The sequence below is a fragment of the Halichoerus grypus genome, chromosome 2 (assembly GCF_964656455.1).
Source record: "Halichoerus grypus chromosome 2, mHalGry1.hap1.1, whole genome shotgun sequence".
In the NCBI taxonomy this organism is placed as follows: domain Eukaryota; kingdom Metazoa; phylum Chordata; class Mammalia; order Carnivora; family Phocidae; genus Halichoerus; species Halichoerus grypus.
Genome location: NC_135713.1, coordinates 167,638,256 through 167,926,613, shown reverse-complemented (window position 1 = coordinate 167,926,613; position 288,358 = coordinate 167,638,256). Strand labels below are relative to the sequence as shown.

Here is a 288,358-nt window from a genome sequence, read left to right as displayed (position 1 = left end):
ATGGGGGACCCCCCTGAGGGTCTTGCCTTTATGAAGGGTTTCAGTTCTAAGTCCCCTTTACAAGTAGGTCCAAGCCTTGTCCCTTTTCCCAGCGCAAGCATGAAAACTCCAGCTCATATTTGTATTCTGGAACTTTCCTCCAACCCCACTCCCACCTCCAACCAGCCAGAATCCACTTGGGATCATCCTGCTGTGTCTTTAACTCCCCCTCTAATTCTCTGACTCAAGATTATTTGGCTTTCTTTCTATCAAAGTCAGATACATAGTTCAGTTTAGTTTTGTTTAGCTTTGTTTTTGTTTTTTGTTTTTTTTTAATGAAGGCATTTCTATGTGTTTGTAGGGGGAAGGGGGAGGAGAGGGGTCTCTATTAGCCCAATTTACCCTGTTACCAGCCAGAGCCACCTTTTTAAAACTTAGATCAGATCCTGTTTAAAACAGATCAGTGGTTTCTCTTCATGTTTAGGAAAAGTCCAAAATCCTGAGTAGGCAGTCTGGTCCCTGCCTACTCAGCTCTTTAGCCATTTATGCCCAGACACACAGCCATCCTTTCTGTAGCCCCCATGCAGAGGGCTTTCCAGCCTCAGGGCCTTTGCACTGCCTCTGGCCTCTGCCTAGAAAGGTCTGCCCCTCCTTAGACTGCCAGTTCCTTCTGTCCTTCAGGTTCCAGCTCAGATGTCCCCTCCTGAGAGAAGGCTGTCCCCCCCCGCCCCAGCCCACCATGCTCATGCTCAGGTGTCCTCCCAAGTGACTCTGAGGTAGCTGATCATCACAATCTATAATTACCTGTATATTTGCATGTTTACTTGTTTACTGTACATTGTCCTCTCTGGAATGTAATTCCATGAGGTCTCAGCTAATGTAGGCACCTCACAGGTGCTCATATTCGAGAAATGAAGTTGTGGAAAGAGTTATGGTTTATAGCTGTATTATCCAGTATAATGGCCACTAACCACATAGGGCTTCTGAACACTCAAAGAGTGGTTAGTCCAAACTGAGTTGTGTGCTCAATGCAAAATACACACTGGATTTCAAGGACTTAATATGAAAAAAAAAAGTAAGGGGCACCTGGGTGACTCAGTCGGTTAAGCGTCTGCCTTCGGCTCAGGTGATGATCCCAGGGGACTGGGATTGAGCCGCCCCCCCCCATCGGGCTCCCTGCTCAGCGAGGAGCCTGCTTCTCCCTCTCCTTCAGCCTGCCTCTCCCCCTGCTTATGCTCTCTCTCTGTCAAATACATAAATAAAATCTTAAAAAAAAAGAAAAAAGAATGTAAAATACCTCAATAATAAATTTTCATATTTTTACCTGTTGAAATGATAATATTGGGGATTATTGTGTCAAATAAAATGTATTTTTAAAATTGATTTCACCTTCTTAAAAATAGAGGATTTTAAATGATGTATGAATCTCGCGATGTATTTCTATTGGATATTGCTGTCCTAAGAGTGGATGAAGTCCGTGGAACCCAAGGTGATGGCAGGCATCATTTGAACTCACACCTCATTTCTGTTTGCTCGAATAGTACTGGATGCCTCTGGGAAGCCCAGTGATTTGGGAAGCAATTCATTCAGCACTGAGCGACATCTGAGCTCATTCCTGACTGTGTTGAGGGATGGGCCACCTCCATGGGGGGAAAAACAAACAGCCCCATCAGGCTTTGTTCTTAATGCTACTCCTAAGTGCTGACGACACCCCTGCTGGGTCCAGCCTCCTGGGAAGCAGTGGGGAACTGATTGACAGCCATTAAGAAAATGGAATCGAACATCTCAGATCAGACATCAAGGCAGAATCTTTATCAAGCAAGCATCAGACCTTGTTGGCTCTCCAGCTAAGAAGAAGACTTGCCTTGAGGAACTTCACTGCTTGTGATTGTGTGATAGTCTCCTATCCTATTTACTATTCCAGAATTAGAATTGTAAAGGGACATTACTGTGTAACGGCCTGCTATTCACTAGGCGTGTAAGCAAGTTAGCTAACCTCCGTGTCCCTCGGTTTTCTCACATGTAAAGGAGTGATAAGAATTGTGCCTACCTCACGGAGCCTCCCAGAGTGGTGAAGATGGGGTGAATGCCGAGCAGCGCCCTTAGAACAGTGCCCAGGACACACTAAGTGTTTGATAGAGATTAGCTGCTCTCATCATGAGTGCTATTTATGTTAATATGCAAACTTATATAGGGGGGGCCTGGGTGGTTCAGTTAAGTGTCTGACTCTTGGTTTTGGCTCAGGTCATGATCTCAGGGTCCTGGGATAGAGCCCGCATTGGGCTCGGCGCTCAGTGCAGTAGCGTCTGCTTGTCCATCTCCCTCTGCTCATCCCCCTGTTCTCTCTCTCTCTCAAATAAGTAAATAAACAAAATCTTAAAAAAAAAAAAAAAAGAAAACTTATATCCAAAAACCTTTTCCTAAACCCCAGAATCTTAAGCTAAAGCTGAGAGACGTGCTCCTTATCACCCCCACAAGCCCAACTGCCATTTCTGGAGGCTGGTAATGAACCTGTCCTGAAATATTTTGCAAAAAGGGATCCAAGTTAAGACTCTCTGCTGCTGTCATGGTCATATATCATTTTGGCTGTCACACATGCATTTCCCTTCTTAATAGTACCCCAATTTTCTTTTGGGAAATAAAGCTCCCCTTGTTTTCTGTGGGTGGTAATTCCTAGCACCCCTCCCGGTATAAGGGCATGCCTCTCTCTGTGTCCAGGTACACACTAGGGCAAGCACGCGATCTAAGCTACTCTGCTGGACAGGTGTCCTCCTGAGCACTTTGCCCAAAGAAGGGGCCAGTTCCAGGTTAGTCTCTGCAGCTGCAGTGGGCTCACCAGGCTGTCCCTGCGGTGAGACCATTGCTAGGGCTCTCGTGATCCAGCTCCACGGCCCTTTTTCCTCTGAGCTGCCCGCCTCAATGACCTTTCTGGGTAACTTGATGAAAGTCAGTTTCTGGGGGCGCCTGGGTGGCTCAGTCGTTAAGCGTCTGCCTTCGGCTCAGGTCATGATCCCAGGGTCCTGGGATCGAGCCCCGCATCGGGCTCCCTGCTCGGCGGGAAGCCTGCCTCTCCCTCTCCTACTCCCCCTGCTTGTGTTCCCTCTCTCGCTATCTTTCTCTCTGTCAAATAAATAAATAAAATCTTAAAAAAAAAAAAGTCAGTTTCTGTTGCAACCCAAAGCCCCACTGACAAAACCCTTCTTCCTTCCTTTCCTCTCTCCCTGTTCCCCTCCCCAGTCTTTCCTCCTGATGCCACCAGAATAGAGAGCAGAGCAGATGGTCAGAGGAATTGTACTTCTATCAGTTCTTTCGTCAGAGTTCAGGGGTGAAGGAGTATTCCGAGCTCCGTCAACAGCCCGAAATCACAGGTCTTCTTGCCTGCAACTGAAGGGTTATGACTGGAGTGACAGCATCCTATGTGGGAAGTCAGCTTTGTAGTAAGAGAGACCCGGGTTCAGGTCTCAGCTGCCACTTCCTGGTTACATGACCCTGTGCAATTACATCATTTCTCTGATCATCAGTTTCCTTACATGTCTTTACACACACACTCACATCCACACACACTCACATCCACACACACTCACATGATTGTGAGGGCTGGTAAGGCTGGAAACTCGGGTAGGAGTTATTGTTGGATCCTGAGGCAGAATTTCCTCTCTGGAAAACCTCAGGTTTTGCTCTTCAAGCCTTCAACTGATTGGACTAGGCCCACACACATTATTGAGAGTAATCTCCTTCACTTAACTCACCTGATTGTAGCCATTAATGACACCAACAAAGCTCTCACAGCAACACCTAGATTAGTGTTTGAGAAAATAAATAGGTACTGGAGCCTAACCAAGTTGATACATAAGAACTATCACAGGGATCACAATACAACTTTGTATCCTTGAGGATGAAATAAAAAATGCACATAAAGTACATAGCACAGTGCCTAACATTTAGTAGGTACTTAATTAGATGGTAGACAATATTACAGGCAGGAAAGGATAGCGTCATTCATGCAATGTCCTGTACCCTGGGCTCTGTTCTAAACAATACAAATGTTAACCCTTAATTTAATCTCCAGCAACCCTAGGAGTTAAGTGATACTCTTTAAATGAGGAACTGGAGGTCCAGAGAGGCTAGGTAAGTTGCCCAGGGCCATACAGCTAGAACATGGCAAACCTGGATGCGCGTAACTGTCCCTCTGAATCAGGCCGCCCCTGAGCCATCTCCCCAGGATGTATAACCCAACCAAACTCAAAATCCTGACATAAAGTGTGCCTTGCCTTGTCTTTTTAAGTAAAGCTTCACCCAATCCCACAAACATGGCCAGATTTAGCTGCCAATATGTTTTAGAATAATATTTTAGGGTAGAGTATCATACCCCGCCATCCTCCCAGCTTCACTGTCACCCCCTACCCACGATGATAAAAAGCCAACACCTTTCCATCTATGAAAACTTGGCAGCAGTCCCCACACACACGACGAATGGCTCCTTCTGCCCACTCCCATCAGGAGCCACACACAACAAATGAACTTTCCAAACAAAGAAATGTCAAGGCAGAAATAAAATCACTGGTTAATTGTGGTTTTTCTGGAATGGATGACTGTATAATATCCTAATCAAAAAGTTGGAACCACATTTGCATTTAGATAAAGGCTTATTAGAAAAAAGATGGCAGGGACGCCTGGGTGGCTCAGTTGGTTAAGCGTCTGCCTTCAGCTCAGGTCATGATCCCAGGGTCCTGGGATCGAGTCCTGCATCAGGCTCCCTGCTCCGCGGGGAGCCTGCTTCTCCCTCTGCCTCTGTCTCTCTCTCTCTCTGTCTCTCACGAATAAATAAATAAAATCTTCAAAAAAAAAAAAAGAAAAAAGATGGCAATAAAAGAAGGCTCGAGACTATGGGTATTTCTCCCAAGGCCAGTCTCAGCTGATACAGGCCGGCGACCAGCAAATGTCAAGGTGCCAAATTTTGGTCAAGCCCAGGGCTCTAGGACTCCAGGAATGTCCCCTTGTGTCTACAAGTTCTTTCAGGGACCCCCAAATTCTACTTCCACTATGGCCATTAAGGGCCTTCAAGCAGCTCCCCTACCAATTTGCTGGAACCTTCTCTCATAGTAGGTGTTTCTTTGTGTTTTGAGACTGTGCTCTGAATTTATAAATTAATTTATATTAATATTAATTTGTATTACTATTCAGTAAGATTGAATGCCATGATAAAGATGTTTAAAATCAAGGGCCAAGGAATTCTATTTTTTTTTTAAAGATTTTTAAAAATTTATTTGAGAAAGAGCGAGAGAGAGAGAGAGCACAGAGGCAGAGGGAGAAGCAGACTCCCTGCTGAGCAGGGAGCCCGATGCAGGACTCGATCCCAGGACGCCGAGATCATGACCCAAGCCCAAGGCAGATGCCCCACCGACTGAGCCACCGAGGTGCCCCACCAAGACATTCTTGCGAATGCTTTTATTTGGGCAGAAGACAATTCCATATGGCGGGTGTGGGATAGTAAATACATAAGCAAACATTCCTAGGTGTTACTTTCCTCTCGGAATAAGAAAGATATCACACAGACCATGGGCCGTGCTTGGGTGCAACCGTGAAATACAAACATCTCATCTTTGTCCAGCTTCACATTCTCTATCTCTCCTTGTTCCTCCCTGACGTCAAGCTCTGTCTCTTCTCCCCAGATCTCAATATTAGGATTTCTGATTGGGCAAAGAGCTCCTCTGGGTGACAATTCCAGAAGTTACTCTCCACTTCCAGACCAGGCAGTAGAGATTCAGATTCCAGGCTGCCATGATCCTGAGATCCTGAGAATTAATTTGGTGGAGTTTGAATGATACGGGTTACGCCCTGGGGTTTGGCTTCCCTCTTGTCTTTATCTGTCAATGTCAGTGTCAAATTAGGGAGAGAAATGAAATAGGACAAGCCAAGGGCAGCCTTTCTGGGAGTTATGCCAGGCTGGCAAGATAAGGCAGTGTGCCGGCAGGAGGTCACGACCAGGTCAGATGACAGAGAAAGAGGTGTGTGCGGGAAGAGAGATGGCGCTTTGAGTCCAGAGGACCGAGCTGAGGTCAGAGGTCGGGGAGGTAAACCGGAGTCAGCATTCAGAAGTCCAAACTGGACAGGAAATGTGTGGTCTAAGCGTGAGCTCCAGGCCAGTCACAGAGAGAAATAATCACAATGTAACCACGTTTTCCAGGCCTGGGGATAGAGAAGAAATCGAGCACGTGAATAGTAAGGGAACACATTTTTTTTTTAAAGATTTTATTTATTTATTTGACAGAGAGAGAAAGAGCACAAGTAAGCAGAGCGGCAGGCAGAAGCAGGGAGCCCGATGCGGGGCTCGATCCCAGGACCCTGGGATCATGACCTGAGCCGAAGGCAGGTGCTTAACCGACTGAGCCACCCAGGTGCCCCAAGGGAACACATTTCTCTCAAAAGAGGATGAGAAATCATCCCTGTCAGCTCCTTCAGCAGCACAAGGGCCCCTGCAAAGACATTCCTGTCCCACCTCCCAATCATTTCCAGGAGACCAGGGGGATTCTCAAGTGGTGGCCTCTGAAATACGTGGTATGGCGACCGTGAGGCTCTCGTTTTCCCTCTCCAGCCTCTGTTGTGCAAGAGTCCTGGTGGAACCTCCACCGTCCTCCCAGCAGCAAGCACACGCTTCCACACCACCAGCCCTCACAGGCCAGGCAAGCTGTCCCCCAGCACGCTCCACGTGCCCGGGTTTCTGTGGGACCCTCAGGAGAATTACGTTCTGGTTTTCCACAGTGGTAGCTCAATTCATACATCTTTCTCTGACTCCTTTCCCTTCCCTGTCCCACTTCCCTGCATCTGTCCTGGCCTTTCTGGGACCCCTCCCAGATAAACTTCTAGCACTAAATTACCTGACTCAGGCTGTGCTTCTGAGTGAACCCATGGGACGTCACCTCCCAGCCTATCTCCCTGCCCTGTCACTGTTGACTCTTCACGTAGCAACCTGAGTAGCCTCTGATAACATCCATCAGAGCAGATCACCTGCCTTGCTCAAAACTTCCCAATGGCTTCGCCTTATGTCTAGAATGAAAAGGTAGAGACCAGCTAGGGAGCTGCAAATATTCTGTGCCTGGATCTGGGTGGTGGTAGCATGGGCATATACATATGTAAAAAATGGATCAGTTTGCACATTTAAGATATGTATACAGATGAGATGTGTGTAAATTATGGACAATAGACTGAGGAGGAGACTGGAATTTTATAGAACCAACCCCGTTCCCACTTTAGGCCTAATGAATATCAGAGCTGCTGCGGATATTTTGGCAAAGAAGAAAAAGCTGAAGCTGAAAAAAGGCTCTCACAATTATTTATTAATTACAAAGGGAAAATGGTAACTTTATAGTAAAAACAAAGACAAAAACCACCAAAGCTAATACCACCAATACAGAACCAACATCATGTACCCACTGATATGATGCACTAAGCAGGATACAATATCACTTCACTGATGTTTCTGGCAAAAAATGTGGAAGCTGAATCTAATCATGAGAAAACACCAGACAAGCACAAATTTAGGTACATTATACCGCATAACTGGCCTTTAATCTTCAAAAATGTCAAAGTAAAAAATACAAAGAAAGGCTGAGGAGCTAGCTATTCCAGATTAAAGAGATGTGATAATTTAATGCAGCAAGTGATCCTGAAATGCATCATAGACCTGGGAACATATCTATAAAGGACATCATTGTAGTAATTAGGAAAAACTTGAATATGAATTGCCAAGTAGATGACACTCTTGTATCAGTGTAAAATTTCTTGATTTTGATTATCACCCTGGTTATGTGGTTGTTCTTAGGAAACATACACTGAAATATGCAGGAATGAAAGGGACACGATGTCTCCAACTTAATTTTTTTTTTAAGATTTTATTTATTTATTATTTATTTATTTATTTAATTTATCAGAGAGAGAGCACAAGCAGAGGGAGAAGCAGGCTCTCCATTGATCAGGGAGCCCGACGCAGGACTCGACCCCAGAACCCCGGGATCGTGACCTGAGCCGAAGGCAGATGCCCAACCGACTGAGCCTCCCAGGGGTCCCCCCAACTTACTTTTTAATGGTTTAGGAAAAAATGCAGGGAGAGAAAACCAATGGGACAGAATGTAAATAATTGGTGAGTCTGAGTGAAGGTTATGTGGGAATTCCTTGTCCTATTCTTACAACATTTCTGTAAGTTTTTTGTTTGTTTGTTTGTTTGCTTGCATTTCTGTAAGTTTGAAATGACATCAAAATACAAAGTTATTCAAAAAATCTAAAGCAAAGCATGACGATTTAATGAACAAAACAACATCTGTCTATATAAATTTAAAGACTTTTTTTTAAAGAAGGGAATTGTGAATTATCTCTCCCTTTCCCTATACCTTTGCCATGGAAAGCAGGGGGCCAAGGCCAGGTTTGTGAAAGACCAAGGAAAGAGAACACCATTTCTGCCCAGGGGAACATGACTTTCCTGGCTTGAAACAGGAAATGAAAGAGGCACTCTTGGACCAGCATATCTGGACAAGCAAACAGAACACAATAGACAGCTGAAGGACCAGGCCCCCAGCTTCAGGGATTTTCTGGTTAACCTAGTAAGACATTACAAAATTTTCTTCAGTAATAATAGTTTAAAAAAGAATCTCTGCAGCAAGGGACTAGCTTGAGACTAAGCTCTGTTCATGCTGACGTGACAATATCTCAGAGCAGTTAAAGTTACATGCCTTGGAGGAGTTTGTTTGCTCTGGGTTCAAATGCTGACTCCATCACTTACCACATGGACGGCCTTGGGAAAGCCCACTTGATCCTTGTGGGCCTCAATGTACTCAGCCTTGAACCAAAGCTTTCAATAGTATCTACCTCTTAGGCTGTTGTGAGAAATAAATGAGAGAATGAATGACAGGCCCTCCGTACTGTGGCTGCCACATAGAAAATGTTCAATACATGGAAACCAAAATATAAAAAAAAATAATAATAATCCTGAGCGCCTGGGTTGTGCAGTTGGTTAAGTGCCCAAGTCTTGGTTTTGGATCAGGTCGTGATCTCAGGATCGTGAGATGGAGCCCCGCATCGGGCTCCATGCTCAGCGCAGGGTCTGCTTGAGTTTCCCTCTTTCTACCTCTCTCCCCCAAAACAAATAAATAAATCTTTAAAAAAACGATAATAATAATCCTAGGAGTCAGATGTGTTCAGAAAACTGGTCAGAGGCTGAAGAGTTTCCTAAGAATAACTTATAATATTTATTGATATTTACTCCATGCCTGGCACATGGAAGACTTGATCTCATTTAATTTTCACAACCACCCAATGAGATAAGCATTATTCCCATTTTACAGATGAGAAAATAAGACGTAGAATGGTTAAGCCGCTTGCTGAAAGTCATGCAGCTAACAGAGTTAAATCCACTGTAGAAAGTTAAGGCAACCTAGTTTCATTCAAAGGAAAAGGGGCAGAGGGGTGATATGAACACAGCCAAGTATCTGTCTCTGAGGTTGTCCTTCACCTGGTTAGCTGGAAGGTCCTGACCTTTGGATGGGGATCAAGTGGGCTCCAGGGTCAAGGGGGCTGCAATGACTTTTGAAGAAAGCCAGCAAAAGCCATTGCCTATGATACCCCAGCCTGGGTTCTAGAAACTTAGACCACAACCAACGATGACTCAGAAATGGGTCTGGCTGTAGCAGGAAATGGTCTTCTTGGCACAGATAGAACAGTTCTCCACACTGGGCCCCGGCAGCCTCAGCAGAGCTGCTGGCGGGCATCAGCTGCCATGTATCTTTGGTTGGTATCAGCAGGAAACACCTGGTGACAAGCTGGAGTCCTAGAGCAGGAACATGGAGCTGGGGTGGGAGGGTAGGACAAGAGGACCAGACCTAAGGACACATAATAAGACCATTGCCGGGGATTCCGATCACAATGGGAGAGGAATCAACCACAGTTGGACCTCCCCAGGGCAAGTGGCAGGAGACCAAGCTGTATTACTGCTGGGTAAGAGGATTGTATTTTTCACCCCTGGACCAACGAGGTTGGACGATTGATTATAGCTTACATATCAGAGAAGAGTTCTGATGCTCACATTATATTAGCCAGACAGTAGAAAATAGCCAGACCATTTATTTTTCTTGTTTCTTACATTAGTGAAAGGTCCGGGGTTTGTTTGTCTAATAACAGTCCTCATTTAGATCCTTGCAAACAGCCTCGAACTAGAAATGTCCTTACGGGTCTGGGAATATACCAGACCTGGAACAGACTTTCTTAAGATGAGACTCACCCATTGAACCTCAAATACACTGACTCCTGCCTCTGGCTGGGTGGGGAAAAAATTCCCACAGACTCTAAATTTTAAAACAGGACTTTGCTGTTTTTAAGACCTGCATTATGGGTAAGAATAAAGACAATGCTTGCCCGCTGGGGCCCAAGGACCATCATACCAGCTTCTTTTTTTTTTAAATGTTTTATTTATTTATTCATGAGAGTCAGAGAGAGAGAGAGAGAGAGAGAGAGGCAGAGGCAGAGGGAGAAGCAGGCTCCCCGCCTAGCAGGGAGCCCGATGCGGGACTCGATCCCAGGACCCTGGGATCATGACCTGAGCCGAAGGCAGATGCTTAACCATCTGAGCCACCCAGGCGCCCCCATCATACCAGCTTCTTAACACACTAATTTACATGCAGCCTTTCTCATACACCTGGGTATGCCTAAGACCTCCCCTTACACACACAACAGTCCAGGAATTGCTTTGTGGTCCACAGGGGAGAGATGCCTCACACTGGCAAAAAAACAAATTCCAAAAAAGAAAACTGGTAACTTGCATTTGCAAACAGATCAAATATACATTTGAAAACAAGGGGAGTTGGGGTATCCTGAAGAAGAAAAGGGAGCATGATGTTGAAGATCTATAAAGTGATCATGATGGTGGGTCAGAGGAATAAAATATTCGGAATCATTTCTGTTGGTTTGGTTTTAACTGGATAGATGACATGACAGATTTTGGAGCAGTTGGTTTCCTCATCCCCTTCTGTGATTCTGCACAACCAAGGATCCGTTTGCAGCCTGGATCCTAGCCGAGAGTAACTCCTGGAGGGGATATGGGTGTGAGCTGCGTCCCCCACCACGCCCGGTCCCCACGGCCACAGTGCGGATGAAGGCAACAGACAGTCCTTCGGTCCTTCGGTTAGGAGCAGAGTGCTGCTAACCCCACAGCCCTAGATGGAGGGGGTACAAAGAAGGAAACAGCCTTCCACAGACAGGGACTCATAGCCCAGTTCTTAAAGTCTGAGCGTTGAGCAAGTAAAGAACCAAATGCTTGGTGTTTGGCTTTAATAATAAAGATCTGGGAGGGAAAGGCAGGCTGGGACTCAGACAGCTCAGACAGCTCAGGGCAAACCAGTGGGAACCCAGAAAGAGGGTTCTGGCTGACTGGGAACTGCCCCCCCCAGCCATTCAGGGCCACAAGGACCACCAGTCCTTAGAAGGGGGATGGGCAGGTGCTGCTCGAGCCACTGTGAGGCTTGATCATTTACAGCCTATAAATATGTATCACACTCTACATCTAGGTCTCATTTCAGAGTGTGGGCTCACTTACCCTTAACAAATTCTTGTGTCACTTTCAAAAAGTCTCAGCTTAGAGAAACCTTCTACTGTTACAAATGGGCACCCAGCCCCACAGAACCATGCCTGCTAGGGTCAAGATGCTGGTGGTGAAGGAGGGCAAAACCCCCTATCTCTTGTCTTACAGAATACTGTTTTTTTCTTTTTTTCTTTTTTTTAGATTTTTTATGCGAGAGAGAGAGCGAGAGAGAGAGCACGAGAGGGGGGAGGGTCCGAGGGAGAAGCAGACTCCCCGCTGAGCAGGGAGCCCGATGCGGGACTCGATCCCGGGACTCCAGGATCATGATCTGAGCCGAAGGCAGTCGCTTAACCAACTGAGCCACCCAGGCGCCCCCAGAATACTGTTTTAACAAAACTAATCTCTGTCAGGGTGTGCTAGGTACATGTATACCACATTTTTCTTATTTTTATTTTGTCACTGGGGTCTGTGGTGTGTGTGTGTGTGTGTGTGTGTGTGTGTACACCAGTTAGGAATCTTTCAGTTGCCAATGACAGAAAACCCGATTTAAACTGGCTTAACCAATAAAGGGATTTTATTAGTTCATGTAGTCAACAAATATTTATTGACAGCCTATTCTATGTCAGGCAACTGAGAAATTTGGGGGTAATATTAGCTTCAGGTAAAGCCTGATCCAGCAGCTTAAAATGTTTCACCAGGAATTTGGTTTGTCTCTTTGTCTCTTGGCTCTACCTTTCATTTGTTCATTCTTAAGCTCCACCGGTTAATTGTTCCACTCTTACTTCTCACCCAGGAGTTCTCACCAGGAGCCTCACGTTACACTGTCCTGTAGATGAGTCTCCCTGGATATCTCCTTCAGAATTCTGAGCACTCACTATGGCCAGGTGCCTGTTCCTGACCCATCTGGGTGGCTGGGGATAAGATATGCTGATTGGCCTACACTGATGAAGATCCACCCCCTGGAGCTGGGAATGGGGGTCACACCCACCCCAACCGTGTGCAGTGTGCAGGGGAGTGAGCGGGGTAAATTCTGCAAGAGAGAATAGGGATGCTCTTGGCTAAGGAAGGGTGAATGAATGCTGGAGAAGGAAGCAACAAATAGTCATCTCTGCGTTCTATCCCTGTCCCAGCTACATGGCTGAAAGCACAAACCAGAGCCAACTACCTGGGTTAGAATCCTGGCCCCAGGCTCATGCACTGTGTGACTTTGGGCAAGTTACTTAACTTCTCTGTGCCTCAGTTTCTGCCTCTGTAAAGTGAGGGTGATGCTAGTACCTGTCTCATAGGAGCCTGATGAGAATTATAGGAGTTAATATTTGTAAAGCAGTTAGAACAGTGACTGGCACTTAGCGAGCACTTATAACCGTTTGTCAAATAAATGTGATCAGAACTAGTGCAGGATGGTGTACACAGCAGGTGGTCCAATAAATGCTTGCAGAATGAATGGAGTGAGCGACAAAGCTGGCAGGAAGTGCCACTACTTTCTAGATTTCTTTCTCCCAGCCACTTCATCTTTTAGGGCTGGCCCTCCCGCCCTGGGGTCCGTTGTTCGGAAGCTGTTTTCCCAGGAAAGTGGCAGCTGGGCAGAGATGGGTGCCCCCCCCCCCACCGGCTTCTGTGATTAAGATGGCACTGCCCTAGAAGGCATCATTAGAACAGCAGACTTTCCTATAAACTGACAAGAAATCTGTAGGGTGGATCCTGGGGTCCCATCAAGGCACTTCTGGAATAAATGATCTACATGTGTCACGATCATCTGTATGACGATTTAGGACTGGTTTCTCCCCAGCCTGTGACTTTTCACGCTTCTCAAGCTGTATAAAAATGAACTGTAATCAGGCTGATCTATAGATAGACAGTTCCTGTTTCTGAGCATGCTGAATGAGGGTGGGTGTGTTTATACATTTGCATAAAGCTGATGGATGTAGAGGGCTATGGTGTTTTGTGTTGCTTTTTTAAAGAGGGGATGGGGTATTCTCCCAGAAGTGAAGCCAGACAAGGAGAGGTGGAAATAGGGGAGGCGAAAATAGGGAGGAATCACAGCTTTTCCAAATGACAAGGAAAGAGAGAGTAAACACAAGACAAGTTTATCAGTGCTTTGTCTGCAAGGAAAGAATGAGCTGGCTAACAAAGAAACTGACCAACAGGTGAGTGTGAGGGACAGAGGAAGGAGGGTATGATCTGATTTTCCTGTCTGCCTCCTCCCTGCCCTTTTCCTGTATATACATTAGGGGAAGATGGAATCAGCTCTGTTTTCTATGTACAGGGATATTTAGATATGCAAATGAGCACAGCTTGTTAATGAAACAAGGGTGATTACACTGCAGGGAGCTGCCAGCCCCGCTGAACAATAGGTGAAGGGACACCAGGTGTCTGCGAGGGGGGAGTGGATTATTCTGAACACCCTCCCCGCCCCTGCCTCAATGTCACAGACCTGTCTGCAAAATCAAAGTGGTGGGTCAGTTTCTTCCTTCTGTTCCTTCTAGCTCCCAGATCCTAAATCTAATAAGGTAAGATGAGAAGAAGTGGGAGACCAGGTAGGACCTGGGGTCTCATCAGAGAACTGCCCCAGAGGCTGCTGAACTTGACTTGCAGCAAGAAGGGTGGGTGGGCAGCCAGTGAAACATGAGGCTTCCTCAGCGGGGAAGAAACACCTGCCAGGTGTGGCGGAATGGGGACAGGAGAAGTTGGTTCCCGTGGAATGGGCAGGTCACTCGGTGCCTCTTCAGGTAGCATTTGGTTAAAAGATGGTGATTGGGAATCCACATGCTTTTCAGAAGTCAGGGCAAAGTTTTGCAGTGGGAAACAGGAAAAAAAAGAGTCTGCTTTGGGGGCGCCTGGGTGGCTCATTTGGTTAAGCGTCTACCTTCGGCTCAGGTCATGATCCCAGGGTCCTGGGATTGAGCCCCACGTCGGGCTCCTGGCTCAGTGGGGAGCCTGCTTCTCCCTCTCCCTCTGCCTCTCCCCCTGCTCATGCTCTCTCTCTCTCTGTATCTCTGTGTCTCAAATGAATAAATAAACTCTTAAAAAAAAAAAAAAAGAGTCTGCTTTGGATTTCTAGGGCGAGATGCTCAGCATTATTGGAAAGGGCATGGACTTTGTAATTACACAGACCTGGGTTTGTTGAGCCAGACCCATTGGATCAGTTTTATCCATGGACCCTGGCTGACTAGGTGCACAGCTAACCTTCCCCTATTGATAATACGTGGCCTGTTCCATATTATTGTCCTGAAACCACTTGAGGATTACCTAGCATAGGAGGCAATTCCAGAAGAATCTTGCGCTCAGGCAGATGCCTAGCCTGGATAGCCCGGTCTGGAGGAGTGGTACAAACCCAGCCAGCTCAAGCAGGATCTGCAATGCACTCTCTGAGCTGTTGTTCTGTGAGCAACAGAACAGGACACCACCATTTCCTGTCAGCCTCCCGATCTCCATGACACCCAAATAAAAAACATGGGCTTTTTTCCAAAGGTGAGATGTCTCTGCTTGGACTCTTTTTTTTTTTTTTTTTTTTAAGTAGGCTCCACACCCATTATGGAGCCCAACACAGGGCTTGAACTCACAACCCTGAGATCAAGACCTGAGCTGAGATCAAGAATCGGACGCTTAACCAACCGAGCCACCCAGGTGCCCCTCTGCTGGAACGTTTTTTTTTAAAGATTTTATTTACTTGACAGAGAGAGACACAGCAAGAGAGGGAACACAAGCAGAGAGAGTGGGAGAGGGAGAAGCAGGCTTCCCGCTGAACAGGGAGCCCGATGCAGGGCTCGATCCCAGGACCCTGGGATCATGACCTGAGCCGAAGGCAGACACGTAACGACTGAGCCCCCCAGGCGCCCCTCTGCTGGAACTTTTATAGACCCCCATGAAAGCCTTGAAACTATCTCAAAACAGCATAAGTCTTTGTTAGTTCCCCTCAAACCCCCTCCATCTGCCATGTGCCTGGATTGCTGCAGGATGACGACACGTGCCTAACCTTCTATTACGGACATCTGACCTTGCCCCATGTCACTACAGCATCACTCAACCACGTCTATAAATATGGCTGCTATGCTAACAAGACTTATTGCTAATTTAATGGCAATGGGGTACAAGCTTGTGTGCTGCGCACACACACAGAGAATGGTATTGAAAACGGGAAAGATAATTAGAGTTTAATAAATGGTAATTTGTTCCTTGCTGCTGTGTATGTCAGGGGTTGGGGAGGGATGAAATAGAGTGGGGCCTTCCAGAAAGTGAAATTTAGATGGTGGGTCTGCCATGACAACTTCATTTTGATTCTAATATTGCCCAAGATTGAAGTTAATTCTCATTTACCTACGAGAAATCCTCTTCCCTGAAAATACCCCCCAGTGGAACATGAGTAAGAGAAAACAATTAGATCAGAAATATTTATCACTGGGACCAAATTTTAACTAGAAGTCATAGAATGAAGAGGCCAGGTCTCCAGAGACAAAGTGAAGCCGGGAATTAAAACACTTATCTGGATTGTTCAGAATGAAAAAAAAAAAATCATCATTTTTGCTTGAATAAGTGTCTGAATTGTCTGAATAATTGTTCCCACCCTCTTTTTGGTCCAGTGGCAAAGACCTGGCCAATAGACCCAGTAGCAAGGAATGGAAGTTGTGAGTAGCAGAGAGAGAGGACAGGAAGGCTGGTTAAGCCTGAAGCCCCTTGGCTCCCTAGAGGGTTGTGGGCAGAAGCTGGGCTAGTCAGGAGCTGTGGGGTTCCTTTGAGCGGGTGGCAAGAAAGTAAGCAAAGCTAAATCCAAGGCCCAACAAACCAGAAATGCAGCCTGAAGGGGACTGGATTTGGTGTGGGAAGTCAGGAAGTTAGAAGATCAAGCAAAACAGAATCAGAAATTGTGTGTGTGCGTGTGTGTGTGTGTGCGTGCGTGTGTGTTCAGGAAGGGTGAAAAAACTGCTTACACCAGGGGCTCCCAAACCCGACTGCACATCACATGCACCTGCTGAGCTTCTCAATACAGATTCTAGGGCTCCTTTGGTAGACCAAAAGAATTTGGGGGGCAGGGGTGGACTGCTGGTGTGCAAGTGGGAGGTATGATATCATTCAATGGACCCTGGAAGCCTCTCCTTTTCAAAGACAGCTACTCTACTTAAATGCCCAATGATCTGTCACTTGAGATTCATTCATTGCCTACTTGTGTGTTCATTTGTCAAACACAAATTTCCCTTGGAAGGCAACCCAAGTTTCCAAGCCTGCTATGGTAATTAAGAATAGCTAATTGTGGTGGATTTAAAATTCCACAAATCATTTTCTTTTCAAGGGATGGAACTTAATTTCCCTCTCCTTGAGTATGGGCTGGACTTAGTGACTCACTTCTAACAGACAGAATATAGCAGAAGTGATGGTGTGTACCTTCCAAGGCCGGGTCATAAAGGGCATTGTAGCTTCTCTCGTGTTCTCCCTTCTGGGTTGTTCATTTTGGGGGAAGCCAGCTGCCATGTAAAAAGGACACTCAAGCAGCCTCTGAAGATGTCCATGTGGTGAGGAACTATGACTTTCTACTAACAGCCATGGGAAGAAGCCATCTTGGAAGTAGACCCTCCAGCCCCAGTCAAGCTTTCAGATGATGCAGCCCCAGCTGACATCTGACTGCAACCTCATGTGAGACCCTGAACCAAAACAGCCCAGCTGAGCCACTCCTGCTACCCAACCCTCAAGAACCGAGTTATCTAATAAGCATTTGTTGTTTTAAGTTGCTAAATTTGGGGGTAATTTGTTAATCAGCAATAGAGAATACACCAATCATAGCTAAGATTTACTGAACATCTATATATGTTCACATATGTTAACCTATTTAAACCTCAAAGCAATCCTATGACATAGTTACTATTATTTGCATTTTTAAGATGAGGAAACGAAAATTTTCAAAGTTAAATATAGTGGATACTGTTAGCCTCCTTTCCTGGGTAGTTGCTGCCACTCCCCAAGTGCTGAACATGTTGGCTTCTAGGGGCACCTGGGTGGCGCAGTTGGTTAAGTGTCCAACTCTTGGTTTTGGCTCAGGTCGTGATCTCAGGGTGGTAAGATCAAGCCCTGCATCAGGCTCTGTGCTCAACAGAGTCTGCTTGAGACTTTCTCTCCCTCTCCTCTGCCCCTCCCCCCCCAAATAAATAAAATGAATCTTTTTTTTAAATGTTGGCTTCTGACTCACAGCCTCCCCACTCTCCGGAGAAATGTCCTTGGCTGAATGGGTATGGTCTCACTTAGCTTTTTTCCATCAGCCAATAACTAACTGTTGTGGGATGGGTCTCTACAAGGTGGGACTAACTCTATGGCACAATTTATTGTCCAGAGCTACCTGTGAGGTCAGGGGCAAGACTCTAGCTGGGATTGCATCCTTGCTTAGATCTGTCTGCCACCCCTCACCTGCCTCCCTCACCCCTTTCCTCCCAAGAACACTCCCTCAATAAATCAAATGTGCTGGAATCCTGTCCCAGGCTCTGCTTTGAGGGAACCCAACCTAAGTAATTTGCCCAAAGTTATGCAGCCTGGATTTGTACCCAGGCTGGCTAACTCCAGAGTCCACATTCTTATCAATGCCTTTGGTAGACCAACTAATACAAGTAGGTACTGAATTCCAGACCTCTATCCCACCACCAGACAAGTGGAGTCTGGTTTATTTTGGATTTTCGGAGGTGCTAGTTCTGCCTACACACCTCAAACCACATAAAGGCCAGCTGCCCACCCCATCTCCACGGTCTTCATCTCTTACCACCCCCCTTCCTCCGCCCTTACCAATCTGATCCTCACCCTTGCCATTAGTTTTAGCCTCCTCCCTTGGAAAGGATTTAAACTTTCCTTCCTGTAATGGGTTGAATTGTGTCCCACACAAAAAGATATGTCCCAGTCCTAACCCCCGGCACCTGTGAATGTGACCTTACGTGGAAATAGTCTTTGCAAATGTGATTAAGGTAAGGATCTAAAGATAAGATCATCCTGGATGTAGGGTGGGCCCTAAATCCAAAAACTGGTGTCTTTATAAGAGAAAGGATAGAATGGAAACAAAGAGACACACGGGGAAAACCTGTGAGGACAGGCAGAAATTGGAATGGAACCAGACCCACAGGAGCTCAGAGAGAAGCATGGAACAGATTCTCCCTCAGAACATCCAGAAGGAATCAGTCTGGTGGACACCTTGATTCCAGTCTGCTGACCTCCAGAACTAGGAGAATAAGTTTCTGTTGTTTTAAGCGCCCCCACACCCTGGGTTGTGTCCATTTGTCATGGCAGCCACAGGGAGCAAACATACCTCCCTTCAAGTCTCCTGCTTCAATGCAGCCAGAACCTTCACTGCAGAGTGAGCACAGGGAATTCTAAAAGCCACTTAGTTTACTAAGCGCATATTTATCTCACTTGGGTCTAACCACAACCTTGCAATGTTTCTTAGGTAGGACAGTGTTATTATTACTCCCTTTTTTCTTTCTTCTTCTTTTTTTTAACAGCTCAGGAAAAGGGCCCAGGAAATTTACGTGATTTGTCCAAGGTCCCCCAACTGGATGGCATAGAGCCTGGAATTTGGGTCTCCAGATGCCAAATTCTGACCTCTTTCGTCCACAAGAGGAGACTGGTGGGAGTACAAGGACACTGCTAAAGTCTGCCTGTTCACTGTCTACAACCCCTCACTTGAGAATGTAGATACTGAGTGGGGGCAGGCAGGGAGGCGGGGTCCAGCTTGTCACCCTTCTGCCTTGCGCAGAATTGCAATAGACCTTTGAGAGCATCTAATATCTTCCATAAACTGCAGCAGCAAAGCCTAACTTAAACATTGAAGTGACCCCTTCAGATCCTTAATGATGCTATAAATGCAATCCTGGTGTGATTTCTACAACTATTAAAATAAACGCTTCCACTAAAATAAACATTGCTACCCTCAGCATATGTTTACTTGCATAACACAGGCGCAAACTTACCTGAATATGCAAAAGCTGAAGCCATGATGATAAAGGCAGGGAAAGGGGCTGCACACAAAGGAACAGGGGGTGTGCATGTCTTCAGAGCGTCTTCTTCTAAGGAGAGGTGGTCTTTCAACCTTGAAGCCCTCACCTCGCATTTCGGTTTCGAGAAATGCCTCCATAGCCTGATGCCCAGCTGCCACTCCATCCATGAATTTCAAATTATGCACAGAAAAGCACTTTTAAAAATGCTCTCCCCGACCTTTCCGCGTGGTTCAGCTCACGTGGAGAGCCTCACTTGGGTCTTTACCATTTCTGACGTCACAGAGATGTCTGTAGGGCCCGGGACCACAGGAGGTTTGGGAGCAGGGGAGGGGCATGATCAGATTTGCTGATCACATCTTGAGTCAGGAGCTTTGGGGGCTCTATCTAAAGGAAGCATGAACCCAGGGCCTGAATTTAATTCATCTTCAACATTACAGTTCTTTGATCTGCTACGTTTGTTCATTATGGGAGACAGAACATTTGAGAAGAAATTAACTAGGTTTGAGCCTAGGCCCAGGGGTCAGAGGACTCAATGAAGGAGCAACGGGAAAGAGTTTGGTCTTGTCTGTCTTGTTCACTGTGACATCCTCAGTGTCCACTCTGGGTGCCTGGCACACAGAGCAGGCTGGAAATAAGTGCAGAAGGAAGGGAGACAGAGAGGAAAGAAGGGAGGACAGAAGCGGAGAAGGAATGCTATATAATCTACAGCACACAGAGACCCAGCTTCAAGCCCCCGTTCCACTACTTACTGGCTGTGTGACTTCCGGAAAAATTTCTTCATTTCTCTGAATTTCCATTTCCTCCCTTTTTTTTAAAAAAAGATTTTATTTATTTATTTATTTGACAGAGAGAGACACAGCGAGAGAGGGAACACAAGCAGGGAGAGTGGGAGAGGGAGAAGCAGGCTTCCCACTGAGCAGGGAGCCCGATGCGGGGCTCGATCCCAGGACCCTGGGATCATGACCTGAGCTGAAGGCAGACCCTTAACGACTGAGCCATCCAGGCGCCCCTCCATTTCCTCCTTTTGAACTGAGGACAACAATACCTTCCTATCATGAGTCTTACACAATATCTCTTGTATATAAAAATACCTAGAACAGTGCCTGGCACAGATTAGGTGCTCCATTCTATAAATGTCTGTTGAATGAAAGAAAGGAAGGAAGATGGAGGGAAGGAAGAAAAGAGAGAGGGAGTGGGGGAGAAGAGAAGGAGGAAAGGAGGGAGGCAGGAAAGGAAAGAAGGAAGGGAGGAAGAAAGTCCAGTTGTCTCCCTGTGGATAAATGGCCCTGGAGCTTGGGGGCATCGGTCAGGCACAGAGAGCCAAGTCAATCCGTTCCCCGGGCGCGTCAGTGGAGCGCTGCCTGCCTTGTTATTTATGTGCCAGATTTCCATCATTGACCACGCACACTTAGGGGATTCATTCCTGGGAAGGGCAGCCAGTAACATGCCCGCTAGTCAGACAGCAACAGAGAAGAGCCGCTAAGGCTGTCATTCCTATCCCATCACAGCCCTTCAACAAAAAGAGGAAGAACGGTTCCACTGAAAGCTTCTATTCAAAGTCAGTAACAGTAAGTTACAAGGGGCGCCATGAGTGCAGGGCACGTGAGAGGTGGGCAGGAGGAAGGTGGGGAGCCAGCCCCGCTCTCGGTGGCAGCCGTGAAACAGAAGGTCCAGTCAAGCTGTGTGCCATGAGCCTGCTTAGAGTTTAGGAAAACCATTTAAATTTTCCAGTTTGGAGAAAAGAGCTTACTTCTTTCTTCCTGTTCACTCAATACCTTTGGAAGCTTTACCGTTGTGGCATTTGGAATACAAAATGTCTCAGCTGCTGTAGATAACAGTCTGGTGGTTCCTCAAAAAGTTAAACACAGAATTACTTGATGACCTCGCCATCCCGCTCTTAAGCATATACTCAAAAGGACTGAAAAGAGATTCTCAAACAAGTACATGCACACACACATTCCTAGCAACACAATTCACAGCAACCAAAAGGGGAAAACAGCCCAAATGTCCATCATCAGATGAACAGATAAACAAACTGTGGTATATCCATGGAATGGAGAAGTATTCAGCCATAAAAAGGAATGAAGTACTTACTCTTGCTACAATACAGATGAACCTCCAAAGCATTATACTAAGTGAAAGAAGCCAGACACAAAAGATATGATTCCTTTTATACAAAATCATATAAAATGAAATGAAGGGACGCCTGGGTGGCTCCATCGGTTAAGCGTCTGCCTTCTGCTCAAGTCATGATCCCAGAGTCCTGGGATCGAGTCCCGCATCGGGCTCCCTGCTCTGCCGGAAGCCTGCTTCTCCCTCTGCCTGCTGTTCCCCCTGCTTGTACTCTCTCTCTGACAAATAAATAGATAAAAATCTTTTTTTTTTTTAAGGCAATGAAATATCCAGAATAGGCAAATCTAGAGAGACAGAGTAAAGATTGGTGGTTGCCAGGTGAGGAGGTAACAGGGAGAAACTGCTTAACGGGAAAGCGGTTTTACTTTGGCATAATGGAAACGTTTTGGAACTAGATAAGTTGCACAACACCACGAATATACTAAATACCACTGAATTATTCACTTTAAACTGGTTAATTTTGTATGAATTTTACCTCAATAAATGATTTAAAATTAATGTACTTATTTTAATATGTGCACATGATAAAGAAAATTCCAATCCCATGGATGGGTATAAATGAAAGATAGGTCTCCCTTCCACACCTGACCTTCAGATCTGACCATTTCTAGAGATTTTTATGTTCCTTTCAGAGATATTTTAAGCCTTTGCAAGTATATATATAAAATGGAAGCACACTATATGCACTGTTCTGCAGTGGAGAATTTTTTAAAGATTTATTTATTTATTTGAGAGAGATAGAGAGAGAACATGCGCGTGTTGTGGGAGGGGTCTGCTAGGCTCCCAATTTCCCAAGGCCAAGTCTGGCCCTGCCTGTTGGCTTCTCTTGGGCCATTGCCCAGGGTCAGCATCTTGGAGGCTAGATCTCTAGAACCTGATGGAATTCTCCCCTTGATTCTCTTGCTACCCAACGGCTAAGACACCAACTCACAAAAGGCTGATTGACAAATCAGAATGTTAATGAGTTTCAAAAATGTCTACCGTCCATTGAGTCCCTACTACCGGCCAGGCACTGGGTCGGGCATTTCTTACAATAGCTCTCTCAGTGTAGATCTTATTAAATCCCATTTTACAGGCAAGGAAGGAAACTGAAGCTTAAAGACGTTAAGGAGCTGGCAGGCTAAGAAGTGGGGAAGCCAGTCCAACCCTAAAATCCATATCCTTTCCTCCACGGTGCCCCACGGCCCAAAACCTGGCGGTCATGACGAGAAACAGGCCTTGTCAGACACCGGAAAAAAACGTCTGCATCCAGGACGCCCTTCCTGCTGGCGAGTCCCTAGGAACTAAATTATAATCTGAGGATGAGAGTCAAGGGAACAGAGCATCTAGAAGTATTGTCCGCAAAGCTACGGCCACGGTAATCTTGACCCACAACAGAACTCTTGTCTCTGCTGAACTGAATGTTGGCATCACCCCATCACCGTGAACCCTCCCCTTGCAGAATGCCAGGTAAACCCTGGCAGATTTCTGTTTTCTTTCTCTTCCATCCACATATTGACCAGCCCAATCAGCAGGGAAAACAAGCTTTGGAATCCGCAAACCTAGGTTCAAATCCTAGCTCCTCCATTTATTAGCCATGTGACTTCAGTCTCAAGATGCCTCACTTCCACTCAGCCCTCCAGGATGTTTCCCGAATGTGTGTAAAGCTCACAGCCCGGGGGGGGTTAGGGCTGCTCCCCGCCCCTCCTGCAGAGGCAGCCTTCCTCCAGGCTCTTTTCTTCTGCCACATTCCAGTCCCGAGGGCTGTCTCCGGTCATGTTTATGGGACTTGGGTAATTCTTAATCCTCTCTGTCCTGGCCCTCTGTCCCCTTTGTCCTCAATCCAAACAGGCATATGATCAGGTCCTGGTCCAGACACAGGGTAGATATAAAAAGGACATTGTATCTGAGACAGGGATCTTGGAGCTCCTTGGGAGTGGATTTCTACCTCCCACGGCTCACTAATAAGGCTCGGGATGTCACATGGGGACACGTGACACCCCCCCCAAGCCCAGATGGCCTCCCATCTCATTGTAGACTGGACAAGCTCCCTGGGACAAAGCAGCTTCCCACTGCCTGACTCCCACTTAGACTCATGGCAGTCTTACCTGAAATGTGGGGCAGCATTTGCTGAATTCTGAATTCATAAATCGAACCCTCTTGTACGCCTGATCATTATCATTATTTCAAGGGATCCTTGGCCTTGGCTTATATTCCCCAGCCAGACTGTGTCTGCTTAAGATGTGGGGCAGAACTAATATCTGAGTGTTTACAACATGCAAAGTGAATTATACATGAGTTATTTCATTTCGTCCTCAAAACAATCTTGGGGGGGTGGGTATGTTCCTATCCCCAGCCCACAGACAATAACTAACATTTATATAGCACTATGTAGCAGGGGTCATTCTCAGTGCTGTAGGCTTATTAACTCAGTCTATCATCACTGCAATCCTATAGTGTAGATACTCCAGATGACTCCCTTGACTGAGACTCAGAGAGGTTGAGCAAGTGGTCCGGGTCACACAGCCAGCGAATGACAGAGCCTACGGTTCAAGTCCGGGCAGTCTGGCCCCAGAGGCTCCCGGCACTCTGCTGCACGCCCTCCTGGTTTTCTCAAAGCACGTTCCACATGTAATTTCAGCAACCCACAGACACCATGACAAATCAATAGGGTGTGAGCCAGATGAGACCTGGCTCAGCCATACAGGTTCCCGAAGTGCTGAAGGACAGACCACACTGATTGATTTCTGGGCTGAGTCTTTAAATGTCAGCATGTGCGTGACCACCTCAGACCTTGGGCACAGAAATAAAATGCAGAAGGAAAGGGCATTCTAAAGCGGGCGATGAGAGGGAGGTTAGGCAACAGAAGAGCAATGGCCTGGGGCACACATGTGTGCAGGCTGGGGGGCATCCTGGGCTACCGGGAGGGGCCCCGTGCAGGCAGTGGGGGATGGGAGCAGGGTGGCTCGGGGGGTGTTGATGAGAGCTGCACCCTTGACCTTGGGCTGCTGGGAAGCCATTTATAGCATGACACGAACCCAGGTGAGTCGGGTCTTAACCTGATTTAGCTCCTCTATCCGTATTGATTGGTCACTGTTAGGAACTGCTCATTCAGACCAACCTGGCGGCTTGAGCACAGCTTGTCAGCACAGACGCAGTGTGGAAGAGCAAAGACAGCGCGTCCTCCCTCCCACTTCCAGAATTCACCCAAACCCCCTCCTGTCACCAGGCTCCACTGCATGGCCCTCTGGGCCTGCCCAGTTCAATCATTCACTGCTCCAGCTGCTGAGGGGACAGACCCACACAGGACAGATGGCCCCACCTACTCTCATGCAGCCTGGAAGGGGAGACTGGCAGGATAAGGAGGAAACAGATACATACCTAAGATGAATTTCAGATGAATGCAATAAAGAAAATAAAATAAGGTGAGGCGAGAGAGACTGGTGGCCCCGGGGGGGGGAGGGGTGGGGGCAGAAGGCAGCCCAGGAAGGCCTCTCCAAGGAAGTGACATTTGAGCTGAATTCTGTGTGCTGGGGGAATATGGACCATTCTGAGATCTGCAGAGGGAACAGCAGAGGCAAAGACCCTGTGGCAGGAGCAGACTCAGCCTTTTGGCCCGTGAGAAGATTAGTGCTGTGAACGGCAGAGAGGTAGGTGGTGAGGGGGGAAAAGGAGGGCGGGATCAGATGGACCCCCAACCCCTGGTGCTTTGTCCCTGTGGGATGGCTGTCCTTCATAAATAGCCCAAATTCACCACCAGGACTTGACATCGATGGACCTCTTTCTCCTCTTCCCATCCATGTTCCCGGATACGACTTTGGGTTGGCCCCTTGCCTTCGCAGTCTATGTCAAAGATTACAGAAAGGAGATGACTCTTGCCCAACCGTGCTTTAGAGGGAGATCCAAAATGGGAGGCTCAGAAAGGACCCTGGGGACCTTCCCGACCACTCACACATCCAGATCTGCCCTAAGGCTCTGTCCCCAGGCCTCTGCTCCTGCTGGCGCAACATTGGCAATGACCTTGCCCACGTTCCACTTAGGGAAATCCTTCTCACTTACCTAGCATAAATGATTCTGACTCTGTGTAGCCTTTCTTGACTCAAATCACATTTAATTGCCGGGCTGGGTTGGGTTTTGTTTTTGTTGTTTTTTTTTTAATATTCAACTGGCATTTGTTTGAAGATCTATTTGATCTTTCATTTCCTTTTGTCTTATATTATAGTTTTCTGAATACCTGTCTCTTCCATCATACAGCAAGCTCTGTGGAGAGCAGGACTTCAAATGTCCCGGTTGTGACGCTCTAGGTGAGACACTGAGACTTTCCAGACTTCTGCTTCCTTTGAGTCCCGCAAACCAGGATTTAATATCAGAAGTTGACTGGGAGGTGATCCCGGGAACTGCCAGAAGGCAAATGAGGGAGTGAGAGAGAGAAAGGCAGAACCCCAAATAGGGTGCATTACCAAGCAATTTACCACACGGGGTAACTGGAATCTAATCCTGCTGGGCGACCTGGGGAGACAAAGGAGAATGTTAAGTGCACAACTTGGCTGAACATGGTAATTGGTAGGGAATCCTCAGTCCCACCCACAGAGATTCGGAAATAATTGGTCTGGGGTGTGACCTGGGCATCAAAGCCTTTTTTTTTTTATTCCCCAGATTATTGAATATGCAGCAAAGTTCAAGAAGGCAGGTGTAGCGTGCAGCCCGCGCTGAGTTGGGAGGTGAAAACAGCGGGCTGTTAACCACCAGCTCTTCATCCATAGTTGATGGAAGAGATACTTCCCAGTGTGTTCTGAGTGGTCTTAGCCCTTGGCCAGAAAACAAAATAAGAACAGAGACCCCAAACTCCCAGATGTTGGTAGTCAGCAGTCTTGGGTGCATGAGGGTGAATATGGGTAGGGTGTTGATAGCATTGCTACGTCCTTCATCTCTAATATGGAAGTTTTTTTTAAAAAGTGAATTTTTGAGAGGATTAGCAAATGTCTGTTCAGTACCCGGCACACAAGAGGCCCTCAATAAATGTTGTTACTATGATCTCTGCCGTGGGTTATTGCCGTATTCCCTCCAGCCCCCAGCCGGGGGATTTGCACACAGCGGATGCCCAGTATCAGTCATTACCTCCCCTCTAAGACAACAACACTGGAAACCTGAATCGATGGGGCTGCTGAGACGCATCATTCAATCCTGCAGTCCCCGAGCATCTGAAATAGTGTCTTCCCCTAGATGATCTGATATTTTTAACCTTGGCAGCACACCGGAATCACCTGAGGACTTGACAAGAAAATCCGCACGCCTGGGTGCCCTCCCCCCCGCAAGATTTCTGATTTAATTGGTTGGGGGTGAGGCCTGGGCATTCCAGATTTGGTAACAGCTCCCCTGGAGACTTGCCTGGTGCAGACATGGTGATTATTAACCAAGGGTGGGGGGTCAGGTGGAGGGGGGTGGGGGGTGAGCAGGGCTAGGATCGTGGCATAATTCTCCCGCCTGTTCCATCCAAAGCCTGCCCTCCGCTGTGTCCTGGGGCTTTCAGAGACTCCAGTGTCTAGGAAAGAGGCGGGACTGGGACCCCGGTGGGCACGAGCCTGGCTGTTCCCCTCTCAAAGGGTGGCCACTCATCAACACAGGTACCTTCTTGCTCTTTCTGACATGTGTCCTCCCCCACATCCGGCTAACATGGCCTCCAATCCACATGGGCTCACCCCGCAGGCCCTCGCTGGGTGTCCCACGGGCCAGGCGCTAGGTGAGGTGCGGGGGCACAAGGAGGCCACGGGCTTCACTGACCCCGCTCCCAAGAGGAGAAAAAGCAGCAACGCCCACACGTTCAGGGGACCTCGATGACAGTCGGCCTCCTTGTCGTAGGGCACAAGGGACGGGAGGAGAGTGCTTAAGACTCTGGAAGAGCCTTACAGAAACCCTCTGAGACAGGTAGCGATCTCTATTCAAAAACAAGGAGGGCGCCTGGCTGGCTCAGTCGGGAGAGCATACGGCTCGGCTCAGGGTCGTGAGTTCAAGCCCCACTTTGGGCATGGAGCCTCCCTAAACAAAACAAAACAAAAGGAATTGAAGTCATCAGGGAGAGGGATGGGCTAACCAGTCTCAGAAACTTCATGATGCTCCTTCCAGGCACTGTACACACATCGTTAATAAAAGCAGTCACACCTCACCCGAATTGTGGACCTGTTGGGTGTCAGGACTCTTCCAAGTGCTCATTTAATCCCCACTACTCCCATGACACAGATGCTGTTGTTAACCCCATTCCACAAACAAGGAAACTGAGATGTGGCGAGGTGGAGTGACTTGTCCAAGGTCACACAGGGGTGGCGCCAGGACCACAGCCCAGGCTGCTGAGCCGCCTGCCTTAACCATCACATCCCCGGCCTCCCATCACCTCCTTGCCTTCCCACAACCCAGTGAACGAGCTATCATATTGTTCTTAATCAGAGACGGGAAAGAGCAAGGAGGCCACAGTCACACGATGGGGACAGTACAGGCTCTGAGTCCAGTCCTGGCCTGCCCTGTTCAGAAACCCTTCCTGGTCCTTTGCCCCGGCCTGTTCCCATGGCCTCGCATTCCTCCCATGGCCCTACCCTGTTTGGACAAGTCTGGGCTCTCTTAATCATCTCCTCCCCATTGAAGACCAGGCCGGCTTAGCCTCGCTGGGTCTCAGCCACAGCCAGGTCTCGGCCACAGCCAGCTTCCCCACCAGACGAACTCCCACAGTCATCAAGTCAGGCCCACTCGGCCCAGAACGGATGTCTCTAGCCCTACAAGGATGATGCCTATTGGTAGGGCCCAGGGTGGCCTGATGTTCCTGCTGGGGTGTCTCGCTGCGTCCCATTTCCATCGTATTTTTAACCAGGGCTGTGGGGGCACCGGGAAAGATGTGTTTTGCTGGAGTGAGCACAGCCCAGCCGGTCTCAGGCACCCACCAGCTCCTCATACCCAACTGGGCAGAGGGAGCAGGACTCGCCCTCTCTCCCCTCCCAGGCTCAGATCTTTGTCCCTTTGCGAAAGTTCAGGAAGGGCTCTCTGCACCTCCGGTAAAACACTGTTACCAGTCCAAGGGCTTGTAATGAACCAAACTATGCTGACTTAATTGGTGGTCATTAGCAGTGTCGGGGAGGGGGCTGGGGTGCAGCAGCTTCCACTGAGCCTGGGAAAGAGAGAGGCGGAGGCAGAACAGCCCACAAGACAGAATGCGCTGCACAGCTTGTGCGAGAGAAGAATTCCTTACTGTCAGCTCTTGCCAAAATAGCCGAGGCACCCACTCTCGCCTCTGACAGCACCTCTCTTCTGAAACTGGACTCCCAGCCTTCAGCTTTGAACGCTGCGCCTCCAGGTGGCTCTGTCCCTGTTCACGAGAGCCATGACACAGCCTTGATGATAAGAAGGAGGCTGTGCCAGCCCCCACTTCTCCAGCAAGCCTCAGGGTCAAACTACAAAGGAAAATCAGGAGGCCCCATCTCTCGGCTGCACATCCTCCTTCCCGCCTTGATGGAACAGGCAAGTGAGGAGTCCCCAAGCTGGTAATCACATCTAGTTAAGTGTTCGCAGGAAACAGAAGACAGAGGCTCAGAAGAGCGCATGTGATCTTGAGCTGGTGCAGAACAGCGTTGGCGTAGAGACAAGAGCACCTGCCGGGGGACTCAAGCCCAGACGTCTTCTGCCTCTGCTACCTACCATCCGTATGGCCCTGGACAAGTCACTCCCTTCTCTGAGCCTCGGTGTCTTCAACACAGGAGGGTTGAAATGAATAGTTAATGTTAATCTGTGGGTCTCAGACACTAGGAGGAGGCAGGGGTCTTGCAGCCATCACGAAGATTTAGGAATCTTGGTGTACACCCTACACACACATGTCTGTGGGTAGGGAAAAGGATAGCCTCACACTCACATGTAGTATTGTTTTTCAAAGGAAGCTCGAATCAATGGTTATTAATAAAATAAAATTCTATTTTAAGACAGTCACTGAATTCATGGGAGTTTTTGGTCATCATTTTCTTTTTTTGATGAGACTTTATCTTTTTTATTTTTTTCTTGGGGTAAAATATACACGACATAAAATTTACCATCTTAACCAATTAGAAGCGTCCAGTTGAGGGGCGCCTGGGTGGCTCAGTCGTTAAGCTTCTGCCATCGGCTCGGGTCATGCCCGCGTCGGGCTCCCTGTTTGGCGGGAAGCCTGCTTCTCCCGCTCCCGCTCCCCCTGCTTGTGTTCCCTCTCTCGCTGTGTCTCTCTGTCAAATAAATGAATAAAATCTTAAAAAAAAAAAAAGAAGTGTCCAGTTGAGTGGCTTTAATGAAATACACTCGTGCTGTTGTGTAACCAACACCACCATCTGTCTCCAAAACTTTTTCATCCTCCCAGACTGAAACTCTACCCATCAAACACTAACTCCCCATGATTCTCCCTCTCCCAACCCCTGGTAACCACTGGTTATTATTTTCTTCCTTTCTATTTTTTTTAGTGGGGGAGGGGCAGAGGGAGAGGGAGAGAATCTCTAGCCGTCTAGACTCGATCTAGAGGGGACTCGATCTCACAACCCTGAGATCATGACCTGAGCCGAAATTGAGTCAGATGCTTAACTGACTGAGCCACCCAGGCGACACTGGTTATTATTTTCTTAATCAAAAGACACTAAAAAGGCAACAACTCTTCTCATGCGGCGTCTGTGGGATAAACTGATGTTAAGGAGTTCTACTTCCTGGAAAGGTAGGAGTTCTTGACCCAGATGTGCAAAACCCCTGCCTGGGCTGACGTCTAATGATTCTAGGTTTTCTTTTTTTTTTTTAAGATTTTATTTATTCATTTGATAGAGAGAGAGAGAGAGTGAGCACAAGCAAGGGGGAGGGGCAGAGGGAGAAGCAGACTCCCCACTGAGCAAGGAGCCCCACGAGGGGCTCAATCCCAGGACCCTGAGATCGTGACCTGAGCCGAAGGCAGACGCTTAACTGACTGAGCCACCCAGGCGCCCCTGAGTGTATGTTTTCTAATGTCAGGAGTTTAAAATCAACCTGGTATTATTTTTATTTTTTTCTAGAATGAAGATAAACGAAGGTTTACCTTTAAGTTTTTTCTTTTCGTAGGGTGGGAATGTGGAAAGAGCAGAGAAGTCAAAGGAGTGGTTTCCTCCGCAGGCCTGCAAAGAGCCTCGTGGGCAGCAGGAATTGTTCTGTATCTTGATCTGCTGGTAGTTACATGGGTGTGGACGTATGTGAAATTCACTGAGCTATTCAACCACGAGTTATGCATTTAGGCGTATGTTTATTCTACCCTGTTTATTCTAACGTGGTTTTAAAAAGGGAGCGAGCCGTGAGTTCAAATGGGTACAAAGAACAACATCCCAGGCAGGGAAGGGCCACATCTTTCCCCTGGCCAGGTTGTGAGGTGAGTGTAGACCTTCCTTGTACAGACAGGGCAGGATCTGTTCTATCCTGAAATTACGCTGGGTTTAATCATTTGTTTATTCATTTGTGAGGGACAAATCGTGCCTTCTTCGAGCCAGGCCCTGTAGAAGTCCCGGGAGATGCAGAGAGGGTCCCTGACCTCACGAGGCTGCATCAACCATTACCATCTTCCTCGCCCACCTACAATATATACAGCCAGGCTCTGGGCCACCGCACCCGAAAGCTCCCGCTCAATCTCTCAGCAGAGGTCATCTTAAAGACTCTCCGAGGGCACACTGGGAAGCTCAGGCCAGGTGATCAGTAGTAGGGAGTAATCCTCTTTGTCAGGCAAAACAAACTCTACTCCTTTCTAAACCTGCTCCTCTTCAAACACTCTGATCAAAGCACTTTGGTTTAACTCTAACTGGGGGGTGCGGCAGTTTAGCTGTTTCTGTTTCTCTGACCAGGAACTTCTGGAAGCCAAGGACTTGCTATAGTCATCATTGTGTCAATTACATTTATCGAGCACCAGGTATGTGCATATCACAGAGCTTGGCACGTGGCAGGTGCTCACGAAGTTGATTGAATGGATAGGTGAGCTTATGAGTGGGTAGATTGGTAGAGGAGCCGCAAGCCCAGAGTGGCCACACGGCAGGCCGAGGGTCACACAGCCGTGGCTGCACTGCGGGTGACGCTTGGGCCCAGACAGAGCCCCACCTTTCTTCTTTTAGCAGGCACCAGCCTCCCCATAAAACTTTCTGTCTATCCCTTTGAAGAGGTGGGTTTGATTTACATCAGCCATCAGGAAGCAAAAATATGGTCCTTCAAGCTTTTATTGCCTTTTTATTATTCCTCGTGACGCACAGAAATATCATCCAAAACATTAGCAATTACTTTGAAGGTGCGTGTCCCAGAGGTGTGGGGATGGGGTGTTTTCTAACCTGATAAGTCGGGATGTTTCTGCCAGGCAGGCCCAGGAGCATCAGCCATACCGCAGCTGATTCAAAGGCAGAAATGATCTTTCAAGCCTCATTTTCATCTCCATCAGCACCCTCTCGGACACCTTATGCCCGAGCCAGTTCCCATCCATGTATGATTTATACGTTTGATTTCAATAGATTAATCTCTGCCTCATTCACAGGGGGGTGGAGCAGGGAGAGCTCCCTCTTTTATTTTTCATGGTGAGCGATCATGTGTATTTCCATAGATTGCATCCTGCTTCCGCCTGGAGAATTATTTTTTTGAAGACGAATTCCAAACTCACTCTCATATTTATTAAGTTTTTAGGAATAGGTGGAATGGTGGCCAGGTATATGGTGATTTCGATTTCTGCCGGAGGTGGGCTCGTCACAAACGTGTCAGAGAGGAAACCAGCCTGTCACCTCCTGACGCTTCGGAATGGCCATCTACTTTGGGGCTGGAAGAGGGATGCCAGGAGAAGGCTGAAGCCACGCTCCCCTGGCACCAGGGAAACCACTGAGCTCTGACCCAGGTATGGTTCCCCATCCCCTAAGCATCCAGCTGCTCCTCAAGTAGCTTAAGTAGGTCTCCTAGAAGAAGATCCAGAACATCACCAGAGAAAGACTAAATGCTATTTCCGAAGCCTAACAAATTCCAATTCCAGACTCTGGGGTTCTTCCCTTTCTCTCCATTTTTCTGCCCCATTGCCCCCTGTGAGAATCGAATCCAATTTTGGAGTCCCAGAGTTTCAAGAACGACAGTGACAGAACCCCTCTCCCCCACCTCAAGTCCCCCCTCTTCTCAAGGGACTTGTGCTTCTCCACGCCCACAGAGCGACCACAGCCTTCCTTCTGGAAATTCTTCCTGGTGGGGCAGCGTGGCAGACGGCATTTTCCAAGATGGCTGCAACAAGGTCTCCCATCCCACGTTGTCCTTACATGGTGACACTGATGATTCTCCCACCGAGAGACGTGATCTAAGTTTCCTCCATGCAGATCTAGACAGGCTGGGGACTAGGGTAGAAGTAATGGTTTTGTTTCCAGCCGGTTCTCTCGGAACTCTCACTCTTGGAACCCAGCTGCCATGCTGTGAGGAAGCCCAGACCACACGGAGAGGCTCCGTGTGGGCGGCTGGGTGACAGTCCCTGCTGAGATCCTAGCCGACGACCAGCATCATGGCCAGTCATGTGAGGGAGGAAGACTTTGAAGTGACTCCACCTCCAGCTCCCGTCTGACGGCAATTGCCCAAGGGATCCTGAACAAGAGCGCATAGCCGAGGCCCTGTTAGTCTATAGCACGAGAGATAATAATAAAATGGTTGTTGTTGTTTTAAGCCATTGCTTATGGAGATGATTCATTTCAAAGCAATAGATAACTAAAACAGGCCCGGTGAGCAGAGCGAGGAAAGACAAAAGTGGGCCTCAGGCAGCTTTTCCATCTCCCCAGCTAAAAAGATGCCCTGTATTTATACAAAATCACATGCACATTAGCAGACATTTGAGGAGGACAAGACGGGGAAAAAAGAGAAACAATGTCCGTTCAGTGCCTGCCATATACGAGGGAAGTGACTTCTTGCCCATCATACAGAGGAGGAAACGGATGTCCAAAGAAGTGAAGTGACTTGAATGAGGTTACACTGAGGACAGGTGTGCTGTTTGTGAAGCGACGTCTGCAGGAGTAGCCTGTGGTCTAAAACACATGTGGAGGGAAGAGGGGCTCAATACATACCAGCTGGATGAATGAATGAATGAATGAATGCACTCCACTTGCCTTCACTCTCTCTGGCCTTTTTCTTTCCCGGTGGCTCAGAGGGCGGGTTGAACAGTCAATGAGACAACCCACCTGATTTGCTTTTCCTAGGAAGGGGAAGAGAAGGGAGAGAATGGCTGGGAGCTGAACCTAGGACCCCACCCTGGCTAGTCTCACGGAGATAGGCTGGCCTTCCTGCCAGGCGACAGTCACCATCCTGTCCTCCCTCTCTGGCTCGGGCCTTGGGTCTCAGCTCTCTCGAAGGTTCAGCTCCCTGCCTGGGTTCCGGGTTGCCCCCGGAGGCCCACCTAAGCCCCATCCTGGCTGTGTGTGGGCAGTCCCTGGTGTCGGTCCCCAGGGCAACACCAAGGCCATGGTGAGTGCGGCCACAGAGAAGCAGGGCCAACGGGCTTCTCTGCGCACCCTTGTCCTCTCCAAGCACAACTGAAATCAGAAATAACTTTCTCCGTTGCCACAGATATTTGAGGAAGGCTGCAGGCCCTGCGGCTGCGCTGCCTTTCCCTTGCTCATTTTTTATTCACCCCAGATAATCATATTTTTCCAGGAAAGAGGGAGAAGGCCAGCATGCAGCAGAAGTGACACTGGCCAAGCACCTACCATGCCCAAGCACTGTATAACATACATGTATCATCTCATTTGAGTCTCATACTAATACTACGAGGTACATATTATTACTGCTATTTTACAGATGAAGAAAGTGAGGCTCAGAGAGGTTAAGTAACTTTCCCAAAGTCACACAGTTACCATGATCTGGAACTGGATTTCAAGCCCTGCCAAGCCTGTATCTAAAGCTCTTTTCTTCTTTCCCAGGAAGGAGAATCCTCTTGCCCCTGAAGCCTATAGGACCATTGCAGGACCAGGAGATAACCCCATCTCTGCCACCCAAATATGGAGCTGGGGCCATAAACACTGGCAAAGATCACAAGCACCATACTCAGTAAAATGAATCTGAGCCGTCCCTGACGTTCTTTGCTTCTGTCTGTAAGACAATTGAACCCCAGGTATTGGGTTCTGGCCTGAACTCATTCCTGAGCCAGCCACGTACCACAACCCTGCCTCCCAGAGCTCAGACCAAGCCATACGCCTTCCCCGTGTGGCTGACCTAACCCACCACTGAGTTCCATTTCCGCTGGACGTGGTTCATGACAGCACAGGGGGTCAGCACCTGGGCTCGGGAGCTCTACAGCCCGGGCTCACATCCTGGTTCTTAATACCAATAGGACCTCTCGCAAGTTACTCAACCTGGCCTTGGCTCAGTTTCCCATTTGCAAAATGGGGCTAATGAGAAAACTCACCACCACGTGGGGCTGTGAGGACTGGGCGTTAGCGTGTGAAAAGGCTTATAACGTAGTAAGTTGGCTAACGATGCTACTTCTGGTTTGATTGAAACTGCCTGAGCATACATCCTCCACATCCAGAAAGAACCCTTCCCAGGGCCTGCGGCGTCCCATTCCAAAGACTATATGTAACAGCCCCGCCAGCCCCCTCACCTCACCTATCACCCCTTCCGGAGAACGAGGAAGGGACTGGCCGGGAGGCCTTTCCGCATAAAGGAGGATGCTCTTTGAAATGGCCAGGTGCGGCCAACAGTTCACAAGCCGGCTGCACCCCTGCTTCCCTTCATGTGGTACGGACTGTTTCACCACATTCAGGCCTCACCTTGAACCCTCAGACCCTTTCCTCCAATTGCCTGTGCCTGGCCCGGAGGCGGTGCCCTACACAGAGAGCAGGAGAAACAGCTGCTCATTATTGGCCTCCTGTCCTCCATTAGGATATGAAGCACTTCAGAGAGGGGACTCTACAGCCAGAGAGTGAACTGGTGACCTCACTGCTCAGTTCACTAGGTTCCAGGCATCCCAAACGGCCAGCGACCTTTTCTTTCCCTTTGATGAGTTGATGCCTGGCTTCAGTGGCAGAGGTCCCTCCCCCAAGGCCCCCGCCCCCCCCCACCCGATCCAGGTGCAGAACCACTCTGGCACATCAAGAGATTCTAGACTCTCAATGGCACAGGTTAGAGTTTACTGTGTGTGTTTGTGGTTTTTCCCCATCGGTACCCTGCCCGGATAATAGCAAAGCCAAGTTGAAGCCAGGCTGGCCCAGGATGCAGAAGCAGAATGCTAATTCCGTATCGGGCCTCTTTCAACTCAGCCATCCTGAATGCGCCAAGGTAACTCCATTCATCCTCTCCTTCATGCCGCCCCTGTCCACCGGTCTAGTGGGTAGAGCAGTACACCTTCCTTCCCTGGTCCCTTCTGTCAGCTGACATGTATTTCCTCCTGTATCAGAACTTTAAAAAAAAAGATACTCACCTGATTAGCAGGTCATGTGCTAAGTGATCAACAGGTACTCTCTCATTTATTCCTCACAAATACCCTGCAAGGTAGGTAGTGTTATTAACCCCATTTTACTGATGTGGAAACTGAGGCTCAGCATGGTTAAGAAACTTGCCTGGATTTCACATCCAACGAACAAATGGCTGAGCCAGGACTCGGAGGAGGTCTCTGCAACCCTAGAACCCATTTTGATACGAGCACACCGTGTGTCTTCCTGCAAGGTTGCCTTACCCTCCCTGCGGATGCGTCTTCACACTAGTTCTGCCCCCTCCATGATTCAAGGCAGAGGTTCTTTACCACGAGCACCCACTGCTACACACGGACACCTCTTAGCCACGCTGCTGCCTTAAGTCGCTTGGGTGATTCCGAGCAAAGCAGCTTAAGATTCTCAGTCTTGTTTTAATATCAAGAGGTCTGAGTTCCTAGACCTGTGACATATTCATTGACTGGCATTGCAAGAAATACCAAAATTAAAAATGAATGGGGATAGGGGCGCCTGGGTGGCTCAGTTTCAGCTCAGGTCATGATCCTGGGGTCCTGGGACGGAGTCCCTGGGTCAGGCTCCCTGCTGGGTGGGGAGTCTGCTTGTCCCTCTGCCCCTCCCCCTGCTCCTGCTCTTTCTCTCTCACTCACTGTCTCTCTCAAGTAGGTAAATGAAACCTTTTAAAAAAAATGAATGGGAAAAATAATTTAAGATGCTGAAATCTTGTAATGGATACCTAGGTGGGTATTATCATTTAATCATCCCTATTGTTGTTAACATTTTAAATTTTCATCATGTTTTAAATAAAGAATTTAATAATTTAAAGAAAAGAAAGAAGAGAAATACCAAAGTTAAAGACCTAGAGCAGCCCCACCAGTAGCTGGATTCAAAATCCACCATCCTGGTACCAGGATCTGAGCACCCCAGCACGGTCACCTAGACTTAGTATATGAAGAAAGCATAAGCCGTGTTTCCCAAAGTCTGTCCTGGGGAACTCTTACCCCAAGAGATGCTACACCAAAAAAGGTTCCATAGTTAAACAGGTATGAGAGACTCTATATACTCTAGTTCCTGCCTAAGGGTTTACTACACTCCTTAGCAAATTATAAGGTTGAGAAGTTTTTCGGTGAAGAGGTCTGTCTCCCTTTATTTGACTCAGTGCCTCTTCAATTTATGTAATCCCAGAACCCTTTCATCCTTGTTAGGTGCCACAGACTCAGTGTTCAGCGGAACAGACTTTGGGAAATGCTGTCCTGGCATCTCCACCCTCGCCTGACTCAGACCAGGTTCGTCTGCTGATCACCAGCCTGCCAGCTCTAGCCGCCCACCCCGCGGGCGGCGCCCACAAGGCCGGCAGCGCGTGGCCCAGGCCCACGGAGCAGAGCTCACACCCCCACTCCCAGCGGGGCCCTCGGGCTGCCTCTCTGGCCCCTGGACTCTGGAGCCAGCAGCCCGCCCAGCCCGCAGCTGACCTCCCTTGACTTGATCCCCCACCTTCGGGCGCCCCCTGCCTCCCGACTCCTGGTGCCAAGTGTGCACGCCTGCTCCCCGCCAGGGAAGACACGCCGGAGAGCAAGGCTGGGTGACAAGCCGGGCCACACTTGAGCAGAGCCGTGTGCTGGGGAATCGGCCTGTGTCTGAGCAGAGGCATCCAACAGCTTGCAGGACAAAGACACAAACAGCCCCCAAGCTCCAAACGCCTTCACAGACTTCCAGCGTGTAAAAGAACCCACGTGTCTCTCCAGCACCCTACCCACCAGGGGACACCCGCCGCAGCCGCCTCCGCCCCCAAAAGCCAAAGTCATGCGACTGCTACCAGCCTTTGTCCAGCAGCTCAGAAGGACAGGGCCAGCATCACTGGTACCTTCTGTCCAGCTCAAAGACCAGGACAGAGGTCGAGAAATAGTAAGGACCGCAAGAGTCCCAGGATGGGGTGGGCTGCGGATGTGGGGTGTGTGAAATCAGGATAGCCATCTACTTCCTCATGAAATTTGCTTCTCCAAGCCAAGTGTCCTCTTTTTACAGGACCGGGGTTAATAACATCCCCGACTAAGGACCCTGTGTGCCCAAGGATATCTAAAACGATGCTGATGGGTCCACGTGAGTCTGTGTGAGTAGGGGAGGGAGGTCAAGAACACAGGAAGAAGCCAAAACAGAAGGGTTCTATTAGACAGCACTGCCTTTAAAAGGTCCATGTTTCCCATGATTGACAATTAACTTTGGCATCAATGAACGGCTCCCCTTTCCCGCCTCCACTCCCCCCCCACATGGATCCCCCCCACCATGAAATTCATAGTCCCTCTCTTGGATTGCTACAGTCTACAGCAAGCATAGGACCAAAACAACAACTAGAGGGCAAAGCAATTAACCATTTCCCCAGGCTGAAGTTCTAGCCTCTTATTGCCTTGATAATTTACTCTGTAAAGTGGCAGGTACCTTGGCTCAGAGTCACTTTCCAAATCTATTTAAAAGTCCCTGAATTCTGCTGAGTCTGATTTCACTCTATGAACAGGACAAAAAACAATAAGGTCTTCAACACTTCATTGTTTGGTGCTAAATATCAGCCGTGATACTTACTTAAAAGCCTATAATTATAATACAACTTGGTTCTCCTGCAAAGCTTCCATTTCCTGGTATACTAGGAGAATAGAATTAGTGGTTTTATTGTTTTAGTGCATCTCTGGAGCAGCGGACCAAAGATTATATCACTGGGTATCATCCCTTCTCCACACATCTTCCTCTTCCCACAGAGATCCTGCAGCCCTCAGACCCAGCCTCATGGTTCCCGTGGAAAAGTTGTGGAGGTTCTGAGCTTTCAGGGAAGATACAAGAAATGCGAATACCAAGACCGAAAGGAGCCAACATTTTATCACAATCTGTCCAATTCTGAACCAATGATATTGTCTACTCTGACTTCTCTTCGCCCCCAACTGCATTTTCTCCTGCTTCCTATTCAAGGGAACAGCTCCACCATCCGCCATGGCTCAAGTTACCAACATGGCGGTCCTCTGGGACTTACCCATTTCCCTCACCACTATCCCCATGCCAGATCCACCCAGTCTCCTAAGTCCTGTCAGGGCTATTCTTTCTTCTCCAGCCTACCACTACCGCCTTTGTTCAGATCACCATCTCTTCCCCTGGGTTAACAACAGACTCCTACCTGGTCTCCCTGCCTCCAGGCTTGCTCCCTTCTCTCTATTCTCCGCACTAGAGCCAGGATGATCTTTTAGATCAAAACCAAAATAGATCATGTCACTGCTCTGCTTAAAACCCCCCAGAAACTCAGGGCCCCTGGGTGGCTCAGTCGGTTAAGCATCTGCCTTTGGCTCAGGTCATGATCGAGTCCCGCATTGGGCTCCTTGCTCAGTGGGGAGTCTGCTTCTCCCTCTGCCTCTCCCCCACCCCCACCCAGGCTTTTGCGCTCTCTCTCTCTCTCTCTCGCTCATTCTCTCTCTCAAATAAATAAATAAAATCTTTAAAAAAACCCTCAGAAACTACCTGCATTCACCAGGACAAAATTCAAACCCTGATCACTAATACCCTTCATGTTGGTGTCCGTGCCCCCTCTCCAGCTTCCTTTCTTGTACCCCCTCTCTTATCAAATATTAAACTATTGCCATTCTCAGAACACACCATGCCTTTTCATGCCTCTAGCCTCTGCACGTACTGTTTCCACATTCTGGACCCAGTTTCCATCTTTCTCCTGGCTAAGTCCGTTCCATTCTCCAAAGACTCAACTCATGCATAACTTCCTCTGGAAAACTTGCTAGAGAGGTAAAAAGCCCATCTTGCTTCCCTACTCTTCCCAAGGGTTCACATAAAATCACGCTGTTTTGTAGTTGTTGTTTCTTATCCCTCTGGTATGCGGCACAAAGTGAGGCAGATCTCTGAGCAACTCTTGACCCACAGCATTCATCTTTCTTTGCTCTTTCCTAACAGGGCCCCACTTTGTTCTGGTACTCACTCTCTCCCAAGAAGCTCCAAGTTTCAGGGAAAGCTGACAGCATCTGATTGGTCCAAGGGTAAATGCGCTTCCTTTCACAAGAATTGGCTCAAGAATGTCATGTGACCCAGTTCTGGCCAATGAGATCTGATGTTTCTTGAAAGAAACAAGAGGTGCTAGATGTCCTTGCTTCTTCTTCCACATAGGATGTATGTTTGGTGTCAGGGTCCCTTTGGCAGTTGGGTGAATTCTATGGACCCCTTCTTAGAATGATATTTTTAAATACATCAAATAAACTACATGCAAAGAATTATAACATAACACAACTACTAAAATACTGAAACAGCATATTTATGATATAATAATATATGCAATACTTTGTTAACATATTCAATATCAAGATCTAGTGGTGGGTCTAATAACTACTATAATTTCAAATTAAGCATAAAGTATATTCATGATATATTCACAATTATAATGCTACTTGAAAATACATGTGATTTCTATTGGCGACAAACCCACACTGCCCTACTACTACTGTAGTTTGTTACCTACATTCATAATTGAAGGAAATAACAAATTTTAGTTAGAGTTTGGTGATGTGATTCTTTTTCCCACTCAGGTTCGTGGGTCCCTGAGTTTATCCATGGAGCTCAGAAAAGAACCCCCGATCTGGACTTTGTACTCTCTGGTTGTGATGGCTGGAACCACTGCAGCCATTTTGCTCACAACCTAAGGATGAACTAGTATGGAGGTTAACACAGCAAAAAGATGAAAAGAAACTGGTTCCTTGATGCTGATGCTGAGTCTCTAAACCAACCAATCCTGGAGCCCATGGACTTCAGTTATGAAGAGTAATAAAATTACTTATTGTTCAAGCCCATTTGAGCCAGTGTTTCTGTCTCTTTAGCCAATTTTCAGGGAACGAAAAATGTTTAACTTTATATCAGAGTCACTGTCATAGGACAGAACAAATGCAACATCTACATTGAGCTTCCAATCAAAGAGGAAAGCCCCTCTCCTAACTAAAAGCCATGTATTTTATTTTTTTATTTTAATTACAGTATAGTTAACAGAGACTAAAAGCAATTTAAACTACCCTGCTATGTTCACAGTGTAGGACAATACTGATCCTCCAGAGATCGTGTCAGCCCTGAGCCCTGGGCCACAGAGGCTAGAGAAGCACCTGTCCCACAGCACCATCTTTTTTTTTTTTTTAAAGATTTTATTTATTTATTTGACAGAGAGAGACACAGCCAGAGAGGGAACACAAGCAGGGGGAGTGGGAGAGGGAGAAGCAGGCTTCCCGTGGAGCAGGGAGCCCGATGTGGGACTCGATCCCAGGACCCTGGGATCATGACCTGAGCCGAAGGCAGACGCTTAACGAGTGAGCCACCCAGGCGCCCATATCACAGCACCATCTTGCAAAGCATATTGGATGGAGGTGAAGCCTTGCACAAGGACCAGTCGACAAGAACTCTTTTCCTAACTACTGCATGTTGAGCATGCCTGAAAGCACTAACAAGGATTCTGAATTTAAAAGCTGACATTCCAAAGACTATACTGTCAGGGATCATTTCTACAGTTCATTACTAGAGAAGTTTCTCTGAACATGTAGAGTACCCAAAACCATGAAGAAGAGGTGCAATGTCCCTTTCTGAGCATGAAGCTGGCTCTGGGCATGGCTTCTGCAGCTGCCCTTTGTCATTGATGATCATTCTTCTCCTCCTTTGGGAAACTAGGAGAGAAGGGACACCATCTGAGTAGTTTTCGGGGGATAGGGGAGGATAAAGGCTGACACGCCATCATCTACAGCGAGGGGTGAGAACAATGTAGGACAGCCAAAAGAGCAGTACTATTCAAACTATTAGTCCCTAGAAAAGATGAAACTTGAGCACATGTCAGAAACACCTTGAATATGCATTAGGAACATGGGAGAGAGCTTTCAGGGCCCTGTCCCCACAGGTTCTGCTTCAATAGGTTGGCAATGGACCCCAAAATTTGCATTTCCAAAATGTTTGGGGTTATGCTGATGCTGGGGACCACACTTGGAGAAGCACTCAAATGTTTCTTGAAAGAAACAAGAGGTGCTAGATACTAGGTGCCTAGAAGCTGTACAGCAACCCAGAATTACTTCCTCACCCACATGGCTAATGATATCACTTAGGGAAAAGGAACTGGCCTTAAAAATTCATCAGGTATTAATATTCTGAGCCACTGATCTAGTTTTCTTTACCAAATGTGGTTTGAGCCAGGATTGTGATTTGGTTCTATCTTTGGTGGTGGAGTGCTGGATAAGTATAAGTACATAAGTGTACATAAGTATATTACATATACTTACAATGAAATAAATTATGTTAAAAACAAAGGTAATAAATACTCAGAACTCCTCACTTTCCAATTATTCTACCACATTTTATTATTAGCTATGCTCTTGAGGTTATTTACATCTAGTCTGTATGGTAGAAATACTACAAATAATGTTGTATTATGTTCCTCCCATGTTCCTATTGTGCATCTCTTTCCAAATCCACATTCTGTGACTTAAAGATGGTAGATTGAAATCAGCCACGGTGAGAGTATTTACATCATGGAAATTATTGATTGCATAGACTTAAGAAAATAATGGAGAAATGTCAATAATGCAGATTCGATTTAAATGCATGTTATATCTATAATTGTTACATTGTGACTGGAACAGAAAATTCAGGAAACCTTCTCCCAGAGCTCAAAACCTACTACGTGATTCAGCAAAGAAGTCACTATGTCATTAGTGAACAAACGAAGATCCAATAGACATCTTCGTTGTTTCTCTTCTGTCTTACTCCTTAACAGAAATGAAAATACAAACCCATACTCACATCGGAATTATACTCACTTATTTAGTGACGTAAGCGCCTTCTTTGCTGAATAGGATAGTAATCAAGCATTTATTCATAGTCTGATTTTGTCAAATCGTGGTTGAATTGCAACCATAGTTTGGCTATGGACACGGGAGTTCAACAAAGGTCAAGAATCGTGAGAATCAATTGCCTATATGGAATTTACAGTACTGCATTGTGTATCTTGTTTTTGTAAATGGTGTGCTACATTCCTTTTCCATCTATAAAATTTATAAAATTTTATAATAAACATATATAAATTATATAAAGTTTACAATAAGCATTTTTTTTTTTTTTTCCTGGAGAGCTGGTTTTTTAACATTTACCAGCACCATCTTTTAATCATCTTTGAATCCTGAATGGGGTGGGCCCTCGCTGATCATTAAGGTTATGATTCTGGTGCCCAGAGTAAGCACAACGGGGTGAGCAGCTCCCTTACAGAATTGTTTCACCAGGCTTATTTCTTTTGAATGGGCTGCCTGTAACAATAGTATCTTTCATCCTTGTTGCAATTGTCCTTGAGTGGGGACACTGGTGCTTTCATCCTCATATGCATAGTTCGGTGCACTTGCCCTCACAGGGAGATGCCCTGAAAGTAACAAAACTCGCAGAACCAGGGCCACACCCAGCCTTCCAGTAGTTGTCTTTTCCTACAGGTTTACCGTGACACATGGCAGACAACTCCCAGGAGAGTCTTTCCGTGAGAACAGGACTGGGGAAGGGAGCTTCCTTCCTCCTCAGAGGTCCGGGGCAGCGGGGCAGCACGCTAAGGGGCGGGGGGGCTCCAGGGGCGGGGGGGCTCCAGAGGCGGGCAGGGCCACAGAAACAGAGCATTCTGGGCAATGGTGATTACTGTGCAACACGAGGTCGGGAGCTCCACCGGGAGCAGAGGGTCTCTCCAGAGCTATGGAGATGTCAGACTGGATGGACGTGTTCACCCACACCTCGAGGACTCCCAGATATGCTAGAGAGGGGAGGCCTATTCCTACAGTTACTCAGGTGGGACTACCCAGCAGCAACCTTCCAGTCCCACGACTTAGATCTCATTTGTACCCCATTTGTCAAGCTTCATTTTGCAGACAAGAAAGCCCATCTCAGGAGAGAGATGACTCAACCAAAGGAGTCACAGGGTGAGTCAGAGTCCAGTGCTGTGGATGTGTGTCTGCTTCACCCAGTCTCTGCTCCAGGCAATGAGTCTCCTTTAAATAAGCAGGGGAAGCATCAGCTCCTTGTATAGAAACACGCTGAGCCAGCTGGCATGTCTGTGAATCAGCATTTGTGCTTCTCCCAGACCATTTACAGATTCTGGGAAGGAGAGTGCAGGGTGAGGGTGCTCCAGAAGCATGATGCTCACAGCTTTTACACAATGGCCAAGCCCTCCCCACCTTGGCTCATCATCCACCTGTTGCATTTGTATCAGTCTGGCACCCCAATACAATGCAAGTTCCTATAGGCAAGGAACATGATGTCCATGGGCTTTGCGGTCAGAACTGGGTTTAAATACTGCTGTTGCCACTTATTAGCTGTGACATTGGGCAAGTCCATCAAATGGGGAAAAAGTAAAGGAACAAAAATTTATTGAAGGCCTATACAAGGAGGATCTTTATAGTTGTAAGTGGTTGAATCCCAACTCAAACAGGATTAAGCAAAAAAGATAATTTACTGGCTCAGCAATCCCATTAATCCTGGAACAGATCTTGTTGGCTTCAGACATGTTTGGACCCAGGGGAATATCTTCAGGACCCACACTCACTCTGTCCGTCTCTGGAGTCCCCATTCTCTTGTGGACTCCATTATCAAACGACTCTTTACTCAGAGTAGAAAAATGACTGATCAAACTCCAGTCATACATATGCTGCGGCTCAGGCCAAGCAGAAAGGAGAATACATCTCGTCTCAATAACGCCCTCAGGAATCCTAAGAGTCACTTGGATTAGACCAATCTGAGTCACATGCTGTACCTCTGAGCCAATTACTGGGGTGAGGTAAATTCAGAGCACTGATTGGCCATGCTTGGGTCACGTGCTCCTTCCTTAGCCAATGACTGTGGGGAGGTAAATTCAGAGCTCTGGTTGGCCATGCTTGGGTCACATGCTCCTCCCCAGGAGGCGGGGATGAAGCCGGGTCCAGAGCACAGGAACTACAAAGGGAGTAGGCAGTAGAGTTTTGCAAAGAAATGCTTTCCCTGAAAGCAAGGGGAGTGGATTCTGGATAACCGAAAAGTGTCGTCACATGCTTGGTTCATTATTTTAATCAAGCTCTCATAACAATGTAATTTAACCTTTCAGCTCTACAGTTTCCTCTTTTGAAATGAGAATAATGATACCTAATAAGAAGAATAGCTACCACTTATTTAGTACTTACTATACCAGGCACTAGGCTAAGTGCTTTATATATTCCAACTTAATTATTTATGTCTTAAGATTGTTGTTATTTTTTTTTTTAAGATTTTATTTATTTATTCATGAGAGACACAGAGAGAAAGGCAGAGGGAGAAGCAGGCTCCCAAGGAGCAGGGAGCCTGATGCAGGACTTGATCCCAGGACTCTGAGATCATGACCTGAACCAAAGGCAGACGCTTAACTATCTGAGCCACCCAGGCACCCTTAAGATTGTTAGACGTAAATTAAAACAGATGACTTAAAAGGTCCTAGGCATTGTACCTGGATATAGTAGGTGTTAAATGCTTAAATGTATTTTATTTGTATCAGCCACTCACCTACTGCAGTATTAAGCATCTAACTGGTACGTATTGCAAAAGTTGCATTAATGAATGAAAGTGTGGATTATTTCTGCATTTAATTATTTATATTCTACCTAGTTGCACAAAGGATGTGATAAAACACACAGGACGTACATTCAGCAATATAGTGCAATATAGAGAGGAAAACAAAATCAGAACCAATGGACTATGTAAATTAGAATAGAATAACAAGGTAAGTGGAAAAGTAAAATGCATTCATGGAGACCATGAAATTAGTTTTTGAATTTGGCTCTGATTTCCTGGTAAACAAAAAGAAAAGGGAAACCCCATTAATTGCAGTTCTACAGTTCAAGAGTGTGGTTGGGGGGGGGGCGGTGGACAGAATATCATTCCTCAGGGAAAAGAATTTAATGCACTGGATTTTAAAAGATAAAGGAATTATGGTCAGGGGTGGGGCAGGTACGGGGCAGTTACCGAGAGATCCTGTTCAGGGACAATGGCAGCAACTCTAGCACAGAAAGTAATGGGCAAGGCAGTATCTCACCTCTTGTGGGGCAAATGCCCGAGGTACTTTGATAACAGGATGGGATGCCACTTTTGGTCTCTGATAAGAACTCGATCTCTGGAGGCACAGTGCTTCCTACAGCCTTGGAAGGACTTCCCTCTGACAAGAGTCCACATTTAGAGAGGAAGTAGAACCTTGTCTCTGGGAAGAGGCTGACCCCGAGGGCCCGAGCTCCCTCCTCAAGGCCCAGAAAATGTTCCCATGAAGCTTCGGGAGGAGAAATCAAAGGGTTCTCACCTGGCATCTCTCCTAGACAGGGCACCTCCTTTTGACTCCAAGGCTCTGGCCTACAGCTGGGAGAGAGTTAATTGTGGTGACCCAAATCTGCAGTCCCATTTTCAGCATGCTGAAAATTACTTTTTAATCCTGGCTTTCAAGGCTTGCCTGGGGAGCCATCTGCTGCACCCTCCCCCACCTCGGGCGCATGGGATTACTCCCACCTGCCCCGCCTCACTTGCTTTTGTGGGTCCTAATTCTGCTCCTGTCCATCCAGAATAATAATAATTTAGAGGATGACAGTTTCATGTGTGGGGTGGGAAGCGAGCCTAGATTTTAAAACAACAAAAATCAAGGTCTTCCAGCCCAGATTAAATAGAAAGCAATTTGAGAGGTCAGAATCCGTAAACAGTCTGTAGGTCTAGGATAATGAGAGCTCGCAGCCTCAGGGACGCGGTGCCATCTGCTGCAGGCTTCTGGGGCTGGGCAACATGGGGTCTGGGGGTTTCTGGGCTTCAGTACTTGGGCATCAGTGGGTTACAAAAGTCAGTGATGCACCCATGACTCTGGGTTCGTTCCACCCAAGGAAACAGCAGAAATCCCTGAACTCCCTTTGGAGAAAACCCAGAGATTATGGACCAATTTGTGTAGACCACCTACTGTGTGCCTCAGGTTACACCCTTAAGGACCTCACTAACCAGCGGAGGACAGAGATGAGTCAACAAAGAGGACCCAGTATTAAGTGTGAAGTGTGCTATGAAAAGGGGTCTCTGGGAGTGCTGAGAGAGCACCAACCCTCTGGGTTGGGTGGAGTTTAAGCTGAGCCTTAAAGAAAAGGAGTTCACCAGATGGACAAGGTGAGACAGGGCATTCCAGGGAAAGGGAATAATAGCACAGTCAGAGGTCTGAGAGGGGATGGTGCTTCTGAGGAGGGTGCAGGGAAAGAGTTCTCATCCCCATGGCTGATAGAAGCATTGATTGCTTGGGTACCACCTCTATGAAGGACAATCTAGCAATAATTTTTGAAATTTCAAATACACATATCCTTTCACACAGAAATTCCACTTCCAAAAAAAAAAAGAAAGAAAGAAAAGAAATTCCACTTCCAAGAATTTATCTTGCAAACACACTCCCAATGTGCAAAGTGACGTACTCAACAAGGTTATTCAACAGCGAAAGGTTTGGAATGACCTAAATGCCCACCAACAGGAGGCTGGTTAAGTGAATTATAGTACAGCCATACAAAGAATACTCTGCAGTGGAAGAAAGAATGAAGTAGTTCTTTATGTTCTGGTATGAAATGATCTCCAAGAGTATTGTTAGGTGATAAAGAAAAAAAAATGAGGGATCAACCAAATGCAATGTGTAGACCTTGCTTGAATTTTGATTTGAACAAAGCAGCATCTGTTAACAAGGGGGAGAGAGATAGAGAGGGGGGAGACCGTTAGGGAATCTGAATGCTGACTGGATAGTTTATGATATATTTTTTTACATGTGATAGATATTGTGGTTATATTTTTTAAGTCATTCTTTTAGTGATATATGCTGAATTATTTATAGATGAAATTATATGATGTCTGGGATTGGCTTTAAAATAATCAGGGGTGTGGGACACCTGGGTGGCTCAGTCAGTTAAGCAGCTGACTCTTGGTTTCAGCTCAGGTCATGGTCTCAGGGTCCTGGGATCCAGCCCCGCATTGGTCTCAGTGCTCAGCGGGGAGTCTGCTCAAGGATCCTCTCTCTCTCTCTGCCCCTGCCCCTGCTCATGCTCTCACTCGCTCGCTCTCTCCATCTAAAATAAATAAATAAATCTTTTAAAAAATAATTGGGGTTAGAGCTGGGGGTGTCAGTAAAATAAGATTGATCATGTATGAGAACTCTTGAAGTGGGCTGATGGCTATATGGGGGTTCACACTATTTTCTCTACTTTTGCTTATGTGTGATTTTTTTTCTATGATAAAAAGTTCTTAGAAAGCAAGAAGCAGAGTAGTATATTTAATATGCTGCCATTAAAGTAAAAAGAGCAGACTCTCACAAAAAATTACATATATATGTACATATATATATATATATATATACACACACACACAGATGTGTATTTATTGAATGAATGAATATTTTCTTGGGAACTCTCAGACTATTTCGGAATAAAATTAGCCTAAATAGTCTGATAGTAATAATTATAGTATAGTCTGAAAAATGGGAGGATATGAAGAAGGAAATGAATAACCGTAAGCCAGGAGAGGGGGTAGTTGAGGAAGATTTCTCAAGAGGAGATGATATTTGTGCTACAGCCCAAAAGATGCCCAGCAGCTTGCCAGATGAGGAATGTGAGGAGTCATGCATTTTGAATTGAAGGAAAATCAGGAGCAAAGGCAGGAAACTTGAAAGAATGTAGCATGTTTAACTAAAAATACGACTTTTGTTTAAAAATTACCAAAATCAATACTGTACTGTTGTCTTATATATAGAAATTTAACAATAGCTCTTCAAAAAAAAAAAAAGTATGCGCCCACAAAAAAAAAAAAGAGAGCAGAAACAATAGATTTGCCTCTTTGCTTATATGTGTATAACAAGTCTCTGGAAGAAACACATGTAGCTGGTAAAATCAGCGGCCTCTAGAAAGGTGGACTGTGGCTGGAGGACTGGGCAAGAAGGAGACTTTTCAGGTTTCTTTTTTGCATCTTTTGAATTTTTTTTTTAAACGTAAGACTATTATTTATTTATTTATTTATTTATTTATTTAAAGTAAGCTCTACCCACAATGTGGGGCTTGAATTCTCGTAGAGCACGAGATCAAGAGTCTTGTGCTCTACTGACTGAACCAGCCAGGCACCCTGTTTCTTTTGAATTTTGAGTCAAGTGAATGCATTACCTATGCTTTTAAGTTGAAAATTTTTAAAAATATATAAGATTTGGAATCGGAATTACCTGTCTAGCTTGAGCAAGTTACTCAGCCTCTACCTCTATGTACCTGTTCTTCATCTATGGGATGGGGACGATGACATCAGAATCTTCGTCATGGCGGTGTTGTGGGATTAAATGAAATACACTAAGTTAAATAATGTAATAAATGAAATTCTGCATGGAGAGCGCTGTTCTGAACACCAACTGACATAAACGGCAAGACCAGGACTCAACCCACAACAATTTGATTCCACAGTCTGTGTACTTTCCAATCCAAAAGTTAATCACCCAGTCAAGTTCAAGAGGGTCCCCGGGTTGAAGACGGGAATGGGATCAGTCTGAAGCTTAGATGTTATGGCCTCGTGGGTCTTTATTATCCATGATCAGCTTTGCCAAGAAGACTGTGCAGGCAATCATCATCAGCACTCCGATATTTTCAATGGCCTGTCTCTCCTAGGAAGGATCACTGAAGGTCAAATGGATGAAAGGCGTAATCTTATCTATACAACCAGGACCAAATCTTTTTTTTTTTTTTTTTAAGATTGTATTTATTTATTTGACAGAGAGAGACACAGCGAGAGAGGGAACACAAGCAGGGGGAGTGGGAGAGGGAGAAGCAGGGGGAGTGGGAGAGGGAGAAGCAGGCTTCCCTCTGAGCACGGAGCCTGATGCGGGGCTTGATCCCAGGACCCTGGGACCATGACCTGAGCTGAAGGTAGACGCTTAACGACTGAGCCACCCAGATGCCCCCAGGACCAAATCTTACTCTCTGAGAGAAGTGGTTCTTCCCAGAGCTGCTCACAGACCGCTGGTTCCAACAGCAGAGAACCCTGGCCTGGAAGTCACGAGGTTTGAGACCCAGGATTGGGAGTTGAGGTTTGTCTTTATTCACAAAACATATAACCTAAATCATATACCTTAACCTCACTGGGCCTAGGTTTTCTCATCTGCAAAATGGGAATAAAAATGCCTGCCCTAGTTACCTCTTGGGGTTGACGTGAATAGTTAATGCAAAGATATGTGTGATAGTACACCTTCTAACTCAGACTTGAGACTATTAGGATCTTTTCCAATCCACTTTACCCACGCGTATTCTTTGGTCCACAGAGATATATCTTCTACGTAAGTTAAAAATGTGATCAAAGGTAAGTTGAAAATGCTGACCTTCCATTAGCAAGTCGAAGCTGTCACTTTGAAGTTCCCTAAACTGTCCTCCTCTCCTCTGTCAAAGAGATTACAACACACAGGTGGGTGGGAAGGATCCTGTGCCCCATAAATACATGTAGGCGATATCCATCTATTTCAAATGTCTGTCCTTGCTGAGAGCTGCAGCTGTCTTGATGTGGCTAAATGAAGTAGGGAAAAATCAGAAAAATGCAAATGAGATTCTTATTTTAGGCAAATCAATCTTAGCAATGCTCATATCTGATCAAGCTTATCTTTAGGACGATCATTAGGATAATGGATTAATGCAAAAGTTTATTTTTGCCCTCTGTTCTCAGCTCTTAAGATCCTTCAGATCACATCTTGACTCTGCCAGACAGCACCCCCCAAACTCCTTATAAGTCAGTTTGGCAACAGTACCCCCAGCATTAAGCTGGAGGGGACCCTGGCCAGCGCAGGGTCCAGCTCACCCCAAGGTCACCGGCACCGTGCTGCTCCCTCCTCTTCTCACATGACATGAGCCAGCTGCAGCCACTCTTGGACTGCAGGGTTTCCTGTGGGGAGCCCCAGAAAGGGGATGAGGAAGATATGTGGGACTTTTTTTCATGAGGAGGTCTTTGAGGGACAGTGCGCTGAGGAGGTTAAGGGCATGAGCTTGGAAATCAGGCAGTCCTGGTTGAATCCCAGCTCTCTCATTTACCTGCTGGGTGACCCTAGCTTCCATGAGCCTCAGTTTCCTCATCTGTAAAATGGGGAGAATGACATCTATTCCATAGTGTTGCAGCATGATCTAAATGAGAATCATGTGTGTAAAGCACTTTGCGGGACATGTCTGACATGGGATAAAAATGAGAGCTGCTGAGCACTTCATATGCATCAACACTGTTCCGGATCATTTATGTGCACTTATTTAACACCAGCAACAGGCTCACAGCATAGGTGTTATTTATTAGTCCCCTCTTAAAAAAAAGGAGGGGGGGGAAGAAGCTGAAGACCCTGAGAGGTCAGGGTACACAGCAAAGTGGCCGAGTTAAGATTTGAACCCATGGCTCTAGAGCCCAAACTCTCACTCCTACCTTTCAGCTACTGGCAGCTCACTTTTTGACCTGACCAAGATGGAGAAGGGGTCTCCCTGCCTGGCACAGAAGCTGGACTTGTCATGAACCTTTCCAGAAGTCTGTATAATGAGAAAAAGAGGGCACCTGGTCAAGAAGGGAGAGGCAGGTAAAGGAGAAGGTAGAGGGGACACGGTACTTTCACAATGCAATATGAAAGAGGGCCAGGGGTATCCCATCGTCAGGCAGCCACCTTCTGGTATGGAAACGCCATCACCTGGCCGGAGCCCCCAGTGGCCCCCCGTCCTGAGCCTGAAGCTTTGGCTAAGGTTCTCTTCTGAGTGGTGGGAAGGGGGCTGGAGAAACATCCTAGGTCTTTGCGGAAATGAAAGTCAAGGCACCCTCCCAACGCCTTTTTCATTTCAAGCATTAGATCACTTTGAACCAGAGCCACAGTGGGACTGGAAGGTGGGAGTCAGACCGGGGAAAATGGTATTTGGAAATATCCTCCCTCTGAGTCCAAAAATGTCTGGCTATGGAAAAGCCCAGATTCTTAGGAACAGCATAATGATTGAGACTAAGGACTCAGAACTCAGGCCTATTTCAGCTCGAACACTTACACAGATCCATGACCTTGGGTGATGGTCTTAACCTGGGGTCTTGGTTTTCTCATCTGTAAAGTGGGGCTAACAATACCTTCCCATAGGGTTTTGAGGATTAAATAAGAGAATTTGCACAGAGCCTAGATAGGGTCTGGCACGGAGCTAGTGGTTAATAAATAGTAACTAGTTTTTGTTATATGTGGTGGTTTTAAATTTCTGAAAGGCAAAAATACTGAAACAAAACAAGTGAACATGGTGGGGGGTGAGGGAAAGAGAGGCAAACCAAGAAACAGACTCTTAACTATAGGAAGCAAACTGAGGGTTGCTGCAGGGGAGCTGGGGAGGGGATGGGGGAAATAGGGGATTAGAGAGGGCACTTGTGATGAGCACCGGGTGTTGTACGTAAGCGATGAATCACTAAATTCTACACCTGAAACTAATATTACGCTTGTATGTTAACTAGCTGGAATTTAAATAAATATTTGGAGTACAGGAAAAAAAATTAAAACCAAAAATACATATTCAGTTGACTGTGTGTGTCAAGTGGGGAGGGTGTACACACATACATATAAACATGCCTTTATACGTGGTTCCCCAGATATGTCACTGAAAAACCAGCACATGCTTGAATCAATATGGGGCATATTCTACCTACTCCTCAGTCCAGTGGGGTGTGCGAGACAGCGATTATTACCCCCATTTTAGAGATCAGGAGTCTAAGGGACTCAGCAGGATCTAAGAAGCTTGCTCAAGGATTCGAGGCTAATCCAATGTCCCTTCTACACTTTTCTTAGTTTTCCTCAGATTTTATGCCCACCCTCCCCTCCCACACAAATTCTTTTTCAAACAAAAGGATTATGGATTCCCCCAAACACGTCTGGTTATGGGGGAGGAGACACGTTAGAAGAGGGGAGAGGAAAAAGAAAGCAGAGGATGACAGAGGAGGGTGAGGTGAAGGGAGGGGCGCTGTCTTTGTTACTAAGACCCAGTCCCCTCCTCAAGGCCAAGAGCAGCACCCACCCACCCTGCCTGCCCCGCCCCCAGCCTTGTGTCTGCCCCTCCCAGCCTTGTCCTCCCAAGGGCTTATGGAGACGCCCCCCAGCGGGGTCCCTGTAAGGAGCTCTGAGCTCCTGGGACTCTGAAGTGCCTTCCGGGGCCTCTGTCCCACCCTGCTGCTGGCTCCGTGCGCCTGCCTCCGGGCCGTGAAGGGTTTGTGGTACAGCTGAGATTCCAGAAGGGAAGGAGCTGCACTCGGACGATGAAAACAAAGGTGAAGGCTCTGCAGAAAAGAGACCGGTGTGAGGATTATAGGAAGGAGGGTGCGCACACAGTAGGGCTCTGCGGACAGACGCCGGTCCTCCCTGCCCCCCAGGGAGCTCTCGGAGGCCCCCACCTGCCAAAGCTGCGTTTCAATTTGTCTCATACACTCAGGCTTCACTCCATTACACATGGAAATTTGGCTTCATTGATATGAAGGGGCTAATTACTACATGAAACATAATTACAAGACAGGAAATGGATTCACAGACACCGTCAGTGGGACGGGGAGCTGCCGCGGCGGCTGGGGCGGCTTCTGTGTTCCTACGGGGCTGCAAGCTGCCCGGAGCCCCGCTCCGCTTCTGGCCCTGGGAGTTCTCGCTCTACGGAGAGACGTGCTTCTCCAGGGGCCGGCGCTGCCACGGACTTCTGGAACTCAAGTCCAGTTTTCCCTCTGCTCTTGCTCCACGGTTGGCGATAGGTTCCCGCAGGATCCCGCGACGTAATAAACATCATACTTAAGAACGGAGTTAGTCTTAAAGGAATCACTTAAAGAGAAAAATGACAGGAAATGACACATCTTAAAACTAGCAAAAAGGAGAAGGCCGTGTAGAAAATATAGGGCAGCAGCGGCTGCTTTTCCCTGGGTGACATGAGCCCCAAGAAAGAGCCGTATGTGCAGTGGGTTGCCTGAGAAATATGCTCTCTTCAAGTCCTTTATGGTTTAGGTTTTTTGGCTTTAAAATAATATATCGTAATTTACACACATGTACACACGCACACGCGCAAATATAAACAGGCAATAATCAGAGGTCAAAAGGTCCATCCTTTTTGATAATCAGAGAGACAAATTAATTGCAGCTAATATTTATGGAGCACACTCTCTGCCAAGCACTGAGCTTTGCGTATATTGATTGTCCATCTTCACAACAGCCCCATGTGGAGGATTCAATCACCCCTAATTGACAGCTAAGGAACTGAGACTTACGGGGAAGCTCCGCCAAGGTGCCCAAGTTCACACAGGTAAACGCCTGAGCAAGAGTTTGCAGGCAACATATCTGAATCCAGAGTCTGGATTCTCAAGAAAAATGAGAGAATCCCCCAAACTAGCAATGACATATTTTCAAGAATCTCAAGAAATATCCCTCTCTGAGATCAAGCTTTTGACCCTTGATCACCTATCTTCAGGAAAGAATCTCAAGTATGAAACAGGTCTAATGCACAATGATCTTCTTTGCAGCATTACTTACCTATAATAGGGAAGAAATTGGAAGTTAAATGATCAACAACAGGGGAAAAATTAAATAAATCTGGCACACCCGTAAGATGGGAGTATTATTCAACCACTAAACCTGATATTTATAAAGAGTTTATAAGAACATAGGGAAATGTTTGTTATATAGAATTTTAAAAAGCAAGATTCAAAATATATATGCATTACAATCTCTACAAGAAAGAGATATGCAAAGAAAGACCAAATGTTAGTTGGGGTTTTTTAAAGCATAATCATGACTACAAGAAACAATTTTCTGTCTTTTGTGATGGCCCTTCATTGTTTGTATTCTTAACAGCTTTTCCCAGGCTCTACCCACAATCGTAAGGCCTTTATGGTGAGATCTTGCTTATCTTCCCTCACAGATGTCTGTTTAAAAGAACCACCATCATCATAATTTATTATTCCCATAACTGTAAGTTTTCACACAATGGGCTTCCCTTAAGCAGAAGATATCTGTGCCAGAGTTACCTCTGTTGTCCTGGCTAATGACATCAGGTATGGAGTAAGGGACTTTTTTTTTTTTTTTTTTTTAAGATTTTATTTATTTGACAGAGAGAGACACAGCGAGAGAGGGAACACAAGCAGGGGGAATGGGAGAGGGAGAAGCAGGCTTCCTGCGGAGCAGGGAGCCCGATGTGGGGCTCGATCCCAGGACGCTGGGATCATGACCTGAGCCGAAGGCAGACGCTTAACGACTGAGCCACCCAGGCGCCCCCAAGGGACTTTTTTAAGACCAGAGAGGGGGATGCCTCAGGGGGCAGAGCTGCAGGGACCTAGGAGTCTCCCCCGCACCTGAATGGTCACTGATTCATTCATTCACACAGTCAACAAACCTTCACTGGATGCCGACCATACGTCAGGCACCACACTAGGTTCTGGGAACATGGAAATAAAAAACATGTCAAAAAGTTTAAGTTCTGTTTGTTTGAGGAGCATCTCTGCGGCATGCGTAAGAAAAGCGGAGGAAGCTGAGGCCGAAATAAGTAACAGACTGTAGCAAGTCATTGGCTGGAGACGGAACTAGAAACCAAGTCATCCAACACTTTGCATTTGCTCCTTTCTTGATAGAAGGAGAAGGGGAGCTGGGGAATGTGGAGTCCTCTTGCTGGTGTGGGATGGTGGCTTCTTTGTAGTAGTAATCAGTTCAATCAGTAGTTTCTGGAGCCCGCAGTGGGATGAGGAAGACAGTGGCATGGGTGGCTTGTCTTCCACAGGCCAGGCCTGTGCCTAGGTACTCACAGACTGGGACCCCTTAGCCCCGGTCTTCCTAAGACAGATGCCTAAGGCCTACCCAGGGTGTTCAATAGGCTTGGTCTCTCGAGAAGCTCCATGCTTTTTCAGTCCAGGGGGACATTGCATTCCCCCACTGTGCAGGGGTTTTCATGCTAGAGTAGAGCGAGAATCTTGGGTTCTGTTCCCTACTCCACCACTTGCTAGCTGTGTGACCTTGGGCAAGTTGTTTGTTCTGTAATTCAGGGTCCTCAGAACTGTGGCTGTGGCCAGAAGCCACAGCATCATTTGAGGAATGCTTAGCCTGCTTATTAGTTCCAGGGCTTTTCCCCGGGCCTACTGAATTGGATTTCCAGAGAGGGGCTCACATTCTGTATGTGTAATGACCATCCCAAGTGGTCCTTATGACCTCATCGTAAGTGTTCAATAAATGGTAGATTTATAGGGTTTAATTTACTTATCAATATCTACCATCAGTTTAACAGTGATGTCACTATTTCCTTCAAGAACAATGAGTGAGTACAGTGTTTTACATTTGGATAATTAAAGGGCTATTCTGAGATTTTTCTTAAAACAGCAATCTTCCCCAAAGGTGAATTAAGGTCTCTAAATCCAGATACAGAAAATGATGATCTGCAAATTGCAAATGAGCACTTTTTCTGCTTCTACCTACTAATGCTTCAAACACTTTAGGGCCTGATCATATATGGACATTATCATGTCAAGCACTCTGTAGGGCCTTGTATACAATATTTCATCTTCAGAATTACATTAAATTCACATATGCAACTTCAACACTTGTTTTTACAATGTAGCAGACTCAGAAACATACCCCTTGCGTACTTTGGGAAGTTGTCATATATGTTCTTATTACTCAGTTTATTCATCCTTCTAAATCTTTACACCCAAGCGTGATCAGTCATGTCTATCCTTTATTATTATAGATTTTCTGCAGTCTTTTCTACAAATCCTGTAGTACATCCTTTCTGAAACACCACTTCTCTTCTAATATTATCTGGTTTTCCAACTCGTTAGAATGATACTTTCTTCTCCGTGTAAAATTGCTGACATCAATGACGTGTGAATTCACTCTCCCAGGTTTTGTTCCTGTATGAATTCTCTGGAGAACCATAAGTCATGACTTCTAGATGAAAACCTTTGCCTATTTTTGCTCATTGATTTCTTAGAATAAGCTGTCTATATGAGCTTCTTATGTCATATGAGGGTTGAGCTATATCTGGAAACTTATCCCATGTTCAACAGACCACAGGACTTTTTCATATGAATTCTCTTTAAGTTTCAATTCCCTTTTGAGGTTGTCTCTTGGTATTTCCAGTGACCTTTTATTCATGCCTTTGTTTTTCTGGAAGAGGCTCATCAAATTGCCCTCCACAACACTGCTTTGGAAGACCCTGCTGGTCCCTACCACTTGCCTAGACCACAGCATAAACACTCGAGGCAGGACCTCCAGTTTGGTTTCCTTCCAGGAATAATAGCAATATCAACTATTCACGTGCATTCTGCTAAAAGCTTTACCTACATTATCCCATTTAATCTTCAAAATAAAACTTCAAAGTGGATACTATTATAATCTGTATTTTGAATATTTAGTTCAGAGTGATTAAACAACTTGTTCAAGGTCACACAGCTAGTAAGTAGCAGACTTACTTTGGACGCTAATGGCAGTGCTTCTAATCTCTGTAGTGCTGCCTAAAATCCCTCTCACTTTTGATCCTGTCCCTTGTGACCTGCTCGGAGCCCCAACCTTGCCAAGGGGAAGTCCACAGTCTTTAAAACTTGCAGCCCAAGGTTGGCACTAAGGTCTTGCCCAGCCCAGCTGGACTTGCACCACCAGAGAGGCTTTATTCTCCAGCCTCTGTGCTCCTCCACAGCCATTCTCTGAGAGATGACATCATGATGAAATTACTTCCTGCTGCTCCAGGCACTCTCTTGCAACTCCAGTGCCCTCAACACACTCCAGTCGCCCAGTTCTAATTATCACCAGGCTGAGTGGACCCTTGGAGAAGCCTCAAGGCAGAAGAGAACTAAATTAAAAGCCCAGGTGGTAAAGATGCTATATTATGTCTCTGTATAACAAATTATCCCCAAAGTTTAGCAGTTTAAAACATTTATTATCTCACAGTCCCCATTGGCTAGGAATCTGGATGTAGCTTAGCTGGGTGCCTCTGGTTCAAGTCCTCTCATGAGGTTACTTACAGTCAAGCTTTTGGCCAGGGATGTGGTCTCATCTGAAGGCTCAACTGGAACCAAAGGATTCAATTCCAAGCTCACTCACATGCTTGTTGGACAGAGGATATTAATTCCTTGCCATGCCACATGGACCTCTCCATAGGACTATTTACACATGGCAGCTTGCATCCTCTAATACAAGGAGCTAAGAGAGAAAGAAGGAAAAAGCCCATCTAAGGTACAAGCCACAGTCTTTTTATAACATAATCTCAAAGTGCTCCATCACTTTTGCTGAATTCTATTTGCTCGAAGTATGTCACTAGTCACTCAAGGGGAGGGGATTACACAAGGGTATGGATACCAAGAGAAGGATATCAATGGGGGCCATCTTAGAGGTGTACTAGACAGCATTAGTAAAACTAATTCCTTACCACCATCAGCACCCCCCCAAAAAAAACATACACACTAACTTTGTTCTTCTCTTCCTGAAGCTTAGTATCTTCTCTAGATAATAGCTTTTACAATCTCTTCTGCTTGACTTTTGGAGACCCCTATCAACAGGATAGTATAATAGTTGACACCTGTCAATGTTTAGGGCCTTCTAGATGCTGGGTCAAACATCTCAAACTTGAAAGATGTAGAAACTGAGGCTTTGAGAGGTGAAGTAACTTGCCAAGATCACATAACTGGCAAAGAGCAGGCATATAATTTAAAAACAAAATCATCTGACTCCAGAATCTTGTTCTCTTTACTATGCTGGTCCATGCACACCCCTTATTTTTGTTTCTGCTCACTCTCAATTTACAGTAACTATGACTCCTGCAATTTGGGAGAGGTGGAGGATATTTTAGGCAAAAGGAAGATATGTTTCATTTTAGGGATCTTCCCAACCTGCCTATAAAGGTAGAGGGGACGCATTTGGGGGGAACTAGATAAGTGAGTGCTTAGACTTGCAAGAAGTCCCACAGAAGTTTTAAGTATAGTAATAAATTGAATATGGAAGAGAAGATTATCCATTGGAATCCCTTGCTCCTTCACTCCATTCCTAGCCAGATGTTGTCAGGCTGACTTCTTTTCCAGGCTCTTGAACTGTGCTCCCACAAGCTCAGATCCACTTGAGATCCCAGGGTCAATGCTAAACAAATTGCTAATTGATTGTTCCCTGTATCTCAGACACCATGCAAAGATTTTTACCTATGTTGGGTCGTTTAACTCCTACAAATATTTCTGCTGATGTGCGCTCATCATCTTGAGGTGGCTCAGCTGGAAATGATCACAGTAACAAGGGCAATGTGGCTCTAGGAGTGACCCCAGTATAAGCTAGATGGTTTCATTCTGCTCCCTCAGGGAACACATATGCACTTGATCACAAGGCAAAAGAGGATGAATGGGTCAGGGAAAATCCACCTTGGACCTCATTCAGGCAGGCTCAGCCATACAGTGAGCTGAGACCACAGCCACATGCCTGGTGAGGAGCAGGCAGAAGTGTGAAAAGGCAAGGACCAAGCTGAATGTGCCCTGGGATAACCACACAGCTGGATGCAAAATGAACAGTTCATGCTCACCTGTGGTTTAGCTAGCACAGGCACCAAGGTTTCCCAATTTGTAGATTAGGGGGTGGCAGAAGGAATCCAAGTGAAATCAGGCTTCCTGGCTTCAGATAACTTGTCTCTTCACAGCAAAAATCAGGCCAGAAGGACTTAGTATTCTTTCTTCCCATCCCAGAAAAAGAGCTTCCAAGAATGAAGTAGGGTTTTAGGACCCCAACCAAATAAGCCGAATTTAGGGCAGTGCTTGAATGCCCACAGAGAGCTAGAGTCCTCTGCAGGTACCCTAGGCAGAAGCCCAGTCATCAGAATAGTACCAACATGGTGGGGTTGGGGGTGGAAGGATGGGAGAAGAAAGAAAAAGAAGGGAAGGTAATGGGAAGCGCATTTTGCTAAGAATTCAGGAATCTAAGGTTCCAAGCATGTCATATCCAGGTCTTCAGAAGTAAGACTAATTCCAGACCCCATTGGCCAATGGGCTGAGACTGCAGACGGAGGAAAACCCTTGACCAGAACAATTGGTTTAAAAGTTCGGAGGAATTGGAACTTAATTCAGGAGTGAGGGTTGAAGGGGGTGGTCAGGACCTCAGGACTCTTTTGCAGGAAAAGCCATTCAAAGCCCTTGTCTCTGTACTTGCATCTCAAGATATCAAGATAAGAAACCATGATCTCAGTAACCAAGAAAGCAACAAAAAAAAAAAAGAGAGAGAGAGAAAAGATGGGGGTCTTGGCTTCCAGTTGTGACTTTGCCACTACTTGTTTTGCAGCTCTGGTCAGGTCACTTATCTTCTCTTATCTTTGATTTTCCTGTGAGGAATGAGCCCCTAAACTGTAGGCTCCATGGGGACAACGATCTTGTCTGATGTAATCACTTCTGTACATATCAAAGACTTAGCAGAGTACTTGGCACACAGTACTAGCTTAATGAATATTTGCAGATTAATTAATTAATTAATTACACTATGTCAAAAGGTTGTGAGAATCAAACATGATAGTTGAGTATTAATAGTCACAGAGAGCTAATGCTACAGAATTGTAATGACATAAAAGTCTGAACAACAAACAGAGATGGACTAAAGCATGCTAACAGGCAGAATATTACCATTCTCCCTTCTCTCTCTGTCTAAAGCAAGGATCTCACCTTCAAGATGGAATGGCCTTGAATTACCTGTTGTTTACATGGTGACTTCCTTACCTTTTTTGTTTCATACCGAGTCTACTATAACTTAACTTTTCTTCATCTCAAGTGTTTTATGGCCATGCTAGAATCCAAGCTGTCCTATCTGATGTATAGCTTGTAGGTAACTGGAGGGTCTTTGAAGCATAATGGTAGTCTTAAGAGTGGCAAAAAACTCTGGAATTGAGGGCAAGATTAGTGATGCTATCCATTATGAGGAATCTGAAAGAACACAAGGACCAGAAAGGCAACCATTAGATTTTTTTCTCTTACTCTTAATTGTGGAAAAGGGGTTTTTATGGGACACAAGGAAAAAGTGGAAAAGACAGTGACAAAATCCTATCTACAGAATCTTTGTAAAGTCTCTTCATCAATGAACTTGAGATATCATATCACTTAATCTTCAGTGGTTTCTTGGCTTCATGGAGTTGATAAATTTCCCAAATCTTTGCAAGCTGAATTACTTCCTCTGTATGACCTAAAAGTCCTTGTCTAAAGAGAAAAGATTCCTTATACAAATAATGGAGATAAGGAACAGAATGTTCATGGAAGCTGTGAAACAGTGTGTCTGAATGCATGATCCATAGACCACCTGCGCCAGATAACCTACGGTACTTGTGAAAACTTAGATGCTACGCCTTCACCCCAGCACTACTGAATCAGACTCTCTGGGGAAGAAGAAGGAGGAAGGGTAGAAAAGCTGTCTAGTACCCCCTTGGTAGGAAGGTGGGAAGAGAGTCAGGAAATACCTGTACATGACGAAGTTCCAGCCAGGTAGGATGTTATCCAAGGTAGACTAACTGGAGATGCAGGACCATCCTTGAGACCACTAAAGGTCAAAGTAGAGACGCTGCATTTCGTCTTTAAATTGCAAAAAACAAACAACAAAAACAGGAGCAGGGCTGAAAGCAAGAGACTAAGCCAAAGGGTCAGGAACTTCAAAGATTCTTTCATCAGTCAAGAACAGGAGCAGGTTGAAGGCCTGGATAAACACTGATAACCGAAAGAGGCTTTTTTTTTTTTTTTTTTTAAGATTTTTATTTATTTATTTGTCAGAGAGAGAGAGAGCACAAGCAGGGGGAGCGGCAGACAAAGGGAGAAGCAGGCTCCCCACTGAGCAGGGAGCCTGATATGGAACTTGATCCCAGGACCCTGGGATCATGACCTGAGCCAAAGGCAGACGCTTAACCGACTGAGCCACCCAGGTGTCCCCAGAAAGAGGCTTTTAAAATTTTTTCCAGAAAGGGGCTTCTTATCTGCCATGTTGGTGTGATTCATGGATGGGTCTGCCTAACCGAAAGGTTTTTCTTCAATTGTTGCACACCCAGGAGGAACGCTGTCCTGGTCCACCATTTCCCCTGCTATCACCTTCCATGACTCTAACTCAAATTTGCTGAGATTGACAGAGCTGCCAGAGGAGACAGCCCGGCTGTCTGGTATGTGTAGTTAAAAATAATCTTTAGAGTTTTCTAAGCTGGCTTCTGAATATCTATGGCTCTAATTGATGGGTGATCTTCATGCTGTTATATGAATTTGAAAACTATTGTTTCCAGAATGCATTGTTGCCCTGACTGCTGTCTGCCAAGCCTCCCCATCTTGTCCCTGTCACGTGCTGGCCCCAGCCCCACATAATCTGTCACCTCTGGGGCCACAACCTGTGCTTTGATCCACTGGGTTCCAAGTGTTCTCTGGCTTACCAAAAGATACCTAAAAAGCAGCTTGAACTTAAAAGAATAACAAAGGGGCTTTACCACGGCTTTTTGTTTTATTTATTTCTTCTCTGGGATTTCTCTGTTTCAACCACCTCAGGGGGCAGGTACAACAAAATGACAGAAATGAAAACACTGAGCCACATTAAAATGCTCTACCAGCAACTGCCAAATCCTGAGCATTTGGAGAATAAGCTGATGGAAAGTACAGCTGTCCCTCTACTAGCAACAGGGTGTGTAGATTGATGGTTTTGGACTTAAGCCCAGGAGTTTAATGATAATGATAATGATGATGATAATAATTATTATAATAATAACTAACATTTATTGAGTGCTTTCTACGTGCCAGACACAGTACCACACATCGTGTGTACATATCTGTATCTACATCTATCTATATCAAAAAATTTCATTTAATTCTTACTAGAGTCCTATGATGTAGGTAATACTATCACGTCCATTTTACAGAGGAGGAAACTGAGGCACTGAAAGTTCCAATAGCTTGAACAGAAACGCAACTCAAACTAGTTCAATCCAAGAAGGAGATTTGTTGGGTGGAATGGAGTGGGGTTAGAGATAGTTTCAGGCACATCTGGATTCAGGGACACAAATGATGTCTCTGAGGGACTTTGTGACTTGCTCTTTGTCAATCTCTCAGCTCTGCTTCCCTGCCTATATTGACCTCATTCTTTGCTGTTACAGTTGGGCTTCCAGATGACCACAGGCAATTCCAAACTTACATACATCCAGAACCCCTGAGGCTATGCTTGTGAGTAGGCAAAGAACTGATGAACTTAGGAGGACTTGACCTTTTGATTTTTCTTCTCATAGCTGCCAGACCCACAAATCCCACCATGTCATTCCCTTCCTTAACACTCATCCTTGCCCCTCCATTGTCACCTACAGGATTAGGTCACATCTCCTTAGCATAACACTAGGGCCCCCCATGATCTGCTTCTTGTGTTTCACCTCCCATGACCCTCCCTCAGACACCTTGTGTTCCTGGTAGGCCACAGTACTAACACCTCCTGGATGCTCTTTCACACCTTCCTGCCTCTGTTCCTGCTGTTTCCTTGGCCTGCAGTACCCTATCCTCACTTCTGATTCCTCCTGGAAAATGCTTATTCATCCTTAAAGATTCCATAGCCTGGCTCCAAACAGCAGACTCTATGATTGGGCGGGGACTTCCACTCCTGGTTCAGGCTCCTCCCCTTAGCATCATCCACCAGGACTTCAGGCAGACCACAATAGATTCACCACCAAGAGAAACCACTCCATGAATTGAACCATGCCCAGGTTACTGACAATGACTGTTAGGGAAACTTGTGGGTTCCTGGGGCCCAGCCACAATGGGGAGGGTGAGCAAGTGATATGGCCAGGATAATAATAACCATAAGGACCACAAAACCTGTGGTTCCGAATTCCCACGGTAAAATCCTGAGTTCGCCCACCTTCTTTCTCCTCCTAAAAGCCTTCCTCTTCCTCTTTTCCTCTACCACCATCTTGCCCCTGCCCCAGCCGCAGGAGAGTCCCTGAAGGGCTTACTGGCTATCTTCACTACAGAGATGTGAGGACCTATGCAGAGAACCCTGGCTGAGAGGCAAAAGTCAGAGACTGAGTTCCAAGAACCCAGGAACTGGGGCAACCAGCCCAGAGTCAGTCATTTTTTTTTTTCACTGAATTGGTCAGTATTTTGAGGCCAGTGTAAGAATAACAATCCTTTGCACTTTCAAAATGCTTTTACATCTGGGGGCACCTGGGTGGCTCAGTTAGTTAAGCGTCTGCCTTTAGTCCAGGTCATGATCTCAGGGTCCTGGGATCGAGCCCCTTATCGGGCTCCCCGCTCAGCAGGGAGTCTGTTTCTCGCTCTGCCATCCCCCGGCTTGTGTGCATTCTCTTTCTCTCTCAAATAAATAAAATCTTTGAAAGAAAACATTTATTTTTTTTTTAAAGTCCTTTTACATCCATTATTCCAAGAGGTATGTGGGGTATACCCATCTTACAGATGAAGAAGCTATGTCTCAAGAGGGTAAGCAATTGCCCAAAGGCCACTCAGCTAATTGTAAAGGATCCAGGACCAGAAGCTGGTCTCCCCTTTGGGACCTGGACACCTCTGTTAGTTGCCATCACCAATGGTTTTCCAGCAAGTGTGATTCCCAGTCTCTCAGTGGAGGACAGGGGAACTCAGACTCAGAATACAGTTTCCCAAATGTCAACATCTTAGCTTTAACAAATTTATTTGAAAACACATTTCTTCAAAATGATTTATTCCTAAAGAGTTAAAGCAGGGTGGGGGGTGAGGCAGTTGTCAAAGAATGAATTGAACAGTCGGGATAACAGACAGGTTAAGGGGAATAATTAGAGGTAATTAGAGGGTTTTTTTCTTGTTATTCAACAGCTTCTTTTTCAGGCCTGTCAATCACTGTTTATCACACTTGAACCAAAACAATGATTTTTTTTTTTTTTTCTTCTCTGAGGCCAGGAGGACCTACTAGAGAGATAGTCGCTAACACTGAAGTAAGACCAGCATGACATACAGGCTGGAGCTAGGGTGGCTTAAAAGTGTTTACGGCAGCATGGAAACCAAGATGCCCTTGCCAATGGGAATAGCCCATACCAGTAGCTAATGATACACCTGGCAAGAAGGGGAAGCAGATGTTTTCCAAGCTCCTACTGTGGGCTGGCATTCTTTATTTTAACTTATCAACAACCCTGCCAAGCAGACACTCTTACTTCCATTTCACAGATGAAGATGCTAAGGCTCAGAGATGTTAAAAAGCACATATGAAAAATAAAATGCACAGGCTAAATGCAACAAGATTCAATATTAAACAGAACTGCATCATGGTTCCAGAAGAAATGTCCATTTTTACAACCAAGATGAGTATAAAGATCCCAGTGCAGGCTGTGGTTCAAGGAAGTTCCTGTCCTCCTGGGACCCCGGGGACTAAGGCAGAGCAATCAACCTGATTCTAGATAAGGCATGAAACAGAGGAAGAGCAACTACTTAATTCAGGGGGCAGAGGGCTGGGGAGGGGGCTCACTCCTGGCAGAACAGATACTTAACCTGGTTAGTGGCACAAGCACATTCCAAGCCCCACCCAATGAAGTCCTGGGCTTTGGATGGAGTTCAGACATAGACCCACCTTGGAAAGAATAAGCATGATAGGGAAAGAGAATGGAAAGTGTCAAGGGAACACAGAGGTGAGAATCTGACCCAGAAGGAGAAGAGAAGATTTCCTAGAGGAAGGGAAAATTCAGTTGAGTGGTAGCCATGTAAGTGAAAGTGGGAAAGAGGAAAAGAGAATAAAATTCCCAGCTTCCCAGCAGAAAAGACAATAAGCAAAGACACACATGTCAGAAACTTAAGAAGTGGGGATATAACTATGGTTGGATGTAACGTGAGTGTTAAACTTGAAGCAAGAAGTGGCCATTAATAAGGCAATAGCTAATAATAGCTAACTTCTATTGAATGCTTACCCACATGCCAGATACTTCTAAGAGCTTTACATATATTATTCCTTCATTCATTCCATATATATTTATTGATGGAGCTGGCTACATGATGTGTGAGGCTCAGTACAGTGTGAAAATGTGGAAGCCCTTGTTCAAAAGCAAGAAAAACTTTTTACTTTCTTCTGCAGTCTCTCTCTCTCCATTAGTCATGGTACTTTTTATTTGCCATTTAATGTTGCATTCCTGGAGCACAGAGATACTGGCAGGGCAAGTAGAAAACATCACAAGTGCCCAGTGCCCTGCCCTGCGACTTGAACCATGGGCACACATATGCCTGACTCTGATCTTCCCTGTGCCCATACTGAAGTCTCCTCTGGGACATAGAGTGGCAGCAGTTGCTGGGTAAGGGCGGAGGAGCAGGTAGGCGAGAACCCATCCCAAGGAGGTGGGGAGCAATAGGGGCAGGATCATATGTGAACTGAGGCTCCAAATCCTGGGGTGTGCTCCATTGTTCCATTATACTTCTCTTTTAAACTCAGATTCAAAGATAAAATTATTACGAACTTCAAGATGGTGACCACAGAGCATTAACCTCAAAAAATGGAAGTCCGCATTCTGCTAGTGGACCCTGTGCAAGCAGCTCCAGTTGTGTGCCCAGGAAGCTGTTCCTGGAGTCCTGCCATGTGTGGGCTTCTGTTCTTGACTGTAGGAAAAGCAGTTGAACAAAGCAAACTGGTAACAATCTCACACTCTGGCAGCTTACATAGAAGTGGGGGTAACAAGCCAACAAAACAAATGAGGCAAATAGGTGGGGATAAGTAAAATGGAGGAAAGCGATGTAGGAAGAGGGCATAACGGTGCTAGGAAAAGTGCAGTTTTTAAAAGGGAGGTCAGGGGCGCCTGGGTGGCTCAGTCGTTAAGCGTCTGCCTTCGGCTCAGGTCATGATCCCAGGTTCCTGGGATCGAGCCCCGCATCGGGCTTCCTGCTCTGCGGGAGGCCTGCTTCTCCCTCTCCCACTCCCCCTGCTTGTGTTTCCTCTCTCATTGTGTCTCTCTCTGTCAAATAAATAAATAAAATCTTCTTTAAAAAAAAAATAAATAAATAAAAGGGAGGTCAGGCACAGGCTCATTAAGAAGGTAACTTCTGAGCAAAAATTGGAAGGAAGTAAGAGAGTGAGGTAAGAGCGTAAGAGGAAGACTTGCAAGCAAACAAAACAGCAAATACAAAGGCCTTAAAGCAAGAGTGTTCTTGGCTTATTCAAGGAAACCAGTGTGGTTAGAACTGGGCAAGTGAGGGGAAGCTGGTAGGAGAAGAGATCAGAGAAGAAGTAAGGAGTGCAGACCACGCAGGTCCTTGTAGACCATAGTAAAGAACTGGCTTTGACTTTGAGTATGATGGGAACTTTTAGAGAGTTTTAAAGAGAGAAGTGATATGATCTAATGTATTCTAAAAGGATTGCTCTGGCTTGTATGTGAAGAAGAGATGACCGAATTGACTTGGTCTCAAATATTGAATGGTAGCAATGCAAGTGATGATAAGGACTAGGAAGACAGCATGAACCAGAGACTATTGCAATAATCCAGGTGAGAGATGATGGTGTCTTGGGCCAGAGGGATAGCACTGAAGGGCGTGAGAAATGACTGGATCTTGGATATATTTTGAAAGGAAAATCAACACATTTCCTCACAAATTAGATATGGGATATGAGAGAAAAGGAGGACTCAAAAATTATTCCAAGAATTTTGGCCAGAGCAATTGAAAGGGTGTTGCCATCAACTAAGATGGGGAAGAATTTGGATGAAGCTGGTATTAGGGAGAACAGTGTTTTGAGAAGGAGAAATTTATCCTCAACGTTAAATGCTGCTGATGGATCATTATGAGGAATGAGAAATGACCTTTGAATTTATCAACATAGAGTTCATTGGTGACCTCAACAATAGTAGATTCAGTGGTGTGTATGGGGGTGGGTGGGTGTGAAATCCTTATTAGAGTAGGTTTAGAAGAAAATGGGAGTGGACCAACTCATTATTTTGAAAATTAGTTTAAAAGGGGGGGAAATGGGCGCCTGGGTGGCTCAGACGGTTAAGTGTCTGCCTTCAGCTCAGGTCATGATCCCAGGGTCCTGGGATCGAGTCCCGCATCGGGCTCCCTGCTCCTTGGGAGCCTGCTTCTCCTTCTGCTTCTCTCTCTCTCTCTCTCTGTCTCTCATGAATAAATAAATAAAATCTTAAAAAAAAATAAAAATAAAAAATAAAAGGGGGGGAATATTGATAAATCAATATTTATCTTCTTCTTCCTCAGAATGACCAAATAGTTGATGAGAAGAAGTTTCTTCTTATAGAAGTATTCAGCTAGCAAATAAGGAAGGAAAAATAGAATATCATTATTTTGCAGACTCTGATGAATAAATGGATCTTAACAATGCTCACTGTTGGCATTATAAAAAGACATGTACTCCTGAATAAAAAGGAACCTGAATGTGATTAAGCCTCTAGATCTAACTATCAATTTACAAAAACCATAGGAAGAGAGGAACCCATTTAGCAACACCACAGGAAGGCAATCAGGAAAATCCAGTCTATGGAAAACTCTACAGGAAAAATGGCTAGTTTCTTTAACAAAAACATTTCAAAAATGAAAAAAAAAAGAGATGGAGGGAGAAACTTACACATTAAAAGAGATTTAAGGGTAAATCAGTGAATTACAGTGAATGACCCTTATTTAGATCTTAACTCAAACAAACTGGGAGGAAAAAGCTTGACATTTGAAATAATTGAACATTTGAATAGTGGTTGGATATTTGATTTATTAAGTAATTGCTGTTATTTTTTTTGGATGTGATATAGTATTGAGGTTTTTGGTAAAGAGTTTCTATCTTTTAGAGGTACATAATGATATATCTACAGATGAAATTATATGTCTAGGATTTGCTGCAAAGTAACCTAGGAGAAGGGGTGGGAGATAAAACATTTGCCATAAATTAATAATTATTGAAAATTGGGTGATGGGCACATGGGAATATATTAAACCATTTTCTTTTCTGTGTATGTTTGGAATTTTGTACAAAAAATGTTTGTAAAAAATAGAAATCTAAAGGAAAGAAAGAAATTGGAGACTGTGGATATAGACACTTCTTTCAAGGAGTTTTGCTGTAAAGGAGACTAGAGAAATAAGGCAATGACTGGTACTATTTTACTGAATCCTCAATAACAACTTTTTGAAGTAGGTGCCATTATTATCATTCCCATTTTACAGACACAGAAACTAAAGTATGGGAAAGTTAAGTAACTTGTGCTGGGATGCATAGTAAATGGCAGAGCTGGGATTCAGTAGTCTGGATCCAGAGCTTTCAGTCTTTTTTTTTTTTTTTTTAAAGATTTTATTTATTTATTTGACAGAGAGAGACACAGAGAAAGAGGGAATACAAGCAGGGGGAGTGGGAGAGGAAGAAGCAGGCTTCCCGAGGAGCAGGGAACCCGATGCGGGGCTCGATCCCAGGACCCTGGGACCACGACCTGAGCCGAAGGCAGACGCTTAACGACTGAGCCACTCAGGCGCCCCCAGAGCTTTCAGGCTTAACCACTATGCTCACTACATTAAATGTAGGGGAATAACATAATCAGTTTTGCATTTTTTATTATTTTGAGATATTAGTGGGGGACAAAACTGGAGGCAAGGAAACCAGTTCAGAAGTTCCTGCAATAGTCTCGGCAAGAGATGATGATGACCTGAACCAGGGCAGGCAGTGGCAGCAAAATGAGAGAAATGAAAGAATTGCAAAGATAAAGAAATAATAGCAAAGAATTGCAAAGTAATGCCCATCAGTAGATTTCGGTAAGGTTAGGAGAACAAGTGTGAGGAAGGCATATATATGGATCTCAGATTTGCAGCTTGGTTCAGTGAAATAGCTGAGACAGAGAAAATGAGGAAAAGTAGGGTGAGGTGAGGAATTAGTTCATTTGGGACATATTAAATGCCCCGGTGCTCTCTATGCAGGGAAGGATATCAGAATTGAGATCACCTCCATTTATTGGCAGAGTTGTTCTTACTTGTTAGTAACTACAAGTGATGGGTTTCTAGTTGAGGAAGAAGATGAGCATTATTTTCACCAAATGTCTCTATCAGAAAGAAAAGAGGCAATGGAGTTAACATGGTGCCTTCAGATCCTGGCCTGAATACCTGCCTCCTAAGTTTGATTTCCCAGGGTCACCCTCCTTTCCATGTAATAGGCATGGTTCCACTTAGGTCTTGACGTCAGCCCCAGGTAAATGTCAGCTGGTAAAAGGATACAAGCTTGGAAGTGAGACAAATTTCATATGCAGAGGCTGGATTTCAAGGAGGGGGACACACCACTTATTAGCTGTGTGACACTGGGTAAATTTACTTAACCTTTCTGAGTCTTGGTTTCCCCAGTCGAAAATGAGAGTAATGATAATTGTGTCTTAAAGGTAAAATGAGTGATTGGAAGTAAAGAACCTACCAGGGGCAATTAGGTGCTCAACAAATATCAGTTCCATTCCCCTTCCCCTTTGTGAGATTCTTGGGATGTGATATCCCCCAAGTCCTTTGTGGTATTTATGGGTCAATTTCTACATTTGGGCAGAGCAAGGGCATCAGGCTTTGACAGCTTTACCTGATCCAGTTGCATTCCATCCTGATCTAGAAATACACCCACTCCCATCTGGGGAGCATAAATTCACTAGGTAAGGCTCTCCTAGGACTGCAAGATTGTCCCATACACTGCTTCTGCCTGTGGCTTCACAGTGGGTTCCCTGCAGGGGGTATCAGCACCAAAGGCACGGACAGCTCCTTCCCCAGGATTTCCTTACTCTAATTCTGGAACCTGGCTTCTGCCCATGGTTCTGATCAGGATTTCCCTACCTTCTTGCCCTCTTGCCATGGCTTTAAGCACTCAAGTTAGAGTCCATAGGTTTGGCATTTGGTAACATCAGAAAGTACCTGGTTCCAAACAAACCAGATTAAACAATGTCTTTTAAAAATTGCTCAGATAGATAAACTTTCTAAACCTGTACCACTGTCCAGCTGTTTAGGAAATGTTGCACAGTTATCTATTGAGGCTGATTCTGACATAAAGCTTATGTTTTGCAAACAGTATAACTTTTAAAAGTATTTTAATTAGCCCCTACTGGGTTGAAATTGATGTCTTTTATAGTTGCATTTTCTGTGGCTTTGTTTTCCATGTCTTAAGAAAATACTTGTATAGTTGCCTTAGCTTTTCACAAATTATCAAGGGATTAAGGGCACATCTGGGGGGACTTGGTCTTCTAGACTTACAGTGAGAGTACACAGTTTAAATAATTCTTTTCTCTTCTCCCCCAGAGACAGGCATGGACTACGGAAGGAAAAAAATAGTAACTGTTGCCATAGGGAATAGTTTTGTTTTGTTTAAGGGAACTAAACTGAATGATACATACATTAACAGAGAGTAGATACTTAAATGTTGACATATAAAGCTAAAATGTTAAATGCTGCATGTTGTCTTCAGGCCTCCTTAAGTTGAAGTCTTTCATCTCTTCACCTGAGTCCTGGGCTGATATCAGCACTCTGGCATCAGGGTGCCTGGAGGAAGAGGCCTGATAAAGACTTCCTAAGAGTACTCAAATGATCCCACTTCTGGAAGGTGAGCCCACATTTACTGCATAACTACTGTGTACCCATGTCTCAGTCAGATGCTTTGTGCATGTTATCTCAACAAGTCCTTACAGCAACTCTTAGAGGTAAGTGTTAGAACCCCATTTCACTGATGTGGATGGAACTTAAGGCTTGAGGATGGGTCATAACTTATTCAAGACCACACTGTTTGCAAATGGCAAAGGCAAGATTCAAACAGTTCAGTCTTAACGCCAGACTATACTACCTACCTATGGCTTCAGAGACTCCAATAAGGCGAAAGGCTCTATTAACATAATAGGGGCTGAGTGTGGGGCACAGAGTTGATGGTTGCATGATGAATGTGGGAGATTCAGGGGCATCCTTCACATCTGTGAGCCAGTGCCTTTCAAAAGTTTATCTTAGAAGCACAAGCTGGTGCTGGGATGGCTGTATCAGAATCACTTCTACAGACAGATTCAGGAACCACTTCTCTTGGCAACCTTAAAAGCGCCAGGCTTTCCCCTTCTGCCTTTAGTTATAAAACACTATTCAGGAGACCCAGAGCCAAGACACTGCAAAGAACTACAATTCCCATGGAAATGGTCACACAGTACTTAAAGATTTGTTAGGACAGTGGTTCTCAATCAGAAGGCAATGCATCAAAACCAGGGACATGTTCTTTTTTTTCCCAGATTTTATTAATTTATTTGAGAGAGAGAGTGAGTGAGAGAGAGCACACAAGCAGGGGCAGAGGGAGAGGAAGAGGGAGAAGCAGACTGAGCAGGGAGCCCAATGCGGGGCTTGATCCCAGGACCCTGGGATCATGACCTGAGCCGAAGGCAGACACTTAACGACTGAGCCACTTAGGCACCCCCAGGGACATGTTCTTAACCCCAACATATTCCATTTGAGAGTTACTGCATATCCAATGAGCCTAGAAATGAAGGAAGGAAGAGATAACCATTTCCTCAGGGATTAATGTTAACCTCTTCTGCGCTATTACAGAGCAGTCGCTACATTCTTCACCATCTGGTATGTCTTCCAGGAGGACTTCTAATTAATCTCCAGGGAATCTCCCATGTGTTTCCCCCATTACAACTTGAGGGGGTTTGCACTTGGAGGTTCTCTTTGGGCTTTTCTACATAGGGGACTGATGCTTCCTCTTTTCATTTTTGAGTGTTCTTGGACACATTGGCTGCTGCCTGCACACTGAAGGAGGTCTGAGTTCAAATAGGTATAATAACGCATCTATGTGCTACGTGAGTAGGGGTAACTGAGGTGAACAGTCTAAAGGGAGATGCTGCTTCTCAGTACCAGTCAATCCTTGCTATATAGAAATGCAAGCTCAGTATTACCAGAGGTTCTGATTAAAAAAAAAAAAAAAAATAAGGCCAGAAATAGGGATTTCTAAATGTTGGTTCAAATTAAAATTTAAAAATATCATGTATGCAAACAAAAGATGTCTGTAGATCACATCTGGCCAATTTACAAACCAAACTCAGCAGAAGACAACCATTTCTTGATTTTTGGTGAGCTTGAGAGCAGGCTGCCACACATGGCCATGTCTGCCAAAGGAATCAATTCCATTTTGGAAGCTGCAATTCTAAAGCACTTAGTCACTGCCGTGTTGATTTGGCCATCTGTCAGGATGAAGCTCTTAGTGTGGCCTTTGGTTTTAGGGAGAGAAATTGAGGGAAAAGGGCTGGGACAGAGTCATTCTTATTACCACCAAACATGCTCTGGTAGATTGTGCTAAAGTATCTTACTGACATACTGATAGACTTAAAATTCCACTGCTAAAAACCACTCATATCTTACTGTTGTCCAGACCCAAAAAATCAAACAGCCAACTCAAAGCTGTTAGAATTCCAGCAGTTATACTGGTTCCTTTTCGTCTTGCACATATTCTCAATATCCCACGGAAAAGAATCACCTCCACTGACAAGCACCACCCTCTGCAGCTGGAACAATTTGTAGCTGGCATTACACTCTACTTATCTTGCCAGCCCAGATGCCAAGTGAGTTGGGGTATTTGACCACTTGTAAAGAATATCTAACCTGCTTCTTTACCTTCTATCATCACAAAATGACTGTGAATTCATTCATTTTCCTTCACTTTCTAAAACCCTTTAATCAATCTTCTCTGTCACAAAGAAGTAGTGGTGGTGGTGGGGGCATCAGTCATCAGAGGAAAAATATCCCTCTTGCCTTGCAACTCCCACTTCCACCAGTCCTCTTCTTTCCCACTCTCTGGTGGGTGAGAACTCTGGTGGATAAATGCTTTTCCTGAGAAAGAAAGCCTCAACTAGGTGGGTGGTTCTGAAACAAAAATAGTGGCAAAGACCTGGCTGATGGAGAAGTATCCAAGGAAGTTTTGTGGGATCTTCCTGTCTCTTCAAAAGCAGCTGGGCTCTGGAATCACAGCTTAAAGGTGTAGTTCCTTTGATAAAAGGGTCTGTGTGTTTCAAGTTCCCAGCCACAATCTGTGGCTCCCTTGAAATATATGAGAGTTCTCACAGAGATGAGAAAGAAAGAAAAAGACTTTCAGAATCACCTCTGGAGCCTATCCAAAATATTTATTTTTGTCCTCTCAATCCACCCCAACCCTCTGGTCTACCAGAGTTGTCAATAGATAGAATGTCAATCATGCCAAGTTCAGAAAATCTCCCAAAGTGATTTTGATTCACTTCCCTTTCCACTCCCACAATATCCTCACCTCTGGACTTAATTGAAAACCATTAAACTGGGCGCCTGGGTGGCTCAGTCGTTAAGCGTCTGCCTTCGGCTCAGGTCATGATCCCGGGGTCCTGGGATCAGGCCCTGCATCGGGCTCCCTGCTCAGTGGGAAGCCTGCTTCTCCCTCTCGCCCACTTGTGCTCCCTCTCTTGCTGTGTCTCTCTCTGTCAAATAAATAAGATCTTTAAAAAAGAGGAAAAAAAAAAGAAAACCATTAAACTGAGAATTACCCAGCCACTTGGTTTACTTTGAGAGTATTGTGGCTACACAGAGTCTATAAATGAGGTGTCCATTAACACACACACACTAACACACACACACACACACACACACACACACACACACACACACACAACTTGGACCCTAAATAAGATAATGGATGGGATTAGACATATGCATAATCACCCGAAGAGACAGGGGCGACTCCTTTGCATAACTAAAGATATTAACAAGACCAAAGAATGTGTCAAAGTGAGTAGGTGGGTAGTGCAGAGGTAAGAGAAAGTTGGTCAGTCAAGAGAACACAGACAGAAGAAAGTTGCTGAAGCAAGGGGTTGGTAGTGCCCATCTCCAAGGGAGCCTCAGCAATCAGACTTGGAGCATCATGGACCATTGGCAAAACCATCTCTGCCATGAGAAGAATAGATCAGGCCACCCAAGGCTGGTAACAGTAGGCATCCATCAATCTATTATCCCTGGGGCTAATTCCTTGTTCCTTCAAGCAACCTTCTGACCGCCTCTCTTGTAGGGAGATAAAGTGCTGGTCTATATTTCTGGTACCTGAGGCAGTGGTCTTTCATGGATCATGGTCTTTTGATGGATCATGATTTGGCATCCCATGAAGCTTGATCCTAATGCCCTGCCTGACATGGCTCAAGCTGCCTCTTCAACCTAATCTAAAACCACTAAAGGTGGCACAATATGACTTCCTTTTTAAAAGGACTATTCTCTTTTTTAAAAAAAGTGAAATTGGCATAACATAAAATGAGCTGTTTTAAAGTGAATAATTGTCATGTAGTATATTCACAATGTTGTACAACCACCATCTCTATCTTCTAAAACATTTTTATCACCCCAAAAGGAAACCCTGCACCCATTAAGCAGTTGTTACCTATTCTCCCTTCTCTTGGCCCCTGGCAACCACAATCTTCATTCAGTCTCTATGTTTTACCCATTCTGAATATTTTATATAAATGAAATCATGCAGGGCACCCAACTGGCTCAGTTGGTTCAGGATGCAACTCTTGATCTCAGAGTCATGAGTTCAAGCCCCACATTGGGCATGCAGCCTACTTAAAATAAATACACAAATAAATGAAATTGTACCCTATATGAGCTCTGTGTCTGGCTTCTTTCATTTGGCATAATGTTTTCAAGGTTTATTCACATTATAGCATATATCAGTACTTGATCCATTTTTATGGATGAGTAATATTACATTCCACGTATGTGCCACCATTTGTTTATCCACTTACTCACTGATGGAAATTTGGGTTGTTTCCACCTTTTGGCTACTGTGAATATACCCCTATGAACATTTATGTATATGTATTTATTTGAGTACTAGTTTTCAATTTGTTTGTGTATATACCTAGCAGTGGAATTTCTGGGTCAAATAATTCTATGTTTAACTTTTTGAGGAACTACCAAACTGCTTGCAACAGTGGCTGAACGATTTTACATTTCCATCAGCAATGTAAGAGGGTTCCAATTTTTCCACATCCTTGTCAACACTTGTTATTATCTGTCTTTTTCATTATAGCCATCTTAGCAGGTGTGAAGTGGTACCTATTGTGGTTTTTTTTTTTTTTTTTTTAAAGATTTTATTTATTTATTTGACAGAGAGAGAGACACAGCGAGAGGGGGAACACAAGCAGGGGCAGAGGGAGAGGGAGAAGCAGGCTTCCCGCCGAGCAGGGAGCCCGATGTGGGGCTCGATCCCAGGACCCTGAGATCATGACCTGAGCCGAAGGCAGACGCTTAACGGCTGAGCCACCCAGGCGCCCCCTTATTGTGGTTTTGATTTGCATTTCCCTAATGACTAATGCTGTTGAGCATCTACTCATGTGTTTGCTAGCCATTTGTATATCTTCTTTGAAGAAATATCAACCTATTGCATAACTTAACAAATACCAAGAAAGATAAGAAAAAGAAAGACTTAGTACTTCTCAATAATAATAGCTATTATTTATTGAGTGCAAACTATGCACCTGGTATGGGGTAAAAGGCTTTACATCACCTCATCTAATGCTCACAAGCAAATGTAACATCATAAGGCCTGAAACATTGTTTTTTCAGTGCTAGGGTCACATGCTTTGGAATGTAAGCTTGTGCATATAGCCAAAGGGAACCGCTGAGATGGGTACATTAATTTATTTAAGTGAATATATCTCAATGTCATTCTTGTTTTGTTTTGTTTTTTTTTTAAAAAGGGTGCTGACTTGTGCCAGCATAAATAAAGCCTTAGAGAATCATGCAGTTGGGTAAATGAGTACCTGCAAGTTAAAAAAATCTACCAGGCAATAAAATATACTAAGCCCTACCATAGACATACTGGTGAGGGTAAAACACAAGACAGAGGATATGGGCTTAGCTAGGGGGAGTTGGAACTCAAATGGGGACGGGTCATCAGCAAGCCCTGGAAATCTGCCCATTGGTAGCCTCTCTCTCCCACTACTAATCTCAGGGGTTCACACAAGGCCCTGTTTAACTAGGTATGGTTTGTAAAGGCTTCTAAATAGCACCCTCCTAAAAAATTCCGAAAGCCAACCCACAGTGATCTCTTATAGTGGAGGCTCCAAAGTGGGTGCTGTTCTGAGGTGAAGGGCCTTGCTAAGGAAGGCAAGAAGCTATGTCAAAAGGACATCCTGAGTTTGGGCTGTGCTTGGTGACTTGCTCTCAAAGAGTCTGGTATGGAAGGAGGGGTGTAGGGAGTAACTTTACAATGGGAAATCTGGCAAACACTACCTCAGCCAGGTGATTGGTCAACATCAACAGTGATATGTCATGCGATACCATGTGCCCTTGATATGATATGATGAGAATGGCACTTTACCTCAATGGCACCTTTTTCCTACCAAAACCCCATAGCCCCAGTTTAACACTGAGAAAAATACCAAACAGAAACTGAAGGACATTCTACAAGATAACTTACCAGTACCCCTCAAAACATTCAAGGTCATCAAGAACAAGAAAAGTCTGAGAAACTGTCACAGACCAGAGGAAGCTAATGAGTAAACATTTTCTTTTAATGGCAATTGTTCTGTTTCAAGTGTTTACACATCTTTAGTGAGAGGCACTGTAATGTAGTGGTTAAGAGTAAGAGCTATAGCATTAGCTGGGCCTGGGGCTGAATACCAGTTCCCTCTACTTATTAACTATAAGAACTTGGTCAACTTAAACTCTTTGAGCCTCAGTTTGCCCATCTGAAAACAGAAATAAAAGAATGATACCAACCTCATAGAATTGTCATGATGCTCAAATTAGTAAAGGCTTGTGACATGCTTGGTATCAGGTCTGGCATACAGTAAACAATAATATGACTTATTGAATTCATCTTTATTTATTTTAGTAAGTGGTATGATATAGGGATTTAACTTTTTTTTTCACCTCACATTTTTAATCAATTTGTCTCAGCATCTTCTGAATGATCCACCATTTCCTAATTGATCAGAAAAAGTCACCTTCATTGAATAGTACTTATACATACTTTTAATTATTAGGGGCTTTCTATTCTGTTTCATTGATTTGCCTGTTTATTCTTGCACAATTAGCACACTACTTTACTTTGTAGCCTTGTATAGGTTTGTAACATGTTTCACAAATACAAGTAGTACAAGTACTCCCATGGTATCATTCTTCATAATTTTATGTTCATTTTTATTCAAAATTTATTGAACAATTTCCATGTGGAGCACTTTCATAAGCTTAGTGAAAGGGGTACTGGAATTAGAGCAGAGTCCCTGCAATGAGGGCTGTGTGTGTGTGTGTGTGTGTGTAGAGAGAGAGAGAAATTGATTCTTCCATTAACCATTCAAAAACATTTCATCAGTGTTATTCTCACACCAGGCACCATGTTTGGTTTTGGAAATACAGGCTGAATAAGACATGGACTCAGCTCTCAAGGAGCCTTCAGTGTAGGGGCAGAAACAAGCAAACCTATGATTCTTAGTACTGAATTGTTTTAGAGAGTGCTATGGGAGCACAGAAGTGTGTCATCTTAATGAAGAAGCAACATCTGATAGGACTTTTGAAAGATTAAACTGTGATGGTAAAGCAGAGGGAAAGTGAGGGTGGGGAGAGTGCACTAGGGGAGGGCTTTCTAGTGAAGGGGAACAGAATGAGTGAAGGTATGTCAGTTTGTGGAAAAGGACAACCGGCTCAATATGGCTGGAGGGGATGAGGAAGGCGGGGGGGGGGGGTGGGGAGGGTGGGGAGATGGACTGGAATGCACATGTACAAACACATAAAATAACTCCAGGATATTTAAAGGGCAACTTCACTGCCTAAGTTCTAGCTGATGTCCTTTCTTCTCCCCGAAGCTTTTCAGCACGTTCCATTCTACCAAGATCTTGTCAATCCAGATCACTGAGGAAGAATTATGTGATATTTTGTGACATCTCTGTTCATTTTTATTTAATTTCCACTCCTGTGCCTTGAAGGCAGCTTCTAAATATATTTACTTATCAGACATTCCTCTAGAAATTGGGATATAGCAGTGAACAAAACAAAATCCCTGCCTTCATGGAGTTTATAGTTTTAGTAGAGGGAGACAGATAATAAATAAAGAAGTAAATATGTAGTTTGTTGGATGGCAATAAAGGATGCTTTGGAGGAAAATAAGTCAGGACGAGAGGGATAAGCATGTCTTTGCGGTACTTACTACATTGTATCATAATTATCTGTGCCTCCCTCTTCCCCACTAGATAGAGAATTTTTTTTACGATTTTTAAAATTTATTTGAGGGGTGGGAGGGGGAGAGGGAGAAGGAGAGAGAGTCTTAAGCAGACTCTGCACTGAGTGTAGAGCCCAACAGGGGGCTTGATCTCACACCCCAAGATCATTCCCTGAGCCAAAACCAAGAGTCAACCACTCAACCGACTGCACCAACCAGGCGCCCCTAGATAGAGAATTTTTTGAGGGCATAGATTTGATTTTATTAATCCCTGTAACTTACTGGTCCAATACTTGGAATAGAGCATGTGTTTAATAAAAATAGAGGAGCAGTGTAGGTTAAACCTGGCTGAGACTGCCTTATTCAAATACAGTCCCTGTCACATATTATGCCTTTGGGTAAGGTACTTAGTTCTCTGTGTTTGAGTTTCCTCGTCTTAAAAATGGAAATAATGGCAGCACCCTCCTCAGGGCTATCGGGAGGATTAGATAGAGTAATTTATTAAAACACTTAAAATAGTTCTCCTGCATAGGTAACCTGAATAAATAACTGTTATCATTAAAGAACCTACTATGATCTGAATATATTCTAACAGTATGGATTTCAGGGCAATTAAAGTAATTTTTTGGTTGAAATATCTGCTCATGCTAGGATAGATCTTCAGGTGAATCTTCTGAATTTACAGCAGCCTATCCTTGCAGTCCAAATATGATCTGAGAAGTTTACCCAGAATATGGAGGTATGAGCAGCTGACTCGGACCTTGGCTGTCCTTTTGTGAACCTCAGACCCCACTTTGCATCCAGCATCTCGTCTGAGCTGAGCCTTTCTGCCTAGTTACTAGGTTTGGGAACATGGCGTTAAAAATACGATTATCCAGATTTATTTGGTGATAACATGTTCTGACAGTATTTAGCCTACAGGCCATGTACATTTCCATCATCTCTTCTCAGTAAAGAGATTGCCCGGAGCTATATCATGTGTCTAGAAATGTTGCCTTCTCAATTGTCAACAAAGTAAAAGGGAGTCATTTCTTAAATTTGTCTGGGACTCTAGTTTGCAAAGCACTCTCCTATCCATTATCATTCAATCCACAGGCAAACACTGCAGAGAGACAAGACAGGGTGACCATTTCCACTTAGCAGCTATGGAAACGGAGGCTTATAAGGTTAAGCCTCAGCCAAATTGGCTGAGCTTCTTCTCACTCATGATTCAGCCTCTAATGTCCTACACCAGGCTTCCCACAAATCCTGGGTTCCCTCCCAATATTCAACATGTGGATATGGGTCCTTTCTCTTGCTGTTTATCCATTTTTATATTTGTTTCAACTTGTCCTATATATCTCTCTGTTTAGAGCCACAATATTGACAATTAATACTTTTTTTAGGTCAGGTGAAGTTGACCTTAATCCACTAGAGCATCGCAGGCCCTCTGCATCCAGTCCCTTGCATTTCTGGGGCTGACATCCTCTAGTTGGAGGATGGACGCTAGAATTCTGAAATGTCTCTAAGCAGGTTGATAGTTGCCCTAAGTAATAATGACAATAGACAATCTATTACCATAGCACAAATCTAAGCATACTGAGGTTATAGATTCTCTAATTCTCAGACCGGTAACATTTTTTTTATTGGTAGTATGTGGTAGATTAAGATAAGTTTGCTGACTTATTTTACCAAATAATGATAATGAATTACCATCATCATAAAATAACAATATAGGGACATTTTCACACCAAAAGGATATGAGAGATAGAATCTCAGAATAAGGGACAATACATTTAGCTTCATGAAGAACTCACAAATCATCCTTATATTTCTTGTTCTACAGAGGTCTGTGTGAGACACTTCATCAGGCTCTTGCTCTGGGGCTGGCATTTGGAATCACCGCTCTGGGAGTTATAACATCATTTTTACACTTTTTGTCCTAGTATCCTTAACTCCTGCTGTGTTCAGAGCTAGAGAACTCCAGGCCTAAGAAGATGTGTGTATAAACTAACAATAAAGTTTCTCTGTACATCTGAACTGGAGCCAAGACTTATGAATCATTCTTTCTGGATATACTATTAAAAGCATTGAATGTGATATAATTAGGTATCATTTGGAACATTGCATTTGTTTTTGTAGTGGTTGGGATAACATGTTAATCCCAGGAAGTCTTAGTCTGGGAATAATTATGGAATCTGCAGTCAGCAGAGTTGGAAGTGCCTCATTGGATGTCACATGTTACTGTGACCCATGGAGTTGTCATCCGCTGATAAAATCTTGACCTTCCTATATAGCCAGTACCCATTTAAAAAAAAACCTTATTGTGAAAATTGGGCAGATATTATAAATGTCATTATAAAGTCAAAAGCACGTTACAAATAGAAAGCAAGGGATGGAAGGAGGGTAATAATATTTTTGAGTGTCTACTATGTGTCAGATACATGCAAGCAAACCAAATATCGTTCACAACAAGCCTGAAAATCTACTTAGTTATCCTTATTTAACAAGTGAGGAAATTGAGGTGGAAGATAGAGAACTTGAATAAGGTCACATAGCTATAAAATGGCAGAGTTCAAGCCTATTTAACTCCAAAACTATACTTTCTCTATCATAATGCTAAAGAAAACAGAACCAAGACCTAGAGTCCCAATACCCTTTAGCATAGTAAAATGTAAACACTAAAAATACTTGCAGGTTAAAACTAGAGGAGACTATCTCAAACTTGGCAAAAATCATCTATGAAAAACCAACCAATAACACAATACTTAATGCTGAAAGACTGAATGGTAGGACACTATTTCCTAAGATTGGGAACAAGGCAAAGAAGTTTGCTCTCAAAATTTCTTTTTTTTTTTTTTAAGATTTTATTTATTTATTTGACAGAGAGAGAGACAGCAAGAGAGGGAGCACAAGCAGGGGGAGTGGGAGAGGGAGAAGCAGGCTTCCCATGGAGCAGAGAGCCCTATGTGGGGCTCGATCCCAGGACCTTGGGATCATGACCCGAGCCGAAGGCAGACGCTTAACGACTGAGCCACCCAGGCATCCCTGCTCTCATCATTTCTATTCAACAGTTCATTGGAGGTCCTAGACAGTGCAATAAGGCAAGAAAAAGAAATAAAAGGCTTAAATGTTGGAAAAGAAGAGATAAAACTTTTTATTTATAGAGTAATAAAATTAGAGAATCCTCAAGAATCTAGAAAAAAAAGCTACTAGAACTAATAAATGAATTTAGCAGAGCCACAGAATACAGTGTCACTATAAAAAAAAAAATCTATTGTAGGGGTGCCTGGGTGGCTCAGTCGGTTAAGCGTCTGACCTTGGCTTGGGTCATGATCTCAGGGTCTTGAGATCAAGCCCTGCATTGGGCTCCTTGCTCAGCGGAGAGTCTGCTTGTCCCTCTCCTCTTCTTCTGCCCCTCCCCCTGCTTGTGCTATCTCTGTCTCTCTCTCAAATAAATAAATAAAATCTTTTAAAAATTAAAAATTAAAAAAATCTATTGTATTTCTATATACCAGCAATGAAGCAGTGGAAAATGAAATGAAAAAACCAATACCATTTATAATAACATTAAAAATCTTGAAATACTTCCAGATAAATTTGACATAATATGTTCAAGACCTATACATTGAAAAATATAAAATATTGCTCAGGGAAATCAAAGAAAACCAAAACAAATGGAGAAATATACTGTATTTATAAGTTGGAAGACTGTATTTATAAGTTGTTAAGACGTCGAGTCTTCTCAGATTGATCTGTGGACTCAGTGAAATACAAATTGCATATTTGTTGACGCCTTGTTTGTAAAAGCTAAAAAATGTAAGCAACTTTTTTTTTTTTTAAGATTTTATTTATTTGACAGAGAGAGACACAGTGAGAGAGGGAACACAAGCAAGGTGAGTGGGAGAGGGAGAAGCAGGCTTCCCACAGAGCAGGAAGCCCAATGCAGGGCTCGATCCCAGGACCCTGGGACCATGACCTGAACCGAAGGTAGATGCTTAAGGACTGAGCCATCCAGGCACCCCAAAATGTAAGCAACTTAAATGGGAAATTATTTAATAAAGTAGGGCAGACCGTGTCAGCATTCTACCCACATAACCTGGGACTTGCCATAATCTCGGTATGCTGGCAGATTTCCAACTGCTAACACCTGCATATACTGACTAAGGACTTTCTCTGGCCACCAGGGCTCTCTCTGCCCAGGTACATGGCAAGCCTTAAGTACTAGGGAGTTAATGCTTCTCTGAAGCAGCCCTCAACCAATGGTAGATGGGGAATTAATGGATAAATACTTCAGCTCTCTTTAGATAGAGGGGTTATACATTCATGTTTTATATTGGCGCCTGGAGTTCCCCAGCGCCCTTGAACTCTGGTTACCTACAGTGATGACTTGCTTAATGAAACACCCTTTACTGGCTTCCTTTCTCTTCCTTGTCTCACTTCCCCGCTTCCCTATTGGTATTTTCTGGAATCACTTCTCACTTGAAGTACTTGCACTTGAATTCTTGTCTCAGGATCTCCTTTCAAATTCAGCATTTTGGTTTTTTTTTTTCTTTAAGATTTATTTATTTATTTGAGAGAAAGAGCATAAGAGTGAGCACGAGTGGGAGGGGCAGAGGGAGAGGGAGAAAGAATCTCAAGCAGACTCTGAGCCAAGTGCAGAGCCTGACGTGGGGTTCAGTCTCATGACCCTGAGATCTAGACCTGAGCAGAAATCAAGAGTCTGTCGCTTAACTAACTGCACCACCCAGACGTCCCTGAATTCAACATTTTGAATGAACAAAAATCAATTCACAAATTATTATGGAAAGATCACCAAAAACATACTGTCAAGTGAAAGCGCATGTTATAAAACTATAAATGTAGTATAATCACATGTATTTTAACACATAACCAAACCCCCCATATATTTCTAAATGTGTGTGTGCATGAATACACATAAAACACTCTAGTTTGGATGCACACTTAACTGATAATAGTGATTACCTTCAAGGAGAGTAGGACTGGATAAGAGAGTCAAGGGAGATTCTCACTTAAATAGCAAACTTTAAAATTTTTAAAACAAAAATGGATTTGTGAATTATTTATGCTTTTAAAAGTAAGTTTAACATACTTTATAACCTAATGGATGAGTTCAGTTTACTTCAGCTAAAGAACGAACACTGGGCACTGGGGAAGTGGAGAAAAATAAGCACACAGTCTCCAGCCTCAGGGAGCTCCCAGAGCTTCAGACAGGTAAACATCTGTAATGTTGTGTGATGAGCATCATGGCAGAAATAAGCAGAAGAATCTGTGGGAACCCAGAGGTGGGGCCCAGCCAGCCATCTATCAGAAGAAAACATGGAGGTTTAGATACACTTCAACCAAAATGACTAGGGTTCAATCAGCACAGATGAAAGCATAACAATTAAGAATTAAACAAATCGGGGTGCCTGGTTGTATCAGATGGTTAAGCATCTGCCTTCGGCTCAGGTCATGATCTCCGGGTCCTGGGATTGAGCCCCATGTCAGGCTCCTGGCTCAGTGGGGACTCTGCTTCTCCCTCACCCCCTGCCCCTCCCCACTGCTCATGCTTTCTCTCTCTTCCTCTCTCTCTGTTTAAATGAATAAATAAAATCTTAAAAAAAAAAAAATTAAACAAATCAAGGGCTTGCCATCTGGTCAGAATAAAAATGGTTTTAACAGAAGGGTCATGACATCCCTGGAGGGGTGTCCTGGAGTAGGAATTTATCCGTGTTTCTAGGGCCACCAGGAATTTCTGGTCAGTTACATTGGCACAATGACCCTGGCTCTTCTGCTCTCTTACCAGCCTTCCCTCCATGCCTGAGCTCCCAGCACCCCATGCTCTGAGACTGGGCCCACAAGCGACCTTCCTTGGATGATCTCGTTTCCCGTGGAGGCTTGCCTAGTGGAAGAAAAATGTACTCACTTGAGGAGGCAAGCGTTACAATCTAGCTGCTGGTTGTATTTGTCACTGAAAGGCAATCAAGTAGGCTGTTTCTTGCTTCTGGCCCTTCATTATGAGGCCGCTTAGCCCAGAAGTCCCAAGTTTTGCTGCACATTAGAATCTACTGGGAAAATTTAAAAATCCTGATGTAATGAGCACTGTGATGTAATGAGCACTGGGTATTATATAAGACTGATGAATCACAGACCTGTACCTCTAAAACAAATAATATACTATATGTTAATTAATTGAATTAAAGTAATTTTTTAAAAAAAGAAAAGAAATTGGGGAAGTAAAGATGTATCTGCCGGAAGAGTTTTAACCAAAAAAGTTATTGAATGGGATCTTAAAAAAATGAAAAACATAAAAATCCTGATGCCCAGATCACACCCTATATCAATTAAATAGGGTGGGTGCCAGGAAGTGGTCAGCTGCTACCTGGCTCAGAAGACCCTATCGTGTATATCTCTGCCCATCTCCACCTTCAATGAAGTCATACTGGGAGCTTAAAATCAACTGTGGTGAAAGTTTTCACACCACAGAAATGGGCTACAGATCAGGACTTCTTCTTTTTTTTTTTTTCTTTCTTTCTAAAGAGCCGGTTGTTAAACATTTACCAGGACATCACTGAAGCCAGGCATCAGTAGTTTTTATTTTATTTTATTTTTTAAAAATATTTTATTTATTCATTTGAGAGACAGAGAGAACACAGAGAGGCAGAGGGAGAGGGAGAAGCAGGCTCCCCACTGAGCTGGGAGTCTAGTGCAGGGCTCGACCCTGGGATCATGACCTGAGCAGAAAGCAGATGCTTAACCGACTGAGCCACCCAGGTGCCCCAGCAGTTTTTAAAGATACCCAGGTGGTCCCAATGTGCAGCAAGGTTTGGGAAGCAGTCTTAGTCTTTGCCTACGCTGTGCTCAGTATAGTCTCAGGAAACTTGGTTTCGCTTGCTAACTCTAGGAATGGCTACTTAAGGCTCAGCCCTCTTTCTAACCTGGGGACTTCCAGAGAGGGCAGCCTTTATTCTGTTCTGGAGGCTGAGCTCTGTAATTTGATGTGTTCAGGGTGTATAGTTGGAAGTTTTGTGCGAGGCTCATTATTGCCTGTTAGTAAAAAGTATCTTGTTATATTTGGAGTCCAAGCTGAAAAGGGATCCACAGTACATTTCCTGTATGACATTATGAAACATGCCTTATTTGATCATATGTCCAATGCATGTGAGTTATACTTTTTTACATTGACTTAAGAAGTCAAAGGAATAAAGGGCACATACAAATGTTAAACATAACAATTTTATTATGTATTTTAAAACTTTATTTAAAACCCAATTTTTAAGATAAAATATTCATTACTGACTCATTTGGGAAGGGGGAAAATGTTGGACATTGCCTGGCTCTCCTGGACAGGGATGTGTGGGTCGGGGCCTAGGTTTGGTCCTGGGGTTTGGAGATGGGACAAATATCCCACCCAGCAGCTGAAAGACAGAGAGGGGTAAAATGAAGCCAAAGTCCTCAGATGCATGCAAAGGGAACTCTTACGGAGGGAAAGTAGTCCCAGGTCTTCAGAGGAGGGCCTGGACAACACATGAACTTGAATTTGGCTGGCCTTCCCCAGTCCCCAGCTTGTTACCATGCTCCATCTCGTTCTCAGTTGCTATTGACTACGGATACCATGCTGTGCCACATTCTGAGTCTTCCACTGTCCTGTCTGGATTCCCTGGCTATATGCCTCCCTGTCGTTGATTGTGGACAAGGTGTTTATCCCACAGTATCAACAAATGCTCAAAGGTTCACAGCCTTGCTCACACTCTCTTTTATCAAGCCTCTGGCTTTACTTTGGCACTGACAGCTTTATGCCTGTCACAAGGCTGAAAAAGGGCCACATGAAAATAGATGAGGGGAAATGGGAGAAACAATTTACAATTTATTAAGATATAAGTATCACATCTCATCCCCCAACTTCAACTCCGCAAACTGAAGAGCACTTGAAATGGAGACGCCAAGAAAAAAATTGATCAGTCAACAATACATAGAGGTGGGAAGGAAGCTACCTGTATTGAGCGGCTACTCTGTGTCAGGTACTGTGCTAGGTACTTCATATACTAACATAGAAATGTATTTAATCCTCTCAATATCCCTTCAAAGGAGGTATTACTTTATATTTCAAAGTAAGTATTGCTCCTCCCATTTCACAGATGAAGAAACTGAGGCTCAAAAGTGTTAGGGGCCTGAAGTCACATAGCTGAAAAGTTTTTCACAGCATCACATGTTTCAAATAAATGTTGCAGACATTGCATGTCTAAGTTCTTCAGGGAAGGGAGACATACAGAGGGCCTAGTATAAGAGAAAGGCTTCAAGAAAGATCTGAGGTTCCAGGAGCAGAGCCTTGAAAAGTGAATGGAACTTAGGTAGAAGAAGAAGTAGAAGGATATTCCAGGCATGTGGGAAGGAGGCAGCGCATGGAGAAAGCACCACTCAGAAGGGTGCGTGTGCTGGAAGGCCAGAGGTGGTCCTACCTTGTCTGCCCCTGGGGGTTTGGATAACAAATTGAAAAGGTATCATGGACTCAGTGACAGAGGCCTTTAGCTACCAGACTCCTAAGCGAAGCATTTCTGCCTATTCTCCTCCGGGCTTCATAGGATCACTTCCTTGGTCATTCCCTCCAGCTGTGCAGGGCAGTGGGAAGACTATGCCCCAGGGAGCTTGCCACTCCCTAGCTTTGTGAGGTTCAGGTAAGTTCCTTTGGCTTCCTGACTCTATTTCTTCATTTGCAAATGGAATTTTGTGACGATTTATCACAAGAGATAACACCCGTTGAGCACCCAGCTCTGCTGAATGTGAGTTGCTCCCACTGTAGTCCTTTAACACCACCCCCCACCTCTCGGCCTGGCCCAAGTTCTACAAAGTCTCCACAGACAACTCATGGGGGGAGCCAGTTCTTGGAAGAAAGGGAAGATCACCTCCCACTTCCTGCACATTCTATTCCTGCTTATGCATTCTGATGTCCTGCTTGCTTTTTTAGGCTCTAAGTGCTATCCTGCTGACTCACTTCCGACTTCTCGTTCATCATGCTCAGCTCCTGAAAATGGAACAGAATCGAAAGGGCCGGATATTGTACTGTCTGGTGATGTGTTTAAGGGGAATTGGGTGTCTGTCAGGCCAGACCCACATGGATGGAATGCTGGGGACATGAACCGAGTAGTGCCCAAAGTTGTATTTCTCATCTGACACTCAGGACACTTTGCCTTGGATCGTAATACTAATAATAACCACCCCTCTCAGTGTCACTGATGAGAAGCTAGGCAGGCCCCAGGCTGTGTGCTTTCCATGGTTGTCAGTTTGAATCACCACAACTGGAGAAGTCAAGGATCTTCTCTATTTTATGAACAAGGAAATTCAGACTAAGATAGGTTAAGGAATTTGCCCAAGATCACACAACAAGTAAGGGGCAGAGCAGGGAGTCAAACCCATGATCTAGGTCTGTGCTGTCTAATATGGTAGCCACTAGCCACATGAGGCTATTGAGCCCTTGAAATGTGCCTAGTGTGACTGAGGAGATGGAATTTTTAATTCAATTGAGATGGGCTGCAAATGCAAAATATACACCAGATTTCGAAGACTTAGTATCAGACTATTTATCATGTATATACATATTTTTTTACATTGATTACATGTTTTACACGACAATATTCTAGATATATTGGGTTAAGTAAAATATATTAAAAATAATCCTCCTTATTTCTTTTAACTTTTTATTTTTTATTTATTTATTTATTTTTTAAGATTTTATTTATTTATTTGTCAGAGAGAGAAAGAGAGAGAGAGCACAGGCAGGTGAAGCTGTAGGCAGAGGGAGAAACAGGCTACCCGCTGAGCAAGGAGTCCGATGTAGGACTAGATCCCAGGACCCTGGGATCATGACCTGAGCCGAAGGCAGCCGCTTAACTGACTGAGCCACCCAGGTGCCCAGATTTCTCAAAGTTTTTGATAAAACTTTTTGAGCATTAATCCCCAATTTATGTATTTTTGTTTATTTATAACTTATATACATTACACTACTCTATATATTATGTATATTATAAAACACTGACAAAAGAGACATTTTAAAAGATGAAATAGGGGCGCCTGGGTAGCTCAGTCAGTTAAGCAACTGACTCTTGGTTTTGGCTCAGCTTGTGATCTCTGGTTATGAGATGAGCCCCAAGTAGGACACTGGGCTCATCACAGTTTGCTTCAGATTCTCTCCCCCTCTGCCCTTCCCCTCGAGCGGGCACATGCATGCACTCTCTCTCTCTCTCAAATAAATAAATAAAATCTTAAAAGAAAGACAAAATAAAAAATAGGCTGAAAAAGAAGTTTACTAATTTCCTCCTGGTGCCTAATGGCTCACTTTGTGTACCACCGGGGATGTGCACACACCATTTTGGGAACTCCTACACCAGACTTAGAGCTCCTGAATGGCAAAGACTCTGTTAGGTCATGTATCTTCCCTCCCCCATTGTTGATCTTAGCATCATGCCTAGATAGAGTTGGTGCTCAATAAATGTTTGTTGCAGAAATAAATACAATAACATACAATCATTTTCTGGTGGATTGGATGTATTTTTTTATTTCACATGTATTGAATACTTTCTCGGTGCTGAAAAGTAAACAAAGTTTAAGACTCAGTCCTTTTCTTCTAGGCCAATGCTTCTCAAACTTCAGTGTGTAAGAATCACCTGGAGGGCTTATGAAACAGATTCCTGTCCATGAGATTCAGATTCAGTAGACCTGGGGTAGAACCTGAGACTTTGCATGTCTAAGAAGCTTCTAGGAAATTACACTTTGGAGGAGACTGATATACATGGGGAAATTGGAAAGGCATCCTAAATATTATGTGAGGATGGGGATAGGGAAAGAAAATTAACATATTTTGAACTTTTACTACTTGCCAAGAACTTATAAATACATGACCTCATTTAATACTCAACTCGACTTGATGAGGCACACTTTATCTTCATTTTCAGTTGAGGCAACTGAGACTGAAGAAGGTTAGTTAAACTGCCCAAGTCCCAGAGCTAGTAAACGGCAGAGCTTGGATTGGTATCCACCACCCCTGCACTCATTAATTCATGCAACTCCTTATTAAGTGTCTCCACCTTTTAGACACTGCTCCAGGAACTGGCCATACAGCATAGAGTGGACAGACAAGCTTTTGGTCCTGGTCAAACTCAGTAAACAATTAAAATATAGAGTTTTCAGCATTATGAGGGAGGCAGTGCAATGGAGATACATAACAGAGATAAATACTCTACAACAGAGTCAGGAAAATTTTTCCAGAAAAAAGAAAAAGGTAAAATTTATGTGAAAAGTAAAATTCATCTGAAAGGTAAATTAAAGGAGTAGAGGGTAGGTGGGGAGTGTTTGGGGCCAAAGATATGCATGAAGCCTTGGAAGCCACAAACCATTTGTGGAACTGAAAGTTCAGAATGTCTGAAGTATAGAGGGTGGAGGTGATAGATAAGGTCATTGAGCAAGATGAGAACCAGATCAAGCAGGGCTATTACTGACTTTTTTCAAAGGTGGGGGCATGGTCAGACTTGTGTTTTTAAAAGATTGCTATACTCTCAGTGGAGGCTGGAATAGAGGCGTGCGAGCCTGCAGGCAGGGAGATGCGTTAAAAGATGCTAGTGACATAAATTAGGGTAATATTGTGGTAACTGGGGAGAAAGGAGGGTGTTTAGAAGTGTTTAAAAGTTGATGACTGATTAGGAGTGGGCAGGCAAAGAGAAATCAAAGATGATCTCCAGGGTTCTGAGTGCACTTTTCATAAGGATAAGGTTCTGTGAGCTTATTATTTCATATTTTAAAAGAAAATTCAGATAAGTGAGGTTATGTGAAAGATGTTATTTTAGTAAGATTTCAATGACGAAAAATTAGAAAATACCAGAGAAAATTACGATCTTTGTGGTTAAGTTTATGATTTTTGTTGCTTTAGTTTGTATCAATAGCCTTATCATCCACTGAGAGTGAAGTGGTGAATGCTGGAGACATCACTTCTTTTTGCAAAGATCAGGATTAGCCATGGAGGACCAGCCATAGGCTATGTACTATGGGTCTTCTGAGTTTCTTCTGTGACTTCCTTGTTGAGTAACCTTGGACCTTGAGTTTCTGAAGTTCGACATCCCTTTTTGCTCCCCCTATTTCTTCTCCACACTTGATGACTTAAGAAGGGATAGGACATGGCTCCTATCAATGGACCAGCGACGATTTGGACTCCGCCTTCTTGGCCTCAGTCCCGCCCACTTTCCTTAGACCACACCCCTTCCCGTTGGCCCCGCCCCCGAAGAGGTCGTCGCTGATACGACAGCGAATTCTCCACAATCCTGACCTATAGGAGACCTGAAGGGTGGGACCGAGATCAATCTTTTTTTCCATTTGTCAAATCAAGTGTCTATCTGGCCCCAGTCCCATCCCACTTCGTCTTCAAGCCAAGGATTGGTTGCTCTGGTCTTGGTCCCCCGCTCATGATTGGTTCTTTTATTCCACCCTCTCTTCCAGCTTTTGCGGGCGGGATTAGCACGCAGCTTCCTGCTCCTGCCAAAAAAATAAAAGAAGAAAAAGAAAAGAGGAGAGAGGCGAAAGAAAATGTCACGGAGATCTTTGGGTTTTAATTCGCTTTTAGTCTTGTCGGTCAGGCCAAACTCTGCCTTTTGATTGGTCCCTCTATCTGCCCATCCCGGATCGGGGGCGGGATTTCCCCAGGAGACCCACACCTTGTTGCCACTGGCCGAACAGTGCGCCTGTCTGAAGCTACGGGCCCAGGATTGGAGGCAGACGCAGACAGGTGGGCGTGGATTGGCTAGGGCAGCCGGTCAGAGTGAGGCGGGGGCGGGGCCTCGGTGGCTGGTTGCGCGTGTCCGCCGCTGGCTCCGCTCTATCCGGCTTTGCTAGGGGAGGTGAGTCCGGCCGCGGCGGCACCGGCGGCTGAGGAGGCGGCGGCTGAGGAGAAAGCGGCCGGCAGCGACTGAGGAGAAAGCGGCCGCGGGGACGGGAAGCCGGGTGGGGGGGAGGGGGGGGAGACGGAGCAGCCTTGAGCCCTGCGGGGGCCGTCGCGCGGGGGGACCCACCCGCTCTCCCCCCCAACCCTCCTCAGCAGAAGCAGCCGGCGGCGGGGGCAGGAGTCAGCCCGCTTCCGACTGCACCCCGCCCGCCTCCCGGGGCTCCTATTCTTTGGCCCCGGGACCCTAACCTCATCCCGGGGCGGTTCCCTCTGTCTGGGCGTCCGAGTGCTGCCCACCTCTCTTTCATTCCTCCCTGCACCTCCTTACCTTCACTTTGCCCCGGTTCTCTTTCTCCTCTCCGTCCTGCCCTGTCGCCTCCTCTGCTCACCCTATCCCTCCTGCCTCCTTCCCTGGCTCTTTTCTGTTCTGGAAAGTTTAGTACCCCCCTCCAATCAGGTCAACCTGACTAGGAGTAGGGGGAGATGTAGGAAGGCCTGAGAGTTCGAGGGGGGGAAGCTGGTTTCCCTGAAAATTTCCCCCCATCTTTTGAATTTGGGGTGGTTGGAATTTTTTAAAATTGTATTTTTGAGGAGGTGGTAGGTGTTTAGAAAAGGATGTGGGAATGGAAGGGGTAGATGAGTCAACCCTCTTACAAGATTCCAAGGGTGGCGTGTTACCTGATCCTTTTCGTGTGTGGAGTTCAGGGGGTCGGGAGGTTTGGCCTTTATTCCCACATTCAAAGTTGGAACCTCCCCCCAATTAAGGATGGAGTTTTAGTACCCACTTGTGGCAGGAAACCTGGGGGGAAGGGGTCCCTTTTTCCTTTTTCTTTTCTTTTTCTTTTTCCTTTTCTTTTCTTTTTTTGGCAATCCACACCCTTCCACACACGCTCACCCCAAAACTAAACACCAAGATCCTCTAACTTGTTTGGATTGACTGATGAAGACATAAAGCCAGTTGCGCTCCATGTTTTTTGAGGTGGAGTGAGTGGTTTTTCTTCATTTTTAAATGGCCAAATGACAGCTTGACCCAGTTTGCTTTCCAATCAAAGGGCATTTTTTTTGAATGTCTCTTTGTGGCGCAAGAGCCAACGCAAAAATGATGGCGGCTTACAATGGCGGTACATCTGCAGCAGCAGCAGGTCACCACCACCACCATCACCACCACCTTCCACACCTCCCTCCTCCTCACCTTCACCACCACCACCACCCTCAACACCATCTTCATCCGGGGTCGGCTGCCGCTGTACACCCTGTACAGCAGCATACCTCTTCGGCAGCTGCGGCAGCCGCAGCGGCGGCCGCAGCTGCAGCCATGTTAAACCCTGGGCAACAACAGCCATATTTCCCATCACCCGCACCGGGTCAGGCTCCTGGACCAGCTGCAGCAGCCCCAGCTCAGGTACAGGCTGCCGCAGCTGCTACAGTTAAGGCGCACCACCATCAACACTCGCATCATCCACAACAGCAGCTGGATATTGAGCCGGATAGACCTATCGGATATGGAGCCTTTGGTGTTGTCTGGTGAGTATCAAAAGAAGAACACAACTTCTCGTGGTTTCTTCTCACGGTTGTGATTGGGCGAGTCATCTGTCATGCTTTTCTCCATGTTGACCAGAGTGGAGCGACTCAACTGGAGGAAGCCACCCTCACCCAGAGGCCCAGTGTGTTGGCTGGCTGGGTTTATGCTTTCGAGTCCTGGCAAATTATGGGAGAACACCCTCTGAGGAGTCACACACATGTTTGCTGTCTACCAAACTTTTGGTTTAGAGCCTAAGCAAGCCACTGAATGTAGGATCATTAGGTGGATGTATGAAATGTGTATTCCTACAGACCTTGGTCATCTCTTAGGTTTGATGGAGTTTGAATCAGTTGCCCGATTGCAGCAGATGTTGCAAATGACCCAAACTTGATTCCTTATAATAGTCTTGTCACTGGGTCATACTCTGCATAACTACTTTGCTCTCCTTTTTGCCTTTTCATTCCTTAATTTGTGATCTTCATCCCCAGAAGGAAGATAGGGTTCAAACTTGAACCAGTTAAGTCGTTGCTTGAGTGGTTTATTTTAAACCATAAAGCTACAGTTGGGAAGTATGTAGCTTTAGCTTTTTGATAAGAAAGCATTAAATATAGCATCACACATGAGTACCACAAATGAGGTCAGTAGACTGTAGCTATGCCGTGGCCCACATTCGGTGTAATGTTTTAGTGTCATTTAGTGTCATTTAGTGCCTCTTAAGTTGCTGTTATCCCTTGGTTGGTTGCTGTAGTATACTTTTTTAAACATATGAAACTGCTTCACTTTGCTAGTGTTAGGGTATTTTAAAAAGTCTGAGCACTTCTTAAATGCCACATTTTGTCTATTTGCTCTTCTTAGTAAGATTAGTAGTTTATAATAAAATGAATTTATCATTGTAGGTCCTGTTGCTATCAAAACTAGAACAAACTGAATTTTTTTTCTCAAGGTTTAAGTAATCTGGTGTTGACAAATGAATTGATGTTTTCAGTGCATTCAAAAATAGATTCTTGTTGATGTCTAGAAAAGCCCCCATCACCACAGGAAAATGAACTCTTTGGAACTAGCCTGGTAAATGTCTCCTTTTGTCATTGTTGTTCAGGCTATAATTGATACAAGTATCATGTTTGCGTTATATCTGGCCATCTTTATATTTCAGATTTTATAATCTAGACTACAAAGTGATCTGTTTTCGTTTTTGTTTTTAAACTAGTCGGGTCTAGTGTTTTCCCAGCTAGCTCTCCAAGGAGGTTGCTGCTGCAGTGCTCCCTCCAAGGTGTATGGGATTCCTGGTGGGAAAGAGTGTAGCCGTAGCCGGTAATGGTGCCTCTTCATCTGCTCAGGGACCTGTCTGTTCCTGTCTTCGTCTCTTCCATATCCTATCCTCAGGGATTGCACTGTGAACTTCCATTCCTTGCCTAACCCTTGAGGATTTCAAAGCTATGGGGCCTGGGGGGTGTGGACGGGAAAAAGGTTGTTCCTTGCTTTAAATTTTGTCATCTACCGACTGAGAATTTGGATTTTCTTAGACCTGGATGCTCTCTTGCATTTTATTGCTTTACATACAACGCTAAGAACTAGAGCTACCGGAGGGGGAGTGGATTGCAGCATTCTTGATTATATTCTAAAACTGTTCTACATTTCTCTCAAATGATGATATGACTTGTAGAAGTTTTCACTTCAAGTCTGTGCTAAAGGAAAAGATTCTTTTTAAGGGGAAAAAGGCGAGGAACTGGAGTGCTGAAACATCTCCCACAGCAAGCATTCTGGTAGTGGCTATTCTGAAGTACTTACATATGAAAAACCGAATGGTTTTGATTTGAATCCATCCTAGATTCTCTTATTGATTGACGCCTTCCATCACAGGCAGAGTTTGTTCCTTGTACTTGAAGTGTACCTCCTTCTGTACAGCATCTTCTATTGTACACCAGTTGTTTTGTGTTTGCCTCGTCTCACTACATTTGTAAGCCCCTTGAGGGTATGGACTGTCTACCAGAGTACATCTTTTTCTCCCCTGCGCTTAGCACAGTGCTGTGCAATCTTTGCTGTTTGATTACTTGATCTCCTGGTCAGGTTGTTCTTTCTTCTTTAACCAGGTTTTTCCGGTTAGCTGCATTGAGTGTTTTTAATCAGTTGTTACAGGTGAAGTACAATTCAGTATGAAAAAAGGAAGAGTTCCAGGTGTGTGTTTTAGTATGCAAATGCTTTTCTATTTTTATATTTACATATTGATGACTTGCTGTCTGAATTGCTTATTATATTTGGAATTTAACTGCTATATGACCTGAGTAAAATTGTTAAAACTAGAGATTTGAACACCAAACTAGAATGAATTGCACTAGTATTCTGAAACCCAAGCTAAAGAGATTAGTGAGGTTTTTTATATATTAACTGTCTGAACCAGAATTTTTCTTTTTAATTTAGAGAATACCTAATGAACCTGAAACTATTTTCTAAAATGATTAAAATGGGACATAAAAATATTTTCCCAGTGATACATCATTCGATTAAAACACCATATGACTACTTGGGCATCATAAGATTCACTTAGATTCTTCTATTTGTTTAATGCATTTTGCAAGTATTTTTCTTTTGGCATGCTACACAAAAGGAAACTGTATTTGCTCTCATGTCTTTTTCTGGACATGCACCAAAATTACTAACTGATGGCTGAAAACATTGCATGTAATTTTGAGAGATACTGTTTTTCCTCTGTGTAGACCCGGAAAGATATTTGCAGAAGTGGTATAGCATTTTACCAGTCAGATTTATCACTGAACAATTTAGTCGATTTATCTCTCTGCTGACTTTAACTAGTGGAATAACTTATCAGTATTGGACAGTCGTGTAAAAGTAGTGAATTACCTATTAGCTTGCTGGTAAAGATGGTGCTTTGACAGTTCAATTAAGGTTTCATTAACAACTGTCTTCTGTGTTTTATCTCAAAGTAAGGGTTCCAGTTTACCTGGTAATATGATCATGAGGTAGCCTGAGATACATTCATTCCAATGATAGAATATTGTTCATGGGTTATCAAAGCATCATATATAATTTGACTTTCCTTTATCAGATGTCAAAGGCTTCAGATGCTCATAGGGACATTTTCATAATGCAAAACCAAAACACAAAACAACCCACAAACAGAAACCTCAGTCATTTGGTGAGGATAATATAAATATATATTTGTCCGTAGTTCACATTTGCCAGAGGAAAGTGAGTATGCAGTGCTTAAAAATGTGACAACCTTAGAACAAAGAGTATTACAGCATAAGGCTTCAGGGACTCACGAAGTGCGTATTTTTGAGAGTTGGAGGAAGTTGACCACATGAGAGAGGTTTGAGGACTGCTAAACTCAGGCAGTTTTGACATTGACAACCTGAAATATTGATTGGATTAATGGCACATAGTGCCACCTTGATAATGAGTCTGGGAAAAGCTTCTACTTAGAATATAGTGTTTTGGTTTTTAATTTATCTGATTAATTGAAAGATCAAAGATCCTGGGGTTTGTTTGGTTTGTTCTCTTTGTACTCCAAATAAAGTTGGAGAACTTTGAATTTTATTATTCTAATACCTTCAGCGGGTTACTTTTATGTCAGTCTTTCAAAACCTAAGCATCACTGTAGTGATACTTAGTTACTTACTAGCTGTGTCATCCTAATAAATTGTTTAATCTCTCTATTCCTCATTATAAAATGAGGATAATAATAGCACCTCTCCTAGGATTGGTATGAGGATTAAATGAGGTAATCTTTGTAAACCAATGATTACAGTGTATAGTATACAGTAAGCATTCAGTAAATGTTAGCTGTTTTTATTGTAGTTATTGTTGGTAGAAAAAACCTGTTGTGTTAATGTATGCAGAAGTGGCTTCATGTATAGCCAGATTTATCAGGTGAAATCAACAACATGCAGACTATTTTTGGAGGCATGACTTCAGATACCATAAAGTGCCCCTTAGTTGTGCTATCTATGTGCTATATATCTGCTATTAATTAATAATTAAAAACAAACACATTAAATATATAAAATACATGTTTGTATGGACTTGGCAGATGTTCTAGTCAGTTCATCTGCACTGTTTTAGAAAGTATTATGGATTTACATAGTGGGAAGGAAATTAATTTTTTCTTCTCAGAATGTAACAAATGAAGGACATTCTTATCGTCAAAGTTCAGCTTTAGTGGAAACTCATTTTACTTGTGTTTGGATGAAGGAGTGTGAATTGCTAAAGAAGATCCCAGTGAGGTGGGGGAAATATGTGTGTTTTAATGAAAAATTATTCAGTGTAAATCCTCATGCATGGCAGATATCATTTAGCTTGCTCATCTTGTGAAAATTAGAGGCATCATTTTTTTCTGATTTTTTTTTTGGTCCTTTTACTCCTCAAATAGCCAACTTTAATTTGGAAAAATGGGGAATGCTTTTGGGATATGTTTGGGGAAAATCCTAGAGTTAGTTGCGTCAGAAAGTACACTGGAGTGTATTCTGTTAACTGTGTTTTACAGGTTAAGAATTTGTAGTATTGAGAAGTTTCTCTATCAGCCAGGATTAACTGCCACAGCTGGATTCTTGGGGAGGGGGGTACTCTGCTTTGTGAAAAGAGCTTTGAAGAAGAGAGCCTGCACCATAAAAAGGAAACGGTCGCTCTTCTAGACATAACAAAGCATCCGTGTGAAACTAGAAATGTGAAAATATATTGTTAATTTTAACTACAAACGAACTTACTTTTAGAAACTGCAGGTTCATGGTCATGAAGTAGAGAAGTCAAAGGGAGAGAATAGAAGTAACCAATCTAATGATATTGAACTGGTTTCTTGGCGATACAAACTCTATAGCCTTTAACGTTGGAAGTCATTTTGTGCTTAGGCTCCTGACAAGATTTTTCCAGATTATATTCAAAAACCAAAAATAAAACAAAGCCACAATACAACAGGAGAACTCATTTTATTCACAACACAGCAAAAGAAACTCGTTTTACTCTTGGGCAGAAATTTTATATTAACGATTATTAGCTTAGACGGAAAGAAGATAAATATTTTTTATTAAGAAAAAACATTTCAGAAAAAATTGCCTTTTCAAACAGGCTAAAACAACAATATCCTTCAAAATTACACGCAACTTCTTTTTTTAAAGATTTTATTTATTCATTTATTTACTTATTTGAAAGAGAGAGAACAAGAGAGAGCACAAGAAGGGGAAGCGGCAGAGGGAGAGGGAGAAGCAGGCTCCCCACTAAGCAGGGAGCTCGATGCAGGGCTCAATCCCAGGACCCTGGGATCATGACCTGGGCAGAAGACAGGCGCTTAACCGACTGAGCCACTCAGGCGCCCCTACATCCAACTTTTTTAGCCCCCGGTGCATGTCCTGAAAAAAAGATGGGGGCAGATAAAGTTACCTTTCAAATGCTTGCTAGAAGAAGAATATTTGCAAAATGTATTAACTGAATATATGTTTGAATCGAAGTTCTGGGGTTTCTGTGGCTTTACCCTCAAAGCATGAGCAATTATAGAAATATTGTACCATGATATAGAAGTCCATCCTCTAATCCAGTATTGGAATATTTCATTATCTTTACAACTTGCTATATTAGAGTTTTCACTGACTTCTGTATTATAGAATTGAGTGACTATTCTTCGTGGTTTTTATTAGATTTGCTGGTGTCCTAGCAGTTCAAGAATCAACTCTTTATGTAATGTATGTTTCTTTTTTATGCTAATCTGATTTCTTTGGTGGAAATTGTCAAGGCCAAAGAAACTTTTCCATTTGTCATCCAACCAAACGAAAAGAAGTCATTGGGTAGAAGCTCTTTCATTATAAAGTTCTATTTGGGTTATTTATGATTCCCTGTCATCCATAATACTCCAGTGAATTATTTGTTGATTGGGTCATCTAATGCAGATCAACAATGATTTCCTAACTTGTCAGTTTGATCCAGTTGTTGCTTGGAGGTAACACAGAGAGTGCCTGAAGCAACGGTTGTAATACTGTCAATAAGCATGTGAAAAGTCATCATAGACTTAGTTGGTAGTTCTAAGGTACCTAGCAAAGAGACATTAGAAAAAATTCTAGCACTCTGACATTATGAAAAGGAAACTAAGGAAACTATTGAGTTGCACTCTAACAGTTAATTATAATGGTGTGAGTAGAGGGAGTGTGTACAGTGATGTCTGTCATTGATTATGATTGTCAGTCTTTACCTACACGTAGCTTCATATCTGTGTTTTGAATTAGTTTGGCTAATTGAATCATATTTACTATCAGACAAAAGGTTTTGACATTGTTGGAACTCACTAGTCAGTGTATTTTTATTATCAACCTGCTATGGCCCAGCACTACTTTAGGCACTAATGAGGATATTTATTTCTAAAAATAATTTTACAAACTCTGTCAAGCTTCTGCTATTATCTGTTCTGTGCTTGTACTGGCATATAGAGTTGTTTTTAAGTCATGATATTGCCCTAAAGGAGCTTACAGTTAAGTAAACAGTGTGCAAAATAATACATCCCTGCTTTCAGCGAGTCTTGATGGAGAGTTGAAACTCAATTTGAAATAAAAACATAAGGATAGGGGTGCCTGGGTGGCTCAATTGGTTAAGCGTCTGCCTTCAGCTCAGGTCATGATCCTAGGGTCCTAGAATCAAGCCTGCATCGAGCTCTCTGCTTCACAGGGAGCCTGCTTCTCCCACTCACTGCTGCTCCCCCTGCTTGTGCTCTCTCTGTCAAATAAATAAGTGAAATCTTAAAAAAAAAACAAAAAGCCATTAAGGATATATTTTCACTTGTTCTTACAATACTTATTTATAGGTTATTATTTCCCAGGCACTGTGCTAGATGAGAGGGATTTAAAGAAGATTATGATCTAGTGGAAGAAAGAGACTTGTAAATGGATAATTATAATTCATTGCCATTGATGCAATAGTAGTCGATATGTAGTAGTAGATATGACTCAATAGAGATATTCCATGGATATTATGGGAACATAGGGGAGGGATTTCTGTGGAAGGTATGCATGCTTTCTAGAAGAGGTAATACCTCAACTGAGTTTTAAGAACGAGAGCTGATGGGGAAGAGCATTCTAGATGGATGGGTTCCTACGCAGGAGACTGTAGGGCTGGAGTTACTGAAATTAAAGTGCAGTGGAGAGGGTGGGAGGTGATAGGGTGGAGGCACAAACTAAAGCTGGGCCCTGAAGTTGGAGTGTTCTGCTGAAGAGACCACTGGGAGAGGGACAAAATCTTAACACTTCTTATAGATAAAGCACATATATACATATACAAATATATGGCATATCTATATGCCATATATGGTATTAAAATTTCATGGGGAGTCTGATTGGGGGGAAAAATGTCTAAAAAGGCTCCTTGGAGGGGGTGATAATGAAAAAAAGTTGAAACACTGGGAATGGCAACCATTGAAAGTTTTTAAGAGAGTGACTTTTTCAGAGAGATATATGTATATATTTAGACATGTAAATAGAAGAGTGGAGGTAGCTGAGGTCTGAGCCTTAGGGAATGTTCTCAGTTGTAGGTGGAAATTATTGGAGGCAGAACTAAAGGGCAGTCAGATAGGAAAATGTGTTCATAGTGATTGACAACCTACGCATGGCAGAAGAATGTTAGGAAGATGGGAGTGATCTTGGGTGCAGATTAAAAAGTCAAAGAAAATGAGGGGGAGAAAAGGCCATTGAATTTAACAGGTGGATCATTGATGGCATTTGAGAGAACAGTTGTGTGTGTGATTTTTTTTCTCTCTATGTGTGTATATATATATTTGATTCTAAAGAATGTCTTTTTTTTTTTTTTTTTTTTTTTAAAGATTTTATTTATTTATTTGAGAGAGAGAGAATGAGAGACAGAGAGCACGAGAGGGAAGAGGGCAGAGGGAGAAGCAGACTCCCTGCCGAGCAGGGAGCCCGATGTGGGACTCGATCCCAGGACTCCAGGATCATGACCCGAGCCGAGGGCAGTCGCTTAACCAACTGAGCCACCCAGGCGCCCGATTCTAAAGAATGTCTTAAGTATTAGCAGCACTCTGTTTTATTATTAATAAAATTCTCCCAAATCCCAAGTTTTTATTTCTAGTCTAATAACCAGAGAACTTAGCGTTTATCATGTTCAAGGTGCCATTTCCTTGGGAAGAATTTTTTTAATGACAGGGTAAAAGAGTAGTCAACTAAACTTGTTAGGAAAGTTTCTGGTCCTGCCTTGCTGCCAACAACCCTATGACCTTGATAAAGTTATTTAAGTTTTCTGGGTCTTGGTTTCCTCATTTATAAAATCCTTTGTTTCCTAAGTTTCTATTATAAAATTGCATTAATATTTATAAAGCATTGTAGCTTTATTTGTGGGCAAGTCAAGTCTGTTAGCGACCATACAACACCTTTCTTCAGGAATACAGATGTTGAATAGCTTCTAAAATTGTTTAAAGGAAGAATGAGATAAATGTAACCCTATTCCAATGTGGTGACTTTCATAGAGTTTTCAAATTTGGGATCAGATTTTAAATGTGCAGTTTGTCCAAGACATTTCTTTTCTTCTGTTGGCTTATTGGTAAGGATTATACATATTTAGTTATGAAGAGCCTGCCTATTTGCAAATGGGCAATCATTTCCTTCCTAAATGTAAATTTGATACTGTTTTTCTGGTAATACTTTACCTTTTAGCGTTTTAGATTTATTTTCTTGCTTTCCTAAATATTTGGAGTGATTTTTAAAATTTTAAATAAAGTTTAATATTAAATATTTTGTCTTTTTTTTTGTGTGTGGGGGTAATCAGGTAAGATGATTTGGGGGCCAGTGCTTACATTAGCAAGTTGATTTGCAATATTTTGTTTTTAGGAATCTCTCTCTCTCTTTTTTTTTTTTTAAGGAATCTCTTTTAAATTCTGAATTTGGGTAGGGAATTTACTAGTTTGCAGATTGACCTCCCACAAAATGAGCTGTGTCACAGCTTTAAGGCTGTAGCCATTTAGGGCATACAATGCCCAGAGACAGAGCTAGAGTGTGACTTCCTAAAGCTCTTCCACAATAGGAAGGGAGCATTTTCACAGAAGCCCTCAGCAAACCAGCAGCACTGTCCAGTAGATATATAATGCAAGCCACATATGTGATTTTAAATTTTCTGGTGGCCACATTTAAAAATGTGAAAAGAAACAGGTGAAATTAGCTTTAGTAATATATTTTTATTTAACTCTGTATAGCCAAAATACTGTCATTTCAGCATGTTATTACTATGAAAATTATTATTATTATTATTTTAAGATTTTATTTCTTTGACAGAGAGAGACACAGCGAGAGAGGGAACACAAGCAGGGGGAGTGGGAGAGGGAGAGAGAGAAGCAGGCTTTCCGCTGAGTAGGGAGCCCGATGCGGGGCTCAATCCTAGGACATGGGGATCATGACCTGAGCCGAAGGCAGATGCTTAATAACTGAGCCACCCAGGCGCCCCACTATGAAAATTATTAATTAGATATTTTACATTCTTTTTTTTTTTCATACAAAGTGTACTGACTACCTTATTGTCCAGCACAGTACTAGAGTCTCTTTGGGCTTTGTTGGGTTGTATACTGATTTCTGAACCAATGATATCAGTAGAGTTAGAATTACTTTTGGAGCAATCAGGTCCACCCTGGACCTGGAAATGGAGTCAGTTTTAAGTGGGAAGGATGAATTCCAGCAACAGATGCTGGGAAGGCAGTCATTAATAACCAAGAACGCATTCATCTAACTTATATCAGACTTAGAAGATCTTGACCGGGTGCATTTATAGAACAAAGTGGAATAATGTTCTCTGTAGAGAAGTTGTCCCGTCTGCCCTGAATTATTTGGAGTTTTTACCTTTTCTTTTCTGAAGCCTTGTTCGCCTAAGGTACCAGAAGGTAAAATTGGTACCTGATCCTTGCCATGTTTGCTTTCCTTCCCAGTTAGATCAGATATCCTCCATTGATTTCTTTCCTCTCTCAGTGTTGTGGGTTTTTTTATCTAGATAAAGTTCTCGGTCTTGTTTTCAATTTCAGTAGTGTAGGGTTCAGTATTGTCAGGCAGCAAACTCCTTACGGGGAATGGACAACATAGAAACTTTTTGTTTATCCATTCCTTGACCTAAAATTCTTGCTCTGAGCTACAGAGTAAAGGTGAAGAGAGACATTTGAACAAATAGGTAAAATTAGTCATTTGACCCAGATTGCAGCTATTTTTTTTTTTCTGTCTGCATGGATAAAAACCATCCTCCAATTTGCATAAGCAGGTGATTTTTCTTACATGCTAATTTTCTTAATGTACCATGGCAGAGAGCTGCAGATTTGCAAATTGTGTAAGTAAATTGAAATAAACCAGGTGACTTTGTTTCACTTTATTATCTTACCAGTACAGAAGTACCCAGAGGGTGCAATTATCGGGTGATTATCTCATTGCACATCTAAGTTAACAGGCAGCCTGTGCAAAGTTTTTTTTCCCCTTTCTTCTCTACCTCTCTCTCATTTTAGTTTTTAAAAATAGGAAAACTATGGATTTCTATATTTACCTTGACATGGCTAAAAATTTGGTAATACAGATGTGGGGAAATTTGAGCTTTATTCAAAGTAATCCAAAAGCCAAAACAATTGGCAAGTAATATAGGTACTGTGCAGAAAAAGGGACACAGGTATACTTGGTTTGTGTTTGAATTGCCTAAGAGAATTAGGTGAGAACTTCAGCCATGTTTAATTTGTTGGTTTTTCCTTTTCCCAGGTTCTGCATGTTGCAGGAATTGGGGTCATTATGAAGTTAACTGGGTGGGTATTAAAGCCAGTGTTCAAAACAAATATTATGTGTATCCTTTTAAAAATCAAAATAATTAATTACAATACACTTTAAAATATTTCATTATGTTAGACATTTTAGAAAGGTACAACAGTTAGTTTAAGGGGCTCTTTTCCCAGAAGATTCAGGAGGACAAAGAATATCAATTAAAGTGCCTTCCTTGTATTAAAACAATATTTTCAACAATATTTCCAAACAATAAATTCCATTATTACTCTTAGCAATTAATTCTGTTTAATTCCACAGATGTTACAGTATTATTTACCTAGCGATATGTGTGGAGATTAAGTTATACTCCTTGTAGCTTTGAAGTAATGATTTTGAAATGAATCATAATTTTAAGCTAGCAAATTAATAAAAGTTTGGCCTGTCTTTTTATCCGAGTACTTACATATTATTTCTTTTCAGTTTAAAGAAAAGTAGTTCAGAAGAACTTTGAGAACAAAAGCAGTTAAAGAATGACTGGAGAAGGACAAAATTTTAAGTACAAAGGGACTGTATGGGTTAGTAGTTAAGAACCAGTACTATGATTAAGACTGGATTTAAATTTTGACTCTGCTCTCTTACTAGCTGTGGGCCAATTATTTAACCTCTGTGTGCCTCATGGTCATAGTGTGTAAAATGAGGATAGTAATAGTATATATATTTCAAAGGGGTTATTGTATGGATTAAATGAATCAATATGTATGCAAAGTCATAGAACTGTGCCTGGCCCTAGGTATGTGTTGACTCTCATAATTATTATTACCAGTTTGAAAAATACAGTACCTCCTTAAAGTTTACTAATTTAGCGTAAATAACCCAACAGCTTTTGTCTGACTGTTGATAGGTATGTGACTATCGCAGAGATTTTTTTACTGATTAGCTCCAGTAGTTTTTGGAAAAGTCATTCAAATTGTAGAATGCCTTCCAAATGTAAAATTTTCTTTAGCACATAAAAGGAGGGTTTTCCCTTTCTCTTTAACTCCCTCCTCCCAGCTCATTATTAAAGTACTAGTATGTTTATTGTAGGAAACTTGAAAAATATAGAAAAGTTGTAACCTACAACTCAGAGATAGCCACTGATAGCATTTGAAATATTTTTTTTTTTCCAATTTCACATCTGGAAAGTGTATTTATAATGAGTTGGGATCATGATTGCATTGGGTATTTACATTTTTGTATCCAGTTTGTTTCACTACATTACAAAGATTTTGACCTTTTTTTTGGAGAGCTAATTTTTTTCATTCTCACAAGCCTAGAGCTCTATCTTGAAAGGAATTAGAGAGTTGGAAGATACTTTAGAATGCATCTAGTGTAACTGCCTCATTTTTTAAATGGGAAAATTGAGACCCAGGGAGGCTAAGAGATTTGTTCAAGGTCACACAGCTGGTTAGAGGCTGAGCCAAAACCTTTGCTCTTTTGCTGCTTTACTAGTAATACCTGTTCAACTTAATGCCCATTGAAACTGGAGGAAGTGTTCTTATAAAACCAAAACAAATAAAAAACAAAAACTCTGAATGAAACCAGGAACAGTGCATCTTAAAAAAAAAAATAGAATATTTACTCCATTGGTTGCTTTTTATGTGCCAGTGACTCTAAGGTTTCTGGTAAAAGTTTAATGTCATGAGCCTCAACGCTTTTGGTGGAAAACAACTCGATCTTTTCACATTATATGTAATTGTGTTATGTATCTGCTTTGAGAATATTGTGCCCCCCTCTTTTAGTTTTTGAAAAATTTTAAACCTCAGAAAATACGAAAGAATTGAACAGTGATAAACCCATAAACCATTCTTCTAGATTAACATTTTGTGACTTTTGCTTTATCTAGTTGGAGGCTATTTCCACAGAATTTGCTGAGATTGGGTTATGGTCACTGCATCAACTTGTTCCATGTATTAAGTTTTGTAAGCTCTCCAACTAGAGAAGGAACTGGAAGTTTTCAAGCTTGTGACTTTTGGAATGCTATTTATTCTCCTAATACTTAAAAGAAAATTCAGTGTGAATCAAATGTGTAACTGAAACATATACCAGTCAAAACTAGGCTTCAGGCAGAATAGAAATATTCCATTCTGCAAAGTTTTTCTTTTTTGTGGTATTCATCTCAGGTTGGGGGTAAAGGGGCATTTTCAAAGTAACCTAATTTCTGGTTTTACAGTTTTGTGACAGAGGACATGATTGAGGGTATTACATTGTTGAAGCTAAATTTTAAGTTATTGTAGTTTTTTTTTTTTAAAGTAAATTACCCTGTTAGTCACATGAGCTGATGATGCTGTGATTTGTGTCACCCAATTCACTGCTCTGTATTTTTCAGTACCAAATAATTCCTTTGTTAAACTCATTTTCAGTAAATGAGCCATTGTTTCCCAAAGGGTAATGATTATTTCTATATATAGCACAAATCCCTAAGAAATAGATTTTAAAGTCTAAAACATTAATGATTGGAAGTGGTTGAAATCATTGCTCTGTATATCAAGGCACAACTGTGTCTATGAAAAGGGCAGCTGTTGTGTTTGCTCCCTAGGCTACAATATGAGATATTATGCTTACTGGAAACCAACTGACAAGTCTTTAAAAGTGAAGTCTTTTGGTTTATTTGCAAAAAGGGTTGTTTTATTGAATCTACGCAGCTATTACATAGTTTCATAACGTAAACACCTAGAATGAGGTAGCTGGAGTTCAAATCTAAAGGCTTGTGACAGGTAAGGAAATACATAGGCAGCAGATACTAGTTTACTTGGTACAGTTGATGTCAGTATCTGGAAAGAAGTTGTTGACTTCTTAAAGTACCTCAGCAGTAAAGACATTAAAATGGGGACACTGTGATGTTTAACTGGTGTAGATGCTGAAGATCTAGTTATCAGCATGTATCAGCTTATCTCTGTAGGTGGGCAAACTTTAAGATTTTTTTTTTTTTTTTTTTTAGATTTTATTTATTCATTTGAGACAGAGAGAGAGAGAGAGAGAGAGCATGAGCAGGGAGAGAGGGAGAGGGAGAAGCAGGCTCCCTGCTGAGCCAGGAACCCGATGTGGGGCTCAATCCCAGGACCCTGGGATCGTGACCTGAGCCGAAGGCAGACGCTTAACCATCTGAGCCACCCAGGCGCCCAAAACCTCTTTTTTTTTTTTTTTTTTTTTAAGGATTTTACTTATTTATTTGAGAGAGAGAATGACAGACGGAGAGCACGAGAGGGAAGAGAGTCAGAGGGAGAAGCAGACCCCCTGCTGAGCAGGGAGCCCGATGCGGGACTCGATCCCGGGACTCTAGGATCATAACCTGAGCTGAAGGCAGTCACTTAACCAACTGAGCCACCCAGGCGCCCTGGGCAAACTTTAAATAACTAGTTTTTTTTTTTTTTTAATATTTTATTTATTTATTCATGAGAGTCAGAGAGACAGAGAGGCAGAGGCAGAGAAAGAAGCAGGCTCCCTGCCTAGCAGGGAGCCCGATGCGGGACTCGATCCCAGGACCCTGGGATCATGACCTGAGCCGAAGGCAGACGCTTAACCATCTGAGCCACCCAGGCGCCCTAAATAACTAGTTTTTATACCTTGATTTTTTTCCTTTTAAAGTAGATGCTTGTTTCTTAGACAAATCAAAATTAGTTTCTGCCCTTCTTTCCCTCTCAATGCAAATAAAAGCAAATGCTTATAACCACTTATGACACATTGTCTACCCACTGATATACTGAAAATGATGAGAGTTTCGAAGGCTGGGGCCATGTCTCATTTTATCTCCAGAGCCAGATGTGGTTCTTGGTGGGTACTTACTGTTTGTTGTTACACTGAAAGTTGCTAATGCTAAATTTGATGAGATGGTGACTGTGAAAGAAGAATACTATCGCTGGCCCTTGCCATTATGTAGATCCCTACTTCCTCATGCACTGCAGGAATTTTTATGAGGGAGCCCTTAGAGAGTGGTATTCAGACTGCCCTATGATAGTGATTTTGTTTTTTGGGATTTGGTTGTTTTTTTTTTTTAAGAGTAAAGAGCCCTATTTAAAAATAGTATACAGTAACCAACTATCCCCCCAAATAGTACTTGGTTTGCTACTGCTTTCTATAGTCTACTTTTTTTGGGGGGGGGCACAGAGAGAGAGGGAGAGAGAAGCTTAAGCAGGCACCACACCCAGCGCATCACCCAATATGGGGCTCAATCTCATGATTCTGAGATTGTGATCTAAGCCAAAATCAAGAATCGGATGCTTAACCAACTGAGCCACCCAGGTACCCCTCTGTAATCTACTTTTAAGTTAAGAATGCTATTGAATTGTTTAGGAAAAATAAATTTCTCAATGCAGAACTGTGATCTCATGTTAGAAAAAGAGAAACTATGTCTAAAGTCGCATCTCCTACATCAAAACAGACCAAAGCCGTCCCTGATGCTAGCACAGAAAAAAAAAAATACATTCAATTCTAAGCTCCTTATTTTGTGCTATAAACTTGTGAATAAATGACAGATTAGTATGTGCTAGCCATCCTCTTTAAAATTAGTAAGAATGGCTTATTTCAGTGGTGTGCTGGTATACATTTCACAGGGTCTCTGAAAAATAAAACAGCCCTGGTTTGTAGGTATTGCCGAATTCCTGTGGTGTAAATACTCCTGTAATGGCCAATTTCAAGCTACTAGTGTGAAGTCACCAAACGCTTGAATTGGAAAAAGAAACATAGTAGCACACCATTATAAGGTATTTTTACCCTACAGGTAACGTAGATGTTAACCTTAAGAGCATAAATCATATTAAAATAATTAGGAAGTGATGATTTCTGAGTATTTATTACCTTTGTTTTAGTAATGATTTATTTCACTGTTAGTTTATATAATTTAATTTTTAATAATGCCTGTGTTTCACAGTCAGCTTGCAAAATACCAGAAATGTAATAATCTCTCAGGAGCCAGTATGAACCAGCTTTAACACACCACTGGTTTATTAAATCTTTGTTGGGAGGTTTAGCTAGTGTTGGGGAGAGATGAAGTTGGATCCATATTTATCATGTACAAAAAGTCCCATGTGGATTAAAGACTTAAATGTAAAAAAATAAAGCCAAAAATAAGAAAATATGGATAACTTTTTTATTTACAGGGAAAGACTTACTACCTTGACTTCAAAGCAAGAAAAAAATCAGATTTGTCTGTGTAGATATTTAAGAGGTGTGTTTGGTAAAATACACCATAAGAAAGCCTAAAAGAAAAAAAAAAAACAATAAGCTGGAGGGAAATATTGGCAACATATATGAAAGACAGAAGTTAGTATCTTGAATACTTAAAGAGCTCTTAAAATCAATAAGAAGTAAGGGTGATTAACCTAACTAAAAATGGGCAAAAGCTAGAGAATGGGCTGTTTGTAGAAGAAATAAAATTTGTTTAAAAACATTTTAAAAAGATGGGGCACCTGGGTGGCTCAGTTGGTTAAGCAACTGCCTTCGGCTCAGGTCATGATCCTGGACTCCCGGGATCAAGTCCCGCATGGGGCTCCCTGCTCAGCAGGGAGTCGGCTTCTCCCCCTGACCCTCCTCCCTCTCATGCTCTCTGTCTCTCATTCTCTCTCTCTCTCAAATAAATAAATAAAATCTTAAAAAAAAACACATTTTAAAAAGATTCTTATTTTCATTCACAAAAAAATGCAGAAATAGCATATCACTTTTAACCTGCTAGGTTGACTTTTTAAAAAAAGATTTTATTTATTTGAGAGAGAGCGCTAGCGAGCATGAGTGGGGGGAGGGCAAAGGGAGACGAACAAGCAGACTCCCTGCTGAGCCTGAAGTGGGGCTCCATCCCAGGACCTCAAGATCATCACCTGAGCTAAAGTCAGAGGCTTAACCAACTGAGCCACCCAGGTGCCCCATTAGATTGACATTTTTAAAAAAGTGATAACTCCTTCAGTTGTTACATATGTAGTGAAACAGACACTCTGAAACTTTTGATAATAGTGTAGATGGGTAGAGACTTTCTGGGAGAGCAGTTTCTCAAAATTGAATGTACCCCCCTTTGACTGGAGATGTCATTGAGCTTATAGATGCAAAGATGTATTTACAAGGAAAGCAACCTAAATGTCTGTGAATAGTGGAGTGGTTATAATTGAAAGATACTCACAATTTATTAAGTGAAAATCAGTGTCAAAGATTGTCCCCTTAAAAAAAAATTACTCATATGTTCCAGGAGAGTCTGGAGGGATATCTACCAATAACAGTTATTTTAGTGAGGTGAGAGTATAGCAGATTTTCACTTTGGAGTTTATAGTAACTTCCACTTTTTAGAAACACTAAGAGTTTCTTTACTATGAAGAATAGCCCTAAGGAGGTACATGATAGTGTCCCTCTTTTTTAGAGGAGGAGAGGTCTAAGTGACTTGCGTAAGGCGTCAGAGCTAATTAAGAGATACATAAAAGATATGTGATGGAGGTTATTAAGAATAATAAAGTATCCATGGGTGCCTGGGTGGCTCGGTCAGTTAAGCGTCTGCCTTCGGCTCAGGTCATGATCCCAGGGTCCTGGAATCGAGCCCTGCATCGGGCTCCCTGCTCAACAGGAAGCCTGCTTCTCCCTCTCCTCCCTGCTCTTGCTCGCTCATCTCCCTCGTGCTCTCTGTTGCTATCTTTGTCTCTCTCTCGCTCTCAAATAAATAATAAAAAATCTTAAAAAAAAAAAAAAGAATAGAGTATCCACAACCCAGCCTAAGAAGTAGAACATAAAACCAACACTGCGAAGCTGCCCTTAAACACCTCCCCATTCCATCTCTCTGCCTTACCTGCCCTGCCAAGAAGAAACTACTCTCCTGAATTTTTGTTTTTTTATTACTTAAAAAAAATGGCATGATATGTCACATATCATATAATTCACCCATTTAAAGTGTACAATTTAAGGGTCTTTAGTATATTCGCAGAGTAAATTTTCTTTTTAGAACATGTTCATCACCATCAAAAGAAACGTACCCATTAGCAAATCACTCTCATTTCCCATGCCCCTGGCAACCATTAATGTTTCTGTTTCTATAGATTTGCCTATTTTGGACATTTCGCATAAATAGGATCGTTCAATATGTGTGGTCTTTGTGACTGATTTCTTTCACTTAGCATAATGTTTTCAAAGTTCAGCCCTTTTTATGCCTGAATTCCACTGTATGGTTATACCACGCTTTGTTTATCCAGTTGGGTATTAGGATTGTTTCCACTTTTTGGCTATTTTGAGTTATACTACTTACGAACATTCACAGACAAGTTTTATGTGAACATACGTTTTCATTTCTCTTGGGGGTATGTACCTGGGAGTGGGATTGCTGGGTCATCTAGCATCTGGTAACTATGTTTAATTTTTTGAGGAATCACTAAACTATCTTCTGTAGTGGCTGAACCATTTTATATTCCCACCAACAATATAAGAGGGTTCCAGTTTTCTTCACATCCCTGTCAACACTTATTATCTGTCTTCTTGATTATAGGCATCTTAGTGTGAAGTGGTACCTCATTGTGGTTTTGATTTGTATTTCCCATTAATATGATGGTGAGCATCTTTTCTTGTGCTTGTTGGCTAATTGTATGTTATCTTTGGAGAAATAGCTATTCAAGTCCTTTGACCATTTTTAAATTGGGTTGTCTTTTTGTTGTTGAGTTATTAAGTTCTTTATGTATTCTAGATGCCAGTCCCTTATCAGATACATGATTTGCAAATATGTTTCCCCATTCTGTGGTTTGTCTTTTCACTTTCTTGGTTGTTAGTGTCCTTTAAAGCATAAAAATTTTTAATTTTGATGAAATCAATTTATCTATTTTCTGTTGCTTGCCCTTATGTCATATCTGAGAAGGTTTTATCTAATCTAGGATCATAAAGATTTACACCTGTATTTTCTTCTAAGTTTTTTATAGTTTTAGCTCTTATAGTTAGGTCTGTGATCTCTTTTGAGTTAATTTTTTGTATAATGTGAGGTACAGATACAATTTCATTCTTTTGCCTGTGGATATCCAGTTGTCCCATCACTATTTGTTGGAAAGATTATTATTATTTCCCAATTGAATGGCGTTGGCACCCATGTTGAAAATCACTTGGCCATAAATGTAAGAGTTTATTTCTGGATTTTCAATTTTATTCCATTGATTTATAAATTTCTCCTAATGCCAGTACCACACTGTTGATTACTATAACATTGTAGTAAGTTGTGGAATAGGAAAATGTGAGTCTTCCAACTTTGTTCTTTTTTAAGATTGTTTTGGTTATTCTGGGTCCCTTGCATTTTCATATGAATTTTAAGATTAGCTTATCCGTTTCTTAAAAAACAAAACAAAACAAAAAACCCAGATGGGATTTTGATAGGCAATTGCATTGAGTCTGCAAATCAATTCGAGTATTGCCATCTTAACAGTATTAAGTCTTCCAATCCATGAACATAGGATGTTTTCCCATTGATTTGATCTTCAATTTCTTTCAACAATTTTGTAGTTTTCAGAGTATGTTTTACACATTTTGTTAAATTTATTCCCATGTATTTTATTATTTTTAACAATATTGTAATTAGAATTATTTTCTTATTTTCATTTTTGGATTGCTCATTGCTTGTGTGTATAGTTGATTTTTCTATATTGAGCTTGTTTTATTTTCTTATTTTTGTTTTTATTTTAAATAGACTTTATTTTTTAGAGCAGTTTTAGGTTCACAGCAAAATTGCGTAGAAAGTACAGAGAGTTCCCGTAAACCCACTGATCCTGGGCATATGCAGTCTCCCTCACTGGATATCCTGAACCAGAGTGATAACATTTATTATAATCAATGAACCTACATTGACACATCATTGTCACCCAAAGTGCATAGTTTACATTAGGGTTTACTCTTGGTATTCTGCATTCTGTGGGTTTTGACAAATGTATAATGATATTGTATCCTACAGAATAATTTTGCTGCCTAAAAATCCCCTGTGCTCTACTTGTTCATTTATTCTTTTTCCCTAATCCCTGGCAACCACTCATCTTTTTACTGCCTCCATAATTTTCCCTTTTCATGTCATATAGTGGAATCAGAGTGTATGTAGCTTTTTCAGGTTAGCTTCTTTTACTTAGTAATATGCATTTAAGTTTCCTCCAGGTGTATTCATGGCTTTATAGCTCATTTCTTTTTAGTGCTGAAAAATATTACATTGTCTGGATGTACCACTGTTTATTTATCTATTCACCTACTGAAGGGTGTCTTGGTTGCTTCCAAATTTTTGCAATTATGATTAAAGCTGCTATAAACATTTATGTGCAGGTTTTTGTGTAGACATAAGTTTTCAGCTCCTTTTGGTAAATACTAAGGAGCATGATTGCTGGATTGTATGGTAAGAGTATGTTGAGTTTGGTAAGAAATTGCCAATCTGTCTTCCAAAGTGGCTGGACTGTTTGAATACATTCTTACCAGCAATGAATGAGAGTTCCTGTTGCTCCCTGTCCTTGTCAGCAGTTGATGTTGTTGGTGTTCTTGGACTTGGCCATTCTAAGCAGTGTGTAGTGGTATCTTCTATTTGCATTTCCCTGATGACATAGATGTGGAGCATCTTTTCATATGCTTATTTGCTATCTGTATATCTTCTTTGGTGAGGTGTCCCTTAAGGTCTTTGGCCCATTTTTTAATTGGGTTTTTTTTTCATATTATTGAGTTTTAAGGGTTCTTTGTAGATTTTAGATGACAATCCTTTATTAGATGTCTTTTGCAAATATTTTTTCCTTGTCTGTGGCTTGTCTTCTCATTATCTTGATACTTTATTTTTAAAGAGTTTTATTGAGGTAAAATATGCATGCTAGAAAATTCTCCCATTTAAAGTATATAGTTCATTGAGTTTTAGTAAATTTTTAGTTATGCAGCTATCACCATTATTAGTTTTAAAACAGTCCTGTCACCCCCCACCCCCAAAATTCACTAAACAATATATTGTTTAGTTTTGCTTATTTGGGGGCTTTATACAAATGGTAAACAGATTCTAGAGTACTTGGAACTCCTTAGGAAAAAGTATAAATACAGAATGCAGTAACTTTAAACTTTGGGTTCTTTTTCTTTTTTTTTTTTTAAAGATTTTATTTATTTGACAGAGAGCTAGCAAGAGCAGGAACACAAGCAAGGGGAGTGGGAGAGGGATAAGCAGGCTTCCCACGGAGCAGGGAGCCCGATGCGCGGGGCTCGATCCCAGGACCCTGGGATCATGACCTGAGCCGAAGGCAGACACTTAACGACTGAGCCACCCAGGCGCCCCGGGTTCTTTTTCTAATTAACAAACATGATAAAGAGTTGAGATGAGTTTGTTTTTTCTTCATCAACAGTGAATCTTTGAGGGAACAGATCAATCAGGGTTTATACAGAATCTGTATACTTTAGAGCATGGTTGCCCTATTTATTCAAGCTCCTGAAAGCGGAGGAAATGCCAGACTAGGTTAAATATAAAAATGGTTCTTTGAGGAATACCTTTAAATTTCTCTGTAGCTAACTTTTTATGGTGTCCGTGATATCTTCAAAGATATTTGCATAAGTCTCACCACCTTGTTAGCCTTAGCAAATAAAAATCATTCTTTTTTATTAAAATAAACTTAGTTGGGTTTCTTACTTAAACTAATGATTCTATTGTTTTTTGAATCTGAGTTTGGGGGAATTTGGTTTTAGGGATAACCCCTGAATTTCAATACTGAGCAGCTGCTATTACTTAACAGCTGCATCCTGATAACTTGATTCCTTGAGGAATGCTGTGGGAACCGTGGTTTATAAGAGATGGTGGGAGGAACAGTTAGTTTTACAGATTTCCCCAGTGATTCAAGTTGTTGAGAGTTAAAGGTTGAAGTACTAGTTTTTCCAGTTTCAGTGTTTTACCATTCTGTAATTCCATGAGGTATTTGTGAAAGGAGTTCATAATCTTATCGTTAGAAGAAAATTGAAAAAAAGACATTTAAAAAAAATGACTTTGTACGATCCCAGAGATGATTTTTCTATTGCCTTAGTTATGATTCAACAGTACTAGTGACAAAAGTAGCAACAACTAATTTGGGTTGTATTTCAATATCACTTGAGTTCCTAACTTGAATTTAAGAGTAATATAAGTTACCACATGGTTTGTAGGGTCTCTGTACTTCATGGGAGTGTCTAATGAGGTCCATTCTTCCTCAAAACTAGAAATCAGTTTATTTCCATAAAAGCTTTATTTTGTGGTTGTAGAGGTAGAAGAGACACAAAGATAATTTCCTCTAATATACTCAAATGATGCTCCAGTAATTGATGATTCCTTCCTTCAGTTTTGCTATACAGGGGGATATACTGGATTTCTCAAATTATTATAAATTTAATTTTTTAGAAAATAATGTCATGTAATTTAGTGGGCAAGATTTGAAAGGTGATGCCTATTGAAACTGCATGAATTAGAATAGGGTATTGAAACTCCAGAGAGAGAGAAAACAGTTGATAGGACAGGTTTTGACATTTTTTTCTTGGGATCCCTGTAGTGATGACTCTATAATCCTCATTTAGTGACTTTAATTCTGAGTGTTATTGTCCTTTTGGCTTTGTGCTCAAAAGAGTTCTGTATCTAATACTAACTCTGTGCCCATTTCCTTTCATTTAGTTCTCTTTCACTGAATGTTAATACCATTATTAAGCTTCCTATAACACTTAAAAAATGAGGGTGAATGAGGATTCTCAAAGTGAATTTCTGGATTAAAAAAAAATCCTTACTAAAATCAAAACCTGGACTTGTACAATGTTTAGGTAAACATTCTTAAATTTACTAAAATGTACTGTGGTGTCTTTGGATAATGATGAAAAGTTTAATATTAAAGCCATGTGTGGTATAATTAACACAGTAAACTATGGAATAAATGCTTTCAGCAAAAGTTATTAAATTATGACAGACTGACAACTGTTTTATCATTAAGACAATAACCAAGTCACCCCTTATCTTTTTTTGTTTGTTATGTTCTCAGTTGGGTAACCCAACTGGAATAATTTACCCCCAAATAAACATCATGGCTGAATAATATTAGTGTCTCAAGATGGCATTCTTCAGTTATAAAGCTTGATATATATAGTCTCCAAAAGGAAAAAAAAATTGAAGATGATTTATGTATGTACACCATTTTTTCCCCAGTCTACTTATTTTCTTATTTGATTTCTCAGGGTTTGGGTTGTAAAAACAAATCATTTTATTGTATCTTTCTTATTAAACTTTGTTCTTTTAAAAGTATTTGCTAAAATGCTCTCCTGAAAGGGGAGATGATTTTATAGTATGAAAGTCCTTTTATGTTTTGTCTGTATTTGTCTATATAAAGAAAGTTCTTAATTCCTTTCTCCAAAGATGTTTGTAGAGTCAACTTGTGGAAGATTTATCCCTTCAGTCTCATAAAAGTTCAGTTAGTAATATGGAACATCTTATTCCCCACTCTTTCTTCTGGAGCTTTTATGACAAATAGGGGGGTCACAGAAAGGAATCATGATATAATGAGAAACTCTGAGAGGTGCATTTGGAAACAAATAATTAAAAACTGAATGAAATGAGAAAGGAGTGATTATTTACCTTGAAAAACTGCAAGCCTTGAGAAAAGTTAAGGCAAAATAATGTTTTATGGAAAACCCTACGAAAATAATGGGTCTAAATTGTTTAAATAGCTGTGATTTCAGTTAAGTAGTTGGGTGAATGTGCAGATTTAAGATGTTAAAAATAATTTTTTTAGATGTCAAAAATAATTTTCTGAACCCAAATATAAGACTGCAACATTTTTATTGCTAACTTGGACAATAACATAGAAGGCTTATCAAATTTTCCAAACAACAGGAGCTAGGAAAGACGGCTAACATAGTAGATACAATTATTCAGGGAGAGGCCTCTAAGAATGAGAGGCAGAAATTGACAAGTGGAAATTTAGGAGGGTTAAATGTAAAGGCTTGAATTTAGAGTTATCTTTAAATTAGCAAACATTTATTGAAGACCTGTGTACTAAACTTTGAGCACTGAGGGTGTATGGGGAACAAAATTTATATGATGTTAAGTAGGGAAGGCAGAGATTTAAAAATCTCCTGAGATAATTTACTCATTCACATTCTGCAACTTACTGGCCGTGTGACTTTAAGCAAGTTGCTTTAGCTCTTTGTGTCTCATCTTATATATATCTTATATAAAACAGGGATTATGATGGCACCTATCTTGGGTTCTTCTGAGAATTAAATGAGGTAACATATGTAAAATGCTTAATATAGTGCTTACCCATGGTAAACAATAAATATTAGTTGTTTTTATGGTTATCTCTTAACTCTTATCATGTTTTTTTTAGGGAGGAAAATTAGAGTGATTATGGTACCTAGTCTAATTGGTGAGGCCCAGAAAGCTTCCCTGACAAAATCCCTACCTTGAAGAAGCTTGTACTTGAATCTTTGTAAACAAATTTCAGTTAAGATACGCATACAGATAGGCACAGGATGCTTACTGTGGGAAGATGTAGGTGGGATACCCAGGCCTCAGTTTGTACAATTACAAGAGACATTTCTTACAGCATTATATTGTGAATGGTAGTCCCTGTAGTTATGCAGTGTATTTTTTTGTAGTAGGCCAAATTAGGGGAGGGGCATCTGAGTTAAATTTTGATGGCAAAGGTCAGGGGATGTCCAACAGAGGGAATTTCATGTACAGAGTAATGGGGACGTGTGAGACCATGGTACTCTGGGGACCTGGAATTACTTCGTTATGGCTAAAGTGAAAGATGAGCTGGGATGGTTGAGAGTGATTGTTAAGAGATAAGATTAAGAAGGACCTTGTTTTCAGATTTTATCTGAATCTAGGAAGCTTTTGGATAAGTTAAATAGAGGATTAAGTGATCAGATTTATTTTTATAATGTGCTCAGGCAGTACAGAAGGGGAATGGTTTGCAGTAGAAACAGGTCTAGCAGCGAGGAGAAGGCAAGCATAGTCTAGGTCAGTGCTACTCCTAGTGCGGACCACAAACTTTATTACAGGCTGGCAGTGGTGAAAGTACCTTTCTCCTTACTTGCTTGAGGCTCATCCCTAGACATTTAGAAACTTGATGGCAGCTTGGCATAGTTCAAGGTTGATAACCTTTGCTGAACTTGGAGTGTTCTTGAGCAAGTCTTACACTCGTCTCAAGACAGCTTTTTTCTCCACTGCCCACAACAGCTATTTCAAACCTCTGTCACCTCAAGTTCCTACTCCACCTCTTCCTCACTTTCCACAGATGACTTCATCCTCTATTTCACAGAGAAAATAAAGCTAAAGGATGCAGGAACTGGATAACTTCCTGTTCCACCCACAGACAAATATGCATGTCAACGTTATTCAGCTTTCCTCCACTTTTCAGGTTGTCTCTAGATTCTATTCTCTCCCATTTTTTTCCAGGGCCTTTTTTCCTTTTATTATCGTAAGTTTTCAACCTGCCTCTCTATAGTACCTTTACCTATACCTATATAGTACCTTTACCTATACCTATAAACTTGCTCAAGGCTCATCACTAAATTCAGTCTTTATCATCTTTTAGATTACCAATCTAATTTCTCTCTTTCCCTTCATAGCCACGCTCCTTGAAAGATTAGTTTTCAATTATTGTCTCCACTTCTCATTTTCTCGCAATCGTATGTTCCTTTCTTGCGCATATCGTACAGCTCAAACTGCTCTGATGACAAACTAGCAGGTAGGTACCAAATCCAGTGAGCACGTTTCAGCCCTATGATTTATTTTCCTAATGGCTAATGATATTGAGTATCTATCTTGTTTGCCATCTCTTTATTCCTTTTGTAAAGTACCTGTTCAAGTCTTTGCTCATGTTTAAATTGGGTTGTTTGTTTTCTTAATATTTGAGCAGTCTTTATATGTTCTGGGTATATGTCTCTTTTAGGTATGTGATTTGCAAATATTTTTCTCTCATTCTGTAGTTCTTTTTTTAAGAATATTCTCTCAACATTGTCTTTCGTAATACAAACATTTTAATTTTGGTGAAGTCCAGTTGATCAGTTTTTTCTTTTATGGATCCTGCTTTTGGTATCCTATTTATAAACTCTTTACCTGACAGGACATGAGGATTTCTCCTGTGTTTTCTTCTAAAAGTTGTATAGTTTTATGGTTTATGTTGAGATCTATAATCCATGCTTGAGTTAATTTTTGTATAAGTTGTAATGTTTATGCCGAGCTTTTTTTTTTTTTTAACATATGGGTATCTAGTTTTTCCAACACCATTTATTGAAAAGCAGATCCTATCCTTTCTCCATTGATTTGATTTTGTATCTTTTTCAAAAATCAACTGGCCGTATTTGTATGTATCTCATTTTTTCTTTAACCGATAGATTATTTAGAAGTGTTTTTAATTTTAAAAATTGATACTTATTTTTAGTTTACTACCTTGTAACATTATTTTGTTATGATTTGAATATGTCTGCATTATACCATTTTCTTTGAATTTGAGATTTACCTACGACTTAGTATATGATCACTTTTTATAAAAATTCTTTGTGTCTGAAACATGTTTATTCTGCAGTTATTTCGTGTAATGTTTTGTGTATGTTCCCTAAAGTTTGCTAATTGTGTTGTTTAAATGCTATATGCCTTATATAATTAAATATTTATGTCATTAAACATTTTTATATGCATAATCTTTCAGTTGATAAGTACTGATAAATATATTGTTAAATCTTACTCTGGTGAATTTTTATTATTTCTCCTCTTAGATCTCTCACTTTGCTTTTATATGTTTTGAAACTTTTATTATGTACAAGTTTAGAATTTATATCCTTCTATTATATTGAGCCTGTAAACGCGTATTCACTCTTATCTCTAAAAATTCCTTTTCCACAAAGTTTATCTTTTAATAATGTAGCTACCACTTTTTCTTTGTTTATTTTATTTATTTATTTAAGATTCTTATTTATTTATTTATCAGAGAGAGTGCACAAGTAGGGGGAGAGGCAGGCAGAGAAAGAAGCAGGCTCCCTGCTGAGCAAAGAGCCCAATGCAGGACTTGATCCCAGGACCCTGGGATCATGACCTGAGCCGAAGGCAGACGCCTAACCGACTGAGCCACCCAGGCATCCCTTTTTCTTTATTTTTAATTAATTTTTATTGTAATTGTAATTTACATGCAATAGAGTATACTTATGTATATAGTTTGAGTTTTGACAAGTAAGCAAGCATCACCCCAGTGAAGATGCAGATCATTTCAGTACCGCAGGAAGTTCACTACCATGTACTGTCCTCCTCCTGCCCTAGGCCATAACTTTTTTTGTTGCTATCATCTGATTAATTTTACTTGTTCTTAGATTTTATATATATATGGAATCATACTGTATGTACTCTTTTGTGCCAGTCTTTTATAATTCATCCATGTTGCTTGCCTGACTCCAAAGTTATGAAAGTATATGCCTTTGCTTTTTTTTTTTTTTTTAGAAATTATATACTTTTAGTTTTTATGTTCCATCTCAAATTAATTTTTGTGTATGGAATAACATAAAGGTTTGAAGGTTTTTTTGTTATTTTGTGTTTTTTTAGTACTAATATCCTGGTCTTAACGATACTTTTTGTTGAAAAGACTTTCCTTTTCTTATTGACTTACCTTGCTCTGCAGTGGAAAATCACTTGATTGTGTAAATATAATCTAGTCTGTATTTTTATTCTGTTTCATTGGTCTTTTTGTCTATTCTTATGTTAATGCCATACTGTCTTGATTATTGTAGCTTTAGAGCAGGATTTCTCAACCTCAGTACTATTGACTTGTATTTGTCATGTTGTTGTGAACGTTCTTTTATGTATTATACGATGTTTAACAGCATCCCTAGCCTCTGCCCACTAGATGCTAGTAGCAGCCCTCTAGTTCTGACAACCAAAAATGTCCCCAGACAATGCTAAATATTCCCTAGGGGACAAAATCACCCTCAGTTGAGAACCACTTCTTTAAAGTAACTGTTGAAGTCAGATAGTGAAAGTCCTCCAACTTTCATGGTCTCATTCCGGATTATTTAGCTATTCTAGAACCTTTGTATTTCCGTATCATTATAGAATTAACTCATCAATTACTATTTAAAAATCTGTTGGGATTTTGATTAGGATGATGTTAAATATGTAGATCAATCAGATGAAAATTGACAACAAAATTGAGGCTTCTAATCCATGAATATGGTATGTCTCCACTTATTTTTTTTTTTTCCAAGATTTTATTTATTTATTTGACAGTGAGAGACACAGCGAGAGAGGGAACACAAGCAGGGGGAGCGGGAGAGGGAGAAGCAGGCTTCCTGCCGAGCAGAGAGCCCGATGCAGGGCTCGATCCCAGGACCCTGGGATCATGACCTGAGCTGAAGGCAGATGTTTAACGACTGAGCCACCCAGGCGCCCCTCCACTTATTTTTGTCTTTAATTTCTCTTGGCAGCATTTTGGAGTTTTCATTATAAAGGTCTTGTGCACATTTTATTAAATTTGCTCCTAAGTATTTAATATTTTCCAATGCTTTTGAAATGGTATTTTTATTTTAAGTTTCACTGTTTTATCTCAGTAACTAGTTGTAGGCCCTCCTGCCCTGTCCACAACTTTATGCTCAGTTAAGGCACCATGGCACTAAAAGGGGATCTCTTTCACTAGTCCTATTTCTCTATCCTACTGAAGGCCTTATGGAAAAAATTGGCAGATGTTAGGTCTGCAGATCCTCAAGTTTCTAGTCAATCAAACCAACCCATTTTCAGCAAATAAACGTTTGCTAAAAAGTTCGTTGTTTTTTCCTTAGCCTTCTTAGTGATCAGTTTGCTTCTCTCACTGTGTCTCAGCCTGAAAGGGGCTTTGGATGTTTTCTCTCTTAGCAAGGGCTTATCCCTTTCTGGAATTTAGTTTATTTACATTTGTTTGAATTCTTAACTTTCATGTATACAACCAACCAGGAAATGATGATAATGCTTTTTCCTTTGTTAGGAAGGAGTATCTTGTAAATTTCTATACCCTAATTGGAAATGGGTACCTGTTTTCTTTGCTCAGTGTTTTGGTATGTCTTTTAACTTCTTTTTTATTATCTTTTTACTTTCAATATTTCTATGTCCTTATATTTTATATGTCTCTGGTAAACAACATATATTTAATTTTTTTATCTCGACAGTCTTTTAAGTGAAGCATTTAATCCATTTACATTGAGCGTGAGTACTGATCTTTTTGAATTTATTTCTACCATCTTAAATTTTCCGTATGTCCTGCTTTTCTTATTTTTGTATTTCTCTTTACTTGCTTTTGAATTGCTTGAGATTTCATACCCCCTTTCTCTAATAAGTTTCATCGCTTGTTTCTGTTTTTTCAGCTGTCGTAGAAATTTTATTTATTTTTTTAAAAGATTTTATTTATTTATTTGGGAGAGAGCGAGTGAGAGAGCATGAGCTGGGGGAGGGCAGAGAGAGAGGTAGAAGCAGACTCTCGGCTGAGCAGGAGCCTGACACAGGGCTGGATCCCAGGGCCCTGAGATCCTGACCTGAGCCAAAGGCAGACACTTAATCGACTGAGCCACCAGGCACCCCTGTCGTAGAAATTTTAAAGTGCATATTTAAAGTCCATAGGCAATAATATTGTCTGTTTTCAGATCTGGTCTTTTTTTTTTTTAAGATTTTATTTTTAAATAATCTCTATACCCAACATGGGACTCAAACTTATAGCCCCAAGATCAAGAGTCCCATTCTATACCAACTGAGTCAGCCAGGTGCTTCTGGTCAGTTTTTTTTTTTTTTAATAAGCTCTATGCACAACATGGGGCTTGAATTCAACAACCCCAAGATCAAGAGTTGCATGCTTTACCAACTGAACCAGCCAGGCGCCCCCAAATCTGGTCAATTTTAATTGTCCCCATTCCTATATCATACTTTTTTCCCTATTTCTTCATATTAAAAATACTTATTTCACATTATGTATCTGATCATTCTATTGTCTGCAGTCTTTGTTGGTCTAATTCTATAGTTTGCTATTCATTGGCTCAGATTCATAGATGCTTCTTGTGATTTTTTGAGTTGTGAGCTTATGGCCTTTGGAACTTTTTTGTAAATTTTCTGAGGCTAAGAATCAGATCTTTTTTCAGAGATAATTTGAGTGTCTAGAGGAATCACCTCTTTTAAGTAAATTTTTGATCTTAGTTTTTTTAGGCCACACAACTAGTTTCAATTGTAGCACCACAGGGTTGCAGACTTGTGGTTAAGAATTCTCAGTGAAGACATGTTTCTGTTTAACTGCTCTACCATGAACCAAAGCCAATAAAAACCCTATTCCTATCATCTCCCGCTGCAGAATGAGTTTTTTCCCTGTTTTACCCTCTAAGGGTGCAAGTTTTTGGGGATTCTTGGCATTAGACAGGTGTTAATCCATTCTGTCTCCATGGTAGGGCTCAAGGTAGCCTTTTCTTTCTTTTTTTTTAACGATTTATTTAGAGAACTTGTTAGTGCCTGCATGTGTGCATACACATGGTGGGGGAGGGGTAGAGGGAGAGGGAGGGAGAGTTTGTTTTGTTTTTACATTTTTTTTATTTGAGAGAGAGAGAGAGAGAGAGAACGAGCAGGGGGAGGGCCAGAGGGAGAGGGAGAAGCAAGCTCCCTGCTGAGCAGGGAGCCTGATGCAGGGCTCCGATCCCAGGACCCTGGGATCCCGACCTGAGCTGAAGGCAGAACCGAATGAGCCACCCAGGTGCCCCTCAAGGTAGCCTTTTCATCTCAATCAATAGCCCATTAAAACCTAGACTTTTCCCCCCAAGGATTAGCCAGTAGCTCCAGGGAAAGCTCTAGCTATAGTGTTCCTCACACTTAGGAATTTATGCTTTTTTGTTTTTGCCCTCAGGACTTCCTTTGCTTCCCTCTCAAAGTTAGCCATATGTTTAAAAACATGTATATTTTAAAATACATTTTATCCAGCATTCTAGGTACATTTTCAACCTGATTTCCTATTACCCTATACCAATGTATCTTTGGGAGTTACCTCTATTTGTTTTTGAAGTATGACAAGTGGCAAGGTATAGTATAAGGGGAAAAATAAAGTCTACATTCAGTCTTATCTCCAAGCTTGGAATGTCCTCCTGCTTCGATGGTGGCAAAGGCATCCTATGCTTCACTCACTTCAGTTCTTTTTCTCTCTAGATATTCTCCCCTTCTGGCTCAACTCCCACCCTCATCTTATACCCCCAGACAGAATGAATTAATCTCTTACATTTGTTCCCATACTGCTTTATATGTATCTTTCTTAAAAAGGAAGATACCCCTGTAGACACAAAGAAAGAGACTGGATTTTATTTATTTCTATGTCCCTAGCATGTATTAGGCATTCACTAAAGTTTGTTGAATTGAGTTCTCAAAATCTTTGTAACTTAATTTACTGTTTATTTTTAGGAAATAACTTTTTAAGCAGTTAAAGTTTATTTAGCATATTGAAGATAAAATAATTTTATCTAGTGTTTGCTAAATTGCTTGGGCTGATTATATTTAAGGAAAGATTAAAGTGTGATTAAAATGTTATCTGTCTTACAATCTCTAGAGGGACTGGGGTGGTATGATTTTGGAACAGATGGATATTTAGATCCTAGTTCTAAATTCTAGTTTACTTTAAAATTATGGAATATGTAGGGGCCCCTAGCTGGCTTAGTTGGAGGAGCATGCAAGTCTTGATCTTGGGATTGTGAGTTTGAGCCCCACATTGGGTGTGGAGATTATGGGCGGGGGGAGAAAAAACATTTAAAAAATGGAATCCAGAATTTTCTAGAAGCACCCTTTGTGTCTGGAACATCAAAGGGAATTTTTGCCTTTGGGGTACTATTTTTTTTATATAAGATTTTTTATTTATAATTTGTTAGCATGTACAAGCAGGGGGAGTATCAGGCAGAGGGAGAAGCAGGCTCCCTGCTGAGCAAGGAGCCTGATTCGGGGCTCAATCCTAGGACCCCGGATCATGACCTGAGCCGAAGGCAGACACTTAACTGACTGAGCCACCCAGGCATCCTGGGGCACTATTTTTTAAAAATGAAAAAAAAGGGAAGTTTTCTACATGACCTTGATTACTTGGGCATGTATAGTGTTTTCTGTTGCCTGAATTTAATTCTCTTTTGCTATAGAAAATTACATGGTCATTTTGTGGCTATTATATACTTGTCCTGTAATAACAAAAACAAGTGGGTGTCCAATGGAGAAGCTGATTTTCTAAACACATATCCCTTCTGCTTAGCATTCTTTTGCATATTTGAAGATGTATAGATGAGGAAAAGAATTAAGTAGTAGTATGAAAAAGAGATGGGAGAGAACAGAGACAGGTAGGGGAGAAGACCAACTAGAACAGAAGTTGAGATGACTTAACAGTAGAGGCACAGGTAAGAGAAGGCAGAAGGAAGCGTCAGTACCAGAGGTTGGGGGATGGACAGCAAGCTGGCTCATATTGCTTGAAGGAATGTGTTTCACATGTAAATGTTTTTCTGATATCCACTTTTTGTTTTAACATCTCCACAATCAAGATGTTTCTTACCATCAGTCATAACCCATAGATTAATAAACAGCATGTTTGTTTTTCTTTTTGGTGGTACAGTGGCATCTTACAGTTAATGAAATAGGGTATAACTTTACATTGCTCATAAGGAGGAATATTGGCTGTATTAACCTGTTTACATTATATGATCTGGCAGACAAAACAGTTTTTTAAAACATTCAGAAACAGATTCTCAGCATTAAACTGATTCAGACAGCTGACTCTTGATGTTATTTCAGTAGAAATCTCTAAGGTGGTTTATGTGAAATGAGCAACTATTTTTGTAAAATGCCCACCACTAAACAGGCTGCATTTGCAATTGACAGAAATACTGAATTGCGTGTAAGTAATCACTCGACAGAAATGAAAGTGACCTTTCCCTATCCTTGTTAGTTGAGGGGCTGTTTCCCTGCATCACCTAATTATTCTTCATTAGGCAAGAAAAACTTGTGTTGTAACTTCTTATTGGCATTGTTTAGATAACATCTTTGCACAATTTGTGCCTCAAGTTCATCTCTGTATTTTATTGTTGAACCTCTTTGGAATTTTGACATTAACTGTTGAGCCCATGGACTTGTCTTTTTTGACAGAATTGGGTATTTGAGTGAAAATAACTCAAAAACTATTCTTAAGTTTTCCTCTTTTGTTTTGGCTGCTTTTATAAAGCTCATAGCCAACTGTGCGGCCTTCTTGGTTAAGGAATGTAGTATAATTTAGCTTATGTTTTGCACACAGACCACCTTCAGTCCCCCTCATCCTCACTTCAAAACTTTCCTACCCATTTTTTCCCCTTCCCAGACTTATTTCCTCTATTTTTTTTTTTTTAATCCTATACTGTATGTTTCTTTCTTAGCTACCTCTCATTTGTTTTGGAATGGGTAAGATAAAAATAAAGGCCAAAAACACCAACAATAAAATCCATCTTTTAAAACCTTTTTTCCACGTAGTGAAAACAGCAAATTGAAACAGGTGAAGCAGGAAGTCCATTTTTGTTTTCCTTTCCTCATACGTGTATTAAGTGAGGTGAGTTGTTTTGAGGAAAGGAGAATTTTGTTTTGCTGAATTGTTTGTGATTGTTCTAGTGTTTGGGGGCTAAAAAGGATTGTGAACTTTTTCAAGTTATTTCTAAGTTAGAGACTGGATTTTTAAAGAAATGGTAATGATAATTAAACATTTGAATGACTTTTAGAGTTAGTTACTATTGATTGGCTGAAAGAGTGTGAGAGAATTTTTTCTAACAGGAAAGGTGCTTCTCTCCTGGCATTTTGCTTGAGAATGGAAAAGGTAGAAAAGTACCCTTATTTCTATACATCTGTGGGTATGTGTTTTAAGTTGAGTTCATTATGTGAATAAAATACGGAGAACCTGTAGTTTATAAAGCAGTGGAAGGAAAGAAATGGGGATGGACAGGGTTAACTATCATTGGTGTCTGTATTTTATTCAAACATTTGTCCTCTTTAACCAAATTGAGTCCACTGTGGGAATTGGACTCCTCTCACCATTGGCATATTTTCCTCTTTCTCCCTATTTCTTCTGCTTCTGAAGTAACAGTGTAGTGTGAAAGATTGAGAATTATAGTCAAAGCTATACATAAAATGATACTAACCTAATACTTTCTGTCATGCCAACTTTTTTTTTTTTTTTAATGTTTGCTCCTCTTGGTGCTTTCTGTTGTTGTTAGTACCTCTGTCCCCTTTCCTCCCTTCTCCTGTTCTTATCTTTTTTTGCTGTGCACTTTTTTCTTTCTTATACTAGATAGAAACCTCCTTTCCCTTTCCTCCCCTGTTTGCCAGCCCTTGGGGATAAAAGTCATTCTGGAGAATTGTCTTAAAATACTGAAATTATAAGTATTTCTAAGCCTATTAGGCATCTGGCACTGTAAATTAATCTAAAACATTAATCTAGAGATTAAAATCAGGCATCTTGATCAGTTTGATGCAGAGAATACTATTATATTAAACCTTGCATTAATATGGAGGGAATTAATAAGAAAATGTTTGGAGACTTAAGCTTCTTCTTGTCAGTGATGTGTTATTCATTTGTACTAGAGATGATAAATGAATTCTGTGTTTTATATTTATGTTTTATAACATTAACCTTACATTACTATCATAGTGTCTTTCCTATAAGCTTTGAAAGAAGATTAATTCTTTTTAACAAATATAAATTCACAGAAAATTCCAGTCTTTCTCAAGCATTTTATAATTTAGATTGTGGAACAGAATTCTTACAAGGTGTTCATTCCACCTTAAAGTGTATGTTGTTACTTAAACACTGAAAAGAGTAAGTCCCAGGAACGAGTCCTGCATCACCGAGTCCTGCATTGGGCTCCTTGCTTAGGAGGGAGTCTGCTTCTCCTTTTGACCCTCCCCCTGTCATGCTCTCTCTCTTTCTCGTTCTCTCTCTCAAATAAATAAAATCTTAAAAAAAAACAACACTGAAAAGAATAAGCAAATAAAATGGCATCGAATGAAGCGTATTAATGCCTCTATTCTGTCAGCTAAAATTATGAAAGAGTACTGCTTCAGTCTGCTTCTATACATTTTTTTCCCCCCCAGAAGGTGTATGTGTGCTTATTTTTGGTAAAGGTAGCTGAATGGGAGTTTAGATCATTGCCTATCTAAAAGAAGAGAATTAAAATTTATTTATTAGAGGATTTCCTGAAATAATATACCTTTTTTTCAGGCACTGAAATAAAAATGTCTGTAAAACCTTTGATTATATTATAAAATAAATCATGTTATTTTTAAAAAGTTAATGGACTTTTTTTTTAGAGCAATTTTAGATTCACAGCAAAATTAAGTTGAAAGTACAGAGTTCCCAGGTATCTCTCTCACCTTCCCCTTCAGTCTGCCTACCATCAGTATCTCATACCATTGTGGAACATTTATAACAATTGATGAACCAACATTGGCACATATCATCATCCAAAGTCCACAGTTTACATTAAGTTCATTCTTTGTGTTGTGTAGTCTGTGGGTTTTGGCAAATGTCTAATGACATATCCAATCTTAAAAGTATCATACAGAATAGTTTCACTGCCCCCCAAATCTTTATCCCTCCTTCTCCCCAAACTGACAATTACTGATCTTTTTACTGTCTCCATAGTTTTGCCTTTTCCCGAATGTCATATAGTTGGACTCAAATAATATGCAGCCTTTTCATATTGGCTTTTTTCACTTAGTAATATGCATTTAAGGTTCTTCCTTGTCTTTTTGCTGCTTGATAGCTCATTTCTTTTTAGTGCTGAATAATATTCCTTTGTAGGGACTTAGCACAGTTTATCTGTTCACCTGTTGAAGGGCATATTGGTTTCTTCCAAGTTTGGGTAATTATGAATAAAGTTTTTGTAAACATTCATGTGCAGGTTTTTGTATGGTCATAAGTTTTCAGCTTATTTGGGTAAATGCCAAGGAGTGTGACTACTGGATTCTATGATCATGTTACTATTTGTTAAAAAAGAAATTCTATAGAACAAATAAAAAACCCACAAAATCTTCCTCTTGCTAGCAAAATTAAACCTGGTCCAGGAAATTGTTGAAGACTTTTCTGGGGGTTATTTCAGTTGTGGTGCTAGTAAATTTTATCACTGCTGTTATTTCCTTATGCCAGCATTACTACAATGTTCTCATAGTTGGTCTCCTGATAGCCAGTTTCATCCACTTTCCATTTTATTTTGTCCTCATTTGCAGGCTTAGTGGAAGATTAAATGAGATTGTGCATGTAATGTGCCTAGTACAGGGCCAGATTCAGAGTAGTCGTAGAATATTTGGTACAGCGCCCTTTCTACCCCATTTCCTCAATTTGTTTGTTAATAAAGTTCATCCATAGCCCTAGCATGCCATTAAAGGACCCCTAAAAACCAACCTCAGCCTCTATTCCTAGATTTATTGTACTGTTATGGATTCTTTCCTTTTTATTTATTTTTTTGTGTTTTGCTGTTGTTTAATTATAAAAAATATGACATAAAATTTACCCTTTTAGCCATTTTTAAGTGTACAGTACAATAGTGTTAACTATATGCACATTGTTGTTTTAATAGATCTCTAGAACTTTTCCTTTCAAAACTGAAACTGTATCCGCTGAACAACAACTTCCCATCCCCCATTCCCCAACCCTAGTATCCATTTTCTACTGTGTTTCTATGAGTTTGACTACTTTAGATAGCTTATATAAGTGGAATTATGCAGTATTTGTTTTTGTGACTGGCTTATTTCCCTTAGCATAATGCCCTCAAGGTTCATTCATGTTGTGGCATATGACAGGATCTTCTTTTTTAAGACTTTTTAACACACACACAAACATACACATATATATATGTAAAAGAATATCATATATATACATATTTTTTATCTATTCTTTTGATGGATGGATGCTTTCACCTCTTGGCTATTGTGAATAGTGCTTCAATGAACATGGGTGTGCAAATAGCTCTTTGAGTTCCTGTTTTCAGTTCTTTTGGATATATACCAAGAAGTGGGATTGCTGGATCATATGGTAATTCTATTTTTAATTTTTTGAGGTACCACCATACGGTTTTCTTTTTTTTAGATTTATTTATTTGAGAGAGAGAGAGTATGAGCGGGGGGAGGGCAGGGGGAAAGGGAGAAGCTGACTTGCCGCTAAGCAGGGAGCCTGATGCAGGTTGTGATCCCAGGACCCTGGGATCATGACCTGGGCCAAAGGCAGACGCTTAACCAACTGAGACACCCAGGTGCCCGAGGTACCTCCATACTGTTTTCCGTAGTAGCTGCATCATTTTACATTCCCAGCAACAGTGCACAAGGGTTCTAGTTTCTCCACATCCTCACCAGTACTTGTTTTGTTTTGTTTTTTCGATAGTGGCCATCCTAATGGTGTAAGGTAGTATCTCATTGTGGTTTTGATTTGCATTTCCTGAATGATTAGTGATATTGATTGAGCATCTTTTCATATGCTTGTTGTCCATTTGTGTATCTTCTTTGGAGAAATGTCTGTTCAAGTCCTTTGCCCAATTTTTAATCAAGTTATTTTTTGTTGAGTAGTAGGAATTTTAAAAGAATATTTGTGTGATATTAATCTCTTATCAGATATATGGTTTGCAAATATTTTCTCCCATTTTGTAGGTTGACTTTTCACTCTACTGATTGCTTCCTTTGCTGTGCAGTTTTAAGTTTGCTATTGTTCCATTTGTCCATTTTTACTTTTATCACGTGTGCTTTTGGTGTCATCTGAGAAATCATTGTCAAATCCAATATCATGAAGCTTTTCCCCTGTGTTTTCTTCTAGTTTTATAGTTCCAGGTCTTACATTTAGGTTTTTAATACATTTTGAGTTAATTTTTGTATATGGTATAAGTAAGGGTCCAGCTTCATTCTTATTGCATGTGGATATCCAGTTTTCCCAATATTATGGATTACACTATGACCTGCAGGTCAGCAGCTTCAGATCTGTGAATCCCTGACATTATGTGCTGTACTTTGTGCGTGTGTGTGTGTGTGTGTGTGTGTGTGACTTCTTAAGAAGACGATCCATTAACTTTCATCACATTCTGGAAGTGATCCCCTCCACCCCCAAGGCGAGGATGATGACAGTCTAAAAGAGATAATTATCTAAATGTAAATTTGTCATTGAGCCTGGCTAGGGAAAATTGTGGTTATCATTGGAACATAGCACACTTATGAATGCAAGGTATGTTCATGCTACTAATGAAGTGGAGAGCCTTAGTGAGAAGCAGGATGGGACCAGTATCAAGTGTAGCATCTGCAGGCACTTTAGTTCTTCAATTAGTTTGTAGTATCATGGACCTGGTTGGCAGATTAGCATGGTATATATTCTTGTCAAATATTCTGAAAATTTGTTGAACGCAGAAAACCAAACATTCAAATACAAACCACAAGAAATGGAGAAAGTCTCTTCCATTGTGGGGCAAGATTGACTAAAGCTTACCTTTGAGCTTTATCCTGAGGCCTCTCTTTTTAACCCTTCACATAGACCAATGACATATATACTGGGGGAGCAAAACTATTTGGGTTTTATGTTGATATGAAAGTTATCTGTTACCAGGTTTGCATTTGATAGATACTTCCAAGCAAATTCACCCTTCAGGAGCATGTGTTAGGGATGCTTTGATTACTACCCCCACTCCCCCACCCCCACATCACTGAAAATTTGTCAACTACACAAGGGCAAGCTTTCCCCTATCCTCAAATTCATGTTGTTGTTGTTGTTGTTTTGTAAAGTAACTGCATCTGTAATACATTAGTACTGGCTTTTTCTGACAGGCTCAGCCGAAGAAAATAGTTTTCTGTGTAATCTTGTGTTTTAAAAACATTATTGGCTATTAAAAAGAAAAAGAGTGCTAACATAACATATAAAATGCATTTAAGATACCTGAATTATAAGAAAATATTTTGGCCAAATGCATCTTTACAAGTCCCAGATGCCTAATTATGAGTTTCTGTTAATATATTCGTCTAACTTTTATCAGTTCCTTTTGTCTGAAACCAGGATGTGTCCCTGTCGTTATGAATAGGAGTCTGGGAGAAAGGGAATATGGGGTTAAAAGGGAAGCACAATCCCCTGTGTTTCCTGTAGCTCTTCTTATTGCAGGATCAGTTTGGATTGTGAGATGAAATTGAAGAGCAGAATTTAATGTTGACCTCTAAAGTTGATGGTCCAAAAGGGTTTATTTATCTTGACTAAAGCCTGTCAATTGTTGAATTGAGTAGAGTGCTTTTGGCTGTAAAAGCTTTAAAATGTAAACATTGAGGAAATAGCATGTTTGTAATGACTAAATAACATAACATATGCAGGTGCACATCTTAGAATTTTCTCATTTATCCTAAAAGTTACACCTAAGCAGTCATCTTAAGGGAAATTTTAACCATTAGAGTGCGTTATACTGTGTAGTTTAATGCTAAAGTTCCTTTTGTGGCTCTTCCTAAAAAGTATTTTGGTTGATCATAAAAACTGTGTGCAGAGGACTATTTGAAATAATAGACACATGGTTTAGAAATAAGCAGAGGAAAAGAACATTCTTATGTTGTGTATTACATCTCCTTTTCCCCACACTATTATTTCTGTACCATCCCTTGAGCTGTTTGATAGGTAGAAAATTGTCTTGTGTTAAGTCTTCCATCTGTTTCCAGAACTATTTGCACCAATGAAGAGGCTTGATTTCTAGAATCTAATTGTATTTGTTTAATTACTAGATTGAAAAGTTCTTGATGTCCGGATGGGTGTCTTGAGTTCCCTTTGTGTATGTTGATAGTGCCTAGCTAGCAGCACCTTATAGTTGATTTATAAATATTCGTTGAATTAATAAATTAACATACCATCCTTCTTTGGATAACACCTCTAAAAATGAATTTGTGTTTGAAGATTTTAATTACTTTAAGCAAATATTTTTTTTTGGAATAGAAAATAATATGATTTTTTGTGATATTGATAGGAAGTTACCTTTATATCATATTCAGAAAGGAAAGGGTTACAGTTCTAGATTATTACATAAATTTGAAACACAGTCTAAGCCTTTGTAGTGAATATTAACCAGGGATGTACATCAGATGTCCACTTCTGATGTCCACTTCCCAGCCCAGACCTGCTAAATCCTAATCTCTAGAAGTAGAGACAATCGATTTTTTAAAAGCTCTGTCAGAAACTTGAATGTATTGTTATTGTTTGAAGGTTCCTTTTTTGATGGTTTTGTAGCAATTAAATATTGCTTTGTGTGACGGATTTTCATATATTTATTTAGAGTTTGAATACAAGTCATGAGCACAATAATTGCTTTAAATCTTACTGGCCATTTAGTAGATATTATTATATCTTTCTTTTAGAGATGGGACTTCATATTATCACATAACCATGAAAATTCTTTGTGTGACCTTTAAGTAATATACAGATAGGAAGAGAATATAGAGACGTAGCAACGGAGAAGAGGTTTAAGATAGTTGAGTGGTCCCCAGATTTTTCCCTCAGTTGATAGCTTATTGCACAATGCCTAGCACAAAACAACGTGGAAGGAATGAACTGTGTTATGACACAGTAGGTTAGGACGGTATAGAATATCCATTACGCCAGTATTTGAGAAGACTGAGGCCCGTTAGGACTATATGTAGTGGGTTTAGCCCTTGACACAGAGGCAGCAACCTGGCCTGTATCTAAATTCTGCATTTAGTAGTTGTGTGACTATGAGCACTTTCATTAATACCTCAGTTGTTTTCTCATCTGTAAAATAAAGGTAAAAGAACCAACCTTACATGGTTATCATAATGATTGAGTAAGATACTATATTTTTAAAAAGTTTAACAAATGATAGGTATCAGTAAATGTTGCAGCATGCCTTCACTAGTGTATAAGGATGCTTGAATTAGAAAATACTGTTTTGTTAAATGTCTAACCTGAAGTCTGAAACCTGCTGAGTGATAGAGCTAGTATTAGATAGAACCCAGCCACCTAACTGCCAATCTCAAGATTCTAAAGTCTTCCAGGCTCCTGAATTTTTGGGGCTGTGACTTGTCAATAGGACTAAAAGTTCTGTATCATTGCATTTTTTAATTTTTTGCAGTATTGTGCATGCTGGATAAATCAAATTTCAGTGCATTAAAGTTCAGTATATGGGGTGCCTGGCTGGCTCAGTCGGTGGAACATGTGACTCTCCATCTCATGGTCGTAAGTTCGAGCCCTACGTTGGGTGTAGAGTTTACTTAAAAATAAAATCCTTTTTTTTTTTTTTTTTTTTTAAAGTTCAATATATGATTAATCAGAAGTGCAGCTAGGAAAATTGTTTTATTTCAACTGCTCAACATTTTTAATTTATTTGGTTAAGTAAGAAAGGATCATATATGTTTTATGCTTTTTCTTTCCATTGACACTATTCTGTTAGTGAATTTTCTGATATTCATGCAGTAAATAAGTTGACTTCAACTTGCAAAAAGGAAGTTTGTGATATTTTCCTCTTCCCCCCAAAAAAGACATCTTTCACAGTATCTCTCATAGAGAGAGAGAGAGAGAGAGATTTCAATTTAAACAAGGTACAGGGGAATATATATTTCCATTTGTTAGGTTTATTCTGGGGAAATAGCTAAAGTTCATTTTTTATCATGTTCGGTATTCAGATGTACTTATTTAGAATACGTTTTTAAAGCACATAAGATTCAGAGTACTAGACTGTTGTGTTGCCTTAGAAAATTACTGCTTTCTTGTAGAATAGGTATACTACTTGGTTTATTGAGCTAGTTTACTTGGCATCCCCAGCAATTTTCTGATACTCTGAAAATACTGAAATTGCCATTTTTCTTCACTAAACCTGTAATAGTTTTTTAAAGTTACTATAGTCTTTTTTAAATTAATGTGTGGTTTTTTAGAAGAATAAGTAAGGGGTGCCTGGGTGGCTCAGTTCGTTGAGCGTCTGCCTTCGGCTTGGGTCATGATCCTGAGGTCCTGGGATCAAGCCCCTGCTGCAGGCTCCCGCTTCTCCCTCTCCTTTTGCCCCTCCCCCTGCTCATGCATGAGCTCACTCTCTCTTTCTCTCTCTCTGTCTCTCAAATAAATAAATAAAATCTTAAAAAAAAAAAAAAAAGACATTTACCTGTCTCAACACTCAAAATATACAGAAGTTTACACAATTTTCTTTCATTTGTCTCCCCAGTCACTCCTCTTAGAGGCAAAGAAAAGCATGTTACTATTTCCTTTTAAGGATCTTTCCTGAAAAATCACATGATAATTCCATCTATATTTCATTGGACAAAATTGGATCACCTGGCCACACTAGCTGCACAGGAGTCTTTAAGCGGTCGCCTGGGTGGCTCAGTTGGTTAAGCGACTGCCTTCGGCTCAGGTCATGATCCTGGAGTCCCAGGATCAAGTCCCGCATCGGGCTCCCTGCTCAGCGGGGAGTCTGCTTCTCCCTCTGACCCTACCCCTTCTCATGTGCTCTCTCTCTCTCATTCTCTCTCTCAAATAAATAAATAAAATCTTAAAAAAAAAAAAAAAAGAGTCTTTTAGCTGAATGCCTTGCTCCCTTGAAAAAAGTTCAGTTCTGTTTCTTAGGAAAAGGAGAAGAACATGGTATTGGATGAGAGCCAGGAGTCTTTGCCTAAGATTGTTCTGATTTACATTCACCAGCGATGTATGAAGATATAAGTTTACAGTATTATTGTTTTGTTACTTTTTACCAACCATGCATAATTGAATTCGTATAAGCTGAAGAACTTAAGTTTTTTTGCCTTAACTTTAGAATCAAATTCCAATATAAAGTGTGACTCTGATGAAGTTTGAAAGACCTTGGTTCACTTTCATCTCATTTAAAAATGAGAGTTAAGTCGATATTGAGTATAACTGCAAGCAAAATAATTCTTACGGGGCGCCTGGGTGGCTCAGTCGTTAAAGCGTCTGCCTTCGGCTCAGGTCATGATCCCAGGGTCCTGGGATCGAGCCCCGCATTGGGCTCCCTGCTCAGCGGGAAGCCTGCTTCTCCCTCTCCCACTCCCTCTGCTTGCGTTCCCTCTCTCGCTATATCTCTCTCTGTCAAATAAATAAAATCTTTATTAAAAAAAAAACAGTTTAAAAAAATACTTCTTACAAGGATTTTGGGTGAGTCTTTTGCTATTAGGCAAAATAAGTGAGTTTTCACAGAGACAGAAAAGCTAATTTTTTTTTTTTAAGATTTTATTTATTTGACAGAGAGAGACAGTGAGAGAGGGAACACAAGCAGGGGGAGTAGGAGAGGGAGAAGCAGACTTCCCGTGGAGCAGGGAGCCCGATGCGGGGCTCAATCCCAGGACCCTGGGATCATGACCTGAGCCGAAAGCAGACGCTTAACGACTGAGCCACCCAGGTGCCCACAGAAAAGCTAATCTTACATTTATGTATGTGAAACTTACTGTCTCATTTCTAGCATGCCTAGAGTTTATAACTTCAAAAATTATCTAGGTTGATTTTTTAAACTTTGTATAGGCTGCCTATATGTACCAAATGAGAGCTAGTTCAGGAAATATGGGTCAGAGAGGAATTAGAGCTACCTAGGTATTAACAAGTAGTGTTTTATACTGTATCCTTCAGTGTCAAAGATACCACAGAAATGCTAATCATTTACCATTATTGTTGTATGTAGGAATGTAAATCAGAAAAGAAAACCATTCCTGGTCCCATTTATGGGAATATTTCAGCTAATGGAAGTAGTAGATGGGGCTATGGCAGGGAAACAAATCAGGCAAGTGCATGTAGACTTGGGAATAGCTATTGCCTAGTTTGGCAGCAGCAAAGAATATATGTAGTAGAGAAGAGAGGCAAAACTAGAAACAGAGATTGGGCTTTGAGTGTTTTGTTTTGTTTGTTCAGTTTTTGAAGAAGAAAGTGACCTTGTTTGCATTAGATGAATATATTAGGTAGGTGGTTAGGCTGGATGATCTCTAAAGTAGATGCCTTTTAGTACTATGAATCTGTAACCCATGATGGGGTTGGGCTATAGACATATCACCTCTGTGGTGTCAGTTGGACAGATTTAGTCATCAGTCATAAGGTTTATAGATTAATACAGGGGATAAGGTCACCAAGGAGGAAAGGGTAGAGTAACCTGAGAATGCCCACATCAAGGGAGTGGTTCTTTCTTCTTTCTCCCTTTTTCCCCCTAAGAATTTAATTTTAAGGAATCTAGGTGGCTTTGTCTTAGAGTTTACTGAGATTTGTTAGTTGTGTCCATGTGGTTTAGCATGCTAATCTGTTCTGTTTTGTCTTCTGTTCATTAGTAGTTGGATCTAGAGGCTTGATCCCATTCATGTTTGTTTGTTTCTTTTTCCTTTTTTTCATGGATGGGCATGACTGCTTCAATGGGTAGTGATGTATAGTTAATCAGGAGACTCATAATATTGGGTTGTCTTACCTTTATGATATTGGTAGATATTGATGATTCATGCCTATATCCATTGATTTGCTAAGGTTTTCAAAATGGTGGTATTCTAAGTCTGTTATTCCCTCTTCATTTATGAGCTGAAGTACACCTATAAAGTGAAACTTTGTCTTCTCATTGATTGCCTGTTGATTTATATAGTTTGTATAGGAAAGGTAGGATAAATGCATGATTTGTTCCCTTTATCTGTTTTCAAAATGATGAATTGGCTTCCTAGCATCCTCTAGCGACCAATTAATATTAATTTATGGATTTAAAAATATTTGATATCTTCATTTCATTGCAGTTATTGTTTTTACTGATGTACAAATTTTTTTTTAATTTTTTTATTGTTATGTTAATCCCCATACATTACATCATTAGTTTTAGATATAGTGTTCCATGATTCATTGTTTGTGCATAACACCCAGTGCTCCATGCAAACGTGCCCTCCTCAATACCCATCACCAGGCTAACCCATCCTCCCAACCCCCTCCCCTCTAGAACCCTCAGTTTGTTTTTCAGAGTCCATCGTCTCTCATGGTTCTTCTCCCCCTCCGATTTCCCCCCCTTCATTCTTCCCCTCCTGCTACATTCTTCTTCTTCTTTTTTTCTTTCTTAACATATATTGCATTATTTGTTTCAGAGGTACAGATCTGAGATTCAACAGTCTTGCACAATTCACAGCGCTTACCAGAACACATACCCTCCCCAGTGTCCATCACCCAGTCACCCCATCCCTCCCACCCCACCCCCCACTCCAGCAACCCTCAGTTTGTTTCCTGAGATTAAGAATTCCTCATATCAGTGAGGTCATATGATACATGTCTTTCTCTGTTTGACTTATTTCGCTCAGCATAATACCCTCCAGTTCCATCCACGTCGTTGCAAATGGCAAGATCTTATTCCTTTTGATGGCTGCATAATATTCCATTGTATATATATACCACATCTTCTTTATCCATTCATCTGTTGATGGACATCTTGGCTCTTTCCACAGTTTGGCTATTGTGGACATTGCTGCTATAAACATCGGGGTGCACGTAGCCTTTCGGGTCCCTACTTTTGTATCTTTGGGGTAAATACCCAGTAGTGCAATTGCTGGATCATATGGTAGCTCTATTTTCAACTTTTTGAGGAACCTCCACACTGTTTTCCAGAGTGGCTGCACCAGCTTGCATTCCCACCAACAGTGTAGGAGGGTTCCCCTATCTCCGCATCCCCGCCAACATCTGTCATTTCCTGACTTGTTAATTTTAGCTATTCTGACTGGTGTGAGGTGGTATCTCATTGAGGTTTTGATTTGGATTTCCCTGATGCCGAGCGATATTGAACACTTTTTCATGTGTCTGTTGGCCGTTTGGATGTCTTCTTTGGAAAAATGTCTGTTCATGTCTTCTGCCCATTTCTTGATTGGATTCTTTGTTCTTTTGGTGTTGAGTTTGATGAGTTCTTTATAGATTTTGGATACTAGCCCTTTATCTGATATGTCATTTGCAAATATCTTCTCCCATTCTGTCAGTTGTCTTTTGGTTTTGTTGACTGTTTCCTTTGCTTTGCAAAAGCTTTTTATCTTGATGAAGTCTCAATAGTTCATTTTTGCCCTTGCTTCCCTTGCCTTTGGCGATGTTTCTAGGAAGAAGTTGCTGCGGCTGAGGTCGAAGAGGTTGCTGCCTGTGTTCTCCTTTAGGATTTTGATGGACTCCTGTCTCACATTGAGGTCTTTCAACCATTTGGAGTCTATTTTTGTGTGTGGTGTAAGGAAATGGTCCAGTTTCATTCTTCTGCATGTGGCTGTCCAATTTTCCAAACACCATTTGTTGAAGAGACTGTCTTTTTTCCATTGGACATTCTTTCCTGCTTTGTCAAAGATTAGTTGACCATATAGTTGAGGGTCCATTTCTGGGCTCTCTATTCTGTTCCATTGATCTATGTGTCTGTTTTTGTGCCAGTACCATACTGTCTTGATGATGACAGCTTTGTAGTAGAGCTGGAAGTCTGGAATTGTGATGCCACCAGCTTTGCTTTTCTTTTTCAACATTCCTCTGGCTATGCGGGGTCTTTTCTGGTTCCATACAAATTTTAGGATTATTTGTTCCATTTCTTTGAAGAAAGTGGATGGTATTTTGATGGGGATTGCATTGAATGTGTAGATTGCTCTAGGTAGGATTGCCATCTTCACAATATTTGTTCTTCCAATCCATGAGCATGGAACGTTTTTCCATTTCTTTGTGTCTTCCTCAATTTCTTTCATGAGTATTTTATAGTTTTCTGAGTACAGATCCTTTGCCTCTTTGGTTAGATTTATTCCTAGGTATCTTATGGTTTTGGGTGCAATTGTAAATGGGATCGACTCCTTAATTTCTCTTTCTTCTGACTTGTTGTTGGTGTATAGGAATGCCACTGACTTCTGTGCATTGATTTTATATCCTGCCACTTTACTGAATTCCTGTATGAGTTCTAGCAGTTTTGGGGTGGAGTCTTTGGGATTTTCCACATAAAGTATCATATCATCTGCAAAGAGTGAGAGTTTGACTTCTTCTTTGCCAATTTGGATGCCTTTGATTTCTTTTTGTTGTCTGATTGCTGTGGCTAGGACTTCCAATACTATGTTGAATAGCAGTGGTGATAGTGGACATCCCTGCCGCGTTCCTGACCTTAGGGGGAAAGCTCTCAGTTTTTCCCCATTGAGAATGATATTCGCTGTAGGTTTTTCATAGATGGCTTTTATGATATTGAGGTATGTACCCTCTATCCCTATACTCTGAAGAGTTTTAATCAAGAAAGGATGCTGTACTTTGTCAAATGCTTTTTCTGCATCTATTGAGAGGATCATATGATTCTTGTTCTTTCTTTTGTTAATGTATTGTATCACGCTGATTGATTTGCGGATGTTGAACCAACCTTGCAGCCCAGGGATAAATCCGACTTGGTCGTGGTGAATAATCCTTTTAATGTACTGTTGGATCCTATTGGCTAGTATTTTGGTGAGAATTTTTGCATCCATGTTCATCAGGGATATTGGTCTGTAATTCTCCTTTTTGATGGGGTCTTTGCCTGGTTTTGGGATCAAGGTAATGCTCGCCTCATAAAATGAGTTTGGAAGTTTTCCTTCCATTTCTATTTTTTGGAACAGTTTCAGAAGGATAGGTATTAATTCTTCTTGAAATGTTTGGTAGAATTCCCCTGGGAAGCCATCTGGCCCTGGGCTTTTGTGTTTTGGGAGATTTTTGATGACTGCTTCTATTTCCTTAGTGGTTATAGGTCTGTTCAGGTTTTCTATTTCTTCCTGGTTCAGTTTTGGTAGTTGATACATCTCTAGGAATGCATCTATTACTTCCAGGTTATCTAATTTGCTGGCATAGAGTTGCTCATAATATGTTCTTATAATTGTTTGTATTTCTTTGGTGTTGGTTGTGATCTCTCCTCTTTCATTCATGATTTTGTTGATTTGGGTCATTTCTCTTTTCTTTTTGATAAGTCTGGCCAGGGGCTTATCAATCTTGTTAATTCTTTCAAAGAACCAGCTCCTAGTTTCGTTGATCTGTTCTACTGTTCTTTTGGTTTCTATTTCATTGATTTCTGCTCTGACCTTTATTATTTCTCTTCTCCTGCTGGGTTTAGGCTTTATTTGCTGTTCTTTCTCCAGCTCCTTTAGGTGTAGGGTTAGGTTGTGTACTTGAGACCTTTCTTGTTTCTTCTTTTTTTTTTTTTTTTTTTTTTTTTTTTTTAATTTTTTTATTGTTATGTTAATCCCCATACATTACATCATTAGTTTTAGATATAGTGTTCCATGATTCATTGTTTGTGCATAACACCCAGTGCTCCATGCTACCTTTCTTGTTTCTTGAGAAAGGCTTGTATTGCTATATACTTTCCTCTTAGGACTGCCTTTGCTGTATCCCAAAGATTTTGAATAGTTGTGTTTTCATTTTCATTGGTTTCCATGAATTTTTTTAATTCTTCTTTAATTTCCTGGTTGACCCATTCATTCTTCAGTAGGATGCTCTTTAGCCTCCATGTATTTGAGTTCTTTCCGACTTTCCTCTTGTGATTGAGTTCTAGTTTCAAAGCATTGTGGTCTGAAAATAGGCAGGGGATGATCCCAATCTTCTGGTACCGGTTGAGACCTGATTTATGACCTAGGATGTGATCGATTCTGGAGAATGTTCCATGGGCACTAGAGAAGAATGTGTATTCCGTTGCTTTGGGATGGAATGTTCTGAATATGTCTGTGAAGTCCATTTGGTCCAGTGTGTCATTTAAAGTCTTTATTTCCTTGTTGATCTTTTGCTTAGACGATCTGTCCATTTCAGTGAGGGGGGTGTTAAAGTCCCCCACTATTATTGTATTGTTGTCGATGTGTTTCTTTGCTTTTGTTATTAATTGCCTTATATAATTGGCTGCTCCCATGTTAGGGGCATAGATATTTACAATTGTTAGATCTTCTTGTTGGATAGACTCTTTAAGTAGGATATAGTGTCCTTCCTCATCTCTTATTACAGTCTTTGGTTTAAAATCTAATTTGTCTGATATAAGGATTGCCACCCCAGCTTTCTTTTGGTGTCCATTAGCATGGTAAATGGTTTTCCACCCCCTCACTTTCAATCTGGGGGTGTCTTTGGGTCTAAAATGAGTCTCTTGCAGACAGCATATCAATGGGTCTTGTTTTTTAATCCAATCTGATAGCCTGTGTCTTTTGATTGGGGCATTTAGCCCATTTACATTCAGGGTAACTATTGAAAGATAGGAATTCAGTGCCATTGTATTGCCTGTAAAGTGACTGTTACTGTATATTGTTTGTGTTCCTTTCTGGTCTATGTTGCTTTTAGGCTCTCTCTTTGCTTAGAGGACCCCTTTCAATATTTGTTGTAGGGCTGGTTTCGTGTTTGCAAATTCCTTTAGTTTTTGTTTGTCCTGGAAGCTTTTTATCTCTCCTTCTATTTTCAATGACAGCCTAGCTGGATATAGTATTCTTGGCTGCATATTTTTCTCATTTAGTGCTCTGAATATGTCCTGCCAGTCCTTTCTGGCCTGCCAGGTCTCTGTGGATAAGTCTGTTGCCAATCTAATGTTTCTACCATTGTAGGTTACATATCTCTTCTCCCGAGCTGCTTTCAGGATTTTCTCTTTGTCTCTGAGACTCGTAAGTTTTACTATTAGATGTCGGGGTGTTGACCTATTTTTATTGATTTTGAGAGGGGTTCTCTGTGCTTCCTGGATTTTGATGCCTGTTTCCTTCCCCAAATTAGGGAAGTTCTCTGCTATAATTTGCTCCATTATACCTTCTGCCCCTCTCTCTCTTTCTTCTTCTTCTGGGATCCCAATTATTCTAATGTTGTTTCGTCTTATGGTATCGTTTATCTCTCGAATTCTGCCCTCGTGATCCAGGAGTTGTTTATCTCTCTTTTTCTCAGCTTCTTTATTTTCCATCATTTGGTCTTCTATCTCACTGATTCTTTCTTCTGCCTCATTTATCCTAGCAATTAGCGCCCCCATATTTGATTGCACCTCATTGATAGCCTTTTTGATTTCTACTTGGTTAGATTTTAGTTCTTTTACTTCTCCAGAAAGGGTTTCTCTAATAACTTCCTTGTTTTTTTCAAGCCCAGCTAGTATCTTTAAAGTGATGATTCTGAACTCTAGATCTGACATCGTACTAATGTCCGTATTGAGTAGGTCCCTGGCAGTCGGTACTACCTCTTGTTCTTTTTGTTGAGGTGATTTTTTCCGTCTTGTCATTTTGTGCAGAGGAGAATAGATTAATGAGAGAACAAAATGCTAGCAGGGTAACAACGTCCCCAGAAAATACACTCTAAACAAATCAGAAAAGACCTGAAGCAGTGGGAAAAGAAAGGGAGAGAGAGAAAAAAGAAAAGGAAAGAAAAAAAGAAAAAAGAAAAAGATAAAGATAAAAACAAACAAAAGCAGAACAAAACAAAACAAAACAAAAACAGAATGTGATCAAATATGATCAGGCTGGATTATAGATCAGTGCCACACACTAGATTTTGGGTGTATTTTGGTCTGTTAAAAGAAAGTCCCTCCCAAAATTTTAAAAGAAAGAAAAACTTATATATGTACAAAAATAAGGGTTGATATGATGAAGGGATGGAATATGACTGTAAAGATGGAAATTATAAAAAATTTTAAAAAAGGATTTGATAAGTTGTTTGAAAAAAGAAAGAAGAGGATTAAAAAAAAAAAAGAAAGAAAAAAGGGAGAGAATGTGATCAGGCAGGGGAGTAGAAAAAAACCATACACTAGAGATTTAGAGTATATTTTGATCTGTTAGAAGAATCTATCTCAAGATTTTAAAGAGAGAACAACTTACATATATATGCCAAAAATACAGGTAACTACTATGAAGGGATAGAATATGACTTTAAAAATGAAAAATAAAAAGGTTTTTTTTTCAAAAAGGGATTGATAAGATGTTGGTTGAAAAAGGGAAAAAGAAAAATTCAAAAAAAAAGAAAAAAGGAAAAAAGAAAAAAGTTAAAAAAAATAATTAACTTTGAAAGACTAAAGAATCATGGTAAAAAAGCCATGAATTCTATGTGCAGTATTCCCCTAGCGCTGGAGTTCTGCCATTCTCATTGATCGGTAAACTTGGTCTTGGCTGGCTGTTCTCGCTGATCTTCTGGGGGAGGGGCCTATTGCCGTGGTTCCCAAATGTCTTTGCCGGAGACAAAATTGCCCCGCCCTTGCCGGTCCGGGCTAAGTAATCTGCTCGGGTTTGCTCTCCGGAGCTTTTGTTCCCTGCAAGCTTTCCGTACAGCTTTGGAGGCAGAGAGTGAAAATGGCGGCCTCCCAGTCTCCGCCCCGGCGGAGCCGAGAACTCGGGGTCCCGCTCCTCAGCGAGCCCCCAGAGAAAAGCCGTCAGTCACTCCTGTCTCCCCGGTCTCCGGCCACACTCCGCGCTCACCCGGCCTGTGACCGCGCCTTTCTATCTGGCACCCGACCCCGTGTGGAGTCTCCAAACCCAGCAGATCCCCGCGGTGCGCTCCCGCACCTCTCCTCCCGGGGGAGGAAGGTGAGTCTCCCTGGATCTGCCGCTTGTTGGGTCCCTGCTGGAGGAGCAGTGGCCCGACTGTGCCGCGGATCACGGTTTATGGCAACCCCGAGCTGAGAGCCCACGCCTGGGCTCCGTCTCTGCAGCCGGCTTCCCTGCTCCGATACCTGGGAGCTCTGCCGCACTCAGGCACCCCTGGTCTTTCTGTGACCCCGAGGGTCCTGAGACCACACTGTCCCGCGAGGGTTCCACCCCCCACTTCGCCACCAGAGTGACGTCCCTCAGCGGAGCAGACTTCTAAAAGTTCCGATTTTGTGCTCCGTGGCTCTATCACTTGCCAGAAGCGGCCGACGGAGGCCCCTCCCCCGCCATCTATCCTCCCGAATAACGCCTCGGATTCACTTCTCCCCTACCTTCCAGAAAGTGGTCGCTTTTCTGTTCAGAGAGTTGTTGCTATTCTTTTCTTCGATCTCCTGTTGAGTTTGTAGGTGTTCAGAATGGTTTGATCCCTATCCAGCTGAATTCCTGAGAGGAGACGAAATCCAGGTCTCCTACTCCTCCGCCATCTTGCTCCGCCCTACTGATGTACAAATTATATTATCTTGGCACTGGCCTTCTGAGTCCTTTCAACATAAACCTAGTAATCTAGATATGACAAAATATTCCAGACTTAGACCATACATTTCTCCAGGGTCCCCTGGTTGATAGAGGTACTCATTCCTTTTGGATTGGTTGTTGTTTCTAAGGCTCATTCTTTCAGTGGACAGATCTTTTTAAAACAAAATGATATCAGGAGTTCATACTGATATTTCAAATTGAAATTACTAAAACTCTGATTTTAGACTTGTATCTCCTTTCTCACATTGAGAATCCTGTTTTCAGTGACAGCAGAAATGACAGAAGTAAAACTTCACAGAAGTACATGTTTATTTCATTCCACAGTACATACACAGAACTCAGCATGGCAATGCTGACAATGTGATTAATGAAAACAGGTGAAGGTTTTTCTTTTCAGCTTTACTGAGATATAGTGGACAAATAAAATTGTAAAAATATTTAAAATGTACAATGTGATGATTTGGTTTATGTACACATTGTGAAAGTATTCCCACATTAGTTAATTAGCACATCCATCACCTCATACACCTTTCTTTTTTTCCTTTTTTGGTAAAAGTGCTTAAGTTTTCTCAGTTATACAATACAGTATTATCAACTGTAGTCACCATGTTATACATTAGATCCTCAGAATTATTCATCTTACAACAGAAAGTTTGTACCCTTTAAGAAAACAGATTAAGATTAAACAGATTTTTTTAATTGAAGTATAGTTGACACACAGAGTTATATTAGTTACAGGTGTACAACATAATAATTTGATAACTGTCTACATTATGCTATGCTCACCACAAGTGTAGCTACCATCTGTCACCTTACAGTCCGTTATTACAGCACCATTGACTGTATTCCCTATGCTGCACCTTTTATCCCTGTGACTTCTTTATTCTGTAACTGGAAGCTACTCCCCTTCACCCATTTTGCCCAAACCTCTACCCTTCTCCCCTCTGGCGACCATCAGTTCTCTGTTTTTATGGGTCTGTTTCTCCTTTTTGTTTGTTTACTCATTTGTTTTGTTTTTAAGATTCCACATATAATTCCACATGTGGTATTTGTCTTTCTCTGACTTATTTCACTTAGTGTAGTACCCTTTAGGTCCATCCATGTTGTTGCAAATGGTAAGCGCTCTCTCTCTCGCTCTCTTTCTCTTTCTCTCTCTCTCTTATGGCCGCCTAATATTCCATCATGTATATATCTGCCCCATCTTCTTTATCCATTCATCTATCGATGGACGCTTGGATTGCTTCTGTACCTTGGTATCATAAATAATGCTATAATAAACATAAGGGTGCATATATCTTTTCAGTTTAGCGTTTTCGTTTTCTTTGGGTAGAAACCTGGTAGTGGAATTACTGGATCATATGGTATTTCTATTTTTAATTTTTTTAGGAATCTCTGTACTGTTTTCCACTCCACAGTGCCTGCACCAATTTACATTCCCACCAACAGTGCACACGGGTTCGTTTTTCTCCACTTCCTTGCCAATACTTGTTATTTCTTGTCTTTTTTATTCTAGCCATTCTGACAGGTTAAAACAGCTTTATTAAAGTATAATTGATATACAGTGAACTACACATACTTAAATTGTTCAATTTGGTAATATTGATATATGTATACATTCATGAAACTATCACCCCAATCAAGATTGTGAACATATTCATCACCACAAAAATATTTCTTTGTCTCTCTCTTTTTTTTAAGATGTTACTTGTTTATTTGCCAGAGAGAGAGTGAGAGCACAAGCAAGGGGAGCGGCAGGCAGAGGGAGAACAGGCTCCCCACCGAACAAGGAGCCCGATGCGGGACTCAATCCCAGGACCCTGGGATCATGACCTGAGCCGAAGGCAGACGCTTAACGACTGAGCCACCCAGGCATCCCGAGATTTGTCTCTTAGTAATCTTTCCCTTCTGTGGCTCATTACTTCCCCCACCATCTCTAGGCTTTTGGTCACTGTAAAGTGGTCTGTATTTTCTAGAATTTAATGTAAATGGAATCATATAGGATGTACTCTTCATCTCACTTATTTCACTTGGCATATTTTTTTGAGATACATCCATGTTGTCGTACAAATCAATAGTTAATTAGTTTTTATTGCTTAGTAGTAGTCTATGTAGGAATTTACCATAGTTTTGGGTTATTTCTATATGGGGGCTATTATAGGTGAAGCTGCTATGGACATCCATGTCTAAGTCTTTGTATGGATGTATGTTTTCATTTCACCCAGGAGTGAATGGCTGCACGGTAAGTGTATGTATAGCTTTTTAAGTTAACTGTTTTCCAAAATGTTTTTACCATTTTACATTTCCAACAGTGTGTAAGTTCTAGTTCCTCTACATTCTTGCTAATCCTTAGTAGGGTCAGTCTTTTAAATTTTAGGTATGTGGTGGTATCTTGCTGTAGTTTTAAGAGGTTTTTATTCTCAATACAAATCCTTTATCAACTGTATGATTTTCAAATAAGTTCTCTCAGTTGGTGACATCTTTTTATTCTCTTAACAGTGTCTTTTGAAGAGAAGTTCTTAATTTTTATGACTTCCAAAGTATCAACTTTTCTATATGGATTATGAATATTTTTTATTACTCCATTTTATCCTTTTTGTTGTCTTTTTAGCTGTAAAATTATTTTAGAAGTTGCTTTAGAGTTTATAGTATATGTCTTTAACTTACCACAGTGTGTACCTTTGGTTGAGTTTCTGTCACTTTACGGATAGCATAAGAACCTTACGTAGTCTACTTCCATTTCTCCCCTTCTGATCTTGATGCTATTGTTTTACATATGTTTTAAATCCCACACTACATTGTTATTTTGCTTTAAATAGTTGATTATCTTTCAAGGAGATTTAAGTAATAAAAAGTCTTTACCTGTGTTACTATGCCTGTGCTCTTCATTCCTTTGTGCAAATCCAAGTTTTCATCTGGTATCACTTTCCTTCTGCTTACAGATTTCTTTACCACTTAAAATACACGTCTGCTGGTGATGAATAATTTCAGTTTTTGCATATCTGAAAAAGCCTATTTCATGTTCAGTTTTGAAAATTATTTTTGTTGGATATGGAATTCTAGGGCGACAGTTTTTTCATTTAAATACTTATAAAGATGTTACTCTATTGTCTTCTGGATTGCATTGTTTTAAATAAGAAATATGCTATAATCCTTATCTTTGTTCTTCTGTTTATAATGTATTTAGTCTCAAATTCTAATATACCACACAGCAATGTTAACTATAGTCATCATGTTGTACATCCCCAGTACTTATTTAAAACTGAAAGTTTGTACTTTTTTACCACCTTCATTCAGTTTTCCCACCTTCCATCCCATTTTAAGCATTTTAGTTATGATGTGTCTTGGTATAATTGTCTTCATGTTTCTTCTGCGTTCAGTGAATTTCTTGGATCTTTGGGTTTATTGGTTTTTCATATAGTGGAATATTCTGCTACACATAAAATGAGTGCACTAGCTCTAGATGAATCAACACGGATAAATTTTAAAAACAAGATCAACTGTGGGGAAAAGCAAGTTATAGGTAAAAGTTTAGGCCAGTGGGATTCCATTTATGTAAATTTTTAAAACAATAATTATATATGTTTTTATGGATATAGTCTTATGTATCAAACACTAGAGTCGAGATAATGGTTAACTCTAGGGAGGGAAAAATTGAGAGGCAATCTTCTGATGCGTCTATAGCATTTAATGTCTTAACAGAAGGTCTCTGAAGCAGAAATGGCAAACATTTTATCTGCGCAATGAGTGCATCAGTGTCTAATTTCTATGTTTACATATGTGTCTGAAATATATTCTCACTGTTTTGAACAAAGGTCTGTATAGTTCTTATAGCTTCTATGGCTTCATTTTATTAAATGTATGATAACTGCTCCTACATAAATCTTATCCACATGGTTAGTTACATTTCAGTAATCTGCTAAATAAGTTACTCCCATAGATGTAGACCTGTTTTCTAATAGTCTCCTTTAAAAAGTAGACCAAAATTTTCATAGTACTCTATAAAATGAGACTACCCATTCTGTGGGACCATTCCTTTTCCTGTAAGAAACTCTTGTTGATTTTACTTTGAGGTATCCCAGAAGACACATTGCAAGTTTTATGGCATTTAATCCAAGTAAAACAGTTCATATTGGGTAATGTCCCCTTCTCAGCTTCATTTTCAGTAATGCGGTTGTTATATATCTTCCAAAATAAAAAGCCTTTGTCATGCTGGCATCGGATTTCTTTTCTCTTTTGACAACTAGCCTGTCTCCTATGTCCTGAATGTCATTTTATCATTTTTTGAAATGTTGGCAAGTAGGCGCTCCTTGTTGAACAAGAAAGACCTAGAAATCATCATAACTAACAATATATAAGATTTACTTAAATGTGCTGCCAAAGAGCGAAACCTCTGGATTGGTGACATGTAGCACCTGCACAGCAGCTTTTTCTTCTCATTTCAAAAGTAAAATGTCTCTGTCAGGACCAACTTTGTGGTGTCATGCTTCTGGTCTTAATACATTAAGATTGATGTATTGCTCATAGCTTGGGAAAACACAAAAAAAAAGAAGGGAGGAGAATAGAGGGTAAGAGAATGGGTAGGCTTGTCAACATTTTTGTCTTCAAAAAAAGACTTTAGATCATTGAAATGCAACATTTAACATGTTAACAGTTTCAGAAAACTTATGGATATACACGTTTCTTTACAACACATAACAGATCTAGAACATTTTTATCACTCCATTTGGTAATTCTTCCATTTGTGTGATACTTATTCTTTTTGGAGGAAGCCATAGTTTGCAAGGAATTTTCTGTTCCCATTAATTACATACATATTTTTGGAACATTATTTTAGGATATCTCTTACCTTTATTAAGGTTACTCCATCTTAGAGCTCAGTGAGCAGTATTTTATAAAACTTGTTTTCTAGCCTGGTTTACATTAGTAAAGCCCTCCCTTTCAACGAACACCTACTGTGTAACAAGTGGCATGGAGATAAAGGTGAAAGGAAACAGACTGTCCTATCCTTGCATAGAAACAGCTGAGAAACTAAATGGTTTTTGTTATATTTGTAATTTTTGTTGTATTTTTAAAGTTTTCTTTAACCAGATTTCTGAGAAATGCTGTCTCCCAACTAATGAATAATAACTGGCTGGGAAGGGAGTTGGGGGAGGAGGGAACATATATTAATGAAACAAAGGACTTTGGTTTCTTTGAAATATTCTTGTGACCAGATGCTGGAAAAATATACAATGGGTTTCTTAAATATAGTTCTGGCTCTGAAATACATACATACTTAATGAAACCAAAATTGAGCACTCCTAAAGTAGGCTGATCTATATATAATAGAATAGCATTTCTAAAAGTAGAACTTTTGTGGGCGGTCCCCATTAACTCTCCCTCCATGTCCTCACTGCATATTCCCCTTAACTTACTCCATAGGCATGCCCAAAAAGAGCTATTTATAATAAAAAATAAGAAAAAGGAGAATTCTGTGAACTGTAATTGTGGTCAAAGGGGTCCTTAGAAGGTATAAAGGGACAGCTTTGTAATTGCTGCTTCATAGAACTTCGGAGTTCAGAGAGAGCAGCCTGGTATAGAAAAAAGAACACATACTATAGAGTCCAGCAGACTTTAATCCAGTCCCAGTTCTGCCATTTATTCTCTGTGACCCAAGGCAAATTTGTTAACTTCTCTATCCGTTTTCCTTTTTGAAAAATGAAGGTAACAATCTTTCCCATGAAAATTGCACATCAAAGGCTCTCACTATTCATTTATTTCATTTGTTAGGCTAATTTATTGATGTTGTACTAGACTCTTTAATGGTTTCTGCTGGTGTTAATAATTGATGAACACTGTGTCAGGCTTTATTCAGCTATTAGACTGCCTAAGTCAGGATATGGTCTGCATTAGAACACATTAGAATTTCAACCCAACATCTCTAAAAAGAGAATGACAAGAGAGATTGCAAAAAATGGCTATTGCTCAGTAACCAGGATAGCAGAAAGGAGCCGTAATCTTTTACTAGAATATCATAGATTTGCAAGTTTGGGCAGTAGCAGTTATATTCTCATCAGATGATACTTAATAACTTCTGAACAAGCAAAATGATTTATTTTTGTTTATGTGTGGTGAAATTAAACTCTCTGAAAAGGCTATAATTTTTCACAGCTTCCTTAGGATTTGCTGTATAGGGAATGGTTAGATTCTTTCTTCAGATTTCTGAGCAGAAACACCACCAAAACAAAACCATAGTTTCAAATCCAAGTAGCTTGAAAGTTGATGTTAGATTGTTTCTGTCCTAAGAACCTTAAAAGCAGGAACACATTTCAATAAAGCTGCCTTTCTTTTTTGCACCTTTGAAATGACTATCATGGATATATTTATAAAAAGTGCATTATTAACCCAGCTATGACCACTTGTCCTTTGGTGGCCAAGTTCAAGGCTTGTATACCAGGGAAGGGAAGTAGTTTTGGGAGAGATGAGGGGAGTTCTTGATAAAGGAACTACTGATTTGTGTCCATGGTAGCATGTAATGTAAGGTCAGTGATGAAAGATTAAATGTCTGAAAAGGATTGTTTTAAACAGTGCCATCTCCTAGGGGTGTGCTTGAGGAGCAAATTAAAGGTGTTTTGTTTTGTTTTGTTTTAATTTATTTATTTGAGAGCGAGAGCACGATCAGGGGCAGAGGGAGAGGGAGAAGCAGACTCCCCTGCTGAGCAGGGAGCCTGATTCAGGACTTGATCCCAGGACCCTGGGATCATGACCTGGGCCGAAGGCAGACCATCTGAGCCACCCAGGCATCTTGAGGAGCAAATTAAAACGTTTATGATATGGGAAGGGAGGGAGATACAAAAGGTAATATTTTTACACAGATGAAAATGAGCATCTAGTAAAGGTTGGTATATGAGCTGGGTTTCTTGGATTATAAAAGTTCAACTCAAACTAGCAAAAAAAAGTTGTTGGCTCACGTAACTGGACTTCAAGATAAAAGTAGAACCAGCCTTATGTATATGTGAAATGTAAGACTTGAATATTATCTTGTATTCTCGTCTGCTTTCTCTATCTCTGCAAATTGTGTTTATTTTCTTGAATTATTTCTTCCACATGGCCAAGACAAGCTCAACACACATTCTTACAGCTCTTCTTCTTCTTCTTTTTTTATAGAGAGAGCGAGAGCACGTGTGTGTGAACTGCGGGGGAGGGGGGCTGAGGGAGAGGGAGAGAGAGAATCTTAAGCAGGTTCCACACTCAGCACGAATCCAGGTGTGGGGCTCGATATCACGACCATGAGATCATGACCTGAGCCGAAACCAAGACTCAGAGGCTTAACCGATTGAGCCACACAGGTGCCCCTAAAATTCACTTTCTTGATCAGGATGTGAAGTATCTTATGATTCCAAATTTTCTATGATTAAAATAAATATAGTTGAAGTGATTATTCACTAGGCACTCCCCCCATGGCATCAGTCTTTAAAGTTACATTCAAACATTACAGCGGTAGTGTACCTAGGGGGTGCCTGGGTGGCTCAGTCGTTAAGCGTCTGCCTTCCGCTCAGGTCATGATCCCAGGGTCCTGGGATCAAGCCCCGCATTGGGCTCCCTGCTCTGCGGGAAGCCTCCTTCTCCCTTTCCCACTCTCCCGGCTTGTGTTCCCTCTCTGTCAAATAAATAAATAAATAAAGTCTTAAAAAAAAAAAAAAAAAGTAGTGTACCTAGATGGCATGTTCTAGGATTTTCTAAAATAGAAAAGTCATCCTTCCCCCAAGTATGTTCCTGTCCTCTTTTCTTGGTTGTGTGTTCTAACTGTTGCACTTGTCTTAAAATCAGAAAACCAGAATGGAGAATGTAACTTTTCCAAAATTTCCCATGTTTCTCCATCCAAGTCTCTCTCATGAGTGAAGTATAATTGCACATTTACAATGATGCCTTACTTATTGAATAGTGATATTCAAGACGTTGTCAGCACTAACATTCTTTTATAAGTCAAGAATATACTTTTGAGGGGTACCTGGGTGGCTCAGTCGTTAAGCGTCTGCCTTCTGCTCAGGTCATAATCCCAGGGTCCTGGGATCGAGCCCCGCATTGGGCTCCCTGCTCAGCGGGAGGCCTGTCTCTCCCTCTCCCACTCCCCCTGTTGTGTTCCCTCTCTCACTCTGTCATTCTCTGTCAAATAAATAAAATCTTAAAAAAAAATAGAATATACTTTTTAAAAAGTTGGAAAAGAATGATAGCTACTTAGCTGATTACAGAAGAATCTAGTTTAAACAGCATTCTGGACTTACTCTGACTTACTAAAAATAGGAATTAGTTTTTGAAGAAGATGATAAAATGCATAAGTCTTTGATTCTCTACTATGTAAAATTATAATTTTACACATGAGACAAAAGTACAACATAGTTTACTTGTAGTGTAATTTACATAATTAAACCTAGAAAATGCAGGCTGAACAAAACTTTACAGAACTGTTATTATTGTGACTCAGTTGGTATAGACTTGAGTTTTTGAAAATGTAATGTTCTTATATATTTTAAATCCTACAGTATAGCCTTAGATCTCTAGACCTAAGGGGATATAATCAAAGGAGTATTGAAGGAGAAGAAAATGTCTGTCAATCATTGCATTTGGACTGAGAAGATCATCTGAACTTTAATATTGAAATCCTGACACTTGGGCTTCAAAAGAGAAACTTTCAATTGGCTATTGACATAAATCAGTAAAAAGCCTATGTAGATCTTGAAGACACTTCTCTAGTTCCCCATTCCCACTTCTATTTCCAAACAGCAGAGAGAAAAGGAAGGAGAATATTGAAACATTTTCATTTTCTTCAGTAAAGAAATGAAACCCTAATAAAAATGTACTTTTACAAATCACTGAGGGAAGCAGGGTCAGGGAAACTGTTTAAGAAGTCTCTTACTATTGGCAGATAAAGAATCATTTCCTTTTCTGCTAGAAAATAAGAGGTGCATTCTTCTCTCAGCAGTTGCCCTGTAGAATACATAAGTGAGACACTGTGGGGTCTAAACAGCAGTAGGATGGAGCCTTTCCCTTGTTTCAGGCTTTGGTCTGGCTGTGTCTTGTATGTTGCAGCACCACATCTCATCACCACCATCTCCAGTCAGACTTTATGGTAGTTTCATTTTCCCATCTAATGCAATTTTGCTTGGGCCAATTGATTGTATTTCAGTTTGGTTTGGGTTATAATTTAACTAAAAAACGAGGCACCAAGGTACAAGGACCATACTACAAGTTATTTTCATTGTGTAGCTTCTGAAGACAACTGCACAGAAGAATGTTCAGATAGCAAAATATTTACTTGATTAAGAAAAATTGGCTCTTCTCCTAAGATTTAATAAATGAGTTATATTTCATGTGTGTATGTATTTAACTTTTTTTTTTTTTAAAGATTTTATTTATTTATTTGAGAGAGAGAATGAGATAGAGAGAGAGCATGAGAGGGGGGAGGGTCAGAGGGAGAAGCAGACTCCCTGCTGAGCAGGGAGCCCAATGCGGGACTCGATCCTGGGACTCCAGGATCATGACCTGAGCCGAAGGCAGTCGCTTAACCAACTGAGCCACCCAGGCGCCCTAACTTTTTTTTTTTTTAAGATTTTATTTATTTGAGAAAGAAAGAGCCTGAGTAGGGGACAGGGGCAGAGGGAGAAGCAGACTCCCCACTGAGCATGGAGCCCAACACGGGACTTGATCCCAGGACCCTGAGATCATGACCTGAGCCGAAGGCAGAAAGTTAACAAACTGAGCCACCCAGGTGCCCCTGTATTTAACTTACTTTCTTTGATTTGGCATTAAACAAGTAAAACTCAAATCTTTCTTTATAGTCAAGTTTGCAAGCATTTTACATAGGTTATTTACTCTCTGAATTAAGATATGCTTAATTGCAGGGTAAATTTGTTAGACTTGGTACTGTTAGGTGGAGAGGCAAGTTGTATTTCACTTTTATAAATGGATTATCCTTACTTGATTTGAATATATGAACCCAGTTGGATTTGGAAACATTATTATTTTAAAGTAGGCACAATAAATTATTAGCCTTGAATAACTAGTAGTATATTATTCTTTCCTGTTTGAAATTACCTGTAGTTGTGGGACTGTTAGACATCTTTTTACCTGATGCTGATGTGGTTATGATAGATGCTCGTACATTTTCACTGTCTTCAAGTAAGATAATTGACTTTAAATTTTAGCAACTAGGAAACCGTTGAGGATATATCACTTTTCAGTTGTGATTCCTGCCTTTGTTAAGTCTCTTTGACAGATTGAATTTCCATTTTATGTTATAGTGAATGTTCCCTAAGTTTGAATTCACCAAAATTTAATAAGGATCCTAGTTCTTTTTTTAAAAGTGAATATTTATAAGGTATACCAGACTCGTTGACAAAGGTTTATTTCTTGGCACTTTGCATTTGCCAATTCTATAATTTTTGAAAGTGTTGACAGATTTTTAATAGATTACTCTTCCTTAGAACTAGAAATGACCTAATCCCACACCCAGCCATTTTCCTTTTATAGGTAAGGAACGAAGGCCCAAATAATACCTAGAAAGTATATACTAGAACCTTCTGTTACTTCTTTATCGCAGAGCAGACTGTCAGTAGATTATTAAAATAACTAATTAAATTTGTGGGTCAGAGCTCTTTTGAAATGAAATAGTTGCTCATGTCAGATCTTTTGTGATAATACTGAGTATTTTGTGGTAATACTGAGTCCAAAGATTATTATTTTTTTCATTACTCATCATAAGAATTAAACAGAAAATATAGCCTCATATGCCAAAGTGGTGTAAAACAGGGCAGGAGTGATTAATTCTTTTTCTTCTAATGACAGAAATCTAACTGTTATGGTAGTTACTAGTTATTGTTTGTATCATAACTCGTACAAGTGAAAGGTACCTACACAGAATGCATTAAAGGGGAAAAATACCAACATTGAGTACATCTTCATACATCAGTAAGGACACATGTTTGCAACTAATGAATCACTAAATTCTACCCCTGAAACTAATAATACACTATATGTTAACTAAATTGAATTTAAAATAAAATTTTTTTAAAAGACAAATGTATATTGTTCACATCATTTTAATTGGATGGACATTTCATTATTTAACCAATCACCTATTGTTAGACATATAGGGCTTTTTTCCTAATTACTTTTCACCATTATGAGAAGCTTTCCAATACCATTTTTGTATATAGTCTTACTTAGTCTGATTATTTCTGTAGAGAAAATTCCTGGAAATAGAATTGCTGGGTCAAAAAATTCACTCATCTTTCAAGAGTTTAGGTATACAACGCCAGATTACTCTAAAGAAATGTATAGTTAGCACCTTTTATCAGTAATGTAATTTTTGCTAAGTCTGTGGAGAAAAAAAACAATATAGCTCATGGTTTCAGTATTAATGTCATTCCTTTTATTGATGAAGTAGAGCACCATTGCCTTTATTTTTTATTTTTTTAATTAAAGTTATATTGGGGTGCCTGGGTGGCTCAGTTGGTAAGCATCTGCCTTCTGCTCAGGTTGTGATCTCAGAGTCTTGGGATCGAGCCCCATGTCGGGCTCCCTGCTTAGTGGGGAGTCTACTTCTGCTCTGCCCCTCCCCTCTGCTTGTGCTCTCTCTGGCTCTCTCGTGCTCTCTCTCAAATAGGTAAAATCTTTAAAAAAAAAATAGTTATATTTACATACAATAAAATTCATTCATTTTAATTACACAGTTTGATGAATTTTTGTGATTATATATAATTGTGCAACCACCACCACAGTCAAGACATAGAATAGGTCTCTAACTCTAAGAAGTTTCTTCCCATGCCTTTACAGTCAGTCCCCATCTGTAACCCCAGGCAACCATTGATGTGCTTTCTGTCACTGTAGTTTTGTCTTTTCTAGAGTTTCAAACAAATGAAATAATATAGTACATAGTCTTTTGTGTTTGGCTTCTTTTAGCATAATGTTTTGAGATTCATCCACATTGTTTTGTTTAATATTATTTCATTTGTTTGTAGTATTGTGTTCTATAACATGGATGCACTAAAGTGTATTCAAATTGATGGGCATTTGGATTGCACATTTTTGGCTATTATATGAATCATGCTGCTATGAACTTCTGTGTACAAGTCTTTACATGGATATATATTTTTCATAGCTTTTGGATAAACACCTAGAAATGGAATTGCTGGGTCACATGTGAAGTATGTACTTAAGTTTATAAGATACTGCCATACTGTTTTCCAGAGTGTCTGTACACTTTACATTCCCACCAGCAACATATGAGAGTTCAAGTTGCTCCACATCCTCACAACCACTAATTGTCAGTCTTTTTTTTCCTCTAGAGCTTATATTTTATCCAAATAGAGAAATACTCATAATGACAATATAGTGTGATTAGGACCAAAAATGTCACTCTTTTTAAATGTTCGCCATTCTAGTGGGTGTGTAGTGGAATGTCACTGTAGTTTTAATTTGCATTTCTTTGGATATCTTTTCATGGGCTTATATTCTCTATCGGCATATCTTCTTTTTTAAAGTGTGCAGATCTTTTGCCCATCTTTAATTGGATTATTAGTCTTCTTACTATTGAGTTGCAGGAGAGATATGTATTCTGGATACAAGTCTTTTGTTGTTTTAAAAAATATTTTCTCCCATTTGGTGGCTTGCCTTTTCATTTTCTTAATAGTTTCTTTGGAAGAGCAAAAGTTTTTAACCTTGATGGAGTCCATTTCATCTTTTTTTTTTCTTTCATAGCTTGTGCTTCTTTGTATCCTAAGAAATCTTTGCCTAACCCAAAATCACAAAAATTTTGTTTTTCTTTCCTGAAAGTTAATAGTTTTAGCTGTTATATTTAGGTCTGTGATCAACTTTGAATTAATTGTGTCTATAGTGAGAGATATGCATCATGATTTGTTGTTATCTCATTGTTCCAGCACCACTGGTTGAAAAAAACTCTTTCACTCTATTACCTTGGCTCCTTTGTTCAAAATCAGTTGACATGTAAGTTTGGGTCTATTTTTGGACTTGACTGTCTTGTTTTATGTCTGTCTGTCTATCATTATGCCAATACCACACCATCTGGATTTCTGTAACTTTGTAATAAGTCCTGAAATCAGGTAGTGTAAGTCCTTCAACTTTCTTCTTCAAAACTGTTTTGCATATTCTAGATCTTCTGTCTTTCCATATGAATTTTTAAATCAGTTGTTTGGTTGGAATTGTACTGATTCTAAAGATAAATTTTTTTTAAAGATTTGTTTTTTATTTTTTTTTATTTATGAGAGAAAGCACACAATCAGGGGAAGGAGCAGAGGGAGAGGGACAAGCAAGACTCCACACTAAGTGTGGAGACTGACACAGGGCCAGATCTCAGGACCCTGAGATCATGACCAGAGCTGAAACCAAGAGTCAGTTGCTTAACCGACTGAGCCATCTAGGTGCCCTCTAAAGATAAATTTTGGAAGGTTTGCTATTTGAACAATATTAAGTCTTTGAAGCCAATGAACATGAAACCATGGGCATGGTATTTCTCTTTATTTAGGTTGTCTCTAATTTCTCTTCGCAGTGTATTGTAGTTCTCAGTGTAGAGATCTCGCACGTCTTTCATTAAATTTATTCTTAAGTATATTATTTTTTCATTCTATTGTTAATTGGGTTTTTAAAATTTTTATCCTGTAATTGTTCATGGCTAGTATATAGAGATACAGTTGAATTTTGTATATTAACCTTATATGCTGGAACTTTGCTACATTAACTTATTAATTCTAGTAGTTTTGTTGAAGGTTCCTTAGAGTTTGCTACATGCATGATCATGTCATCTGTCAATGAGGACAGTTTTTCTTAAATTTTCACCCATATGCCTTTTATTTATTTTTCCCCTTATTGTGTTAGCTAGGTATTCCAATATACTCTTAAATAGAAATAGTGAGAGTGGACATCCTTGCCTCGTTTCTGATCTTAGAAAACATAGAGACTTTCATCATTGAGTATGATTTTAGCTGTCAGTTTTCATCTGGTTGAGGAAGTTATCTGCCTTTAATCATGAAAAGAGTATTGAATTTTGTCATATGCCTTTTCTGCATTTATTCAAATGATTGTGTTCATTTTCTCTTTTATTCCAGTATGGTAAATTGCATTGATTTTCAGAAGTTAAACCAACCCTGCATTCCCAGGTTAAGCCCCACTTGATTGTGATGAATTTTCCTCTGTATATACCATTGGATTCAGTTTGCTAATATTTTGTTTAGGATTTTTGCAATTTATGTTATGTTCTTTTTTTTTTTTTTTTTTTTTTTTAAGATTTTATTTATTTATTTGAGAGAGAGAATGAGAGACAGAGAGCATGAGAGGGAGGAGGGTCAGAGGGAGAAGCAGACTCCCTGCCGAGCAGGGAGCCCGATGCGGGACACGATCCCGGGACTCCAGGATCATGACCTGAGCCGAAGGCAGTCGCTTAACCAACTGAGCCACCCAGGCGCCCATGTTATGTTCTTGAGGGACATTGATCTATAATTCTGTTTTCTTATGATATCTGTGTCTGCTTTGATATTAGGACAATACTGACCTTATAAAATAAATTAAGTATTGTTCCCTTCTTTATTTTCTGAAAATTTGTGGAATTGATTTTGTTATTTTCTTAAACATTTGATAGACTATACCAGGGAAGCCATCTGTGTCTTCAGTTTTCCTTAAGGGAAGTTTTTAAATTATGAATGCAATTTCTTTAATTGATATAGGGTTATTTGGGTTAACTGTTTCTTTTTGGGTCACTTTTGGTCATTTCTGTCTTTCAAGGAATTTGCTCATTGCTAAATTTATGAGCATAAAAGTTTTTATAATATTCCCTTACACTTTTTTTTTTTAAAGATTTTACTTATTTGTCAGTGAGAGAGAGCACAAGCAGGGGGAGTGGCAGGCAGAGGGAGAAGCAGGCTCCCCGCTGAGCAAGGAGCTGATGCAGGACTCGATCCCAGGACCCCAGGATCATGACCTGAGCCGAAGGCAGAGGCTTAACCGACTGAGCCACCCAGGTGTCCCTCCCTTACACTTTTAATAGCTACAGGATCTGTAGTGATATGCCCTTATTCATTCTTGATACTGATAAATTTTGCCCTCTTTTACTCTTTCTTTTTTTCTCCCTTGATCAGTATTGCTAGAGGACTAGTAATTTTATCAGTCTTTTTAAAGAACCACCTTTTGTTCTTTAATTAATTTTAGTTCTTAATTCTTTCCTTCCTGTTTATTTTAGATTTCATTTGCTATTCCTTTTCTAGCCTTTTTTTTTTTTAAGATTTTATTTATTTATTTATTTGACAGCGAGATAACACAAGCAGGGGGAGTGGGAGAGGGAGAAGCAGGCTCCCTGCTTGATCCCAGGAGCCTGGGATCACGACCTGAGCCAAAGGCAGCCGCTTAACCAACTGAGCCACCCAGGCACCCCTTTTTCTAGCTTTTTAAAAGATTTATTTATTTATTTGAGAGAGAGAGCACGCGCACACGCACTCACACGTGAGTTGGGTGAGAGGCAGAGGGAGAGGGAGAGAATCTCAAGCAGACGTGGGGCTCCATCTCACCACCCAATGAGATCATGACTTGAGCCAGAATCACAAGTCAGATGCTTAACCGAGCCACCCAGGTATCGCTTCTTAAGGTGAAAATTCAGGTTATTGAGTTTGATTTCTTTTTCTAACACAGTCATTTAAAGCTACTAATTTACCTGTAAATACTCTTTTAACTACATACCAAATTTTGTTCTGTGGTATTTTCATTATTCTTCAGTTCAAAATATTTTTAAATTTCTCTTGTGATTTCTTCTTTGACTTGTTGATTATTTAGAAGTATATTAATTTCCAAATATTTGTGTTTTTCTCTTGATCTTAGTGTTACAGATTTCTAATTTAATTCCATTGTGGCCAAAGAATATTTTTTATATGATTTTAATCTTTTTGAATTTATTTATTTATTTTTAAAGATTTTATTTATTTGTCAGAGAGAGTGAGCATGTGCACACAAGCAGAGGGAGCAGCAGGCTCCCCACTGAGCAAGGAGCCTGATGCGGCACTCGATCCCAGGACCCTGGGATCATAACCTGAGCAGAAGGCAGACGCTTAACTGACTGAGCCACCCAGGCATCCCTCTTCTTGAGGTTATTGAAACTTGTTTTACAGCTCAGAATATGGTCTGTCCTGGTAAACATAGCCTGTGCTCTTGAAAAGAATATTTATTCTGCTGTTGTTAGGTGTGATGTTCTATAAATACCAATTAAGGAAAGGCCAGATATGCCTTTTTTTTTTTTTTTAATTAGGAGGGGAGAGAGAGAGAGTGAGTGTGTGTACGTGTGCTTGAGTGAGGGCGAGTGAGTGGAGGGGCAGAGGGAGAGGGAGAGGGAGAGAGAATCTCAAGCAGATTCTGCGCTGAGCTCGGAGCCTGATATGGGACTGGATCTCACAACCCTGATATCATGACCTGAGCTGAAACCAAGAGTCAGATGCTCAACCAACTGAGCCACCCGGGCATCCCCTGATATGTCTTATTTGATGTTTAGCTCTTCTGCCAATTAATAAGAGAGGTTAAAATCACAACTATAATTGTGGAATTGTCTACTTCCCTTTTTAGTTCTGTAAATTTAGCTTTGTTTATTTTGAAGCTATGTTATTAGGCACATGCACACTTAGGATTGTTATGTCCCCCTGATGAAATGCCCTTTAATGTATATAAAATGTCTCTCTCTATATCCTATATAAATTTTGTCTTGAAATCTATTTTATCTAATATTGATATAACCACTCCAGACTTCTTATGCTTATAGAAGTGGTATGGTATATCCTTTTTCATTCATTTACTTTTAACCTGTCTTGGTGTTTAAACTGTGTCTCTTACAGACAGCATATAGTTGGATGTTGTTTTATTATTCATATTGACAGTCTGCTTTGTAATTGGATTTTTAGTTCATTAATGTTTTTTTTTTTTTTTTAAAGATTTTATTTATTTATTTGAGAGAGAGAATGAGAGAGAGCACATGAGAGGGGGGAGGGTCAGAGGGAGAAGCAGACTCCCTGCTCAGCAGGGAGCCCGATGTGGGACTCGATCCCTGGACTCCAGGATCATGACCTGAGCCGAAGGCAGTTGCTTAACCAACTGAGCCACCCAGGCGCCCTAGTTCATTAATGTTTAACGTAATTAGTGATATGGTAAGGTTTGGGTTTACCGTTTTATTTTTTGTTCTCTATCATCTCTTGTTTTTTTGTTTTTATGCTCCTTTTTGCCTGCCCCCTCACTTTGGGATCATTTGAACTATATTTTTAGAATTCTATTTCAATTTTCCTTTTGCCTTTCTGGCCATACTTATTTGCATTATGTTTTTAGTAGTTGCACCAGGGATAGCAGAATACATCCTTATCTTTTCATAGCTCACCTACAATTAGTAATGTACTACTTCTCACAAAATATCAGAATTTTGCAACATTATAACATCTCCTCATTTATGGCATAGTTGTTATATGTAGTGCATTATGAGCCCCACAGAGTCATTTTATCAGATTTTCTCACATTTTGTTAGTGTTAATTGTAATTTTGTTAAATTTACAGATGAATCAGTAATTTACATGCTAATAATATTTTCCCACTTAATTTTGGCTGTGTAATGCCACTTGAGAATTTAGAGCTAAAAACAACATGCTTTGTGAATCTGCAGTCTGATTCAGTGGGGATAGTTGCTGCTTCATGGGGTGTCAGCCCTGACAGCTCTAAGGCTGAAGGTTGGAATCACCTGAAAGCTTCCTTCCTCAACGTAAATGGTGGCTAGGCTACAATAGTTAGGGCTCCTCAGGCATCCGTGTAGTCGCTTCAGCATGGGGGCTACAGGAGAACCCGCTCAGCTCCAAGGGTCAAAAGAGAATTTTGTTTGATTGGCTTATGTTTGGAAGAATTTCAGCATTTGAATAACATTTGTCACAAGCTTCCCTCAGATTCAGAGGAAGAAGATAGGGCCCATCTCTCATGAGGGGAACGGTGAAGTTTTGAAGACTTCATTGGTAATGTGGAATTGGTGTCCATTTTTGGAAGATAAAGTCTGTCACCCCCTTCTCTTTCAGGAATGTGGTTAATTCTGTTTATTCAAGTTGTGTTTTGTGTTTTGTATTTTTCAGTAAAATGTTACATTTTTATATATCTATATTCATTACCTATCTGTCCTTCATCCCTTATTAGATTTATTCCTGTATATTTTGGATCATTGAGGATCTCTTGATGTAAAATATGAATATTACTATTTTTTTCATCTTTAGTATGATTTTGACATTGAAAAATCTTTCTTTGCAAAACAAAGTAGAATATTTCTAATGTTATATAAATTTATTCTACCTTCATGTGCTATACTAACTTTTTAGAGGACTTTTAAGCTATATGTTTAAGAATTGCCGTTTGGGAAGGAAATAGAACTTTTGGCTTCTGGCCCAGCATCAGGGAGCTTAGAAGTTGCCATTCCATCCTAAGCAATGGTGAAGTGGAGGGAATTTTATTTTGTAATATGTGGTTCCTACTGTGTTTCTTGCAACTTTATATAGTGTTAAAAATGTGTGAGAAGAGTGACAAGGATGAGTCCTTCCTCTCTGGAAGGAAAGAAAGTTTAGTAAACCAGCCACCTTTGAGATTATGCATCACATGCCTTTTTAGTGTGAATTAAAATCTTTGGGCACTCAACTTTCTAAGATTATGCTTTACCTCTTTTTCTGAACTATAGAACTTTTCTGATGTTAAAAAAATTTTTTTTGAAAGTTGTTTGTATTCAGCCATATATTAAAAATAGTTCAGGGGCACATGGGTGGCTCAGTCAGTTAAGCATCCGACTCTTGATTTCAGCTCAAGTCATATCAGGGTTGTGAGATTGTGCCCAGCGTTGGGCTCGGCGCTAAGCTTGGAGCCTGCTTAAGATTCCCTCTCGGGGCGCCTGGGGGCTCAGTCGGTGAAGCAGCTGCCTTCGGCTCAGGTCATGATCCCAGGGTCTGGGGATTGAGCCCCGAGTCAGGCTCCCTGCTCAATGGAGAGCCTGCTTCTCCCCACTCCCTCTGCCCACCCCCCACCCCGGTTTGTGCACGCGCTCTCTCTCTTTCTCTCTCTCTGTATCTCAAATAAATAAATAAAATCTTAAAAAAAAGATTCCCTCTCTCTCTCCCTCTGCCCCTCCCCCCCCAAATAGTTCAACAGGAGCTGCTTCAAATAGTCACTGTATATTTAAAGTCCTAAAGATTTGGGGCACCTGGGTGGCTCAGTCCTTAAGCGACGCTCTTCGGCTCAGGTCATGATCCCAGGGTCCTGGGATCAAGCCCCACATCGGGCTTCCTGCTCCGCGGGAAGCCTGCTTCTCCCTCTCCCACTCCCCCTGCTTGTGTTCCCTCTCCTGCTGTCTCTCTCTGTGAAATAAAATCTTTTAAATAAAAAAAATAAAAATAAAGTCCTAAAGATTTAATTAAGGGAATTTTTAATGTGTATTTAAAGTTGAGATAATAATGGATTTGGAAATATGCTTAGATTTTAAATTATATCTGTTTCACACAGTGGTAGCAAATTAATATGTCAGTGATAAACTTTTGAAACCAAATTCTGAATAAATAGTCTTGAAAACAGGCAAAAAACGAATATATTCTTAAACTTAGCAGGTTTGTAGGTTACAGTTCCAAGGGAAATAGTTTTAAGATTGATAAGCTCTTAGAAGAATTTTCTGACCACTTTACCTGCTAGTTTTTTGACTCCTACATTTATCACATTGTATATTCTCATTCTATTTCTCTTATTGGTTGTAGTTGCTACTTAAATTAGTGGGAACACTTCAGAATTCCTGTTCAACTTGAGATTCCCTGTTGACCCTGTCTGGTGATGAATATGCTTCCTGCCTGGTGTCTACTGCATTACATTGTTCACCAAAACTACTATATTCTCTAAGAACAGACGGATTTTTTTTTTTAAGGTTTTTATTTATTTATTTGTCAGAGAGCACAAGCAGGGAGAGCAGCATGCAGAGGGAGAAGCAGACTCCCGGCTGAGCAGGGACCCTGGGATCATGACCTGAGCCAAAGGCAGACGCCCAACCAATTGAGCCACCCAGGCGTCCCCAGAAAGGGATTTTGAGATAGGGTCTTGGAATAAAAGTACGTAAAGTCGCTTTACTAGCCTCTTTCTCAGACCATGGCAGTTTCTTTCTTTTCTGGTTTGTTTCTCCTGGGAATTTGTGTGACCTGATAACAAATTGCTATATATAAACATTTTTACTTTACCATAGTGGAACTTTTCCAATCAATGGAAGGCAGGGGCTAGGTTTTAGTTACCTTTATTAGATGTTGTGATAGTTTTCAGATAGACTTATTTGGCAAACAAACTTGACATTTCTCATCCTTCATGACTTTGATGGTTAGTTTCATCTTTCCTGAAGTGAAGTGAAACTAACAAGCAGAGCAAGGCTTTCAAGGAGAGAGTCAGGATCCATGTGGAAGTAATTTGCATTTATTTGGTAGGAGGTAGTAGTAATAGTCTTGAAATCTTTTTACATGGAACCCTGCACCTGTAGGTCCGGGAAAGCCTCTCTTTTTCCCTGGGATGGTATTTTGGATTTAAGTGGCAAAAGAACAACTAAGAACAATCTGATGCTGTCCTAATTCTAAATCCATTTTATGGTTTTCTTGTGGTCACCTTCTCTGAACTCCCACTACTGAAACTACTGCACCATTGAATCCCACTTTAGTTCTGCTTGATTTAACAGCCTTCCATTTTTCTGGTGGTTTTGTTAGGTGTTCCTCTCCTCAGGAGAATGCCAGGCAGCAGACCATTTTCTGTATTCAACTACATTTTGCATGACTGTCTCTGATTGCTACCTTTGAATCTTCATCTTGGTTCAAGATTTTCTGTCTCAGCTGAAGGGAAAGTAAACAGGCACCTCTTTTCATCCAATGCAGCCTTTCAAATTCATATCCCAAAGGAGGATTAAAAATCCTCCTACCATGTAATATACACCTGAAATTCTAGCTGTAGTATAACAGGTGGCTTCTCTAACATGGCTAGTGAGCTGTAGCTGAAGCAAATGCATCCCTCCTTACCTGAGATTTTATAGTTTGCAGTTATATAAATCTCTGTATTATATTAACCTATAAATATATTTTAAACTGGTAATACAAAATTCTTAAATGTGTAGTTGATCCAAAGGCTGGTGTGCTTCAGATCTAAACCTGGGATGGTGTTTTCATCTCCTTTCCTCCAGCTAGCTGTCTTTTCAAGTGGGAGAAAATATGGATTATCCTTCAAAGAGTTGCAGGTGTCATTTGCTGATGAAAAATGGATTTGAGAAAAAGTGAGGTCTCAGTCATCAGATACATCCCTGCCAGGTGTTTGAGCAACCAGATCCTCCCTTTACCCCTTAAGAGAGCCATTGAAGAAGATCTAGTAATTTACCCGTAGATGGACCATAGAAGAAAGCCCTTGTTATCTCTTACTAGCAACATTTAAGCCCACCCCAGTTTACCCAGGTGGGTCTGAGGTAAACATTATTAGTTAATTATGATCACTTTGCTCATTTAGAGCTATTTTGCTCCCTGCATCATGCCAGCAGGCTTCAATGCACAGAGCCAAGGTTGTGTAGAGCCCTGTGTTAGAACACCAACATATGAAAGTTTATTGTTTGTAATGTTTGATGTTCCTTTTGTGGGTGATTTACTTCATTTCCTTTATTTTTCTGTTTACAATAATTAAAAATCAGAGGTAGAATAAATTACAACATTTGCCATTGCATTTTTTCCAAATATGTCTTCCAAAATTTATCCTGCATCAAAAGTGTTCGTATTGTGGTTGAAGAACCTAGCATGAAGTACATAGAATAATGGTTTGTGCACCTCACTGTACCTATTGAAAACATACCTCAAACAAGATTAATTTTTTTTACTTTTTATTTATTTATTTTTAAAGATTTTATTTATTTACTTGACAGAGAGAGACACAGCGAGAGAAGGAACACAAGCAGGGGGAGTGGGAGAGGGAGAAGCAGGCTTCCCACTGAGCAGGGAGCCCGATGTGGGACTTGATCCCAGGACCCTGGGATCATGACCTGAGCCGAAGGCAGTCGCTTAACAACTGAGCCACCCAGGCACCCAATTTTTTTACTTTTTAGAATGTTTTTGCATATTCAGAAATTATCCTCAACTAAAATAGCATGCTTTATTTATACAGGCAAAATACTGTTTTCCTGTACATTATCACTATAAAATAATTTCCAATTCATATATAGTGAAAATATATAAAGTATTTATCCCAAAATTTCATTTGTAAAATTGGGATATGTCTTATACACTTTGCTATATGCCAGCAGATGTGTTCCAGATTATGTAACAGGAAAACATGGGAAACAAAACCTAATAAATGTAAGAGCTATATATCAAGAACACTTGAGTAGGTGACAATATCTCACTATCAGAATTTCAATTCAAATGAACCAAAAATTAATTGCTCTCTAATAAAATAAATTTTTTAAAGAATGAAATGGAAATAGTAGGCATATATGCTTTATTTAATTTTACACACCATTTCTTGATAAATACTTTCAGCATAAGTTTTACATACAGTATCCTTAAATTATGGTGCAGTAAGATTACAAATGAGTAGCAAAACATAGCATATTTTCAAATAGATGAAAAAGGGAAATATATACTACAAAAAGCTATACTACTTGAAAGGCATTTAAAAAAAACATCACCAGGGGCGCCTGGGTGGCTCAGTGGTTAAGCCCTTCAGCTCAGGTCATGATCCCAGGGTCCTGGGATTGAGCCCCACATCAAGCTCCTTGCTAAGCGGGGAGTCTTCTTCTCCCTCTTGCACTCCCTCTGCTTGTGTTCCCTCTTTCGCTGTGTCTCTCTCTGTCAAATAAATAAATAAAATATTTTTTAAAAAAATCACCAATTATTCAACTCTTAAGGCTGGCAAAGCTAAACTTAAGGGTTTTATTCAACTCTACATGCCTATTTCAACGAGAAAAAAATATATGATGGACTAGTTAATCTCAAAAAGATCTAAGAAAACAGTAATAATGTAGACAAAATTAAGATGAGAACTTTTTAAAAAATATATAATGTATTATTTGTTTCAGGGGTACAGGTCTGTGATTCATTAGTCTTCTATAATACACAGTGCTCATTACAACACATACCTTCCCCAATGTCCATCAGTTACTCCATCCCCCCAACCCCCTCCCCTCCAAGATGAGAACTTTTGGAATGGTTAATTTTTTGTAAAAACTTAGAAACTAGACAATAAAAATTTAGAACAGTACACTGGATACTTTGAATAAGTCAGTTGCAGTAGGAAACCCAAGAAGATTTGCTGGAATCACTGGTGAATATTTTTCAGCAGATCATACCTGTATCATATAAATAGCCACTAAATACCGAAGGATACTGTTTTATTTTGTGAGGCAGATAGATATGGTACTTGATATGACTGGAACATAAAAATGAAAGCCAATCTTGTTGATGAACACAGATGAAAATATTCTAAATAAAGTAATGAAATAGAATGTATATTAAAAGGTGTTCAACATAATAAAAAAAAATTCACCACGACCAAGTGAGATTTAGTACAGAAATTTAAGATTGCTTCTGTGAAAGGAAAACTATTAACATAATCCATTTCATTATTAGGAAAAACAGTAAAATCAATTAAACCAACATTCATTGACCTAGAATAGAGAAAGTATTATTCTAGGCCCTGGAAAGTTTCAAAGATACATATAGTAGAGTCCTTGTTCCCAAGGATTTATAATCTGGTAAATTTAATAAGAAAATTAGTGAAAATCATGATGTCCCACAATATTTTTAAATATTCTAAAAATATTTTATAAAAATCAACACTATTTCTGACAACTCTGAAAAGTATAAAGGAAATCGATTTTCCCTATATAAAAAGGTTTCCCTCTATATTTGTAACTAAAAGTCAACATTAACCAAAATGAAAAAGTAGAGGCATCAACAAAATAATGCTGTCTGTTATCGAATGTCAGCCAGTTTATAAAGGTAAAACAAAACAAGGTATAGATATATGCAAGAAGGAAATTAAGTTATAACAATGTAAATGATAGTTATATACCTTGAAAAATCTCAAGAATTCAATGGCATAACCATTGAATCTAGGAAAGTTGCAAATTTTAAATTAAAAGTATGTTACTGTATCTTAATAGATTATAAAACAATAAATGTACACTTATTTACAGTGGTACACATTAAATACTTTAGCTTAATGTTATGTGTATGTGAAAAATAAAGCTTTAATGGCAAGCAGAAAAGTTTGAATAAGTAGGGAGTTATACCCTAGCTAAAGGGAAGGCCAAATGTATTAAAGTCCCGTGCTTACTATATTAGTATATTTAATATTTAACCAAGTAAGATACTGACATGTCTTAAAGGCTTGCCACTAGCATCACCTGGGAGCTTGCTATATATGCAGAAGCTCAGGTCCCTACCCCAGACATAGTGAATCAATCTACATTTTAAGATTTTTAAGAATTCCAGGTGATTCTTACGTATATTAAAGTTATAACTGCACTGTTTAAAGCAATAGTTCTTGAATCTTACTAAAAGTCAAAGTGAGCTGGGAGCTCTTTAAAATACAAATTTTTAGGCCCTGCCACGAGTTTAATGAAATAGAGTTGCTTCGGTTTTTGTATTTCTTTTTCTAAAGCCCACCAGTTGGTTATGACATGCCAAATTTGATCGTAGCTGCTTTAAAGAATTCGATAAATTGGCAATAAAGTGTATATGAAAAAGTTGTAAGACATTGGTTGAAAAATCCACAAGTAGGGGCGCCTGGGTGGCTCAGTCGTTAAGCGTCTGCCTTTGCCTCAGGTCATGATCCCAGGGTCCTGGGATCGAGCCCCGCATCGGGCTCCCTGCTCAGTGGGAAGCCTGTTTCTCCCTCTCCCACTCCCCCTGCTTCTCCCTCTCCCACTCCCCCTGTTTGTGTTCCCTCTCTCGCTGTGTCTCTCTGTCAAATAAATAAAATCTTTAAAAAAAAAAAAAAAAAATCCACAAGTAAACCGTAGAACAAAGTAGCAGTTCCAAAAATTGATTCATGGTTTATATTGTTATAAACCAATACCTCATTGCATACATTATAGGAATTTCCAGGTGAATTAGAGTTAAACCAAACACTGATATTAAAAAAGAGAAATACCATTTTTCTGTATTTCTTTGAATAAGTGATTAATACGTGATCTATGTGGATAAATGGAAAAACTGTAAATATCAAGGGAAGAAACTATACAAATAAAATCAGAATAGGGCCTAGAATATTGTAAACTGTTTATACTCTGAGGTGACAATTTGTTTTTGTTCTAACAGCCTTGGGAGGCATAATTTACATACCATAAAATTCACCCATTATGAATACAATACTCCCCCGTTATCCACAGTGGGTATGGTATGTTCTAAGACTCTAGTAGATGCCTGACACTGCAACTGCAGGTTGTACCAAATCTTTTATATATATAAAATATATACATATTATATATATACACACACATTTAAAGATCTATATATAAAAGTATAATATATATTTATAAATATAGATTTATTAATTTTATATTTATTAATTTTAATATATTTATATATTTAAATATTTTAGAGAGCTCTCTATTATATATCTCTATATTTTATATATAGATTAAATAGACTAATAGACATAGATATATATAGATATATATATTTAAAGATAATATATATTTATAAATATATATATTTAAAGATTTATTTATTTTAGGGAGCGAGTGCGCCTGGGGAGGGGCAGAGGGAGAGGGAGAGAATCCTCAAGCAGACTCCCTGCTGAGCACAGAGCCCAAGAGGGGGCTCTGTCCCAGGACCCTGAGATCATGAGCTGAGCAAAAATCAAGAGTCGGCTGCCCAACCGACTGAGCCACCCAGGTGCTCCCCAACCTTTATATATGTTTTTCCCTATACATACATACATACGTACCTATGATGAGGTTTATTTTTAAAATTTTTTAGCTTTTTTTTTTTTTTTTAGTTTAAATTCCAGTTAGCATGCAATATAATACTAGTTTCAGGTGTGATAGGGTTTAATTTATAAATTAGGCATAGCAAGAGATTAACAATAATAATAATGGAACAATTACAATAATATACTGTAATAAAACTTATGTGAATGTGGCCTCTCCCTTTCTCTCAAAATATTGTACTATATTCACCCTTTTTGTGATGATAAAATGATGATGATGATAAAATGATGAGGTGAGGTGAATGACATAGGCATTGTGACATAGCATTAGGCTTTTGACATTGTGTCAAAAGGGAGGGGAGGGGGTCATCTGCTTCCAGACAGCAGTTGACCACAGGTAAGTGAAACTGTGGATAAAGGGGGACTACTATATGTAATTCAGTGATTTTTAGTAAATTTCACTGTTATGCATTTATCACCACAACCCAATTTTAGGGCATTTCATCATCCCCAAGAGAGATTTAACACTTTACAGTCAATCCCCCATTCCATTCCAAAACTTAAATGGTCACTGAAATGCTTTCTGTCTCTATAAATTTGTCTTTTCCAAAAATTTCTTGTAAATGGTATCATGTACTATGTGGTCTTTGTGTCTAGCATCTTTCCTTTAGCATAATGTTTTTGAAGTTTATCCATGTGTTAATAAGTAGTAGTTTGTTCCTTTTTATTCTCTTGTATAGGTAGACCACAGTTTGTTTATCCATTCACTGGTTGGTGGATTTCACCCCAGTTTTTGGCTGTAATAGTGCTATGAATATTGACATGTCTTTGTGTGAACAAATGTTTTCTTTTTTTTTTTTTTTTAGATTTTATTTATTTATTTGTGAGAGAGAGAGAGCACAAGCAGAGGGAATTGGCAGAGGGAATGGGAGAAGCAGGCTCCCCACTGAGCAGGGAGCCTGACATAGGGCTGTATCCTAGGACCTGGGCCGAAGGCAGACACTTAACCAACTGAGCCACTCAGGCGCCCCATGAACAGATGTTTTCATTTCCCTTGTGTAAATATATAAGAATGAAGTTGCTGGGTCATATGGTACGTTTATTTTAACTTTTTAAGAAACTGCCAGCCTGTTTTCCAAAGTGGCTATTTCATTTTACATTCCCATCAGTGATATATGAGGATCCCAGTTTTAACTGAGACTGCATTGAATCTCTAGGTCACTATGGGGAGAATTGCCATCTTAACATTGAATTTTCCAATTCATGAATATGAAATGTTTGGTATATTTAAATCTTCTCTAATTTATCTCAGCATTATTTTGCAGTTTGCAGTATATACATCTTATACTTCCATTAAATTTAGTCTCTATGTATTCTTTTTTATTCTGTTGTGAATTTTTAATTACATCCTTAGATTTTTCTTTACTGGTATATAGAAAAACAATGAGTTTTTATGTAATGATCTTGTATCCTGCAACCCTGATAAACCTGTTTATTAGTTCCAGTAGTGTGTGTGTGTGTGTTCCTTAGGATTTTCTAGATAGAGAATCATGTTATCTACAAATAAAACCAGTTTATTTTTTCCGGTTCAGTTTAGGTGCCTTTAATTTTTTTCTCTTTTTTGGCATTTTTCCACTGACAAGACCTCTAGTAAAATTTTAATAGACATGGCCAGAGTAGACACCTTTATCTTGTTTCTGATCTTAGGGGGAAGTAGTCAATCTTTTATTGTGAAATAAGATATTTATTAGCTCTATGTTTTTCATAGATGGACTTTGTCACATTGAAGAAGTTCCCTTCTATTTCTACTTTGTTGAATGTTTTTATCATGGGTTCGATTTTATGTTGTTGGATTTGATTTTCTATTCGTTTGTTTATGGATTTTCCATCTATAGTCATGAAGGATATTGAATTGTAATTTTCATCTCTTGTGATGTCGTTGTCTGACTTTGGCCGCAGAATGAATTGAGAAGTTGTCTCTTTTCAGCTTCTGGAAGAATTTGTGAAACACTGGTACTGTTCTTTAAATGTTTGATATAACTGATTAATGATGCCATCTGGACCTGGGGTATTCATTGAGAGAATATGTTGAATTACTGATTCAATTTCTTGTTCTAGGTTTAGTCTGATTTTCTGTTCTTGAGATTTTTTTTCAGTGATTTGTATCTCTCATACTTTTTCTATTTCATATAAGTTTCCTGATTTGTTAGCACAAAGTTGTTTTTCACATTCCCTTATGGTCCTTTTAATTTGTGTAGGCTCAAATAATGATGTCCCCTTTTATATTCCTGATTTTGTCAGTTTGTGTCTTTGTTCTTGATCAGTTTAGCTAAAGGTTTATCAATTTTTAAAAAAGATTTTTTTTATTTAATTGACAGAGACAGCGAGAGAGGGAACACAAGCAGGGGGAGTGGGAGAGGGAGAAGCAGGCTTCCCGCGGAGCAGGGAGCCTGATATAGGGCTCGATCCCAGGACCCTGGGATCATGAACTGAGCCAAAGGCAGTCACTTAACCAACTGAGCCACCTAGCACCCCTCGATTTTTTTCTCTCTCAAAGAACCATCTTTTTATTTCATTGATTTTCTTGATTTGTTATTTTATTGTTTCCATTCTGATTTTATTACTTCCTTTTGCTTGCTTTGGGTTTAATTTACTCTTTTTCTAGTACTCTTTAGGTAGAAGCTTATATATTACTGTCTGGAGTCCTTTATTTCCTATATAGCTGTTTAAAGGTACAATTTTTCCTCTAAGCACTGCATCCAATAAATTTTTAAGTATTGTGTTTTAATTTTCATTCAACTTGAAATATATTCTAATATCCCTTGTGAATTCTATGTTGACCCATGGATTATTTAGAAATGTTTTGTTTAATGTCCTAATATTTGAGGATTTCCCAATTTTATTTCTATTATTTGTAATTCTGTTGTGGGCTAACAAAACATACTTGGATTTCAGTCCTTTCCGTTTATTGAGACTTGTTTTATGACCTAGCATTTGGACTTTTCTAGAGAAAGTTCTCAGTGTGCTTGGAGAAAAATAGGTATTCTATTCTCATTGGGTACAGTGTTCTATAAATGTCACTCAGGTCAAATTAGTTGATGTTATTTAAATCTTTTCTATGCTTGCTTAATTTGTATTTAGTTGTTCTGGTTTTGAGAGTAGAGTATTAAAACCTCCAAATATCATTGTTGAATTGTCTACTTCTTCTTTTCTGTCAAGTTTTGCTTTGTGAATTTTGGGGCTCTATTTTTAAGTATGTATACATTGATAATTGTTGTATCTTCTGATATATTGACTCTTTTACCATTATGAAATGTCCCTTATTGTGTACAGTAATATTTCTTTTCTTAAAATCTTTCCTGCCTTTATATTAATACACCTTCTCCAGCTCTCTTATTGCCACTATTTGTATGGCATATCTTTTCTATTCTTTAACTTCTAACCTATGTCTATTTTTGAATATAAAGTATGTCTTTTGTAGATAGCATGTAGTTGAATCTGCTTTTTTAAAATTAAGTTGGACAATCTCTGCCTTTTGATTGAAGTGTTTAGTCCATTCACATTTAGTGTAATTATTGATATAATTGAATTTACATTTGCCATTTTGCTGTTTGCTTTCTATGTATCTCACATTTCTTTTTCTGCATTATTTCTTTTGTTAAATTTATATTTCAAAATTATATTTTTTCTTTTATGTTAAACGTTTTTAGTTAACCATTTTAATTCATCTCTTTATTATTTTTTATTATGTTATGTTAATCACCATACATTACATCATTCGTTTTTGATGTAGTGTTCCATTGTTTGCGTATAACACCCAGTGCTCCATGCAGAACGTGCCCTCTTTAATACCCATCACCAGTCTAACCCATCCCCCCACCCCCCTCCCCTCTAGAACCCGCAGTTTGTTTTTCAGAGTCCATAGTCTCTCATGGTTCGTCTCCCCCTCCAATTTGCCCCCCTTCATTTTTCCCCTCCTGCTATCTTCTTCTTCTTCTTCTTTTTTTTTTTTTTAACATATAATGTATTATTTGTTTCAGAGGTACAGGTCTGTGATTCAACAGTCTTACACAATTCACAGCGCTCACCATAGCAGATACCCTCCCCAATGTCTATCACCCAGCCACCCCATCCCTCCCACTCCCCACCACTCCAGCAACCCTCCGTTTGTTTCCTGAGATTAAGAATTCCTCATATCAGTGAGGTCATATGATACATGTCTTTCTCTGATTGACTTATTTCGCTCAGCATAACACCCTCCAGTTCCATCCACGTCGTTGCAAATGGCAAGATTTCATTCCTTTTGATGGCTGCATAATATTCCTGTGTGTGTGTGTGTGTGTGTGTGTGTGTGTGTGTGTGTGTGTGTGTATCACATCTTCTTTATCCATTTATCTGTATATGGACATCTTGGCTCTTTCCACAGTTTGGCTATTGTGGACATTGCTACTATAAACACCGGGGTGCACGTACCCCTTCGTATCCCTACATTTGTATCTTTGGGGTAAATACCCAGTAGTGCAATTGCTGGATCGTATGGAAGCTCTGTTTTCAACTTTTTGAGGAACCTCCCTACTGTTTTCCAGAGTGGCTGCACCAGCTTGCATTCCCACCAACAGTGTAGGAGGGTTCCCCTTTCTCTGCATCCCCGCCAACATCTTTCGTTTCCTGACTTGTTAATTTTAGCCATTCTGACTGGTGTGAGGTGATATCTCATTGAGGTTTTGATTTGGATTTCCCTGATGCCAGGCGATGTTGAGCACTTTTTCTGTGTCTGTTGGCCATTTCGATGTCTTCTTTGGAAACATGTCTGTTCATGTCTTCTGCCCATTTCTTGATTGGATCATTTGTTCTTTGGGTGTGGAGTTTGATGAGTTCTTTATAGATTTTGGATACTAGCCCTTTATCTGATAATGTCATTTGCAAATATCTTCTCCCATTCTGTCGGTTGTCTTTTGGTTTTGTTGACTGTTTCCTTTGCTGTGCAAAAGCTTTTTATCTTGATGAAGTCCCAATAGTTCACTTTTGCCCTTGCTTCCCTTGCCTTTGGCAATGCTTCTAGGAAGAAGTTGCTGCGGCTGAGGTCAAAGAGATTGCTGCCTGTGTTCTCCTTTAGGATTTTGATGCACTCCTGTCTCACATTGAGGTCTTTCAACCGTTTTGAGTCTCTTTTTTGTGTGTGGTGTAAGGAAATGGTCCAGTTTCATTCTTCTGCATGTGGCTGTCCAATTTTCCCAACACCATTTGTTGAAGAGACTGTCTTTTTTCCATTGGACATTCTTTCCTGCTTTGTCGAAGATTAGTTGACCACAGAGTTGAGGGTCCATTTCTGGGCTCTCCATTCTGTTCCATTGATCTATGTGTCTGTTTTTGTGCCAGTACCATACTGTCTTGATGATGACAGCTTTGTAATAGAGCTTGAAGTCCGGAATTGTGATGCCACCAGCTTTGCTTTTCTTTTTCAACATTCCTCTGGCTATTCAAGGTCTTTTCTGGTTCCATACAAATTTCAGGATTATTTGTTCCATTTCTTTGAAAAAAGTTGATGGTATTTTGATGGGGATTGCATTAAATGTGTAGATTGCTCTAGGTAGCATTGACATCTTCACAATATTTGTTCTTCCAATCCACGAGCATGGAACGTTTTTCCATTTCTTTGTGTCTTCCTTAATTTGTTTCATGAGTATTTTGTAGTTTTCTGAGTACAGATTCTTTGATTAGATTTACTCCTAGGTATCTTATGGTTTTGGGTGCAATTGTAAATGGGATCGACTCCTTAATTTCTCTTTCTTCTGTCTTGTTGTTGGTGTATAGGAATGCCACTGATTTCTGTGCATTGATTTTATATCCTGCCACTTGACTGAATTCCTGTATGAGTTCTAGCAGTTTTGGGGTGGAGTCTTTTGGGTTTTCCACAGAAAGTATCATATCATTTGCAAAGAGTGAGAGTTTGACTTCTTCTTTGCCGATTTGGATGCCTTTGATTTCTTTTTGTTGTCTGATTGCTGTGGCTAGGACTTCTAATACTATGTTGAATAGCAGTGGTGATAATGGACATCCCTGCCGCGTTCCTGACCTTAGGGGGAAAGCTCTCAGTTTTTCCCCATTGAGAATGATATTCGCTGTGGGTTTTTCATTGATGGCTTTTATGATATTGAGGTATGTACTCTCTATCCCTATACTCTGAAGAGTTTTGATCAAGTTTTGCTTTGGGATGGAATGTTCTGTATATATCTGTGAAGTCCATTTGGTCCAGTGTGTCATTCAAAGTCTTTATTTCCTTGTTGATCTTTCGCTTAGATGATCTGTCCATTTCAGTGAGGGGGGTGTTAAAGTCCCCCACTATTATTGTATTGTTGTCGATGTGTTTCTTTGCTTTTGTTATTAATTGCCTTATATAATTGGCTGCTCCCATGTTAGGGGCATAGATATTTACAATTGTTAGATCTTCTTGTTGGATAGACCCTTTAAGTAGGATATAGTGTCCTTCCTCATCTCTTATTACAGTCTTTGGTTTAAAATCTAATTTGTCTGATATAAGGATTGCCACCCCAGCTTTCTTTTGGTGTCCATTAGCATGGTAAATGGTTTTCCACCCCCTCACTTTCAATCTGGGGGTGTCTTTGGGTCTAAAACGAGTCTCTTGCAGACAGCATATCGATGGGTCTTGTTCTTTTATCCAATCTGATAGCCTGTGTCTTTTGATTGGGGCATTTAGCCCATTCACATTCAGGGTAACTATTGAAAGATAGGAATTTAGTGCCATTGTATTGCCTGTAAGGTGACTGTTACTGTATATTGTCTGTGTTCCTTTCTGGTCTATATTGCGTTTAGGGTCTCTCTTTGCTTAGAGGACCCCTTTCAATATTTCTTGTAGGGCTGGTTTCGTGTTTGCAAATTCCTTTAGTTTTTGTTTGTCCTGGAAGCTTTTTATCTCTCCTTCTATTTTCAATGACAGCCTAGCTGGATATAGTATTCTTGGCTGCATATTTTTCTCGTTTAGTGCTCTGAATATATCATGCCAGTCCTTTGTGGCCTGCCAGGTCTCTGTGGATAGGTCTGTTGCCAATCTAATGTTTCTACCATTGTAGGTTACATATCTCTTGTCCTGAGCTGCTATCAGGATTTTCTCTTTGTCTCTGAGACTTGTAAGTTTTACTATTAGATGTCGGGGTGTTGACCTATTTTTACTGGTTTTGAGAGGGGTTCTCTGTGCCTCCTGGATTTTGATGCCTGTTTCCTTCCCCAAATTAGGGAAGTTCTCTGCTATAATTTGCTCCAATATACCTTCTGCCCCTCTCTCTCTTTCTTCTTCTGGGATCCCAATTATTCTAATGTTGTTTCGTCTTATGGAATCACTTATCTCTTGAATTCTGCCCTTGTGATCCAGTAGTTTATCTCTCTTTTTCTCAGCTTCTTTATTTTCCATCATTTGGTCTTCTATATCACTGATTCACTCTTCTGCCTCATTTATCCTAGCAGTTAGTACCCCCATTTTTTATTGCACCTCATTAATAGCCTTTTTGATTTCGACTTGGTTAGATTTTAGTTCTTTTATTTCTCCAGAAAGGGTTTATCTAATAACTTCCATGCTTTTTTCCAGCCCAGCTAGTATCTTCAAAGTCATGATTCTGAACTCTAGATCCGACATCGTACTAATGTCCGTATTGAGTAGGTCCCTGGCAGTCGGTACTACCTCTTGTTCTTTTTGTTGAGGTGATTTTTTCCATCTTGTCATTTTGTCCAGAGGAGAATAGATGAATGAGAGAACAAAATGCTAGCAGGGTAACCACGTCCTCAGAAAATATACTCTAAACAAATCAGAAAAGACCTGAAGCCAGGGGGAAAGAAAGAAAGAAAAAAAAAGTAAGAAAAAAGAAAAAGATAAAGATAAAAACAAACAAAAACAGAACAAAACAAAAAAAACAGAATATGATCAAATATGATCAGGCTGGATTATAGATCAGTGCCACACACTAGATTTGGGGTGTATTTTGGTCTGTTAGAAGAAAGTGCCTCCCAAAATTTTAAAGAAAGAACAACTTATATATGTACAAAAATAAGGTTTGATATGATGAAGGGATGGAATATGACTGTAAAGATGAAAATTATAAAAAATTTTATGAAAGGAATTGATAAGAAGTTGTTTGAAAAAAGAAAGAAGAGGATTTAAAAAAAAAAAAAAAGGAGAGAATGTGATCAGGCAGGAGAGAAGAACAAAGCCATACACTAGAGATTTAGGGTATATTTTGGTCTGTTAGAAGAAACTGTGTCTCAAAATTTTAAAGAGAGAACAACTTATATATATATGCCAAAAATAAGGGTAACTATATGAAGGGATAGAATATGACTCAAAAAATGAAAAATAAAAATGTTTTTTAAAAAAGGGATTGATAAGATGTTGGTTGAAAAAGGGAAAAAGAAAAATTAAAAAAAAAAAAGTTAAAAAAAAGAAATTAACTTTGAAAGACTAAAGAATCATGGTAAAAAAGCCATGGATTCTATGTGCATTATTCCCCTAGCGCTGGAGTTCTGCCGTTCTCATTGATTGGTAAACTTGGTCTTGGCTGACTGTTTTTGCTGAGGGGCCTGTTGCCGTGGTTCCCAAATATCTTTGCCGGGTCTGGGCTAAGTAATCTGCTCGGGTTTGCTCTCGGGAACTTTTGTTCCCTGCAAGCTTTCCGTACAGCTTTGGAGAACGAGAGTGAAAATGGCGGCCTCCCAATCTCCGCCCTGGAGGAGCCGAGAACTTGGGGCCCCACTCCTCAGTGAGCCCCCAGAGAAAAGCAGTCTCCCCAATCTCAGCCGCACTCTGTGCTCATCTGGCCTGTGACTGAGCGTTTCTATCTCTGGCACATGACCTCATGTGGAATCTCCAAACCCAGCAGATCCCTGCAGTGCGCTCCCGCGCCTCTCCTCCTGGGGGAGGAAAGGGAATCTCCCCGGATCTGACGCTTGTTGGGTCCCTGCTGGAAGAGCAGTGGCCCGACTGTGCCGTGGATCATGGTTTATGGCAACCCTGAGCTGCGAGCCCACTCCTTGGCTCCGTCTCTGCAGCTGGCTTCCCTGCTCCGATAACCTGGGAGCTCTGCTGCACTCAGGCACCCCTGATCTTCCTGTGACCCTGAGGGTCCTGAGACCACACTGTCCCAGAGAGGGTTCCACTCCCTGGTTAGCCACTGGAGCGACGTCCCTCAGCAGAGCCGACTTCTAAAAGTTCTGATTTTGTGCTCCGCGGCTCTATCACTTGCCAGAAGTGGCCGACGGAGGCCCCCTCCCCCACCGTCTATCTTCCCGAATATCGCCTCGGATTCACTTCTCTGCACGTCCTACCTTCTAGAAAGTGGTCGCTTTTCTGTTCAGAGAGTTGTTGCTATTCTTTTCTTCGATCTCCTGTTGAGTTCGTAGGTGTTCAGAATGGTTTGATCCCTATCTAGCTGAATTCCTGGAACCAGACGAAATCTAGGTCTCCTACTCCTCCGCCAACTTGCTCCTCTCCCCTCATCTCTTTATTTATTTTTTTTTTTTTAAAGATTTTTATTTATTTATTTGACAGAGAGATAGACAGAAGAGCACAAGCAGAGGGAGTGGCAGAGGGAGAGGGAGAAGCAGGCTCTGCACTGAGCAGGGAACCCGATGCGGGACTCGATCCCAGGACCCTGAGATCATGACCTGAGCCGAAGGCAGACGCTTAACCATCTGAGCCACCCAGGCGCCCTCTCTTTATTTTTTTAATCCTCTTTTAGTTTTGAGTTATTTTCTCCTTGATTGTTCTAAGGATTATATTATGCATCTTAACTTCTGAACAGTCTATTTCGGATTAATACTATCTTAATTTTCATAAAATTCAGTAATTTTGCTCTAATATAGCTCAATTTCCTTACCCCTTTGTGTTATTATTGGTATATATATTACATGACATATATAATATATACATACATTTATACAATGTAATATATTAAAATATTTATAAATATGTATAATTTATGTATGTTATAAACCCAACAATATATTCTTCTAGCCTACAAGAGACTTGTTTCAGACCTAAAGAGACATGCAGACTGGAAGTGAAGGCATGGAGAATCGTTTATCATGCAAATAGAAGTGAAAAGAAAGCCAGAGTAGCAATACTTATATCAGACAAAATAGACTTAGTTTTTTTTAAGATTTTATTTGTTCATTTGACAGAGAGCACAAGCAGGGGGAGCGACAGGCAGAGGGAGAGGGAGAAGCAGGCTCCCTGATGAGCAGGGAGCCTGATGTGGGGCTCGATCCCAAGACCCTGGGATCATGACTTGAGCCAAAGGCAGATACTAGCCACCCAGGCACCCCAGACAGAACAGACTGTTTTTTTGAAAAAGATTTTATTTATTTACTTGAGAGAGAGAGACAGAGAGATAGAGCAGGAGCCGGGAGGAGGGAGAGCAGGCTCCCCACAGAGCAGGGAGCCTGATGGGGGCTCAATCCCAGGACCCTGGGGTCATGGCCTGAGCCAAAGGCAAACGCTTAGCCACTGAGCCGCCCAGGTGCCCCCAAAATAGACTTTAAAACAAAGGCTGTAACAATGGACAAAGAAGGATATTATATAATCATAAATGGTACAATCCAGCAAGAAAATCTAACAATTGTAAATATGCACCCAACATGGGAGCATCCAGATATATAAAGCAGTTAATAACAAACAAGAAATATTTGAAGTAATACAATAGTAGTAGGGGACTTTAACACCCATTTACATCAATGGATAGATCATCCAAGCAGAAAATCAACAAGGAGACAGTGGCTTTTAATGACACATTGGACCAGATGGATCTAACAGATATATTCAGAACACTCATCCTAAAACAGCAGAATACACATTCTTTTCAAGCAGACATGGAACATTCTCCAGAATAGATCATATGTTAAGCCACAAAATAAGTCTCAACAAATTCAAAAAGACTGAAGTCATATCATGCATTTTTTCTGACCACACTATGAAACTAGAAATCATCCACAAGAAAAATACCTGGAAAGCAGGAAAATACACAGAAAAACCTGGAAATACACAAATGTTAAATAACATGCTACTAAACAATGACTGGGTCAACCAAGAAATCAAAGACAAAATAAAAAAATACATGGAAGCAAATGAAAATGAAAACAAAATAGTCTAAAAATCCTTGGGATACAGCAAAAGCTGTTCTAAGAGGAAAGTTTATAGAGATAATAGGCCTATACCTCAAGAAGCAAGAAAAATCCCAAATAACAACCTAATCTTACATCTAAGGGAACTAGAAAAAGAACAACAGGCAAAACCCAAAACCAGCAGAAGGAAGGAAATAATAAAGATTAGAGCAGGAATAAACAAAATAGAAACTAAAAAAAAACAAAACAAAACAAAAAACAATGGAATAGATCAATGAAACCAGGAGCTGGTTTTTTGAAACGATCAACAAAATCAATAAACCTTTAGCTGGACTCATCTGGGGGGGGTGGGTAACTAAAAAAAACAAGTTAGAAATGAAAGGGGAAAAATAACAGCTGACACCACAGAAATAAAAAGATTGTAGGAGACTGTTATGTAAAATTATATGCCAACAAATTGGACAACCTAGAAGAAATGGATAAATTCCTAGAAACATATAATTTCCCAAAACTGAATTAGAAAGAAATAGAAAATTTGAACAGACTGATTACCAGCAATGAAATTGAACCAGTAAGCAAAAAACTCCCAGCAAACAAAAGTCCAGGGCCATAAGGCTTCACAGGTGAATTCTACCAAACATTTAAAGAGGACTTAATACCTATTCTTCTTAAACTATTCCAAAAAATCAAAGAGGAAGGAAAACTCCTCTAATTCATTCTATGAAGCCAGCATTACTCTGATACCAAAATCAGATAAAGACATTACCAAAAAAAAAAAAAGGAACTAACTCTGATATCTCTGATGAACATAGATGCAAAAATCGTTAAAATATTGGCAAACCGAATCTAACAATACATGAAAAAGAACATTCACCACAATCAAGTGTGATTTATTCCTGGGATTCAAGGGTGGTTCAATATTTGCAATCAGTGTGACACATCACATAATAAAAACCGTATGATCATTTCAATAGATGGAGAAAAAGCATTTGACAAAACTACAATATCCATTCATGATTTAAAAAAAACCCTTAATGATGTAAGATTAGAGGGAATATACTTCAACAAAATAAAAGCTATTAAAAAACCCACACTAACATCATGCATTTCCTCTAAGGTCAGGAACAAGATGGGGATGTCCACTCTCACCACTATTATTTAACATAGTACTAGAGGTCTTAGTCACAGCAGTCAGACTAGAGGAAGGAATAAAAGGCATCCAAATTGGTAAAGAAGAAGTATAACTGTTTGCAGACAACGTGATATTTTATAGAAAACCCTAAAGACCCCTCCAAAAAACTACTAGAACTGATAAATGAATTCAGTACAGTTTCAGGATACAAAATTATTGTACAGAAATCGCAACATTTTTATATACCAATAACGAAGCAACAGAAACAGAAATTAAGAAAGCAATTCCATTTACAATTTTACTAAAGATAATAAAATACTTTGGAATAAACAACCAAGGAGGTGAAAGACCTGTACTCTGAAAACTATAAAACATTGATGAAAGATACTGAAGACAACACAGACAAGTGGAAAGATATTCCATACTCATGGACTGGAAGAACAAATATTGGTAAAATGTCCGTACTACCTAGAGCAATCTGCAGATTTAATGTAATCCCTACCAAAATACCAACAACATTTTTCACAGAACTACAACAGACAAATCCTAACATTTGTATGGAACCACAGAAAACCCCAAATAGCCAAAAAAATCTTGAAAAAGAAAAATCTGGAGGTATCACAATTCCAGATTTCAGGTTATACTACAAAGCTGTAGTAATCAAAACAGTATGGTACTGGCACAAAAGTAGGCACATAGATCAGTGGAATAGAATAGAAAGCCCAAATATAAACCAGTGTTTATATGGTCAATTAACCTTTGACGAAGGAGGAAAGAGGATGCAATGAGAAAAAGACAGCCTTTCCAACAAATGGTGTTGGGAGAACTGGACCACTGGCCTATACCATACACAAAGATAAATTCAAAGTGGATTAAGGACCTAAATATGATACCTGAAACTATAAAAATCCTGGAAGAGAGTACAGGCAGTAATTTCTCTGACATTGGACATAACTTTTTTCTAAATATGTGTCTTGAGGCAGGGGAAACAAAGCAAAGATAAACTATTGGGACTATATCAAAATTAAAAACCTGCATAGCAAAGGACACAATCAACAGAACTAAAAGACAACCTACTGAATGGGAGAAGATACTTGCAAATGACATTTCTGGTAAAGGGTTAGTATCCAAAATATATAAGGAACTTATACAACTCAACATTCAAAAAATAAATAATCCAATTAAAAATGGGCAGAAGACGTAAACAGACATTTCTCCAAAGAAGACATACAGATGGGGTGGCTCGGTTGTTTAAACGTCCAACTCTTGGTTTCATCTCAGGTCATGATCCCGGGGTCCTGGGATCCAGCTCCACATTGGGCTCTGTCCTCCGTGTGGAGTCTGCTTGTCCCTCTCCCTCCCCCTCTGCTGCTCCCTGCTCAGGCATGCTCCCTGTCTCTCTCTCTCTTTCTGTCTCTCTCTCAAATGGATGAATAAAATCTTAAAAAAAAAAAAAAAAAGACAGACAGATGGCCAACAGACACATGAAAAAATGCTCAACATCACCCATCATCAGGGAAATGCAAATCAGAACTACAATGAGATATCTGCTCACATCTATCAGAATGGCAAAAATCAAAAGCACAAGAAACAGCAAGCGTTGGTGAGGATGGGGAGAAAAAGGAACTGGTTCCTCTTGCACTGTTGGTAGGAGTGCAAACTGGTGCAGCCACTGTGGAAAACAGTATGGAGGTTCTTCAAAAAGTTAAAAATGGAATTACCCTATGATCTAGTAATTGAACTGCTGGGTATTTACCCAAAAAATATAAAAGCACTAATTCAGAGGATACATGCACTCCTATGTTTATTACAGCATTATTTACAATAGCCAAATTATGAAAGCAGCCCATGTCCAATAATAGATGAATGGATAAAGTGTAGACTAATTCTTTTTTTATGGCTGAAATAATATTCCATATATATATATGTATTTCTAATACAATATTATTCAGCCATAAAAAAGAATTAAATTTTGCCATTTGCAACAACATGGGTGGATCTAGGGAGTATCATGCTAAGTGAAATAAGTCAGTTGGAGGAAGACAAATACCATATGATTTCATTCATCTGTGGAATTTAAGAACAAACAAGCAAAGGGTTGGGGGGGAGGAGAGAGAAACAAACCAAGAAACAGACTCTTGACTATAGAGAACAAATTGATAGTTACCAGAGGAGAGGTGGGTGAAATAGGTGATGGGGATTAAAGAATACTCTAATTATACTGAGCACTGAGTAATGTATAGAATTTTTTAATCACTGTATTGTATACCTGAAACTAATAAAACAATGTATATTAACTATACTGGAATTAAAATAAAAACTAAAAATGTATATTCCTCTATTTACCCATGTATTTGCCATTTCTAGTTTTTCATTTCTTCTTGTGGATTTGAGTTACATCTGGGGTTATTTCCTGTAAGGCAAATCTGCTGACAACAAATTCTGTCCGCCATTACTTATTTTGGAATGTTTTCATTTTGCCTTTATTTTTGAAGGATAGGGTCTTTTTTTGTTGGATATAGAATTTTTGCCTGCCCACCACCACCACTGCAAATATGGCATTCCACTGCCTTCTGTCCTCCATTGCATCTGATGGGAAGTCACTAGTCAACAATTGTATTGTTTTTCCTCATTATTTTCAAGAGTTTCTTTGACTTGATATATCTTTGACTCTGACATGTCTAGGTACAGAACTCTTGTGTCTATCCTATATGGGACTTTTGAGCTTGTGGGATCTGTACGTTATCATCAGATTTGGGAAATTTTAAACCATTATTTCTTCAGATATTTTTTTCTGCCCCTTTCTTTCACCTTTTCTCCTGGTACTCCCATTAGATGTATGGTAGTACACTCAGTGTTATTGCATAGGTCTCTGAGGCTCTGTTCATTTTTCTTCAAACTTTCCTCTCTGTTCTTGAGATTGTATGATTTCTATTGATCGATCTTTTAAGTTTACTGATTCTTACACTATTTTAGATCCACTATTGAGCCAATCTACTGAATTTTTCATTTCTAATACTGTACTTTTAAACTCTAGAATTTGATTTCTTTTTTTGTTTGTTTGTTTCTATATTGTGATATCCTATTTGTTGTCATTATCACCATTTTTTTAATTCTTTAAACATGATTTCCTTTAATTCTTTGTACATATTTATAATAGCTGCTTTTGAACTGTTACTGAATACAACATCTGGGCTCACTCAGAAACTATTTCTATTGACTGCTTCTTCCCCTGGTTATGAGTCACATTTTACTGTTTGTTTACATATCTTGTAATTTTTTTGTTAAAAACTGGACATATTTAATAATGTAACAACTCTGGATCTGATTCCTCCCCAGCCTCCCTCCCACCTGAGGGTTGTCATTATTGACATATTGGTGTTATTGTGTATGTTTGCTTATATTTAAGTGACTTGACTGGGCTTAATGTGCACAGTCTTTCTCCCCCATGGGGTACAGCCACTCGTATCTGCTCAGGTTTTTAAAAATTATTTTAATTTTTAGCCAGGCCTTCTTGGGCTGCCCTTTTGTGTCTGTGTAGCTTGGTGGTCAGCTAGTGATTGGTTAAAGCTAGTGATTGTGCTCAAACATCTTGCGCCAGTAAAGCTTCTCTCCTTTGTGAGTATGTTAGGGAGCTCATCTAGTTTTCAACTATGCCCCAACTTTTATTTTCTGCTGAGCCTCTCAGTTCTTCCCTTCACATGTGGGAAGCCTCTCAATCAGCCATGGGTATGTGCAGAGCTTAGGCCCTCTCAGGTCAGCTCTGAGTACATAAGCAGCCTCCAGTTAGCCAGGAATATGTGGAGAGTTTACCTAGCCCACTGTGGCTCTCATTTCCAGAATCTCCTTGTTAAATTTCTGGATTTATGTTCCAACTGGGGTAGCAACCTCAGACTTGCAGAGCTTTCTCTTTTATTCTCCAGCTGAGTTTAATGCTTTTATGGTCAGTGCTACTGAGTGTGGGGTTTTCATCCTCCACTTCAGATCACATCAGCAACCTCAGGCAGTGAAGTTGCTGGTTTTCATGGCCAACTACTACATGGACTGTGCTTACATGGGAGTAAGGAGCAGCCAAGCGGTAACACCACTGACTCTCATTGTTCTTACTCCATAATTTTTCATAAATAAACAGTTTTGAATTTGTTGTTTGACTTTGGTTGTTTTCTGGAGTCCTGAAATGTTTTTTTTTTGACATTTTTGTCTAGTTTTATAGTTGTTTTGAGGGGAAAGGATTTGCTGACCTCTTCAGTTTGCCACAGCTGGAAGTCCTGCCTCCAGCTTTGTATTTGCAGTATTTTTGGTTTTGGTTATTTTTAAAAGGCTAACTAATTAAAAACCTGAAGCACATCTATATATTGTAGCTGCTTCAGCAGTTTGCTTTACAATGGAAGAAGTTAGGAGATTGTGATTAGGTTAGGGGTGGGACTGTAGTTCTGCTATAATTCTGCTGACAGCACTCTCCTGTGGAATGTTTCTTAATAGCATATTCTTGTGTAATGATGAAGAAAACGTTTATTTTTTTAAGTAAGCAAATTCCTTTGGAATTCTACCAAAACATAAGAAAGATAGTATGTATACTCCTTGCTACAAAATAAATCAGTGGCACAAGGAAATATATGGCAGAATTCATTGGGCTGGTATAGATGTGTATTTTTACAAAAAATAATAAAAAGAATTGTCCTCTTTGAAAATTACTCATCATACAAATTTCAACGTGAAGTGCCTTTTTATGCTCAAAATTTTAACTGAGAAATTTGTCTTTACCTTTTTAGTTCTATAATAATAGAAATATAGAAATGTACACAAAATAAAATATATAGCTCAGTGATTTATCACAAAGTACACACTTCTATATCCACCATTCATATAAGAAATAGGCCATCACTAGCACACAGAAGTCCCTTCTGGTCTTCCCCATCATTATCGCCTCCCCGAGATAACCCCTATCCTGATTTTATGGAAACTACTTCCTTTCTGAATAGTTTCTATCTCCTAAGTATACATCCCTAAAAAATAGAGTTCAGCTTTGCTTATGTTTTTAATATTATGGAAATGAAATCTTACATTATTTGTGACTGGTTTCTTTTGTTCAAAATCAGGGGTATGAGATTCATCTATGTTGTTGAACGTAGCAGTAGTTCATTTTAATCACTATAGAGTTTTCTATTATATGAATAGACAACAATTTGTTAATTTATTCCGTCATGGATATTTGGATTGTTTCCGGTTTTAAGGGTATTAAAAATATTACCGTGAACACACTCATATGTTTAGTGATAGGTGTGCACATTCCTTTGGGGTATATACCTTGGAGTCAGATTGCTGGGTCACACTGTATTCATATCTTCATTTTAGTATATAAAGCCAATCTGTCTTCCATAGCGATTGTATCAATTTACATTCCTACTAGCAGTCTCTAAGAATTACATTGTACTACATCTTCACTAAAAATTTGGTATTGTCTACCTTTTATTATTAGCCATTCTGGTGGTTATATAGTACTTTCTCATTATGGTTTTAATTTTCATTTCCCAAATGACTAATAAGGTTAAGGTCCTTTTCATATGTTTATTGGCTGTTTGGATTATCCTTTTTTGTAAAATGCCTATTCTGTCCCTTTTTAAAAATTGATATGTATGAATTCTGCATGTATCTGGATAAGCACTTTATTCCTTATATGTGTGGTACAAATGTCTTCTGCATGACTTGCATTTTTACTCTTAACAATGTACAGATAATGAAAAGAAGCTCTTGATTTTAAAGTAGTCAGATACATGAATTTTTCTTTTGCATTATGATTTGTGCTTTTTGTGTCCTACTGAAGAAATCTTTCCCTGCCCCAGTATCTTGAAGATATTCTACTACATGTTCTCTTCTAAAAGCTGAATGATTTTGCTTTTCACATTTATATCTACAATCCACCTGGAATTTGTGTATGGAGTGAAGTAGGGGTGAAGATTCATTCTGATTTTCCGTATGGGTATCTAGTTGTTCTATACCATGCATTGAAAAGAATGTTGTATCTGTCAGGGTCCAATGAGGAGAAAGAAACCATACCAGTTATTTAAACAGAGTTTTTAAAGTTGGGGGATGCTAATTAGCTGTAAAGTTGTTTGTAAAGTTTAAAGTTGTAGGTAATTAAAAAGACAAGAAGAAAACACTAAGGTATCATGGAAGTAATAGCTACCTCTAGCTATGGCTAGAGGAGTATCATGGAAGAGGTTGGAATTATTAAGACTTAGAACCCCATGCAGTAGAAATTCAGTTATCTAAGGAGAGGATACAAGCTCACTAGTGCTGGTATCTGGGGTGGAGGATGCAGTGAGGCTGGTTCTGCAAATGGGAAAACTATAAACTGGGCTCAGCTGCAGTTACAGGAAGGCATTGCCACTGCTGGGAGTGAAGAAGTGTTGCTAGGGTGACACAGAAACAAGAGACAGGCAGGAAGCTCACAGGAAGGGGCAAGTCCCCTTTACCTCCTCCAGCCTTGTAGTCTTCTCTAAAGCACCCTGTTGGCAGAGCCTAACATGGAACTAGTTAGCAAAACCAAAATGTGGTTTGCAGAGTCATAGCCCCAGTATTTATAGAGTTGTGTTCAGACAGATGGGTTTGAAGCTGAGAAACAATAGCTTATGGTACAGCCTTCCTATCTACAAAGACACCTTTATGACAAGCCAAGTGTCTGTATATGTGAGAATCTGTTTTGGGGTCATATTTCTATTTCTTTGGTCTTGCTCCAAAATTTATGTTATCTAAACTATTGTAGCTTTATGTTAAGTTTTCATATGTAGTAGAGCAATTTTTGCCACCTTGAAGAGTGTTTTAGCAGTCCATGGCTTATTTGCATTTCCGTAAAGACTTTAGAACTGATTTGTGTAGTTCCACAAAAAGAAAACCTTTTGGGGTTTTGGTTGGAATTTCACTGAACCTATAAATCAGTTTGGGGAGAATTGAAATTTTTATAATATTGAGTTTTCTTTTTTTTTTTTTAAAGATTTTATTTATTCATTTGAGACACAGGGATACAGAGAGAGAGAGAGAAAACATGAGCAGGGAGAGAGGCAGAGGGAGAGGGAGAAGCAGGCTCCCCGCTGAGCCAGGAGCCCAATGTGGGACTCGATCCCAGGACCCTGGGATCATGACCTGAGCCAAAGGCAGACGCTTAACCATCTGAGCCACCCAGGCACCCCAATATTGAGTTTTCTAGTCCATGAATATGGTATGTCTCTCCATTTATTTGTCTTTAATTTCTCTTGATAATGTTTTTTAGTATTTTTATGTAGAAGCGTTGCTTACTTAGCTTTTGTTAGCTTTAATCCCAGATACCAGATATTTTTTATATTATAAATAGTATCTTGAATTTTTTTATTTCAATGTTTTAATTTTGAAATTTTTCAAATATATATTTTCTGTATTTTTGAATAGTTTGACCTCATTATACTGATCACCAGATTCAATAATTATCAACATTTGCTTCATTTGTTTCAATAATCATTCTTGATGAAGTATTTTAAGACAAATCTTAACTTTCATGTCATTTCATCTATATATACTTAAGTATACATTCCTAGAAAATATGGACATTTGATTTATAACCATAATTCCAAGCCATATTCAGATTTTCCTTTTTATTTCAAAAATTAAATTTTACTGGTATGTTGGTATGTTCAGTTTGCTTTTAACCAACAGCATATTAGGACTTAAATTTTATGTTAAGTAATTAAAATATTAGCTTAGCCACTAAAATATTAAATAATAAGCAGTTAAACACAAATTTTTTTCCAATGATGTGAACTTTGCTTTTCTAAATTCATTACAATTTTTCAACACCGTCAAAACCATTCTTTCATTTGGTGTCTTCTATATTTATAAACCCAATGTGCAACAAAAATTGCCATTCTTTAAAAAAAAAAAAAGTTATATTTCTCAGTATTCCTATTACTGAATACACATCTTTCAGGAAGTCATCAGTGGGATTAAAAGCAAGCACTTTTTTGTGTGACATCTTTTTTTTTATCCTTTATAACTTCTTTTGCCATAAATTGTTAAAATGTAAGAAGAAGGTGCAGTTGTGAATTTTTTCCTTTGTATCTTTGTACAGAAATCTGTCTTTCAGGGGCGCCTGGGTGGCTCAGTTGGTTAAGCGTCTGCCTTCGGCTCAGGTCATGATCCCAGGGTCCTGGGATCGAGCCCCGCATCGGGCTCCCTGCTTAGCAGGGAGCCTGCTTCTCCCTCTCCCTCTTCCTGCCTCTCTGCCTACTTGGGCTCTCTATCTCTCTGTCAAATAAATAATTAAAATCTTAAAAAAAAAAAAAAAAAGGAAAGAAACCTGTCTTTCATTGCAGGTGGTTCTCCTTCCCATACAATATTCATGGGTCTGTTTCTAGGAGAAGACTGTGGCTAGTGGGCCATGAAAACTTCCTAGAGTTGGCAGGCTAGGCTGTGTCATGTTCACCCTCGAACATGAGAAAATCCCTATTGAAAAGACAGTGTGGCAACTTTCCTGCAGGCAAGTCATACTCCTCACAAAGATATTTGACAGTGACTGAGGAGTAAGTCTCTGTGTCTTTCCCAGCATCTGCAGCAAGGATGAAACTAATTATTAATTCATGGCTGTCTGAGGAACAAAAATTGTTCTCAGGTCAACAATAATTAGTATAAGAGGATTTTGTGCCTATATTTTAACTTAAACAATGATAATTGATGGGGAATTGAGGTCTTAAAAGTTAGATCTTATTCATTGGTAACAAGTATTTGAAAATAAATATGCCAGCCTGATATTGGATGATTTGCCTGTGTCTTATTTCTCCTCCCTTATCAGCACCCCTGGGGATCTCACTACAGATCAGAATGGCCCAGTGATGTCTCACCTGCTAGGATCACTGCTCTTTACACTTGTTTAAACAACAGAGTCAGAGGAATTTTAAGTTCATATTTAACTCTTTCAAGTAAATGTAGATGTTTTGCTTCTGATCAATAGTGGAATGTGAGGATATGAGAAAAAGAATGAACCATTTCACTGCTTTGGTTTAGTCTTTTTTCCTTGTAATATCAGGTTAACAAATCTGAAGATCAGTTTAGTAGAAGTATCTTGAAAAAAAGGACAAGGATCTCTTTCTTATATATAGAGCTAACTCAGCAAATACCAAATTTGGATAAATACAAAGGAAAAACCAAACATCAGAAAACCCCAACTGATGGAACAAATTACCTAACTATGAGAATCTTTTTTCATGTGTCTTTGGGTGGAGGCAGGGAAGCCTAGAAAATTTATTCCTCTGAATGGTGTGCAACTCTATAAATTATGTCAAAGTGCACAAACTGTAGCCTGTTAAAATTTTGGTTAGGAAGACCAAAGAGATGTAAAAATAAATTCCTTATTCCTTAACCTATAGTGTCCTTGAACATGTAACAGGGACTAAGGTACAAATAAGATACATTTTTTTAGATTTATTTGTTGTCAAAAAGTTTACCTCATAGTTTGCGATTGTTTTCTCAAGCTGACTTAATCTAAATACAAGTAAAAATAACTTTTAAGGAAATGAATATCAAAATGAACACGAAGGCAATAATCTAAATATTTAGAGTCTAGTTAAGAGGTTCTGTTACTGAGATACGTACTGTATTGGTACAATTGACGTAGTAATTGTAGTGTGTATAGCAAAAAATAGAAGATTGCTGATTACAAGTTTATGTGAATAGAATTAGAAGAACCTGATTTTCTCAATCCGAGTGAAATATTCTTATTATAAATTATTTATTTGCTTGGAATAGTTAAAAACCTGTATCAGAAACATGAACTTTAAAACTGCTAACCCATGTGGGGAAAAGATTCTTCATATAAAATGAATGTGGAGCATATAATTTCTTGGAGATCTTGCTTAGTAGTTATACTAATTTAAAGCTGTTGTAATGTTAGGTTCTAGTGCCTGGGAATGTATCCCCAATAAGCTTCATTCTTGTTTCATTCTAACCCTTCTACTTGTCAGTAATTTAAGCAGATTTGTGGCAGTGGTCAGAGTTTCCTGGGATTAAGAAAGCTCTACAAACAAAACAACCACACCAGATCTAAAAAGCTTCCTATTTGGTTTTGTACTCTTTTGGCTGACTATATTTCTCTGAAGAATGGCTTGTGGATTCTTCTGGCTGTTTAAAAAACAGTTGAACTGGTATTCTCAGTGTAGAGGGTTGATGTACTCCAGGCAGATGTAAGAAAGGATTCTTTTTTCACAACCCTTTAATATACTATTTACAGAATCAAACATTGATTTAAAGCTTAAGAAGTAAATAAATACCTGTTTTAGTGTAACTTGATTGCCCATGAAGATAATGAGGTAAAATAACAGATGCACTGTTTTATATAAGGCTTCCAGTATTTAGTAGAGAAAGTGACCAGTAAGTGAATTGTAGACCAAGGGATGGCACCTTTTTTTCTTTAACAAGGCAAGTTGCCCTAAATTTTGTTCATCATTTCTACAGCTGGAGCTTCATTAACAAGTACAGTTGGAATAACCAGGGTATTGCAGCCACAGAAGAACTAAGCACAGCAAGCCTTTCAGTAACAAAAAAAATAAAAGAATTCCTGTGTAACAGGCTTCCACACTTATCTGTGTTCTGTGGTACTGTTTGAGCTGAACTAAAGCATCTGCTACCTCAAGTTAAGAGAGAACAAACTCAACATGGCGTGAAATTACTGCACAGCCATTCACATTCATTAGAGTTATATTGTTACCAGCCACAGGCATGACTGGCTTTTGCATGAATAATAAAATAAAATGCTGCTTTGTGAATTTTACCTTACAACATTGCAAGGCACAGTACTAACCTTGGGCCAGGATTAGGTTTATCGTAGAGCAGCTCTCCTCACCACAGTAGAGTCAAGACCAATAAGAAGTCAGAAGTTGGGAAGTATTGCTGTATGAGGCCTGGGGAAAGGGCCTTGTGTTAAATCAATTTACTCATTTTTTTAAAACAAATATTTATTGTGCAGACTAGCTATTTGGAGATGTTAAAATTATTAAGCTACCATTTGGCAACCGTCATAGTAATAGTTGACTCAGGCAAAAATCCTCAATGGATGCTAAAGGTCATGGGTCAAAGTCTGATGAGGAATAGAACAGTTATACAATTACCAAGGGAAAAAAGTAATTTTGCAGTGTGGCCACCTGACAGACACCTCATCCAAGTGATCAAAGTTAATCACCAGAAATGTCAGTTGACATCATGTGCCTCATAATATGTTCACTGAGAAGACATCACTTCTGAGTTATTCCTGTTAAAAATGCCTGACCTGTGGGGCGCCTGGGTGGCTCAGATGGTTAAGCGTCTGCCTTCGGCTCAGGTCATGATCTCCAGGTCCTGGGATCGAGCCCTGCGTTGGGCTCCCTGCTCAGCGGGGAGTCTGCTTCTCCGTCTTCCTCTGCCTCTCCCCACTGCTCATGCTCTCTCTCTCTCTCTCTATGTATCTCTCTGTCTCAAATGAGTAAATAAAAAAATTCTTTAAAAAAAAAAAAATGCCTGACCTGCATCTAATCATGAGAAAACACCACAAACCCAAATTGAGGAGCAGCTACAAATAAGTGGCCTATACTCTTCAAAAATGGCAGTGTTATGGGACACCTGGGTGGCTCAGTCGGTTAAGCATCTGCCTTCGGCTCAGGTCGTGATCCCAGGGTCCTGGGATCGAGTCCCGCATCGGGCTCCCTGCTCCGCGGGGAGCCTGCTTCTCCCTCTGCCTCTGCCTCTCTCTCTGTCTCTCATGAATAAATAAATAAAATCTTAAAAAAAAAATGGCAGTGTTATTAAAAGACAAAGGAATGCTAAGTAACTATTCTACATTAAGGAAGTCTCAAGAGACATTGACAATGAAACACATTGTGTGGTCCAAAATTTTCCTCCCTTGCTGTTTGACATTTTTGTCTTCTAGTCTAGTTATAGAAGTGGTATTGAATAGAAAAAAAAAATATTTTTAACAGTCTGAATATAATACTATACCCAGTTTCCTTCCTATTTTACCTTTATGTGGATTTTTAGGCAGTGTTTTGGATTGGGTTTGGGTTTGGGTTTTTTTGTTTTTTTGTTTTTTTTAGTATGGGACATTTCACGAATTTGTGTGTCGGGGCTGTGCTAATCTCTGTTATGTTCCAATTTTAGTATATGTGCTGCCAAAGGGAGCACTGGGTAGGTGTTTTTTAAGCAATAATTGCGAATGACAGTTCAAGCTATTGAAAACCTAAAAATTATAATTCTTAATTGTTTTACCAAATTTTCAGTCAACGTAAGAATAGAGTCCTCATGCTGTTTAAATAGTAGAATGCACCATTTAAGAGTTTCATGAGCACCTAAGAAAAGAAGTAGTGATCACTAAGATGAATTTATAAAGAAGTCATGGTATTCATAAAGAAGTTTGGTATAGTTTTTAGACAGGTTGGTAGGTAACAGGAATGCTTCGTTTTCAGGAAGGCAATTTGATGAGTGTCTGATTTCTTGTGGACAAGATGAAGAAATAAACTGAGTGATTATAGTTAATTAAATAAGTAATTCAATAATAATTGGAGGTCAGGCTCATAGGTAATTTCTAGTGTTGTATCTGTTGCAGAGATCTCTTCTGTCCTGTGAATAACTTGGATAAAGTCATTGATGACCTATGGAACAGACTTTTTAAATGACACAAATCTGGGAGGGATAGCCAAAGCATTGCATGACTGAAACTGGAACTGAAAGATAATGGTAGCCAGGAATGACAGGCAGGAATCAGCAAAATAAATTTGACAGGAATAAATTCTACAAGGACAACCAGTCATATGTGATGGGTGGAAGGAAAAGCTTTAAGATAATTCATGGAAAATCACTTGCAAAATGGTCAGTTGGCCATATTTAATAAATTTATTGCTTTGTTTCCTTTAACTATTTGATTTAATATGTATCGTTTGGGTCCAGTCAGAAAAATGGAAACCATACTAGTATGTCAAACATAGGGAAATGTAATACAAGGAGTTGGATATACAGGTGTTAGAAGACTAAAAGATAAAAAAGGGGGGACACTGAGCTATTAAAGAAAAACTACAGGAGGCACAGTTACCACACCAAGAGCCTTATAAGAAGCAAAAGGGAAGAGGTCTTCATAATCTAGAAGCTATGGCCCTAAGTTGGCACTTGGACTTCTGAGGAGGGGACACTATTCAGCTACTGGTGGGATTGAAATCCATATTACTAAAAGATGTTCATTTATGTAAGAAGCCAAAATAATTAAATTGTGTTCTCTATATTGAACTAAACGTAATGACATCTGAATGAACATCTCTTCCATCTTGAATTTGGTTCCGAGAATGAACTAATTTGACTTCAGTTGTATTAATCTGTACACCCCCTCATCTTTAAAATGGCTTTACCATTAATAGCCCTCCTACCTGAGATGTGTTCTTAAGTGACCTCTCAGAAAAAGTGTTTATAGAAATTTAGAGAAGGATTAAAAAAAAAAAGCATGGCAATTAAGTTGGATGAGCTAAACATTCCCTTTGATTTTAAGTGTGTACTTGTTTTAATTCTTCTTTCTCACTGATACCTTAAACACTGTTTAAGTGGATTGAGTAGTTTAAGATAAAGATGATTGTCATGCTCTGAAACATTGAAGAACAAAGTTTGGAATTGATTTCTCTCTTTCTTTTTTCCTTCTCCCCCAAATATTGCTTCTTTAGGTCAGTAACAGATCCAAGAGATGGAAAGAGAGTAGCACTCAAAAAGATGCCCAACGTCTTCCAGAATCTGGTCTCTTGCAAAAGGGTCTTCCGGGAATTGAAGATGTTGTGTTTTTTTAAACATGATAATGTAAGTGAAGTTGGTCTTTGGGATAGACTTTTTCCTACGCATGCTTAATTGTGTTAGTAGAGAGCAAAAGAGAGTAAAAAAAAAAGGGGGAGATGTGCAAGTTATTAAGAAGTTTGGGAACCTGAGACAAATTAGACCATTTTTTTGTCAAAAATGAGCAAGTTTAAGTGAATTCTAAGATGTATTGATCAACAGATAAACATTAATTGATATAAAGCAAATGTTAATAGTTAGCTGAGGAATGATACTAATATTTAACATAGAAAGAGTGTAATATGTAGTATGAGAGATTTAAGTGGAAATAATTGGTCCCTGGTTTTAAATGCTTTATTCTTAACCTTTAATATTTGAAATAAGAGATTAATTTAAAAATGTAGGGAAACAGTTTCTTCTTTTAAAAAACAGTATAGCTGTTAAAGTAACATAGGTTAGCTTATTTATGGCTGTGTTGAGAGAAGTCAAGACTCATGGGTGGATAGAAGAATCATTGTGGTTTGAGAGATGGCTTCTCCTCAAACCTGAAGTAAATGTTTGATACATGTAAAATTTACCTGGGGATCTTAGCATTGGACTCTGGAGTTTTCGATTTCATGTGATAAGAAAAACTGCCTCACATTCTTCATTTGGTACTCAACCCACGTTATTTTAATAGCTAAAATAAAAACTTTATCAGAAATATAGTAATTCCTTGTGAGTCTGACTGCTTGTTTGTACAGGAACTTTTAGAACTTTGACCAAAGTGTAGGTCTCACTTTAAGAGAGAAATTTGTAGAAGTTTGAGGTGTTTGGTAAAAGTAGGAATATCAAACAGATATGTTTACTTGAAATTCCTTGCTTTGACATATTTCATCTTATTGATTACTCCTTGACATCCCTTTTCTTAAACTTTTTAAAAAAAGTTATTGCTATCTTTCAGTCAATTGGAATTGCCTAAAAATGTGTTTGTTTCAGTGACTTTGAAAATACCACTCGAGTTGCTATTTTATGACTGGTCCCTCAAATTTTGTAAGTGATTTAGAAAGATGTCTAGTGCTTGCTTAGTTATTTATTTCTTGAATTTGAGTAGCATCCCAACATCAAAGAGGACAAACGTTATTTACATTGTTAGAGACTCAAGTAAAGGTATCCATGGTGAAGAAATTTGCTAACTAAGGATTTCAATGATTTATTATATTCAGACCTATCTTGGCTTCTTTTATAAAGGAGGGATGGTGTAATAGGCTGTTATCTATATATATTGGTATCTTTGCTCGTGACTCATTCCTATAGAGTAACTAATTAAGTTACAAAGGTGGTGTCAGTGAGTAGCGTAAGAAAAGAAATAAACGAAATTCTTGAAAATCATACCTATCAAAACATAGCAACCAATTGGAGCTCCTGAGCTCTATCATAAGTGAGTGCTTGTGGCTTCTGTGGGAATATTCAAAAGTGAGACAGATGGTTAGAGATGAAGATGGTATGGCACCATTATTTTATATATCATGAATTTATGCTGTGCTCTGAGATCTCCAGAAGCGTCTCAGTGCCACATACCTGTTATGTGTGCAATGCCAGTCTGAGAAGCAACCGGTATTTGATATAGTTAAGGCAACAAATGTCTATTATTGTCCTGTATAGAGGCAGTGCTAGGTCATGTGGAGGATACAAAAAAGGTTTAAAATGTCCTTTTTTGAGGGATCAGGTATTTAACACTTATTCCTATGTGTCAGGATGTACCTAGAGGCTTTCCATACATTAATTCATTTAATCCTTAAATCTTGTCAGATAGGGTTTGTTATCCTTACTTTGCAGAGAAGGAAACCAAAGCTTAGAGTTAAGTAACTTGCCCAAGGTCAGGGTGGCACAAGGTTGGAGTCTCTCTTGCTTCAGAGCCCATGTTCATTAATTCAAAAAACATGTATTCCGCACATCCTATATTCCTAAGCTGTTTAGCTTTAGGGCTTTCTAACCTTAAGGAGTTTAGTAATGTGTTGAATACTATGATTACAGTGCTCTGGGAGGACTACCTGCGTAGTTAAGTATTAATGCAAGACAGTCTGTGTTTTGTGCATGGAAAAAACTGAGCAACCAAATCTAGAAGTATATTATAATCACCAAGGTGATCCTTAAAAAGGCAGATACATGGGTCTCATCCCAGACCCACTAAATTGGAATCTCTAGGGTTGAGGCCCAGGGATCTGTAATTTTTAAAGCTCAGGTGAATGTCACACAAGTACCATAATATTAAGGAAAAGAGAAATTGTTGTGGACTTAGAAGCTCAGAGATGCTTTAAACACGGAGGAGGTAAACCTTAAAATGAGCCTTTTGAGATTAAGATTTGATTGAAAGAGAAGAAAAGAATGTCATGATGAAAATGGCATTTAGAAAGATTACCCTGGCCACTGTAGGAAGGTTGGATTTTAATTTGGATGGCTTTTAATGTTTTTTGTATCCTCCACATGAATAGCTACAAAGCCCTGGGAGGCTTTGGATTTTCTTTTGAACAGAACCTTCAAAGTCACTATATCAGGGGTGCCTGGCTGGCTCAGTCGGTAGAGCATGCAACTCTTGATCTCGGGGTCATGAGTTCAAGTCCCACATTGGGCATAGAGCTTACTTAAAAAAAAAAAAAGTCACTATATCAAATTCATTGATTTTAGTTGATCTGACTGATTGAGATATACACACACACTTTTCTTTAAGGATAGATTCACCTTGATGTAGTAACTTAGAGAAACAGTAATGGGTTTAACTTTCTAAAGGTTGTTGTTGGCTGGGCTTATCATTAGAGTCTAGTCAGAATCTGAGCTATTATAAAACCTGGCAAAAATATTCTCTACCCACCTATGCACTTGTGCATGTGTTTATGCACACACATAATTGTCATATTATCAGCATGGAGAAGGCATGATTGAGGTTGTTTTTTGTTTTTTGTTTTTCCAGTTTTGTGCTCCTTTGAGAATTTGATAAAAGCTCTTTTGGAAAAATGCACATACACATGATATTTATGTCATGTTAGGCTTTCACTAGTCCTCTAAAGCCCTTTCGGAGCCCCCTCAAAGGTCCACTGATTCCTGCAAAGATCCCCTGCAATACAAATCTGGGGCTTTTTCTTGTCCTTAGGCAATAGCACTAAGTATGCAATAGGCAGTCAGTCTATTTGAAGAATGAGTAAGTAAATGAAAGTGACAGAAGAAAGAAATCTCCAAGTCTGGCATGATAACCTCAGTGATCTCTCTCAGAGTTACTTTTTCCCAGTCTTTTAATTCTGAAATACTCTAGAGGGATAGAGAAAACAAAGAGGAGGAGGTAGTAGAGGCAAAGAAGAACGATGCATTTTCCTTTGTGTAGACTGACCTAACTCATACCAATATGGGACCAAGAGGACACTTCTCTGAATGCAGACATGCTGTTTAGCTGCAGACATTTATGCTAATGTTTCTGCTGCTAGGGAGTGTGAAAAGGCAAAGGATGCTGTAGACTGGCTTACTTTTCAGTGGATTTGGTTTTGTTTGTTCTGTGCCTAAAATTTGTGGTACTGGGCAATTTCTTCATGTATTTAAAATAAAACATTCTCGTGTTCATGAATTGGAAAAGTCAGTTTGGTTAATATGCATGTTCTTTCCAAGTTGAGCTCTATATTCAATGTAATCCCAATCAAAAACCCAGCAGGGTTTTGTATATATGTGTGTGAGGAAGTTGACAAACATTCTAAAGTTTGTGGAATTGGAAAAGACCTAAAATACTCAAGACAGTCTTGACGAAGTTGAACAAAGTCTATTTCACAACAGATACATAAATTAATCCAAAAGAGATTGTAGATTTAAATGTGAAAGATAAAATAATAAAGCTTCTGTAATAAAACATAGGAAAATATCTTCGTGACTTTGAGATAAGCAAAGATTTTTAATGAGACAAGTAAAATTAACTATTTTATTTATTTGTTTGTTTTTTGAGGGGGGAGCACAGGAAGAGGGAGAGGGAATCTTAAGCAGTCTCCACACTCAGCGTGAAGCCTCACGTGGGGCTTGGTCTCATGACCCTGAGATCATGACCTGAGCCTAAATCAAGTTTAACTGACTGAGCCACCCTGGCACTCCAAGCATTACTATTTAAAAAAAAAAAAAATTGCTAAACTGGACAGCTTTTAACCTTAAGAATTAATGCTCATCAAAAGTTAAGAGAATGAAAGGACAGGCCTCAGACATATATTCAACAAAAAACTTGTTTCCAGAATATATTATGTGATAGACAATTATAAATATTTAGCATTTGAAGAAGACCATTAGAAGTAAATATTTTACTTGACATTTTTTGAACTGTGAATTCTATATCTAAACATCATATATCTTATAAAGAGCTTCTACAACAAGAACTTTTGCCCATTAGTAAAAGACTCAGGAATTTGACAAAAGAGGATAACTAAATGGCTAATAAGCATATGACAAAGTGCTCAAAGTCATCAGAGAAAGGTAAATTAAAAGCATAATGAGATAATAATATACCCACCAGAATGGCTAAAATCAAAAAGACTGACAATACCTACTGTTGACAAGAATGCACATTAACCGAAGACTTTAAAATTGCTGGTAAGAGTGTAAATTTGTAAAACCACTTAGGAAAACTGGTAGTTTCTACTAAAGCTAAATACACACCTACCCAGTGATCCAGCAGTTGTACTCCTTGGTATACTCAAGACAAATCATATATCCACCAAAAGACATGTACAAGAGTGTTCATGGCTGCTTTATTTGTAATACCTAGAAATTGGAAACAACCGAAATGTCTGCCAGCAGTACTCTGGTTAAGTACATTGTGTTATAGTCCATTCACATGATGGTATACTACACACCAATAAAAAGGATGAACCACTGATCCACATATCAACAGGGATGAATCTCATAGGCATAACAGTAAAGGAAAAAAGTCATACACAAAAGACTTCATTCTTTATGATTCAATTTGTATAAAGTTCAAGGACAGGCAAAACAAATCTGTGGTGATGGAAATGAGAATAGTGATGACCTCTGAGCAGGGATGGGTTTTGACCAGAAAGGGACAAGGGGACCTTCTGGGGTGTTGAAATGCTTAACTTCTTGATCTAGATGTTAACCATAGAGTAAAAAATCATCATATTATATACTTTGTGTAAAAATTAATCAAATTACACACTTGGCATACTTTTTACAACTCTATTAAAAATAAGAGTAATTACGTAGTCTCTACTTTAAGGAACTTAAAATCTGTTGGGGAGTAAGATTGGGAAAGGGGTAGCTCCTTTGCTAAACATGGGATTTAATTGGATTTTATGAACAGTTAAATTTCTAGTTTTTATATTTAGGATTGTTTACAGTAGTTGTTTCATTGATAAAGAGCTAAGAAAAAAGAAGCCAGTTTTGCACTGTGTAACCAGTTTATAGTGAATCTTAAAATCACAGAGGTTAAAATTCTAAAAAAACAGCCACCATAATGGGCTTTTGTCCAGTTCTTAAAAGATTTGAGAAATGTGCTGAGACACTGTTTGGTAATGACCATTACTTACAGAAGTATTTTAGTTCATTTTTTTAATTAGACAAGTCTGCTTGCTTTTTGTGTGTTTGAGATCCTTTGAAGAGTTGGTGGTATTTGGGGATACTTTGACTCCTTACAAGTCAAAGTCTTTACAAGAGTCCTCCTATTTACATCATAAGGCTAATCTCACACACTCTATTCCCACAAATAATGGGGTTATAGAGGGAATCAGGCTATTTAAATAGGGAGTCAGGCATGAAGTCTGGAGTTTGAAACTGGTACTATTCCTTCTTACTTATTTACATCATTTCTGAGATTCCTGGATCATTTCTACTGATCTAAGCACTGTTTTTGCCCCCCTGAAAGCACTGTGGAATGCCATCCTCTGATAAACATTTTGAGATAAAATAACGGTAATATAAAATAAGAGGCATTTTAAAAATTCCAAGCAGAGTTTAAAATATTGTACCTTTGAAGCTAACAATCACGGATAAATGCTTTAGTGCAAATGTCTGACTCTGTTTTATTTGGCTTTTCTACAAAAAGCTTCATCAAATCTGGAATAAGAAAGCCTCATTCTTCATCAAGGTTTAAAATGTATGGTTGTCACTTTCTCTAGATAACCTTTAATTATAGCAGATAGATTTGAAGTGTAAAATAGCTTTGTCTAATGGACGCTGTCACTCATTGCATTCTGGTTTCCCCCAAGACAGGATGTATGTTGTTCAGATACAGAGTGGAGAGTCCGAAAGATGTCAAGTAAAACACTAATTTCTGTCTTCCTCAAACATCAAATATTCATGTTAAAAATTGTTCTATCGCATAATGAGAAATGAATTTGCATGAATTTGTGACACTAGCTAATTATAGGGTTTTAAATTTATAGAAATGAAATAATTTATCTTTTATATGATAAAAGTTATTTTTTGAAGAAACTGAAAAATCTGTTATCTTTCATTTATACCAAGATTCTAAGTATAAACATTTTAATTCAGAAAGGAAAGATCCAGGTTAAAGCATGTAAACTATTTTCAAACTTTTGTATGTAACTGGTTTTAAAATGAGTAAAGACTTCTTCATTACAGGAGGTTTTAGTTTAATTTAGAATTTTAAATGCTTGGCTGAAAAAAAATGAGCAAAGGTTTTTCCACATGTAAATTGCAAGGGGAAAAGAAAAAGAGGAGAAATCTATATGTTACAACTTAAAACACAAATCAGCCATAATATGTAAATCTTATTTAGGTCCTGACTTAGACTAAAAAACTTTAAAAAAAGAAAAGAAAATTGGAAATTTCAGAATTGGATATTTGATGATATTAAAAAACATAAAATTTTTAGACTTGATAATTATATATTTTTAGTTTTTCTCTTTGGGGCATCTGGGTGGCTCAGTGGGTTAAGTGTCCAACTCTTGATCTCAGGGTTATGAGTTCAAGCCCCACATTATTTAAAAATAAATAAAAGTTTTCATCTTTTAGCAATACTTACTGATATATGGCTGAAATAAGTCTGGTATTTGCTTCAGAATTATATAGGGAGAATGGGGATATAGGTGCAATAAGAATGGCTATTTGTAGATTACTAAGACTGGGTTTTGATTACATGAGCATTCTTGATACTATTCTGTCCACTTTTATATGTTTGAAATTTTCCATAATAAAATTTTTTTTTCTTAAAAAAGCTAAAGATAGAAAATTTGAACTTGTTCCACACAGTTTATTTCCTGTTAAATAACTTCTTCCATATTCTTTGACCCTCACATTTCTTATTAGTTAGATAGGTTCAGATTCTTAAATGTGATATCATAGATGGGACTTTAAAGAATAGCTGGACAGCTGGTAGGGGAAGTAGGCCTATTTGTTACGTTTCAAAGGCAGAAGTGACTTTGTTAGTATTCTGCTTTTATAAAGGACTTGAATTTCAGATGCCTTAAAGTCTTCTTTCCACCCTGGTGACTTCCTTTTTTGTACTTGGAATAAAATCTAAAATGCTTAACAAAACTTAAAGAGATTTTATGTGATAATATCCCCTGCCTTCCTCTTCTACTTTATCCCAGTCTGTTTTCCTCCCACCCTGTCTGTTCGATAAGCACTGGCATTTCTGTTTCTAGAATTTGCCTGGTTCCTTCTTGCTTCAGTGCCTTTACAGTACCTACTCATTGCCTGACCAACTCCTATTCAGCCTTCAAGTCTTAGTGTTACTTCAGGGAAACTTTTTGTTCCCATTCCTCTTGACTTTTTCCCTTCAGATAATATACGTCCTAATTAGATAGTTGTGTAACTGCTTGTTTGTTTAATGCTTTCCTCTCTACTAGTCATGAGAGCAGGGATGGTGTCACTTTCGTTTATCAGTATAACCAGAGAGCCTACCACAGTGCTGGCCAGGGAGAATGTACTTGGTAAACATTTTTTGAACAGAGGAGTAGAGGAATGAATGGTAGGTGTGTCTCCTCGTGCTCTTAGAGCAACACTGATTGTTAAAAATAGGGCTTTCAACACACTTTCCATGCAGCGGTCTGGCAGCATGTAGTAGAACCCAACTGCCCCTCTCATTTTAGTTTAGATAGAATTGTCTTTTACATAGTAAGTTTACAAACCCATCTTAATGTTTAGGACTGTTTCTTGACTGATACATTTAGTTAATCTCAGTGGGCAGTTGTAACTAAGCCATAAATCATTAAAGAGTTAATAGTATTACTTGCATTTATGTCATATTTTGCTTCCTTTTTAGTTCTCTAAATTTGACTTTTTTTTTTTTTCCTTTTCTCAGGTACTCTCTGCCCTTGACATACTCCAACCTCCACACATTGACTATTTTGAAGAAATGTATCCTAACCAGGGAATGTGAAAGAAGGGGACAATAATTTATTAATTTATTCTTCTAGCACCTTTTGGGGTTCATGCTTTAAGATGTATAAAATCTCATCCTTGCAGAGGTGGTTGTGTACCTGGAACCAGGTAATTTTGAAATCCCAAGTATCTGACAGAGAGCAATATTATCAATGTATCCTGAATTGTGATACCATAAAACAGGACTTTGGAGCACATATTTTACTTAACCTGCACACAGCCTTATGAGATAGGTTATTACCATCTGCATTTTGCAGATGAAACCAGTGAGGCAGCTATGTTGTATGGAACTCAAGAAAGTATTCTTGTTGCTATACAACAGCTGCCTATCAGTTAAGAGGATAATACCGCCCCTTTTTTCACCACTTGGGGTAAGGTGAAAATTAAAGAGATAATGTAAGTCAAATCCCAAGTTCTTTGGAATAATGGTGATGGTGCTGGTAATAGTCATTACTTACATAAGTTTTTATCAGATGCCAGGCACAATTCTAAGTTATTTATACATACGAGTTTAATCTCTATAACAACCATCTGGGAAAGATACTGTGACTGTTCTCATTTTACAGAAGAGGAAATTGAGGCACAAAAGATTAAGACTTGACAAGATCACAGAGTTAGCAAGTATTGAGATTGAGGTTCAATTCCAGACGGTCTGACTCTGTGGTCTTTATTTCAACTCCTACATGATTCTCTCAGGATAGAGGCTTTAACATTATATTACTACTGTTAATATGTAAAAATAGTATGTTAGGTATCATGGATAATAAACTGTAAAATAATGCCTAGTATTAGCTCCTGGAACTATGCATGAAAATAAAAAATTGAGACATAGGTTAGCCCTAGGCAAAGCAGCACCATTTACCATTCTGCATTTAACTGGGTAAAACTTTAAGTGAAAGACAGGGAGTCCTAAATCATTGGATTCAGTGAGCTCATGACAGTATATTCACTCTAGGCTTTTTATTAACACTAGGCCTGTGACTTAGAATGGAAACCAATATGAAAGCAAGATAGTTTTTCAGACTTAGCAGTGAGATAAAAATCTCATTCTTACACAGGTGGTAGGTAATTCTATACTAGACAATTATCTTTGATAATTTCTTTAGTAACTGGGAACAATTAAGAGCTTCCCTAAGGGAAGGAGAATGGCTAAGCTGACTGGGGAATTGGGAAACGTTATAAGGTGATAGAATTGTCACTGATCAACACTGCTGGGATGTTGTGATCTGATAAACCTAAAGCTCTTGAATGCTGTAATCCTCGGTGATAGTTTAACCCACGAATCTTTTTGGAATTAATAAAGGCTTAACTCAGTGGACTTGGGGTGCTCCAACCCTGCACTTTCCAGAGAAAACTTCTGGCTGACAAGAGTGTCTTTCTGTATTTGAGATCTTGGGCTTGGTCAGATGGTTCTTGACATACGGTTTTTTAAAAAGCACAGAATTACCCTAAGGATAGAAGAATTGAGAAAGTTCTTTTCTCCTCAACTATAGATCAGAAGTAACAACTGAGGAGAAAGCATTGATGATTCCATTTCATAGACTTCCTGAAAATTACCCAGGTTTTCACTGAAGAAGGGACTCGTGGGAGTGGGGCCATACTTGTGTCATTCATCAGAAGTAACTTCCGGGGCGCCTGGGTGGCTCAGTCGTTAAGCGTCTGCCTTCGGCTCAGGTCATGATCCCAGAGTCCTGGGATCAAGCCCCACATCAGGGTCCCTGCTTGGCAGGAAGCCTGCTTCTCCCTCTCCCACTCCCCTGCTTGTGTTCCCTCTCTCACTGTGTCTCTCTCTGTCAAATAAATAAATAAAATCTTTAAAAAAAAAAGAAGTAACTTTCTACACTTTGCCAGGAGTCACCTTTATCCTTTTAGTTGGCCAGAAAGGAACCTACATATTAGAAGGCATTCCTATGAATGTGTAATGCTATTTCTACCTATTTGGAAATGACGTTGCTGACAACAAACCTTGAAATTAGAAGAAATCTTTATTAAATAAGAATTTTATTGTATTATAGGTTGTGTCAGGGGTCCCCAAGATTACCCTCAGCTTCCATGATTTGCTGAAGTAACTCACAGGATCCAGGAAAGGTGTTCTACCATGGCTACAGTTTATTACAGCAAAATGATACAGATTAAATCAGCAAAGGAAAGCGGTGCATAAGGCAGAGTCCAGGAGAAACCAGGTACAAAGTTCCACTTGGCCTCCCGGTAGATTTGCACAGATCTTGCTTAATTTTCCCAGCAACAATGTATGACAACACAGATAAATTTTGTCAACCAGGGAGGCTCACCTGAGCTTTAGTGTCCAGGGTTTTTATTGGAGGTCAGTCAGGTAGGCATAGAGCACCCACAGGGCTGACCTTAGCTACTCAAGTCTCTGGCCCTCCTCCTCTTTCCCCACCCAGAGGTTACTCTAATACAGCTCGCCCAAGGCCCCAGGCAAACAAAACCGGGTGTCACCATAAATCATACTGTTAGCATAAACTGTCTGATTTGACCAAAGCCCCAGGTATATTAAGACACTCTTATGAGGCAGGACATTGCAAGGGCTCAAAGGTTATTTCCCAGGAGTTGGTCCTGAGCCAGTCCTAAAGACTTTTGGAATGTGTAGGGTTTGGGTAACCTAGAGCTGCTGAGTTAACCCTTTATTGCACCTAGGCCATCTGTGAGGAAAGAATGTTTTCAAGTAAGATAATTAATTGGTGAATATGTTTATATTTAATAACTGCCAGATATATTTAGATTCTCTTCACTGAACACTTAGCTAATTTATAATATTCATTTTCTGTCTTATAGTTCAAGCATGAATTGTTTATATCAGGCATTAATTTTGTATACTTGGGTTTGTCATTCCTTTAAAAACTTTGTGTGCTTCTATAAGCTAGGAGTTCTCACTTATTATTAGTGACCATAATTGGAGTCTGGGAGATCCTTGATTGATTATTATTTCAAATACTTGCAGAGCAGAGGGAAAGTTAGCATCGTTATGGTTTAAAACTGTGAATGGCATAGATAGTATAGTACCTGTTGGTGGCTGATTTCAGCCCATTTCATTAGTTAGCATTATGTTTCTATGAAATTCCTCTCCCAAAATTGTTCATGAATGTTTAATTAAAAGTCTTTGCCATAAAATATTTGTAGAACCATCTGGTACACGATTTACTTAAATGTTTTACTTTCTTATTTAATTTTTTTACCTTCAGGTTTAAAAATTGACACCTGTTGTAATTAGATAGCTGCAGGAGAGTCTTTCAAACCTAAACCTTAATTATTATTCTTTTCTGTTGTATAATTTTTAGCTATATATAGAATCATGCACAGAAAAAAGGTGTTTTCCACTGGTTGTGCTATTTGGAAAACACTGAATCCTTTTAACATAAAAAGGAATTGTTCCTATAACTGCCCCAGGATTATAAACACTTTGTAGGAAGGCATGATTTAGCTTGGAGAACAGGATACTAAAAATTTGTGTTTTAGGATAGCTATTAAATGGAAATGTAAGAAGTGCCTTAATTACATATAAGCTCTGCCTTTGGTGATTCTTTTAATATCCTAAATAGGAGTTTTCTATGTCCTGTACTTTTTAATACAAATAAATTTGTTGTAGTTTCCAAAGCAAAAACATTTTTCCCTCAGTTTCCCACTGAAAAATAAGAAAACTTACTACTAAAACATAAAAATATGGAAGATTAATAATATTTCAAGTTAGTACTTGATTTCAACTTAATGTATTATTCATCTGTGTTAGCAGCTCCCTCTGTAGTGTCTCAAGAACATGGCATACACATTATGCATGGTTTTAGACAGGGGCTTTTTTTTTTTTTTTAAATTGGAGGATTGTTGTGTCTTTGCAGATTTTAGAATGGATAATATTTTGAGTTTTAAATGTATGATCATGGAATTGTGCTTTGAAGAAACTTTTGAGGTCTGTTTGAGGCTCTGTCATTTTAGGTAAGTTCTAAGTATGTTGCTATTAGATCTAATGGATGTTCTAATAGTTGATAAAGGAATCAGTTCATAGGGTCAAAAATATATATTTATCTTATTATTTAAGTCGTTAAAGGAAATAATCTTAAGTAACCTTCCATTATACATACAGTACCACATCATTGCACTTTTTTCTAAGATTTAAAAAATTGTATTGTTATATTACATATGTAACTGTTAGTACAGAAACATTTTAAAATCTCTTTACACTGATATAATAGTTGGCATCATTTTAGAAAATCTGAGGTTTTTGAATGTTTAGATATAATCAGATGTACAATAAGAGTATAAGCATATAGTATCATGCAGTTAATCATACATTTTTTTTCCCTGAAACTGTAATAAAATGATTACATCGGTGCCCACCATCAATGGCTTGAGTTTTCAAAGACCATGCATCTTTAGATAGCTCCTTAAGCAACTTATAAAAAGACAGTATCTAGATTATAACTGTTTACAAATCTGCCTACAGGGTACAACAGATTTAGCAGGAGTCCGATATGGAAGGAGCAATAAATTCTACCCTGTTCTCTGTATATTGTAGCTTTTCTATTTTCATATTTTTAAAATCTAATGTATCAACCTGGAAAATATATTCCTTAATAATTAAGAAAAATTATTTTTTAACTGAACTTTTAGCTGTTAAGGGATTACATTATTCATTTTGCACTCTGAGTTTCTGTTTGGAAAACTATGAAAATACTTTGGCACTTAGTCACGTTGAGCCTACTGAAATTTAACCCAAGAGAAACCAGCTGTAATTATTTGATTGAAAATCATTATTTATCATGCTTTAGTTAGGATTCTGAATTCTGTACATAAACATGCCTTTTCTACTGGGATGCCTGCTGGATTGGAAATAAAAATTTGGCCTGCCTTGGGAAAAGTTTACTTTTAACTTGAAACATAATGAAACATGATCTTAGTAGTAGTACAGGTTTTCTGTACCAGAAGCAGTTACAGCCTAAAACCAGTGGAAATGAGAAGTCTAATGGGTGACTGTGTGTCCCGGTATGTCAGGACTCCTGGATTTTACCTAATGTCCTGTATAATTATTAATTAATAAGTTCCTCCTTTTACTTTCAGAAGTGTCCCTATAATAGGTTTGGCTTGTGCAGGCATTGTTTAAACAGGAGTCTCTTGTCATAAAGGCAGCAAGGGAACCTCCATCCCCATTTTGACCAGTTAGAGTCCTTGGTGAGCAGTAATGTAGTTTTGGGCTCCCCAGACGCAGTGGTTTAATTTTAACTGATAGTATTTGTATAGTATATTTTATAGCAGCATTTTGTAATTTAAAGAATACACAATACATGATTATTTGGTGCTATGAAGCAGCTCTATAGGGATGCCTGGGTGGCTCAGTCAGTTAAAAGTCTGCATTTAGCTTGGGTCATGATCCCAGGGTTCTGGGATAGAGTCCTGCGTCAGGCTCCTTGCTCAGTGGGGAACCTGCATCTCCCTCTGCCTCTCTCTCTCTCTCTCTGACACATGAATAAATGAAATCTTTAAAAAAAAAAAAAAAAAGAAAGAAAATGAAAGAAACAGCTCTATACCCCTCAGGGAATCTTAGGAGTCCATGAATTGCTAAGAACAAACAAAATGAAATACATCTATACATACGTTAAGTGCACTCTTAACTCTCAATCAGACAGTACCAGCAAGGACCAGAAATCTACATCCTAGGAGCTTTGAAGAGTCCCATGTTGTTAGAATTTCCTCTTCATTTATTCTGTAAACATAAGCATCAACTATGTCACTAGAACCAGGAATTTTTTCTCTTTTGCTCACTGTTGTATTCCCAGCTTAGAACAGTGCCTAACATATAGTAGGTGCTACATAAATGTTTGCTAAATGAGTGAGTAAGATAGTCTCTGCCCTCCAGGTCTGTAATCTAGTGAGGGATACAATCCTATAAATAATAATTATAGGTTGGGAATCATAGCAACATAAAAGAATTAGCATATTCTGAGAGCATTAGGGGTCTGATTTTCACTCATTCCCATTTTAGTGTCCAAGGTGGATTACTTGAAAAGCATTTGATGATTTGAAACAAAAACAAAAACTGTTGCTTACCCACTGTCTACCAATTCTGACTCCTTACCCCTGAAGCCTAAGGCAGAAACACAGAGAAAGGCAAAACAAAGGAAAAGTTAGCAAAACAATACACCTGAATTCCTGACTTTAATTGCCATTTAGTCAGTATCTAGTCTGCCTTATTTATGCATTCAGCCAAACATTTAGCACTACTTTGTACATAACATTATACTAATCTCTGTGGAAGGTACAAAGACGAATTGTTCATTTAATTTTTTTTTCCATTTAATGTACCAGGCACTGTTCTAAATACCTGACTCTTATCTCCATTTTACAGATGAAGAAACTATAGCTCAGAGAGGTAAATAACTCATCCAAGGTCACTTAGAAATGACAGAGCTGGGATTTGAACCCATGTTCAAATCAAAGAGCACTGGACCAGGACTGCTCTTAACTCCCTGCTGCCTCTTAGTGCTTTCCTTAAAAAAAAAAAAAAAAAAAAAATACAGTCTGAGGAGTGAGATAAGATGTAAAGAAGAAACCTTCATATATATATATATATATATATGGTAGGAAGTGCCAAAAGAATATGGGCAGGTGGTATGGAACTTGAAAAGAAGGAGAGATTGCTTCAGGCAGAAAAAAACAGTAAGACTTCATGAAGAAAATGACATTTCAGCCGAGTGTTTAAAGATCAGGAGGATGTGGATTGAGGAGGATGGATATTCCAGATGGAGAGACTAAGTATCAAGAGCACCTTTTAGGGAATGGCAGATCATCCATTTGGCTAGAGTTTAGCATGCATGGATAATGAGAAATTAAGCTAGTTGGAGCAAATCATGGAGGGCCTTGAATGTTAAACTAAGAAAATTCATCTTTATTCAGTAGGCATTTGAAGGCACAATGAGAGATTTTTGTGATGAGGAATGACAGAATCAGAAGTGTCCTTTATAAACTTAACAAAGAGTTTCTGTTTGGGCTGATGAGAATGTTCTAGAATTAGTGGTGATAGTTGCACAACATTGTGAATGTACATAATGCCACTGAATTTTACATGTTAAAATGGTAAATTTTATGTTTTGTGTAGAGGCCGCTTTTAGACAACAGGCTTGAGCAATGGAAACTTGATCAAGGTCAAAGGGCCCACAGCGACCACCTGGCTGAATACAGACAGGCCCACCAGGCAACCCACCTTAAGATATCCATTGGCCCCATGGGGCACCTGGGTGGCTCAGTCGTTAAGTGTCTGCCTTCGGCTCAGGTCATGATCCCAGGGTCCTGGGATCGAGCCCCACATCGGGCTCCCTGCTCCGCGGGAAGCCTGCTTCTCTCTCTCTCCTACTCCCCCTGCTTGTGTTCCCTCTCTCGCTGTGTCTCTCTCTGTCAAATAAATAAATAAAATCTTAAAAAAAAAAAAAAAAAAGATATCCATTGGCCCTAACTGACCAATGGGCTACTTATAACCAGGCACAATTACCAAGAAAGGGAAAATTCCATACATCCCCATACTTCCTCACCTTCCCACTTTAAATAGAGCCCCTACTAACTGCTTCTGCAGACAGTCTTGTTTGCTGTCCAGCCCTGCCACTACCTTGCAGTGTATTCAATAAACTTACGTTTATTATTCTCCCTTGTTCTGCCTTGGGTGAATCTTTTCATTGCCCGCGCCACCGGCTTCTACCCGATCATTGTCCCACATGTGGGGGCTGCATCTGATGGAGAGAGACACCACATTATGTTACATTTTACCACAACTAAAAAAGAAAAAACCCTTAAAAAGGATCCAACTCTTAGGGCTGAGAGGCAGCGACTGTTGTGCAGACCAAGAAAGTTGAGCAGAAGGATTTTTGGCAATTGATTGGGACCTCTTTAGCCATGTACTCAACAGCCTGGGCTTTGATGTTGATGGCTGGTTGGGTATTCACAGAGGCAGGACAAGAAAATGAAAAAATTGGGAGGGGGCTCCCTAGACCCTCACAGAATGGCTGGCCGCATTGGTACAGAAGCAGTTAACATCAGAAGAGGACTTGGTGTACTCCGAGAAAGGAGAGGCGAGATCCAAAGACAGATGTTGCGGTGATAGCAAGCAAGCAAGAGTAGTAGTGTGGTTAGAATTTGGAGATTGTGTTCAAAGAAAGGAATTTGTAGTTAGAACAAGTTGTAATCATTTCAAGATAGAAAGTAGAGCCATGCTTTAAGGTAGATGAAGTAGAATAATAACGAAGGTCCTTAGAGTTCAGACAGTTGAGAAATTGAGAGAGAGAGATTCTTTATCCTGGTTGCACATTAAAATCACCTAAGGAGCTTTTTAAAAAAATACAAATGCTCAAACCCTACATTCTGATTTAATTGGAGTTTGGTCCTAGGTATCAATAAGAATTTTTTGAAAAGTTCTCCCCAGTGATCTGAATGTGCCCTCAGCGTTGGGATCCATAGGCTAAAGCCACCAGAACAATTATCAGCATGAAAGTTGAAGTTACCAGTGACCACCTAAGGGACTTCAAATAGCAAATGTGAACCAGCTGTTTGTGTCATCTAGCTAAGATCTGGATTGTTGTAAAGGCTGCTAGAAAAGACAAGGATAAGAGACTGTGGAATTAGTTTCTGGGGGGTTTTTTTGGTTTTGGTTTTTTTTTTTTTTTTTTTTTTTTTTTGAGGTCTTTTGAGCATTAGCAGTGGGACCAACCATAGCCTGGAAAAGGAGAGGAGATGGAAGCAGGTTACTCTGTCTCCACTTGTTAGCTCTTTACATCAAGACTGTTCCTCAGAATCATGTCAATGTTCTTCATGTAATTATCATAAATGCTTTTTGATGACCAAATTAACTGTGATTGATCTACCAATCTTTAAAAACTTGAGGACATAATTCATCTTCTGTTTAGGCTTTAAGAAAGTTAAAATATATTCTATTTTAGGCAAAAAGTTCCAACTTTATTTTCATTCTGACACAACAGTGGAAAGGATTTAAAGTGAAGTATCAGAAGTTTAAGGCTATGTGTGTCTTTGACTTGGAGCCTTGAACTAATCACCCAAAATCTCTGCTTCATTCATTCTTTGACTTTTTAAACATGATTAAAAGAGATAATTACTTTATGTCCAATTCCATTCATTTAGCTGATTTTCCAGAGTGAGCATGAACTAGGAATCAAGAATGTGCTGTTCCCTCAGGTAATTTCAGCTCCCATAGGCTTCCCTAGTGAGAGAATTTCACCAAACTGAGCATGATGCTGTTGAGAGAGGTAGTTTTATATAGTATGACCCCTTAACAAGAGCCAGCTGTTTCCTATGGGGTTCAGTCAAAGAAACGGCACTCTGCTTCAATGCCAAACACAATACTGTTGAATTTAATGTGAATTTGACATGTCTCCAACATGGTATCTTCCCAGATGACTTTTTGTGATACTCAGTGTTCATTTTATGCCTAACTTTAGAACTTTACCCTCAGGACAGAGGTACTAGCAGGTAGTATGAAGTATAATGGCCATTGTTGTTATCCTTAAGGGGTTCATGGTTCAATTGGGGATGATTGATGATTTTCAAATAATTATAATACTAGAGTAATCAGTTTAACACTAGAGATATTAACCAGATTTCCTTAAGCAGAAAAAAACTGCTCTGTCCATCTCTCCTTCCCAAAAAAGAGTTTGGAAGACTTATCTAGTACTTAAAGTTTTCATAGAATAAAATATTTTCTCTAGTCCTTCCTTATACAAGCCATACAAGATCAATGATCTTATTAGTAGGATAAATTATATTTTCAGTAGTTCCAGTTGTATTTTTATTTTCCCACAGAGTTTTAGGAAGTATCTGATTTCGTGTTTATGGGTCCATGTAACTTTCTGCATAGCTGTTCTAATTAAATGGTGTGGAACAGTGCTAATAGGTGGCACATCTAAGTGTCTATTAGATCATTCATTACATAAATGTTAGAAAGTGGGCACTCTGAACAAATGAAAAAGGCAGATCTTTACATCTTTTTAAAGATATAATTGACATATAACAAACTTTCTATCTTGACAGAGAGATAGACCCCTTTAAATGGACCACCATTTTATTTCATCTCTTCTTACTGCCATAAAAAGTGCTCAGACTTCTCTGATAGACCTCTCCTAGATTCTTTTTTCTTATAGATTTTTGTTCTCTGTATATTTTGAATCCTCCCTGCCCTTCATAACTGGTTCATTTTAATAACTTTGTCTTTTAAAATCCTTAACCAAAAATGAATTTCATTGGTGATGGGTAGTGCTGGGTAGGTAAGAGAGCATCTGTAGCTTGTCATATTGAGAGACTTGTCTTCCCTTCAGAGCTGTTTGTGCTTGTTTATGCCATTGATAGCAATCTGCTCTCAGGTTTTAATGACATCATTCTTGGAGCTTTACAATAGATCAGACTGGAGTAAATTGCTCTCAAATTCTGTTGGGCAGGAGGATATTTGAAACCAGATTGTCTGGACAGAGAAGTAAGTTTTTTAGACCCGTTAAGAAAGGTTGGTGGGTCTAATTTGAAGGCTCACTGTCCTTAGAGAAAGTATTAAGATTTGTTATAATGACAGTAAGAAGCATTTTATATGATTGATACGTGCATTTATCCTCTGAATGGATTAAGAGGTGATTGAAGAATTTGCCCTTTCTCTTCGTGAATTAAAAAAACTAGAGAAGTAAAATGTTTCTAATCTAGGTGAAGGCTCTTCTTTCAAATATCTTTTTTAATATTTAGAAAAAATAGTGACTATTCCAATCATTTCTTTTGGTGTCTGTTTCTGGGCCCTTGGTCTCTCTTTTTTTGTGTATGTGCATTTGCTTTGGAGGGTTATGATGGTGGGAAATTAGTAATCACCAAACTCTACCATCTCCACAGAGCTTGCCTTTGCCTTCTTCAGGACATTTTGGAAAGAAGAGAGCTGAGGTTTGAAGTAATCTCTTTTTCTCTAGGATGCTCTTTCTGTTTTATTGCATGTGTGTTCATAGCTTTAGTGACAAGGAATCAGCCAACAGAACCTTCTGGGCTATGACAGAGTATGTAGAATAAAGTATGTATTATGTATCTTTCCAGTGATTTTCCCTTTTTTTCTGGTGATAGAATTGATTTTTTTAATTAGTTTTCAAATTGCAAATTAAAGGTAGTTTTAATTTTTAAATTTTTGACATTCTATATACAACAGATTAATTGCCTTAAAAAATAAAAGGAATTTGCCATTGCCTGGGAAAGAGATTGTTGTATTCAAACATTTTAACAACATGACCTTTTATTCCATTGATTTCTGTAGAGAAGCACAGGCATGCTTCAGAAAAGGTCAGTGATTCTAATTGAAGCACACACTGATTTTTTTTCCTAGTTGCAAAGGCGCCCATGCTTTTTGTTGCAAAGAAGATGATGAGATTTAGGGCTGACCATTTGTTACAAGAGAAAGTAATTCTCTCTGTGATGCATTGCTGTTTTTCTTCCACATGGAAAGCATTGTTTGAAATCAACAATATCCATAAACCAGATTTTCATTATCCATGCTATTTAATGCCCTCATTTTTATTTCAGAGGCAGTTACATATCTGAGATCTAGGTTGAAATTTCCCTCCTCTATGGACCTGATTTTGGGGGAAAAAAAGATTTGAGTCTATTAAAAGTCTCACATATTTATGGTTGTGAGATTTTCTTCTTTCAAATAGAAATAGCAAGATTTCAGAATTAATGCTTAATGTGGGTTTAAGCATGTTTTCACTGTCATTCTTGGACTTTTCATATAAGAGAATTCATGGCTGGAGGAGCCAGACATGATAATCCACATATTATAATTTATTAAACCACAAATTCGCTGTGTCCTTTTGGAGAAATCACCTGGCTCATATTTGTTCCAGCATGTATCACACAAAGATAAAGACTCTAAAAAAAAAAGATTGTAGAACTTTTGACCAATATGACACCTACTTGATAAATATTTAATACCGCAAGATTTCTTTTTGGTCTGGCTTAGTGTTGGTTTTTGTCCAGTATGCAACTGGAAGAAAGAATGATCCAGTTTTCATTATCTGAAGTCAGTAAAGACTGTTTAAGGATTAAAATTGTGTTTGCAAAGCTTTCTGTCCATATTCATTCTGTAGGAAATAATTTGATACAACAAATTCTCCATTTTCTTCTCCCAATCCAGCTAAACCAGTTAAATACACTTATTTTGCTATCATATCATTAATAATTTTTCATACAAAATCAATTGCTCATTGCACATAAAACATTAAATGTGTTCACTTGAGCAGGCAGGTCAAACCACTGTAGTTCTGAACTGCAGATGGTGTAGAGTTTTTGAACCTGATAAGTAGTCTTTTACATAAGACCATATCACAGATTTTCACATTTATACGCAACTTGAGCTGTCCAGGATGATTAGCTCTCCATTATTAAACTGTTCATTTAGCAGTGCTTTTTTATGACATATTTGCACAACACCTTAGCATTAGTAAACATTCCTAATAGCTTATAAATTGCCCCAGTATTTACTGATAATAGAAGCTGTGTAATGAATCGGTTTTATTCTTTATCTTTTGTCTGAGAGGTGGGAATGATCTAAGTCAGAGACTGTTTGGCAGGGCTGAATATGGGAATGTGGAATATTGACCTTCATCCCATATACTTGTTATATTTGGAAACTGACTAGAGAATGTCTCCATTTCTTCCCCCTACAAAGCTTTGATGGCTCCCTCAATACTAGATACTAGAGCCTAAATTGATATTCTTGATATTAGAGCACTCTAAAATCAGTGCCCTTCTCCATTCTTCTGCCTGCCATACTCATCATCCCTTAGTTCTGCTGCCGGACAGTAGCAGTCTTGAGTTTAATTACTTACTATCACATCATGAAGTAACAACAGGGGTCCTCATCCTCTGTTTATTTCAGGGCCTACCTAGTCAGCATTCTAGCTTGACGTAATAGAAAATCTGTTGTAGTGGCAAAGAGCATGGAGTCTGGAGCCAGACTACCTAGATTTTAATTCCAGCTTTGCTTCTTACTACCTATGTAACTTTGTGATCTTATTACCTGTTACCTCTCTGTGCCTCAATTTCCTGGTTAATAAAACGAGAATAATAATGGCACCTACATCATAGAGTTATTTTGAGGATTAGATTGGTATAGATTAACAGACTGACTTAGAACAGTGCCTGGCAATTAATAAGTGCTATAAAAGTAGTAGGGGAAGGCCTTATAGAAGAGCTAGAACTTACTGAAGCTGAAAGACGGTAGGAATTCCTATGAATTTTCTGATGCAAACAAAATGTGTCAGGCAGACTACTACCTACCTACAGATGGCATTAGCAAGTACCTGTCACAAACAAATGGACGTTCATAATGGCCTATCATTAACAAACATAGCCTGTTTTTAGAGAGAATTTTTATTTTTTAAATAAGCTGTGAACTGTTAATGAGGAGTGGGTTGTAAACCTCAGTACCTCGTGTTTACTTACCTGGTCTCCTCTTCCCACGTACAACTCACTGGCACCTCCAAGACTTCCATCCAGACTGAATCCATGTGTGTTTCTTAGTGCTTTCTCCAGTAACTCTCCCAAACCTTTCCTATTAATTAGAAAGATAGGACATAATTTCCTGCTTCAGCCCACCGTCCCAAGAACCATTCCCTTTCTTATGCCCCATGGTTACGTCTTCTAGTAGTGTCCCTTCCTGCCTGCATACGGATTACCCAGGCTTTAGTTTATTAGGAAATCCTGAGGTTGTTTTAAAGAACTGTTTAAAATTCCAACTCACAGTTGGAATTTTTTTCCCTCTGCTTTGAAGAGAATCACTATAGATAGAGCAACTTATTCACACCAGCTCTCTAAAACACCTGTGTTCCAGGTGAAGCAAAAAAAAGGCTTGAATCTAGTCTTTTCACCTCTCCATTAAAAAATAAATATGTCTCTAAAACTTCCCAGCTGTGGGAATGAAATGCTGTCAGGCCTCCCAACTATTATTGGATCACAACAAAGCCACACCTAATTTGAGCTGTTGAGAAGCCTCATAACCCCATTGTCCTTTTCCTGAACTGCTTAACCTTCTGGTTAACCTTCTGATTATTAGCCTCTTGACATATTTAATTCAGGTGTGAGAATTTAGGGAAACTCATAGGACCATTTATTTGATCTTTTTGGATATCCCACTGTTCTGACTTTATTTCTCTTTTTTAAGGTTGGTAGATACTAGGAGGCATGTATTACATGGAGACCCAAAGGTTTCAGAAGCCACTAAATATATCAAACCTGCCTTAATTGGAGGATGTGGGGAAGCAGTGGGGCTTTTAGTCACTTCATAGACCAGCTGAGACTCCTGCTACCAACTCAATTTATCTGAGAGCAGTACTTCAGGGAACTACAATAGAGCACACTAGCACAAATCTGTATTTTAGCCAGATAAAATTTATTTATGTACTACTTAGTATATCGGTTTGCTTTCTGCATACTATATGAATATCATCATTAAATATTAAGAGCACTGATTTGTGCGGTTGGTAATGGATTTAATAATTATATGTTTAATTGATAGTCTTTTCCTTTTACTGGTACATCACTTAAAGGTGGTGGGAGAGGGCGCCTGGGTGGCTCAGTTGGTTGAGCGACTGCCTTCGGCTCAGGTGATCCTGGAGTCCCGGGATCGAGTGCCACATCGGGCTCCCTGCTCAGCAGGGAGTCTGCTTCTCCCTCTGACCCTCCCCCCTCTCATCTGCTCTCTCTCTCTCTCTCATTCTCTCTCTCAAATAAATAAAATCTTTAAAAAAAAAAAAAAAAAAAGGTGGTGGGAGAACCAGATGGTAGAAAATAGGATTAGGTTGAAGTGGCTTTTTTCCAAAGGAAGTACTTTATCCATGAGCTGAGCAGTTTTGTTTTGCATGTGTTTGTTTTTATTGTTTTGGATATGTAGAATACTAATCAGTTACTAATTTTTACCACCCTGAGCTCAAGATGGAGAAACCCATTAGGTTACTAGAAGCCCTTTACCAGAACCAGGGTCCCTGTGTGGTGGTTCTCAAAAGTCTCACAGAGATTAGCACTTTATAATTGTTCCCTTGAGTTTCCAATCTGTCCAAAACCAACCCTAGGTCTCTCTCAAAAATAATATGCCCTGTAGAAAACTTTTCTTGATCTAAAAAGGGTTTTATGTCCTAATATGAAGGAATGTGACTATCATTGATGTACTGTTTGGTGCCAAAAAGAACCACAAGGCCCCATTTAATAAGTAAAATTTTCTTCTTTAGCAATGATAGCCTTTAGAGGTTGCCTTAATCTTTCCTTTAACGATCAGTAACTTAAAGGATCTTTTTAAACTGGTTGCCTATTTTGTGTTTTTTTGTACTTGCATTCTTTTGGCTTTTTCTTCAGGGAGGGGGAAATGTTGGGAAAAATAAGAACACAGTCATACATTTTGGCAGAAGAATGGACTTTGATGTTAGGCATTCCTGAGTTCATATCCTTATTTCCCCTTCTCCCATTAGCTTTTTGACCTTCAAAAAGTTACTTGTTACTCTTCCTTGAACCTCAGTTTTCTCTGTGATAAATGGAGATATTTTTCTTTGAAGGACTGTTGCAAGGAATAAGTGAATTTGTGTATGTAGTACATTTGGCACAGTGCCTGGCTTATTGATATTTAATAAATTCCGTACCCTTCCTCTCTCCCATCACAATGATGATGATAGCAGCTAACAAGTAATCCTTGTTCCCTATGTCCCAGGCATTTATATATGATTCATACACAACATCTAAACCCTGGCAGTAACCCTGTGTGGTAGATATCATTGTGCCTATTTTATAAACGCAGAAAGAAACTCAGAGAAGTTATTTAACTTGCGCAATGTAATCAAGCTAGTAAGTAGCAGTTGAGATTTTTAACCTGGCCTTTCATTCTAAAGCCTACACCACACTGCCTCCCACTGCCTAAATTCGTTTAACTCCTCATATTTAAAAACCAGCTTCTTGGTCTTCGCTTCTGAGGTAGAATTATTTCCTTCGCCATTTTCCCCGAAGTTTACTTTATCTTTTGAAAGACAGAGCACAAGTTAAGAACAAAGGCCAGGATCTTGCGTTTGCTCTGCTGCATACTAGCTGTGACCTTTGGTTGGTTCCTTCACCTCTCTAAACCTCTTGGCTTGTTTGTATAATGGAACCAGAATAGTACTTCTTAGAGTAATTAACAGTGCATGAGGCTAAGTAAATTTAAAGCTGGATGCTTAATCTATAGAAAAGTCTCAGTAAATATCAGCACTTTTTTTTTTTTTTAAAGATTGTATTTATTCATTTCAGACACAGAGATACAGAGAGAGAGAGAGAGCATGAGCAGGGGGAGAGGGAGAGGGAGAAGCGAGCTCCACGCTGAGCCAGGAGCCTGATGTGGGGCTCGATCCCAGGACCCTGGGATCATGACCTGAGCCGAAGGCAGACGCTTAACCGTCTGAGCCACCCAGGCACCCCTATCAGCACTTTTTTTGTCAGTAAATATTTTTCTTTTCCAGTCAAGCTTCTGTGGCCATGTACAGTACATTAAAATCTTTTTGCTTCCTTGTTTTCTGTACTTGATTTTTACGTATCAATCTCAGTCTTTTCTAACCTCTTGAATGTTGCCTTGCCTTCATCCATCTTTTTTCACTGTTTTGTCATTGAGTTAGCATGCTCTCTACACCCACTTGGTGCCCAGTCGGTATTTATGGATGCTAATGATGATGGTTACACAAAGATGGTGCTGGCACCAGCCCTGCAGCCTCTAAGACTGCTTTGAATAATCATGACTTCCTAAAAACAGAAAAGGAGTCAATCATCTTACTCATAATTGAAGGTCAGAATCTGGTGTCAGCATTTGTTTCTGTGGTGATTGTGTAGCTTTTTCTGCAGAATTACCTTTGACAGAGTAGTCAGGTTTTCTGGCATGAGGCTGATTATGATGCATTCTTACATTACTTCCTAAAAATAGATGCAGCATCGTAGAAGTGAGTTAAGCAAATACTGATCATAGTACAGATTTGTTTTAATTGGAGGAAGGGGTCAGGGGAGGCTTACCATTGAGGGTATGGTAGGCTGCCAGGCTCTAGATAGTTTCCTAGTCTTCTTGCCCATAATCATTTTTGCATCAAAGAAAATTGTGCAAAACTGGTTTTAATCTTAAATACTTCTCTTTTCTCTGCCTTTCCGGTATCTCTAATATAGTCCCACCTCATTTCTTTGATCCTTAGAAGATTCCTTTTTTTTTTTGCTTTTTTTCCTGCTTCAGTCTCTGTCCTTCATGAACACATTTTCATCCTCAGCAACTTTTGTAGAATTCTAGCAGGGCGTCCTGCGTACTATATTTGGGCACTATGCACTAAAAATTCTGCTAATGACACTGATGTGCATTATTCTAAAGAATGTCATGATGTTAAGTTTGAATTTATAACTCATTAATGGTGATGTGCTTCCATAATTTCAATATCCAGGTTTTTTAAATAAGAAAAGGAAAGAAATGAAAAAAATTTTAATAAAAAAAGAAAAATTTTGTGCAAAGAAAAGGAAGATTGTGACTAAAAGCAGGATCGATAAAAAATCTGTCTACGGCAGACTTCATTTAGTAGAAAGTACAGATTATTTCTTACTGTATCTAATGATTCCCAAACTTATATTCTCAACTTAGACCTCCCACCAAAGGACTGTCCTATATTTCCAGCAATCTCTAGTGAAGGCTTTTTTTCCCATTTTCTTGTCAAGGGCTGCTAGCTCAACCCTCTACCCCACCACACACAATATGTTAGCTGGGAGTCCCTATTATTTTTATATTTATATATTTATGAATAATAGGATGACATATGCACACATATGCTAATTTTTTAAGTTCTCATCTATTTAAAGAGGATAGGGAACATGAAGCTATTCAAGAAGCTATTTCAAGTAAGCATATATGATTCATAGGTACAAGGAAATGTTTGTTAATATCAATTTTAGCTTTATAATTTGACTAAAGAAAGGTAAAAGTAAGATTTGAAGGAAGTGGAATACTCAGGAGGTAGAAGGAGACAGAGGCAAAGAATGTGAGGTAGAAAAACTCATCTCTGATTTTTTAACTTTTGTCTTATTTTTCTGTTGTTGGCAAAAGGAGCATCATTATTTAACCTGTCACCCTGACATTCCTCACCCCCAGTCTAGATCTGATACATGGGAATAGTCCCAGATTGTTATGAGGATTAAATGAGAGGACCTATGTTAAAAATGGCATATAAGTAGGCTCAAAAATACTTTTCAGAAAACTGAAATAATCCCTTAGCAAATTGTGGGGTTATTTCTTATTTGAGGCTATGGCCTACTAGTGACAGAACTAAGACTAATTCAGGTGCTAGAAGAAATGAATAAGAGTACTTGTGTGGATTTGGGCAATTACTTCAGACATCTTCGGATTCAGTTCCTTCCAAAAGGAAAGACTCAAATTAAAAAAGAGAACAATTAGTTCTTTATAATAGCCTGTGACTTGTGAGAATTCTTTGAGATAATTCAAAGTGCTTAGAATGTGCCTGGTGCATAGTAAGAACTCAGTAAGTGTTAATTGCTTTTATTTTTATTATTTCTCATGTTTTAAAAAAAAATTTTTTTAGGTGAACCATTTTAAGGAAACCAAATGTATGTGTTTTTACAGATAGAGGTAAATTGCCAATTAGAATGTGCATCTAATTTAGAAATCCAGTAGCAGCTGAAGAAATCTTGATGGTTTTCTCACTTTTTTTTTTTTTAAGATTATATTTTTAAGCAATCTCTACATCCAGTGTGGGGCTCGAACTTAAAACCCCAAGATCAAGAGCCACATGCTCTACTGACTCAGCCAGCCAGACGCCCTGGTTTTCTTACATGTTTAAAGGTCTAAATCTCTGTAGTTACTGGAATTTAGCAGTCCTAATAATTTAGAGATTTATCTCCTTAGAAGAATATCTGTTGGTTGGACTACCTTGTTTCTCTTATTTCTGTTGGCTGTGTAATGGCAAGTCTGGCATATTCAATTGCAAAGCAGTGCCTAAAGGGCTTTATGAGATTAACAGCCGTGATGTTGTAATCTTTGAGCGAATCTATTGTAATTGCTTGTTTAATTGTCCATCTCCCTTGTTAGACTATAAAGTCAGCGAAGGCAGTGACATTCTTGCACACCATTGAATTTTCAGTGCCTAGAACAGTGCCTGGCACAGGCTCCTATTCAGAATATTTGTTGAAGAATAGAGAGTGACTTCCCATTTGAAAACACATGGCAAGGGAGGGATTCTAAAAGATGCATCATGTATTGTAGTATTGAATTTCTGATTTTTGTTTGAAACCTGGTTTTGCAACAATGCAAGTAATGGCATTCTCATGAATTTCATTTTCTCTCTTAATAATAAACAAAGTGAAGGAAAATTTCGTGGAAAAGGTCAGACTGCAGAATCATTACAACCTAGGTTTGAATACAAGCTCTGTGTCAACAGCTTAAGCTCTCCCAGCCTCAGTGTGCTCATCTCTTAAATAGGGATAGTTTCGAGTTAGGTACTGTGGGAATTAAATGAGGTGACGTAAAAAATGGCACATAGAAGCTTCAACAAAAAGTTAGGTTCCTTTCTCCTTTTCTTCTCCTCATAGCACATAATTAAAAGTAATTCGGGGGCGCCTGGCTGACTCAGTCGGCAGAGAATGGGACTCTTGATCTCGGGGTTGTAAATTCAAGCTCTATGTCGGGTGTAGAGATTACTTAAAAATAAAATCTAAAAAAAAGGTAATTCAGCTTTTCTTTATTTCAAAGTAATCTGCATACTATGATGATATTTGGGTAAGAAATGGGAATAGTAGTAGGCAGGCTCCTATGGGAAACAGGTTGGTTAGACCAGAAATTGGGAAGCCAAAGGTAGTTCTAGCGTTTTTTCTGACTGGGAATATGACTTGGGGTAAATCACCTAACCTCCATGGCCTGAGTTTGTTTCTATTAAGTGATAGCCCCCAGTGACGAATAATATTTGAGAAAGCATCAAAAGCACTGTTTTCTACCCCGTTAAAAATAAGTTTCTAGAATGTCAACATTAGCAAGAATAACAAGATTGGCAACAAAAAGGTCTTTAAAACAACATGGAAACACTGTTGTTTGTCTTGGGCACCTGAGACATCAGAGCTGCCCCCCCCCCGCCGAATTTATAATTGTTAATTTGCATCGTTCGTTTTTCTGAAGCAAATCAGTACATTTAGAAATCCATATTTCGTGGAGCTACTTAACTAATTGCTGCAATCAGCAGCAATTTATTTTATAGCAGGGCTGTTCAGATCACTCTCAGGTTGGCATACCGTGCAGTGTTTTTTATGATCCTAGTTTTAATGATGAGTTTTAATAGGGGAAAATGGTTAATCTGTTAATATTCTCCTGAAAACCCTAACTTTAATCCTATATTTTCTCTTTACCCAAAGGTAACTTAAACGGCCATAGCAAAGTCATTGACCCAGTGGGTACACCAGCTGTTGGAGAGGCTGTCCCATTTAGAAGGACCTAGAGAGGAAAAGCATACCCTGTTTTCCCTCTTGTTTGGAGACCCTCATTAAATTACTCAGAAACAATCATCAGATAGCTGCTGTTCAAGTTAATGGCACCTCTGAGTCCCTGTCAAGAGAGCTTTATTTAATGCGCAACAGACCTGGAGTGATGCAGGTGCTTTTTCGGGCCCTCATTTAATTTAAGCTGCTTTAGTTGGCATGGCAACTAGTTGAGACATCTGGGAGACATTATGCTGGGGATTGAGACTTCAGAGGATTTCTGCCGGAGCAAAGCAGAAACCTTATCATAAAGTGGTGTGTGTTGCTTCTAAATTTCTGAAGCTATAATATTGTTAAATCTTCAAATTCAGGAATTGTATTGTACAGAGAAATCAAGTTTTTAAAGGTTTGGCCTGTTTGTTGGCTTGTTTTCTGTGAAGAAAAAGCCCTTTTATTTGTGGAGTGAAAAATGTATTTCCCCTGAAGAGTTTACTTTGTTAAACTAAAACTTGATAAAACTTAATTCTCTGCAGAATTGTCATTTTAATCACTTTATAAAAATAATACATTTAAAATCTTTCAGTCTTCTGTGTTTAAAATATTTTAGAGGAGGGACACCTGGGTGGCTCAGTCGGTTAAGCGTCTGCCTTCGGCTCAGGTCATGATCCCAGAGTCCTGGGATCAAGTCCCACATCGGGCTCTTTGCTCAGCGTGAAGCCTGCTTCTCCCTCTGCCCCTCCCCCCGCTCATGCTCTCCCTCTCTCTCTCTCTCTGTCTCTCTCTCTCTGACAAATAAATAAAATCTTTATAAATAAATAAGTAATAACTCAGTGTTAATAAATCAAAATAATTAAATACGGAAAAAATAAATAAATAAATAATAAAATATTTTAGAGGAGAGGAAAGCCCCTCTGCACAGAGGTAATAAACAAAATGGTAAAGATGGACAGGGGCTCTATGTGGTTTTGCCCTGGACTTTCTGGTTAATTTAAAAGTTTATCAACCTACCCCCATTCAATTTTTTTTTCATTTTTATTAAGTTTTTTACTTTAATTCCAATATAGGTAACATACCGTGCTATATTACTTTCAGGTGTACAATATAGAGATCCAACAATTCTCTACATCACTCAGTGCTCTGTCTCATTCTCTTTTTAAGTCAGCTTATCATCTTCTTAAGCAGAGGTATGAAAGTAGCACTCTCCTTTCTTAAGTATTACAACAGGCAATTGAATAAAAGGTTTTTCAGGTTCACAGATCCTGAGGACAGTGACATGATAATCTAGTCATTTGTGTTTAGCAGGGGGAGTACCCGCTGGTTTATATTTTATGAGAAATTATACACATATGTATGTGGTCTTAGTAGAGAAGAATTGACTTTACCGTTTGAAATCATGCTTTATATTCATTTTCAATACCTTGCTTTTCATTTTGATACCTGATATACTTTTCTCTGTGTTAGGGTTAAACCATATGAAATTACTATTTTTGTTGGTCAGTAATGGTCCAGTATTGTCAGTTCAGATCCAATAGGTTGAGGGTGAACAACACCCTGATCTGGAAATACATGTTTTGTAATGCTAAATGAAATGTACGAATTTTTTTCTGAAATGAATAATTTTTTTTAAATTTTATTTATTTATTTGACAGAGTGAGAGACAGTGCGAGAAGGAACACAAGCAAGGGGAGTGGGAGAGGGAGAAGCAGGCTTCCCGCCGAGCAGGGAGCCCGATGCGGGGCTCGATCCCAGGACCCTGGGATCATGACCTGAGCCGAAGGCAGACGCTTAACGACTGAGCCACCCAGGCGCCCCTGAAATGAATAATTATTTATAAAATAATCTGGTTGTAGAACCTTAACCATTCCAGCCAGACAATGTTTCCTTTTCCCCTTTCTTTGAAAATGTAGTCTCTGTTAGAAGAAAGCATATGACATTATTTCATACTTTTCTCTGTTTTTGGCTTCTGTGTCGTTTATTCCTTTTATAAGTCAAAGCAAGATTTTTCAAGTGCCAGCAATATGAATTCAACCCGATAACTTGAAAATTAAGATGTTTTCTCTCTGCTACATGCATGCATACCAACTGTCACTACTAACAGTAAAGATTCTGGCATCACAACTTGGCTACCCATTTTGTAGATATGAAAGGCAGAATAGAATATAACCTGCTTTTCACTTCCATGCAAGAACTTTTCAATCCTTGCAGGAACAAAAAGTTATCAGACTCATCAGACATGACTGACATCCCATACGGATAAGTGCATCATACTGTCTTTAGGAATTTTTTTTTTTCCGAGTAAAGTCTCAAGTTAACAACCCTTAATACGGTGATGGCAGTTGTAAAGTTTTTTTGTTTTTGTTGCTGTTGTTTATGTATAATGTTTCTGTTTTTGGTCCTTTGAGATTTTGGAACCAACTCAAAAATATTGGGACTTCTGATTAAGGCTTAATGGTACAAGTAGAAGTTTTTTCCTATCTCTATGATAAGATTTCCTAGTGGGGAAAAAGGTTTTAAGTATATACAAGAGGGAAATAGTAAGATTCGGATCTTCTTTTTCTATCCTGCAGAAGACTAAAGCTTTATTCCCTGGAGCTGAGCTATGGTGTCTTCGGCCCCTTCCCCAACTCATACAGAACCCTGGCAGCCTGGCCTGTGCCTTCTAAGACAGAAGTTTGGAAGACTTTTCTCCAGAGAAATGGATTAACCCAAGAGAAAGGATCTATACATAATTGAGGATCCCTCATGAAACAAAACTATAAAGCTCTAAGCCATCCCACAGAGCTACATTACAGTCACACAGTAATAACCTAAACGTCCAGTGTTAGGGATTGCTTAAGTCATGACATATTCCAAAAATTGGAATACTATTTAAGCACTTAAAATTATATAAAAGAACTATATACCATGGAAAGTGTTCACAAGTTATTTTAAATGAAAAAATAAGTATATGTAATATGTTCTACTTCGACACCATAATTCCACTTAAAGGAATGTATTAGAAAATAATCAGATTCACATAAAGATATGGATAAAGATAGATGATGTTTATCTCAGGCTTATTTAAAGTAAAAAAAAAATTAGAAATAACTTGGATTTTCTTTTTTTTTTTTTTTTTTTTTAAGATTTTATTTATTTATTTGACAGAGAGAGACACAGCGAGAGAGGGAACACAAGCAGGGGGAGTGGGAGAAGGAGAAGCAGGCTTCCCGCGGAGCAGAGAGCCCGATGTGGGGCTCGATCCCAGGACGCTGGGATCATGACCTGAGCCGAAGGCAGACGCTTAACGACTCATAACTTGGATTTTCAACAATGATAGATTGGATAAATGAATTCTATTTGTACATTAGAACACTATATGGTCATAAGAATTCTGCTTTATTAGAATATTTAATAACAGGAGAAAATGCTTATATTTTATTAAGTTAAGAAAACAGGCAGCAACACCATGTATATGTTATAATCCCAATTTCAAATACACACACGCGCACACACACACACACACGTACAACATTTTCACAAAGATGTTAATAGGTTCATTCACAGAGGTAGGATTCTGGGTAGTTTTTCTGTTCCTTGGCTTTTTTGTATTTCCCCAGTTTTCTACAGTGGAAGTTTTTTTTTAACTTCTTTGGAAATTTTTCAAAAATACAGAAAAGTAGAGATAATCATGTAATAACTATCATTTACCCAATACCCAGATTCAACAATTATTCATCATTTTGCCAATCTCATTTCCTCTCTCCCTTTTTATTGAGGGCCAGAAAAAGAAGGCTGGAGTTATTTTAAAGTAGATCCCAAACATCAAATTATTTTACCTATAAATACTTAAATATGCATTTCTAACTGTTAAGGACTTTAAAAACCTAACCATTATGTCATTTTCACACCTAATAAAATTAGCTAATTTCTTAATATTCCCTGATTTCCTCAAAGATCTCTTTTTTAATCAGGTTTGTTTGAATCAGGTTCTAAACAAAGTCCATATATTGCGTTTCGTTATTACATCTCTTTAGACTCTCTTATCCCGAACATTCCTACCTTCCCTTACCCTCACATACCCACCCTCCCCTTTTTTTTTGGTCATTTATTTGTTGGAGAATTTTTCCTGAAGAATGATCCACACTATGTTTGATCCACATTGTGTGTTTAGCTGATTGCTTCTTCATGGTGTCTCTTGTTCTTTTATTCCCCGTATTTCTAGTAAACTGGTAATTGGAGCTAGAGGATTGATTATATTGAGGTTTGTTTTTTTGTTTTTTGAGAGAGGCTGCGGGGGGCAGAGGGAGAGAGAGTCTTAAGCAGGTTCCATGCCCAGTGCAGAGCCCAACACCGGCTCAACATGGGACCTGATCTCACAACCCTGAGATCATGACCCAAGCCGAAATCCAGAGTCGGACGCCTAACCGACTGAGCCACCCAGGCACCCCTATATTGAGTTTTTTTAAAGACACGAATACTTTTTTGGGCAGTGGTGTGAATATCACATAGACATAATATCGCACATTAAGTGTTGCTAGGGTTGAGTGGTGGATTGAGGTGATGCTCATCAGTCTCATCCCTTTCAAATGGTTTTAGCAGCCATTGATAATTGGTGCCTGTATCCATGATGTCATAGAGGTTGAAAAATGGCAATTTTTTTTTTTTACTCACATAGCATTGCTTTTGCATTGATTAGCTGAAAGTCTTCTATAAGAAACAGAGTGAACATACAGTATATTTTATTACAGTTTTTAAAATTGTAACAAAAAAAGGAAAATAAAATCCAGCTATTGAAACGATCTTAAACACAGTCAAGTCCAACTTTACTACTGTGTAAACCTTAGGTTACTTGCCTTCTGTTAGCCTCAATTTCCTCATCTATAATTGGGAATACCACCACCTCCCTTGTAGGATTGCCATGAAAATTAGATGAGATGATATATTTAAGATACTTAGTAGAGTGCTGGTGTACCTAGTGGGTACTCAGTATACATACATATATATATGTGTGTGTGTGTGTGTGTGTGTATATGTATATGTATATATATATAATTTCATTCACCCAACAGATGTTTATAGGAGACATAACTGTATGTAGGCATTTGTTTCTGAGAATTTGGGATAGACTTGTGAACAAAACAGACAAAAACCCTTGCCCTCATGGGGCAGGGTTGGGGAGACAGATAAACAATAAACATAATAAGTAAATTATGTAGGGTAAGTACTAAAGGAAGAAAAAGTAGAGCTGTGCAAGTGGGTAGCTATTGTGTAAGGCATGCAAGATGCAGTATTAAATGGTCAAGGTAGGCCTCATTCAAAAGATATGATTTGAACAATAACACAAAGGAGGTGAAAGCCATGGTGTCTGGGGAAGCCCATTCCAGGCGGAGGGAACAACTAGAGCAAAGGCCTAAGGTCAGAGTGTGTCTAGTATGTTTAGAGAATAGCAAAAATGGTAGGAGAGAAGGTCAGAGAAGTAAGGAGGACAGTTCATTTATGGCCATGTTAAGGACATTTTAAGGACTTTGGCTTTGACTCTAAATGAAATGGGAAACTTTTGCAGAAGAGTGACAATCAAAAAAATGTCCTGTGAAATGCAGCCAAAAAAATAAGATGAATTGATGAATGGAAAGAGCCATGGATAAACATGTACTAAAGCAAATATGGCAAAATGTTAAGTGTAGAATCTAGGGGGTGGATGTATATATATGTGTGTGATCACTGTTTAATTCTTTCAAGTTTTCCATGTGTTTAAAAATATCTGTAAGAAAAAAATTTAAGCTATTAAGAAAAAAATCTAAATCTAACCCTGGTAATAATATCGTAATTTAACTGATATGTATTGTTTTATAGGATGATTCTAACATGTCACCGAAAACTCTCCTTAGGAAATTCTACATGAGAAATCTCATTTCCTCACTAACCTTCATTATGGAATAGAATGTAATTCTTTGGAAAGAATCTGATTAATAAAACCTAAAATAAAAGTAACCTAAGAATATAAAAACATTAAAAATTACATTTTCTATATAGTAAAGTCACTGTCAATATTTAGACAAAATAGAAATATAAGAGTCAAAAATTTATTCTGGCTGCTGTGTTTTAGAAATCTAAAGGTCTTGGGCCAAGGGAGGTAACAGTGGACATGTTAAGAAGTAGTCTAATTCTGTGGCTAGATTTTGAAAGAACCAACAGGATTCCCTGATGGATTGGAGGTAGAGTAAGAGAGAAAAAGAGCAATCTGGGATGTCTCCAAGGTTTGTGGCTTGTGGTATGAGCAGCTTGCTGGAAAAATAGGTTTGTTATAGCAAAGCCTACAACTAGAATAATTTGGTGGGGGGAAAATGGAGAATATACGTTTGGACAGTTTTGGACAGTTTGAGATGTCAGTTAGACGTCTAGAGGAGATGATGAGTAGACAGTTTGATAAACAAGGCTGGACTTAAGGAAACAAGATTAACTAGAGATATAAAATTGGGAGTCATCTGCATGTATATTGTTTAAAGTCTTCGGATTGGATCCAATTACCCAAGAAAGTGAGTGTGGAAAGACAAGAGGACCAAACCCTGGGGCATTTCAACATTAGTGGTTGGAGAAGGGAAACAACAAAGGAGGATTGAGAAGGAACAACCAATGAGAGAAAAGAAAAGCCAACAGTTGGGTGTTCTAGAAGCCATTTGAAGAAAATGTCTCAAGGAGGGCGTTTTGACTGTGTGTCAGGTGTTATCAGTTATTAATTCTCCTCCCTACTTTCAACTTGTTACTACCTGTTTTTGCTAAAATGTTAAATTAGAAGGGTTTTTAAATCACTCTCCCCAGATAATGACCACTTACTACAAGAGTCTTTAAAGCTCATAAAAGTAAAATCCAAAGCCTAACAACACTTTTTAAAAATTTGAGTTTTGAAAGCAGACTCCTTCTCATCTTTATTTTTATATGCCTAGCATTTACCCTTACAGCAAGCATGTAAATGCTAAAACAGGAGTCCTGGGACCGTCTTAGTTCATTTATAGTTCATGCCAAGCACCCTAAGACTACAGCTGCCCCTAAAGATTGTCTATCTTCTAGGACTAGCTGTGGGACAATACTGATACAAGAAGTGTTTCACAGGCTGTCAGGTGGGTTGTCTTTTCAAAAGATTCCATAATATTGCTCTGGAAGAAGAAAGTTAGGATCTGAAGAACTAAGAAAGCGGAATAACTGCAGCCCAGTAACAGCTCTGCTTTGTTGTTTTGCCTTTCCCTGCTTTGAGTTGTACAGGGCTAGGGGAGCTTTAGTGTTTTAACTCAGAACATGAAATTGACTTTCACAAGGTGTCAAAAGAATTTGAAACCTAATAGGAATCTCCTGAAATCAAGGTAGTCTCCCCTTGTCTTAAGGAAGGTTAAAAAATTTAAATCATAAAATTCACCCATACTTGTAATGAGTCCTTAACTGCACAGGGGTAAGACATGAATTTGCCCTATTTTAGATAAAACAAAAGAGTTACCTTCATAAGAGTTCTGAATTCCACATCTTCATTGCTCCCCAGGCTCCAGCCTTTGATTATCTGGCATGTGTTGTTTGAACAAAACCCTGAGAGTATAAAAGTACAAAACATAGGAAGCTTAAAACTTAATAAAGGAGCCATAAATGTAAAAAAAAAAAAAAAAGTTAAATACTAAAAGAATTAAGATTGTAGATAGACTTGGATTTGAACTAATCATTTTACGCATTTCTAGGAATACTATCCTTCACAAAGCAACTTATGCCACAGTTGATGGGTAGGTTGTCATCCTTTCCATTGGTGCCATGGTGGCCTAGGGTGAGACCCCCAATCCTCTCTTGTTTGGATTCAGAGGATGCTCCAGTAACATGTCTGAATAGATCCTGAGACTGTTTGGTCTTCACATTCTTCCTGGCCTGGCTGTCATTTAAAATGTTTATCCTTGGGGTGCCCGGGTGGCTCAGTCGGCTAAGCGTCTGCCTTCGGCTCAGGTCATGATCTCAGGGTCCTGGGATCGAGCCCCGCATTGGGCTCCCTGCTCAGCTGGGAGCCTGCTTCTCCCTCTCCCTCTGTTGCTCCCCCTGCTTGTGCTCTCTTGCTTGTGCACGCTCTCTCTCTCTCTCAAATAAAATCTTTTAAAAAATAAAATGTTTATTATTTTTGAGAAGATATTTGCCAATGACCTATCCAATAAAGGGTTAGTATACAATATATATAAAAAACTATGCAACTGAACATCCAAAAAAAATAATTAAAAATGGGCAGAAGACATACAGATGGTCAACAGACACATGAAAAGATTCTCAACATCTCTTGTCATCAGGGAAATGCATATCAAAACTACAGTGAGATGTCACCTCACACCTATCAGAATGGCTAAAATCAACAACACAAGAAACAACAGGTGTTGGTGGATGTGGAGAGAAAGGAGCCCTGGTGCGCTGTTGGTGGGAACGCAAACTGGTGTAGCCACTGTGGAAAACAGTATGGAGGTTCCTCAAAATATAAATAAATAAATAAAATGCCTTAGGATCCAGTAATCTCACTACTGGGTATTTACCCCCAAAATACAAAAACACTAATTCAAAGAGATATATGCACCCCTATGTTTATTGCAGCATTATTTACAATAGCCAAATGATGGAAGCAACCCAAGTGTCCATCGATAGATGAATGGATAAAGAATATGTGGTATATAGATACACAATGGAATATAAAAAAGAATGAAATCTTGCCATTTGCAACAACCATGGATGGATCTAGAGGGTATAATGCTAAACTAAGTCAGTTGGAGAAAGACAAAACACCATATGATTTCACTCGTGTGGAATTTAAGAAACAAACGAACAAAGGAAAAAAACCAGACTCTTAACTATAGAAAACAATTACCAGAGAGAAAGTGATTGGGGGGATGGGTGAAATAGGTGAAGGGGATTAAGAGTGCATTTATCATGATGAGCACTGAGTACTGTATAGAATTGTTGAATCACTATATTGTACACCTGAAACTAATAGAACTCTGTAAACTACATTTGAATTAACTTCAAAAATGTTTATCCTTATTTTTCTTTTGTAATGCTAATTATAGAGACAGTTTATTTCTGCTAACTTCTAAATGGTAAATTCTTTAATTTTGGCAATTTTTTTATCTTGTGAGGGCTGGAATTCTTACCCCTGTAATGCTGTCTAGAAGCTTGCTTTCTCTAAGCTTTTCCCAGCTTTAAGAATGGAGGTTATTCTTTAGACCTAGTGCCTACTTTGAGGGGATTGGGGGCTGAATTCTTGGAATTCTCCTTAACTTAAAACCTCAAGATATGTTGTCACAGAATTGATGCAGAGTGACCTACATAAAATTATCGTCTCTCCTCAGCCACTCAGCTCAGATCATGTCAAAGTTTTTCTTTATCAGATTTTGCGAGGTAAGATTTTCTTTTTGAAGAAAAAGGTAGTGGCACTGTATAAGTGAAATGTTTTGCTTTTCATTTGAACTTTAATCTGACCTTCCAAGGCTTTTTTCTTCCCTAAAGACTTTTTTCTTTTGACCAAGGTATATTTAATAATCTCTACACTTGATGTTAAGAGGCTTTTAAGGGTGGCCAAATGGTTCTTATTTTCACTGATGGAAGAGAAAGCCCTAATTCATTACTCAGTTAAGTAGGTTAATCTAGGGAGGTACATAAGCAGGATGGTTTGTGGAACCCTGTGGTCTGTCACAAAGTTTCCTTTAAACAGCCTTTAGTAGGAGTATGTGGCTGGCATCAGGTGACTCAATTGAAAAGTAACTGTGTTCCTTATGGATGACATTTATTCTTCAAGTGTGGTCCAAGTGTTGGCTGGTATACCTGAGTCCAACTCTAGAAAAACAAGACTCTTAAAGCCAAAGCATCAAGGAGGCTGAGAAACAGCAATATAATTCTCCAGACCGGCTCATTAAAGAGCACCGACTTGATAGAGAGGCAGTTTGAACCGACATTGCTAGAGCTTCTTCTGGCCATCAGGTATATCCTCTGGAATTTTGCTGTTACAAATGGAGAATCGTTTAAAGCTGACACAGCTTTCTTACCTAGTAAAACACTCTTCTCCCTCCGCTCCCACACCAGGATTCATAGATTCAGGTATTCTTTATGGAGATTAAAAAGCATCTACCAAGAGAATGAAAACACACACAAGGCGTTAAAACTAGGATGTTCACCTTCCATAGATGTGTTGATATTCTGTGGCAGGGGACAGAAGGAAGATATTAGATATTGGATCTTTTTTTACACTTATAAAAAAATATATGATTTGCTGTGTTTTATTCAAAAGACTCAGCCTTGAAGCTGTGACCTTTTTCTAACAGTGCTAAAACTCAGTCTTTTAATATGTCAAAAATATTTTAAAGTAATTAACTACCCCTCTCAAATCTCAGTGGTGGGGAATACTACTGACAAACCTGGGCAGGTTACTGAATTTTGTCTTACCAGTGAAAATCTGCCCTGGGACCCCTCCTGAATCTCAGTGGTGGGGAATACTACTGACAAACCTGGGCAGGTTACTGAATTTTGTCTTATCAGTGAAAATCTGCCCTGGGAAGGGCTCCCTGGGGGGTAATGAGGATTTGTTGGAGCTGGCTCAGAATCACAGGTTGAGAGTACCAATAGCAGAGCTCCAGTAGCCACCCACACTTAGGAACAATTCAAGGATATTGGTCAACTTTAATTCCAGCGCCTGAAAAGCTTATCTATATTTAAACCTAACTCATCTTTTGAATTATAGGCATTATCTGTAAATTGTGCAACCTTTGATGACACTTTATTTTACAAAATTACAGTTTTTTGAGGTAGGACTAACTGAAGCTTTTAATAACGTTTATTATGCCATTATTTAGAGAACAATCTTAAATCCTGTATTCTCTGTTACCGTGGTTTTCCCCAAATCATTGGTTGAGTGAAAAGAATTAAATATCTGCAATTAAATCCGTTTGTTATTTCAGGTTTGAAATATCTCCATTCAGCTGGCATTTTACATCGAGACATTAAGCCAGGGAATCTCCTTGTGAACAGCAACTGTGTTCTAAAGGTAGCTTTTCAGTTTCTTTAAATATCTGAGAAAAATTTAGAATGCCAAGGCAGGTTTAAGAACAGTGTGTTTTTGTGAAAGAGTTAAATTTATTTTCATCACTTTACCAAATAATTAAAGAACCGAGTTTTCTCTAGCAGTATCACTAGTCATGGCCATAGTAACTGATTTGTCATCTTGACTCATGGTTTCTTCATGATAGTTTGCATATGTTTTGGAAACACTGAAATTGGAATTACAATGTGACCAGAAAGAAGATAGAGAAGGTAATTTCTTTTTAGATTGTTCCAATGCTAAAGGAAGTATATATCAAAAGAAATATTGCAAGACTAGTAAGTTATTTATATGAGAATGAAGTATGGCTTTCAAGAAGACTGTGTTTTTGCACAGCTAACATTTCTATGCCCTGTGTGACTGAAGTAGCCAAGTAAGGAAGTGGAAACACTTAAAAGTGAAAATACTAGGGGCGCTTGGGTGGCTCAGATGGTTAAATACCTGCCTTTGGTTCAGGTCATGATCCGGGAGTCCTGGGATCAAGCCCCATGTGGGGCTCCCTGCTCAGCAGGGAGTCTGCTTCTCCCTCTGCCCCCTCACCCTGTTCATGCTCTCTCTCTCTCAAATAAATAAAATCTTTTTAAAAAAAAAGAAGATAAAAATACTAAGCCAGAAAAGGGTCAAATATATTTGACAATATATAGTAGCCAATCCTGCTACTCCCTCTGAAGGCGAATTGATTACAGGATTTAATTGTAGTTAGTAGCCCCAAAATTTCAAGCCATCAGTTTCAATTTTACTTTCCCCCAGTATCTCCACCTACCCCCCATCCGTTGTTTCTTGTTAGAGTGGCTCACAAATCGCAAAATCCACATATATGCATTTCCCTGCCTCTAATAGATGTATTAATGGAACTCCTAGTGAGAGGCCTACCATATTTTCCCCATCATAGGAATTAGAGATAAGGGCCTTCCTAGAACTCTGTGATCTCTGTGTAAGCAAATATAAATTCTATTTATTTTATGAGTGGCTACAGTATTAATGGTGCTTCAGTCTGCAGTAAATATTCTTAACATTCCAACTGATATATTTGAAAAAGAAAACTGGTTTTTTGTTTGTTGTTTTAATAAATAAAGTTTATTTATATTTAAGTTTAAATAAATAAAGATTTATTTATTTGGAAGAAAGAGTGTGCACAGTGGGGAGGGGCAGAGGGAGAGGGAGAGAGAGTTCCAAGCGGACTCCATGCTGAGCACAGAGTACAACGCAGGGCTTGACCTCACGACACTGAGATCATGACCTAAACCGAAACCAAGAGTCAGATGCTTAACCGACTGTGCCACCAGGCACCCCAAGAAAACTGGTTTTTAGATGTTGCCTGCTTTATAAGTTATCAAGCTGTCATTGTTACTTAGTTTGATGGCAGTTAAACTAAATATTAAAAGCAAGTATATAAATGAATATCATTTTGTATTTTAAATGCTTTCTTTAAACTCTGGCCAATTTTCTTTAAAAGCTGGTATGTTATACTGTGAAAAAAAATCACCCTTCCTTATAGCCTTGAAGAACTGTTCCTGATTTAACTCTAGAAAGATTTTTTTTAAAAAAACTATCTTTCAGGGGCTCCTGGGTGGCTCAGTTGGTTAAACATCTGCCTTCGGTTCAGGTCACAATCCCGGGGGTCCTGGGATGGAGTCCCTCATCCGGCTCCCTGCTCAGTGGGGAGTCTGCTTCTCCCTCTCCCCCCCCCACTCATGTTCTCTCTCTCTCTCTCTCAAATAATATCTTTAAAAAAAAAAAAACTATCTTTCATATTTTCCCTGAAAACAATGTTGTAGTTCAGTCTCTTTCACAGAGAAATTAATTGTTCCCAGTGTCCACTAAAGTAAATATTCCTTCTATAGGTCATTGAGTTCATTTCCCTGCTACCTTTCCACTTTTTAAAGAGCTGCAGCCTATCCCCATAACTCTAATTTTAATTTAAAAAAATTTTTTTAAACCTTAGGTATTCTTTTTTCTGTTCAGACCAAATCAGTTTTATGACAATTTAAAAGTGCCAGTTTCTTCTTATTTTGGTTTCTGGCTGGAGAACTTCCCAAAGCATTTTGTTTAGAACCTGTCTTACTTGGTGCCACTACGTGCTTGAGGTCCATTTTTCAAATAATCTGTTATGGTATTATAACTTCTAGCTACACAAACGAATAACTAGAGGAAAATGTCATTTATGAATAAACAACACAAAGATCAGGATAAATTGAAATTGTGCCCCACTCCTTTGACTTGTCTTAGCAGCCTGCTTTTAAGACCCAGAATGGAGTGCCAAGCTACGGACACTAATTCTTCTCAAGTGTACAAATTCATCAAAAATAATATGATAAAACATTTCTTTTAAATTAGTATCCTTTCATATTCTGAATATATTTTGTTTCCTATTAAGCACAAAATGGATAATTTTGTTGGAAATCTCATTATCTTTTTGGTTGTCTGATCATATAAGCTTCTTACTTTGGGTTTAGCTTGTCTTCCAGATAAATTGCCCAAAATGACTCCAGACAGACTGGTGTTTTTAACAGAGGACTTGCTTTATAACAGAAAACATTTTCTGTCTGGTGGGTGGTTGGTGGTGGTGGTGGTGGTTGTTGTTGTTGTTGTTGTTTTTCTATAAATCCAAGAAAGATATAGGAAAATGGATTTAAGTTCTTTGGTTTTGTTTTATTTTAAAAGATATCCTAAAACATCACGGCCAAGGAAGAGAGTTTTAAAATATTATGTGTTATTTGAACACTAGCCTTTGGGAGAATTTGATAAGCAATTTATAGGGTTTTGGGGTGTTTTTTTTTCCTTTTTGGTATGGTTTTCAAACATTTTTTTAAGCTGCCAAGACCCTTTTTTTCAAATAAAATCTTATGCTGCAACCTCAACTTAGAAAACAGTGTTAGTTCATCACTTATAATATTGACTCATGAAGTTAATCAGTGAAAATGCTGGAGCTTGGAAGGCCCTTACTCTCTTATCTTAACCTCAGTGCTCCCACTTTTTGTTTTGGTGGCCCAGTATTAAGAAAATTTTCTTAATATGAGAAATTCCTGAAAATAAGCAGAAGTTGCTGGTGGTGGCACTGCTGCTGTCTACTTACAGCTCACCTTGTAACCTCAGCATACTTTTCAGTTAAACAGAAATAACAAGAAAAGATTTATTCCTAGGTCTGCATATAAATTAACCACTTTCTCATTTACTGTTGTGTTACGGGGTTCTAGCATACTTTCCAAATGATGAGAGGCATTCATTTAAATATTTACAGCACAAAGAAATGAGTGAAACTAGTAGCATTGGTATCCTACAGTGTGCTACATTTTGACATACATATTTGAGTGTGAATAGTATTTTAAATAGATAGGTACATGGGAAGTTTAGGACTCAGTTTGAAACCCATAGATCTAAAGAAATTTTACTATGTGTATGCCATAAAGACAGTGAACATAGCTCAGGAGGTCTTCAAGATAGGCACTTTTTTTTTCGTATAATTCCTTGATAAGCCTTGAAAATACATAGTTTGGTTTGTACATTAAACCTAGAAATATGCATTGAGCTGTCTTTTTGGTTTAGTTATCAGTTGAAAAGATGAGTGAGAACAATTTTTTTTTTTAAGATTTTTTTTTTTTTTAATTTATTTGGCAAAGAGAGAGAGAGAGCACGCACAAGCAGGGGGAGTGGCAGGCAGAGGGAGAAGCAGGCTCCCTGCTGAGCAAGGAGCCGGATGCGGGACTCGATCCCAGGACCCCAGGATCATAACCTGAGCCAAAGGCAGATGCTTAACCAACTGAGCCACCCAGGCGCCCGAGAAGAATATTTTTAAGATTCATCATTTTATATAGAAATAAGGAATTTTGAGACTTTTTTTTCCTCTTATGCAAATAAGATCAAATTATATATTGACACAAATATACTCTACCTGTATCATTCGAAACTTTTCAAAGTTCAGAGATCTATCAAGATTTTGATTTTTTGCTTATTTTGTTTTACTTTACCATTTGTAAATATATTTGTCTCTTTAACAATATTTTGATAATCTTTTCTATTTAGATTTGTGATTTTGGATTGGCCAGAGTGGAGGAATTAGATGAATCCCGTCATATGACTCAGGAAGTTGTCACTCAGTATTATCGGGCTCCGGAAATCCTGATGGGCAGTCGTCATTACAGCAATGCTATTGACATCTGGTCTGTCGGATGTATCTTTGCAGAACTACTAGGACGAAGAATACTGTTTCAGGCACAAAGTCCAATTCAGCAGGTATGATTTTACTTTAGGCTTTAGTAGCTTTCAGTTCTATTACAGATTTAAAGGAAAAACCGTCTTGCACACACGTGTGGGGCTTATTCGTTGTACTGTCTAAGTTGCTTTTAGCAAATTGAGGTTCATTTAAAATTCAGAAAGTTAGGAAGTTGAAGATTACAGAGAGATTCATTTTGTAACTTACGAACCTATTAGAGGGAGTGTTGACTTTATTACATGCACTGATGCATAGCAGCAGACTCTGCTGTAACAGTTTGCACAGGTGTAATCTTCCACTATTAGAGGGCCTCTGTTCTTTCTGAATGGGTCAGACTCGAAAATGCATTTGATGCCTTAATGTACTTACACTTTGTGCTTAGAATATAAATTTTGAGTGTTGATTTCCTTAAATGTGAACATTTAAGAACATTTCAAACCTTTATTTTTGGGCTAACATATTTAAATATGGCAGAAAACATTAGGAGCTTATTAAAATGTAGCTTTAGGAAACCATTGGTGATACTTTATCTGCCCTAAGAGCTAATTCATTACCCCACATATTTTCTTGAGATAATTCTTAAGTATTGTTTTATCCTTAACAATAGTGTTTGCATGAGAATAATGTATCAATGATGTGCTCAGCCTGTAAAATCAAATTGGTGGGTTCAAATCCTAGCTCTGCCACTTACTATCTATTAATTCTTAGGCAAACTAAACCATTCTGAGGATTGTTGTGCAAATTAAAAGAAATAATAAAGCTGAAAATGAGGCCTGGCACATAGTAAGCACTCAGCAAATATTAGCGACTGTTATAGTAGTTATATGCCAGGATGTTAGCATTGCAGCGGTAAATAAGAAAAAGTTAGTTCCTGCCTTTGTGCAACTTTCACATGAGACAAAATAAATGAGTACACAAATAAATATAATGTAAGTAAGCTAAGTAATGATAAATTCTGTGGAGAAAAATTGAACCAGGTTAGGGATAGGGAATGATGATAGAGCAGAGCAGTGCTAAAGGGTTCTCTGAGAAAATGACATTCGAGGCATGACTCAAGTGAAATGCGGGAGCGAGATACTGAGCGTGTTTCAGGAAAAGGACAACCAACATAATAAGCCTCTGAGGCAAGAACAAGTGTGGTCTGTTGGAGGGATGGCATGATCAAGGGGGAAGATTGAGGGAGACAGGTCAGAGAGAGAGAGAGCCTGACTGTGGTGACTGGATAAGGACTTTGGATTTTATTCTGTCCAAACTGTAATGGAAAGCTATATGAAGGTTTTGAGCAAGGGAGTGTTAAGATTTGATTGATCACATTTTAAAAGATCACCCTGACTACTGTGTATCTTTGTAAATAATTCATACACTTGGCCCAAAATGGAATAATTTCTTTTATACTCTTCTACAAAGAATTAACTGATACATTAGAAACTGTATATGCTATGATCAGCATTTGAAATTATTTCTCTGCAATACTTTCAAAGTCTATTTTTACCAAGTTTACATCTTAAAAATTGATCCTAGTGATAAAAAATTATCATATATAATTTTAATGCTGGGTACTACTGATAATACCCACTTTACTATTCAATTTCTTTAGAAAGCAGATTTTAATGGACCTACCTGTAAGACCCATCATATCTAGACATAAGAAACTGCCATACAGAAAAGTTTAAATAAAAGTTAAGGGGTTGTTTGAGACACCTGGGTGGCCCAGTCAGTTGGGCATCCGACTTGATTTCGGCTCAGGTTATGATCTCAGGGTTGTGGGATCAGCCCCACATCGGTCTTTATACACTTATCGGGGAGTCTGCTTAAGATTCTCCCTCTCCCTCTGCCCCTCCCACCCTGTGTGTTGGGGGGGGTGGCGGCGCACGCACGTGCGTGCGCATGCATGCTCTCTCTCTTTCTCTCTCTAAGAAATAGATCTTAAAAAAAAAAAAAAAAAAACGGGGTTGTTCAAATCCCATATATTGAACAAGGATCTTGGATTGCTGCTGGAAAGAACTGTGTGTGTGTGTGTGTGTGTGTGTGTGTGTGTGTAAAGTGTGAAGCAACTGGCATAGGCAGGATTCAGATACCTGATTATCTAGAGAAATGCATAGGTCTTGAGTTTGCCAGTCTGATGTAGCCACTGACAGAGAACTCACATCTATCTACCATCAGTGTATTTTAGGATGAGAAATCAAGATCTAAAATGGGAAAAGAGTCTAACTTCTAAATGCAAGTAGTTATTTTCTGTAGCATATTCTCTGTATCTTTGAGAAATAAAAACGCTAGCAGACTTCATAAAAATGTTTCTCACCCATGGATCTTACCCATTTTAGACAACTTTCTGAATGTTTCCATTGGTTTTCACGAGCCAGTCATTTTCTTCTACCTTTACAGTAGTTGTTAGAGGTCCAAAAGTATCACCGACATACTTCTCCCAAAAACCTTTGTATAGAGATCTTCTATGGAATACAAGCTACTTGACCATCTCCATTATCCTGGACGGCAGTGATCCTTATCTAAACTTGATAGTTTTTTTTTTTTAAGATTTTATTTATTTATTTGACAGAGAGAGAGCATGAGCAGGGAGGAGGAGCAAGGGGAAAGGGAGAAGCAGCTCCCCACTGAGCAGGGAGCCCGATGTGACTCGATCCCATGACCCTGGGATCATGACCTGAGCTGAGGGCAGACACTTAACCAACTGAGCCACCCAGGCGCCCTAAACTTCATATTTTTGATAAGTGCAGAAGGTAGTGCTTTATATCTGGCAATCCCAGTACAAGGAAAAGAAGTATTCTGTAGGTAAGAATTTTCCATCCTGGAGGGATCTGAATGATATGTTATTGCTAATTAGGTTATGCAGTTAGAACAGTTTTCGCACTACAGAAAATTGTAAAGGCGGTTTCCTACCTACCAAGACTTGTGAGAAGACCATTTTCTATTGTGCTCAGCTGATTACATGTGGTCTTATGCAGTGTCATAGTTTTCTAAGAACCACCGTTTTCTGCTAGTGTAAGAGATTTCTAGCATAACTAGAACGAGATGTTGTGTACAGGCCCAAACATCAACAGCTTAGCTTTCATTTCAGATGTGAATATTCTCAGTATTTACTGAGTCACAGCTGCCTGATTTATGGATTAGCTCCTTGATGAGCCTGAATCCATTTGAAACATCAGAATCCATTCATTCACTATTTGAAAAGAAGAGTCATTAGCCATGAGCAAAAGAGCAGTTCACCTCTGCAAGGGTCATAGATACTGTCTTGTCAAGACCCAGGGCAGGTACATGCAGACTCCTAAGTTACTATAGCCTTAGAATGCCCTGCTTGCCAAAACGTATTTTATTTCTGTCATATGGGTTCCTAATAAAAACATTTTCCTGGCTTTTTTAATAGTCCAAAAGTGAAAGTAGGGGCTCCTATCAGTTAATCTGGAACTTACCTTAAGAGCTTGTTTTTCCCCCCACATTTGGTCCTCATCTCTAAGGGCAGTGATTTAAGAGTAATGGAAAGTTGTTTCCATGAGCTCTTACTATCTGTCTGTATTTCATGTTTCCTTGCAGCTGGATTTGATCACGGATCTTTTGGGCACACCATCGCTGGAAGCAATGAGGACGGCTTGTGAAGGCGCTAAGGCGCACATACTCAGGGGCCCTCATAAACAGGTAAATGGGAGGGTGGGGCCTGTAGTTTGTAACCACCTGGACAGGACTTCTCTTCCAACAGAATAATGACTTGAGACTTCTGAAACAAAAACATGACTTACATGTTTTATTTAGTCTTTATTTCACAGTCATAAATAAGAAAATGTTAAATATTTATCAAACCAAATAAAATATCATCGTTCCCAATGCTGTGGGAGAAAGTAAATGCTTCTGTAGCATTGTTGCTAAGAAATGACTCCTGGCTTTTTGTCTTCTGGTCTTTGATGTGTCTGGGAAAAGTTACTGGGGTGGAGCTTTCACTTCAGTGCCGTGTATATCAAGATGTCTTTTCTAAATAGTGAGCCAAAATACCTGGTTTCTCTTATTCCAACCAGGAATATGAGGCTGTTTCCATTGCACTCTTACCACTCACACAGAATCAGGCTTGAATGCTTGTAGAAAAGAAGTATGAAGAGAGACTGCCAGATTTGTACTGATCAATATTGCTTGCAACCAGACACGTCACTGCTGAGAAAGACAAGAAGATAGCTAAACCACCTGTTGGTTTAGCAGCATTTTTTAGGTGGATAGAACAGCTTACTGATGTGAAAACTGAGCAAGAGAAATAGTTTTCCTCGGAACAACAGACTGAAACAGAAAGAAGACTTGATCAGGAAGACTCGGCAACTAATTATCATGGGCTCTGCCTTGGTTTCTTTTAAATTAGGCATTTAGATGATCTGATTGATCATTACATCTGATTGATCTGAATGACCAAATGACAGACCGAGTTTGATACTCCTCTCAAATTACCAGCCAGACATTTAGGCAAGGCCTTGTGCCTTGCCCTTGCAGTTTCTCTCTGTAATTCCAGTGTGACTCCAGAGCTCCATTTTCACAGGCATAGGGGGCAATGGGTAAAGTGTGTTCTCTTCTAAAACCAGCCTGAACTAGAAAAATAGAGATGTTGATGCTGGTATTTTAAATAACTCCCTGCCAGTTTTATCTTTCTGTTGCATTTAGTTTATAAACTGAAATAATTTGAGCCCTAACTCTCTTAGAAGAGCACACAGTAAGTCTTAACCTAGAGGGAGCTTCTATATTAATGGAAGGAACTCAAAAGATCTATTATGTTCTATTTATTGGCCATTATCAGGAATATTAAAGTAATTTATCAATAATTCATGGTAAACATGTCCTTGGAACTAGCAAAATAATTTTCCTCTTTTACTGACCTTAGGTCAGTAAATCTTTCCTGGCTAAAGGTAGCCAGTAATGAAATGTGATTAAGATCACATACCCTGGTGCCACCCTTCCATCTCTAGAGGAATTTTAACTATTGCTAATGGTTGCCAGCTAATTAATCCTTTGTGTCAGAGCTGCTAAACTGCAGCTGAGAGAGCAAGGCTTCCTAAGGAGTTTCCTGCCTGCCTTCTAGAACAGCTCAAAAATGTAACATACTGCACCAAAGGTAACTATGCTCTCCTTTGAGCATTCCTGACAAGTGAGTCCTTTACCTACTAGAAATTTTTAAAAATCTGTTAGTCGTAAAAACCTAGAACTTTGAACTAAATAAAAAAGAGTTAAGTATCATATTATTGTCTAAAACAAAGGAGGGAAGAAAGGAAAATTTAAAGTCCTATGTTTATTTAACTAGTTAAATAAGATGTTAAGCAGAATTTTTTTCTATACATTTTTACATGAATCGGCCTTTTAACAGTAATGCCTCTTAGAATTTATTTTGTTTATCATTAAGTTTAGTGATGGTCTTAAGAGAGCACCACAGTAAAAGTTAGGGATAGCCCTGGCTAGTCTTGGTATTGGAATATTTTGTTTTTGTTTTTGTTTTTTTTTTAGATTTTATTTATTTATTTGATAGAGAGAGAGACAGCAAGAGAGGGAACACAAGCAGGGGGAGTGGGAGAGGGAGAAGCAGACTCCCCGCTGAGCAGGGAGCCTGATGCCGGGCTCGATCCCAGGACCCTGGGATCATGACCTGAGCCGAAGGCAGACGCTTAACGACTGAGCCACCCAGGCGCCCCTGGAATATTTTGGTTTTGAAGAGAAGACTGGTGCGGTGGAAACAAATTAGGCAACCATTTTCCCTCAAAGGCTAGATACACTTTGCACAAAACTTTTAAAAAAGTCTTTTTTTTTTTTAAGATTTTATTTATTAATTTGAAAGAGAGAGCACAAGCAGGGAGGAAGGGCAGAAGGAGAGGGAGAAGCGACTGAGCAGGGAGCCACATACAGGGCTTGATCCCAGGGCCATGACCTGAGCTGAAGGCAGACACTTAACCAATTGAGCCACCCAGGTGCCCCAAAACTTTAGAGTCTTATCTTTAGATGCTTTTAACCAGTACTAGAAATGGTCTCCTGAGACAGGTGTTCATGGTCTTTGAACGGTAACCCAGGTAGATTGGTATAGAATAAGGTTATGCCTACCATATGTAATTGAATGTAAACAAACTTAGCATATTACTTAGTTCCAGTTTTCCCCCAGTATGGAAATTCAGGTTTTCATCTACATTTGCTAGTTGATCTTTATACCACTACTGCTCTCAAGAGAAGTTAGCAGAACCGTGAAGTTCTTTACTTAAACCATCAGTCAGACTTGACTTTTCCCCTTCCTACTCTCTACTCCTTCCCTTACCCCATGATGCATATCCTTTATGCCTCTTGTTGGCCTGTCAGCAGCTGCTTGAAGGTATCTCCATTCACGTTTTACCTATTTAGAGCTGAGATCAGAAGACACATACATACCCACACACAAGTATATTGGTGTGTAGCCACTTGGATATATTTTTTTAACTTTAAAAGATAATAATTTGGTCCCAAAATCAGTATATACACTATAGCTTGTGTAGTTCTGTACATCATGACTATTCTACAAAGGGCATCATTCTTAGCTCAACATCCCACACCACATATATGCTCTGTTTATATTTCTTTGGTCTATAGTGATGAAAAGTGCAGGCTGTGGTGGCAGTCTCAGGCTTACCACAGTGCACAACATGTTGACAGCGTCCCAGGAGTTGTATGCTACAGTTTTCAGACAGACTGAATGTGAATCCAGCCTCAACTGGTAACTCACTTTGTGATCTTAGGTAAATTACTTAACCTCTGTGTGCCTCAGTTCATCGATCTATAAAATGGGAATAAAAATGGTTCCTACCTCATTAAATTGTTATGATGATAAAGAGATAGTACATGCAAGGAGAGCATAGAATAGTGTCTGACGTTCTAAACATGTAATAAATATTAATAAATATTACCAATTAAAGTTATCACTCTAAAATGGTAGCTAAAGCTTGTGATGATTTTTTTATATATATAACATGATGATCAAGTGGAGTTTGTCCCAAGGATGCAAAGATGGTTCACCTAGAGAAAATTTATTAATATATTTTGACACTTTAAGTGAGAAAAATCATGATTATCTCAGTTGATGCAGAAAAGGCATTAGATAAGGTTCAGTCCTTTTTATGCATTACCATGATAGAAGTTCTTTACAAAAACCTATAGATAAATTTATAGATAAATATATGAACAAGGCAGAATGAGCTGTATTAACACATTACTAATTACATGAGATAAAAATGCATGCACACAGAAAAAGCCTCTAACTTCTAGAAAGGACTCAGAATTCTCATTGAAGCTGCTTAGGCTATTGGAGGTCTTCACAGGGCAAGCTTTACCTTACTGTACTTACTCTAAATTACTTGATATAAGAGTTAGATGAACTATATTTAAACTCATGAGGAATACTTCTAAAATTTCAATACAAGTTTTTGAGTTTGGACTATAAAAAGAAAAACTAAGCTTTTTTTCAAGTAGTTCCCACTTAAGTAGCTACTCAAAGTTAGATGGAAATAACCATTCTTTACTACTAATAATCATTTCTAACAATAATTAGAAGTTTGCAATGTACTAGTCGCTGTCCCAACCATTTCTTGTACATTAGTTCATTAAATTCTCACAGCACTATAATGTACCATTTGCTCCTTTTTACAAACAGGAGATGAAGGATTACAGAAGTCAAATAATAAGCTTAAGGTCATAAGCCAGATCTTAAAAGTAGGTTTCTCTACTTCTAAAACTTATGTTCTTAGCCAGTATGCACTGCCTTACACATACACCTTCACAGCAGATTTTTTTATTAATTTCATTTGTACATATGCAAGTAATATGTGAGTACATGTAAAATAAAAATTTTACAGTTAGTCATCCGTAGCTACCCCCCACACACTGTCCCAGTCACCTCTGGATTAATTTGAGAATATCTTCCCAGACATATTTTTCTATGCATTTATTTATATATATTTGTACATATAGAAATACGTACTATCGTTTGTTGGGACTTCTTAAAAAAATATAACCATACATATACAAAGGGAGAATCTAATTGCTATTTTCTTAGAGTTGCAGATTACTGTCTCAAATTAATTTTCTTGTGTGGTTGATTAATATACATATTCCCATATAGTGTATCAGTCAGGACTCTTTTTGGGTGAAACTCAATTAAAACTGGCTTAAACAAAAAAGGGTTCTTACTGGCTCATGGAATTTTTTATATGAAGTTGTTGGGCTACAACTGACTCAGGCTTTGCTGGATTCAAGTAGTCAAGTGATGTTCCGAGCCAGGAATCTGACTCTTTGTTTTGTTTTCCTGTGTGTTGGCTTCATTTTCAGACAGGCTTTCTTTTTCCCTGCGTGTTTGTAAAAATGGAACCAGCAGTCCAGGCCTATGTTCTACTAGCATATCAATCCTTCAGGAAAGAGCTTTCCCAAATAGATAGAAAAAGTATTTGGAAGGTCTCTGATTCCGTTATGAATATGTTTGGTTATGAGCAATAGAAAATCTTGCTTACAGTGGTTTAAAGAAATAGGGGTTCATTTTTTTCTCATATCAAGAAGTCCAGAGGTAAGCAGCCTGGAGCTGGTATAGCAACTCATCAAGGACCTAGTTTTTTTTCTTTCTTGCTGCTCTGCCATCTGTAGAATGTTGATTTCATACCCTCTTGCTTATCTCCTCCTGGCCATGAAATGGCTGTAGCTTGAAATCATATTCACATTCAAAGCAAGGAAATGGAGGAAAGAGGGAACACTAGTAGTATCTGTCTCTTTTATCAGGAAAGGATATTTTCACAGAAGCCTGCCTAGCATATTTCTGCTTATATGTCATTATCTAGAACTGTGTAATATGTAACCTCCCAGATGTAAGACAAGCTAAAAAAAAAAATGAGTGTTTTCTGTCTTTTATAATAAAGGTAGGTAAAGGAGAAGAGGATGGGGGGGGGTATGTGTTGGATTAGCCAGTCCATTGGCTGTCCCCCGTTTTAGAACATGTGTCTTTCCCAGAGCCAGTCAACGTGTTCAGGGCAATACTTCGTTCAGTTGGCCAGGCCTGGGTCAGGTGCCCATCCTTGGAGTTGAGAGATTGAAATCAAGCTCAGCCACTTGATATTTGAATGAAGAGGGAGTGGTTCCCCAAAGGTCAAGGAATGCTGGGCAGACAAAAACACCGTTTGGTATTTTTTATTTATTGTTTCTTTCCTACAACTCAAAATCTTGGATGAATGCAATCTTAGCTGCCATGGCCCAAGTACCTTTTAAAGTAGATACTTGTTGGGGCACCTGGGTGGCTCAGTCAGTTAAGCTGCCAACTCGTGATTTCGGCTCAGGTCATGATCTCAGGATCATGGGATCAAGCCCCACATCGGACTCTGCACTCAGCACGGAGTCTGCTTGAGATTCTCTCTCTCCCTCCCCTCCCCCCCGCTTGCTCCCTCTCTCTAAAATAAATAAATAAAATCTTTTAAAAAAAAGGAAAACAGGGGCGCCGGGTGGTTCAGTCGTTAAGCATCTATCTGCCTTCAGCTCAGGTCATGATCCCAGGGTCCTGGGATCAAGCCCCGCATCAGGCTCCCTGCTCAGGGAGTCTGCTTCTCCTTCTCCCACTCCCCCTGCTTTTGTTCCCTCTCTTGCTGTGTCTCTCTCTGTCAAATAAATAAATAAATAATCTTTAAAAAAAGATTAAAAATTTTAAAAATTTAAAAAAGGAAAACAAAGTAGATACTTACTGAGGCACTGACCTATTGGTAGGATTGAAAAGTCTGTTATCGGCCCTTAGTCCTTCTGTTCATCTCTTATAAGGTTTAGATTTTCCTTTTTCCTCAAATTGTTCCAACTAATTGCAACAGAAATACATGTGATATTTTTGCTAAAGTGAAAATAGTTCTGTATCCTGACAGGAACCATATCTTACATTTAATAGATTATGTTAGAGAGTTCATTCAATTCAAACTGTTTTTCAGGTCGGGATTTCTTTTATATAACCCCAGAGTGTTCACTATATAGTGCACTGCACATTGTGCATACTTAATTAGCATTGCTGACTGATGATCACAGCTTTTTTGCCGCTAGCTGAAAACTTACAGGACAGGACTCTCACAGCCAAGCCAGCCTAGCCAACTCTATTGTGGTGACCAGCACTCTGCACTTGGCTTATGATGATTGTGACATATCATTTAGGGCCCCTCACCCAGGCCCAGAAGCTCATCCTTGCTTCATTTCTCTGGCAGTTAATCATAGTCATTAATGGAGTACTCTTTATAACCCTTCCTGTCCTTGTGATTCAGCACTGGCACCCACTCACTTCTACATTGCTAAGTGGCTTATAAACTTGCAGAACCAACAGAAAATGGACCAATGTGTCTTAAAGGGGAAAAAGTAATGGGTGTGAATGTTGGGGGAATTGACAAAAACTTTTTCCAAATGAAATATTTAGGGCATATTTCTAAGCATTCTGTTTTTTCTTTTATTCAGATTGATTCGGTTACACTTGATGAGAAATATAAACTTCTTATTTAGTTCTGATACTTTGTGCCCAACTGGTTTCAACCAAAATGGCTGGTGAATTAGAGGGGAAGAAAATGGAATTAGACATTTGGCATCTCTAGTATTGTATCTTTCCTGTGGAGCCAGTGCTAGGAACTAAATTATTAGTGGTTATCTTTCTGGAGAAGTGTTGGCATAACTGAACTGACTTCTTTTTCTCTGTGCCCCTTATTTTTTTTTTTTTTTTTAAGATTTTTTAATTTATTTATTTGACAGAGACACAGTGAGAGAGGGAACACAAGCAGGGGGAGTGGAGAGGGAGAAGCAGGCTTCCCACGGAGCAGGGAGCCCAATGCGGGGCTCGATCCCAGGACCCTGGGATCATGACCTGAGCTGAAGGCAGACGCTTAACCGACTGAGCCACCCAGGCGCCCCTGTGCCCCTTCTTAACGTGCAACACAGAAACGCAGAAAAGGAGAAAATATAAGATGACTGGCAGTTCCAGGCTGTGGTGAAACTTAGCTTTACTATTAGTGTGTTTGTTAGGGTGTAATTCTATAAAGAAAGATAAGATGGGAGAGGGTGTAAAATTTCAGGTTGCCTTAACATCCACTCATTTGATTTTCACAAGCTCCTCACGTATCCAGTTGTCCTCATGTCTTAACAAATTTTGCCTTCTAATTCGTCCTCTATTCTCCATCCTCTAGAACTGTTTGTTCATATGTTTTCCTTGCCCATCCAAGACCCGATATTCATCTTTGTTGCTCCAACACCTAGCCCAGACCCTGGCATTTGGTGGATGGTCGATGATTAGCAGTGCTTTGGGTCGTTAGGCTGGTCTGTGCCAGTACAGTCTAATAGATGAGAAAGCTGAGGTTCTAGTGATTGACCTGACTCTAGTGATGGCAAAGTTAGAGTTGGAACCCACTTGTTCAGTGCTCATCCCAATGTTCTTGTCCCTAAGCTATAACACACCTCCACTACAAAAATAGGATTAAGCCTGGATTCACTTAGAAAAGAGGGTTTCCTGGCTGGCTCAGTCAGTGGAGCATGCGACTCTTGACTTCCCGTTTGTGGGCTTGAGCCCCATGGTGGTGTAGAGATTACTAAAAAATAAAATCTTAAAAATTATTTTTAAAAAAAGTGGAAAGGAAAGAATTGCTTATGGTGAGATTTTGGTCAGTAAGAATTGGCTGGAATTTGGCTGCCAACCTGCATAAGCCATTGAAAAAGACCAGCTATTTGCAGTCAAACCAAGAATCAGAATCTTCTTTTTTTTTTTTTTAAAGATTTTATTTATTTATTTGACAGAGAAAGGGAACACAAGCAGGGGGAGTGGGAGAGGGAGAAGCAGGCTTCCCTCAGAGCAGGGAGCCCAGTGAGGGGCTCGATCCCAGGACCCTGGGATCATGACCTGAGCTGAAGGCAGATGCTTAATGACTGAGCCATCCAGGTGCCCCAAGAATCAGAATCTTTAAGAAATATCAAATTACTTCATTTTACACAATAAAGAAATTCTTAGGGAAAATATGTAAATTAAGTTGTAAATTAAGATCTCTTCTCCACACTCTCCACACGCCACTCCTTGACTAATACAGATAATTTCAGGGCTACCATAGACTTACATATTTTTAACAAGAAATAACTTCTCTATCTGCAAACAAATATTTGAGTGCCAATTGTGAATGGGTTCTATGCACATAATGCTTTTTATCTGTCATAATCCTATCAAGTTTCATACAATTTTAGAACTAAAGTGAACTTCAAAGATCATTTAGCCCAACCACCTCCTTCTGTGCTTAAGGATACTGGGATTCTGACGTGTTGATTTATCTAATCAGTTAGTGAATTAGAGCCCTCATCTCATCTTATCTCTGTTTGTCCTTGATCCTACAGAAAACTTCTATAAGGTGAATAATTCTCTCCTGATGATTCTGAGACACCTTGCTGCTATTCTTATTGGGTTTTACTATGTGGCTTTGTTGGAAGTAGGCAGACCTGTAAGACAGAGTTCACATACTTCCTTTGCACAGTTTCCGTGCTTGACTTTGCATGTGCCTATGGTTTTAAATATTTTTGCCTCCCACTTCCAGGCATGTTTGGTCTTCCCTTCTTGCCTGAAGGGAAGGTATAAGGTATAAGGCTAAAAGCAGTACCATATTTACAGGATTAGCTTTCATTTTTTGTAGGCTCCTTTGTGAGCTAACCTATAATAGGTAATCCTGAAATATAAAATATTCTACTGGAAGTCAGTGACAGTTGCTGCTTATGAAGATAGGTTAATGAGGGGAATACCCATTCCCTTTGAAGTTAGATGTATGTGCACACATCTTAGCTTGATACTTGTAATAAATTGGCTGTATTCCATATCTATATACACAAGACTCACATATTTTAATTCTTTATTTTTTACAGCCATCTCTTCCTGTACTTTATACCCTGTCTAGCCAGGCTACACATGAAGCTGTTCATCTCCTTTGCAGGATGTTGGTCTTTGATCCAGTAAGTAGTGTTTATTTTTATATTGTTTTAATGAATTAAAAATACATGTGTTCTAAGAAAAACATCCTGGCTTTAAATAGCTGAGCAATGTAAAGAATGACTTTTCAAAAATAAACTTCAGTCCTGTTTCATGTGTATCATCATGCTCGCTCATTGCACAGAAGTTTGATTATTAACACATAAACATCTAGATGAAGAGAAATAGGGAACTATACCATCTTTATTTCTCTCAGGATTTGAAAAAAGAGTTTGACACCAAGGTAAATCAGGAGAAAAGAATTTTAACATTCTTGGGGAAAAATCTGCCCATTACATTGCATAAGGAACTGTTTACTCATTTGGTGGTTGAGATGGTAGCCTTATCAAATGCCATTTCTAGACTTGACTCTTCTGAGACAAAGTTTAGGTCTTCATTTATCTGTTCATCCAAAGACTATTTATTATTCATCTCTGTGCTGGTAACTATTGCCAAAGAAGACTCAAAAATGAAAACATTTAGAAAAGAACATCTTACTTGCCGAGAGTACAAGGAAGTCCTCAAGTACAAAACACAACAGGTATTTAAAGGGGAAAAAAGCCGCAGAAATACCATTTATGAAGTTTACATTGGTATGTTCATAATGAGAAAACAGCTACATCTCGGGACAGAGTGAATTTTTTGTTCATTTGGTGTTTATTTTTTGGTTTCCATTTGTTTGCTTCAGCATGTGAGGTGCCTCATGATATGGGAAGCAAAACAGAGTGGCGCTTCTTGTTTCCATACCCTCCTTGTGGTCAAGCTCCTACCATTAAGGACTGTTTCAACTACATTACTTGCTCAGTGAGCTAGTGATTTAGTGTCATTAGTTTGATTTTTTGTTTTATTTGGCAAGTTTATCTACATAGCTAAACTATGTATACAACAGGAGATGTTAGTACATAAAGACCTTTTACATATTTTTAATGTATCTTTTGTGGTTAACAAAATTAGAACCTCATGAACTTCAGGCTTTAGAGGTCATTTCTGTCTGCCTCTAGAGGATATTATAAAGGCCCTGAGGTTAAATTTTACTTTTATGTGTCAGAAATATGTTACTCTCTTTATTCTGTTAAGATGAGGGACAAAGAACCATGTGATTCACCTGTACCAACTTTTACTTGCAATAGTTACAGCTATAAGGTGCCCTATTTCTCTGAGATCCCATGATTACTAATGATCCTGACCTGCCAGGAGTTCATAATCTTTACAACCCTAAGGCTGGAATTCCTAAGCCATAGAGTGGATACCAAGCTTGAGAGGCTTTTTAGACATCAGTTCTACACATGAAATGTCCTTTTTCCTTAAGAGTGGGGTTGTCACACCTAATTAAAACGAAACTTTTGGTGTGCTCATAGTTACACATTAGATTTATCTATAAGAAGGAGGTAAGATTTATCTGGTTCAAAAAAAAATGGAGGATAGATTCTTATTGGACCTATGCAAATAACTACATGGTCATTTAAAAAAAAGAATTCCATTAAGGCACCCCATGTAATATTTACCCATTTTTATCATTGTCTTATAGGACAAGGCCAACCAATATATATTGTTATTTATTTACAGAATCATTTTAAATTGGCCTGATGCTTTTTTAGTTTCTGACTGATATTAAGGATTCTTTTCTTTCCAATTCTGAGGGTTCAATTAGAAATAGATACCATTTTTAAAGACTGTTTCATTCTGATTTAACCTGTTAAATTGAAGGCTAGCGATACATTAAGAAGAAAGAAATGAGGTTTTTAAAAAATATCCATTAAAAATAGAACATTAACCATAATTAAATCAGTTAGTCTGAGTTAATTTAGTCCAGTTAGTCTGAGATAATTATTTAATTACTTTATTGATCTTGGGTTAAGCAGTCTCCTGCCACATGTCTGCTCCTGGACTGACACATTCCTGGAAATCCTGGCTCAGTTACTTGGTTTAGTCTAGGTGATGGTTGTCTGTGCTGCTAATATCAGCTATACCCGTAAGTTTGTATCCTGAATTCAGTAGTCAGGAGTACCTGGTGTAACAGTCCTTTACTGAGGTTCTTGTGACGTTTCTCATGGAAAATTTAATTCCTTAGCTTGTAGTAGAAGCCTTTAGGCAAATATAAGGAGAAAGCAGAAACCACTAGAGGATAAGTTTAAAGGGCTCTGGTTCTTTTATTGTAACACTATCAATAGTATTAGAAAGGATGGGATGTAATAAATAATCAGTTTATAAAGATGTAATTAACTATTAACTCAAGTAGTGAAGGCATTAAACAAACCTCCAGAGACTTTAATTTATCTAAATGCAGTGAATAGTTACAAGCAATATATTTTTAAAGCACAACAATAATTATGAGGAAGTTAGACAAAATTATTCGCTTTTTTTCCTCTTGCCAAACATATATCTATTATTTTGCATATACATCTTCCTATCATCACATATTCTTTTATACTCTTTACAAAAATACATATTACTTTACCCAAAGATATTTGCATATCTTTTTTAACTGTTTATTGATGGCTCCTCTATAATGTATTAATGAAGAGCCTTTGTATATTAAAATTATGTTGTCCAGGTATCCAAAGACTGTTTATTAACTCAAATTAATTATTACCAAGGTTTTAATGTTTAACTAAGAATCAGATTAAAATTTAAGTTGACAAATTAAGTCCTTATAATTGTAGCATTCTAAAACTGATTTATTTTTAGAAACACATTACCTATTATCATTCATCTAATGTAGTTGAACACATAATTTTGTAATTCTGTAATCTTATACAAAGGGATATTAGTTTATCTGACCAGCAAAATCAGTAGAAAAAAAACTAAATTCAAAATGATTAGGCTTTTTGTGGGAAAACAAACCCAAAACTTACAGAATATTGTGGTGGCATTATTTGTACATGGCAGTAAAATCAGAAAGAAAACAGAGATATTTTAAAATTTTTATAACTATTAACTCAGGCTGATTTGTCCAGAGTCACCTTGCATAGTAATATCACATGACCTCTTTATCTTATACAATTATATACCAGATATTAAAACTTTTAAGTTAAGAGAAATATTTTGCTTTTTACTCTGTAACCTACTAACCAAGAGTATTATTTTAATTCATGGTTAAAGCTTTATTTAATCTTTGAGTTACAGTTTTTTTTTTTTAAGATTTTATTTATTTATTTATTTGAGAGAGACAGAGACAGAAAGAGAGCAGGGGGAGGAGCAGAGGAAGAAGGACAAGCAGACTCCACACTGAGTGCAGAGCCTGACGCAGGGCTCAATCCCAGGACCCTGAGATCATGACCCAAGCCGAAATCAAGAGTCAGATGCTTAACCGACTGAGCCACCCAGGCGCCCCTATGAGTTACAACTTTAGCAAGGAAAAATTTCTAAATAGCCAACATATTTAATACTTAAGGAAGAATAATGTTTTAAAAATCTTTTCAGGGGCGACTGGGTGGCTCAGTCGTTAAGCGTCTGCCTTTGGCTCAGGTCATGATCCCAGGGTCCTGGGATTGAGCCCCGCATCAGGCTCCCTGCTCAGCGGGAAGCCTGCTTCTCCCTCTCCCACTCCGCCTGCTTGTGTTCCCTCTCTTGCAGTCTCTGTCAAATAAATAAATAAAATCTTTAAAAAAAAAATCTTTTCATTTCTTTGTAAATGTCTTTAATGTGTTGATTGGTTCTAAAAGCCAGTTAGAACAGGAGTTTGCTCCATTTGCTTTTTAAGAGATCTCATAACATGATATATTAACTCCCTTCAGGAGTATACAAAGTACATCAATGTGTTTGCTTAGAAATATTTTTTATTTGTAAAATGGAAAGTTTTATCAGTTCTTCAAAACTAAAAGAGCCAACTCTGATAAAGCAACAAAATCCAAGAAACAAGTATCCACATCTATTATAAATGTTGATCAGTTAAACAAGGTATGTACAATATGTAATTAAGAATATATATGACATGGGGCACCTGGGTGGCTCAGTCAGTTGCATGTCTGACTCTTGGTTTTGGCTCAGGTCCTGGGATCAAGCCCAGTGTTGGGCTCCCCCGCTCAGGCAGGGAGTCTGCTTCTCCCTCTCTCTCTGCCCCTCTCCCAACTTGCACTCACACATGCATGCATTCTGGCTCTCTCAAATAAATAAATCTTAAAACATATATATATACACACACACACACATATATGTGCATATGTGTGTATATATATATAGGACATAATTAAGCACCACTAGGTCCTTCCAAAGAACATTATTGAAAATCTGAGTAATTTTGTGATCTCTTTCTCAATTTAGTAAGGCAGTTTTTCTTTTCAGTGTTCATACCCATTACAAAATGACAGTCTTCTTTCTTTAGCCTTGTTTCAGAAGTTCTAAAGAGACATTAATTTGTTTAGAAAAATGAAAGTTGATCATTGATTGCATGCTAGGGATTTGATTTACTTTTTGTTCAAAGGCTTCTCTTAGGTAAGGTACTTTAGAGGACCCCATGTTGGTGCACACAGAATGAACAAACACAGAGCTTGCTATTAGTAGTTGGGATAACACCAAAATCTTTTCAACCCTGCATTCTAGAATTTTAGGAAATATCAGAATCCACAGACAAAAAAACTAACAGGAAAACCAGGTTCTGAGAGAGACCCAATTTCTCACATCTGCCACCTGACAGAAATGACTTAATGGTCAGATGATAAACTTAAAATCCAGATTCAACCACTGCTGCCACCAGTGTGTTCACGATTGGCCATGCTCAATCAGAAACAGAAATAGACTTGTCTAAGACCCAGCTGTAGTGTGCAAAAGCCAAGGAGCTCTGTCCCTCACATGAGACCGGCCAGAGGCACTGAGGACTCCAAGGGGCCCAGTCCCAGGCAAAATGTACTGTCAGCCAGCTTGTTTCCTTTGGTTCTGATAATAGACCTTTATCCCAGTGGAACCTCCAGGAATAGCTGGACCCATTTAGAAAAAAAAGAAGAAGCTTACTTCTAAGAGTGCCAGCGAGTCAGGCTTCAGAAGGGTTGGATCACCAGATATACCATATGACAGGTAGTGAAAGAAACAAAACCAAGGTTGTCAAGTTTACAGTCATCTGTTCATGGTGGATAAACAGCAGCTTTCTTTTGTGATTATCATATCCTGAAAAGTCATGACATGCCTTTTAACATCAGCATAGCAAAAAATTAAAGTGTTTTTTTGTTTTGTTTTGTTTTTTTTAAAGATTTTTTATTTTTTATTAGAAAGAGAGAGCACAAGCAGGGGAAGCGGCAGGCAGAGGGAGAGGGAGAAGCAGACTCCCCGCTGAGCAGGGAGCCTGATGTGGGGCTCGATCCCAGGACACCGGGATCATGACCTGAGCCGAAGGCAGACGCTTAACCATCTGAGCCACCCAGGCGCCCTGAGATAAAAGTGTTTTTAGGGAAACCAGGTTTATGGGAAATATTTAACATTTTGTTATTTGGGGGACTAGAACCAGTCAGGATGATCCAGTTATTTTTGGTTTGAGTACCAAATGGTTTTGTTTTTAATTGTGTTATGTGAAGTGCTTGATTATACTGGAAAAGGGGCAGAGTGTCCATTCTTGTTCTACTCGTACTGAGTCCATCCTTAAATACTTTAAAATGTACTTATATGTCCACTAAGCTAAAAAGAGGAGCAGATTTTTTTTTTTTAAGATTTTATTTATTTATTTGGCAGAGGGAGACACAGCGAGAGAGGGAACACAAGCAGGGGGAGGGGGAGAGGGAGAAGCAGGCTTCCTGCAGAGCAGGGAGCCGGATGTGGGGCTCGATCCCAGGACCCTGGGATCATGACCTGAGCCTAAGGCAGACGCTTAACAACTGAGCCACCCAGGCGCCCCGAGCAGATTTTTTTTTAATGGAGAAATGAGTTTATGATTTATGTAAACCTGAAACTACTACATTAAGTATTCTGATCTGAAGTGCTAGAAAACCACAGGCCACCGATATTCGGATGGTGCTGGCTGTCAAAACATGGCATTCAGACCTTATCTGCTGCCTAACCCGAGCAGTTACCCATAGGCTTTTGCCCTAAGTTCAGTTGGCATTCTAAGAGAATAAAAGTTTGTAAAATTGCCACTGTGATCACATCTCTACCAAATGCTGAAACATATTTAGAAAATATAACTGTTATTTAAAATGTAAACTTACCCCTCCAAAGCATTGCATATTTAAATGTCATGGTATTTGCCATTTTTTGACCATGCATATATCTATTTCAAGGTAGGAACTCTTCAGGATCTTAGCAGTCACGTCTAAGTGCTTTCTGGTGGTGTCTGGTGGTTGGTTGTCCTGCATTATATACTCCCTCTGCTGCTGCATTACCTGCCTCTACATTCAGACATTCCTCTTCATACAAGATACACTACAGACTAAGGATAAGCTGTGAAAAGCAGTTACTGTGTCTTATGAAAGATCCTGTGTGGACAGTCATGTTTATCTGTAGTGTTGATGTGCTGGTCTCTAAATTTGATTTCAGTCCAAAAGAATATCCGCTAAGGATGCCTTAGCCCACCCCTACCTAGATGAAGGGCGACTACGATATCACACGTGTATGTGTAAATGTTGCTTTTCCACCTCTACTGGAAGAGTTTATACCAGTGACTTTGAGCCCATCACCAATCCCAAATTTGATGACACTTTTGAGAAGAACCTCAGTTCTGTTCGACAGGTTAAAGGTGAGTATCTTTTTTGGCCCTCGGCCAGGCAGGATGAATAATAACATTTTCCATTATGTGGCTGTGAAAAGCTGAATCTAGATGGTGACCAAAGTTCCTCCATATGTTTATTTTACAACCTTGCATATAGCTTTTTGTCCAGGGCATATATGCCAAGAAAGCTATGTGTGTTATAAAAACACTGATTTAATGTTACATACAGTGGAAGGTCAGGCAGAGGAGCTTTTCAAGCTGACTTATTTAGTGAGTGTGACTCAAAGTAGATAATATGTATTCACTCAGTGTGATTTCACTGAATGAAACATATTGGACTTTTTTATATATAAACATGCAAATTATACAAAGGATATAAACACCCACTGAGGGAATCATTCCTTGAATGGTCACAAGAGAGGGGAATTTCTGATAGTCTACTCATAAAATTCCCTGACACGATCTCCTATTGGGGTGGGGATGGAGGTTAATGACATCCAAAATTCTGAATGATTTTAGACATTTTAGGACGTTTTAGAAGAGTAGTCCCTGAGGTAAACAGCCAAAACTATGTGCCTAAACAACTGCAGGGTTTTTTTTCAGTGATTTTCAAAAGAGCAATAATTACCAGCAACCTAGAAGATTCATTCATAATGCCAACTCTGTGGAATCACCCTCAAATTTATAGACCATTTTACTCCTCCCACGGATGGAGTTTCAAACCCATATAACACCACTTGGTCAGCGGGGTATGGAGGTTGCCTGTGTTTAGCAGCCACTGTCATTTTGGTTTCAGGAAAGTTCCACTGGATCCTGCCTGATACATGATCTGTGTGTTTGATCTAACTAAACTAGTAGGAAATGCTGTTCAGATGCTGGCCAGTTAGCTGAGAATCCACTGTTCCCAGGCCTGCAGATTGGCATGGATTGTATGATGTTTGTTTTGTCCACAGAAATTATTCACCAGTTCATTTTGGAACAGCAGAAAGGAAACAGAGTGCCTCTCTGCATCAACCCGCAGTCTGCTGCTTTTAAGAGCTTTATTAGGTAACTATATGTATGTAATTCTTACTTTCTTGTTATTAAAAGGATGCCATTGTGATTTAGTTATTTAGCATATTTCTGGTTTTATTTAGATTAGATAATATAGACAAAAAGAAGGTTTCTTCTACGAGTTTTGCTTTAGTCAAAAGCAAATTAAAAATGTAAGCATTTGTTTTTACACTGACGCCACTTCACGGTGGTTGATTGGGGCTGGTGCTTTGGCAGTTTTGTTCGCAGATGACCACTGTACTGCCTGATCGAGCACATGCTAGGGACCCTCCCGCAGCAGCAGCGTGGCGGCCGCTGCCCTCGACGTAGACATGGTTATCTTGGCTCCCACTACCATCCCCACCACCTTAATAATAACTGCAAGCAAGGTGACTTTATAGGTATAGTGCTGGTGTATCCTGTCTAGAGTTTTGTTGAAAGAGCTTCATAGCTGCTTTGGAACCCGACAAGCCTCGTTCTCTTTGTCTCTCTCTCTCTGTCCTTTCCTTCTCAGTGTCTTTTTCCCTAATCCTTGCATCAATTAAGGTCCAGCCAGGTGAAAGAAACCACACCCAGTAATGTGGACAGGGAAAATTTAATAGTGAGAAGCATTAACTAGGAAAAGATGGTTAACTCTAAAAGGTGCATAAGAAGATTCTGGAGGGTCCCAAAGTAGCCAATGCAGAAAGCAGGTACTCCCTCCAGACTAAGGAAGAGTGAACAAGGAAGAAATTAAAATTTGGAGGAGGGCCCGCCACCCAAGGCTTATAAAATTTGGACCTCTTTGTAGAGGATATGACTGCCACAAGAACACACACAGCTTGAGGGTGGTGAAGAAACTTTGCAAAAGGTGTGGGCAGAACTCGTCCAGAGAGACCTGCTGGGTTGCAGAGAAACTTGCCAGAAAGTTTGGGTAGAACAAAACTGGGCCTTCCACGTCAAAAAAACCACACCAGAAGCAGGAAGAGAAACTGCTTCCTGATGCTCTGGCCTTGCAGTGTCCTTCCAGCATAAGCTGGGTGGCAAAGGATAACTGAGTAAGGTCTGGCTCCAGTATCACAAAGCAGGACAGAGAAGGGTGGATTTAGATCTGAGAGACCACAGTCTTCCTCCTTTCTTCCCCACCTGCCTTTCTGCCTCTCCCTTTCCCCTCTCCTCCTTGCTTCCCTTTTAATTGGCCTTGACCTGGTGTTGAAGTTGATTACATTTATTAAAGCAAAGTCAAGAATTTTTGTTTAGGGGCGCCTGGGTGGCTCAGTCATTAGGCATCTGCCTTCGGCTCAGGTCATGATCCCAGGGTCCTGGGGAGCCTGCTTCTTCCTCTCCCACTCCCCCCGCTTGTGTTCTCTCTCTCGCTGTGTCTCTCTCTGTCAAATAAGTAAAATCTTAAAAAAAAAAATTTTTTTTAAAGAATTTTTTAAATCAGGGGTGACTTTCATTTCTTCCATGTATTTTTCTGTGGAAAGAAGGAATTAGGTTGCATTTTTACTTTTCTGTGGTTTAAAATTAATTTATTATTTTCCCCTAAGAATCAGTGACCCAGTCAGTCATGTGTTTTAATACCTTTCAGGTGCAGGTTATTCATTATCCCAAAGCAAAGTGGTTATACACACACCCTCAAGTTTATAATCTTGTTAGCAAAATTAGACAGATATGTGAAATAACTGAGAAAACCGATCTGTGGATAACAAATGCCAAATGATTATCCATTACTACTGAATTCATATTGATAAAAGAGTGCTTATAAGGCTCATTCACATAGGTTCCCACTTAAAGTCACTGTATTTTGAGAGGCTGTTTTTAAATGGATAATTCTACATCCCTTAAGGTTATTTTCCTGGTTGATTATAGACATTATTTTTTATAATACCTACCACTTACTTTATATTACAAAGTAGACATGGTGGAAGACACTTTACCTACATTATCTCGTGTATTCATCACAATGTCCTATGAGGTGGATGGCAGGCATCATCCCTTTCCAAAAGAGGAAAGATGAGGGGATTTGCTCGGCATCCCACGGCGAGTAAATGATTTGTCGTCTTCAAGCCCATCACTGTTGCCTCACTTATAGATACAGATTCTTGAATGAACAATTTGGAACGAACGTAGCTTTAGAGAAGTTAAATAAAAATCCAGAAATGGACTTTATAATTTTTTTAAAGGAAGAGAGGAAAACATGCAGCATTGACTCGCCCTCTTGCCCTTTGTGGTGTCACAGCTGGTTTCACCGTGTCTCTGTTTTTTTCCAGTTCCACTGTTGCCCAGCCGTCTGAGATGCCCCCATCTCCTCTGGTGTGGGAGTGACGGTGGACGATATTGTACTACTGAAGATGTAATGTAGCTTTCCACTGGAGTCTGGGATTTGCAATTCTGGAGGTTAATCATGCTTGTACTGTAATTTTACTAATGAAGTTTTAAATTAACAACCACTACTTGTATGATATGAATAATATTTAGAAATGTTACTAGACTTTTAATCTTGTAAAGTGGTTGTGCTTTTAGAAGAAAAATATTTTACCCAGAGTTGCACATGTTTTATGAATTTAGTGCAGCTGTTATGGCTCACCTCAGAACAAAAGAGAATTGAACCAAATTCGGGATTTGGGGGTTTTGTGTTTTTGTTTTGTTTTCTTTTTCTTTTTTTAAAATGAAGTGAGATTGTTCACACACGCACACACACACACACACACACACACACACGAAGGACAGTCGTACATTTTGATATTTGAGCCATTCCTGAAAATTTGGGGTTTTCTAAAACAAAAGAATCTAGAAACCTTGCCTGCGACCAATCATGGAGCCACATGAGGGGATCGTGGCTGCACCTGGGGGGTGGGGGTGGGGCATGCCACCTAATGATCAAGCCCTATAATTAGCTTCTCATTAGAGCTGTGACGGTGATGTGTGCTGTCTAAAATCCAATGTTGTGGGTAGAGAGAATGAGTTTGTGACTAGGAGAGACTAAACTTCTGTTTTCCTTACCCAGTATAAATATATATATATATATTTAATCTATTTTTATTAGAAGTTTTTCTGCTCTTTCTTACATAAAAGAACCCCCCCAAGCATGCATCTTTCATGTGTGTAAATAATTCATTTCTGGGCTAATTTCAAAAGAATCCCAATATTGCTGTATAGAGAGAGAACTAGCTTGCACATTTTAGGTCTGTGAAATTTTGTGAGACTTTTCCTGCACTGGACAGTAAAAAAAATAAATAAATAAAGACAAAAACAAATTTTTAAAAATTTTAAAGCCACAAAAAAAGGCACATAGGGAATTATGTCAAATGTGTTTGTGTCCTTAGGCAAAGCTGTGGGAGTCTTGAAATGTCACAGTAGTAAATAACTTATTACTTTTTGACAAATTCTTTTTTCTGTTGGAACACTGAATTCTTCTGTGCATATGTATATATGAATACAAATTGAAGGCCTCTACCTCCTGGAGTTATACAACTTGGCTTGTTTACCTCCACATGCTGATGATGACTATTTTTTTTTTTTTAAGTTCAATGTGGAGACTTGAAACTTGAATGTCCCTTCCAACTTTTATATTAAAAATAAAAAGACAAGAAAATTGAAGATCGTTTTTCACCTGTACAAGGAATACTAATGGATCGTCTTAAAATTGGTCTAGGAAAAAACCTTGGTGTGTGTTATGGACAATTAACTGTTAAAGTTATTGTAAGTTATCTGTATTTAGCAGAGTATTTTCATCTTGAGTGATCTGAGCTGAATTTGAAGACTATTAATAAGTTATGTTTGGAAGTTTTAACTTCAATGAAGTAATTATTTGCTGTGAAAGAAACAAACATTGAATTACTAAACAAAGATGGTGCAATATCTTTGTTTTTTTTTTATGAGGCTCCTGAGAATCAACCCAACTGAAGCATTTCAATTCACTTGAATGAGAAACGTGTTTAGTATCAAAAGAGCCCAAGAAGACACTGGTGTGAAAGGTACAATCTCAGAGGTTGGTCAATTACCGTGGCACACTTACTGGTCACTTTGTACAATGTAGATTTGAAGTACAGTGGTGAAAACATTAAATGTGACATTTGAAAAAGATGTGTCATCTGTTGTCTTTAAATTCTTTTCCTTTGTTTTCTCTTCAGCACAGCTTTTATTCCTGATTTTGCAGTTTTAAGACATTTCCTATTTATATTTTTATTTTGATCTTTGAGGAAATTAGTTGTGGTTTTTAAAATTCTTCCCAGAAACTTTACATTGCCAAAAATATATCAAAAACTTAGTTAAGTAATATTAAAGATATTGTGAGTCAAATATATATAATTTGAAAGTCTTCCCAGACCTTAGTGTGTCTAATCCAATGGTTTTCAAGCTTTTTTTTTTTTTTTTTTTGAGCAAAGAACCCTATTTTCATGTGAGATTAAATTTCTATACACTGGAGCCCAAAACATTAAATAAATAAACTGGATGAAACAGACTGCCAAGGACTTGACCTCACCCTTCTCTTCCTTTCTCCTTCCTGCCCCTGGCAGCCCAAAGGTAATTCCAGCGAAGGAAGAAGTCCCAGCTGGGGTGCCTGGGGCTCAGTCAGCTGAGCATCTGCCTTCAGCTCAGGTCATGATCCCAGGGTCCTGGGATCGAGTCCTGCATCGGGCTCCCTGCTCAGCAGGGAGTCTGCTTCTCCCTCTCCCTCTGCTGCTCCCCCTGCTTGTGCTCTCTTGTTCTCTCTGTCAAATAAATAAAATCTTTTTTAAAGGGGGGGTGGTGGGGAGAAGTCCCAGCTGGATGGTGGTATAATTACGACCTGACGCCAGACTGCCTAACTTCAGAATACCTTCCCTGTGGCGGATAAGGCAACATGACTCTTGAGTTTGTAGATGGTATGTATTTCCCCCGTCCTTCCTTGATTTAGCAAAATGAATGGATTTTTTTCCTGACATGGAGGGAATTGGCTGTTCTAACTCATATAAATTAATACACATACACAAAGTAGTTTGTTCATCCAATAAACTTTTGAATACCTACTGAGTGCAAGAATTACTTATAAGGACACCTTGTTAATATCAATAGTGCTTGAATAAGAAAACTAGTTTTCATCACTTACAAGAGAATTATAAATTGCACAACAAATTTTTTTTTTTAAGATTTTATTTATTTATCTGACAGAGACATAGCAAGAGAGGGAACACAGCAAGGGGAGTGGGAGAGGGAGAAGCAGGCTTCCTGCGGAGCAGGGAGCCTGATGTGGGGCTCAATCGCAGGACCCTGGGATCATGACCTGAGTGGAAGGCAGATGCTTAACGACTGAGTCACCCAGGCGCCTCTACAACAAATTCTTCACAGATAAATATTAGAGAAAATATATTGACCTATTCCCACTGAAACCTGCTCAGCTAACCAAGGGATGTATGCCTCGTTTTTTGTTTTTTGTTTTTTTTTAATTGTTGATAATTGCAAAAATGTGGAATTTCTACAGCCAGTGGAATCAGTATGGACTGGTAAGTCAGGGCTCTCATCAGCTGCAATTTGTTTGCACTTTAGGTATAAGGACCCAGAAGATGGAGGGTAATGTCTTGTGATAGTTCATAAGGTTTGGAATTTTTATTTTGTTTTTCTTCTATGGTATATCATTTAAAATACTACTCTTATATTAAAGAACAGAATATGACATTTGCATGAAATTTGAAATAAAGGCCGCTTTGGGGGAGCTGTTTCCTACTATGCTCTCAGGAATGTCTAAACAGCATGGGTAGTAAATGAGAACTTTGAGGCTCCTCTCCTTCCTTAAATGGTCTTTCCTCGGCTTCCGTAACACCACTGGTTCTCTCCCTTCTCAGGGGCCGCAGGCTCCTATACAGGCTCCTTCCTCTGCTTCATCTTCACAGTGTTGTGTTCCCTGGGAGCCAGCGATCAGTCCTGAATCCTGGCTTCTCTTCACGCTCTAAAGCCACACGTTCTTGACTTGGCTTCTTGGTAGAATCACCTGGAGAATTATCAGAAGTTCCAGTGCATAGGCTGCACCTCAGACCAGTTAAATCAGAATCTCTCTGGAGACAGGTCAGGCATCAGTTTTGTGTTGTCATTTTTTTGGTTTTTAAGATCTCCAGTTGATTCCAATGTCCAGCTAAGATTGCGATTCACTGTTGGCTACTCTCATCTTGTGACCTCATCTGCCCTCAATGAGCATAAGAGAATGAACCCAAATCTCTTACTATATACCCAGACTTTTCTGCTAGGTGCCTATTAGAAATTTCCACTTGGTTATCTTATAGGCATCTCAGACATGTCAAAAACTGAAATTAATAATGTTTCCCACACAACTTTATTATTAAATCCTTCTCACTTTTCCATACGGGTTCTTTTTTCCCCCTTCCCAGACTAGGGCCATCCTTAGCATATAATGAGTAATTGTGGAAGAGAAAGGAATTGTATGTTTGGGGGCAAGAGGGACAGAGTTGGGAGCTGGCCCAGGCTATAGCACCCTCTCTTCACATTAGGTTAGGACCTGTGCCAGAGTGGTACTCTTGGCATCATGGCACCAGGTTTTCCTTTTTTGGCAGGGGAGGTGGAAGAGAATGGCTCAGGCTACAGTGTTCCATCTGCTCCCTTCCCCTAAATCCTGGGCCAGGGCTTCACCATCCACCCCGTTACTTAAGCCAGAAATCAGAGTCCTCCTCACTCCCATCTTCACTCCAGAATTCATGCACATTTTTCATTCCATTCTTTAATATTCTTTTATCTTAATGTTCTAAATTACATGCCATAAAAGAAAAATAAAACTTTCCCAGTTGATGAGTTAGATGGCTATTGAATCTTGTTTTCCATTTTGGAAATCAGGGCTGAATTGGAAGAGACTGCTACTACTTGCTGAACTTAACATCTGGTTTCTCCTCTCTCAAGATTAAAATATTTGAGAATCAAACCCATAAGTGATGACATTTTGCCTACACATTTTTTATATATGTGTCAGGTGTACAGCTCTATAATTCAACATCTGTATACACTACAAAGTGATCACCAGCAAAAGTGAAGTTACCATCCATCACCATACAGTTGCCCCGCTTCACCCGTTTCGCCCACCCCCTAACCATTAGTGTGTTCCCTGTATGTTTTTGTTTTGTTGTTTTTAGACTCCACATGAGTGAAATTATATGGCATTTGTCTTCATCTGACTTACTTTGCTTAGCATAATACATTCAAGGTCTATCCATGTCACAAATTGAAAGATTTCATTCTTTTTTATGGCTGAGTAGTATTCCATTGTATAAATATACCACATCATCTTGATCCATCTATCTGTGGACACTTAGGTTGTTTCTATATCTTGGCTATTGTAAATAATGCTGCAATGAACATAGGAGTGCATATATCTTTTCAAATTAGTGTTTTCATATTTGTCAGATAAATACCTAGAAGTGGAATAGCTGGGTCATGTGGTAGTTCTTAATTTTTTGAGGATTCTCCATAGTATTTTCAATAGTAGTTGCACAAATTTACAATCCCACCAAAAATGTACAAGGGTTTCCTTTTCCCCACATCCATTCCAACACTTATTTCTGTTGTTTTTTTTTTTTTTAATAATAGCCATTCTAATAGATGTGAGGTGATACCTCATTGTGGTTTTGATTTGCATTTCCCTAATAATTACTGATGTTGAACAACTTTTCATGTGCCTTTCAGATCCTCTGCCAATTTTTTAATTGCATTGTTTTTCTGTTGAGTTGTATGAGTCCTTGTATATTTCAGCTGTTAACCCCTTATCACATAACTGGTTTGTAAGTATCTTCTATTCAGTAGATTGCGTTTTTGTTTTGATGATGGTTCCTGTTGCTGTGCAGAAGCGTTTTAATTTATTTTTGCTTTAGTTTCCCTTGCCTTTGGTGTCTGATGCACAAAGATGCTGCTAAAACCAATGTCAAAGAGTTTACCACCTGTGTTTTCTTCTCGGAATTTTATGGTTTCAGGTCTTAGATTCAAGTCTTTAATCAATTTTGAGTTAATTTTTTTATCTGGTGTAAGATAGTAGTCTAGTTTCATTCTTTTGCATGTGGCTGGTACAGTTTTCCCAGCAGTGTATTGAAGAGACTATCCTTTTGTTATTATATGTTCTTGGCTCCTTTATCATAGATTAATTGTCCATGTATGTGTGAGTTTATTTCTGGGCTCTTGATTATGTTCCATTGATCTCAGTGTCTGTTTCTGTACAAATACCATACTGTTTTGATTACTATAGCTTTGTAGTATAGTTTTAAATCAGGGAGCCTGATACCTCCAACTTTATTGTTCTTTCTCAAGATTCCTTTGGCTATTCAGGATCTTTTGTGGTTCCATACACATTTTAGAATTATTTTAGTTCTGTGAAGTATGCCATTGGAATTTTGATAGGTATTGCATTGAATCTGTAGATTGCTTTGGGTATTATGGACATTTTAACAAAATTGATTTTTCCCATCTACGGACACAGAGTATCTTTCCATCTGTTTGTGTCCTCTTCAGTTTCTTTCATCAGCATCTTACAGTTTTCATTATACAAGTCTTTCACTTCCTTGGTTTAATTTATTCCTAGGTAATTTATTCTTTTTGATGCAATTGTAAATGGTATTGTCATTCTTTTTTTAAGTTTTTATTTTTTTAACTAATCTCTACACCCAGTGCAGGGCTCGAACTTAACAACCCCGAGATCGAGTTGCATGCTGTACCCACTGAGCCAGCCAGATGCCCTGGTATTGTTTTCTTAATTTCTCTTTCTGACGTCTGGTTATTGGTGTATAAAAATGCCACAGATAGGGGGGTGGGAGGATGGGTTAGCCTGGTGATGGGTATTAAAGAGGGCACGTTCTGCATGGAGCACTGGGTGTTATGCACAAACAATGAATCATGGAACACTACATCCAAAACGAATGATGGAATGTATGGTGATTAACATAACAAAAAAAAATAAAAGAAGAGAACAAAACTTAAAAAAAAAAAAAATGCCACAGATAGGGGCACCTGGGTGGCTGTCGGTTAAGCATCTGCCTTTGGCTCAGGTTGCTTCTCCCTCTCCCACTTCCCCTGCTTGTGCTGTCTCTCTTGTCAAATAAAACCTTTAAAAAAAAAATGCCACAGCTATCTGTATATTGATTTTGTATCCTACAACCAAATAATTGTTATTCTAATTGTATTTTTGGTAGATTCTTTATACATACATATATATATCTCTTTATACATACATACCTATACATATGTATGTATATATATTCATGTCATCTATAGATAGTGGCAGTTTTACTTCTTCCTTTCCAATTTGGATAACTTTTTCTTTTTCTTACCTAATTGCCATGGCTAGGACTTCCAATACTATGTTGAATAAAAGTGGCATCCTTGTCTTGTTCTTGATCATAGAGGAAAAGTTTCCAGTTTTCACCATTGAATATGATGTTAGCTATATGATCCTCATATGTAACACTTTCTTATGAGGTACATTCCCTCTATACCCACTCTGTTGAGAGTTTTTATGATAAATAGATGTTGAATTTTGTCAAATGCTTTTTCTGCATCTATTGAGATCATACGATTTTTCTTTTGTTAATGTGGGATATCACATTGATTTGCAGGTGTTGAACCATCCTTGCATCCCACTTGATCATGGTACATGATCCTTTTAATGTATTTTTGGACTTGGATTGCTAATATTTTGTTGAAGATTTTTTTATCTATGTTCATCAAGGATATTGGTCTGTAATTTTCTTTTTTTGTGGTGTCCTTGTCTGGTTTTGGTGTAAGGGTAATGCTGGCCTTGTAACATGTGTTTAAAATCTTTCCCTCCTCTTCAGTTTTTTTGAGGACTTTGAGAAAGATCAGTATTAAATTTTTGAGTGTGTGGCAGAATTCTCCAGTGAAGCTGCCTGGTCCTGGACTTTTGTTTGTTGGGAGATTTTTCGTTACTGCTCCATCCTCCTTACTATTAATCCATCTATTCACATTTTCTATTTGTTCATGATACAATCTTGGCAGATTGTATGTTTCTAGGAATTTTAATTAACATATAATGTATTATTGGTTTCAGAGGTAGAGGTTAGTGATTCATCAGTCTTACATAATATCCAGTGCACATTACATCACATGCCCTCCTTAATGTCCATCACCCAGTTACCCCATCTCTCCACCTCCCTCCCCTCCAGCAACCCTCTAGGAATTTTATTTTTAAGATTTTATTTATTTGTCAGAGAGAGAGTTCAAGCAGGGGGAGTGGCAGGCAGAGGGAGAAGCAGGCTCCCCGCTGAACAAGGAGCCCGATGCAGGACTTGATCCCAGGACCCTGGGATCATGACCTGAGCCCAAGGCAGACGCTTAACTGAGCCACCCAGGTGTCCCTGTTTCTAGGAATTTATCCAAATTTTTTTTTAGGTTGTCTGGTTTGTTGGTGTATAATTGTTCTCCCTACATTTTTAAGTGACTTTATCAGTAAATGAACAATGCCCAGAATTTTGGAAAAAAGTGGTAAATTGCTGTTGGTAGAGCTTTTAACAAGTAGACCTTCTTGCTATGAGGTCAGCATCTATGTTAGGTAGCAGACTTCAGAGGTCTGTGATCCAGTGGTCAGTTTCCTCATGTGTCGGGGACATACTCATCAAAGATAATCTAAAGAAAGATGGATTTATTTTAAATTTTATTTTGATAATAACACTGATTTTTTAGAGCTCATCATCCTCACAGCCAACTTATCTTGGGTCTTAATTGCAGCAACTATATCATGGTTTTTAAGAATGAACAGCTTTAAAGAGGGCATGTATTGAATGGAGCACTGGGTATTATACGCAAACAATGAATCATGGAACACTACATCAAAAACTAATGATGTAATGTATGGTGATTAACATAACATAATAAAATAAAATTAAAAAAAAAGAATGAACAGCTTTAGAGTCTTTGAGAATGCTTATCCTTGAGGAGAAAAATCTTTTTTTTTTTTTTTTAAAGATTTTATTTATTTATTTGACAGAGAGAGACACAGTGAGAGAGGGAACACAAGCAGGGGGAGTGGGAGAGGGAGAAGCAGGCTTCCTGCAGAGCAGGGAGCGCAATGCGGGGCTCAATCCCAGGACCTGGGATCATGACCTGAGCCGAACCCTTAACAACTGAGCCCCCCAGGCACCCTGAGAAGAAAAATCTTGTACAGACAATATTGTGGGTTCCTTTTAAAAACGATATTGGTTGTGTGTGTGTCTTAGTATTACATTCACATGGTACAACCTACAAAACGACAGTAAAAAGGGAATCATTCTCCCTAAAGTCAAACCACCATTTCCAGTGTCCGTGGATCATTCCAGAGGTACTCTGCATAATCAAGCTTATGTATTTTTATAGGAATGATAGCATAATCTGCACACTCTCTTGCATCTTGCCTTTTTCCATGTGATATATGTGGAGATTGTTCCACATGAACACACACAGAGCTAATGCTTTTAATTTGAGCCACTATTTTATTATGAAGGTAAACAATGAATAACTTGAATTAATTGCCCCTTGTCCATGTTTTTATCCTTTGTCATGACATTGTTTTCCATGAGGACAAATAATTCAGGGTAGAACCAACTAACCCAATTTTTCCCCCAGGTAAGCCATTGCTCATATATATAGTAGTACATGTCCTTTAAATCATTTTTTATTTTATTACAGATTTTCTTAAAAGACAAGTATTCAAGCCACATTTTTTTTCTTAACTAACCATTTTCCATCTCACTAAACACAGAGGCATTTAGTTGTATAAACTCTTAACTTGACAAGTTCAGATGCTGGCCCTATCTACTCCTTTTTCTCTACCTTTTTTCATTCCATCGTGTTTGCCAAAACTCGTATCATTCAAGAGTTCTTCAGTTATTTTACCAACAAGGGCCTTAAAAATTAACATGTCTTCACATACATCATCATGCATATGGCAAATAAAGGCCAATAGAATGACCACATCTTTAATACCCATATTCTCAGCTAACTATCAAGAATCAGGTGAAGCTGAGTTTTGCAACCAGTTGTGTTCATGTGTCTGTTTAAGTACAGCAAAAATACTTTTATTTCCAGCAATATAGATGATCTGATATTCTAAAAAACAAGCTCTATTAAACACCTAGGAATTCTTGATGAAATATAACAGTAAATAGGCAAGCTTACAGAAAGAGGGAAATCTTTAAGGACCAAAACCAAAGTACTGGGGCCACTGCTTCCCTAAGGCCATTTGCCAACTGGTAAAAAATATAGCAGCTAACACTAAAGCTAATATTTATCAACTGATTATAATATGCCAGGCCCTCCTTTAACTACCATACAAATACTAACTGTATAACAACCCCATAATGTGGGTACTATTATTAGCCCCTTCTTTCAGAGGAAGAAACAAATTCAAAGAAACACATTAGAATCTTGGCTAGTAACTACATGGGAGACAGGAGATACAACCTTGAGCAAGATATGGAATTAAAAATCAGATTCCCACATATAGCTGAAATATTCAAAGAGCTATTCCCTCAGTGAAAGGAAAAAAAACAAAGTCCCGCATGCCACAAGGAAATGTGTCTGTTACAACCTTAGCTCTTGGTAGGAAAGTAGACTTCCACAAGAATACTAAACCACAAGTTTACCCATACACATCATTTAGAGTTCAGATTTATGCTACCATGGAAGCCTCGGGAATGCAAATCAGAATATTAAAGTGGCTCTCAGTTAATAGTGCCCTGGGGTGCCTGGCAAAAGCAAGCATAGGTGCTCTTTTGGGGATGCATACTTAACTGAAACCTCAAAAGGGTTCCAGTAGATAAAACCCACCCAAATTTGAGCTCACAACCCAAAGTAACAAAACAAGGAAGTAAGCCACTATACATGAGTGGCTATTAAAAACTAAGTAGTAAAGATACTGGAAGTACAAGATGCAGAATACAAAATGATTATGCTTTAAAATATTAAGAGAAATGAAGGTATAATGTTGTACTTTAAAAAAAAAAAAAAAAAGGCAGGGGCGCCTGGCTGGCTCAGTCAGTTAAGCATCCGACTCTCGATTTCAGTTCAGGTAATGGTCTCAGGGTTGTGAGATTGAGCCCCACATCGAACTCTGCGCTGGGTGTGGAGCCTGCTTAAGATCCTCTCCTTCGGGTGCCTGGGTGGCTCAGTCGTTAAGCGTCTGCCTTCGGCTCAGGTCATGATCCCAGGGTTCTGGGATCGAGCCCCGCATCGGGCTCCCTGCTCGGCGGGAAGCCTGCTTCTCCCTCTCCCACTCCCCCTGCTTGTGTTCCCTCTCTCGCTGTGTCTCTCTCTGTCAAATAAATAAATAAAATCTTTAAAAAAAAAAATCCTCTCCCTCTACCTCCCCGCTCTCTCCCTCTCTTAAAAAAAAAAAAAAAGCCAAACAATAAATAAAAGTCATTGAACTATAACCAGGCAAATTTGAAAAATAATAAATGTATTCAAATGAAAAAAAAGTCATTGAAAGTAAAAATAGAATGGATAAGTTAAACAGATCAATTGAACACTGCCAAAGACAACAAACTAAAATTTGTGAAAGATTACCAAGAATACATTACCTAGTATACAGCAGAAACACACAAATATGCACAGGAAATAATAAAAGACATTAAGAGACTTGGGGAATAGAGTGAAAAAGATTGAATCTGTATAAAATGGGAGTTCCAAAGAACAGAAGGGAGGCAAAACTAAATAATAATTGAAAATGTTCTAGATTTCATCATAGTAGGGAATCACTGGATTTAGGAAGCACACAAATCATAAGCAGGATAGACAACGCGTTCTAGTGGGACTGCAGGATGATGAAGCGGTCTTAAATGTGACAAAGAAAAATTGCCTAAAATGAATAACATTGAAAACTTGACTTCTCAACAGCAACAACTTAAGCTGGAAGACAAAAGAATGATATAGTCAAAGTTTTGAGAAGAAATAAATGTTAACCTAAAATTATAAACTGTCATTTAGTGCGAGGACTTAAAGATATTTTCAGAACAAAAATTCAGTTTACTATGAATAGATCATTACCAAAGAATGTACTAAAAGAAGAAGAAAAAGAATAAGCAGATCTCCAAGAATGGTGAATAAAGAAATTGGTGAACATGTGGGGAAAACTAAGCAAATGCAGATCGCATAGAGCAATAATAATAACGTCTAGCTGGGAGGGGAATAAAATCAGATAGGGATTCTCTAAACTGGAATACACATACCTGTGGAGATAAATGAAAACTCTGGGATGTACAGAGGCACATCTCTTTTTTTTTAAGATTTTATTTATTTGTCAGAGACAGCACAAGCAGGGGGAACAGCAGGCAGAGAAAGAAGCAGACTCCCCGCTGAGCAAGGAGCCCGATAGGGGACTCCATCCCAGGACCCTGCGATCATGACCTGAGCCGAAGGCAGACGCTTAACCGACTGAGCCACCCAGGTGTCCCAAGGCACATCTATTTTTAAGAGTCAGCTTCAAGATGTTCCTGCCATCATTCTACAGGGTGTTCTCCACTTCCCCCTTCACAATCACCATTCTCCTGCTTCACAAAAGAAAGACATACTTCTTACACCATAATTATTACTGTGGTGCAATGACCCTTTGTGTAAAAAGCCTGGTTGCTAAGTAAAAGGGACAATATGAAACAGTTTTTGTTTAAAAAGCCCTCACCTCTTTCATCTCACTGCTGTCAAATAATACATCAATCCTGAGAGATAACTTCTCGAAAGTAAAGCAAAGAGAGCATTAGTAAGAAATATTGAGACTGGCAGAATTTTACTTCACTCAGGCAACAAATTCATACCACACAGCTCTGTCTTAAAATTCAGAAGTGAGAGGGTTTTTTATGGAAACATGTATAAAATGAAGCCAGACTTTTTCTAACAGAAATTAAATCTATTTTGACTGCTTGGTTTGCCAATAAGGACTTTCCAATCCGTTCATATGGTAGTCATTTTTTCCATAATTAGAATTAGCTGGAATCTGCAGCTACCAAGTTCTGACAAAAATAGGAAAAAGATTAAAAAATTATCAAAAAATATTGTACAAATGTTGGCAAGAATGTGAGAAGTTGGAACCCTTGTGCATGGCTGATGGGAGTGTAAAATGGCGCAGCCGCTATGGAAAAGTGTGGTGGTGGTTCCTAAAATTAGAATTATTTTTTGATCCAGTAATCCCATTTCTGGGTATATACACAAAAGAATTGAAAGCAGGGACTTAAACAGATATATGAACACCAATGTTCATAGCACTAATTCACAATAGCCAAAAAGTGCAAACAGCCCAAATGTCCATCCATGGATGAATGGATAAACAAAATGTGGTATGTGTGTGTGTATGTGTGTGTGTATACACATATGTATACATATACAATATATATATATATACACACACACCATAGAATATTATTCAGGCTTTAAAGGGAAGGAAATGCTGATACATGATACATGGATGAGCCCTGAACACATTATGCTATATAAAATAAGCCAGACACAAAAGAAAAAACACTGTATAATTCTACTTATATGAGGTACCTAGAATAGTCAAATTCATAGAAGGTAGTATAGTGGGTACCAGGGTGAGGGAGGAGAGAGGGAGTGAGTGGGGAATGGAGAGTTAATGTTTCATAGGTATGGAACCTCAGTTTGAGATGATGAAAAAGTTCTGGAGATGGATAATGGTGCTCGCTGCACAACAATGTGAAAGTACTTAACGCCATTGAACTGTACAGTTAAAATGTTTAAAATGGTAAATTTTGTATATGTTTTACAATATACACTATATATATATATATAAAGCTGTGCTGTCCCAGAAATAGAAAGATGTTTAATCATTAATTTGTCTCTTTTCTAAGTAATAAAATCATTTTAAGGATATAAAATAAATTAATTGTAAATTTAAGGGTTCACTTCTGGACTCTCAATTCTATTCTACAGATCTACATATCTGTCTTTATACCAATTACTACAGTGCCTTGATTTTTGTACCTTTACAGGTAGTTTTGAAATCAGGAAGTGTGTGTCCTCCAACTGTGTTCATTTTCAAGAGTATTTTGTCTCTTCTGAGTCCCTTGCATTTCCATATGAATTTTAGGACCAGCTTGTTAATTTCTGCAGAGGCCAGCTGGGATTTTGATAAGGATTGCACAGAATCTGTAGATCAGTTTGGGGAATATGCCATGTTAACCATATTAAATCTTCCAATCCATGAACATAGGATGTCTATCCATTTATTTAGCTTTTCTTTCAGTTCTTTCAAGGTTTTGTAACTTTACGTTTACAAGTCTTATGCTTCCTTTCCTTTGTTAAATTTATTTCTGATGGAAATTTCTTTTTGTTTTTTTAAGATTTTATTTATTTATTTGGCAGAGAGACAGCTAGAGCAGGAACACAGGCAGGGGGAGTGGGAGAGGGAGAAGCAGGCTTCCCGCAGAGCAGGGAGCCCAATGCGGGGCTCGATCCCAGGACCCTGGGATCATGACCTGAGACGAAGGCAGACGCTTAACGGCTGAGCCACCCAGACACCCCTCTGACAGAAATTTCTTAATTTTTGATGAAATTTTCTTAATTTCATCTTCAGATTATTTATTACTAATCTATAAAGATACAATTGATTTCTGTATATTGATACTTATCCCAGAACCTGGCTGAACTCATTGATTAGTTCTAATAATTTTTTTATGTATTCCCCTTAGGATTTTCTAATAAAGTTTAATGTTCTCTGGGAAAACACTGCAATCCCCAAAATTTTATATAAAGCTATTGTTTTTTTTTTTCCTGAGGGTAAAACAGAATAATGAAAAGTTTCCAGTTATGTTTAAAAAAAAAAAAAAATGATGGGGCGCCTGGGTGACTCAGTCATTAAGCGTCTGCCTTCGGCTCAGGTCATGATCCCAGGGTGTTGGGATCGAGCCCCGCATCGGGCTCCCTGCTCCGTGGGAAACCTGCTTCTCCTTCTCCCACTCCCCCTGCTTGTGTTCCTTCTCTCGCTGTGTCTCTGTCAAATAAATAAATAAAATCTTAAAAAAAAAAAGAAATGATGATGCCATTTAATAAGGAAACTTTTTTTTTTTTTTAAGTAGGCTCCACACCCAGCATGGAGCCCAGCACGGGGCTTGAATTCACGACCCTGAGATCAAGACCCGAGCTGAGATCAAGAGTCATACACCTAACACTGAGCCACCCACGTACCCCAAGGAAATCTTTTGTTTGTTTGTTTGTTTTAAGATTTTATTTATTTATTTGAGAGAGAGACACAGAGAGAGCACAAGCGAGGTGAGGAGCAGAGGGAGAAGCAGACTCCCTGCAGAGCAGGGAGCCCGATGCGGGGCTCCATCCCAGCACCCTGGGATCATGACCTGAGCTGAAGGCAGACACTTAACCAACTGAGCCACCCAGGTGCCCTGTTTTTTGTTTTATTTTTTTCATTTTGGGGAGCAGTCAGGCATCGCTATCTCTGTCTTGCCAAGAACTTTTTATTTCAAGATGTCAAACCTATTAAAAAGTAGAAAGAAACAGTACCATTGACCCTTGAACAACATAGGTTTGAGTTGTGGAGGTCCATTTATATGTAGATTACAGTACAATATTATTAACGTATTTTCTCTTAGGATTTTCTTAACACTTTCTTTTCTCTAGCTTACTTTATTGTAAGAATATAGTATATAATACATAGATAAAATATGTGTTAATCGACTATGTTATCAGTAAGACTTTCAGTCAACAGCAGCTTATTAAGTTTTGGGGATTCAAAAGTTATACAGATTTTCAACTGCCTGGTGGGGGGGTCAGCACCCCTAACTCCAGATTGTTCAAGGGTCAACTGTATAATGAAAACCAAATACCCTTCACCTAGATTCACCAGTATGAAACATTTGCCACATTTGCTTTATTAGTCTATACACAAATATGTCTTCATTTATGTATATAAATATATGTACTTTTTAAAATTTTTGCTGAAACACTATGAAACTTCACCCCTAATGTATCCCCCCAAAGCAAGGACATTATCCTAAATAACTGTAGTTCTATCAGACCTAAGAAATTTAACAATTGGTATTTTACCTAATATCCAGGACATACCCAATTTCTTTAATTCCCCTCAAAATTTTATTTATAACTGGGTTCCCCCCACCACCACCACCAATTCAGGATCTAGCCCAGGATCATGTCTTGCATTTGGTTGTCATGTCTCTTTAGGATCCTCTAATAGGAGAGGCTTTCTGCCTTTTCTTTTTCATGGCATTTGGCATTTATGAAAGTGCAAAACCAACTGTCTTGTAGAATGTCCTACAAAGATTTGGATTTTTCTGATTGTTTCCTCATGATTAGATTCAGGTTACAGAATCCTGGAAAGACTATTATTACAGAGGTGATGCAGTATACTTCCCATTCCATCAAATCAGGAGGCACAATGTTTGTCCCATTTTGGGTGATACTAAGTTTGATCGTTTGATCAGGTTGTGGTTGCCAGATCTCTCCATTGTAAAAGTACCCTTTCCCAACTGAAAGCTTTTCCCCTAAGGTCAGGAACATGGCAGGGATGTCCACCATCACCACTGCTATTCAACATAGTACTAGAAGTCCTAGCCTCAGCAATCAGAAAACAAAAAGAAATAAAAGGCATCCAAATCGGCAAAGAAGAAGTCAAACTCTCACTCTTTGCAGATGATATGATACTTTATGTGGAAAACCCAAAAGACTCCACCCCAAAACTGCTAGAACTCATACAGGAATTTAGTAAAGTGGCAGGATATAAAATCAACGCACAGACATCAGTGGCATTCCTATACACCAACAAGACAGAAGAAAGAGAAATTAAGGAGTCGATCCCATTTATAATTGCACTCAAAACCATAAGATACCTAGGAGTAAATCTAACCAAAGAGGCAAAGAATCTGTACTCAGAAAACTATAAAATACTCATGAAAGAAATTGAGGAAGACACAAAGAAATGGAAAAACGTTCCATGCTCATGGATTGGAAGAACAAATATTGTGAAGATGTCAATGCTACCTAGAACAATCTACACATTTAATGCAATCCCTATCAAAATACCATCCACTTTTTTCAAAGAAATGGAACAAATAATCCTAAAATTTGTATGGAACCAAAAAAGACCCTGAATAGCCAGAGGAATGTTGAAACAGAAAAGCAAAGCTGGTGGCCTCACAATTCCGGACTTCAAGCTCTATTACAAAGCTGTCACCATCAAGACAGTATGGTACTGGCACAAAAACAGACACATAGATCAATGGAACAGAATAGAGAGCCCAGAAATGGACCCTCAACTCTATGGTCAACTAATCTTCGATAAAGCAGGAAAGAATGTCCAATGGAAAAAAGACAATCTCTTCAACAAACGGTGTTGGGAAAATTGGACAGCCACATTCAGAAGAATGAAACCGGACCATTTCCTTATACCATACACAAAAACAGACTCAAATGGATAAAAAACCTCAATGTGAGACAGGAATCCATCAAAATCCTTGAGAAGAACACAGGCAGCAACCTCTTCGACCTCAGCCGCAGCAACTTCTTCCTAGAAACATTGCCAAAGGCAAGGGAAGCAAGGGCAAAAATGAACTATTGGGACTTCAACAAGATAAAAAGCTTTTGCACAGCAAAAGAAACAGTCAACAAAACCAAAGGACAACCGACAGAATGGGAGAAGATATTTGCAAATGACATATCAGATAAAGGGCTAGTATCCAAAATCTATAAAGAACTTATCAAACTCAATACCCAAAGGACAAATAATCTAATCAAGAAATGGGCAGAAGACATGAACAGACATTTCTGCAAAGAAGACATCCAAATGGCCAACAGACACATGAAAAAGTGCTCAACATCACTCAGCATCAGGGAAATACAAATCAAAACCTCAATGAGATACCACCTCACACCAGTCAGAATGGCTAAAATTAACAAGTTAGGAAATGACAGATGTTGGCGAGGATGCGGAGAAAGGGGAACCCTCCTACACTGTTGGTGGGAATGCAAGCTGGTGCAGCCACTCTGGAAAACAGTAGGGAGGTTCCTCAAAAAGTTGAAAATAGAGCTACCCTACAACCCAGCAATTGCACTACGGGGTATTTACCCCAAAGATACAAATGTAGTGATCCGAAAGGGCACATGCACCCCAATGTTTATAGCAGCAATGTCCACAATAGCCAAACTATGGAAAGAGCCTAGGTGTACATGGACAGATGAATGGATAAAGAAGATGTGGTATATCTATACAATGGAATATTATGCAGCCATCAAAAAAATGAAATCTTGCATTTACAACGACGTGGATGGAACTAGAGGGTATTATGCTGAGCAAAATAAGTCAATCAGAGAGCACAAGTATCATATGATCTCAATGATATGAGGAATTTGAGAAACAAGACAGAGGTCATAGGGGAAGGGAGGGAAAAATGAAACAAGATGAAACCAGAGAGGGAGACAAACCATAAGAGACTCTTAATCTCAGGAAACAAACTGAGGGTTGCTGGAGTGGTGGGGGGTGGGAGGGATAGGGTGGCTGGGTGATGGACACTGGGGAGGGTATGTGCTATGGTGAGCGCTGTGAATTGTGTAAGACTGATGAATCACAGACCTGTACTCCTAAAACAAATAATACACTATATGTTAATTAAAAAGATAGTTAAAAAAAAAAAAGTACCCTTTCCCTTTGTAATTAATAAGTAATCTATGGAAAGGTACTTTGATTTTTTTTTTTTAAGATTTTATTTATTTTTTGACAGAGAGACAGCCAGAGAGAGAACACAAGCAGGGGGAGTGCGAGAGGGAGAAGCAGGCTTCCTGCGGAGCAGGGAGCCCCATGCGTGACTCGATCCCAGGACCCTGGGATTATGACCTGAGACGAAGGCAGACGCTTAACGACTGAGCCACCCAGGCACCCCTGGAAAGGTACTTTGAGACCACATTCCTCAACAAACTCATCCAGTGCCATCTATCAATGATCTTTCCATGAATGTTCTGAAACTGCCCCTAAAGGAAGCTGTGGCAAACACTGTTCATGGACCACTGAAATCTCTCTTTCCCTGGCACAAGATCAGACTACATTCCCAAGCCCCTGGTGGCAACATGTGGGCACATCTAAATTCTCTCCACTGGAATGTCATTGGAAGGGATGTGTACCACTTCCAGGCCTAGGCCTTAGTATGATGGATATACTCCCTCCATGCTTTCTTTCTACTTACTAACTAGAACCTATGGCCACCTGGCCTTGACCATGGAGATAACAATGCCTTAGAGCAGGAATCAGTCAACTACAACCACCACGGGTCAAATCAGGCCCAGTGCCTGTTTTTGTAAATAAAGTTTTATTGGAACATGGCCACATTTGCTCATATATATATTTTCTGTAGCTGCTTTCACATAATAAATGGCATGGCCGACAAAGCCTAAAATATTTATGGCCTGGCCATTTGCAGTACATGTTACAGTACAGTACAAGTTGGCCCGCCCCGGCTGCAGTATATAGTAGGCACTTGATGAGCGAGCAATGTTAACGCTCCCATTACATGGGCCCCTTGACTTCCCCCACCAGATGTATTTGAAACCCATCTAATCTTGAAAAAAAAAGCCTGACCCTAATACCTCCCGCTCTTTCCTTTTTTAACTGTTAAGCTTCTAGAAACACGCTCTAGTTATACAAATTCCAGGGTCTTACTTCCAGCCCTCTCCCACACATCAATCAGCCCACCTTGCGCATTAGGGCCAGACGCATCTTCCTGCAACATGATTGTCATCCCAATCTGCCTTGCTCAAGATCTCCCACTGTCTACTGCCCTGACATCAAACCTAACGGACTCTTAGCTTTCCAGACCCAGTAATCTGACCCTTCCTCCCCAAATCAAACTTAGCTCCACTCCTACCTGACAACCAGAGCTGGGACAAGCGTGAGGTGAGGGAGATATTCCCCAAGGCACAAAACTTAGGTGGTACCAAAAACTCAGTAATCAGTATAGATAATATCTTAATGCAGTATTTTTTTAAAAAAATCAAAATTAGGGCGCCTGGGTGGCTCAGTTGGTTAAGCGACTGCCTTCGGCTCAGGTCATGATCCTGGAGCCCCAGGATCGAGTCCCGCATCGGGCTCCCTGCTCGGCAGGGAGTCTGCTTCTCCCTCTGACCCTCCTCCCTCTCATGCTCTCTGTCTCTCATTCTCTCTCTCTCTCTCAAATAAATAAATAAAATCTTTTAAAAAAAATAAAATAAAATAAAATAAAAATAAAAAATCAAAATTAAGGGGCGCCTGGGTGGCTCAGTCGGTTAAGCATCTGCCTTCGGCTCAGGTCATGATCACAGCGTCCTGGGATCGAGTCCCGCATCTGGCTCTGTGCTCAGCGGGGAGTCTGCTTCTCCCTCTGCCTCTGTGATCGCTTTTGCTCTCTCTCAAATAAATCCTTTAAAATATAAAAATAAAAATTGGGGCGCCTGGGTGGCTCAGTTGGTTAAGCGACTGCCTTCGGCTCAGGTCATGATCCTGGAGTCCCAGGATCGAGTCCCGAATCGGGCTCCCTGCTCAGCGGGGAGTCTGCTTCTCCCTCTGGCCCTCCCCCCTCTCATGCTCTGTCTCTCATTCTCTCTCTCTCAAATATATAAATAAAATCTTTAAAAATATATATATATATATATATATAAATAAAAATTAATGCAAAAGATCCATGAACAACAAAATATCCAAATTTTAAACAAAGTCTTTGAGAACTAACTTGCACCCACTCTGCCCCTCCATCTACGTTCACGGGGTCTTGGACATGAAAAGGAGGTAATCACTCAAAACTCCACAAAACCCACAGATCTCAAGAGAGATCATTCTGAATCTTCCCCTCCCACAGCCCCCTTGCTACACCCCCAGCACCACCAGAATCTTAGCTTTTGTTAATGAACGTGTAAGGTTTTGGCTTCGAGGTGTGAAGCCATCCGCAGATCCTAGAGCCACAGTGGCTTCCTGGGTCTTAGCATTTTCCATTAGCAGGTGGCAGTGTCCACGAGCCAGGAGGCTTTCGTACACAGTTCACTCAACAATGACTCCGGCTTTGTGTTAGTGAAATGGCAGATACGGAACCCACAGTCCAGCAGGAAAGGTGTGTGGGGACACAGAGTCAGATCAGTGTGGCTCAGAGTGAGAGGAACAGACGTGTCCCAGAGAATGCCGCCAAGGCTCAGAGACGGCAGCAACACCACCAAACAGAGACCAGCAGGGGAGGAGGCCTTTGGGCCTTCAGATACGCAGGGAAGGGGGGGTGGGAGCTGCGAGAAGTGTGGGTGCGTTTTAAGGAGAGGAAAAGTGAAACGAAAGCAGAGGAAAGAACTCTACAGTTGCTGCCAAACAGGAAAGCGGCGGGTCCCTCCTCTGAGCACCTCTCAGCTGGGGTTCCACTTCCAGCACTACTGGGCTAACGGCGTCCATCTCATCACAGTACAAATCATTTTCAAAAGGTGCTAAACATTGCCTCATTTCACTCAGAAAGACAGGGAAACTGCTTGGAGAACCCCTCCCCCCCTTTTAAAAGTCAGTCTTTCACTTCACCCTTGCTTTGGGTGGGGGACTCTGCGGATTGATGAGCCATCCTCCCTCCTCCCTCCTCCCCAGGGCCATTTGCCTTCTACCACTTATCTGACCTCCAGTGAAGAGCTGCAGTTCCCCCACTAAAGGAATTTCAAACATAAGGCAGCAGCTGCACACTTTTTTTTTTTTTTTTGGATAGAAAAGCCTTGCAGGGAAAGTGCTTGGCCTTGCAAGTCTTTATCTACAGATAACCAACTTGGCCGGGTGCGAGGTTTGCCGAGGATCAGTCACATTAGCAGCCGTACACTTACACATTCCCTGGGCAAACCCCAGCTTCGGGGCCCCACACGCCCTCCCCCGCCCCCCAGCAAGCAGTTCTAATCAGCACGCGGTGCAGCTGAAAGCCACTGCTGGGGCCCGGGCCGAGCACCCTGCTGCCAGGCCCCTCCGGAGTGGGTGTGGGAGTGTGTGTGTGTGTGTGTGTGTGTAGGGGGGCTCCACCTGCCCCTCCGGAGTGGGATGTGCGTGGAGGGGGTGTGGGGGGGCTCCACCTGCCCCCGACAGGCCCTGGGCTGCCAGAACTCTGTGCTCTGACCGCGTTCAGCCACGAGTGCCCTTCATCCCTTGCACACCACACCAGAAGGAAGCTTCACCTCCCTCCCCTGCTATGCTCTCCTGCCACAGGCTCTGTCCCGCTGTCCTCCCTAGTGAACAGCCCCCTCCTCTCCAGAGCCCAAAGCCCTCGACACCCTCAGCCTTCACCTGCTGCAGGAACGGACACCTGGCTCCCTGCCCTCCCAGGTCTCGGCTTCCCCACGGCCCTCTCCAGTGGAGGCCGTTCATTTGTTCACACACCTGACCTGCGGGTTAGGTGGTGGGGTCACCGGCCTCCCTGCTCCCCAAGGCCACAAGCTCACCATTTCCTCTCCACTCTCTGAGGTTTAAGCCACGCCCCAGCCCGTGCCCACCTTCTCCTGGTCACTCCTCTTGGCAACAGGCTGACAGCCTTCTCTCCACCCAACTGCCACCACCGTCATCCTATGTGGTTTTCACCGTCCATCCATTGCACGCCCTGGCTCTCTGTCCCTTGACCCCATCTCCAAACACCTTCCCCCTCCTCTCCATTTCAGCCACACCTTCCCCTGCACAGAATCTCTTCCGACACCAGGAATTCTGACCTTGTGACATTGTGCCCCCTTGTCCTAATCTCCCCGCCTTCTGGCCCATTCATCCAGTGACGCCCACCATGCCGACCCTGCCTCCTTGGCCTCACACCCATTCCCTTTCCCACGCTCTCCCAGGCTGCCAGCCCCTCTGGTCTCACGCGGCCTCCTCCCTATCCAGCTTGAAGCGCATGCTCCCTCTTTGCAATCGCTCTCTCATCCAACGCCTCAAAATCACCAGTCTTTCTGAACCCCAACCCTGCATAAGTCAACAGCCTTTTTTGCTGAGCAGACCCCACCGTGGAGAAAAGCACACAGCCTAGGAGATCGGGCCTCCAGATCCATGGCCACCCACCTCAGCTGGGCCCTCTACACTGCCACCAGTTTCTCTGGCCCAGTCCCAAGGGGCCGGCCCTGGGGAGCACAGAGCTCCTCTGACCTAACCTTAATCCTTCCATTCTCTCCAGCCCTTGGGGGCCTTGAGCCACATTTCCTGCTCCCTTCCTCCTATAGGGACAACCTCTCCCCCGACCCAGAAACTTAAAAAAGCATCTAAACAAGAAAGTGTTCTAGTCTCTCTCCTCTGAGAAATGAGTAAGTAAGCCCTGTATGGGGCACATCTCCCTCAAGCTACTCCCCCGGCTCTCTCCTCTCCTCCTAACCGGAGGTCTACACTCCCTGCCCTGCTGTCATCTGGCCCTGCCTCCACCACACCACAGATGCTCTCACAGGGCCACCAGGGGGGCCATTTGGGGTTGCTCTGACAGGACTGAGCCCCCCCCCCACACACACACACATACACACCCATGCTTCTGTGACATCACACTCCTGTTGTGCACCTGTGTCTCAGCCCGCTCCTCACACCACCCCTGAGGCTGGAGCTCCTCTAAGACCTCTTACGGGCCCTCTGCTCTCAACACTTCAACTCCCATCACACGCTATTGCCACACAAATCTACATCTCTAGACAGGTTCATCCAACTGCCTCCTAGACTTCTCCACTCAGAGGCTGCAGAGACCGCTGATTGTCAACGCAGCCAGAAACAGATTACTCTCTCTTCAACTCACTTCTCCTGTGTCCCACTGCTTAGTGAATGGCTGGGCCCAGCAGAGAGTTAAAGATCAGTATTTGCAGAATGAATAAATCCTCCCTCTTTCTTCACAGCCAATCACCAAGACCTGTCCATCGTCTTACTATATCCCTGTGCTTCTTGCTTAATTGAGGCTGGCTGCCTCCTAGGCAACGTTCGGAAGGCCCCGGGACCCCTCAATGCCTGCGGGACAGGGATCTTGCCGCTGTGCCCACGGCCCGTGAATGCCGAGCCACCGAGCGGATCACAACGCACTGTGCGGCCGGCCCTGGTCTGCGGCACCTCCGCTGCACTGCGAGCTCACCTCCAGAAGCGCCCGTGGCCCGGCCCACAGGAGCCGCTCAGTCAGCGCTTTAGGTTTGCGGTGAATGAACGGAGTACCGAGCGAAAGGGACCAGAGCGCGCCACGGAGTTGGCTGCCAGAGGCCCGGCGGGCGCCAGGCCCCCGCACTCCCGCTCAGTCCGCAGGTTGCGCGCCC

The 288,358-nt window shown here is 39.9% G+C and overlaps 1 protein-coding gene, 1 long non-coding RNA gene, 1 other non-coding gene and 1 pseudogene across 3 annotated transcripts; 3 read left to right on the top strand and 1 right to left on the bottom strand.

Moving 5' to 3' along the window:
- Window positions 1–41,547: 41,547 nt before the first annotated feature.
- Window positions 41,548–41,761, top strand: LOC118554767 (small nucleolar RNA U3). The gene has a single exon (XR_004926641.1). It is a non-coding gene; the product is annotated as a small nucleolar RNA U3 (small nucleolar RNA).
- A 50,241-nt stretch (window positions 41,762–92,002) lies between these two features.
- Window positions 92,003–266,216, top strand: NLK (nemo like kinase). Its single transcript, XM_036122542.2, has 11 exons — window positions 92,003–93,604; window positions 197,250–197,379; window positions 205,640–205,695; window positions 235,484–235,590; window positions 237,144–237,229; window positions 241,307–241,516; window positions 245,046–245,147; window positions 254,382–254,468; window positions 260,947–261,145; window positions 262,072–262,165; window positions 264,403–266,216. Exons 1-11 carry the CDS (start codon window positions 93,147–93,149, stop codon window positions 264,455–264,457), a joined length of 1,584 nt encoding a protein of 527 aa, XP_035978435.1. The 5' UTR covers window positions 92,003–93,146; the 3' UTR covers window positions 264,458–266,216.
- On the bottom strand, window positions 195,637–195,729 carry LOC118554768 (U6 spliceosomal RNA; annotated as a pseudogene).
- Window positions 209,563–213,373, top strand: LOC144381204 (uncharacterized). Its single transcript, XR_013446084.1, has 2 exons — window positions 209,563–209,670; window positions 212,828–213,373. It is a non-coding gene; the product is annotated as an uncharacterized LOC144381204 (long non-coding RNA).
- Window positions 266,217–288,358: the final 22,142 nt, after the last annotated feature.

What these genes read in the sequence shown, in the direction of transcription:
- NLK (XM_036122542.2), top strand. Translation starts at nt 93,147, where the DNA reads ATGTCTCTTTGTGGCGCAAGAGCCAACGCAAAAATGATGGCGGCTTAC. An exon ending in ATTGACTATTTTGAAGAAAT is followed by an intron (nt 205,696 to 235,483) that starts GTATCCTAACCA and finishes TAAAACCTCAAG; the next exon opens with ATATGTTGTCACAGAATTGA. An exon ending in TCTTTATCAGATTTTGCGAG is followed by an intron (nt 235,591 to 237,143) that starts GTAAGATTTTCT and finishes TTGTTATTTCAG; the next exon opens with GTTTGAAATATCTCCATTCA.